This window comes from Saccopteryx bilineata, chromosome 3 (genome assembly GCF_036850765.1).
Source record: "Saccopteryx bilineata isolate mSacBil1 chromosome 3, mSacBil1_pri_phased_curated, whole genome shotgun sequence".
NCBI lineage: Eukaryota > Metazoa > Chordata > Mammalia > Chiroptera > Emballonuridae > Saccopteryx > Saccopteryx bilineata.
Genome location: NC_089492.1, coordinates 194,088,838 through 194,377,195, shown reverse-complemented (window position 1 = coordinate 194,377,195; position 288,358 = coordinate 194,088,838). Strand labels below are relative to the sequence as shown.

The 288,358-nt window shown below is 35.9% G+C and overlaps 1 non-coding gene across 1 annotated transcript; it reads right to left on the bottom strand.

The window, feature by feature from the left end:
• Positions 1 to 275,112: 275,112 nt before the first annotated feature.
• TRNAS-GGA (transfer RNA serine (anticodon GGA)) lies at positions 275,113 to 275,188 on the bottom strand. Its single transcript has one exon. It is a non-coding gene; the product is annotated as a tRNA-Ser (tRNA).
• Positions 275,189 to 288,358: the final 13,170 nt, after the last annotated feature.

The window sequence follows — 288,358 nt, the reverse complement described above, 5'->3', positions numbered from 1 at the left end:
TTTGTTCATATAGGCCTGAAGTGATATGAACTTCCCTCTTATTACTGCTTTTGCTGCATCCCATAGATCTGGGGTCCCTAAACTTTTTACACAGGGGGCCACTTCACTGTCCCTCAGACTGTGAGGGAGGGCCGGACTATAAAATAAAAAAAAACTATGAACAAATCCCTTTGCTTACTGCTGATATCTTATATTAAAGTAAAAAAAAAAATGGGAACAAATACAATATTGAAAATAAAGAACAAATGAATTTAAATCAACAAACTGGCCAGTATTTCAATGGGAACTATGGGCCTGCATTTGGCTAATGAGCTGGTCAATGTCCGGTTCCATATTTGTGACTGCTAGCCGTAACAAGTGATATGACGCGCTTCCAGAGCCATGAGGTATACGTCCCGCATCACCAGAAGTAGTACTGTATGTGAGTGACGCCGCGCTTTGCGGTGGTCTCACTGAACACCAATGAAAGAGGTGCCCCTTCTGAAATGCGGTGGGGGCAGGATAAATGGCCTCAGGGGGCCGCATGTGACCTGCGGGCCGTAGTTTGGGGACCCCTGCCATAGATTCTGATATGTCGTATTGTCATTTTCATTAGTCTGTATATATCTTTTGATCTCTGCACTTATTTCTTCTTTGACCCATTCATTTTTTAAAAGTATGTTGTTTAATTTCCACATTTTTGTGGGATTTTTTTCCTCTTTTTTGCAGTTGAATTCTAGTTTCTAGGCTTTATGATCAGAAAATATGCTTGGTACAACTTCAATTTTTCTGAATTTGCTGATGTTGTTTTTGTGGCCCAACATATGGTCAATTCTTGAGAATGATCCATGTACACTGGAGAAAAATGTATACTCAGTCACTTTGGGATGAAATGTCCTGTGGATGTCTATCATATCCAGGTGCTCTAGTGTTTTGTTTAAGTCCACTATATCTTTGTTGATTCTCTGTTTGGATGACCAATCTAGAGCCGTCAGCATTGTATTGAGGTCTCCAAGTATGATTGTATTTTTCTCAGTTTTTGTTTTAAGGTCAATAAGTAGCTGTCTTATATATTTTGGTGCTCCTTGGTTTGGTGCATATATATTAAGAATTGTTATGTCTTCTTGATTCAGTGTCCCCTTAGCCATTATGAAATGGCCATTTTTGTCTCTGAGTACTTTTGCTGTCTTGTAGTCAGCATTATCCGATATGAGTATTGCTACGCCTGCTTTTTTTGGATGTTATTTGCTTGGAGTATTGTTTTCTAGCTTTTCACTTTGAATTTGTTTTTATGCTTGTTACTTAGATGAGTTTCCTGTAGGCAGCATACAGTTGGATTTTCTTTTTTAATCCATTCTGCTACTCTGTGCCTTTTTATTGGTGAGTTAATCCGTTTACATTTATTGTAATTATTGACACTTGTGAGTTTCCTATTGCCATTTTATATATTGCTTTCTGTTAGTTTTGTGTCTTGTTTGATCCTTCTCTTTTTTTTTTCTATCTTTTCTTTTATTTGGTTGTATTCCATACATCTTTCCTCTGTTGCTATCTTTTTTATCTCATGTGCTTCTGTCGTGGTTTTTTCCTTTTTCTTTTTTTTTATAATTTTATTTTTTTAATGGAGCAACATCAATAAATCAGGATACATATATTCAATGATCAACAAGTCCAGGTTATCTTGTCTTTCAATTATGTTGCATACCCATCACCCAAAGTCAGATTGTCCTCTGTCACCTTCTATCTAGTTTTTTTTGTGCCCCTCCACCTTCCCTTTCACTCTCCCTTTCCCCCCTCCCCTCGTAATCACCACACTCTTATCAATGTCTCTTAGTTTCACTTTTATGTCTGTGGTGGTTTTTTCAATGGTGGTTACCTTTAAGTAATGAAAAGGGTTCCTACCCTGTTCATTGTAGCGCACTATTTTGTGAGTACTTTTGCACTCCATCGTCTTTTAATCTCCATCTTCTCCTCCCTTTTCTTTTTGTTGTTGTCACAGTTTAAATTTGGTTTTATTGTGTTCTTCTTGGAGCTTTAACTTGTGGCTTTGTTTTTTTTTTTTTGTTCTTTGTATCTGATTGGAGAACCCCCTTTAGTAATTCTCGGAGTGGGGTTTTTTTGATGATAAATTCCCTCATCTTTTCTGTATCTGTGAATGTTTTTATTTCTCCTTCATATTTAAAGGATAGCTTTGATGGGTATAGTATTTGTGGCTGGATGTTCCTCTCTTTCAGGACTTTAAATATTGGGGTCCACTCTCTTCTAGCTTGTAGAGGTTCTGCTGAGAAATCTGATGATAATCTAATGGGCTTTCCTTTATATGTTGTATTCTTCTTTTCCCTGGATGCCTTGAGAATTTTTCTTTGCTGTTGGTTTGTGCCAATTTCATTATGATATGCCTTGGAGTAGGTTTTTTGGGGTTAAGAAAACTCGGAGTTCTGTTTGATTCTTGAATTTGAGGCTTTAGTTCTTTCCACAGGCTTGGGAAGTTCTCATCTATTATTTGTTTGAGTATGTTCTCCATTCCATTTTCTCTCTCTTCTCCCTCTGATATACCTATTATTCTTATGTTATTATTTTTGATGGAGTCAGATAATTCTTGTAGGGCTATCTCATTTTTTTTTAATTTTTGAGTCTTTTTCTTCTTCTCTCTGTTGTGCCTTAAGTTGCTTGTCTTCTATTTCACTAATCCTCTCTTCTATCTGGCCTGTTCTATTAGCTAAGCTTGTTACCTCATTTTTCAGCTCGTGAATTGAGTTTTTCTTCTCTGTTTGATTTGTTTTTATAGTTTAAATTTCCTTGGAAATATATTCTTTGTGTTCATTGAGTTGTTTTCTGAGCTCCCTAAATTGCCTTTCTGTGTTTTCTTGTATATCGTGGAGGATTTTTAGGATTTCTATCTTAAATTCTCTGTCATTTAGCTCCAACGTTTCCAATATATTAAATTTTTTCTCCATAGATTTTTCCTCGTCTAGCTGTGTTACCTCTCTTTCTTTTGTATCCATGATATTCAATTTTCTCTTCCTTAATGGCATCTGAGGGTGGTTTTGTTGATAGTATTAATGAGATTTATAAAGAATAAAAAGTTAAAAAAATAAAAAATCAAAAAGAGTTTTTTTTAAAAAAAATTAATAATGCAATAAAGAAAAATTAGAAAAAAGGAAATTATTCCCCCCTCCTTTTTTCCTCTCCTCTCCTCTCCCCTCTTTCTTGAGAAAATCTTGTGGTGAACTGTGAATTAAATTGTACTAAATAGAACAAACAATGCCTGTAATGGAGGGCCTGAATTGGGAAGAAGTAATAAAGGGACAAAAAAAAGGGGGCGTATGGATCCAAAAAAGTGAATAAGAATAAAAATTGGGTCTAGAATAAAATGATTTGCTTTTATGTGTTGGTTGACTAAGAGTTATGATGAGAGAAATAAGAGGGAAACAGGAAAATGGGGGGACAAATTAAGAAATTACTATTGTATTTAGTGGAACAAGAACTAGATAAAATGGAGAGCCAGGGATGGGAGCACTGCTAGTGTGTTAAAAAGGTGAAATAAACCCCCCCCCCAAATGCCACAAACATAAGTTTGAGTCCCAGATAAGATATTGTTCGTAGCCCTGGCTGGTTGGCTCAGCAGTAGTGCATCAGCCTGGTGTGCAGGGGACCCGGGTTCGATTCCTGGCCATGGCACATAGGAGAGTGCCCATTTGCTTCTCCACCCCCTCTCCTTCCTCTCTGTCTCTCTCTTCCCCTCCTGCAGCCAAGGCTCCATTGGAGCAAAGATGGCCCGGGGGCTGGGAATGGCTCCTTGGCCTCTGCCCCAGGTGCTAGAGTGGTTCTGGTCACGGCAGAGCGACACCGCAGAGGGGCAGAGTATCGCCCCCTGGTGGGCAGAGCGTCACCCCTGGTGGGCGTGCCGGGTGGATCCCGGTTGGACGCATGCGGGAGTCTGTCTGACTGTCTCTCCCCGTTTCCAGCTTCAGAAAAAATAAAAAAATAAATAAATAAAAAAGATATTGTTTGTTATTGAGGTTTGAATGAGAGGAGACATAAAGGAGAAAGGCAGAAACTAATATAGAGGGAGAAAAGAAAGAGAGAGAGAGAATAAAAAGAGGGAACCACTAAAAGAAGAAAAAAGAAAAAAGAGGAGAGAGTGAGAGAGAGAGAGTTAAGGGTTTTGGAGTGCAACCCTCATAGAGAGAAAGGAAGAGGAAAGAAAAGACAATGGGAGATGTAACACTTATGGGTAGTGTAGTTCAAGGAGAGGAAAGAGTAAGACCGGCAGAGAGTTAAATGACCAAATTGGAGGAGGAATAAAAAATATCGAGAATGAAGATAAGAGAAACAAACGAACAAATATAATAAAATGGGATAGGCTATAAAGTCTGCATATTATTCTTGATTTTGAGAGATTATCTTCTTGCTTTTTATTTTCTCTCCCTCTTCTTGGTTGGTGACTCTATACCTTGGGTTCTGCCCCTTTGGCACGCTCAGGTAGAGGTTTGCAGTTGATAAGACTCTATGGCATTGTTATGTATTGTGCTTCAGTCTTGTTGGCAGTTGAGGCTCATTAGCATTTATAGGCCCCACCAGTGAGAGAGTCCGTGTTCCTGGAGCCTTTCTCCTAGTCTTTCCTTCCTCAATTAGTAGCCTGATAATCCAGCTATGGGGTTGCTGCTGCCTCTGCCTGAATAGTAAGAGGCTCAAAGAGCTGGCAACTTCTCTCTCTATTCCCACTCAGCACAGGGCTCTGGGTAAGGCTCAGTCAGTCAGAGCTGCTAGCATAATCAGGCGGGGCTTCTGCCCACTCAAAGACCTCTGGCTCTGCCACTCTGTGGGATAACACAGGCACGCACTGCTGAGGCACTTGGAGGAATCTCTCGCCCATTATCTGCGCGTGCAAATCAGGATATCAGGCCAGCAGTCTCACACTCTGAGTGAAACCCCCACCCACCCAGAAAAGTTCCAGTGTTGGAATTGGCTCTCGCTTCGTCCCCGGGCGTGGCTTTTTCAAGGTGCTGGGGCAGCTCAAGATTCCGCTTTTTGGCCCACACAAAGGCCCCTGACTCTGCCCCTCTGTGGGATAACATGGGCAGGCACTGCCGAGGCCCTCAGAGGAATCTCTCGCTCACTATCTCTGCACGCAAACCAGGATATCAGGTCAGCCGTCTCACCTTCTGAGTGAAACCCCCACCCGCACGGAAAAGTTTCAGCTTTGGAATTGGCTCTTGCTCCTTCCCTGTGCATGGCTTTCCCAGGGCACTGGGGCGACACAGAGATTCTGCTTTCAGCCCACACAGAAGCCTCTGACTCTGCCCCTCTTTGGGGTAACACGGGCGCCCACTCCTGAGGTGCTGGGAGGAATCTCTCATTCACTCTCCATGCGCACCGACCAGGATATCAGGCCAGCCACCTCACCCTCTGAGTGAATCCCCCTCCCGCCCAAAAAAGTCCCAGCGTTGGAATTAGTTCTCGCTCCCTCTCTGTGCGCAGCTTTCCCAGGGCGCTGGGGTGGCCCAGAGATTCCGCTTTTAGCCCACACAAAGGCCTCTGACTCTGCCTCTCTGTGGGACAACACGGGCGCACACTCTCAGGGCTTTGGAAGGAATCTCTCGCCCACTATCTGCGTGTGCTGACTAGGAGATCGGGGAAAATGGCTGCCCCGCTTTTCTTTCTTTGTCTGGGTTTGGCATGAGTGTTAGCTTGTATTGCCCGGTTTGCCACAGGAACAGTTTTTCCTCAGCTTGGATCTCCATGCCACAGCCTGGTTTGGCTGTTTGTGCCGCGGCCTGGATCTATTCACCCCCTTTGCCCGCCTCAGTTTCTATATTCTCAGTTCCCAGTGAAAGCCGCCCTGTTTAGGTTAGTGAAGAAGGCGGAGCATTTCTTACTCCCTATTTCTTTCGGGGTTTGATTATATATTTAGCCAATTTTTCGCTCGACCATACCTTCGAGTGTATTGCAAAACATCTGGATGCTCCAAGGATAGGTTTTTCTGTTTCTGGTTGAAGATCTTGTTGAGTTTTGGGGGAGATTTATTGGTATCACTTCCTACCACTCCATTACTCTGACGTCATCTGGAATGTTTTAAGATTGATATTCTCTGTGGCCATGGCCACCCTTTTATACCAACCCTGCTTTCTCTATCTTCTCTTGTTAATATTTGTTATTTATACCTATTCAAAACAAACAGATGTAGGAGTCTCATGATGCTTTGTAGGTGATATATATGTCTTCTGCTGTATACAAAGGAAAACCAATAAAGGTTGCATCAGAGAGACTACCTCAATTTCACATTAATGATGAGTCTATGTGGATAAAATTATTTGCATACATACATTTTAGGTCAAAATAATATTGTCCACTGGGAAAATTTTATTTTATTTATTTTCCTATGAGGAGAAGGACTTCAGTGAAAAAGTTCACAATGTCCATTCAGTTAATTATATATATATTACCACTCATTTGTCTGGGTGAACAGAACTATAGGATCTCATTGCCTGTGGAATGAATTTGGTTCCCTGCTTCCTAACACAGCACTGTAATGTTTGCATAGTGATTTCTCTAAAGAAGTAAGTCTGATTATGTGTGAGATTCCTTTGTTAGTAGTCCTAATGAATGCTTCAATTCAGTAGATATCACTCCAGTGGTTTAAAGAAGGTAACATACCTTGCAGAGGTACCTAAATCTCAACTGGGGAAAGGGATCAGTAACTAGAAAATCTTAAAATGTTTTCATTACTATTCAAATACAACTGGGTGGGTGAGTGACCAGAGAATCACATGCTTTTGGAGCAGGAAGGCATCTTAGGAATTATTTAGTTCAGCCCTATCTGTTCACATGAGTTATACAAGTGTAAAGCTGAGATGTATAAAAGTTATGTGACTTGCCTTAGGTCATATAGCTAATAAGTAATAGAAATAACCCTAGAACCTACATCTTTTCTATTTTGATCTGAAGCTGGAAAAATGACCTGCAGGTCTGGCTGTCAGTTGCCATGAAAACCACTTACATAATACCAGTGTTGGTGAGAAGGAAAGAGGGTAATCAAATGCTAGCCACCTGAGAAAGTGAGGGGACTCCTGTCCTCAAAAACCCATCTCCCCTCTTTGGTTTAGGCAGGAGTTTTTGTAAAAAAGGTAGAAGGAGAGGAAATTAAGCAAAAAGAGATCAAAGAAATTCAAAGGAGGGGGTTGAGAGTTCTTTGCTGAAGTGTTTGGATGTGGGGGGCAGGGATAGTGCAAGGAAACTCACAGTAGTCAGATAACAGTTTGGAGTCCACATTTCTTCCAGAGCCGACATATCTGAAAGCTGGAGTCTGCTCCTTCCTTTGGTTGTTATAGGAATTAAAGCTAACAAGTAGCTTATAAACTAAGGATTTGTTTCGTGTAACAGATGTCCACAGATTCCCAACCATCAAGCTGTCTTCTTGGCCTTGAATGAGAATCAGAATTGCAAGTGTCAGTGTGATGGGAATTTGGGGAAGTAGTTATTCTTTTTGGTTGGATGTTAACCCTTGATGTGCGTCAGCCAGATGTCTGTGGTTCATTGCCAACGTTATCAATTTTAATTGTAATAAGAAGTTGGCCAGAGGTGAAAGCACAGTATTGTCCCTGTCCTTTTGATTTGCTACAGAAAAAACAACCTCAATCACCAAACTGGTGATATTGAATCACAGTTACAAGAGCAATAAACTGGAATTAATATTTTACAGAGATATTTTTGTAAACTTACCTTGTCAGTACATTCTTATTTAGCTCTATTTTTATAGCTAATCAGACTAGTATCAGTAACTCAGTAATATAGCATATTTATTCCTGGTTGCAAATCCAGTCCCAATTATAAAAAAATAAAACCTTCCTAGAACTCTGCTAGTGTTTTATAGTTTCCTGTTTCTCTCAATTATAAACTGTTTCAATATTTATCAATACATTGATGAGAAGTGCTGATTCTTGAGAAAATGCATATTATGGATTAATTTGTTTTTTCCTGCCATGGGGGTGGGTAGTGGGAAGATACCAAAATATTTGCAAAACACATGTTGCTGGCCACAAAGAGTGAGATGTTTGTGTTGTGTTCTTAGTTGGTAATTTATGAGCCTGACCTAAATTTGTTGCTTAGGAAAGGTATGAGTTAACTACATACATCACAACGGGAGAGTTATTCTTTAATAAAATGATACATTTTTCTTTTTATAACACACATGTGATTTGACATTGAAATAAAATGCAGATGCTACTTTGATTGGCATATTCCCTGTTGTGCTTTTCTAAAACACCTTCACATATGGTCTGCTTCATTCCTGAGAAATGACTTGTTGTTTATGTCATACAAAAAGAACAGATTGATTTTACAGTGAGTAAGGAGGATGAATTGTACGTTAGAGAGAAATCTTTGTCTCAGCAGTCTAAACACCTGAAAATAAATGTTGCTTTTTAGAAAAGACTCTCATCATACACCAATGATCCCTTTATTTCATACCCCTTTTCTAAGTGTTAAATAGACATATACATGCACTCTCAGAAAATAGAAAGGGTAGTTCCAATCTCCAAAATATTTATACTTTTTCTTTTCACCATTTAAACATATTCTGAAACCCAACAAACAAATGACAGAGTTGTCTCAATGAACCAACCCCAAATATATAGTACTTCCTTATTGTATCTGTACTCTTCCTAGAATAAAACATTACTCATCTGGATTGGAAAATTTTAAGTAAATTTTAAATATAAAAGTCTATGCTCTGAAGCTTTATTAAGTAAATTTTAAATATAAAAGTCTGTGCTCTGAAGCTTTCTTGGAATCTCCAACTTTTACCCCTTTAGAATTATTTTTCAGAAAAAAAAAATTTGTTCTGTGCTCACTCTTATGACAATAAGTTATCTATATCTATTTTCTTTTCCACAGAACTTTGCCACTTAGAAATCTTTTAATCTTGTTTTCCATGCCTTTGTTTTTCATTTTGTGTTCACAACAACTTTGTAGTATTATATTATTAACCTCATTTTACAGACTACATAAGGGCAATACAGAGTGACTAGATGAGTTTTTCACAAACACTCAACTAGTTTTCTGTTTCCTTATCCAGTCTTTTCCCCACTACAGCATGTTAACTGGTTACCTAACCAGCATACCTCCCTGGTTACCTCAGATGCACATGTAGACTTTAGTGCACTTTGCAGCTTTTAAAATGTAATGTTTTAAAGTCTATTCCTCTTGCGTGTCTGAGAGAGTTATGTTGTGTGTATGTAGGGTGAAGATGCCATGGAGTGGTGGGGGGCTAACCAAGTCAGTTATAGCATGGCCTATCATAGCTAAATCCCTATGAAAGAGTATTCGCAAAAGTCATTTATCAATGATCCACAAACAAGTATGTATTTTTTTTTTTTTTTTTTTTTTGCATTTTTCTGAAGCTGGAAACAGGGAGAGACAGTCAGACAGACTCCCGCATGCGCCTGACCGGGATCCACCCGGCACACCCACCAGGGGCGACGCTCTGCCCACCAGGGGGCGATGCTCTGCCCATCCTGGGCGTCGCCATGTTGCGACCCTCCTGGGTGTCGCCATGTTGCGACCAGAGCCACTCTAGCGCCTGGGGCAGAGGCCACAGAGCCATCCCCAGCGCCCGGGCCATCTTTGCTCCAATGGAGCCTTGGCTGCGGGAGGGGAAGAGAGAGACAGAGAGGAAGGCACGGCGGAGGGGTGGAGAAGCAAATGGGCGCTTCTCCTATGTGCCCTGGCTGGGAATTGAACCTGGGTCCTCCGCACGCTAGGCCGACGCTCTACCGCTGAGCCAACCGGCCAGGGCCAACAAGTATGTATTTTGACTGATGTCTTTATCTTATTAAGTGTGGCTAAAGCATGACCATCTATTACTACTGAGAAGGAATAAATCCTAGTGACAAAGAATATAGGTCCTGAACCATAATACTTAAACTTAAACAAGTTAACTTTATGAATTATTAGTTAAGTAAACTTAGAGAAGTTTATCAAATTATTTGAGCCTCAGTTTCTGTAAAAATAGTTATCTGTAAAATGGAGCTAGTAGTCCCTACCTTATTTTTGTAAGTTGGAATCTGTATGTAAAAAAAAAAAGTAACAGTGAAATTTTCATAGCGTACAGTAAATACCCAATAAATGTTAGCTAGCATTATTAACTGAGGCTCCCTTCTCTTTATTATCCACCACAACTTTATTTTAACTCTTAAAACAACTTCCTGGGTTTTTTTTTGGGGGGGGAAGACACAGTGTTTGCTAGTAACTAAAAGACTTTCAGTGGGAAAATAGGATGTTAGTAGTAAGAAAAGGATACCAAAGGAGTTAACATGTGTGTTAGTTTTCTATTGTTGTGTAACATATTATACAAATTTAGCAGCATATATTAGACTTTTTTTTTTTTAATCTCACAGTTTCCACAAATTGGGAGTCTGGGCTCAACTTAGCTGGTTCTCTGCCCAGGATCTTACAAAGTTATACTCAAGGCATTGGCTGGGCTGTATTTTCACCAGGAGCTTAAATGGGGAAGGAATTCCCTTCATGTCCATTCATATTGTTGTCAGAATTTATTTCCTTGTGGCTGTATGATAGTAAGCCCCAGCTTTTTGCTGACTACTGCTTGGAGGTTACCCACAATTCCTAGAGACCTCCTCTAGTTCAATGTCATTAGAGTTTCTTCACCATCATGATATCTGCTTTGTAAAGCCCATAGGAGAGTCTCTCACATCAGGGAGAACCCGTATGGCCTTTATCTGATATGGTTAGGTCCTCCCCGAATAATTGCTCACTTGATTAACTTAAAATCACCTGATTGGGGATCTAATTACTGCTACAAAATCCCTTCACCTTTTCTATTTTCTATCAACTATAAGCAAGTCATGGATCCCACTCACACTCCAGGAGGGGTCATATAGAGCAGTGGTCCCCAAACCCCGGGCCACGGACTGGTACCAGTCTGTGGGCCATTTTGTACCAGTCCGCAGAGAAAGAATAAATAACGTACATTATTTCCGTTTTATTTATATTTAAGTCTGAACGATGTTTTATTTTTAAAAAATGACCAGATTCCCTCTGTTACATCCATCTAAGACTCACTCTTGATTCTTGTCTTGTAAGTTTGACAATTATATTTAAAAATACCACAGTTTTTACACTGGTTGTATAATTTTATTTTTGTGCATTTATCCGTCCCACCCTAAAGGCCGGTCCGTGAAAATATTTTCTGACATTAAACCGGTCTGTGGCCCAAAAAAGGTTGGGGACCACTGATATAGAGCAAAGGGACAGGAATCACAGGGGCTGACTCATGAGATTCTCATCTGTCTACACATATAAGAAGATGATCAGACAGGCTGCTGCTTTTTGTAGTGGACCATCTCTATACCAACAATACAATGAATCACTGCATATTGAAAAGTCCAGTCTAGTTTGCTTTTTAGTTGAAATTCATATCTGCTTCTTTCCTACTTGTTAGGCCCGAGGCTGAAATGACCAATGCCCATGATTGATCTCTCACAGCCTACGTTGCTCTATATGCTCCCTCCTGCCTCTCAGAAGATTTTTTCAGTTTTATTCTACTGCCCCTATGCCTTGATACATGATCAGGAACTATCTATTTCCTATCTAGCCCCTCTGTTGCCTGTACCCACTATTTCTTATATAGGTCAATTTTGCTTATATTTTTATAAATAACATTTCCTCTTTGGGTTTTTAAGTTTCATGTCTACTTTCTATAGTGCTGCCAGTGATCAGTTAACTCATTTTGAAGATTATTCTCTAGCAGAGTTTTTTTTCTGTTAGTTTTTTTTCTTAAGTATAAGAAGCTATATGAAAGCTCCGAAATATGGTACCATTTCCTTGATCCAGTAGTCCACTAGATTGATGAGAAACACCACATTACCTTTTTGCTCATGTATGTCTACATAAGTGAAATGGCAATGCATAATTTACTTACCATTGACATTTCCTAGGTAAATTTAAGGTTCCTCTTATAATAAAAGCAGAGTGATTTGTTGTGATGTACACTGTTGTATCACTGCAGCCATTCCCTTTTTCTGTCTCTTTGTCTTTCTAACTGGTGATGCCACCTGAAATGATTGAAAATGATAGACACTTTCCAAGTCTCTCATTTACTATGGGTGGCCATGGACCCAGTTCTGGCTGAAGATACCAGCTTGGGCTTCCTTCCTAGTAAAAGAAAGGCAAGCAAGAAGGAGACTCCCTTTTGCCCCTCCCTCATTCCTTTCCACTTTGGTTATTGCTACAAAGATGTGATGATAAAAACTTCTGAAAATGTTTTGTAGCATGAGTGGAAGAAACATAAGAGAAACTAATCCAGCACCCTATTATGCTGAACCATTCTGTATAATCTCTTTCTACCTATCCTATGGGGTCTTTTACATAAGATCATTAAATACACTCAATATTCAATACTCTTAGATTAATATTCTTTTTTCTCATAGTTGAAAGCATTCTTACTGAGAGGATAAACCTCTACAAATGTAGCCCAGATATATTGAGAAGCAGGTGTTCTTTCTTTTATTCAATATTTATCATGTTTACTTGATGCCCTAGATTCTGGACACACAGTATCAGAATACTTTCATATTGTCTGGGACCCACCAAAGTATGTGTAACTAGTTGCTTTTTAGTTTGGTGCAACTGGAAAATGGGCACAGTATGGTGCAGGAGATTCTTCTCCATGGGTACCACTATGATTCAGTCAAGGAGGTGGAAAATAGGTGAGTAGAATTAATTTAGTCAACTGTCTGGAAACTTAACATGGCATCAGTGATAACATTAAAATATCCAGGAGCTTCAGAGTATGAGTCAGTCCAAATTCAAGCCACATGATTTAAATGATTAAAGGCTAAAAAACTAAGAAGAAAGCAATGTTGGGATTTATTTGATGCAAAAACTCAAATGACCAGTGAAATAGATAATGTTCTGTTGTAATAGTGTGCTCACAGCATCAAGAAAAACAATTGAGTGGGTGTATTTTGAGCTTCAGGCATTGTAAATTCTTTCACTCTCATATACTTTATGCGTTCTTTAATAAACTGTAGAGTCTTGGGCCAGCTTCATTGGTGACAGTAGGTGGTCATTCATTTCACAATCCACTAATTTTCATGATTATTCAGTATTTTATGTTACCTAAACTGCTTTGAATTTTGTTTTACTCAAATTGTAATATGGCAATAGCTTATATGATTTCAGAATCATTAATTCAATTGGCATTCTCAGCATATAAAAGTTACACTTTTATCTCTCCAAATACAAACAAAAACTTAAAGATCTGAAATATGCTGATAGTATATAAAACCTTTATTTGAAATATGCATCAGTGGTCTGTTAACCTAATGTGTCTTTTTGAAAAGATGCAGAGAGACTAGAAAATTCTTAGGAAGAACAACAATTGATATCAAGTATAGTCTTATCTGCCTTAAAGTGACAATTGTATGTTTTCTTTAAATTTAATTCTAACTTAACAACTGAATTCTTACATTATATGGAACAACTAATAATAATATGGCTATTTAATATTTTAAGATGTTTTTTGTTTTTAAATATTTTACTCTTGGGACATTTTATAGGGTTTTTACAGGAATATACTACAAAAACTCCAAACACTATACTTCATCTTTCCAGCTCTTCTTTCTGCCATATATCTCCCAACCTAAAATTTGATGCTTTGTGACAACTTCCTGCTGAGTTGTCCTAAAAATCTATGTTAATACTTTCCAAGATGGGCCACTTACTATATTTCAAGGCCACTCAATTTATTATGAACAGTTTTACAGGTTATAAGTTTTTTCCCCCAATTTTGAGTTAAAAAGTACTGGTATGTCCCTATTTTTAAAATTATTAGTACCAGTTTGATTCTTTAAAAACCCACATAGAAAGCAATCAACATATTGCTATATTTATCTTCTCTTTTTTCCTTCCTATCTTCTCTTCTTCCTTCCTTCTTCCCTCCTTTCCTTTCCTTTCCTTTCCTTTCCTTTCCTTTCCTTTCCTTTCCTTTCCTTTCCTTTCCTTTCCTTTCTTTTCCTTTTCCTTCCTTCCTTCCTTCCTTCCTTCCTTCCTTCCTTCCTTCCTTCCTTCCTTCCTTCCTTCCTTCCTTCGTTATATCCATTATCTCTCTGTCTCTTATATGTTTATCTTAGAATTTAAACATTTGTTAAATCTTTGTAGATCAATTAGTTTTCGATTATCACACCTCAATTTCAATATCCATCACCACCTTATCCAATCACCCATTATTGTGATGAGCAACTTACCACTGATTAATCCAGTGATTTTCAACCTTTTTTGAGCCATGGCACATTTTTTACATTTACAAAATCCTGGGGCACACCAACTACCAAAATGACACTCTAACACAGTACATATTATACATATAGTTAATAATATAGTTTCTAAATGTATTTATACTCACTTAGTTTGAAACCTGGGCCTGTTTTGATGAACACAAAAGGGATATCCTGGTAGGAATGGTAGAAAGACACACATGAAGCTCTGCCTCAACATTTCTCAGTCTCTCTCTGTTTTTAGTTTTTATTGCAGTCAAGCTTGAGAAGCTCAGCTCACATAGATATGTGGTTGAAAATGGGAGCAATGTCAAAATAGCTTTGTTGGCCAGAATGGGGAACTCCTTGGCAACAGATAACCAAAAACTGTCCAAAGGAAGATCAGCAAACTTTAGCTTTAAAGTTAGATAACATTGTGATGCATTGTATATCACCCTCTGCGGGGGCCTCTTTTAAAAAGAAAAAGGTCAAATATCTATATATACCATCAGGATAGACATAACCAGCTGAGGCTGAGGCTTCATCTAGTGGTGGCAACATTTACCTCCAGTCCTGACCAGGATTAGAAATTGGAACCATGGGGAGGAGTAGCAGCCTCAACTACTCACCATGGCCACACAATGACAAGTGTGCAGCAGCCTGAGTGGGGACCTTCCTGGGTGTGGATGAGAGGCGGCCTACTATTGGTTCATCACTAGTGGTCGGGATGAATTCTAGAAGGTGATTTGTCAGTGAGTGTTCCTTGTGCCTCCACTCTTTCTGTTGCTAATAGCTAGAGGGATTGTGAGGGGAATGTTTATGTTTGGATGAAGGTGGCTGGCGGCGGGCTGGATAAATAGCCTCCGCGGGCTGTATCTGGCATGCGGGCCATAGTTTGGGGACCCATGTTTAATTTCCCCACAACACACCTGACCATGTCTTACGGCACACTAGTGTGCTGCAGCACACTGGTTGAAAAACACTGGATTAATCAGTACTCTACAGAGAAGCTTTAGAAGAACACACGGATGTAGTACCCACTTCATAGGAGCCCAAAGAATAGAGTATATTCTTTTTATTTATGGACTAAAAAGTATCTTGGTTTAATTTAGTTATAGATTTGGTAGATGTTACTTCACTTCCCAATATCTAGTTCTCTCCTTTTAGGCAGAAGATTGCATCCTCTAGTCCCTTTGCATTGGGCCAGTTTTGTTTAAACTCTTCTGGCCAACTGATTAAAACCAGAAGGAATGTGTGTCCTTCCTATACAAAGCATTTAATTGTTAGTGTAAGACCTGCTCTCTCCTTTCCTCTGCATGATAGTTAGGGAGGAGGCCTTGTGTAGGGATGGTATGATAGACAGATAGAAGAAACTTATATTACAGAGTTCTAATATGAAAGAGAACTATCCTGGGAGCAACTGTCCTATAGCAAACTTTGCATGAATAAAAATAAACTTCTGTTGTGTTACATCATTAAGATGTGGGCTGCCATAGCACAACCTAGTCTACAATAGTTTTCTCCAAGCTACTATAACATAATCTAGTCTATACTAATTGATACAATGGTCAATCCTAAAGGTCTCATCCCTTAGACATTTATAATTTTCTGGAGAAAATGTTCCAAAATCAGTTGTGATGGGACAGACGTATGGAAGTGATTTTCTTAGCTAGCAATGAGCAAGCTTAATACTGCCCTATCTAGACCTAATATATGATGTTATTTACTCCTGAAACATCAGGATGAAGTTAATAATATTACTAATCACATAATAAATATGAAAGTGATATAATTATGTTTGAAAATATTTTTTAAATTGAGAAAATTTCCAAAGCCACTGAATGTATTATTCAAAAATGTTGAAGTATATGTTGTAGAATGAGAGAAATAATGGATATATGTGAGAGAACATTCTTATATTAATCAACTATTAATGTCTCCAGTTTTTCACCTAATGTATATACTCAGAAGCATCTTTCTGTGTATGTTTGGAAAAAACCAGTCATTTCACTTCTGTTTCTGAGTTGTCTCCTATCACAACACTTTCTAAGAGAACCAAGCTCCTGTTGGAGTTTCCCAGTTCCCCATTGATCTCACTCATTCTGCTACCTATCTCCTCCCAGTCTTTTGAGTCAATGTATTCTTGGGTTCGGATACTTCTGTGCTGGCCTCCTTGGATGAATGATCTGGTTCAAGCCATTTTTCATTTGCCTTTCATAAATTTCCGATAATATAGTCTTAGAAGCTTACAAATATAATTGATTCACTAAAAAGTTGAGGTAAATGAAAAGAATACAATATAGTAGAATCAATTAAAAACTTAATGCTAAATATAATTGTTCTCAAATTCCAAGATGGGGGAACTGCCTTTAAATAAATCATTTGTAGGAAATTCCCATGTGGATATTTCTCACTTCCTAATCTTGATCTTGGTTATAAGGTTTACTCTTTCTTCTTTTTGAGAAAGTCCTTATTATCAACCTCCACTGTTTCCATTTATACTTTCCTTTGTGAAAACCTTACCCTACAGATGTAAGGTTTTTCTCTATAATCAGTCTTCTCTTTCCACTCAGCTAATCCATAAGGCCTCTATATACTTTAGAAAGAAGTTTCTCAAAGATGGTATTGGTTGTTATGGGATGAGATGAGTCCAGTGTGTGCTTGAACCTTCCAAGTGAATTTCTCCCTTTGGCCTCTGTTAGCTTGAGGTACAGCTTTGTCTCCTGCTTTGCCTGATATTTAGAAAATAACTTTTGTATCCAATAACCAAAAAGCATGCACCTGACACATACACATTCATCTCAAAACCAGCTCAGATTCTCAGAAACAATCTAGTCTATGTTTATATTAAGGAAAGGAAACATTTTTCTAACTACAATATCATCTTCACCAATTCCCCGTCCTCAAGGATGCTAGTAATTTACAATATTGGCATGACAATTCTAGTTTCAGGAAGCATCACTTCAGTTTTAGAGCAAGATTTCTCAGTCCTTGAGAAATATAACCCTTTACATGGCCAGCTACCACCAATGCCCACTTTTTATCTATATCAAAACCCAGATTACAGTTTTGTATACCTGAAAATCAGGAACACTGTTAGATAAGGCAACTTTCTTGCTTCTGTCTACACACTATGACTGAAATTAATGGCAAGAGAAGTTGGTCTTCAAAACCCATTATAAATCTAGTTTTAAAACAGTTACAGTCACTCCTTACCATATAGTGGTTCACATTTTGTGGTCTCACTGTATCATGAATTTTTAAATTGTATATATCTAATTTTATATCACAGATTTTTTTGCTATGTTGTGGAATTTTGCAGTATATAGGTATTTTTATATATTTATTATTTTAATTATTTTTGTGGTAAAATAAGCATTTTCTAGCTTAAAAAGTTGAAAACAATATAAAAATATTAATTAAAACATATTAAAAGAATATTACTGTACATTCACTGGTAAGTACCCATATAGAATTTTATTTGTTATTAAAATTATGTAGGTTTAAGAGTGTAGAAAGTGTTTAAGAACATAAAAAGTGTTTATAAGAGTATGGGAAAGGTTAAAAACACTGTGAGAAAGGTTTATAAGAGTGTGAGGGGGTTTATAAAGTCTTAAAATATATACAAATAGTAAAATAAATATAAGGTCTCTACTTCCCAAATTTTTGCCTATCGTGGTGGGTTCTGAAAACTAATTCTCACTATAGACAAGGAACCACTGTATTGGAAAATTTCTCTCTCTTTTTAAAAGATATTTCCACATTAATTCTTTTTTGTTTTTAATTTTTATTAATTTTAAATTATTGTATTAACATGGACTCAAGTGTCCCACTCAATATAACATCCTCATCCTCCACCTCCATGTCCCTCATTATACTCCCATTGTTTGCCTCCCCTTAACACCCTCCCCCTATTCCCTCTGGGATTCCTTGTACTGTTGTTAACTGTATCTAAGTAATTTCACTAATCCTCTCACCTCTGATGCCATCCCCTCATCCTCCTTCCCTCTTAAAGCTGTCCCTCTGCTCCCTATAACCACACCTCTGACACTATTTCATTCCTCAGTTAACTTTGTTTATTAGATTCCACATATAAGTGAGATCATATGATATTTGTCTTTCTCTGCCTGTCTTCTTTCACTTAGCATAATAATCTCCAGGTCCATCCATGCCATTGTAAAAGTTAAGATTTTCTTCTTTTTCATGGCCACATAGTATTTTATTGTGTGTATGTACCACCACTTTTTAATCCACTCATCCACTGACACTTGGGCTTTATCTTGATCTTGGCTATTGAAAAAAATGCTGAAATAAACATGGGGGTGCCTATCTTCTTTTGAATCAGTGATTTTGTATTCTTAGGATATATTCCTAAAAGTGAAATAGCTGAGTCAAAAGGCAGTTCCATTTTTAATTTTTTGAGGAAACGCCATACTGTTTTCCACAGTGGCTGCACCAGTCTGCATTCCCACCAGCAGTGCAGGAGGGTTCCCTTTTCTCCACACCCTCACCAGCACTGATTGTGTGTTAACATTTGTTAATGAGTCCCATTCTGACAGGAGTGAGGTGGTATCTCATTGTGGTTTTAATTTACATTTTCTGATTAGTGATGTTGAATATTTTTTCATATGCCTATTGGCCATCTGTATGTCCTCTTTGGAGAAGTGCCTATTCAGTTTTTTAATTGAATTTTTTGCCTTCCTGGTGTTGAGTTTTAGAAGTTCTTTACAAATTTTGGTTATTAACCCTGATCAGACATATTGGTGAATATGATCTCCCATTGTCTGGGTTATCTTTTTATTTTGTTAATGAAGTTAGTTTGATATAGTCCTATTTGTTTATTTTGTCCTTGATTTCACATGCTTGTGGAGATATCAGCAAAAATATTGCTATGTGAGATATAGGAGAGTTTACTGCCTATGTTTCCTTCCAAGATGTTCATGGTTTTGCAATGTATATTGAAATAGTTTTGTTGCATGTACAATACCTACCCAATTTTCCCTACACCATTTATTTTTTTCTTTTTTCTTTTTTTTGATTAATTTTTATGGGGTGACATTGACAAACCAGGGTACATATGTTCAGAGAAAACAGCTCCAGGCCATTTTGACATTTACTCATGCTGCATTCCCATCACCCAAAGTCCAATTGTCCTCTGTCATCTTCTAACTGGTTTTCTTTGTGCCCCTCCCCTCCCCCAACCCCCTCCCTCTCCTCCCCACCACCCTGTAACCTCCACACTCTTGTCCATGTCTCTGAGTCCCATTTTTATGTCCCACTTATGTATGGAATCATATAGTTCTTAGTTCCCTCTGATTTACTTATTTCACTCAGTATAATGCCACCAAGGTTCATCCATGTTGTTGCAAATCATCCGATGTCATTATTTCTTATGGCTGAGTAGTATTCCATAGTATATATGTACCAAAGTTTTTTAATCCACTCATCCTCCGACGGACACTTAGGCTGTTTCCAGATCTTTGCTATTGTGAACAATGCTGCCATAAACATGGGAGTGTACCTCTTCCTTTCAAACAGCGCTATGGTGTTCCTGGGGTACATTCCTAACAGTGGGATAGCTGGGTCAAAAGGGAGCTCAATCCCCAATTTTTTGAGGAATCTCCACACTGTCCTCCACAGTGGCTGCACCAGTCTGCACTCCCACCAGCAGTGCAGGAGGGCTCCCCCTTCTCCACATCCATGCCAGCACCCATTCCGTGCCGTTTTGTTGATGAGCGCCACTCTGACTGGTGTAGGTGACATCTCATTGTGGCTCTAATCTGCATTTCTCTAATGATTAGTGACGTTGAGCACTCCCTCATATGCCTATTGGCCATCTGCACGTCCTCCCTGGAGAAGTGTCCACCCATTTCTTTGGCCCATTTCTGGATTGGATTGCCTGTCTTCCTGGCATTAAGTTTTACCAGTTCTTTATAAACTCTGGTTATTAACCCACCATCAGATGCACCGTCAAATATATTCTTCCATTATGTAGTTCGTCCCTTCATTCTGCTCTTATTGTCTTTAGCTGTGCAGAAGTTCTCCAGCTTGATAAAGTCCCATTTGTTTATCCTGTTCCCTATTTCACCTGCCCGTGGAGACAAATCAGCAAACATACTGCTGCGAGAAATGTCAGAGAGCCTACTGCCTATGTTTTCCCCCAAGATGCTTATGGTTTCACGGCCCACATTTAAGTCCCTTATCCATTCCGAGTTGATTTTTGTGAATGGTGTAAGTTGGCAGTCCAGTTTCACCCCTTTGCAGGCAGCTGTCCAATTTTCCCAACACCATCTGTTGAAGAGGCTGTCTTCACTCCAATGTATGCTCCCAACTCCCTTGTCAAATATCAGTTGTCCACAAAGGTGTGGGTTTATTTCTGGGTTCTCATTGATCTATATGCCTGTTCTTATGCCAGTACCAGGCTGTTTTGAGTACAATGGCCTTGTAGTATAACTTGATATCCAGAAGTGTGATACCTCCCACTTTATTTTTCCTTTTCAAGATTGCTGAGGCTATTTGTGTTCTCTTTTGGTCCCATATAAATTTTTAAAATATGTGTTCTATACCTTTGAAGTAAGTCATTGGAATTTTAATTGGTATTGCATTGAATTTATAAATTGCCCTGGGCAACATAGACATTTTAATGATGTTTATTATTCCCAACCATGAGCATGGTATATGCCTACACTTGTTTGTATCTTCCCTGATTTCTTTTATCAATGTTTTATAATTTTCCAAGTATACGTCTTTAATCTCCCTGGTTAAATTATTCCTAGGCACTTTATTTTTTTGGTTGTAATGATAAAGGGGATTGCTTCCTTAATTTCTCTTTCTGACAGTTCATTGTTAGTGTATAAAAATGCCTCTGATTTCTGAATATTAATTTTATATCCTGCCACCCTGCTGAATTCATTTATCAGGTCTAATATTTGACTGAGACTTTAGGGTTTTCTATATACAATATCATATCATCTGCAAATAATATGGATTCTGCTTTTCCAATTTGGATGCCTTTTATTACTTTTTCTTGTCTGATTGCTGTGGCTAGGACTTCCAGAACTATGTTGAATAAGAGTGGTGAAGGGGGCACCCTGCCTTGTATCTGATCTTAAGAGTATGGCTTTTAATTTTTGCCCATTGAGTATGATGTTGGCTGTGGGTTTCTCATAGATGGCCTTTATCATGTTGAGGTATGTTCCCTGTATTCCCACTTTGCTGAGAGTTTTGATCATGAGTGAGTGCTGGATTTTCTCAAATGCTTTTTCTGCATCTATTGAAATTATCAGGTGGTTTCTCTCCTCCCCCTTGTTTATGTGATAAATCACATTGATTGATTTGCTAATATTGTACCAGCCTTGCCTCCCAAGAATAAATCCCACTTGATCCTGGTGTATGATTTTTTTCATATATTGCTGGATCCGGTTTGCTAACGTTCTGTTGAGGATTTTAGCATCTATATTCATCAAGGATATTGGCCTATAATTTTCTTTCTTTGTATTGTCTTTGCCTGGTATTGGAATCAGAATTATGCTCACCTCATAAAAGGAGCTTGGAAGTCTTCCTTCCTCTTGAATTTTTTGAAATAATTTGAGAAGAATAGGAGTTAGTTCTTCTTTAAATATTTGGTAGAATTCACTTGTGAAGCCATTAGGCCCAGGACTTTTCTTTTTTGGGTGTTTTTTGATAACTGTTTCAATGTCATTTGTTGTAATTAGTCTGTTTAGGTTTTCTGATTCTTCCAGATTAATTTTTGGAAGATTATATGTTTCAAGGAATTTGTCCATTTCATCTAGGTTGTCTAGTATTTTGGCATGCAGTTCTTCATAGTATTTTCTTAAAATATTTTGTATTTCTGTTGTGTCAGTTGTTATTTCTCCACTCTACTTTCTAATTTTATTTATTTGAGTCCTCTTTTTTTCTTGATCAGTCTGGTTAAATGTTCATCGATCTTTTTTACCTTTTCAAAGAACCAGCTCCTGGTTTCATTGATCCTCTGTATTGTTTCTTTAGCCTCTATGTCATTTATTTCTGCTCTGATCTTTATTCTTTCCTTCCTACTACTATCTCTGGGCTTTACTTGCTGTTCTTTTTCAAATTCTTTTAGATGTAGGGTCAAGTTGTTTATTTGAGCTTTTTCTAGCTTCTTGAGGTATACCTTTAATGCTATGAACTTCCCTCTCAAGACTGCTTTTGCTGTGTCCAATAAATTTTGAATTTATGTATGCTCATTATCGTTCATTTCTAGGAATTTTTTAATTTCTTTTTTGATCTCATTGTTTACCCATTCATTATTTAATAACGTGCTATTTAGATTCCAAGTGTTTGAGTATTTTTCAATTTTTCTGTTGTGGTTGATTTCTAGTTTCATGCCATTGTGATCAGAGAAAGTGCTCGATATGATTTTAATCTTCTTAAATTTGTAGAGACAGCTTTTGTGCCCTAACATGTGGTCTATTCTAGAGAATGTACCATGATCACTTGAAAAGAATGTATATTCTGCTGCTTTAGGGTGAAAGGTTCTGAAGATATCTATTAAATCGAGTTGATTTAGTATGTCCTTTAAGTCTGCTGTTTCTTTGTTAATTTTCTTTCTTGAGAATCTATCTAGTGATGTTAGTGGGGTATTGAAATCCCCTACTATTATAGTATTGCTGTTGATCTCGCCCTTTAAATCCATCAAAGTCTGCTTTATATAATTAGGTGCTCCTATATTAAGTGCATATATATTTATAATAGTTATATCTTCCTGTTGGATTGCTCCCTTTATCATTATGTCGTGACCTTCTTTATCTCTTACTATAGTCTTTGTTTTAAAGTCCATTTTGTCTGATATAAGTATTGCTACCTCAGCTTTTTTTTATTTCCATTTGCATGAAATATTTTTTTTCATCCTTTTATCTTCAGTCTATGTGCATCTTTTGTTCCAAGGTGCATTTCTTGTAGACAGCATATGTATGAGTCCCATTTTCTTATTCACGCAGCTACCCTATGTCGTTTGATCATATCATTTAATCCATTTACATTTAAGGTTATTATTGATATGTAATTGTTTATTGCCATTTTATTCTTTAAAACTGTATTCCTCTTTTGCTATATTCTTTTTCTCCTTTGATCTGTTTACAAGAGGCTCCTAAGCATTTCTTTCAGCCTTGGTTTGGTTGTAGTGAATTTCCCAAGTTCTTTTTTGTCTGGAAAGCCCTCCATTTCTCCTTCAATTTTAAACGACAGCCTTACTGGATAAAGTAGTCTTGGTTGTAGGCCTTTGCTCTGCATTACTTTGAATATTTCTTGCCATTCCCTTCTGGCCTCAAGTGTTTCTGTTGAGAAGTTGGAAGACATCCTTATAGGGGCTCCTTTTTAGGTGATAGTCTTTTTTTCTCTAGCAGCTTTTAATATTTTCTCTTTATCACTTAGCTTTGGTATTTTAATTATGATGTGTCTTCATGTAGATTTCTTTGGGTTTCTCTTTAATGGAGTTCTCTGTGCTTCCTGAACATGTGAGATGTTTTCCTGCCTTAACTGAGGGAAGTTTTCAGCTATGCTATGCTTGAAGAAAGTCTCTATCCCTTGTTCTTTCTCTTCTTCTTCAGGAACCCCTATGGTGCGAATGTTATTTCTCTTCATGTTGTCACAGAGCTCTCTTAGAGTTTCCTCAGACATTTTGAGTCTCTTTTCTTTTTTCTGCTCTGCTTCCTTGCCTTTATTTATTGTGTCCTCTAACTCGCTGATTTGATTCTCAGCTTCATCCATCCTGCTTTTAATTCCTTCCATTGTGTTCTTGATTTCTGATATTGTATTTATCATTTCTGAATGATTCTTTTTTATTTCAATGTCCTTTTTTATATTTGCTATCTCTTTATTTAGATGTTCGTAACGACCATCTACTGTTGTTCTAATATCTTTGAGCATCCTAACAATCGTTATTTTAAACTCTTCATCTGGTAATTTGGTTATATCTGATTCATTCAGGTTCTTTTCTGGGGATTTCTCTTGATTTATTTGTGTTGCATTTCTCTGCCTTCTGTGTGTAAAAGAAGGTCTTGGCCATTGGAGTCCAATGGGTGTGGCCTCTGTGTTCCCTAGGTGTGGTCTGTCTGCAGGCCCACCACCCCCTCTGCTGTTGCTGCCTGGGGTGTTTGAGTATGGGTGTTACTGATGCCTGCCTACTGGGGCTGTTGCTGTGGTTTCTGCCTCTCCTTCATGGGAGTGGCTGTGATCACATGCTCGGGTTTACAAGCCTTGGTGGCCATGGCCTTCACCCCACCCCCATGTGTGGCATTATGTTTAGCCCTGAGGGCAGCGGCGAGCGCCTTTGCTCAGCTTTGGGTCTCCGCTTGTTTCTGGGCTTCTGCCTCGCCCTTGCAGGAGGAGCCTGCTTGTGGGACCACTGCAAGCCTTGGCTCCACAGGCCAGGTGGGACTGTATGCCCATGCTCAGTAGTGGGACTCTGCCTATTCTGGGTTTTTGGCTCCATCCCCGCTGGCAGAGCTGGCTCCCAAGTCAGGCCACAAGCCTCCGTTCCATGGGCAGGACAAGGCTGTGCTCCTGTGCCCTTGCTCAAGGGGTGGTCTCTTCCCCTTCTGGGGTTTCTGCCCTTCCCTGCAGGCTGGATTACAGGTGGCCTGCAGCTGGGGTTGACCACCTTTACATGCCCCCTCCTTCCCAGCTGGGCAAGACTGAGCTCACACTTGGGCCCAGTGGTGGCCACTCAGCTTCCATCCTTGCCGACAGAACCGCACCTCTGCATTCCACCACCGCCTGCCCTCAGGCGAGCCCTCAGCCGTGTGGGTGGGGGCACTACAGCTCAGACCCTTAGACTCATTACTCTAGCCCCAAAAGCTCCCTCCTTCTAAGCAACTCTGCTCTAATTGCCACGGGAGAGCTTGTTTGGCTGGTGTCCTGCTTCCCTTTGCTGGTATTGCTGTTTCCAGGGGAAATATTCACTTTAGATTTGGGGAGTGACTCGTCCCAGGTGTTAGGGTGGCTGTCTCCCAAAATGTTTCTCCCTGTGCCTCCTAGATTACACTCTCTTCCTGTTACTTCATTCCTCTCTTTTCTCCCTGACCCCCAGAGCCCCGGGTGAGTGGTTGTGAGAGACGTGTTCTGTGCGGTCCCTTTAAGAAGAATCCTGGGTCTGAGAAATCAGTCACTTTCTCACAAACAGTATTGTGTCTTGTTTCCAGCTAAATACTGTCCATACACCTCTTCTAAGCTCTGGGCTGCAGGCTGGGGCTTTGTTCCTGGGATTCAGGACCCTCCCCTCTCTGCAAAACTCATTTCCCGCCACGCGAGTCTCTCTTGGCTACCATTTGCTCTGGGAAGCTGGGCAGCTTTCTCCACATTTCTGCTTTTCCTACCAGTCTCAGTGTGGCTTCTTCAGTGTTCCTTGGTTGAAGATTCCTCTTAGTTTAGTCCAAAGTTGGTTTTTCCAGATGATAGTTTTTAAAATTAGTTTGTAATCCACTTTGGTTCTGGGAGGTGGGAGTTGGTAAGTCCCCCTACTCCATCGCCATCCCGTCTTCTCCTTACACTATTTATTAAAGAGACCATCTTTACTCCATTGTATGCTTTTACCTCCTTTGTTAAATATCAATTGACCATAAAGGTGTGGGTTTATTTCTGGGCTCTCCGTTCTTCGGTTCCATTGATATGCATGCTTATTTTTATGCCAGTACTACTCTGGTTTGATCACAATGACCTTGTATTATAACTTGATATCAGGAAATCTGGTACCTCCTACTCTATTCTTCATTTTCAAGACTGATGAGGCTATTCATTTTCTTTTTAGGTTCCATATAAATTTTTGGAATATTTGTTCTATATCTTTGTAGTATGCTATTGGTATTTTAATAGAAATTGCATTTAATTTATAAATTGCTTTGGGTAGTATAAACATTTTAATAATGTTTATTCTTCCTACCCATGAACTCAGTATATACTTCTACTTGTTTGTATTTTTCTTGATTTCTTTTTTCAATGTCTTATAATTTTTTGCTTACATGTCTTTTACCTCCATGGTTAAATTTACTCCTAGGTACTTTATTCTTTTTGTTGCAATAGTAAAGAAGATTGTTTCCTTAATTTCTCTTTCATTGTGTTTATTGTGGGTGTATAAAAATGCGAGTGATTCCTGAATAATAATTTTATATCCTGTTACCTTACCAAATTCATTTATCAGATCCAGTAGTTTTTTTGACTGAAACTTTAGCGTTTTCTATGTACAGTATCATGCCGTCAGCAAATAATGATAGTTTTACTTCTTTTCAAATTTGGATACCTTTTATTTCTTTTTGTCTGATTGCTATGGCTAGGACTTCCAGAACTATGTTGAATAAGAGTGGTGAAATGGGGCACCCCTGCCTTGTTCCTGACCTTAAGGGGATTCCTCTTAATTTTTGTACTTTGAGTATGATGTTGGCTGTTGCTTTGTCATAGCTGGCATTTATTATGTTGATATATGTTCTCTGTATTCCTTTGTTGAGAGTTTTGATCATAAATGGATTTTATCAAATGCTTTTTCTGTATTTACTGATATAATCATGTGATATTTATTCTTCTTTTTGTTTATATGATGAGTCACATTATTGATTTGCGAATATTGTACCAGCCTTGCCTCCCTGGAGTAAATCCAACTTGATTTTGATGTATCCTTTTGATGTTTTGCTGGGTCTGCTCTGCTAATATTTTATTGAGATGTTAGCATCTATGTTCATCAGAGATGGCCTATAGTTTTCTTTCTTTGTAGTGTCTTTACCTGGTTTTGTAATGAGGATAATGTTTACATCATAAAAAGAGTTTGGAAGTCTTCTCTCCTTTTGAATTTTTTGAAATAACTTGAGAAGAATAAGTGTTAGTTCTTTGAATGTTTTGTAAAATTTGCCAGTGAAGCATTCTGGTCCAGGACATTTGTTTGCTGACAATTTGTTGATAACTCTTTCAATTTTACTTGTTGTAATTCGTCTTTTTAGGTTTTCTGATACTTCCAGATTGAGGTTTGGAAGCTTATGTGTTTCTAAGAATTTATCCATTTCACCCAGGTTGCCCAATTTTTTGGCATATAGATCTTCATAGTATTTGCTTACATTTTTTTTTTTGTATTTCTGTGGTGTCAGTTGTGAGTTTTTCACTTTCATTTCAAATTTTATTTATTTGGGTCTTTTTATTTTTTTCTTTATGAGTCTGATTAAAGGTTCATCAGTCTTGTTTACCTTTTAAACTCTTGGTTTCACTGATCTTTTGTATTGCTTTTTTAGCCTTTATATCATTTATTTCCAGTCTGATCTTTTTATTTTCTTCCTTCTACTTCCTTATGGCTTTATTTGTTGTTCTTTTTCTAGTTCTTTTAGATGCAGGGTTAAGCTGTTTATTTGAGTGTTTCCTTGCTTCTTAAGGTATGCCTATAATGCTATAAACTTTCCTCTCAGGACTGCTTTTGCTGTGTCCCATAAATTTTAAGTTGTTTCATGTTCATTTACATTTGTTTCAAGAAAATTTTTTATTCCTTGTTGTCATTGTTAACCCATTTGCTTTGGATAGTATCCTATTTAGCCTCCAAGTGTTTGAATGTTTTTCAGTTTTTCTATTTTAGTTGATTTCTAGTTTTATGCCATTGTGGTCAGAGAATGCTTGATACAATTCAATCTTCATAAATTAATTAAGAATTGTTTTGTGTCCTAACATATAGTGTATCCTAGGTAATGTACCATGAGCACTTGAAACGAATGTATATTTGGCTGTTAAAGAGTTAAAGGTTCTGACAATATCAATTAAATTCAGTTGATCTAGTGTGTTCCTTAAAGCTGCTGTTCTTTTGCTAATTTTCTTTCTGAAGCATCTATCCATTGATGTTAGTGGGGTATTAAATTTCCCTACTATTGCCCTGGCCGGTTGGCTCAGCAGTAGAGCAGTGGCCTGGCGTGCGGGGGACCCAGGTTTGATTCCCGGCCAGGGCACATAGGAGAAGCGCCCATCTGCTTCTCCACCCCTGCCCCCCCTCCTCCCTCTCTGTCTCTCTCTTCCCCTCCTGCAGCCAAGGCTCCATTGGAGCAAAGATGGCCCGGGCGCTGGGGATGGCTCCTTGGCCTCTGCCCCAGGCACTAGAGTGGCTCTGGTTGAGGCAGAGCAACGCCCCAGAGGGGCAGAGCATCGCCCCCTGGTGGGCAGAGCGTCGCCCCTGGTGGGCGTTCCAGGTGGATCCTGGTAGGGCGCATGCGGGAGTCTGTCTGACTGTCTCTCCCCATTTCCAGCTTCAGAAAAATACAATAAATAAATAAATAAATAAATTCCCCTACTATTATAGTATTGCTGTAAATCTCACCCTTTATATCTATCAAAATCTGCTTTATATTTATGTGATCCTATACTAGACACATAAATATTTACAATGGTTATGTCCTCCTGTTGAATTGCTTCCTTTATCATTATGTAGTGACCTTCTTTATCAGTTACTGTAGTCTTTGTTTGAAAGGCTATTTTGTCATGTCTAAGTATTGCTACCCCAGCTTTTTTTTTTTCATTTCCATTTGTATGGAATACTTTTTTTCCATCCATTCACTTTCAGTCTATGTGTATCTTTTGTTCTGAAGTGAGTCTCTTGTGGACAGCGTATGTATGGGTCCTGATTTTATCCATGCAGCTGCCCTATGTCTTTTGATTGGAGCATTTGATCCATTTACATTTAAGGTTATTATTGATATGTACTTATTTATTGCCATTTTATTCTTTAAATCAATAATTCTCTTCTCTATTTTTTTTCACTTTGCTCTTTTTATAGCAGGCCTCTTAACATCTCTTGCAGTACTGGTTTGGTTATAAAGAATTCCTTAATTCTTTATTCCTTAATTCCTTAATTCTCTTTTTTGTCTGGGAGGTTTTTTATTATTCCTTTAATTTTTAAATAATTGCCTTCCTAGATAAAGTAGTCTTGGTTGTAGGTTCCTTTTTTTGCATCCCTTTGGATATTTCTTGCCCATCCCTTCTGGCCTGAAGTGTTTCTGTTGAGAAATTGGATGTCATCCTTATGGGGCATCCTCTGTAGGTAATTAAGTGCCTTTCTCTTGCCACTTTTAATATTCTTTATTTGTCTCTTAACTTTGGCATTTTAATTATGATGTGTCTTGGTGTATAAGCCTCCTTGGGTTTCTCTTTAATAGGACTCTGTGCTGTTTGAACTTGTGTTACTTTTTCCTTCATCAGTTTAGGGAAATTTTCCGCTATGATTTTTTTAAACAGGTTCTCTATCCCTTGTTAAGTCTCTTCTCCTTCAGGAACCCGTACAATGCAAATGTTGTTTCTATTCATGTTGTCATAGCATTCTCTTAGAGTTACCTCAGTTTTTTTGTGCCTCTTTGTTTTGCTGCTTTGCTTCTGTGCTTCTATTTATATTGTCTTCTAAATTGCTGATTCGATCCTTTGCTTCATCAATTCTGCTGTTCATTTCTTCTAGTGCAGTCTTCATTTCTGAGATTGTAGTTGTCATTTCTGACTTTTTTTTATTATTTCAATGTCCTTTTTGATGCTGACTATCTCTTTATTTAGGTTCCCATCATTACCATTTATTGTTGTTCTAAGATCCTTGAGCATCCTAAAAATCAGTATTTTAATCTCCTACCTGCTTGTTTGGTTGCTTGCATTTCATTTAGTTCTTTTTCAGGGGATTTCTCTTATTGATTCATTTTTTTCGCATTTCTTTGTTCATTTTGTCTACGTCATTGTCTGACTTTAAAATTTTTGTGGTGCCTTTATGATGATGATGGGCTTAGTGGTATTGACCTCCATGCCACCTGTTTTTCTTGTTTTAGAAATGCTTCTTGAGGGTAGTATTTTCCCTCTTGTTGTCTATGAGTATTAAATGCAGTTGGTCCTTTCATGGGTATGGTTATCCCTTCAGACTGACTTCCCCTAAGGGTCAACCTTGGTCATGTGTATTACACACTGTGCAGTGTCTGTCCTGTTGGACATAATTATTCTCCGCAGTGTCTGGTGCCTGATAGACTTCTCCTTTGGGTGTGCTGCTTGTGTAGCTAGCTGAGTCTTGGGTTGGTGCTGTCTGCCACCCACTAACAGTTGTGTAGTTTCTAGATCTTCCTGAGTTGGTGTCAGCAATTGTTTGTAACTTGCTGTGGGTTACCTGTCTCTAGCTACTCCTCTTTTCACTATTTGTGTTAGCATTTTCTGTGCCTGAGTAATGTGGGAGGGGCAACCTGTTTATAAGGATCTGCTTTCTTTTGCTGAGATATGACAGTAGCTCCATAAGAATTCTGAGCTCTGTATGATTTACCTCCACTTTTCAGCTACTCCATTTCCTCTTGTAGCTGCCTGCTTTTCCAAAAAAGTCTTCTGTAGAAAGACTGTAGTGGGGGATTCAGACTGGCCTCATTCGATCAACACTTATACCGATTACAAGCTTATTGGGTTAGGACAGCTGAGGTTGGGAATCCAATGTTACTGGCACTCCTTGCTTTAGGAGTCTCTTGGTCAGGAGCTCAGTACTGAGAGTGTTGCCCTTACTCCAGAACCTAATTCCTCAGCTACTGTTGGATACTCATATTTTATTTCTCCTCAACAAAGTGAGCAGCATGTTCAGATAGAGTGGGCCACCTGTACCCTCTGTAGAAGTTCTTACAGCTGGTGAGACCATAGTCTCAGGGAGCAAGACTGAGAAAGTCCTCTCCTGGGGCTGACTATGTCCCCACCAGAATGTGGCTCAACCCCTTGACCAGGCCCAACCATAGGCTAACAGAGACCCACACTTTACATGTCTATGCTCTTAGCTTCTCTCTTCCCCAGTGGGGCAGGATATTTAGCACCCAGGCTGGCTGACTGTGAAGCTCCACCCTATCCAGTGTACCTGAGATGCTGTAGCAGTGCTGATCACAGAGAGTGGAACTTGCCTCAGCTGGGCTAGGAGTGAGGAGCCCTTCCTTAATATAACACTGTAGCATGGTTGTTAGGTCCTGAACTGATCCTCTTCACACCTGGCCACTGGATGTGCCAGCTCTGGGCTTCCCTGGAAGGAACCTGGTGAAGACTAGTGGGAGACACTGCCCATAACTGGCCCTCAGCAACCTTCTTGGAGCTATAAGCAATCCAGAGTTTGTGGCTGCCTCTGCTGGGCCCAGGTGCTCATGGAAATACCAAGCTGCACACCCAGGCTAGCTTTTACTCACACTGGGTCTGGGGGAAGGTCTGCTTTAAAGGCCAAGGTTCCCTGAGTCTTGCCTCCTGCAGCCTCTGTCTCCTGGCTGGTTGTTAGATTGGGCCACTGGATAAACCTCTGCTAGAGTCTAGAGCCTGTGGCAATTCAGGGATTAGGAAGGGTGGTGGGTGTGTTTCATCCCTTCAGCCCCAGGTCACAGTCTATCCAGGCTTTTTTTTTATAGACCTCAGTAGGTTGTGGCCCCAGGAGTCTGGTGAGTGTGTCTTCTGAGACCCAGAGGTGTGGTCTGCCTGCATTCTGGACATTTTTTTCTGAGTCTCCCCTACTATTATAGTATTGCCCTTTATGCCCATTAAATCTGCTTTATGTATTTAGGTGCTTGTGTATTAGGTGCATAGATATTTATAATGGTTATAACTTATTGTTGGAATGCTCCCTTTATCATTATGTAGTGAGCTTCTTTATCCCTTACTGTAGCCTTTATTTTAAAGTCTATTTTGTCTGATATAAGTATTGCTACCCTAGCTTTTTTTTTTCATTTCTATTTGCATGAACTATTTTTTTCCATTCCTTTACTTTCAGTCTATGTGTATCTTTTGTTTTGAGGTGTGTCTCTTGTAGACAGCATATGTATGGGTCCTGTTTTCTTATCTATGCAGCTACCCTATGTTTTTTGCTTGGAGCATTTAATTCATTCACATTTAAGGTTATTATTGATATGCAGTTGTTTATTGCCATTTTATTCTTTTAGTTTACATTTCTCTTTTACTAAATTTCCCCCACCCCCTTTGTTCTGTTTACAGCAGGCCCCTTAACAGCTGCAGGCTGGGGCTTTGTTCCTGGGGCCCAGGACCCTCCCCTCTCCACTAAACTCACTTCCCACTATGTGAGTCCCTCCAGGCTGCTGTTCTCTCCTGAAATCTGGGCAGCCCGCTCCGTGTTTCTGCTTTTCCTACCAGTCTCAGTGTGGCTTCTTCAGTGATCCTTGGTTAAAGAGTCCTCTTAGTTTAGTCCAGAGTTGGTTTATCCAGATGATTGTTCTTAAAATTAAGTTGTAATCCACTTTGGTTCTGGGAGGTAGAAGTTGGTTCATCTGCCTACTCCATCACCACCTTGCCACCTGTGATTAACTGAGAATAAATGAGGATACAGTATTTTGGTCCAATCCTATCTGAATCATGCCACCAAACTGTCTGTTGATGTAAGAACTGTCCAAACAAAGATTGTTATGGTCAGTCTCTGCTGTTCATGAGGGCATTTCTGCTGGGCCTGCAGGCTTCAGCTGGGTCTGGTGAATCCAGGCAGATATGTCTTCTACCTTGGCAGCAGTGGGAGTGGTCAGGATTTACAGTTTAGGGTCCCTTTTACCTGGGTGGGAGTGGAGCAGAATTCCAATCCTTGAACCACACTTGGTTTCTGTGCTTCGGATGCATCCCCGTTCTTGTTCCTCTGTTATCTGAATCTTGCTGGGACCAGCAGATGGGAACTCCTTTCTCTCTCTTGTGAGGTGTTCACATGGGGAAAATCCGCAGTGCGCACTCAGTGGTCATGTCTACAGGACAGTTTAGGAGTCTCCAGTGAGGTACCCGAATTCCACTAAACACTGGTGTCTTTTTCTCCATGCTTCCCAGCCACCGCACCAAAATCTGTTGCAGGAAAGCAAGTCCTCAGAGGATCGACACCCAGATAACATATAAGAGGAAAGAAAAAAAAATTTATTAAGCTGGTGGAGCACACAGGGTTATAGCTCCAAAGTCACGTGCACAAGATGATTGTTCTTAAATTAAGTTGTAATACATTTTGGTCCTGGGAGGTGGCAGTTGGAATGTCCACCTACTCTGTCACCATCTTGGACTCTCCACCTAATTTCTCTAAAGTAGAGAGGAACTGATATATATATATATATATATATATATATATATATATTTCTTCAAATTCTTTTTTATTATTTGATGAACACTTGCAAAATTTTTATAAGTCCATCAGCGTGCATGAATTTGAGGTCAGCATTAACTTTTATGTTTGTCTGATTATAATGAAATAACATCTTGCCATTAATCCACTCTCTAAATAAAAACAATTTCTTTCCTCTTTCTTCTAATCTTTATATTGTCTGTCATTTAATTTTTTTCACCTTCTCAAATAACTTTGAATTTTAGATAGCAAGCTGTCTGCCCACTACTTGATGTCAGTAATAAATAACATAATTCCATCTTTCCTCTATATGTACTATTCTTACAGTATTGTGTATATCATTTTTCAATTTTTTAACAAGTTTATAATATAGATAATATTTTTATCCCTATTTTATAGATGATGAAACTAAGGCTAAGGTAGATTAGTTAATGTTGACATATTACACATCTAATAGGTGACTGAGCTGGGATTCATACACACAGTTTGCATGTCAAACCTGAATCATGCTGTGCTGCTTCCAACTGAAAATGAAAATTAAAAATGGCTACTTTAACAACATTCTTCAATCCAGCAGATAGTATTTTAGGACTATTTAGCAGACATCACCTCCAAATATCAGATAGGTCAGTTCTTAGACACAGCCTATGAATCATGTGTTGTAAACCTGCCTAAGAAAAAAAACCTTAACTGTATTTAGGCTTTTAGAAGTGTGGGTGCTCCTACAAGCCCACAGGTGGAATTGTTTCTGGTTCCTTTTAACTTTTTCTTTTTTTACTACTTTGGGAGAGACATTTGCTGTACCCTGTGGATGTAGAACAGAAGAATTGGGCTCAGTGATAGTAAATTTCAAATTTATTCTTATCATGGGTACCTTTCTGATTCTTGCTGATAGCAGATTGGAATCAAGGGAATAACTTAAGAACAGTGTTTCTCAGGATATTTTAAATTAAAGTTATTTGGGGATTTATTAGGCCTCAGAAGTCTCCTCTAGATAATTCAGTTTATAGATTTGGGAATAAATATTTTTATTCTTATTTTTAGTTTGATTTCTGAACTTTCTGCTTGCATGTGCTCCCTCCTCCTCTCCCCACACCCTTTTGTCCCTCAATTTTTTTTATATTAAATTTGCTCCTCAATAGTTAAGGAAAATAATAGAAAAAGCAGCTTGAAACAAATCACTTAGCTTATTTGAAGGTCTTTTCCAACACTGAGATTTAATTTTACCTCTTGTATTCTCCTTAGACCTCTGTAACTATTGTATTTCTCTTATACCATCTCACCTCATCTTGACCTCCACAGATATTAGTAATTAATCTTTTCATCTCTACTGACCAATTCAATTCATTCTTCCTTTTAAGCACACACCATCTTCTATCATCTTGAACAATTTTAATAATACATCTGCATTCCTTCATCTCATTGCTCATCCACTTGTTACTTCATTTTCCCCTCTTTCACCTCTGAAACTATCTTCTGTTGAGCAGAGACCCAACACTTAGTAACTTCTGATTTGTAGACCAGGATTGCCTGCTAGCTCCTTAATATTCCATTAAAGTAAAAAAGTATTAACCTGAAGTCACTGATATTCTCCACCAACCAGATCTCTTTCTTAATCTGAGAAACAAATCATTTGCAAATGGTCTTTATTAGTATACCCACTCTGATGTTTGGAATCCCTATACTTTGTTTCTGTATTGATTCATTAATTTACTTAGAAAACAATTATTGGGCACAAACCATTGTGCTCAATTCTGGAGATACAAAGATGACTAAAATGGTTATTTAACTATTATAATGTGTTTGATGTTTGTTCTTGAATTTTGTGTGTTATTTTTAAACGTACTTTTAAATTTTTTAAATTAAATTTATTGGGATGACATTGGTTAATAAACTTACATAGTCTTCAGTTGTACAGTTCTGATATATACCATCTGTGTATTGCATTGTGTGCACACCATTCAAAGCCAAATCCTTTTCTGTTACCATATGTTTGACTCTGTATCTTTATTACTCCTTCACTCTAATTTGCTCTGGTAACCAACATATTGTCTGTGTGTGTGAGTTTTTCTATTTTTTTTTTGTCTTGTTTATTTGAGGCTTTCTGTTTTATATCTCACATATGAGTGAAATCATTTGCTTCTTGACTTTTTTCTACCTGACTTATTTCACCTAGCATGATATTCTCAAGATCCATTCATGTCATTGCAAATGGCAATATTTTTCATCTTTTCTAATGTCTGAGTAGTATGTCATTGTATATATGTACCACATCTTCTTTATCCAGTCATCTATCAAAAGACATTTGGGTTGTTTCTGTGTCTTGGCTATTGTAAATAATGCTGCATAAAATAAGGGTACATATATCTTTATGAATATTTTTTTCAGATAGATATCTAGAAGAGAGGTTGCTAGATCATATGGTAACTCCAATGTTTTTTTTTTTTTTTTTTGAGAAATCTCTATACCGTTTTTCATAATAGCTCTACCAGTTTACATTCCTACCAGTGGTGAATGAGGGTTCCTTTTTCTCCACAACCTCTCCAACATTTGTTATTACCACTCTTGTTGCTAATAACCATTCCAGCAGGTATGAGGTGGTATCTCATTGTACTTTTGATTTGCACTTCCATATTATCTAGTGAATTTGGGCATCTTTTCATGAATCTGTTGACCTTTTTTATGTCTTCTTTAGAAAATTAACTGTTCAGGTCCTCTGCCCATTTTAAAAAATTAGTTTGTTTTTTGTTGTTATTGTTTTTCAAAAAATATATTTGGATATTAACCCTTAATTAGAGGTGTTGTTTGTGAATATCTTCTCCCATTCAGTTGGTTCCATTATTGTTTTGTTGATGAGTTCTGGGTTTTTATTTTTGCTGTGCAGAAGCTTTTTAATTTGCTAAATAGTCACATATATTTATTTTTGCTTTTGTTTTCCTTGCCTTTGAGATCAAATTCATAAAATCCTCTCTAAGACCAAGGTTCATAAGTTTAGTACTTATATTTTATTCTATGTAATTTATTGTTTCAGGTATTATATTTAGGTATTTGATCAATTTTGCATTTGTTTCTTTATATAGAAACAAATAGCAATCTAATTTTATTCCTTTGTATGTGACTTTCCAATTTTCCCAGCAGCATTTATTGAAGATGCTGTTTCACCTCCTTCATTGTATGCTTTTGGCTCCTTTGTTGAAATTATCTACCAACAAACATGTGGATTTATTTCTAGGCTCTTAATTCTGTTCCATGGGTCTATGTGTCTGTTTTTCTGCTAATACCATGATTTATTATTGTTACTGTGTAGTATATTGAAGTCAGGAGTATTATACCACTGATTTTGTTTGTTTGCTTTGTATGGGTTTACTTTACAAGTATTAGGAAGCTGTGGCGGGATAGCTCAGTTGGTTAGATCATAATTTTGATATGCCAAGGTTACCGGTTCTATTCCTAGTCAGGGCACATGCAAGACACAGTCAATGAATACAAAAGTATGTGGAACAACTAATCAATGTCTCTCTCCCTTCCTTTATTTCTTTAAAATAATAAATAAAAACTAAATAAGGTTTTGGGTGATAGATATTTTATTTCTTGTGTTTCTTTTACTCAGCACTATGTCTTTAAGATCGCTCCATAATGATGTGTATAATATCCTAATAACTAATACAATGAATGTAGTATCCAAGCAGACTCTAATAGCTGTGCACCACATAGCAAACCAATTTTTCCTTTTCTATCTACTGAAGTATATATCTATTATTTATTATATATACGAGGAAACTAAAGTTTGGACATATAAATAATTTGCCTTGTGATATAAGGAAATGAGTCAGAGCTATGATTCTCACCTCGGTTCCTTCACCTTAAAGTTTATAAATGCTCTTTCCTGTATAGTTTCTATTGAAGGGCCCTTCTATGTTGCAATTTCCTTGGAGGCAGAGGCTGTACATTGTCATATTTTTATGCCCAATATTACTGAGAACAATGACTAGCACATGTAATTGCTTAGTAAATATTTGTTGGAGTTTTGACATTTTGTTCTAACACTCTCTGTTCTTTTACCCTCTGTAGATTATCATAAAAGCTGTAGAATTCGCTTTTTATCCATCTTGCTGACAAACCCTCTCCATAAAGTGCTGCCATTTGTTTAGATTGGTCTTGGACTCGGAAAGCTGGGTTGACTCCAGGGCTTGCTGGTGAAGGTTTGACACTGCCATTTGACTTGGTGAATGGCACTTTGGTGGCACTCATGGAATAAGTCCAGGAACTAATGGGAACATCAATGATGAGTTTAAATCTGGGATACATTAAAGTAATTGTGTGGATAGGACAGTTATGGAGACATGAATTTTCATCTGTATCTTGGTGTTACATTGTTGCCACATCCTGACCAACAAGCTTCCAATGATGTATGCACAAGCTTAATGAAAGCTGCTATCTCCTCATCCAACTGTTCATTGCTGTAGCATGGAGAAAATTCTATTCCAGTCCTTGGTTTTCTGCCATGGATGACAGTATCTGGATGCCTCTGTGATTTTTCCAGGTGTTGGCCGTATCTGACCTAACGTCCTGCCAGCTCATAACGATGTGGCTCTGGTAAGGAAACTATCAACCCATCTCTGAGCCTGTGTGTACATGCAAATCAGCAAAACCATTAGCATTTGTCTGGAGGATTGCCTTAGAGTTTTTAGTGGTGGTTGACTATTTAATGGGGGTTAGGGGGTGAAGCTATCCAAGAGAACAGTTAACTTTAAGATGATGTTTGAGCTTTGATGGTAGTATTAATTGGGGTATAAAAACCAAAAAAGAGGAAATATCAGATCAAGTCTTAAATGTAAGGTAGCCACAGCTCTAAAAAACCTGTAACAATACTGATTTAGCCTTAGAAGTCAGGGTATGACCAGGGCCTAAGAGCCAATGGAACAAATCTGGAATTTTATTCTAGGATGAGCCAAAGAATCAAGAGGAAAATCATTTATTCATTCTTTCATGTATGGATTCAGCACACACTTAGGAACACTGACTATGAAATGGATAAGGTAGATACAAAAAAAATGCATCCAGGCAGCATCTACCAGCAAGGCATCAACAGTTTTCTCAGGGTCAACAGTCTATTGTTGTGGGTACTATTATCTTGCAGATGTAGGAATAAAAGCAGAGTTGCATAACACAAAATTTTACTGAAATAGTAAGTGTCATACCTAGGAGTTAGATACAGGCCTTATAATGTTAAGTTTTGTGATCTCTGTACCATGATGCAGCTACCTAAGCATCAGTGACTTAGTTATAAAAAAACTGGGAGAATAGGTAAGGAATTTCATCCACCAAGGGTGAAGCTTTAAGAGAAGATCCTGAGTCACTGAGGAATCAGAGAATAAAGAATTTTGCCTTGTAGAAACAGTTCCTAGAGAAGTAGGTGCTTAGGACAGATAGAGCTCATAGCAACAATTCTCCATGCCCAAGCTAAGGGTGTCTTTCAATGGATTGAGTTTTTTATTATAAATCAATTCCTGGTGCTGGGATATATGTCAAGTTGGACTGGAAGTAGGACTGGTGTTGAGTGAGGACATGGGATTTAATAATGCTCAGTTACTGTGTTTCCAATTAAATAATTTTCTCAAAGTATTAAATATATATTTAAGAGAACAAATTTAACAGAATAAGATTTTTAAAAAATAATCAATCAACATGCACTGTTTCTCTTTAAGAACTAAAAGCATCACCAAACCTCAGAGTTGAAAAGGATACTTTACTAACTAAACATTTACAACCACAAGTGAACAATATATATATATATATATATATATATATATATATATATATATATATATATATATTATGCTTCATATACATCAACTGTAATTATGCAAAATAAATAGTTTAGTTCAAAGTGCCATTGGTTTGAGATGGTTTTATACTTCTGTGGTATGTTCCTTGGAGACATTTTTTTTTTAATAATTTTATTTTTTTTAATGGGGTGACACCAATAAATCAGGATACATATATTCAAAGATAACAAGTCCAGGTTATCTTGTCGTTCAATTATGTTGCATACCCACCACCCAAAGTCAGATTGTCCTCTGTCACCTTCTATCTTGTTTTCTTTGTGCCCCTCCCCACCCCCTATCCCTCTCCCATTCCCCCCTCCCCCTGTAACCACCACACTCTTATCAATGTCTCTTAGTTTCACTATTATGCCTTGGAGACATTTTAATCTAGAAATATAGCTTAGCTCAGTGGTTAAGAAGACAAGCTATGCAATTTACTACTTGTGTTTAAATCTTGGATTTATCAGTTATTAATGCCCTAGAATAAGTTTGAACATTTTGTGCTTTTGTTTTTGAGGCATAATGATAGTATCTATCTGATATGGAGGTGTAGAAAAGTTAGTTTGGTTCTTTAAAAAAAATTTATTTTTGTATCAGCATTTTAATGTATCAGAGGTTCTAGATCAATCTTATTACTTAAAGATATAAAATAAACCACTTTTATAGGGTTTTTAACTAGCTACTAATGTAATTTGTTTTGCATTGTTTACCAGTTTAATCCTCAAAGTAATCTAAACTTTGAAATTTACATGTCAAGTGTACTATTTTTAAAAGGGAAAAATATCAAATATAAATGGCTGTGCTATTTCTCTACTTAGCCTGATAATTTCCAATTGTATTTATTACAGTACAGTATTTAAAATAATTAAAAACAAAATTTATATGGCTTCCTGAAATGGATTCTTGTTTTTTGTACCCTTCTCAATTCTGGAAAGAAATTTACATCTTTTTACAAGTGAATTTAAATTTTATTACAGTTTTAAAAAATTAAGCTCAAATCCTAAGGTTTTATGAAATAAATCACTGTTTTTAAAATTCTCCCTATTCCTAGAAAGACTCTTCCATATTTTTGTAAGTTTAAGACTACTATCTGAAAATTTAGAAGAAATTACTAGGTGGTATTGAGGATGTCCATGGGTGGTGCTTAGAAAGGAGTTTTGTGTCTTTTTCTCTACCATCACATGTGTACTACTGCCACATTTTTCATTTTGTATATAGTGGTACTGTAATAAGTCCAAAAGAGACAGACTTTTTCTTTTTACAATTCAACCAGATGAACTAGTGGATTTCCATCCAAGGCTAGGAGGGACCATTTTGTGAATCATTGTTTCTAAAAAAGACTTATTAATTTTTCCCTAACATTCACAAAGTTGACATGACATGACAATATCAGAAAGTCATAATTCTTGTCAGAGTATTCACTTACTTCACTGACTGGATTACAGCTTATTATGCTCCTTTCCTTATGCTGCATAAAAATCTTTCTGGTGGATTGTTAAATAGTAGAACAGAAAATAATTTGACTGGTTGATGGGCACATGACACAATCAACAGTTCAAATGCTATAGAAATGTTTACCTGAAATCTATGTATTTTTATTGATCAATGCTACCCATTAAATTTAGTTTTCTAAAACAAACAAATAAATAAATAAATTATAAATAAGTTGTAGACAGAAAGAAATTCTAAAAGAAAGAAACCACAAAGGAATGTATCTTTATAGCTAGTGATTAGGTGTCTACAATAATACCAGTAAAAATCAGATCTTGGTAACAGGCAATTTTAAAATAATTTCCCAAGTAAGGCCCAGTGTAGTTGATTTCATGTATACACTATGCAATAGAATATTTATTATAGGTGGTAATAAGATTGATGGTGTTGATTCCTTTATTAATGGTATGCAGCATTTGTATAACATGGCATAGTTAGGCTAAGTAGGGAGTAAAGAGGGACAAATATACTGTGACAAAAAATGATTTGACTCGGGGTGACGGGTACACAACATAATCAATAGTTCAAATGCTAAAAAAACATTTACCTGAAATCAATATACTCTTATAGTTCAATGTCACCCTGTTAAATTTAGTTTGCTAAATAAAATTAAAAAATAAATTTTTTTAAAAAATCATAGAAAAATGTGCTTTAGTTTTTATTGAGCAAGTAATATATTGTAGCTCAGAGATAATTAGTTTTGTGCCTCATTTATAAAGAACACTTTTTGTCTTCATAGGCTTCTACTTACTATTTAGGTTTATTATTATTATTATTATTATTATTTATAGAGACAGAGAGAGTCAGACAGAGGAATAGATAGAGACAGACAGACAGGAATGAAGAGAGATGAGAAGCATCAATAATCAGTTTTTGTTGTGACACCTTAGTTGTTCATTGATTTCTTTCTCATATGTGCCTTGACCATGGGGCTGCAGCAGACTGAGTAACCCCTTGCTCGAACCAGCAACCTTGGGTCCAAGCTGGTGAACTTTGCTCAAACCAGATGAGCCTGCACTCAAGCTGGCGACATCGGGGTCTCAAAATTGGATCCTCTGTATCCCAGTCCGATGCTCTATCCACTATGCAACTGCCTGGTCAGGCTAGGTTTATTATTTATTGAATACTTAACACTTGATTGTAGAAGACTACTGTAAATTTTTTTATTAGTTTTACTAAGGTGACATCAGTAAATAAGGGTACATATGTTCAAAGAAAACATGTCCATGTTATCTTGTTGATCAATTATGTTGCATACCCATTACCCAAAGTCAGTTTGTCCTCCATCACCTTCTATCTAGTTTTCTTTGTGCCCCTCCCACTCCCCACTCCCTTCTCCCTCCACCCCCCATAACCACCACACTCTTGTCAATGTCTCTTAGTCTCATTTTTATGTCCCACCTATGTATGGAATAATGCAGTTCTTGGTTTTTTCTGATTTACTTATTTCACTCCATATAATGTTATCAAGATCCCATCAGTTTGTTGTAAATGATCCAATGTCATCATTTCTTATGGCTGAGTAGTATTCCATAGTGTATATGTGCCACATCTTCTTTATCCAGTCTTCTATTGAAGGGCTTTTTGGTTGTTTCCATGTCTTGGTCACTGTGAACAATGCTGCAATGAACATGGATGGGGCTGCATGTGTGTTTACGTATGTGTTTCTGAGTCTTTTGGGTATATACACAGTAAGTAGAGAGATTGCTGGGTCATAAGGTAGTTCTATTTTCAGTTTTTTGAGGAACCACCATAGTTTCTTCCATAATGGTTGTACTACTTTACATTCCCACCAACAGTGAATGAGGGTTCTTTTTTCTCCACAGCATCTCCAACATTTGCTATTACCTGTCTTGTTAATAATAGCTAATCTATTGGATATCTAATTTTGGATATTAGGCCTTTATCTGAGCTGTTGTTTGGAAATATCATTTCCCATTTAGTTGGCTGTCTTTTTATTTTGTTGTCAGTTTCTCTTGCTGAGCAAAAACTTCTTAGTCTGATGTAGTCCCATTCATTAATTTTTGCATTCACTTCTCTTGCCTTTGGAGTCAAATTCATAAAATGCTCTTGAAAACCAAGGTCCATGAGTTTAGAACCTATGTCTTCTTCTATGTACTTTATTGTTTCAAGTCTTATATTTAGGTCTTTGATCCATTTTGAATTAATTTTAGTACAAGGGGACAAACTGTAGTCAAGTTTCATTCTTTTGCATGTAGCTTTCCAGTTTTCCCAGCACCATTTGTTGAAGAAGCTTTCTTTTCTCCATTGTGTGTTCTTGGCCCCTTTATCAAAAATTATTGCACCATATATATGTGGTTTTATTTCTGGACTTTTTATTCTGTTCCATTGGTCTGAGTGTCTATTTTTCTGCCAATACCGTGCTGTTTTGATTGTCGTGGCTCTATAATATAGTTTGAAGTCAGGTATGGTAATGCCCCCAGCTTCATTCTTTTTCTTTAGGATTGCTTTGGCTATTTGGGGTTTTTCATAGTTCCATATAAATCTGATGATTTTTTGTTCCATATCTTTAAAAAATGTAATTGGAATTTTGATAGGAACTGTATTAAATTTGTATAATAGTTTGGGTAATATGGCCATCTTGATTATATTTATTCTTCTTATCCAAAAACATAGAATATTCTTTTATCTCATTGTATCTTTTTTGATTTCCCTTAACAATGTTTTGTAGTTTTCATTATATAGGGCCTTTACATTCTCTGTTATGTTTATTCCTAGGTATTTTTTTGTTGTTGTTGTTGCAATCGTGAAGGGGATTATTTTTTTGAGTTCATTCTCAAATGTTTTATGGTTGGCAAATAGAAAGGCTATGGACTTTTGTATGTTAATTTTGTATACTGCGACTTTACTGTATTGGCTTACTGTTTATAGTAGTCTTTTTATAGATTCTTTGTGGTTTTTTTTTAAGCAAGATCATTTTTTCTTCTTTCTTTATTTATTTATTATTATTTTTTTATTATTTTTTATTTTTTTTATTTATTCATTTTTAGAGAGGAGAGAGAGACAGAGAGGGAGAGAGAGACAGAGAGAGAGAGAAGGGGGAGGAGCTGGAAGCATCAACTCCCATATGTGCCTTGACCAGGCAAGCCCAGGGTTTCGAACCGGCGACCTGAGCATTTCCAGGTCAACGCTTTATCCACTGCGCCACCACAGGTCAGGCCTCTTTGTGGTTTTTGATGTATAGGATCATATCATGTGCAAAAAGTGATACCTTTACTTCTTCTTTTCCGATATGGATGCCTTTTATTTCTTTGTCTTGTCTGATTGCTCTGGCGAGAACCTATAGCACCACATTAAATAAGAGTGGAGAGAGTGGACAACCCTGTGTTGTTCCTGATTTAAGGGGGAAAGCCTTCAGTTTAGTGCCATTTAATATGATGTTAGCTGATGGTTTATCATATATGGCCTTTATCATGTTGAGATATTTTCCTTCTATACCCATTTTGTTGAGGGTCTTAAACATAAAATTGTGTTGTATTTTATCAAATGCCTTTTCTGCGTCTATTGATAAGATCATGTGGTTTTTGTTCTTTGTTTTGCTGATATGGTGTATTATGTTAACCGTTTTATGTATGTTGAACAATCCTTGAGATTCTGGGATGAATCCCACTTGATCATGATGTATTATTTTTTTAATATGTTGTTGTATTTGATTTGCTAGTATTTTGTTTAGTATTTCAGCATCTGTATTCATTAGAGATATTGGTCTGTAGTTTTCTTTTTTTGTGACATCCTTGCCTGGTTTTGGTATGAAGGTTATGTTTGCCTCATAAAATGTGTTTGGAAGTACTGCTACTTCTTCAATTTTTTGGAAGACTTTCAGTAGAATAGGAACCAAGTCTTCTTTGAGTGTTTGATAAAATTTGCTGGTATAGCTGTCAGGGCCTGGACTTTTATTTTTGGGGAGGTTTTTAATAGTTTTTTCTATTTCTTCTTTACTAATAGGTCTGTTTAGGCTTTCTGCTTCTTCTTGACTCAGTCTAGGAAGGTTGTATTGTTCTAGGAATTTATCCATTTCTTCTAGGTTGTTGAATTTAGTGGCATAAAGTTTTTCATAATATTCTACAATAATTCTTTGTATATATATGGTGTCCGTGGTGATTTCTCCTCTTTCATTTTGGATTTTGTTTATATGAGTTCTTTCTCTTTTTTCCTTGGTAAGTCTTGCCAAGGGTTTGTCAATTTTGTTCATATTTTCAAAGAACCAGCTCCTTGTTCTATTAATTTTTTCTATAGTTTTTCTGTTCTCTATTTCATTTATTTCTGCTCTGATTTTTATTATCTCCTTTCTTTGGCTGGTTTTGGGGTTTTTTTTCTCCTTTTTCTAGTTTCTTAATGTGAAGTTAAGTGGTTCACTTGGGCTCTCTCTTGTTTGTTCATATAGGCCTGAAGTGATATGATCTTCCCTCTATTACTGCTTTTGCTGCATCCCGTAGATTCTGATATGTCGTATTGTCATTTTCATTAGTCTGTATATATCTTTTGATCTCTGCACTTATTTCTTCTTTGACCCATTCATTTTTTAAAAGTATGTTGTTTAGTTTCCACATTTTTGTGGCATTTTTTCCCTCTTTTTTGCAGTTGAATTCTAGTTTCAAGGCTTTATGATCAGAAAATATGCTTGGTACAACTTCGATTTTTCTGAATTTGCTGATGTTGTTTTTGTGGCCCAACATATGGTCAATTCTTGAGAATGATCCATGTACACTGGAGAAAAATGTATACTCTGTCACTTTGGGATGAACTGTCCTGTGGATGTCTATCATATCCAGGTGCTCTAGTGTTTTGTTTAAGGCCAATATATCTTTATTGATTCTGTATTTGGATGACCGATCTAGAGCCATCAGCGGTGTATAGAGGTCTCCAAGTATGATTGTATTTTTGTCAGTTTTTTTTTAAGGTCAATAAGTAGCTGTCTTATATATTTTGGTGCTCCTTGGTTTGGTGCATATATATTAAGAATTGTTATGTCTTCTTGATTCAGTGTCCCCTTAGCCATTATGAAATGGCCATTTTTGTCTCTGAGTACTTTTGCTGTCTTGTAGTCAGCATTATCAGATATGACTATTGCTACGCCTGCTTTTTTTGGATGTTATTTGCTTGGAGTATTGTTTTCTAGCCTTTCACTATGAATTTGTTTTTATCCTTGTTACTTAGATGAGTTTCCTGTAGGCAGCATACAGTTGGATTTTCTTTTTTAATCCATTCTGCTACTCTCTGCCTTTTTATTGGTGAGTTTAATCCATTTAAATTTAGTGTAAGTATTGATACTTGTGAGTTCCCTATTGCCATTTTTTATCTTGCTTTCTGTTAGTTTTGTGTCTTGTTTGATCCTTCTCTTTCGTTTTGCTATCTTTTGTTTTTATTAAGTTGTATTCCATACATCATTCCTCTGTTGCTATCTTTTTTATTTCATGTGCTTCTGTTGTAGTTCTTTCAATAGTGGTTACCTTTAAGTAATGAAAAGGGTTCCTACCCTGTTCATTGTAGTGAACTATTTTTTGAGTACTTTTGCACTCCATCATCCTTTGCTACTGTTAATCTCCATCTTCTCCTCCCCTTTCTTTTTATTGTTGTCACAGTTTAAATTTGGTTTTATTGTGTTCTTCTTGGAGCTTTTACTTGTGGTTCTGGTTTTTTTTTTTTTTTCTTTTTTTTGTATCTGATTGGAGAACCCACTTTAGTAATTTCTGGAGTGGGGGTTTTCTGATGATAAATTTCCTCATCTTTTCTGTATCTGTGAATGTTTTTATTTCTCCTTCATATTTGAAGGATAGCTTTGATGGGTATAGTATTCATGGCTGAAAGTTCCTCTCTTTCAGGACTTTAAATATTGGGGTCCACTCTCTTCTAGCTTGTAGAGTTTCTGCTGAGAAATCTGATGATAATCTAATGGGCCTTCCTTTATATGTTGTATTCTTCTTTTCCCTGGCTGCCTTGAGAATTTTTTCTTTGCTGTTGGTTTGTGCCAATTTCATTATGATATGCCTTGGAGTAGGTTTGTTGGGGTTAATAAAACTCGGAGTTCTGTTTGCTTCTTGAACTTGAGGCTTTAGTTCTTTCCACAGGCTTGGGAAGTTCTCATCTATTATTTGTTTGAGTATGTTCTCCATTCCATTTTCTCTCTCTTCTCCCTCTGATATACTTATTATTCTTATGTTATTCTTTTTGATGGAGTCAGATAATTCTTGTAGGGCTATCTCATTTTTTTTAATTTTTGAGTCTCTTTCTTCTTCTCTCTGTTGTGCCTCAAGTTGCTTGTCTTCTATTTCACTAATCCTCTCTTCTATCTGGCCTGTTCTATTAGCTAAGCTTGTTACTTCGTTTTTCAGCTCGTGAATTGAGTTTTTCATTTCTGTTTGATTTGTTTTTATAGTTTCAATTTCCTTGGATATATATTCTTTGTGTTCATTGAGTTGTTTTCTCAGCTCCCTAAATTGCCTGTGTTTTCTTGTATATCTCGGAGGATTTTAGGATTTCTATCTTGAATTCTCTGTCATTTAGCTCCAAGGTTTCCAATATATTAAATTTTTTCTCCATAGATTTTTCCTCATCTAGCTGTGTTACCTCTCTTTCTTTTGTATCCATGATATTCGATTTTCTCTTCCTTAATGGCATGTGAGGGTGGTTTTGTTGATAGTATTGAGATTTAATAAAGAATAAAAAGTTAAAAAAATAAATAATTGAAAAGAGTTGTTTTTTAAAAAAAATTAATAATGAAATAAAAAAATAAAGTAAAATAAAAATTTTTTAAAAAGGAAATTATTCCTCCCCTCCTTTTTCCCTCTCCTCTCCTCTTCCCTTTTTCTTGAGAAAATCTTGTGTTGAACTGTGAATTATAACAAACAATGCCTGTAGTGGAGGCCTGAATTGGGGAAAAGTAATAAAGGGGCAAAAAAAAAAAAAACAAAGAAGAAAAGAGAAGGGGGTTAGGACCTACAAAAAGCAAATAAGGAAAAATTTTGGGTCAAGTATAAAATGATTTGCTTTTAGCTGTTGGTTGAGTAAGAGTTATGATGAGAGGAATAAGAGGGAAACAGAAAAATGGGGGGACAAATTAGAAAATTACTATTGTATTTAGTGGAACAAGAACTAGATAAAATGGAGAGCCATGGATGGGAGCACTGCTAGTTAGTTAAAAAGGTGAAGGAAAACCCACCCAAAATGCCACAAACATAATTTTGAGTCCCAGATAAGATAATTTGTTTGTTATTGAGGTTTGAATGATAGGAGATGTAAAGGAGAAAAGAAGAAACTATTATAGAGGGAGAAAAGAAAAAGAGAGAGAGAAAAAAAGAGGAAACCACTAAAGGAAGAAAAAGAAAAAAGAGGAGAGAGAGTTAAGGGTTTTGCAGTGCAACCCTCATAGAGAGAAAGGAAGAGGAAAGTAAAAATAATGGGAGATGTAACACTTATGGGTAGTGTAGTTCAAGGAGAGGAGAGAGTAAGACCACCAGAGAGTTAATTGGCCAAATTGGAGGAGGAAAAAAAATATCAAGAATGAAGATAAGAGAAACAAATGAACAAATATAATAAAATGGGATAGGTTATAATGTCTGCAGATTATTCTTGATTTTGAGAGGTTATCTTCTTGCTTTTTCTTTTCTCTCCCTCTTCCTGGTCGGTGACTCTGTACCCCGGGTTCTGCCCCTTTGGCATGCTCAGGTAGAGGTTTGCAGTTGATAAGTCCCTATGACGATGTCATGTATTGTGCTTTAGTCTCGTTGGCAGTCAAGGCTCATTAGCATTTATAGGCTCCGTCAGTTAGAGAGTCCATGTTCCTGGAGCCTTTCTCCTAGTCTTTCCTTCCTCAATTAGTAGCCTGATAATCCAGCTATGGGGTTGCTGCTGCCTCTGCCTGGATAGTAAGAGTCTCAAAGAGCTGGCAACTCCCCACTCTATTTCCACTCAGCACAGGGCTCTGGGTAAGGCTCAGTCAGTCAGAGCTGCTAGCATAATCAGGCGGGGTTTCCACCCACTCAAAGACCTCTGGCTCTGCCACTCTGTCCAGTAACACAGGTGGGCGCCCACTCCTGGGGCGCTTGGAGTAAACTCTCATTCACTATCTGCGCGCGCAGACCAGGATATCCGGCCGGCAGTCTGACGCTCTGAGTGAAACCACCAACCGCATGGAAAAGTTCCAGCATTGGAATTGGCTCTCACTCCGTCATCGTGCGTGGCTTTTGCAAAGCGCTGGGGCAGCTTGAGATTCTGCTTTGGCCCACACAAAGGCCCCTGACTCTGCCCCTCTGTGTAATAACACGGGCGCGCACTGCCGAGGCACTCGAAGGAATCTCTCGCTATCTTCGCGCGCAGACCGGGATATCAGACTGGACGCGTTTCCCTCTGAGTGAAACCCCCACCTGCACGGAAAAGTTCCCCAGTTGGAATTAGTTCTCACTTCCTTCCATGCGCGGCTTTCCCAAGGCGCTGGGGCTGCCCAGAGATTCCACTTTCGGCCCACACAAAGGCCTCTGACTCTGCCTCTCTGTGGGGTAATACAAGCACCCACTCCCAGGGCTTTGGAAGAAATCTCTCGCCAACTATCTGCACACGCTGACCAGGAGATCGGGTAAAATGGCTGCACCGCTTGTCTTTCTTTGTCAGAGTTTGGTGCGAGTGTTAGCTTGTATTTCCCGGGTTGCCACAGGAACAGTTTTTCCTCGGCTTGGATCTCCATACCACAGCCTGGTTCGGCCATTTGTGCCATGGCCTGGATCTATTCACCCCCTTTCCCCACCTCAGTTTCTATATTCACAGATCCCAGAGAAAGCCGCCCTGTTTAGGCTAGTGAGGAAGGCGGAGCATTTCATACTCCCTAATTCCTTCGGGGTTTGGTTATATATTTAGCCAATTTTTCTCTCGACCATACCTTCGGGTGTATTACAAAACATCTGGAGGCTCCAAGGATAGGTTTTTCTGTTTCTGGTTGAAGATCTTGTTGAGTTTTGGGGGAGATTTATCGGTATCGCTTCCTACCTCGCCATTACTCTGACCTTGTTTAGTATTTTGGCATCTGTATTCATTAGAGATATTGGTCTTTAGTTTTCCTTTTTTTGTGCTGTCCTTGCCCGGTTTCGGTATGAGGGTTATATTGGCCTCATAAAATGTGTTTGGAAGTATTGCTTCTTCTTCAATTTTTTGGAAGACTTTAGTAGAATAAAAACCAAGTCTTCTTTGAATGTTTGATACAATTCACTAGTATAACCGTCAGGGCCTGGATTTTTTTTGGGGGGGAAGGTTTTTAATAGTTTTTCTATTTCTTTCCAACTAATTGGTCTGTTTAGGCTTTCTGCTTCTTTTTGACTCAGCCTAGGAAGGTTGTATTGTTCTAGGAATTTATCCATTTCTTCTAGATTTTTGAATTTAGTGGCATAAAGTTTTTTATAGTATTCTAAAATAATTCTTTGTATATCTATGATATCTGTGGTGATTTCTCCTCTTTCATTTTGGATTTTGTTTATATGAGTCCTTTCTCTTTTTTCCTTGATGAGTCTTGCCAAGGGTTAGTCAATTTTGTTGATCTTTTCAAAGAACCAGCTCCTTGTTCTATAAATTTTTTCTATAGTTTTTCTGTTCTCTCTTTCATTTATTTCTGCTCTGATTTTTATTATTTTTTTCTTTCTTTGGCTGGTTTTGGGTTGTCTTTCTTCTTCTTTTTCCAGTTCCTTAAGGTGTGAAGTTAAGTGGTTCACTTGGGCTCTCTCTTGTTTGTTCATATAGGCCTGAAATGATATGATCTTCCCTCTATTACTGCTTTTGCTGCATCCCATAGATTGTGATATGTTGTATTGTCATTTTCATTTGTCTGTATATATTTTTTTATCTCTGCGCTTATTTCTTCTTTGACCCATTCATTTTTTAAAAGTACGTTGTTTAGTTTACACATTTTTGTGGGATTTTCCCCTATTTTTTGCAGTTGAATTCTAGTTTCAAGTCTTTATGGTCAGAAAATATGCTTGGTACAGCTTCGATTTTTCTGAATTTTCTGATGTTATTTTTGTGGCCCAACATATGGTCAATTATTGAGAATGATCCATGTACACTGGAGAGAAATGTATACTCTGTCACTTTGGGATGAAATGTCTTGAAGATGTCTATCATATCCAGGTGCTCTAGTGTTTTGTTTAAGGCCAGTATATCTTTATTGATTCTGTATTTGGATGACCGATCTAGAGCCATCAGCAGTGTATTGAGGTCTCCAAGTATGACTGTATTTTTGTCAGTTTTTTTTTTAAGGTCAATAAGTAGCTGTCTTATATATTTTGGTGCTCCTTGGTTTGGTGCATATATATTAAGAATTGTTATGTCTTCTTAATTCGGCATCCCCTTAATCATTATGAAATGACCATTTTTGTTTCTGAGTACTTTTGCTGTCTTGTAGTCAGCATTATCAGATATGAGTATTGCTATTCATGCTTTTTTTAAATGATATTTGCTTGGAATATTATTTTCCAGTCTTTCACTTTGAATTTGTTTTATCCTTGTTGCTTAGATGAGTTTCTTGTAGGCAGCATACAGTCGGATTTTCTTTTTCAATCCATTCTGCTACTCTATGCCTTTTTATTGGTGAGTTTAAGCCATTTACATTTAGTGTAGTTATTGACACTTGTGGGTTCCCTTTTGCCATTTTATACATTGTTTTCTATCAGTTTTGTGTCTTGTTTGATTCTTCTCTTTTGTTTTTCTATCCTTTGTTTTTGTTTGGTTGTATTCCATTCTTCTTTCCTCTGTTGCTATCTTTTTTAAATCATGTACTTCTGTGGTGGTTTTTTCAAGGGAGATTACCATTATATAATGAAAAGGGTTCCTACTCTGTTCATTGTAATGCACTATCTTGTGAGTACTTCTGTACTCCATCGTTCTTTGCTACTGTTAATTTCCGTCCTCTCCCCGTTTTTATTGTTCGTTTTTGTTGTCATGGTTTAAATTTGGTTTTATTGTGTTCTTGGTGGATATTTTAGTTGTGGTTTTATTTTTCTTTGTTCTTTTGTTTCCAACTAAAGTTTTGAAACCCCCCTTTAGTAATTCTTGGAGTGTGGGTTTTCTGATTATAAATTCCCTCATCTTTTTTGTATCTGTGAATGTTTTTATTTCTCCTTTGTATTTGAAGGATAGCTTTGATGGGTTATAATATTTTGGCCGAAAGTTTCTCTCTTTCAATTTCAACTTTAAATATTGGGGTCCACTCTCTTCTAGCTTATAGAGTTTCTGTTGAGAAATTTAATGATAATCTAATGGGCCTTCCTTTATATGTTGTATTCTTCTTTTCCCTGGCTGCCTTGAGAATTTTTCTTTGTCATTGGTTTGTGCCAATTTTATTATGATGTGCCTTGGAGTAGGTTTGTTGGGGTTAAGAAAACTTAGAGTTCTGTTTGCTTCTTGAATTTGAGGCTTTAATTCTTTCCACAGGCTTGTGAAGTTCTCATCTATTATTTGTTTGAATATGTTCTCCATTCCATTTTCTCTCTCTTCTCCCTCTGATATACTTATTATTCTTATGTTATTCTTTTTGATGGAGTCAGACAATTCCTGTAGGGCTTTCTCATTTTTTAAAATTTTTGAGTCTCTTTTTTCTTCTCTCTGTTGTGCCTCAAGTTGCTTGTCTTCTATTTCACTAATCCTACCTTCTATCTGGCCTGTTCTATTAGCTAAGCTTCTTTCCTCATTTTTCAGCTCATGAATTGATTTTTTCATCTCTGTTTGATTTGTTTTTATAGTTTCAATTTCCTTGGTAATATATTCTTTGTGTTCGTTGAGTTGTTTTCTGAGCTCCCTAAATTGCCTTTCTATGTTTTTTTGTATATCTTTAAGTATTTCTAAGATTTCTGTTTTAAATTCTCTGTCATTTATTTCCAAGGTTTCAAATATATTAAGTTTTTTCCTCATCTATCTGTGCTACCTCTCTGTCTTTTTTATCCATGATATTCAATTTCCTTTTCCTTAATGGCATCTGAGGGTGGTTTTGTTGATAGTACTAATGAGAATGAATAAAGAATAAATAGTTAAAAAAAATACATTATTTTTCTTTTTTTTTACTCCTCTCCCCTCCTTCTTGAGAAAATCTTGTTGTGAACTGTGAATTATATTGTGCTAAATTTAACAAAAACTACCTATAATGGAGGGCCTGCATTGGGAAGAAGTGATAAAGGGGAAAAAAAGTGGGTATGGATCCATAAAATGCAAATAAGGAAAAAATTTGGGTCAAGAATAAAATGATTTGCTTTTAGGTGATGGTTAACTAAGAATTACAATGCAAGTAATAGGAGGGAAACAGAAAAAATGGAAAAAAAATTAAAAAATACTATTGTATTTAGTGGAGCAAAAACTAGATAAAATGGAGAGCTAGGGTTGGGAGCACTGCTAGTGAGTTAAAGCAAAGTAAAAAAACCCCAAAGTGCTACAAAAAAAATTGGAGTCCCAAATAAAATAATTTCTTTATGATTGAGGTTTGAATGAGAGGAAAAGTAAAGGAGAAAGGAAGAAACTAATATAAAGGGAGAAAAAAAGAAAGAGGAAAACACACAAAAAAGGAAAAAAGAACAACAGGAGAGAGAGAAAGAGAGTTAAGGGTTTTGGAGTGCAACCCTTATAGAAAGAAAGGAGGAGGAAAGGTAAGATATGAGAGATGTAACACTTATGGGTAGTGTAGTTCAAGGAGAGGAGAGAGTAAGACCAGCAGAGAATTGAAAGACCAAATTGGAAAAGGAAGAAAATAATCAAGACAAGAAGATAAGAGAAACAAAAAAACAAATATAATAAAATGGGATATGTTATAAAGTCTGTGCATTATTCTTGATTTTGAGAGATTATCTTCTTGATCTTTCATTTCTCTCCCTGTTCCTGGTCAGTGACTCTGTACCCCGGGTTCTGCCCCTGTGGCATGTTGAGGTAGAGGTTTTCAGTTGATAAGTATCTATGGTGATGTCATATATTGGGCTTCAGTCTCATTGGCAGTTGAGGCTCATTAGCATTTGCAGACTCCACCAATGAGAGAGTCTGTTTTCCTGGAGCCTCTCTTCTTCCTTCCTGAATTAGCAGCCTGATGATCCAGCTATGGGGTTCCTGCTGCCTCTGCCTGGAGAGTAAGAGGCTCAAAGAGCTTGCAAATCCCCACTCTATTCCCACTCAGCACAGGGCTCTGGGTAAGGCTCAATCAGTCAGATCCACTAGCATAATCAGGCGGAGTTGGGAGCCAATTGTTTTTAAGGTGCCTTTCTATGCACCTCTAGGCATGTCCCGAATGCCTCAGCACTCTGTGGGACCCCTTTCCCCAGGCTTTTGGCACTTTGTAACCTGTTTTGGCTGGGTAGAAGATGCCCTAGTCACTGTTTGAAAAGCAGGAGGACTTACAAACTGCTGAATTTCTCTTTTTAACATATAGCCCTGAGTATGCAAGCTCTGCCAATCAGAGGTTGCAACCCACCCCTATGTGCATAGCATAACAAGAGGTACTAAAAAAAGATCTCCCCTCTTGTCTTAGATCATTGACCTGAGAGAGATCTTGTCAGTTAGGGTCGCATAGGTCAGTTGGGAGGCGAGCAGACGGTGGGTTAAGCTAATTGTTCATGAGTCTGTTAGCTTGTATGGCTGGGTGCGGCGCCCCACCCACCTAGAGAAGTTCAAGCATAGGGAATCTTGCTTTCACGTGCCGCTCTTCGGGGTGCAGGGTCAGTGACACTGAAACTGTGGTCACAGCCCACACAAAGGCCTCTGACTCTGCCCCTATGTCCGGGAACATGGGCGCCCACTCCTGGGGGAATCTCTCACCCACTATCTGCGCTCACCGACCAGGATATTGGGCCGGCTGCCTCTCACCCTGAGTGATGCGCCCTGCCCACTGGGAGAAGTTCCAGCGTTGGGAATTTTACTCCCACTCACTCCTCACGTGCCACTTTTTTAGGGTGCAGGGACGACCCTGAAACTCCGGATTTGGCCCACACAAAGGCCTCTGACTCTGCCTCTCTGTCCGGTAACACAGGCACCCACTCCCTGGACTCTAGGAGGAATCTCTCACACACTCTCTGCTTGCGTCGACCAGGAGATTGGGGTGGATGGCTGTCCTACTTGTTTTTTCTTTGTCTGGGTTTGGCACGAACGTTAGCTTGTGTTGACTGGGTTGCCACAAGCACAGTGTTTCCTCGGCTTGGATGTCCGTGCCACAGCCTGGTTTGGACGTTTGTGCCACAGCCTGGTACTATTCACACCCTATGCCCAACTTAGTTTCTATACTCTCAGTTCCCAGTGAAAGCAGCCCTTATTTAGGTTACTGAGGAAGGTGGAGTGTTTCTTCCTATGTCTTATTTCCTTCGGGGTTGATTATATATTTAGTCAATTATTCACTCGATCATACCTTTGCATTTAGTGTGGAACTGCTGGAAGCTCTAAGGATAGATTTTTCTGTTTCTGGTTGAAGATCTTGTTGAATTTTTGGGAAGATTTATCAGTATCGCTCCTTACAGTGTCATTTCTCTGATGTCACTCTGACTACTGTAATTTGATTAGATAAGAGTTTCCTCAGCACTTAATTTTCTTCTCCCTTTCACATGAAAGGTTCTTAATTACATTGAAAAACTAACCTGCATTATGTGATAGTTTTTCTTCATAAGCCCCATAATTAATTTTTTCTACCAACTCTCTTAACATTAAAAATATCCTTTTGACTGAACTTGTTTACTTATAGAAAACCCATGAACGTTTCTTATATCAATTGGCAGAAGGTATTCCTTGGAGATGTGATTTGGTACATTCGCAACTGAGTTTTCAAAATCTCAATTACCACTAAAATAATGACAAAGGGCTATATAATAAGGCAATTACTTTTGTCAATGAATAAAAAAAAATCTGGGTTAGTTCCAACTTTCACTTGTCAAGTTAAAGTGCATAACTTTAATTTTTATCAGTTCTATTGTTAATACTCAACACATTTAGGAATTTGTTTCCTTTACATTTCAAAAATGATGGAACTTTTTGGTTTTTAATCATGATCTCTTGAATCCTATATGATACACAATATGGCAACATTAACAATAGATTCTGATTGTCATATTTTGTCAATGTGTAGGAACTGAATTTCCTGTTATTGAATTTTAGTCCTGCACTTTGGAATAAATCTTTGACTTCTGGGGGATGTTGATTGCCTCATATATAACCTATGGATATTTATTTTTTATAACTAGACAGATTTTTTTTTCTTAATGGACAGAAAACTAATTTCTGTGATGCAATATCATTTTGTCTCAGTGATAAAGAACCTTTTATAAACATTACTGTGCATTTGAATTTCAACACAAATCAATAAAGGTCTTTACATGGACTGTCAGCCTCAACATACAGGGCAATTAAAAAAGTATCACAAACCAAAACATTAAAACAAATATCGCAGTTGTTTCTTATAAAAACAATTAAATATTTATTTTAAAAATTATGTGTTTCAGTAATAATTATAAGAAATATATCTTGTCAGCTTATAAGTGTCTCTGTTATCTTAGTAAATATTAGGGTGGTAAATAATGTTTAGGCAAATGACTAAGCTCAATCTATATTCAGGGATCCATCATACCTCTGTTTAGGAATCCATGTTTTGTTTACTTTAACATGGAAGAATTAAATTCTTTCTAAATGCAAAATTCCAGGAACTAAACTAATGGACGTCTATTCTTTGCTTTGTCTCAAAACAATCATTTTGAGCATTAGGTTTTTTTAAGCTGTGGAATTGAGACTGTCTACTGGCAGTAATTGAGGATTACTTTAACTGTAGATGATGTTTAAATTTCTTTAAAAGAAATAAGTTAGACTTATACAGTGGTACCTTGAGATACAAGTTTAATTCGTTCTGTAACCAAGCTCGTCAGTCAGCTTGTCAATCAAACAAATTCCTCCCATTTAAAATAATTGAAATAGATTTAATCTGTTTCAGCCCTGTGAAACATTCCTAAACCATACTAAATTATGAAAAAGGACATATTTTTTTATTAAAAAGCATGTATACTTTACCAATGCATAACAAAATATATGAAATAAAAGAAAAAAGTGTTATTTAGTACTGTATTCTTTTTTTTTCATTTTTTTATTAGAGAGAGAGGGGGAGAGAGAGAGAGAGAGAGAGAGAGAGAGAGAACAGGGGGAGGAGCAGGAAGCATCAATTCCTATATGTGCCTTGACCAGGCAAGCCCAGGGTTTTGAACCGGAGACCTCATCATTCCAGGTCAATGCTTTATCCACTGTGCCACCACAGGTCAGGCTAGTACTATATTCTTACCTTGGAGACAGACGAGTGTGGCTAACAGAGGTGGATGGCAGAGGAGGAAGGAGGGAGGAAGGGTTGTAGGCACTGTAGACATGCAAACTAAAACTGCACTTTCTTAACACTAAATGTAAACTAAAACTGCATTTTCTTTATTTTAAACAAAACTAAAATTGCACTTTCTTTACTTAAAGTAAAACCACAAAAACTTAATTGTAAAAAAAATGCACTTTCCTAACTTTAAACAACCTAAGCTTAACATTACGTATTTTTCATTTAATCATCACCTGTTTTTGCCTTTTTGGCTACAATTTCGACACTTTCACTTGCAGGACTTTTGAATAAAAATCTATCCAAAGAGGTTTGCTTTTGCCTGCCTTTTAAAATGTTTCAGAAATGTGACAAATAAGTGTCATTAAAAAGTGCTGAAGCATGACCAGTTGAAACTTTTTTCTGGGTGTTTCTTTTCAATGAAACTTGAAAACTTCTCCCACATTGCCAGCATGTCTTTAATTTCACTTGTCGAAATCACTTCTTCCGACTCTACCTCCTCCTTTCTACTAATCTCTTGCAGAAGTTCCATATGTTGCATCATCTGTAGCTTCTTCAACTCCTCAGTTCAGAGTTCCTCCTCATGTTTCTCGACAAGCTCGTTTACATCACCCTCATCTACCTCCAGACCCATCAATTTTCCAAGGGACACAATCTCCTCCAACACTTTTACCTTGGTCTTGGTCTCTGGTTCAAATCTTTTGAAGTTCCTGTCTGCAACAACATCAGGACATAACTTTTTCCACGCTGAATTCAAAGTTCTTCTTGTAACCTCTTGCCATGCCAAATCAATAATGCATAAACATATCACAATGTTGTAGTGATCTTTCCAAAACTCCCGAACAGTTGGATTTGTATTCTCAGTCACCTCAAAGCAGTGGCAGAATAAGTGCTTTGTATAAAGCTTTTTAAAGTTGGAAATGACCTGCTGATCTATAGGTTGCAAGATTGAAGTTGTGTTGGGAGGTAAGTAGAGGACTTTCATGAATTTTAACTCATTGAGAATGTCATCTTGAAGACCAGGTGGGTGGGCTGGAGCATTATCAAAGATTAGTAATGCTTTTATCAAGAGTTTATTTTCTTGAAGATATTTCTTCACTGCAGGACCAAAGAAGAGATTTACTCATTCAATAAAATACTGCCACGTTACCCATGCCCCAGCATTGGTGCACCACATAACCTGCAGTTTTTCTTTAAGAATCTTGTGTGTCTTAAAGGCTCGAGAATTTTCGGAATGATACACTAGCAGTGACTCGACTTTACAGTCACCACTAGCATTTGCACACAGTGCAAGGGTCAGATGGTCCTTCATGGGTTTATGGCCTGACAGCTTCTTCTCCTCTGTGGTGATGAAAGTCCTCCAGGGCATTTTTTTCCAAAACGATCTTGTTTCATCACAATTGAACACTGTTGGGGGATGTAGCTTTCCTTTGCAATAAGCGCAGCAAAACGTGTGATGGACTCCTCAGCTGCCTTAACATCAGCATTTGCAGCTTCACCATGCTTCACCACCGAATGGATGCCAGATCTCTTAATGAAATTTTAAACCAGCTGTGACTTGCCTTAAACGTATCTTCTGCTGCCTCTTTTGAGGTTGATAGTTCTTTCTTCTTTAAGTCGCCATAAATAATATGTGCCTTTTTGCATATTACAGTCTCCATCACTGTATCTCCTGCCAGCTCTTTCTCTTTCACCCACACCAGCAGAAGCTTCTCCATTTCTTCATGGATATTTGTCCTTAATTGGGACAGAATTGTATTTTCTTTCACCAGATTTGTGCTTTTGATGGCATCCTTTTGTTTAAGGATGGTACAAATTGTAGATGTATTGCGGTCATATAGCCTTGCCAGTTCAATCACTTGTACACCATGCTCATGTTTTTCTATTATTTCTTGCTTTACTTCTATAGACATTATTCTCTTCTTCTTCTCACCACTGTCCTTTACACTCACTTTCTTCAGCCCCATGATAGTACACAAAAAAACGTTAGTAAAAAATGCAAAAATTATGCAAGAATGATTACAGTGCATGAGATTCAACTTGATTCTGAGGGTAACACGTGAGAAAGAACAAGATACTGGTATGCTGCCAATACTGGACTGGTGCACCAATGCACCAACTAGCGGCAGCTTCCTGAATCACAACTCGTATCTTGGAATTTCGCTCAGATCTTGAACAAAAATATGAACCGAGTCACAGCTTGTATCTTAAAAAAAACATATGTTGGTCTGCTTGTATCTCAAGGTACCACTGTATTCCTCTGGGCCCTCCCTCCAAGAGACTTTACCAGCTGGTTCCTCAGCTTAGAAAGTCTTTCTCCTTTTGACCTTGTTGCATTCTACTCATTCTTCAGATGAGTGTCTGCCTTAAGTTCCTATTTTGATTCTCATAACACCGTGTATCTCTCATTTTTAATGCCTACTATTGGTGCAGTTTACCTTTATTTGTAAGTTATTTTATTAATATTTCTCTACCTTCACTAGACTGAAGACACCATGATGGAATGAACTATATCTGCTTTTTTTCCTTACTATTTTACCCTAATCACTAATGTACTGAGCCCAGAATTATAAACATATAGGTACATAGATTTGGTAGATGTATTGATTAATTAGAGGAAACAATCTAACCTTGTCCATTCTTTGGCCATAACTGTTCACATCCTTTTTGTACACTAGTATAATAACTTTTTTCCTAAAATATACTCATTTTCACCTAACTTATTCCATCAGAATCAAATTACCCAGGATTCCATAACCTAAATCAGAACCAGATCTGAATTAAGTGTCTTGGATGCAGCTACTCAAATACAGATTCTCTTGATCCAGACATCAGTCTCAGTATCTGCATCTTGCTCCTTCAACACACTCACAGCTAAAAAGATAACCATGATAGACATTCTTTTCAAAATGAATGGAATAGTGGTTAACATCAATAATTTGTCCATAGCAATTTTGAAATCTAGCTGAGCACATGTTGTCAGGTCTCATATTGCAGGGGCAGGGTATGAGTTTATTATTTTCCTTAGAATAGTTCTAAGGAACTTTACATGATTGTTTTCTTCTGCTCTTAGTTTCTCCCCCTCTAAGCTCTGGGTTATACCCTTTGAATGTCTTTTCTGTTTGGTAAGAAATTGCCAATTCTTCAATCAAATAGTTGTCTCACCTTGCTTCCTATCCCCATAAAGTTCAAGGCCCAGACCATTTTGATTTTGAAGTGTTTTTTTTTTCAATGCTTTGACCATGCTGGTAAAAGTCTCTTAAAAAGCTGTGTACCAGATTAAATATGTTTTCTCTGTTAGACTCATATAAATAAGCCACACTAACCATTCTTTTTGATATATCATGTTCTACTTTGGAGGACAAGTCAGAATGTGAGGACAATTTTCTTAAGATTCTTAGAGAGCTTTTGTACTGTGAAGTTATCTACTAGGTATTGCTGTATATCGTTTTCAGGTCTTAACAAGTAGTCTTACAGTCACATCCTTTGATTCTTTATTCTGAAGCTATCTTTTACTGAGAGAATCTTTTGCTGGCTGAAGATATAGAAAGTGAAATATAGTTTTATTATATACCTAAAACTCTTGGCTCTCCATATTTTCAAACCGAATCAACTTTTTTGGGGGCTCCTATCTCTTTGGAAGTACTTTGCTATACACTGCTAGAAGCACCAACTGATAAGCTCTCCTTTCTGTTTGAAGTTCTCCTTAGCTGGATATGCAAGTTTTTAATGTATATTTTCTACCATATTACCAGAAGTGATGATTTTTGCAAGTTGCTCAACTTCCATATAGTGTGAGGGACCAAATCCTCTATTGTCTTTTTTCACTGTGTTTCCCTCTACAAATTTTCCCAGCTTTCACGTGTAATCCCATTTCCTACAAAAACTAATGCCACAGGTTTTAGATTTTTGTTATAGTAGCATATTTTTATACCAAGTTTTTAAAGCAGTTATATATTGCTAACTTTGTATATAATACCACTTTAATTGCTCATAATTTTGTGGGGCAACAGTTTGAGTTAGACTTATAGGACAGTTCTTCTGTTAAATCTTTCTCAGAATCACTGATATGGTTGCATTCATTGTGCAGATCAACTGGAAATGGATGGTCTATGATGGCTTCACTCATGTGTCTGCCAGTTGCTATTACTTGTCTCTCTCCACATGTGATATTTTATCCTCAAGATGACTAATTTAGACTTCTTCAAATTGCAGTATCAGAGTTCTAAGAGGGCAAGGGCAGAATATACATGACATCTAGAGCCCTACACTCAGATGATGTACAATGTCACTTTTGCCATAGTCTGTTGACCAAAGTGCACCTCAGGTTATCTGTGATTCAAGAATAGAGATACAAACTATGTGAATTGATGAAAGGAGTGATAAAGTCAAAATGCAAAAGGTATGTGAACAGGTATGGGAAAGATTTTTACAACCATTTAAGGCTAAGTTGGGATAGCAGAGACACTGAAAATGCTATGGGATATGGGTTTTATGATAAGAATTATACTGTGCATAATGTATAAGAGCTAAGGAAGTGATTATCTGAAACAGAGATCTGAATGAGTACCCTAGGAAAATTCATTTTTGCAATAACCCTGAAACATGGGCTCAGCGACAAGTCAGGGCACATAGGAGAATCTGAGAGGCCAAGTACATACAACCTCTGAAGTGGAACTGTAAGGGAAGTTTACGGAAACACCTACGAGGAATGTGGCTTCTTGGGTCAAATATCTGGTGGGGAGCGGGGAATTATTGTTGGTCAACAGGGTCAGTACTTTGTATGAAGAGCTATCCTCAGTGCAGAGGAGAGTGGGGACAAACTATATCCCACTAAGCACCTTTGTGTCTCACCGTTGCTATAACTGGTCATGAAAAGTTTTTCAGAAAGTAACAACTGTTGTTCTGGGGCCTGCTCAGCTTCCTTATCCTCACCCTGCCCTGTGACCACTGCTGTCGTCCACTAAAAATGGTGATTGGAGAACAGGGACCTGGGTGGCATCTCTTGGTAGATTGACTTTCATACCCCTCACTGGTTTTTGGTCATTGGGCCAGCAGATTCCAGGAGGGAGAACCTGCAGCAGGTAGGCACCTGTGTGTACAAGTTGAGTCACAAGGCAGAATCCCTGGGTGAGTCTGAAGTAAGTCAGAGAGTTTACTACATCCAATGAAGTGCACCATTAAATAGCAAAGTAAGAATTACAACAGATTGAGAGAGAAAGATGGCATGAGCAAAATACATGTTTTGTACTTTAGTACTTTTAATGGCACTTTCCCTCTACTATTTGAACAAGGGATCTGTTATGTGCTGAATTGTGTCCTCCAAAGTTCATATGTTGAAGTCCTGTCCACTAGTTCCCGAGATTATGACTGTATTTAGAGATAATATCTTTAAAAAGATGATTAAGTTAAAATGTGGTTGTTAGACTGAACCTTAATGCAATAGGATTGGTGTCATTATAAAAGGAACAAATTGGACACATAAGAGACAACAAGGATGCACAGACACAGAGGTTGTGTGCATGCTGATGCAGTGAAAAGGAGGACATCTGGAAGAAAATGCTATTGGCACCTTGATCTTGAACTTGCAGTTTCTGGAATTATGAGAAAACAAATTCTGTTATTTAAGTCACCCAGTCTGTGGCACATTGTAATGGCAATCCTAATGAACAAGTGTGGGCCCCACATTTTCATTTTGCACTTTTCACTGCTCCTTGAAAATTATGTTGCTAGCTTTGATTTAATAAGTTGGCTCTGCTTTTGGATGATTCTAACCTAAAACTATACAGAAAAGGAGATTCTAGAGAATGTAACTTCCATCTTATTCTAGATGCCAGCCCAGTACAGGAGAGCTTAAAGATTTCTTGAAGAGCAAATGCATGCTCTTTTGTGCCATGACAGCAGTGTTTGTGGAGTGCCAGCTGTATACGTAATATTCCCTCACACAGAGATGTACATGCAAACTGACATGTGTACCCTGGTTCTGTTGAAATGAATTGCTGCTCACTAGTGCCTGTTCATGGCGTAGAATTTGGCAGACTACCTAAACAATGTCGTAAGTGCTTTTAATTAAGATTGAGTTTTCACATTTCCAGTTTTAGTCTTAACTAAACAAATAGAAGGAAATTTTTGTTCTCCAAAACTATGATTATTCTAAATATAGGATTTAATGTAGATGCTCCTTATAAAGAGATCATGAAATCAGCATGTAAATAAAGCATCCATGAGATCCCAGCTTCAAATGCACAATCCTTCTTTTATTTTATTGTCAATCATTGCTTCAGTGCACTTACAACAAGATTGTATGTTCTGTAGCTGTGCTTTAGCCAAACAGTTTTTATATTTCTGTTGTTGCTGGAAGCACTGTATTGGAAATCAGACATTTTTAGTACTTTATTTATTTTTAATTTATTCATCTCTCTTATATACAGATAGTGTCACTGCAGTATGCTCTCCTATTTCTGGATGCAAATGCCTGTGTTTGGAGGATGCTTCTTGGCAATGTGGTGTCCTAGAATTGGCCATGCCAGCCTTAGTGCCTGGTGGCATTTGTCTTTCTGTTCATCATTAAATGGGAGAAGACAGAAGAGTCTTCTTCTTGACTGAAATGGTTTCTGAATATTTAAAAAAAATAGATAATTCAAACAGACCGCAGGCCTCAATTTTTCTTGGGAATAACATTGCTTTGATATTTATTTAAGCGATACTCTTTCAGTCTTCCAGTAAATGGTATAAGCCTTGTTCTAAATTATGCAGTTAACTGCATGATTCCATACATAGGTGGGACATGAAAATGAGACTGAGAGTCATGGACAGGAGTGTGGTGGTTACGAGGAGGGGAGGGAGGGAGGTAGAGGGGAAGAGGGAGGGGGAGGGGCACAGGGAAAACCAGATAGAGGGTGACGGAGGACAATCTGACTTTGGGTGATGGGTATGCAACATAATTGAATGACAAGATAACCTGGAGATGTTTTCTTTGAACATATGTACCCTGATTTATTGATGTCACCTCATTAAAATTAATAAAAATTTATAATAAAAAAGAGGAACCTTTCAAGACAAAAAATAAATAAATTATGCAATTAATAGGAACAAAAAGCATTTTACTTCTTAAAATATTTAAAGATCCTCAAAATATTTTTAAAATCTGTTATTTAAAGCTCTCTGGTTTTAAAACCTAATTTTCACAGATTCTCCCTAGTATACAGTACCAACCCCCAAAAATAGTTTTATAACATTAAAAAAAATACATTAAGTATTGAACAGAATGGAAATATTATCCCAGAATATCCTAATTCTCCAAATAATTCCATAAGACTTATTTTTCATATTATAAGATTTTTTCCTATAAAAATTGGTTTTTTCCTATATAAAAACTGGTTCCTATAATCTTAATAAATGCATTGATAATTCTTTTTTCATTATTAATATTCATAGCAGTTATAATAAAACATTTTGGTTTGTGCTAAATTTTCCTGATTTTTTCTATTTAATAATTGAAATAGCACACTTATTTTTGTACATGGCATCGGAATAGAAGCTTGAGACAATTTGACTTTGAGTGATGGGTATGCAACATAATTAAATGTCAAAATAACCTGGAGATGTTTCCTCTGAACATATATACCCTGATTTATTAATGTCACCCCATTAAAATGAATTTAAAAAAAGAATGCTTTATACTTATATCAGATTATTATTATTTTTTTAGTGAGAGAGGGGCGAGGATAGACAGGAATAGACAGACAGGAAGGGAGAGAGATGAGAAGCATCAACTCATAGTTGCAGCACTTTAGTTGTTCATTGATGCTATCTCATATGGGCCTTGACCAGGCGGCTCCAGCTAAGCCAGTGACCCCTTGCTCAAGCCAGTGACCTTGGGCTCAAGCCAGCAACCCTGGGCTCCAAGCCAGCAACCTTTGGGCTTAGGCCAGTAACCCTGAGGTCATGTCTATGATCCCATGCTCAAGCCAGCAACCCCGTGCCCAAGCTGGTGAGTCTGTGCACAAGCTGAATGAGCCAGCGCTCATGCCTGAAACCTCGGAGTTTCGAACCTGAGTCCTTAGCATACCAGGATGGCAGTCTATCCACTGCACCACTATCTGATTACTAATATAGTCATTACTTCGTATACATGGAGGATCAGTTCTAAGAGTCCCCTTGGACACCGAAATTAATGGATGCTCAAATCCCTTACATAAAATGGTGTAGTATTTGTATGTAACCTACACACATGCTTCTCCTGCATACTTTAAATTGTCTCTGGATTACTTATAATATCTAATGCAAAATACAATGTAAATGCTGTGTATAAATAGTTGTTATATTGTATTGCTTAGGAAATAATAGCAAGAAAAAAAGTCTGTGCATTTTCAATACAGGCACAACCACTGTAGGCCTAACTATGTAACTTTTTTCCCCCTAAATATTACCAACCCATAGTTGGTTGAATTCAAATGCAGACAGATTTAAATTCAGATATAGAACCCATGGCTATGGAGGGCCATATTATTGCAGGCCCATTTTATATTTTCCCCTTTTATTCATAAATTGAGTTATTATTTTATGAAAATTTTTCCATATTAGAAATTCATTGAAAAATAGTGCTAAAGGGGCAGTCAAAGGCTCTCAGTGGGGTGCACAACCTTCATCTCACTTTTCCCAAAGACAACTCACAGATCCTTTAAGCAGATGCTTCTCCAGTTTCAGAATGTGGCCTTGTAACTATGCTAACTTCTTTGTAGTTTTCATGCATAGTGGGAGCTCAACCCATGTTTATTAAGTGGGTAAGTAGTGTTCAATTATTGTACTGTTATGACTAATGAGTTTTCAGTATTACTATTTGTCTCTTAGATTTTTCTTCACTACAAATTATTACTGGTTTGCATTATTCCATTTGTGAAAGAGCATAAAGTTGCTGTTCAGAACGTTAAGTGATCAGCCCAGTACCGAATGGCTGGTAAATGGTTAGTTGTTTTGAAACCAAGTCCTGACTGAAGCTGAAATCCACGATCTTTCCATTATGGAAACAGAAAAAGTTGAAAAGTTCCTGAAAAGTCAACCCAGTCTTTGGTTCCATTTTCATACTATTTTTAAATCTAGTACCGATTAGTGTGGCCACATCAACTGACACCTATGCCACTGGTGGTGTGTCACATATTTACACTGAACCACAATTATAAGTCACTATTTCTGATGGACAAAAATTGTGATGTGAAGCAATTCTTGTTTTTATTTATGTCCTGAGCCATGATTTTATGAAGACACCAATGTCTGGGTTTAGCATTTAGTATAACTGACTGACTTTTTCATGTGTATATTAAATTAAACTTTCAAAGAAAGTCTTAACTTTAAAGGAGAATACATTTTTTTTCAAGATTGTAAATTTGGAAGCTCTATTTAACTCTCCTGAGTATATAAATTCTGAGAGAAAAACCGTAATAATTTGAAACAATATAAATAAAGCATTATGGTTTTTTTAAAGCAGAAAAAAATATCTTTTTCTCCTTAATTTTTTAAGAAGTATATAATTCAAGATTTTAAAAATAAAGATAATATTGGTCTTTTAAAGATTTATTTAATACTTACAGCTTTTTTAAGTGGAAAATATTTTCTCTGTCTGTGAAGAAAGATGTAAGGAAGCTATAGTTTCTCTGGTAATGCTACCACTACCCTTTTCTCGAACTGTACTTTATATTTTTATAATTATCAAATTCAGTCCTTCAAAGTCCACATCAAAATTCATTTTCTCATCAGATGGTTCCTAAACATTTTCAACTCGAGTGCCCTTTTATACTCTTTAAACTTATAAATCTTTCCAGTTAGACAGTCAACAATTGGTACATGGCATGTCTTCTCTCCTGAGAGAAAAATCAAGGAGGAGGGCGAGAGGCCATGATATTTCTGCATTGTTGTTGTTAGTGTCTAAAATAGTGTTTATTGAACCATAGGTGATGAATAAAAGAATATTCAAAATATCCAAACAGACTTTAGTTGGCAGGGGCAAGAACTGCCCCTTACCATAATTTTGAGGTTAGATATAACTTCCTGCCTATGGTATTAGTTTCCAGGTGGCATGGTTTGAAAGATGAAAAATATGCCACATCTGAATCACTGAGGGCTTTATGCTTGTGCAGGGTACTTGGGAATTTAAAAGGAAGAACCTATGGTGGGGACAAAGGGAGACGTTACTGACAGTAGTAATATAAGCAAATAGCATTTGTTATTTGTTAATCCTGTACAATTAACATTGACATGGGGAAAATATGGTTTGCAGGACCATAATGTAATCACAACATATCCCAGGAAATCATGAGGATTTAAGAGCAGGTGTGAAATTAACCAGTATTATTTTCATAAATGCTATAATTAACCCAGATTTCCAGGAAGGGGTCTATAAGATTCTATAAAATTCTCTGTAGTCATCCTTCCTTATGCATTTGCTGCTAAAAATGTTAGGTGTGCCCCCAAACAGGTGTTCTTTGTGATGTTTGACCTGCTTTTAATTTTAAGCAACGAGGTAAGTATTGGAACTATGTTTGTTCATCTATGGTTATTCCTCTTTTGTTCCCCATGTTTTTAAAATGTGTGTTGCAGGTTTCTGTTAATGTTTAATTTTGCTTCCAGTAAAAGCATTCTCTATATTTAGCTTAGTTGCCTTTGCCACTGAAGAATGCAGAATTTATTATTATGTACTTAAAACAATCATTTAACACTGACATTTTAAGTATGACAATAATCCACGTAATTGTCACCTATTCAGTTAACTGAAGATATCTTTACTTCCTGAGACAACTAATTATAATACCGTGTTACTATCTTTTAATTGTAGACATGTTTGTTTTTGTGTTTATTTTGGTTTTGACTGTCTTCAAGGCCATTCCTACTCTCAAACTTGGCAATCTGCCCTTATTCTGTCCCTGCTGCTTTTGAAAATAAGTGAAAACATATAGCAGCAATCTTGAAGGAAAACAAGACAGTTTGTATTTTTATAAGCTTTGCTATGACTTCAGGATGTTGGATAAGGAGTTCTGTTTAAAACAATCTGATGAGTTGTGATATAAATGGGGATTTATTTCCAAATATACTCAAAGATTCTAAAAAGTTAATAAAGATATCTTTTCTTCTGTGCTTATCTTTTCAAATTGTTCCTTTGGCTTCATTGACCTGGGTTCAAGTTAGTCAAATAAGTTTGTAAATATGATATATATGTTTGCTCGCTTATAGTTTGCACTGGGTGTGGGGGACAGGCTGTAAACCGGCAGGGTCGTTGTAACCTAAGCCTTAGTTTTAAGACTAAGCTTTTCCCCACACCCTTGACTGTTGCATGATGTGGGGTGGTTCCCTCTCATGAGGAATCCCATTATGCCTCAGATAAATGACTCTGTATCAGAGACTTCCTTGTTTGTATATTGAATTAAAGGTTTTGATTTTTACACTATAAAATGGGACAGACTGGGAGCTTCCTCTCTCTCAGTTCCTGAGATTAGCATTAGAAGGGAGAGCAGAGAGAAGGAGATGGGGAACAGAGGTGAATAAGGCTGGGGAGGTACAAACCTATTATTCTAGGAAACTCGGTGGCTTTGGGAGCCCTGAATGGAAAGGGAAGTGTTTTCCCACTGTGTGTATTTCTTGCCCGCTGGGTGCAAGCTAGGATCAAAGCTAATGGCTCACCAGCTCTTGGCTTCATTGTTTCATTACCATCTGTCCGAATCAAATATGAATCTGCATGGACCAGTCAGCTGTGATGGTGGCTGTGGCTACTGGCTTTACAAGTTCCCAGTATGGTTTTTCTAAACTTATTGTATGTTCATGTCTGTGGTTGCATCCAGAGAGATGCAATTACAGTGCTGTTTATTTTTTCTTATTGCATATGTGTGCACACACATGGCTGGGATAATATTCTGTGGGAAATCTCATGGCAACTTCTCTCTAAATGACACTTGTTACTCATGGAATATGCAGTGTGAACATTTAATATCTATCCTATTACCTACAAAAATATACAAACATGTAGCAGCAACTACAACACCAATACCTGAGTTAATATATAATTTATTTTTTCACTTTTGTCATTCAACTGAAAATGATACTGAATATTAAAGCAATACTACCATAGCAAGAACTTAGGTTCTTCAGTTCTCTCTTTTTAGTGACTTGAGTAACATCATTGAGGCAAATGTGTTCAACCTCCTCATGGTACTTTTTAACTCACTTTAATCTTGTTTATCTAGTATATTTTTATTTAATGCCAATTCCTATTCTAGGTTTTACAAATTTTAGAGATTAAGTGTATTAAATTGTCAGTACACATACAGGATAATTTAAAATTAAAAATAATTTAAAACTGAAAAGCCAAATACCAATGAGCTACACAATGAGGTTTTTTTTGTTTTGTTTTGTTTTGTTTTTTTCACATAACAAGGAGTAGGCAAGAAGGCAGTTGCTGGTATTGTTTCAACAGCTGAGCTCTGAAAGGATTCTGGCTCAGCCTCTCTGTGATTCTTTCGTTCTACCTCTCACAATTTCTTTTTCTTTCTTTTTTTTTTTAATAAATTTTTATTAATGGTAATGGGATGACATTAATAAATCAGGGTACATATATTCAAAGAAAACATGTCTAGGTTATTTTGTCATCAAATTATGTTGCAAACCCCTCGCCCAAAGTCAGATTGTCCTCCGTCACCCTCTATCTAGTTCTCTGTGCCCCTCCCCCTCCCCCTAACTCTCTCCCTCCCTCCCTCCCTCCCATGTCCTCCCTCCCCCCCCACCCTTGGTAACCACCACACTCTTGTCCATGTCTCTTAGTCTCATTTTTATGTTCCACCAATATATGGAATCATGTAGTTCTTGTTTTTTTCTGATTTGCTTATTTCACTCCTTATAATGTTATCAAGATCCCACCATTTTGCTGTAAATGATCTGATGTCATCATTTCTTATGGCTGAGTAGTATTCCATAGTGTATATGTGCCACATCTTCTTTATCCAGTCTTCTATTGAAGGGCTTTTTGGTTGTTTCCATGTCTTGGCCACTGTGAACAGTGCTGCAATGAACATGGGGCTACATGTGTCTTCACGTATCAATGTTTCTGAGGTTTTGGGGTATATACCCAGTAGAGGGATTGCTGGGTCATAAGGTAGTTCTATTTGCAGTTTTTTGAGGAACCACCATACTTTCCTCCATAATGGTTGTACTACTTTACAGTCCCACCAACAGTGAATGAACTTCTCACAATTTCAAGAGCTCTAAATATCAAGGTTACATTCAAAGGTGGAAGAAGTACCAGTGAGGAGTGAGCTTCCTCCTCCTCCTTCCTCTCTTACTAGAAAGATCATTAACATTCTCAGAATTTCTTGAGCAACCTTCCTCTTGCATCTCATTGTTGAGAACTGACTCAATTAGCCACTCAGCTGCAAAAGAAAGTTGGAAGTGGATAGGATACAGATTGGAAAGTACTTCTTGGTAGTGAACTCATCATTACTTTACATGGTCCATGCAGTGCTTATAATTATTTTAATTTGCTATTTTTGTTGATTTTCAGAATAAAAGATTTCCTTTCATACCTCAAACATAGTATATGCCGAATTTGCAATAGGATTTATATTGTTTTTTTGGTCAAACTGACAACATCTTAATATAAATTTGCTCAAATTAAGAAGAAAAGTAGCAGTGGACAGTGGTAAAAGATAAAGAATAGAACTGGCCTACTGTCTTCAGGGATGACTTGACCAGGGAGTCAATCATTCTGTCTAGTGTACTTTTCTTTATTGTCATAATCTGATGTGAAACCATACATAGCTGATTCCATCTCACTTAGTGTCATCAAATGCCACCCCCACACAAGTGGTCTTCTGTGTTCCCCCAATAGTCACACTCCTGTTATCTGTCTTGATTTGTTCTTTTCATAGCACAGTTTCTGGTTACAATTATAATTTTTAAAGTAAGCTGCACAAACAGATGACTTAGATTGCCATGGTACCTACTTTTGAGGCATTGGGATCCTTCCATGAGCATAGGGGAGAAATTCCCTTATTACTAGCTAATGGAAGAGAGAAGAGACCAAGCATAGTTCACCGATGATAAGTCCAAGCAGCAAATGGATTGTTGCTGTGTTACAACTCACTCAGCAGTACCCCTGCTAGAGAGCAAGCAGGGGAATTTTTTCCAATAAGTGGAGTTCTTCCTGTTGAAATTAGTTATCACTTTTGTGTTGAAAGTGGTCAATATATATAAGATCTCAAGGTAGGAAAAATGTCCTGTCTGGTTGGAACAGGGTTATAAAAATATATATATATATATATATGGCATGAAGAATTTTGGAAAATAGACATCTGGATTTACCTTTGAGTGAATAAAAAATATGAAGATTTTTGTTGTGCTTGATAATACCTGTAGGTAGCAACCACCCTACAAGAGACATTAAACAAACAAGTCGACAACCTCAGCTCTGTAACGTCACCCGGTCTCTTTTATTGATCATTTTTGTGTTGGCATAATGGACTCATGAACTGAACAACATGTGAAAGAGATAGAAGTTGTACCTTGGCCTAACTAATTGAAGATTTATTCACTGTCACTTAAATTACTTACTGCTGCCAAAAATCCAACATGCCACCAGTAAAAAATCCTGCCCTTGATACAGCGCCGTCCCTCAAGGAGAGCAATCAGCCACTTGATGGCAACTTGACTATATAGGTCTCTCTTCTGCTTGGAAAAGGCAGCATTAGAATCAACACATTTTCCAGATACAGGTTTGCTTTTATTGCCAACTAAGTCATGCCAAGTATTACTAACAAGATTTATAGAGTGTTTATTAACCGAAAATGCTGTGCAACATGGCTTAGAACAAGGGGCTTGATGTACTGCAAAGAAGATGCAATCATGGGCATATGATCCACTAATCCTAATACATTCTCCACTGTCCAGATGTTTCCAATCTGATTGACTGATGAAATATTTCCTTAGAAGTTCAACCGAGATTCCAGCTTGAAAATATTATCCCATAAAACAGATAGGGCTTCAATGCTTCGGGATGGAAGAGAGATCCTAAATCAATGACCATAATAGGGGGTGTCCCAGTACATATAATTTGGAACTGAGAGCTGAAGTAGAAATGGCCTCACTACAATTACTTCTAGTGGCTCATTTGGAAGATTTGTGTTTCCTGACTTAACAATTTCAGATTTATAGTGCTAGAGGCTCTGGTTTCAGAAAAGTAATATTTTCATGAGGGAAAACAAGCCATCAGGCTACCTTCAAGCTTTTCATGTATGGAGATGCAGGCTAGGAAAGGAGACACCACAACTGGCAAGGTTAATAATCCATTGCATCAATGAGAGGAGGAGCCTTGGGAGTAGGGAAGAATAGGTTTGAAGTTTAGAAAATCCATCTAGGGCACTTCCTGGTCTTATCATGTCCAGCTTTTTTGATTTATTTATTTGCACATTTTTTTTATGTAAAAAGGGACAGATATATAGTGACAGAAAATGATTTGACTTTGAGTGATGGGCACACAAAACAATCAACAATGCAAATGCTATAGAAGTGTTTATCTGAAAACTATGTACTTTTTTTGATCAATGTCACTCCATTAAATTTTATTTTCTAAATAAATTTTTTTTAATTAAATTTAATAGGATAACATTGGTCCATAGAAAAACATAAATTCACACCCAACTTTGTCCACTGCTATAGAAGGGCATGCTATCTAGGAGTTCAGACCCTTCCATATTTATTCAGACCACTCCCTTAAGCAAGCTCTTTAGACCAGTGGAGGTGCTAATGAAGGGGAGCAGAATCTATGATGTATAGTTGAGAAGGGTGATAAAGTTTCAATTATAACCTCTGGATCATCTGCAGCATTTCACACTGTAGATATCCTCATGAACTCTTCCCTATTAAGATTTCCAGAAAACAAGAATGACCATGATCCTGGAGGAAGTTTTCCTAGATGACATCAGTTTATTATAGAAGAAAAGGATCTGAGCAGCAGAAGGGGTAGAGTGTAATGAATACTGTAGTGTTCCACCCAGGCACCTTATCAGACTAATTTGTATTCTTCAGTTACTGGGCATATTGGCTGCTAATAGTACAGATCAGAATCCCTCTTTGAGAACTTTCCTTGGCCACAGGAGACATCCTCATCCAGTTTCATCCACGGGGCAAATTACAGTCAATGTCTGATGGATGTGGGAACCCAAAGGTCTTGTCTTCTTGCCTCATTTTGGGACAACTCTCAAGGGCTACTTCAACTCTATATCATTAGCTAAGTCCTCAGAATTTCTTTCTGCATGATTCTCCTTTTTTTATTTCAGTACAGGCAAAGCTCCCATGATCTCTTCTACTGAGTTGACCTTCTGCATGTAAGTCTGCCTCATAGTGGAAGATATCTACTTATTAACAGGGAACTAAACATATCTGTGACATATTTTTCTTACTATTTTTTTAAAATTTTTATTTATTTATTTTTTAAATAATTTTATTTTTTTAATGGGGTAACATCAATAAATCAGGATACATATATTCAAAGATAACATGTCCAGGTTATCTTGTCGTTCAATTATGTTGCATAACCATCACCCAAAGTCAGATTGTCCTCTGTCACCTTCTATCTAGTTTTCTTTGTGCCCCTCCCCCTTTCCCTCTCCCCCCTCCCCCCATAACCACCACACTCTTATCAATGTCTTTTAGTCTCACTTTCATGTCCCACCTACGTATGGAATAATGCAGTTCCTGTTTTTTTCTGATTTACTTATTTCACTTCATATAATGTTATCAAGATCCCACCATTTTGCTGTAAATGATCCAGATGCTCATCTTCTTTAGTTATTAGAGAAATGCAAATCAAAACTGCAATGAGATACCACCTCACACCTGTTAGATTAGCTATTATTAACAAGACAGGTAATAGCAAATGTTGGAGAGGCTGTGGAGAAAAAGGAACCCTCATACACTGTTGGTGGGAATGTAAAGTAGTACAACCATTATGGAAGAAAGTATGGTGGTTCCTCAGCTGTCCCCTTTGAAAAAGGATACTTTGGTAAGACCAAAATTTAAGAAATAATTTTTAAGTATCAGAGTTCCAGCTGGTAAAATAAATAGCAAAGTCCTTGAAATATAGGAGTATACTCTATATACACAATCAATGAGCAAAGTCTTTTGCAACTTGTGAATATATTTTTGTTTCAGGATGATATAAGAGAATTATTATACTAGATGTAGCTTTCCTCTATGCTTTTATAATGTGCTTTAAAAACTTTTTAAAAATATTTGGCAAGTCATTTATAAGAATGTCACTTCAGTATAACTTTGAAGATATCAAACCATATATAGAAAAGGACCATTATTTAAATGTTTTATAGTATATTTATAATTTTAACTTAATGTAGTAAAAACTTTCTAAAAATTCTTTACAAATATTAAGTTTAAAACAAATAGGTCAATTTCTCATTACATTTCCCATTTTGATCATAATCTGACATTCTAGTTCAAATTACCAGGTGCATGATCTATAATATGATTCCTTTGGAAATATAGCTCAAAGCATAGATAGTCTCCCCTCAGGGAGAGTGGTTATTTAAAGTAGATATCATGAAAGGTCAATTTCCAGAAATATCCAGTGCTATTTAGCCATTTGTAGGTGTTTGAATATGTGCACACACATATAAATATTGATACGGAGATTCAAAAATTACTCAGAAAGAATTTAATTAGCTCTTTAATTTCTAGATTTCCTCAGAGCTATCAACACAAATTACTTTTTATAACAGGTGGCTAAATAAAAACAACTTAGGACTAAATTGGAAAAAAAGAGGTAATAAAAAAAGAGGTATTTTGTGGTACTAAGTGATGAGGATATATGTCCCTCTATTTTTAGGCTTTATTTTTAAGTTTTAAAAGAAGTTATGGATTAATAATTACTAAAATTTCTCTTACTTTTATGTAAGCAACCAGGGAGAAGAGAGTGAAATTCAGATTACTTAGAAAATACCACTATTATTGATAATAAAATAAATAATTCTATTAATTCATCTTAATTGGGCATTTATTATGAGACTAATATTACATTCTTCTTTTGATTTCTCTCTGAACTTTTGGAGTAAGTATTATAAAGTAGGTATCTTATAGGTAGTGTCTTATTTTAAAGAGGTTAAGTACTATACTCAGATTCACACAAGTATGGTTGTTTTGAAGTGGATATAAAACTGAGTCCCTAACTGTAAAACCTTTGAAAACAATATTATACATCTTCTTTTAATATTGTATATGTCAAATATATATCTAAATGTTATCTAATACTGCTAAATAAAGCTAATTTCTTAATGTTATATATATTTTTAATTCAATTAAACTCAGTTTGATTCAATTTAGTTTAACCAAATATTCTTGAACACTGACTAGTAAGACTTATTCATTATTCCAGACACCAGAAAAGATGACAGGGAGAACAGCCTTAGATTTCTTGTGAACATTTGGTCATTACTTTCTCCTATTTTTTCCTCATCTTCATTTTAACTTGACATTTAAATTACACTGTTGTGGTGGGATGAGATAAAGTGAGACATGCACTGTATTTGCCATGTGCTCACATTTTGCTAAGAAAAGCAAAATTAAACTTGATCCCACAACAAAATCTGAGACTAGTAAAATTCTTTTAAAAGTTGATAATAGTTTATAAGCCTCCTATTTAAACTTTTTTAAAACACTGCAAGTATATTTTTTCCCTATTTTAAATATATCTGGTGTTCTTAATAATTTGGGTTACATTGCCATCTCTGGACTTACTGCAAAAATCCTAGTTATCTAATACACACTCTTCAAATTATGGTTTTATGAAAGAAGTGGAAAATCCAAAGTTAAATCTTTCTATTTAAATGTCTGATCTACCATTAAAAGAATCACAACATGATTTGTTCCATTAGCATATCTTCTTTTATTCACTGCAGTTGTGGAATCAAAACCAGGAGCCAATTTTGTGATTTGAAATTACTTTCTTTGTCTTTAGTGACTTCCCAACTTTGTATCAAAACAACCCTCCTTTAAAAGTGAGAAGTGCCTTCTTAGGAATCTGACATGTTCTCTCGTGTAATCTTCATATTAACTTGAAAAGGTAGACATTACAATCTCTTATTTTTAGAGAAAGCATCTGAGGCCCAGAGATTAGAAAATTTACAAAATACACAAAACCAGTAAATAGAAGTACAAGGATTCAAACTGGGCTCTCTGCTCTCAGCCTGTATTTAATCCTGCCTCTCCTCATCTTGCAGTAATAGGTAGCCTGACAAGACCTAAAGGCTCTTGACATCCTTAGGCCTAAACTGTGAAGCTTTTCTCACTTACACCTCTCTGAGTATGCATTATCATGCAGCTTATCATTGCAATTGTTTTCAAAGCTAACTTCTTTTACACTATTGTTAGCAAATTTATTAACAGAATTATTAATATACTTCCACTATGCATAAAACAATTTGCTATTTTCACTTAAAAAGTACTTTGTAAACAGTGTAACTAATTAGGCTAGGCAAATACCAAAAAGGTAAAGGTTCTCCTTTTTACTAACAAATTACTGCAATAGTAAGTGATTTTCTACAGCCAGAAGAAGAGCTTCAACAATAATTGCGACAAAACTCGCGTTTCCAACTCTGGTGTCATTGTTCAGTCAGAGGCACTAGGTGTCCTTAGCTCTCATACATCTTAATTATCATGAAGCAACAGCCGGCCTATATCTATTCATTCTTGACTCTAAGACAATTACATTTAGAAAAAAAATAGATGCATTCTAATGTCACATTCAGTATTTTTTTTTAATTATTTTTTTTTGTATTTTTCTGAAGCTGGAAACAGGGAGAGACAGTCAGACAGACTCCCGCATGCGCCCGACCAGGATCCACCCGGTACGCCCACCAGGGGGCGACGCTCTGCCCACCAGGGGGCGATGCTCTGCCCCTCTGGGGCATCGCTCTGTTGCGACCAGAGCCACTCTAGCGCCTGAGGCAGAGGCCACGGGGCCATACCCAGCGCCCGGGCCATCTTTGCTCCAATGGAGCCTTGGCTGCGGGAGGGGAAGAGAGAGACAGAGAGGAAGGAGAGGGGGAGGGGTGGAGAAGCAGATGGGCGCTTCTCCTGTGTGCCCTGGCCGGGAATCAAACCCGGGACTTCTGCACGCCAAGCCGAAGCTCTACCACTGAGCCAACTGGCCAGGGCCACATTCAGTATTTATTACCATAGAGTATTAAAGGAAAATGTTATTTATAAATGGCAAAAAAATTGACATTCTAAAACAGAAACACATACCTATTGAATACAATATATAATTTTCAGAAAGGCAAGCAGATTTGGTTGCCTTGCCTCCACATGGTAACCTTGTTTTTGAAGTTGATCATTTTCTTTTTCTATGGGGGGATATGTTTTGTCTGTCCTTGCTCCCCTCCAACTTCTCCTACTCCCATTCTGAGGCTGTCATTGGAAATAATAGCCTAAAGAATTTGGGAGTCACTTTGGACTCCTTCAGTGTCCTTCAATCTCTGTTTTCTCCTTAGAGCATCCACACTTTTGTGCCTCAGTGGGAATGATCAATTACTTCAATGTCAGTAGTGGTAATATTACCCCTAAGATTTAGCAATTTTCAAAGATCTTAAAACTCAATTAGAGGCATTTGTTTTAAATTTAATTAAACTTGTTAAAAGTGCAATGTGGTATATTACCCAAATTGTCTGTAGAAATAAATTTTAAGGGCAAAAAATCTAGTTTAAAAATATTAACATCAAGATAAACTTGTGAAATTATCCTTTCCATAAAGTTTTCTAAATGTTGAAAGAATTGGTTACAGTTTAATCTAAAACATTTTGGGCCTGACCTGTGGTGGCACAGTGGATAAAGCGTCAACCTGGAAACACTGAGGTTGCCGGTTCAAAACCCTGGGCTTGCCTGGTCAAGGCACATATGGGGGTTGATGCTTTCTCCTCCTCCACCCTTCTCTCTCTCTCTCTCTCTCTCTCTCTCTCTCTCGTTCTCTCTCTCTCCCTCTCTATAATGAATAAATAAAATATTTAAAAAATAAAACATTTTGGCAAATGTGTATGAACAGATACTTTCGTAAAAGTATTTCTCCCAAATACTTGAAAGGATGACAAAGAAATAGTACACCTGAGCATTTTAATAACTTTGGTAAAAATAAAATTGATGACATTTCTACTCTATATTAATCTAATAATCAGCACATGATTATAGTATTATAATGATTCATTTTTGATTAATGCTCTTTTTTTTGAGACAGAGAGAGAGTCAGAGAGAGGGATAGATAGGGACAGACAGACAGGAATGAAGAGAGATGAGAAGCATCAATAATTAGTTTTTTGTTGCGACACCTTAGTTGTTCATTGATTTCTTTCTCATATGTGCCTTGACTGTGGGCCTTCAGCAGATGGAGTAACCCCTTGCTCGAGCCAGCGACCTTGGGTCCAAGCTGGTGAGCTTTGCTCAAATCAGATGAACCCGCGCTCAAGCTGGAGAAGTGGGGGTCTCGAACCTAGGTCCTCCGCATCCCACTCTGATGCTCTATCCACTGTGCCACTGCCTGGTCAGGCAATGCTGTTTCTTTCCAAATAAGTATTTCCTTATCTTTATATACTTTCACCTCATTTCCTTTGAACATGGTGTCACAGTGAATTTTCCCAAAGAGTTCCTAACAAAGTATTTAATTATATACTGCTATACTCTTATCAGACATTATTCTATTGCCATTTATAAAATCTTAATCGTCAGTATGAGCTTATTGTTTTCCTCATTTTTTCCTCTCTCCCATAAAATGTTTTTTTTTTTCCTAATATGTTCTCCACTCAGTCACCTTTGGATTTGTTCCTAAGTCAGAAATTTTGGAATCATGTTTGATGCTTCTCTGTAATGCCCTATCCTCAAACAGTCTCCAAATCTTGTTAGTTTTAGTCAGATATCTCTCAAATCCATCTATTTATCTCTTTCCCTCCATGTCTCTATTTTCTTTTCTCTCAGAAGAAATGCTGTTTGCATTTGGCGGTTTTATGAGTTGAATTGTGTATCCTCAAAGTATCATGTTGAAGTTCTAATCCCTAGTACCTCAGGATATTTCCTTTTGTGGAAAGAGGGTCATTGCAGTTGTAAGTTACTATGAGGTCATACTGGAATAAAGTGGGCCTTTAATCCAATATGACTGGTGCCCTTATATATGAAGACATGGACATACAAAGGGAACAAAGCCATGTGGAGCAGATGGAAGCCAGGTGAATCCATGTGAAGATGAAGCAAAGATTGTATTTATTCTGTCACTAGGAACTCTTGTGGCTTCCAAAGCTGGGAGAGGCAATAACAAACCTTTCCTCCTCCACTTTGCCCATCATTTCCCAGTCTGGAACCTTCTAGAGAGCATCAACCTGATGAGAGCATGTTCTAAACACCTTTATTTAGAACTTCTGGCCTCCAGAACTGTGATGTTCTGTTGTTTAAAATCACTCAGTTTGTGGTTATGGCAGCCCTAGCGAATGAGTACAGGGTGCTAGGGAGTTCTTCATTGTTTGACTGTCAAGCACATTTCAGGAAGCTTGGTACTGTGCCACTCTTCATGTTATTGTGATAACAAAGAACACACATGCCCATATTTCCGAGAGTTCTATACTTCTCCTCATAGTTACATACCATCTAAGTTGTAATTTGTTTTCTCCTTTAGTCTAGAGACCTTCCCAAACCTTTTTTCATCCTGCAGATAGAGTGATGTTTGAAAATATAATCATGATATCTGTCCCTCATCCTCCATCCCCTTAATTATTTCAAGGACTGTTGATGGTGGCAGAATAAAGTCCAAACTGCTTCCCACACAGGCTCTTCTATCTCTCCAACTTCAGCCTTTGTCACCATTTCATCTACTTAAACTTTCTCCACCCAATTAAACTTATTTTCAATTTTAGAAAGAAGACTTTATTCTTCTGAGAATTGTATATGTAAATGAATAATACCCTTCCAGTTTTCTTGCCTACCCTCTTGCTCTCATCAGTCTAAATTCTCTTTACCTCATAGATCTCAGGAGAGAAGTTTTCTCTGGCCCAGTTTGAGACAAGTGTCTGTTTTGAGTTTTCTCATGGCATTTGTATGATACCCTAGCACTTATCACATTGTATTTTATCTCAGAATTTAGTTTGTCTTTTTACTTGTCTGTATATATCAATGGAATAAAAACTTATGGATGAGAGACAATGTTGTTCATCTGTGGAATCTAGAACCCATCAGTACTGGAATTCTGTTGCTGCTGCAAAAAATAACTGTAAGCTTATGTCTAAAGTAATAAAAGTTTAATATCTTACAGTTCTGAAGTTAGAAATCAGAAATGACCTCACTGGGCTAATATAGCAAGGTGTCAGCAGAGCTGCATTTTATCTGGATTCTAGTAGAGGACCCTTTCCTTCCCTTTTTCAGCTTCTAGAAGTGAGCCTCTTTATTTGAGGCTTGCTTTCAAGCAGCTTACAGCTTCTTGGTCTTGGAGTTATTTGCTAAAGTGATTCAGTATGTGACTAATGAAGAGTTCCAATGGAGAATCAAGAGACAATAGTTTGTTACTAATTGTGTTAACTTGGGCAAATCACTTAATTATTATGGTTCTGCAAAAGTTTGAGGGAATATAATGAGGTCTTCTCCAGTATTAACATGGTATTACCTAGGCATGTTTCTTTGATACTTTCATTATAATGGCTATCTGATATGCTGAATCTTAGAAATACTGAGTTTAAGAACCACTGAAGATATTTATGTTCAAAAACTTGGTGCTGAATAGAACATAGTAAAAATAACAGAGAAGCACCAAATAAAGCATTATAACATATTGTTGTAATAAAAATAAAATCATTAAAAATTAAAAAAATATCTAGAGTTAGACTAGTAATACCTGAAGAAGGGAATGTGGAAATTTTAGTTCTGTTGATTCATAGTGATTTTTAAGAAGGATGATTATGCACAATGAATGAATGATAGATTTTTGTTTATATACAAATTTTAAGGAATACTGTTCATTGTAGAAGAGAGTTTAAGAATGTAAGCTATACTCTGTTTTTCAAAGCAACTTTGGTCTTTTAAAAAATTAATCATTAACATTACACTGCCAGATCATAGAAATCTTGCTTGATATCAAGTCTCTATCAGGATTGGGTATGAGAAGGGGATATATGTGTGTCATATGAAATGTGACAGAAGTTCAGAGAAATAGATTTCATTTAATAGCTGAATACTGGATGACCTCACCATTCTTCTCACTCTCTGGCAGCTCACCCCGTGAGCAATAGAGGAGCTGCCTGTATGAACTGAGGAGTAGCTGCTGGCCTCAATGTGATTTTGCAGTGATCTGTGTGCTCTATGGCTTCCTTCATAACCAACAAATCAATTCCTTCTATACACATTACACACCCCAGTGGCAGGGGCCATTTATTATCCTTTTGATGGTCATACTCTTTGTGCATAACCAAGAAAGATTACAGAAGAAGGAAAGAGCAGTTGAAATGTGGGTAAAGGCATTGCACAATGGCAGTGCATTTTATAATATGTCTGGAATGTATACCACATTATAAAAAAAAGTGCTTTCTTTCAGGATAATTTTGAAATGCAGATGCAGAATTTTCTTTTGAATGAAATATACATTAGAAACAATGTATGGAAAGCTAGTTGTGGATAAAATTCCCTGTTAGTACACATTTAGATTTCAGTGCAAATTAAAAATGATTAAGAGAAAAAGACTGTCACTGTCATATTTTTTCTTCACATGGGATTTGTTTAAAAGGTTATAGTTGACTACCTTTGTTCAAGTAATGAGCTTTAAATATATTCTTCATTTGGCATCATTATTAACTGATTTTTTTATTAATTTCTAATTTTGAAGTATATATATTTTTAAACTCAAAATGATTAGTTCTAAGTTTTCCTGGTTCTTTGAATCCAGATGCTATAATTAGCATTTTTAAACAAACAAATACTAATATACATTGAATTGTGTCGACTAGGTACAAGATAACTGCATATTTTGAGTTATTATAAATTATAATGTATTATAAATTATAAATGGTACACAGTGAAATTTTAGTGTTATTAGTTCTAAATCAAAATTCTATAAACAAATATGTATATATGAATGTGGGTGGAAAACATTTTACCAGTGAAACTAATGGTAAAAACATGACTTTATAGTGGGTTCTATGCATAAACATTTAAACTGCTAGTCATTGAGGTCAGTGGTTATGAAAAGAATAGGAAATTTCCAAAGGTCAAAAAAGCTACTGTCTTTTCTGTTTTGCATCATTTGAGATTTTCCAGTTTTTCTGCAAACAGCCCAATGCTAAATCTGTATTTAATTTTCTCTTCTCTTTGAAGAGGCAAAACAGTGACAGAATAACTGAAGAGGAGATAATGCACAGAATATTTTGCTTTAGCAGTATAGAAAGTTCTGGGTTTTATTTCACACGATGGTAAACGTCCTTAGGTGCCCTGGAATCCTGCCATAAGAGAGTGAGTCTCCTGACTATATTGCCATTGGTAAACCCAAACCTCTTGGGGGCCTGTTTCCTGTGTAACTGTTCCTCTTTTGTGTAATTGAAAGGCATGCTTAGTACAAAGATTGCCCGTAGTTTTCAGTTCAATGATGCTCCATACCTTCTTAACAAAATATACACAAGAATAACATAAAGGATTTATGTTACTACTGATTTCAAGTTTGGTGCCTCCTTTGTCCTATGTAGACCAAATGGTTAACGTCCTGGATTAAAACTCTATGGGGAATAGTGAGATTTTTTTTTTAACTTTCTGTTGGTGGTGGTGACCCCCCCCCCCCAAAGACTCTTGTTACCATTATTTATCTTTTCCTCACGGTGAAATTTTCATCATATTTGATACTTTTCATCAAGAACATTTGGGTTAAGGAATTTACCAAATTATTTTAGAATATCTTTCTTTGTTTTGGTGATACATTTCCATTTTACTTTTATTTTTTTATTTGAATTTATTAGAGTGACACTAGTTACCATAGTGTTACAGGTTTAAGGTACCCTATTCCCCAACACATCTGTATACGTATTGTGTGTTCACATTTCATTGTGTAAAGGTACCACAGCACTTGTATTCATTCCTTTACTGATGGGCATGTGGGCTGCTTCCAGATCTTGGTTATTGTAAAAAATACAGTACTGTAGTGAACATAAGAGTGCATTATTTTTTGGAATCAGTGTTTTGGGATTCTTAGGATATATTCCCAGAAGTGGAATCATTGGGTCAAAAGGTAGTTCCATTAAAATTTTTTAAATAATTTTATTTAGAAAAATTAAATTTAATGGTATGACCATTGATCAATTATAGTACATAAGTTTCAGGTAAGCATTTCTATAGCATTTGAACTGCTGATTATGTTGTGTACCCATCATTCAAAGTGAAATCATTTTCCATCACCGTATATTTTTCCCTCTTTATTTCCCTTCCCCTCCCCCTCCCCCACATCATCCTCCCCCTGGTAACCACTGCACTTTTATCTATGTCCATGAGCCTCATTTTTATATCGCACCTGTGTATGAAATCATCTAGCTCCTAGCCTTTTTTGATTTACTTACTTCACTTACTATAATGTTTTCAAGGTCTATCCATATTGTAAATAGTAATATGTCATCATTGTTAATTCCATATTGCTTTGTACAGTGGCTGTACCAATCTGCATTCCCACGAACAATGCACAAGAGTTTCACACCCTCACAAACATTTATTTTTGAATTTATTGATGATTGCCATCCTGACAGGTGTGAGGTGATATTTCACTGTGGTTTTAATTTGCATTTCTCTGATGATTAGAGATGTTGAGCATCATATGCCTATTGGCTATCTACATATCTTCTTTAGAAAAGTATCCATGTCCTCTGCCCATTTTTAAATTAGATTGTTTATTTGGTTTTGAGTTGTATGCATTCTTTACAATTTTGGTATTAATCCTTTATCAGATGTATTGGAGAAAATGTTTTCCTATTCTATGGATTGTCTTTTTATTTTGTTGATGGTTTATTTTGCTGTGCAGAAAGTAGTCCCATTTGTTAATCTTTTCGCATATTTCCCTTGCCTAAGGAGATATATAAGAAAAAATAATGCTAAGAGAAATGTACAAGATTTTACTGTCTGTTTTCTTCTAAGATGTTTACAATTTTATGTCTAATATTTAAGTCTTTAATCCATTTTGAGTTTATTGTGTATAAAAAGGTGGTCTAATTTCATTTTTTGCATGTATCTGTCCAATTTTCCCAACACCATTTAATGAATATGCTATTTTTACCCCATTGTATGTTCTTGCCTTCTTTGGCAAATATTCTCAATAATTTATCATATTGGTGTGGGTTAATTTTTGTGCTTTTTATTGTTTTTAATTGATCTGTATATTAGATTTTATACCAGAACCATGCTTTTTTGGTTATTATAGGCTTATAGTATAGTTTCATATCAGGTAGCACGATTCCTCCAACTTTGTTCTTCTTTCATAACATTGCTTGGCTAGTTGGGGTCTTTTGTGGTTCCATATAAATGTTTGGAATATTTGTTCTTGTTCTGTGAAATATACCATTGGTATCTTGCTAGGAATTGCATTAAATTTATAGAGTGCCTTGGGTAATATGAACATTTTAATAATGTTAATCCTTCCTATTCATAAACATGGTATATGCTTCCACTTGTTTATATTTTTTCTTCAATGTTTTATAATTTTCTAAAATTTTAAAATTCTTGTTTAAATTTATTCTTAGTTATTTTATTTTTTTAAGTATTTAAGAATGATGTATATATGTTTATTTTTGGTTTCCCTTTCTGATAGATCCTTGTTGGTATTTAAAAATGCAGCTGACTTCTGGATATTTATTTTTTATTCTGCTACTCTGCTGAAATAATCAGTTCTAGTAGTTTTTTCATGAAATATATATGGTTCTCTCTATATAGTATTATGTCATCTGCAAGTAATGACAGTTTTACTTCTTTCTTTCCACTCAGATGCCTTTTTTTTAATATTAATATTTTTTTATTAAATTTAATGCAGTGACATTGATAAATCAGGGTACATATGTTGAGAGAAAATATCTCTAGATTATTTTGACATTTGATTGTGCTGTATACCCCTCCTGCAAAGTTAAATTGTCTTCTGTCACCTTCTATCTGGTTTTCTTTGTGCCCCTCCCCTCCCCTAACCCCTCTCTCCTTCTTCACCCCCTCCCCCCTCCCCCAACCCCCCCGCCCCTGTTGCCATCACATTCTTGTTCATGTCTCTGAGTCTCATTTTTATGTCCCTTCTATGTATGGATTCATCTCAGTTTTTTTTCTGATTTACTTATTTCACTCCGTATAATGTTATCAAGGTCCATCCATGTTATTGTAAATGATCCGATGTCATCATTTCTTATGGCTGAGTAGTATTCCATAGTATATATGTACCAAAGTTTTTTAATCCACTCGTCCTCTGACGGACACTTGGGCTGTTTCCAGATCTTCGCTATTGTGAACAATGCTGCCACAAACATGCGGGTGCATTTCTCCTTTTCGAGCCGTTCTAAGGTGTCCTTGGGGTATATTCCTAAAAGTGGGATAGCTGGGTCAAAAGGCGGTTCGATTTTCAGTTTTTTGAGGAATCTCCATACTGTTTTCCACAGTGGCTGCACCAGTCTGCATTCCCACCAGCAGTGCAGGAGGGTCCCCTTTTCTCCACATCCTCGCCAGCACTTATTCTGTGTTGTTTTGTTGATAAGCGCCATTCTGACTGGTGTAAGGTGATATCTCATTGTGGTTTTAATTTGCATTTCTCTAATGTAAGCTCTCCGACATCTCTCGGAGCAATATATTTGCTGATTTATCTCCACGGGGAAGTGAAATAAAAGACAGGATAAACAAATGGGACTATATCAAACTAAAAAGCTTTTGCACAGCTAAAGACAACAAGAGCAGAATAAAAAGACAAACTACACAATGGGAGAACATATTTGACAATACGTCTGATAAGGGGTTAATAACCAAAATTTATAAAGAACTTGTAAAACTCAACACCAGGAAGACAAACAACCCAATCCAAAAATGGGCAAAAGAGATGAATAGACACTTCTCCAAAGAGGACATACAGATGGCCAATAGGCATATGAAAAAATGCTCAACATCACACTCAGATGCCTTTTATTTCTTCTACTTGTCTGACTACTGTGCTAGGACTTCCAGTCTTATGTTGAATAAGAGTCATTAAAGCAGACATCTCTGTCTTGTTCCTGTTCTCTTTTTGTATTCATTTAAATTTATTGTGTTTACATAGATTCAAGGGTCCCATCGAATACATCTCCCCCACCCCCGTGGTACCCTCAACATTCCCCTTGCCCCCCTCCCCCCAATGCCCTCCCTCCTTCCCTCCAGGATTTGCTTTTCTGCTCTCTATAATGCTGTGTTAGGTATATATAATTTCAACAATCTCTTTCCCTTCTCTGATCTCATCCTATCATCCCCTTTCCCTCTATTCACTTTCCCTCTGGTACCTTTGATCCTGCCTCTGCCTCTATTCCATTCCTCAGTCCTCATTGTTCATTAGATTTCTCAAATGAGTGAGGTCATATGATATTTTTCTTTCTCTGCCTGGCTTATTTCACTTGACATAATAGTTTCCAGGCCCATCCATGTTATCACAAAAGGTAAGATTTCCTTCTTTTTCATGTCCCCATAGTATTCCATTGTGTATATGTACCACAGCTTTTTAATCCACTCATCCACTGACGGACACCTGGGCTGTTTCCAGATCTTAGCTGTTATAAACAATGCTGCCATAAACATGGGGGAACGTTTCTTCTTTTGAATCAGTCTTGTTCCTGTTCTTGAGGGAAGTTTTATTTTTTCCCCATTGATTATGATGTTAGTTCTGGATTTGTAATATATGGCCTTTATTGTGTTGAGATATGTTCCCTCTATTCCAACTTTGCTGAGAGTTTTTAATATAAATGGGTTTTGCCTTTTCTCAAATGCCTTTTCTGAATGTGTTGATATGACAATGTGGTTTTTATCCTTCATTTTACTTAAGGGGTGATCATGTTTATTGATTTGTGGATATTGTACCAACCTTGCTTGCATCCCTAGAATAAATTCCACTTGATTCTAGTGTATGACCTTCTTACAGTATTGCTGGATTTGATTTGCTAAGATTTTGTTGAGGATTTTAGCATCTATATTCATCAGGGATATGGACCTATCATTTCTTTATATTGTCTTATATGGTTTTGGAGTTAGGATAATTCTGGCATTGTAAAACAAACTTGGGAATCTTCCTTCCTCTTGAATTTTCTGAAGTAGTTTGAGTAGGACAGGTGTTATTTCTTCATTGAATGTATGACTTGATTATTCATGATGATTGTTCTTAAAATTAGGTATAATTCTAGTTTGGTCCTGGGAGGAGGTGAGTGTAATAACCACTTACTCCACTACTATCTTGGAATTCTAGACTATCTTTCAAGATTTAGAAAAGTTTATCCAGAAACTTGGTGCCTAGTTTATAAAAATTTTAATAAAAAATTGATGTTTATAGAATATATACCAATAATTAATTAATTAATTAATTAAGTTGTATTACTAGTTAACATAGTTATACAGGTTTCAGGCATCTCCTACATTTCTTGAGCTTGATGGAAGGCCACTGTATTTCAAAGTAGTTTTGGTAAATATTGGAAGAGAAGAAAGAGGGATAAGCAGAAGATTGTATATTTATTATTTTGTGATAATAGCATAGGGTGAGCTCTGTTCAAAGGGTCTTACAATTTTAACTTAATTATTATATTGCATCTGTAATATAGATGCTATTATCATGTTTCTTTTTTTTTATGTGAGGTAACTAAGGCATATAGAGGAATTATACCCAGGCAGTCAGATTCCAGAGCTTGTACTGTTAGTCATTAAGCTATAGTAATTCTACCATATATTCTCCGAACAAATTTTTGGTACTGAGTAGAGAATGAGTTCCTAATCTACAGTTTTATTCAGATAATTTTTTATTTTCTCTCCTGCAACAAAATAAAACAAAACAACCCTAATTTTACAAATTCTGAAACCATCTCTTGCTTTTAATACCAAACCTAGAGGCAACCAAAGCTAAATAAAAATAACTTGTATATTTAATATTAACAGAAAATGTCAGTATTGGGTTAAGCAATAAGAGATTTTTAAAGTTTTAACATTAGGTAGTATTTGGTATATTAATAGCTCATTTCAGTTTTTAAAATAGTAGTTAACTTTTAACAATTATATACAAACAAAGAAGTCTAATTTTAAACAGGGATCATTGTGGATAGGTAAGGTAAGCAGGAATATATTATAGATTTTAAAAATTAAAAAATAATATTATTTATATTTTTTATTTAATTTAGAAATTTTAATTGTTGAAAAATACATTTAAAATGTATCATGTTAAGAATTTTTAAGTGTATAGTTCAGAAGTGTTCAACAATCTCCACAACTGTTTTATCTTGAAAATATGAAACTCTTTATCATTAAAAATTTTTTATTTTTTCTCTTTTTCTCTGGCAACCACCACTCTTCTTTCTGTATGGATAAATTTAATTACTCTAAATACCTTGTATAAGTGGAATTGTACAGTATTTGTCTTTTTAGAACTGGCTTATTTGACTTAGAATAATGCCCTCAAGATTGATCTCTGTTATAGCACATCAGAATTTTCTCCCTTTATAAAGCTCAACTATAGTTCATTTGATGGACAGTTGGGTTGCTTCTACCTTTTGTCTATTGTGAATAATGCTGCCATGAACTTAGGTATACAAATATCTGTTCAAGATTCTGCTTTGAATTGTTTTGGATATATATTCTGAAGGTATATTGCTATAACATATGGTAATTTAAAAAATGTTTATGATGACCTGCCATATTATTTTCCATAGCAATTGCTGCACCATTTTACGATCCTATCCATAGTACACAAAGGTTCAAATTTTTCCACACCCTCATCAACACTTGTTATTTTCTGGCTTTTAAAAAAAACTTATAGTAGTCATCCTAATTGGTATGAAGAGATACCTCATTGTGGTTTTGATTTGTATTTCCATATTGATGGTTCTTTATGTTCTCCTTTAGTGATTTGTTATGGCAAAAATAAACAAATAATTTGAATCCTAAGTTTTTAAGAAATAATTTAATTCCATTTTACTTTCACTATGTCTTTATTATTATTTTTAAACTATTTTACTTTTGGTGGTTGTGCTTTAAGGTTAGAATTCATCTATTATTTGTTTGTTTTTAGCTGTTCTTCAGTTGCTGGTAGTACTGGATCTGGAGAATTCTTCAAGCATCTCCATTTTGTATTGGTGTCAGTGTTTTCAGAACTTCAGTTAGCTCAATGGAGAAGCCAGGGTTTCTGGTACATTATCCTGCTGATGGCTTCTGTGTGGTTCCTGAGGCTTTACTTGCATTACCTTAGCCAATGGCTTTACCTCCAGGCAATTTCAACTCCTGTTACAAAGTGAGTGCTTTTCCCTGAAAGTGAAAGGAGTGCATTTTCATCTGGATAGGCCAGATGAAAGCACAAAGCTCCTCCATTTACCATAAGACCTAAAATGCATGAAAGGTTTGAAAAAGACAAGAATGTTTTTATCTAAGAGCAGAAATGTCTATTACAGTTATATTCACATCTTATGGACAAGTATGCACTCATATATAACTGGTACATCAATATATATATTTAAATTTTAGCAGATTCAAATATGTTCTAATATCTGAGCAATATCCAAAAAGGAGTTTGGCAATGATATTTTATTCTATTTTGATTTTATCAGAGTGACTTAGGCTAAAGGTATTTTAGAAGTAATATAAGTATGATTTATCACCTATACTAGAGAAGTAAAAATTGCTTCTTCTGCAAAATGATTGAGTTCAAACAATTACCAAACTCAAGCCCAGGCAGTTTTCTGAGCCATTATCTACTGGGAAAAGATTACACTTTAAAGGTTATCTCTCCATAAACATGATTCTATAGACACTATAGGTAGACAAACAGATAGATGTCAATACTAAATTCATTTTCTCAAATGTAGATGGTACAGATAAAGATGAATGTATATTTTCAATTAAGAACATTACAAACAACTCTGAGACACTATGGAAAAGGAGTCCATGTGTATATTTTCTGTCCACACACATATAATTTATCTTTTTATAAAATTAAATCACAAGCATCTGAATATTATAAACCATGCAGATTTATATATACTAAATAACCCTATCTTCCAGGGAGAATTTTTACATAGATATTATATTTCTTCTCTTCTTCCCTTCTTTTTTCTTTCTTTTGTGTGAAGGTGTCTACAACAGAAAAAAAAACAATATTATATGCCTGAGCTAGTTGCTTTTTGTTATTTACTCTTTCACTTCTTCAATAGAAAAGGAAGCTCTATCTTTATTCATTGTTAATAGAATAAAACTACAAGAAACATCTTGACAGCTCGGTATATCCAATTTCGTAAGCAACAGAGGAATTCTAGGATGTTTTGTTGGCTATTGTCTATGTCTGCCAGCTCGAATCATACATCAGCTTCATGTCACGTTGTAGTAATAAGACATGACAATAACAATAGCAACATGAGTATTTCTTCCCTCTTACTCTATTATAGGTTCTCTGCTAATAAATGTACACACATTACTTGATATTCACAACAGCATAAGAACAAAACATAAAACTTCCTTAAAGCAAAGATTAGTATTGGATAAAATGAAGAACTCTTTAGCAGACAGCTGATAAGTAGAATCTACAAGCAAGGTTAACTACGAAATAGCTTTACAAAGGCTGCAGTGCAGGGGAGGGAAACCTAGAGGGGTGTGAAGACTCACTGCATGGAAGGAAGGTGCCAATACTTGGTCAAGTCTACTTGAAATACTGAGCTCAGCATGGATGTAAACCATAGGTCTTTACATTGTGCCAAATAGCCCCTTTTAGAACAACTTTAAAAAAGAACATTGCTCTCATTAGTGGTCTTGTTAATGTTGTATTTAGAAGTCAATCTAGAGAAACCACAAACAAAATTAATCAGCTATGCTATGACTTTGAAGAATTATTAAATTTATTTGTATTTCTGATTAGTTAGTGGCGCACACACTAGTTCTGTATGTTATCCCTTTCAAATAATCTACCAGTGACTATGTGTGAACTACAGAAAAGTTCTTAGTCTATAGAATGATCTGCTCAGTGCATAAAATCGCTATTCTTTCAGTGGTTGTATATGATACAAGAACAAAGAACAAGGTAGAATTTCCCTTTACCTTGAAAGTGAGCTGTTAATGTGTTATTAAGGGGTCAGAAAAAGATAACTCCTAACACCTTATTTTTAAGTATTAGCAAGTTTCAAGTTCTCTATATTAAAAAATTACAAGAAAGCTCATAATTCTTTTAATTGTTTCTACACCTGGCATTTTGTGTAATTTGTGTCTGCACATATGTTTGCTTTGTTTTCCCACAGATTTCATTTTTCCGCTCTCACAGTTGAGCTTTGCTACCCACCTTCCTCCCTTCTCATCAGAGAAGAGTTGTTCGTGGTTGTGGTGGGGCCTCTAATGCTGAATGCAATGATACTTCCTTTGGTTCCAATCAGATGGGGCTGTCAGCTGCTGTTTGCCTACTGTCCTGATGTCTTGTCTAAGTTAATTATTACCATGGAACTATGGACAGTTTTAGACCCATTGGCGGTGTTTATAGTGGATACTGTCCTGGGGGTAAGTCAAGTAAAATAATTGGGATATGAGTCCTTGACATAGAATTTAGCTTTAGTGCATAAATCAGTTGACATGTGAAGTTTCAATAATCATGTCCGATTGAATATTTATTTTAAAGTGGAGTTCTAAAGTTTTTTCTCATAATAAAAATTATGTATGTCTAATATAATCAATTTAAGTGTAATTTTAACTACCTTAAATTGAAACTTGCTAAATAAGCAGGAAATAATAATCTTGGAGATTGAATGAAAGCTAGTTAGCACATTTTCAAAGAAGCTTTATTTTGTAACTTTTTGTTGGTAGCTACTTTTAATATATATTTTCATAGTAAAACTTTAGAAAAAAAGTAACCATAGATTATTTCTTTTAATTGGTTAGGTTATTTATTTGCTTTTCTTTCTTTTTTTTTTTTTGGATGTAATACTTACATCTCTTTAATAAATATATTGAAGAGGTAAATGCTTTTTAAACATTTCTAAGTGATAAAATTTTTAATTAATCTATAGGCATTTATTTTGACTTCCGAATGTTAATGAAATGAAAAAGCAGTATTTTCACTATAATACATAAAAGAATTTCATGATTATGAATGATGTACCAGAGTTCATGATGATGTATAAACAATGTAATAATGATTTTAATATTTAAAGAGCACTTTATATTTTTCAAGCACCTTCACATAATTTATTTGATTATATATTTACAATACCACTGTAAGTTGATGGGACAAACATTCTTCTGACTTTACAACTAAAGAATTTGGATACAAAGAATTACATGATTTATCACGGCTACATAGCTGCACACACCACAACTAGGACCAGAACCCACATTTGTAAATTCCAAGGCTGGAGTTATTTCTGTTATATTAAAATTTCTACTTCAAACTTTGAATCAATATATTGTTTAGTGAAACCAAATGTATGTTACTCCTGGTACTTATTCTATTATAATAAAATATTTAATTTACTAATGAATATTGGGACTATAATTTTAGGCAAATTGATGTAAATATTAATGTAGATTACTGCCACATCCAAATCTCTTTTTGATTTGAATTTGCAAGTCCTAGGATTTCCTGGTTAGTGTTACTGATTGGGTAGGTCTGGAGTAGGGCTCAATAATTTTCATTTCTTTTTTTTTTTCTTAAATGAGAGGAGGGGAGATAGTGAGACAAACATTTGCATGCACCCCAATTGAAATCCACTGGGCAAGCCCTGTCTGTGGGCAATGTTCAAATCAACCGAGCTATCTTCAGTGCCGAGGCCAATGCTCGAACCAATCAAGCCACTGGCTATGAGAGGGGAATAAAAAGAGAAGGGGAGAGGGAGGAGTAGAAAAGAAGATGGTTGCATTTTATGTGTGCCTTAGCTGGGGATCGAACCTAGGATGTCTGCACACCAAGCCAATGAATGTTCTATCCACTGAGCAAACTGGCGAGGGCCAAAATTTGCATTTCTAACAACTTTCCAGATGACATGAACATTGTTGTTCGTTCAGGGATTACGGTTTCCAGAATTACTGACAACATAGGAAAGACCTCGCAAACACACTGGGAATATCTAGGAATGCTTATATAGCTTGGAAAGGCCAAAGATCCAGCAAGGCAAGGCTCTCTGGGGAAATTTTACTGTCTTTCTATTAAAAACCTGACATTTATTTACTTTAGTTAGTTCACTGAGGATAGCAAAAGTTTTAGACCAGATTATTACACCAAAAGTTAAAAACATTAACAAATACTGGAATAATTCAAGCCCAAAACACTTTGATTTGTAGTTATCAAATTATAGTATTAAGCAATTTCTGGGCTTGGTCTGCAGTTTGGTCCTTTCCACGTGCACGTAAGCCCAGCAGAGGTAGCCACAAATTGTGGGTCACTTGTATGTCTAAACAGGTTGCTGGTGTCCAGTCACAGGCATTATTTTATATGGGCCTATACCAGGTTCCCACCCAAGAGGCCCAGAACCAACACACCCAATGGCCAGCTTCAGACAGCAGCAGAGTAGGATCCAATTAGCTTCACAAGCAGCATATAAAAGGGAGATCTTGTCAGGGATCAAACCCAGCTGAGGCCAATTTGCTTCCTGTGGTCAGCACCTCCATGGAAGCTTGCATGTTTTAGTTGAGGTAGAGCCTTATAGTCAGCCAGCCTGAGGATCAATCCCAGGCACAAATGTAAAGCCATTTTGGGGAGGATGGACAGGTAGTTCTTATTATCTTCTGAAATCTCATGAGGAATGGTTTTCCTTATTTCTATTAGGTTCCCCAGAGACATTAGTAGCTGAATGGTCCACTCTATCAAAAGCAGCTGGAAAAAATAAGCAGTCTTAATTTACTCTGGGACCTCTAATGTGATAATATATAGGAAACTGGCTTCCAGCATGGCCATTTCAGAGCCAGTTCAGAGGTTCATAACCTGATGAAAGCTGACTTGGATTCTAATAGTTGAGTATAGTATTTGTATCTTTCTCTATTTGGAAAGAAAAACTGACGTGTCTTTTCCAATCTGAACAATTGTTGACTCTTCAACTAGAATCCATCATGTGTCATTGTAAATGACATTTGCTTTTGCTGTTTTTCAAAAAGTCCAACACTGCATATAATCTGTAGGTAAGCAGCACTGGAGTCCACACTTGAACACTCCACTCCACCAGTTCATCAAAATGCATATCTTAACATGCTTTCCAGTAATTTAACAGCACATTGAATATTGAGAAGTACTGCTCTAAAGCAGTGGCTTATAAAGTGAGGTCCTTGGACCAACAGTGGTAGTTTCAGCTGGAACTTAATATACATGCAAAATCTCAGGCTCTGAACCAAATCTACTGAATCAAAAACTCTGAAAAAGGGGCCCATCCTCTAGGAAGAGGTTATATGTTTTAACAAGCTGAGGATTACCTGTATTTAATCCAGGTCAGCCAGCCAAAAGAGACACTATCTAATTCTATTGATAGTTTTTGTTCTAAATTTATTTTTCTTATGACATTCTAAAAAGAGATGTGGCAGGTGGAATTATCTGAGGTTGAAGCATTGAGTGGCTGTTGATGTTAATAAAATTTCTCTAGTGTTATAGTTGCTGGAGGTGTGGTTGGCAATGCATTCCCCAATCTCCATTGATGATACTATGCTCAACAACTCCATTGAGTTCATAATTCCTTCTCTGCTTATGTATTAATCTAAATAAAAAAGTAGAGAAAGTTTTGCTATTGAATGTTTAAATTGAGTATCGTGTATGCGTTGACTATATGTTCCCTGCAGAAGATTTTAAAAGATAAAGAATAAATATGGCATTCTTCCTCCCTTCAATATAGATAGGGAGATATGAATAACATGCAACAACAAAGATTAAACAGAGGTAGAGTGCAAGCATTGTTATATAACAGCTAATTCTTGAGAAACCATTAGCAGTGATTGTGGTATAGTGGAAAGAGCCAGACTCAGAGTCAAGGGAACTGGGTTCTGGTCCCAGATGTGCCATTTGTCAGTTCTATAATGTTGAATAAGTCAATTGACCTCTCCAGTCTTCAGTTTCCTTATATGCATTTAAAAAGTAATCATACCTACAAATTTTAACACCTAACTTTACCCATTTCACTGTATTGTTAGAAGAATCAAATGAGTGAGCAACTGGGTATAAATTAATATAAAATTAAAGAAACAAGATAAGGATTAGAATGAAGTGATGACTTATACTTTGTGGATGATGCAAGATGTAACAGCCATTGCCCCAATAGTCCAGGAAAGAATGTATATTCTAGTTGGGGTATCCAAAGATACAAACAAAAGAGATAGTGTGTGCAGTGTGGGATGAATGTTATTTGGGAGGCACCAAGACTCATTCTATTCTATTTCAGGTATTTGTTCAAATACCTTCTCAAAGAAGTATTTTCTGATTGCAATACTTAATAACATACTCCCATTCCTCCTTTCCTTTTTTCAGCTTTATATTTTTCTTTGTAATATTTTCCTCTAATATACCCTGTATACTACCTTAATTTTACCTCTCCCCCACAGAACACACACAGACACACACATTCTTAAATATAAGCTCCAAGAAGGTAGAGATCGGATCTAATTTTACTCAATCTTTTATATTTAGAGCTTAATGCCACATAGTGGGCATTCAGTACAATACATGTGGGTCAGATGAAGGATTTGCACCTATTGATTAATTTACATTATTAAAATCAAAGATATATTTTTTGTTTCACTAATGAATCCCATGCCTAATTTTTTGCCCTTAAAAATAGCAGAGAGAAAAGATCTGAAATAGGAGAAATCCATAAAAATTCTTGCAATTTTTCTGCCTAAACTCCCAGAAACATACTCACATTTTTTTAAGGTAGACCAATTAATAAGTACATATACAAAAAGAAAGTTTTGGTGAGGTGGTAAAAAAGCAGTAATAGAGAGTAGGAGCATCTAAATTCTAGACACTGTCTAATTACTAAAAAATATTTTGGTGTAGGGAAAATATAAGTTAACCCTTCTAGGCTTCTATTTTAACCTATTTGCATGTGATTTGTATTAGCTAGTTTTGAACATGCTTTTTTAAGCAATATTGACATAATTGTTAGTTTAAAAACTAAAGACATTCTTTCTTCTCTTTTACATTGGAGAAAAATATTATACTTTACATTTAAATTGCATATTACTTCCACTTGATATTAAGTTATAATTAAATAACATTTATGTTTTATAAAGCTCAAAAGTCAAAGATGTCATATGACAATGCTTTAGTTTCATGGCATTTTATATCTGTGTTTAAAAGACCTCATTGCCTTGAATTTATTTCAAACCCAACATAGAATATGTTTTTTCTTGCCTAAAATACATTTTGTTAAGTTGACCTAATGTAAATTTTAGTTTTCAATCCCATATTAAATAGCCTGTTAACATTTTTATAAGTTTCTAAAATAAGCCATCTATTTTATGCAGAGCACAAATTAAATTCTTTGCAAAGCTGCTACAGAAAGGACTCTTTCCATCACATTTAATTTCTTCATATCTTGTGTTTATTAAGTTTAAAAGTTAATACTACATAAATAAAAGATGGATTTTACTTTATGAATTGCATGTAGAGTATACATGTTTAAAAGCTTATAGGAAAAATGAGAATAACTTGGTAAACCAACAATGCAAACCAGTCTTATTTTTTTTTTCTTTGTGACAGTTAAAGATCTGGTGATCTTTAGTACTTTGAAAATTTAATTTAACTGCTATAGAAATATTTACTTGAAACCTATGTACTCTTATTGATCAATTTTGTCCCATTATAATATTTAATTTTATAAATAAAATTAAAAAAAATTTAATTTAAAAACAGATTATGGTATAATATGGTTTTGTGTATTTAAATTAATTCAACTTGATGACCATTGTTTCCAACATTTTATTTCTTTTATTTATATTTTCTTCTGTCAGCGACTCACATATAATGATGAGGCTCCTTTAGCTGATGCAGCAAAGTTGTACTGGGCGTTTGTAAGAACTATGCAATCAGGACTTCTTGGTGTTATGCTCACAGTGCTAATTTACATTCTCCTGTTCATCATTTCCTCTTTGATTTTATATTTGTATTGTCTCAGGTAAGATGCTTCAATACTTTTCTTCTTTTTAGTGTTCAGCCTCCAGTCTTCTTGTTATATGGTTAGGCTATATATGATTAAAATAGAGAAGTTAGAATCATGTCTACATGACTAAAGTAGAACACTTCTTGTTGGACATAACAACTGTCATGAAGACCAGCCAAGAAACATTTTGGCTTTTGGAGAAATGTTTTGTTTGTTTGTTTGTTTTGTATTTTGATAATAGAGAGAGCTAATTTTGTGATATATTTGTTTGCTCTATACTAGTTTCCTCAAACAGAAGATAAAGAGTAATCTCAATATCTAAGACATCCTGGAAAGTTTTTTTGAGAAGCTTGTCTAAAATTTTCTTTTTCTTCTCTTTCTAATCCACTTTTTTCCTAGTCTTCCCACCCCTGACAAAATCCTGCAATATAAGAATCATCCTTCAGCTTTGATCCTGAATATAATAGAGTTAGTTTGGCTTGCTAGGTCGTTAATTAAGCAAGCAGTTTATGTTCGGGAAAAGGCAAGAAGAGCAACAAATACAAAGCAGTATAAAAAATGCTAGAAAATTTTTTCACTCTGTTGATAGTTTCCTTTGCTTTGCAGAAGCTTTTTTAATATCATCACACTTGTCCAATTTTGGTTTTGTTGTCTGTATCTTTTTTTTAATGTTTAAAAAATGTTTATATTGAATTTATTGGGGTGACATGGGTTAATAAAGTAATAAAATTTTGGGTTCACAATTCTCCAAAATATCTTCTATATACTGCACTGCCTGTTCACCACCCTGAGTCAGTTCTCCCTCTATCACCATCTATGCCGCCTTCTGCTCTCTTCCACTTTCCCCACTCCCTTTCCCTTCTGCAACCCCCACACTGTTGTCTATGTCTCTAAGTTTTTTCTTTTGTCTATGGTTTTAAAAGCCATAAAATAAATGCCAACACTAATGTCATGAAGCATCTCCCTATGATTTTTTATAGAAATTTTTAAGTTTGGGTCTTATATTTAAGTCTTTAATTCATTTCATATATGCATATCTATGTGCATACATGACAATTCTAAATGAAAAAGAAATATTGAAAATGCCTAAGCAAGGGAGGATAATTGATTGTTCAAGTTGTCTGAATACACAAAGTAGAAAAACCTTGGGTTTAGGAAAAGGATCTTGTTTCTTTATGTGCTAAGGAAAGAGGGTGTATACGAATGCATGGAGCTTCCTGGAAGGGTGCTGAGGGAGTTCACATGTGATAACCATTATTATTTTCTATGTACTAAGAAATGAACTCACCCCTCAGTTCTTCCTTCTGTAGACTGAAGGGGTCCTTACATCAGAAACATAGCTATAGTAAAATTGTCTAATTCTTAGAAAATATACGTTGTTTAAGCTTGCTTTGTATTTTTTTTAAATTTTTTTTATTTTTTACAGAGACAGAGAGAGTCAGAGAGAGAGATAGACAGGGACAGACAGACAGGAACGGAGAGATGAGAAGCATCAATCATCAGTTTTTCATTGCACATTGCGACACTTTAGTTTTTCATTGTTTTCTCATATGTGCCTTGACCATGGGCCTTCAGCAGACCAAGAAACCCCTTGCTCGCCAGCAACCTTGGGTCCAAGCTGGTGAGCTTTTGCTCAAACCAGATGAGCCCACGCTCAAGCTGGCGACCTCGGGGTCTCAAACCTGGGTCCTCGGCATCCCAGTCCAATGCTCTATCCACTGCTTCACTGCCTGGTCAGGCACTTGCTTTGTATTATATTTTGACATGTCATGAGCACTGCATGTCATCTTTCAAAAGCACTTACTTCGAAAGGAAGTCTTTCATGATCATTTAGTTTTCATTTGACTATTAAATTTTTTTATATGGACTTAGGCAACAATGTTCATTTACTGAATTTTCAGGCATTTTCTTGTGTATCATGGTAAAAATAACAGTTATGTTTAGCTCTTAAAGTAGGCTCTGCATGAATCATTATTGTTTTAAATTACTAGAATTTCCTAGAGAAGTTAAAGAAACAAAATAGTATATTATGTAGTTTAGACTTCCGTAGGTTAAAAAATTATCAGATATTATGTATCATTTATTTCCACATCAATACAGCTCTTTTCATTTAAAAATAAAGTGAAAGTTTACAACCATTATTATTATTTTTTTGTCCAAGATCTACATTTACAGGGAGTCCTTGGGTTACAACAATCTCAACATATGATATTTTGAGTTTACGATGTTCACTCCCATAAAAACTTTAAAAAATTGAAACATTAGTGTTTCAGCTTATGCCATTAGTGTCATACTTCTGGACTACATGGGTGAGCTAGCTTGGTTGTGTGTGATGGAAGAATGCTCAGTAATGAGGCATAAGAGTGAGGGTGTTGATGTCCCCCAGTATGCTTACCTACATCATTTTGGACTTGGTAAAAGCACAAGTATTCCATTTGTGTTAGGCTAGGGTGTGTTTTGACTTACACCAAAATTTGGGTTCCATCACTGTTATGGGAACAAAACTGTATTGTAGCCGGAGGACCCCCTTTCAAGATAACTTGTGAGGTATGAAAAAATAAGCCCAGAATGTATACTTTTAAACACTAGAATTAATTTTTTTTCTATCTAAAACAAATAGGGATATAAAAGCGAGACTCATGAATGTAGATAAAAGTGAACTGTTTACAAAGGGAATGGGGATTTAGAGGAGGGTGGAGAGGAAGAGAATAAAAAGGAACAAATATACAGTGACAGAAAATGATTTGAATTTGAATGATAGGAACACAACACAATCAAAAGTTCATATACTATGAATATGTTACCTGAAATCTATGTACTCTTATTAAACAATGTCACCCCATTAGATTTAATTTTCTAAAAGGACAAAAACAAAACCAAAAACAGATACATTACCTATAGGGAAACGTGGGTAGGAGAAGTTAACAAAGCTTTATAATGGATGGAGAACTGATTGAAAGAAAAGGTGAGTGATGTCAGAGAAATGGCGCCATGAGGAGCGCTCCTGATACCTCTCCCCAAAATTTCAACAAGTTCTACAATTAAGGACAAGAAAAAAATGATCCCAGGAGAGTCCGTAAGTCCCACACACTGAACAAAAAGGTATGATTGGGCGAAAAGGTGGTTAAATATATAATCAACCCTGAAGGAAATAAGATGGAGAACTGAACCCTCTGTCTTCCTCACTGACCTGAGCAAGGGCTGCTTTCACTTGGAACTGAGAGAAAATGAGGGCTGGGGGCATGGAAAGAGCTGGGCTGGGGCAGAGATGTTCAAGCCGAGGAAAGAGTGTGCCCGCAGCAGCTCAGCCCACATGGAGCTAATGCCGGCACTGGACCCCAGCAAAGGTGAGCAAGTGGTGGCTTTCATTACCCCCGATATCCTGGTTGGCAAGTTCAGACAGTGTGTGAGTGGTTCCTCCTAGCACCCCAGGTGTGGGCGCCCCATTCTTGGACAGAGGGGCAGGGTCACAGATTTCTGCATGGGCTGCGACCAGAGTCTCGTTGTGATCCCTGCGCCCCAAGCAACAGTGTGTGGGCAGTGTGTAAAAGCGGACTTCCCTGTGCCCGGACCTCTCCAGGTGCCAGCCATACAGGCTGACAAAAAACATTCCCAGGGAAGAAAAAATACGGAAGTGCTAGGGGGAGGGGCATGCAGGCAGCTTGCAGACAGTCTGTGGAGCAGATCCACAGATCCAATTGCTGAAATTAGCTTAACCCACAGTCTGCTCACTGCCCAACTGGCTTACGCCGCCAGCAGTGGCTCTGGATGACAAGGTCTTCTTTCTCAGGTCAGCGATCTAAGACAAGAGACGTGATATATTTTTTAGTGCCTCTTGTTCTGCATGTAGTGGCATGTAGTGGTGGGGGCAACTTCCTGCCAGCAGATACAGGGTGAAAAACACATTCCTATGGAACATACCTCAGAGAACACTGCAGAAGTTGGGCAGGCTAGGCTGTAGGCTTTTTAACAAGGAAGAAGCCTGCAGAAAGCAATTCCACAGAACAAGAAGGCAAATTTAACTAGATGTACCTGGGGAACCTTAGAAAGGAGCCTGAACAGAAGTCAACATACCCCGTACCTGCTTAAGTTGATGTCTCTGATCAGAAGAGCTTTCATACTCAGGGCTGTGCACTAAAAGGAGGGACTTGGCAGCTTTTAAGACCTCCTGTTCTGCAGGCAGTGACTAGGGCATCTTCCTGCCACCCAATACAGGTTACAAAGTGCAAAAAGCCTGGGGAGAGTGGTCCCACACAGTGCTGAGGCATACTAGACATGCCTGGAGGCTCATAGAAAAACACCTTGAGAGCATATGGCTCCCAGCCCTGCCTGATTATGCTGGCAGCTCTGACTGACAGAGCCTTACCCAGAGCCCTGCGCTGAGTGAGGATAGAGTGGAGATTTGCCAGCTTTTTGAGCCTTTTACTCTCCAGGCAGTGGCAGGAGAGTGGGTTACCAGGCTGCTAATTCAGGAATGAGAGACTAGGAGAGAGGCTTCAGGAAAACAGACACTCCCATTGTTGGAGCCTGCAAATGCTAACAAGCCCCGACTACCAACAAGACTGAGGCCTAGTATATGACATCGCCATAGTGATACATCAACTGCAAATCTCTACTTAGGCATGACACAGGGTAGAGCCTGGGGTACAGAGCCACTGACCAGGAAGAGGGTAAAAAAGAAAAAGGAAGAAGATAACCTCTCAAAATAAAAAATAATCCACAGTCTTTTAACTTTTTCCACTTTTTTTTGTTTCTTTCATTTTCTTATCTTTATTTTTTTTCCACTTTGTCCATTTATCCTCTGCTCATCTTATTCTTATCTCTTCATTTTGAACTACATTACCCATAAGTGTTACATTTCCAATTATTTTTCTTTTCTTTTTTCTTTCTCTCTATGAGGGTTATACTCCAAAATCCTTAACTCTCTCCTTTTTTTTCCTTTTCTTTTTTTTTCTCCCTCTCTCTTAGTTTCTTCTTTTCTTTTTCACTTTATTTCTCATTTTATCCTCACTCATGAACAAATTACTTTATTTTGGATTCAAATTTTTTCTTTGTGGAATTTTGTGTGCTTTTTACTTCGCTTTTTAACTCAGCATTCCCCCCAACCCCAGTTCTCCATTCTATGTAGTTTTTGTTCCACTTAATACAATAGTCTTTTTTTTCTGGTTTTCTTCTTATCTTATTCACTATATCTCTCATTTGACCATCATTTACAAGCAAATTATTTTATCCTTAATACAAATTTTTTCCTTTTTTGCATTTTGTGGGTCTCAGCTCATTTTTTGCCCCTATGTCACTTCTCCCCAACTTAGGCCATCTGTTATAGGTAGTTTTTGTTCCATTTAACAAAATATAATTCTCAATTTTTTATGGTATTTTCAAAAAAAAAAAGAAATAATTTTTATTTAATTTTTTTAATTATTGTCTTTATTGTCTATTTTTTTACTTTTTATTCTTTATTAATTCTCATTAGTTATTAACAAAACCACCCTCAGATGCCTCTAAGGAAAAGGAAATCGAATATCATGGATACAAAAGAAAGAAATATAGCACAGATAGATGAGGGAAAATCTATAAAAATTTTTTTAATAGATTGGAAACCTTGGATTTAAATGATAGAGAATTTAAAATAGAAATCCTAAAAAATACTCAGAGATATACAAGAAAATACAGAAAGGCAATTTAGGGAGCTCAAAAAACAACTCAATGAACACAAAGAATATATTACCAAGGAAACTGAAACTATGAAAACAAGTCAAACAGAGATGAAAAACTCAATTCATGAACTGAAAAACGAAATAACAAGTTTAGCTAACAGAACAGGCTAGAGAGAAGAGAGAATTAGTGAAATAGAAGGCAGGCAACTTGAGGCACAACAGAGAGAAGAGGAGAGAGACTCATGAATTTAAAAAAATGAGAAAGCCCTACAGGAATTGTCTAACTCCATCAAAAAGAGTAATATAAGAATAATAAGTATATCAGAAGGAGAAGAGAGAGAAAATGGAATGGAGACATATTCATACAAATAATAGACGAGAACTTCCCAAGCCTGTGGAAAGACTAAAGCCTCAAATTCAAGAAGCTAACAGAACACAAAGTTATCTTAACACCAACAAACCTACTCCAAGGCACATCATAATGAAATTATAACAAACTGACGACAAACAAAAAATTCTCAAGGCAGCCAGGGAAAAGAAGAATAACATATAAAAGAAAGCCTATTAGATTATCATCAGATTTTTCAGCAGAAACTCTACAAACTAGAAGAGAGTGGACCCCAATACTTAAAGTTCTGAAAGGGAGGAACTTCCAGCCAAGAATACTATACCCATGAAAGCTATCCTTCAAATATGAAGGAGAAATAAAAACATACACAGATACAAAAAGATGAGGGAATTTATTATCAGAAAACCCCCACTTCAGGAAATATTAAAGGGGTTTACCAACCAGATACAAAGAGCAAAACAAAATAAAACCACAAGTAAAAGCTGCACAAAGAACACAATAAAACCAAATTTAAAATGTGACAGCAAAAACAAAAAAGGGGAGAGGACGAAGATTAACAGTAGCAAAGGACGATGGAGTGCAGAAGCACTCATAAGATAGAGTACTACAATGAACATTGTAGGTACCCTTTCCATTACTTAATGGTAATGACCCCTGAAAAAACCACCACAGAAGCACATGACTTTAAAAAGGAAGTAACAGAGGAAAGAAGTATGGAATACAACCAAACAAAAACAAATAATAGAAAAAGAGAAAAGAAGAATAAAACAAGATACAAAACTAACAGAAAGCAATATATAAAATGGCAATAGGAAACCCTCAAGTGTCAATAATTACAATAAATGTAAATGGATTGAACTCACCAATAAAAAGAAACAGAGTAGCAGAATGGATTAAAAAAGAATATCCAACTGTATGCTACCTACAAGAAACACATCAAAGCAACAAGGATAAAAACAAATTCAAAGTGAAAGGCTGGAAAACAATACTCCGAGCAAATAACATTAAATAAAGCAGGTGTAGCAATACTCATATCTATCAATACTGACTACAAGACAGCAAAAGTAATCAGAGACAAAAATGGTCATTTTATAATGATTAAGGGGACACTGAATCAAGAAGACATAACACTTCTTAATATATATGCACCAAACCAAGGAGCACCAAAATATATAAGACAGCTACTGACTGACCTAAAACAAAAATTGACAAAAATAGAATCATACTTGGAGATCTCAATACACCACTGATGGCTCTAGATTGTTCATCCAAATAGAAAATCAATAAAGAAATATTAGCTTTAAATGAAACACTAGAGCAATTAGATATGATAGACATCTACAGGACATTTCATCCCAAAGTGACAGAGTACACATTTTTCTCTAGTGTACATGGAACATTCTCATGAATTGACCATATGTTGGGTCACAAAAATAACATAAGCAAATTCAGAAAAGTTGAAATTGTAGCAAGCATATTTTCTGATCACAAAGCCTTGAAACTAGAATTCAACTACAAAAAAGAGGGAAAAAAACTCACAAAAATGTGGAAACTAAACAACATAATTTTAAAAAATGAGTGGGTCAAAGAAGAAATAAGTGCAGAGATCAAAAGATACATACAGACAAATGAAAATAACAATACGACATATCAGAATCTCTGTGATGCAGCAAAAGCAATAATAAGAAAGAAGTTCATATCACTTTAGGCTTATATGAACAAATAAGAGAGAGCCCAAGTAAACCACTTAACTTCATATCTTAAGGAACTAGAAAAAGAAGAACAAAGACAACCCAAAACCAGCCAAAGAAAGAAAAAATAATAAAAACAGAGCAGAAATAAATGAATTAGAGAACAGAAAAACTATAGAAAAAATTAATAAAACAAGGAACTGGTTCTTTGAAAAGATCACAAAATGGACAAACCCTTGGCAAGACTTACTAAGGAAAAAAGAGAAAGGATTCATATAAACAAAATTCAAAATGAAAGAGGAGAAATCACCACAGATATCATAGATACACAAAGAACTATTGTAGAATACTATGAAAAACAATATGCCACCAAGTTCAACAATCTAGAAGAAATGGGTAAATTCCTAGAACAATACAATCTTCCTAGACTAAGTAACAAAGAAGCAGAAATCCTAAACAGATCAATAAGCAGTGAGGAAATAGAAACAACTATTAAAAACCTCCTCAAAATAAAAGTTCAGGGCCAGATGGCTATACTACTGAATTTTATCAAATATTCAAAGAAGACTTTGTTTCTATTCTACTCAAAGTCTTCTAAAAAATTGAAGAAGAAGCAATACTTCCAAACACATTTTATGAGGCCAACATAACCCTCATACCAAAACCTGGCAAGGACAGCACAAAAAAAGAAAACCACAGACCAATATCTCTAATAAATACATATGCTAAAATACTAAACAAAATACTAGCAAATCGAATACAACAACTTTTAAAAAAAATAATACATCATGATTAAGTGGGATTCATCCCAGAATCTCAAGGATGGTTCAACATACGTAAAACGGTTAATGTAATACACCATATCAACAAAACAAAGAAAAAACCCCCACATGATCTTATCAATAGACGCAGAAAAGGCATTTGATAAAATACAACATAATTTTATGTTTAAAACATTCAACAAAATGGGTATAGAAGGAAAATATCTCAACATGATAAAGAGCATTTATGATAAACCATCAGCTAACATCATATTAAGTGGCATAAAACTGAGGACTTTCCCCTTTAAATCAGAAACAAGACAGGGTTGTCCACTCTCTCCACTCTTATTTAATGTGTGCTAGAAGTTCTAGCCAGAGCAATCAGACAAGATAAAGAAATAAAATAAATTCATATTGGAAAAGAAGAATGAAAGGTTTCATTTTTTGCAGATGAGATGATCCTATACATCAAAAAGGTAAAGATAAATGAATGGGACATCAGACTTAGTAGTTTCTGCACAGCAAGAGAAACTGACAACAAAATAAACAGACAGCTAACTAAATGGGAGATTATGTTTTCAAACAATAGCTCAGATAAGGGCTTAATATCCAAAATATACAAAGAACTCATAAAACTCAACAACAAGCAAACAAACAATCTAATAAAAAATGGCAAGAGGACACGAACAAACACTTCTCCCAGGAAGAAATACAAATGGCCAACAGATATATGAAAAGATGCTCATCTTCATTAGTTTTCAGAAAAAATGCAAATCAAAGCTACAATGAGATACCACCTCACAGCTGTTAGACTAGTTATTATCAACAAGACAGGTAATACAAGTGTTGGAGAGGCTGTGGAGAAAAAGAAACCCTCATCCACTGTTGGTGGGAATTTAAAGTAATAGAACCATTATGGAAGAAAGTATGATGGTTCCTCAAAAAATTAATAATAGAACTACCATATGACCCAGCAATCCCTCTACTATACCCCCAAAACTCAAAAACATTGGTACGTAAAGACATATGCAGCCCCATGTTCATTGCAGCATTGTTCACAGTGGCCAAGACATGGAAACAACCAAAAAGCCCTTCAATAGATGATTGAATAAAGAAGATGTGGTACATATATACTATGGAATACTACTCAGCCATAAGAAATGATGACATTAGATCATTTACAACAAAATGGATGGATCTTGATAACATTATATGGAGTGAAATAAGTAAATCAGAAAAAACTAAGAACTGCACGATTCCATACATAGATGGGACATAAAAATAAGACTAAGAGACATGGACAAGAGTGTGGTAGTTACCGGGGTTTTAGGAGTGGGAGGGAAGAGAGAGAGTCAGAGGTGGATGGGAGGGAGGGCACAAAGAAAACCAGATAGAAAGTGACAGAGGACAATTTTACTTGGGTGATAGGTATGCAACATAATTTAATGACAAGATAAACTGGAGATGTTTTCTTTGAACATATGTACCCTGATTCATTAATGTCACCCCACTAAAATTAAAATAATTATTGAAAAAAAGAATGAAAGAAAAGAAAACATAAGTATAGTGTGTAAGCATTATAGAAAAGGAACCTGAAAAATATCCAGGGTGAATAATTAAGTTTTGTTTACTCTTTCAACCTGCCCTCTGTCATTCATGCTTAACCTATCCTCTTCAGAGCTAGGCATGCTCAGTAACGTAAAGCAGGTTTTGCTTCTATTTTAGAAGCAGGTGCTCTTAAGAGTCTCTTGGATAGTGATAGAATTACAGTAATCTTCCACAGAGAAAATAACTTTTATTTCATATGAAGTAACTCTGATATGTTAGATGAAAATTTTCTCATTTCTATTGTTTGCAAAATATCTTTTTCTGAAATAGTAGAAAGTTAGGAAGCTCAATTCTTCCATGAAGCATGCACTGTCCTTATTGAATGCATCTGGCCAGCGAAGTAGGGTTTTACTCTGCCATAAAAGTAGGGTAAAGACACAGAAGTCATGAGAACTTATCTTTGTGAACTATGCCAATGTGGATTTGTTCACGTTGACTGATATAGGTTAGCATTCTTAATTCAAATGTTAAAGCAACAATCCTAACTCTTTCTGGGCTCTTGGATCAGTGCTATCAAAATATGGGCTAGCATTATAGGAGTATAGAGAAGATGAAGTCTGTTGTATAGGCTTTCAACAGAGAATTTTGTCTAGCTCTGGGCACTGGAAGCTCCACATTATGGAGACTTGCTGTGCAGGCTTCAGATTGGGCACTATTGAGTTTGGCTGATTGTATCTCATTCCTCTAAGAGTTTGAGTAATTTCTTGTCAAGGGGTTTTTATTAGGAAAAAATCTCACTCCCGTAACTGCAGTAAGGGTGTTGACTGGCATGCCAGTTCCTTGCCCTGTTTAGGGAGGTTCTTGAGCTGGCTGTAATTATTTGAACTGGATTTTATGGCTTAAAGAAGTACTAACATTTAAAATAATATTTCTTACTATAGGAAAAATATAGTTTGCATAGCAAAAATTAAAAATATAAAAAAAAAATCAAAAGGGGAAGTAAAAACCATTGGTAATCTCACCATCTAGACAAACCATTGTTAATCTTTTGGTAAGTCTATTTCATTCTTTATTTCATGTATATTTATTTTTACACAGTTGAAATTATTCTGTAAGTATAACTTTATCTGTTGATGTTGAACTTAATATTGAGATAAATATTTTTATATTCTTTACTTCATGAACATTTAACGCATACATAATATTTTATATTATATAAGCAATATAAAATATTTAAATATTTATTTATTCTTGGACAATAAGTTTTTTCTCATTTTAGTGCATCTTTAAATGATTCTGATGAATATCTTAAGACCTAGTGACTTGTTTGCATTTTAAATTATTCTTTGAATAGTGTCCAAGGCACCCAGAAATACTAGTTTAGAGAGTATATTTATAAAACACTTCATAGCTATTGTGAAATTGTTTTCTGGAGAAATTGTATGTATTTACATTTCTACAGCAATGCATGAGAGGATTTACCAAACCATGTTCACATTGTGTTAAACTTTTATAATCTAATATAAAAAAAACTCATCCTTTTCTGTCTTTCTTGCTTCACTAGTGATTAAACATTCCTATTTATTTATTTATTTTTGTGACAGAGACAGAGAGAGGGACAGATAAAGACAGACAGACAGGAAGGGAGAGAGATGAAAAGCATCAATTCTTTGTTGTGGCACCTTAGTTGTTCATTGATTGCTCAAGCCAGATGAGCCCACACTCAAGCCAGGGACCTCGGGGTTTCAAACCTGGGTCTTCAACATTCCATCCAATGCTCTATCCACTGTGCCACTGCCTGGTCAGACTAAAAATTCTTAATATATTTGTCATTCATTTGTAGTTTCCCTTTGTAAACTGCCATTTAAGTGTTCTTTAACCTTTCTTTCTATAGAGTATTCAAATTTTTTTCTTACTGAGTTATATCATATATATATATATATATATATATATTAACCTGTCATTTTTTAACATATTTTTCCACTTGGTAATTACATTCTAAATGTATTTTTTTTTACAGAGACAGACAGAGAATTAGAGAGAGGGATAGGTAGGGACAGACAGACAGGAAGGGGGAGAGATGAGAAGCATCAATTTTTCACTGCGGTACTTTAGTTGTTCATTGGTTGCTTTCTCATATGTGCCTTGACTGTGGGGCCACAGCAGACCGAGCAACCCCTTGCTCAAGCCAGCAACCTTGGGCTTAAGCTGGTTTGTTTTGCTCAAACCAGATAAACCTGCGCTCAAGCTGGCAACCTCGGAGTCTCAAACCTGGGTTCTCCGCATCCCAGTCCAACACTCTATCCACTATGCCACTGCCTGGTCAGGCCTAAATGTACTTTTGATTTAAAAATAATTACTTATAATTCATATAAAGTATTTTGATCATTTCATGATGTTCAAATATCTCTTGAATTTAAAAAGTCCTTTCTCATTCAGAAATTTTACAACTATTTACTTTTATTGTATAAGGTTTTAAGTTTTTTTCATTGAATGCCTCATATAAGCCATGTAGAATTCATTTGATGTGGATAGTGTCAAGATCTAAATAAGAAATCCTTCTATCTTTTATTTTATTGGTCTTTTATTTTAGTTGATATTATCTTTAGATATTAGCTGTTTGCCATTTTGTCTTATTGGGTTTTAAGTAATTTTAATTCATCAGCTTACATTTCCAGTGTAATGGACAGAGCTTCTCTTTTCTAGATCTTCTTTTAAAAAATTTACCTTTTTTAATCAAACTTTTACAGATGGCCACCTATAGGCAACTGCATTCAGAAATAAGCCAGGCAGGGAAAGAAAAATATCATATGACCTCAGTCATTTGAGGAATCCAATGAACAATGTGAACTGAGCAAAGAAACATAGGCAGAGGCGAGATCAAAGGGGCCAGAGGGAAAGCAGTCAGAGGGAAAGTAGAAGAGAATATGGGATCAGAGAAGAGAAAGAGATTAATGAAGTTATATATACATAAAAGCATTATAGAGAACAGGACAGCAAATATTGGAGGGAAGGGGGAAGGCATTGGGGAGAAGAGGCATAGGGCGGGGCCGAGGGGAATACGGGGTTGAGGGGAGATATATTCAGTGGGACATTTGAATCTGTGTAAACACCAATTAAAATCATAAATGAAAAAAAGAAAAGAATAACTGAGAGCCTGACTAGGAACACTGAGGTTGCTGATTCAAAACCCTATGCTTGCCTGGTGAAACAACTACTATGAGTTGATGCTTCCTGCTTCTCCCTCTTCTCTCTCTCTCCTCTCTCTAAAAGTTAATAAATACAAAAATTTTAAAAAAGGAATAACTGTGAAGACCATCTGCACTTCTTATGGTGTTTGCTTCATATTTGAACTTGCAATGCTCCTCATAACCATTCTGAATAAAGCTTTTGTTAATCTTGTATGAATTCTTTATGTGAATTGCCCCAAAGATCTGCCAGGCTCTTACATATTGTTTATAATATGCAGAGAATAAAAAATCACTATATAAATGTCTGATTTGTTTAAGCTTTTCTTTCCTAGAAGCTGTACATAAACCTGAAAGACTACTACTCAAGTTAATTAATTTTGAGGGTGCTGATGTCTTCTTAATAATTGACTTAATAGTTTCAAATAACCTTGTAAGTTTTAGCTGCTGTTTTTTATTACTTAGAAAAATTAATTTAGATTAAAATAATTTAAAGGAAGGTTTTGATGAGAGTGTTATGAGCTTATTCATTGTCCAGAGAATATGTATCAGATAATCAAAGATTTTCTATTTTCTGAATCAATCTCCTTTATAATATTCCATACTAAAGGCAAAATTATTTATCATGTAGAGAAAAAAAATTTAAAAGTTATCTAATTAAGATAGAGCAAAGCAATTTTCATCTTCCCTGAAATTGTCACCTAGTTATGGATACTCTCTACCCTGAGAGGCAGTGGTGAATTGTGTGTATTATGACATGCTTGTATAGTCATTGACCTATTTAAAAGATTTGGATATTACATTGTCTTTGCTCTAGTAAACTGAATGATTATAACCAAAATAGCTTATTGCTGTGGATGCAGATGAATTCACTGATCGCCCATTTGCCAAAAGCCCATCAGTATCCCCTGACTATTCCTAAAACCCTAAGCTCTCTGGTGTGGACAGCTGACTATATGCTGAGTCCCCTTTTATCTTTTCTTTAGCAAATAGAGGAATCTATTTCTATCCCAATTATCCCCATGTGTAGCTACAAGAAGCTGGGTCAGAGATAAACTGAATAGTCCTTGACATGATGTTTTCTTTTTCTTTTTTTTTTTTTTTTTCATTTTTCTGAAGCTGGAAACAGGGAGAGACAGTTAGACAGACTCCCGCATGCGCCCGACCGGGATCCACCCGGCACGCCCACCAGGGGGCGACGCTCTGCCCACCAGGGGGCGATGCTCTGCCCATCCTGGGCGTCGCCATGTTGCGACCAGAGCCACTCTAGCGTCTGAGGCAGAGGCCACAGAGCTAACCCCAGCGCCCGGGTCATTTTTGCTCCAATGGAGCCTTGGCTGTGGGAGGGGAAGAGAGAGACAGAGAGGAAGGCGCGGCGGAGGGGTGGAGAAGCAAATGGGCGCTTCTCCTATGTGCCCTGGCCGGGAATCGAACCCGGGTCCTCCGCACGCTAGGCCGACGCTCTACCGCTGAGCCAACCGGCCAGAGCCGATGTTTTCTTAAAAAGAGAAAAAATAAAAGCTGATCAGTTAAATATAATTGTTAATTGGTCATTTAATGAATTGACTTTTGGTAAATTAGCCTGTTTCCAATGTCTAAAATAAAAATTAAAATAAAAAACTAAAAAATAACCTTCTGAAACTTTTATTTTAACCCAAACCTGTGGGAAACTGGGCATGTGAGTTTTGACCAATGACAAGCACACATCAGGAAGCTATGGGTACCTGGGTGGAGCTACAGTGGACAGTCCTATTAGAATAGCCCAAGTCTCTGGCTTGCACTTGTTTTAGTCCTCTGGGAAGAGAAGTTGCCTTTTCCACTTCCATGTAAGTATTTGCATCTGATAGCTTAGCTAATGCGCATGAGTCAGTGTCAATCCCCGCCTCTGTCAGCATAAAGTATAACCTATAAAGCTCTTCCTGAAGGACCTTTATCTTACTTATCAATAAAAATAATTGAACAAATAAATAAACAAAAAGAACAACTATTTCGGTTTGCTGCCACAAGCCCATGAGAATTGTATGTGCATAAAATGGCATGTCAAACTCTCTGAATCAGTATTTCAATTGTTACATAAGTATGTTAAGTCAGAATAAAAAGAAATACAGTGGCAAAATAACAGGAAATTCTGCACTGGGAATGAAGGGTAAGGTTGTTGAGTCTAGAACTGACCTTTCTCTTCCCCAGAAAAGGGCCTAACACACAATTGACACACAATAAATATTTGTTGAATTAAAAACATGAATAAATAAAAGAATATATCAAAGACACACATTTTCTTTCAAATAAAATGTGGATCACAGGCTGTATGCTCAAATGACACTAGTTCTCAATTCATTTTGAACTCTCAGCTGGACTGTTGTAATGAAGCATGTGAAAATATAAACACACAACTAACTCTCACTTGTGTTAATTTGACTTATCAAAATGATCATAATAAGTTTTTAATTTGAAACCTTTAGCAACAACCAGCTTTAAAAAATTGCAGTACAATGTGGAGAAAGAATTTTAAAAGGGTCGCAGTGATGTACATAGCAGGGGAAATGCAACACAGGAAGGCACTCTTTATAAAAAAATCCAAAGATCTATAGATGTAGAATGCTTTCTAACTCCCTTATTACCAGTTCTCTGCTGTGACTTGGTATTTCCAAATATCAATTCCACTACCCTCAACTTTCATATTCTACCTCTATCCACAAGTAATCTTTTCTCTTTAATGATCTGGTAAGCAGGCTAATATGAGGCATGCATGTATACTCAAAACTGCAGAAGGGTTCCTAGTGATCTTCGTCACATTTTCAAGGGAGCTATCAATCTGCAAAGACACAATTGATAGAAGGTGCCTCAATATTTCCTCTGAGTTAAGTGCTTAAACAGCACCTTCTTTGCTATTGACACTAATCATAAGACAAGAACTTCTTATTAGCCCTGAGTTTTCCCAGTGGCTAAGATCTCACAGGTGAGCTTGACTTGGGTAAAGATTACTAATAGTTCTAGATCACCTTATTCTTCATAGTTTGGAAATTCCTAATAAAACCAATCATCTTACATAATTTGAGTCAGTACTCACATAGGAATATAAAACTGATCCTGTGGATTAGAAAGAATAGACTCTTAACCTTTACTAATATATTATTGGCTCTCACAATTATCTTAGACTAAGTATAGTCAAAATAACTTTTATCATATGCCATGAAAATTGGCATATTACAAATTACAGAAAAGGTTTTTTGTTATTTTTTTTCAGTTACTAGATAGTAATTTCTGTCATTTCTGCCATTTCCTGAGTACTTACTCTATGACAAGCTATTGTTTGAATATAATATATAGATTATTATTCTTAACCCTTACAACAAATCTGAGATCCAGAACCTATTAATATCATCTCTTTTCACAGATGATGTGACTTTAATTTGCCTGAGATTGCACAGTAGGCCACTGGCTCAGCTGATACTCTCACGAAGTCTTTGAAAGTCTAAAAATTAAAGTATTACTTATATATTATATTTTTAAGTTTTTGAACAAGAATACCTAAAATTCATATTTGAGTTTAATTTTCACCTAATGAATGAGTATGACATGTTGTAATATACCTGAATTAACGGCAGTTAGACCTGGCTTGAATCTTGGCCCTGTCACTTACTATGTGCCCTTTGACAATAGTTTTACCTCTATGACTATTTTCCTTATCTTTAAAACATGAATAGTAAAATCAAGCATAAAACTTTAATCTGCTCCTTGGAAATCAACTAAATTAACAGATTTATAATTTAGGCAGCTAAGTTTAGTTCTAAACTTATGAACTAAATTTAGTTCCTTTAAGGTAAACATGTATTTTTTAAGCAATTATAACTATTAATTAACTTTGATTACTCCAAATATAAGATTTAAAATCTGCATTCTGAAAACTAAAACTAATTCTCTTCTCCAAATTACCTCTTTATCTAGGGTTTTTTAAATTTCAGTCAATGCCAAGATCACTCATTCTAGGGGAAAGAAAGAAAGAAAGAAAGAAAGAAAGAAAGAAAGAAGAAAGAGAGAGAGAGAGAGAGAGAGAGAGAGAGAAAGAAAAAAGAAAGAGAAAAAAAAGAAGAAAAAGAATGAATGAAGGAAGGAAGGAAGGAGGGAGGGATAGAGGGAGGGAGGGAAGGAAAGAAGGAAGGAAGGGAGGGAGGAAGGAAGGAGGGAGGGAGACAAGGAAGGAAGGAAGGAAGAAAAGAAGGAAGGAAGGAAGGAAGGAAGGAAGGAAGGAAGGAAGGAAGGAAGGAAGGAAGGAAGGAAGGGAAGGAGGAAGGAAAGAAGGAAGGAAGGAAGGAAGGAAGAAAAGAAGGAAGGAAGGAAGGAAGGAAGGAAGGAAGGAAGGAAGGAAGGAAGGAAGGAAGGAAGGAAGGAAGGAAGGAAAGGCAGAAAGAAAGAAGAGAGGAAGGGAGAGAGAAAGAAGAGAGGAAGGGAGAGAGAAAGGGAGTGATGGAGAGAGTGATGGAGAGAAGAGAGAAACCTAAAAGTGTCGTCAGATCTGTCCCATCTCCTACCCTCCATGCCCATCTTCTCCAGGTTCTGGCAGATTCTTAGCTCTTGAACTTGTTATTTTATTGTATAATATATACAAGCTTCTTTCCCTGTCGTATATGCTCTAATCTCTTCCATGATTACTGAAACATTAATCTTCCAATTAATCTCCTTATATTTCCTCTTGTCCCGTTTAATCTGTCCTCCTCACTATAACCAAAATGATTTTTGGTTAAAAATATATTGTTACATCTTGCCTTAAATGAATTTAATGGCTTCCTATTAGAATAAGAGTTCTCTTGACCTGAGCCCTGTCTTCTCCAGATATACCATCCTTATACTCTGTGTTCTTCTCATCACCCTGTCATCTTCCCATCAGCTTCAAGGCCCTATGCAAACTCCTCTCCACTCCCTTTCTGGAAATCTCTCCTATCCCCTTTCCTACTGGAAGCACTTGCCAAACACTTAACAATTTGGTAGGAATACATAAATATTTGAGGACTGAATGAATAAGTTAATGAGGAATGAATTAAAAAGATGAACCTACCCCTATTACAAAGGATACACTATGGAAAGACTGCAGAAATTGGGGTGATGTTTTCTACTTCCCATTGTATACACTTATTTTTTTGTATTTTTTCCTTTTTCTAAAATTATTTTTACTTTGTTTATTTTTTCTTTTACTTATTGCTTCTTTCTATTTTAGTATTCTTCTATTTGATACAATTTCAAACCAAAGCCATCTGAATTTCAGTTATTATTAAACAGAATGGTGCATTCTCAAGGGTTTCTAGAAAATCAACTTTAATGTCATTTACTTCATCTAAAGTATTCACAATTCTGCTAAAGAATACATAGATTACAACTTAAAAAATAAGAATGAATTGTGGCAAACATGCTGCTCAAGCTAAAAATAAGTTTGACTGTAATGCTTTCTGCTCAAAGCTTTACCAGCAGCATGCCAATGTAGACAATGTAATTTTTCAACTGACATCATAAGCACACTGACTACAGAAACCATACTGTTCAAGTTGTGTGTAACTTTTAGAGTCAGCAATAAGCAATCATAGTTAATTCTTCTCCATTTTTATATTTTTGCATTGAAAACAATTTAAAGTTATAGATTCCATTCTTTCCATGACCCCTAAAACACCGTATTAGCTAACTGTTCACACTTGTCCTTTTTAGCTTAAGAGTAATGTCACATACTAGGTTTCTTCTATAAATGACCCACATTCAGATGTGAACCAAACATAATAGCTTCTGCCACTCACCAAGCAATAAATTGCTGCAAATGTAGGGCACAAGGCAGAGGACTTCGTAAGTTACTTTGTTTTATTAGTGATCATCAGAACCTGTGACCTATTTCTAAAAACAACAATGCCCAAGGTTTTATGAACAGGTAGAAAGTAATTTCTCTTTTAATTACATTAAAAAAAATCCTTGGCCCTGGCCGGTTGGCTCAGCCGTAGAGCGTGTCCTGGCGTGCGGGGGACCCAGGGTCAATTGCCAGCCAGGGCACATAGAAGAAGCACCCATTTGCTTCTCCACCCCACCCCCTCCTTCCTCTCTGTCTCTCTCTTCTCCTCCCACAGCCAAGGCTCCATTGGAGCAAAGATGGCCCAGGCGCTAGGGATGGTTCCTTGGCCTCTGCCCCAGGTGCTAGAATGGCTCTGGTCGCGGCAGAGCGATGCCCCGGAGGGGCAGAGTGTCGCCCCTGGTGGGCGTGCCGGGTGAATCCCGGTCGGGCGCATGCGGGAGTCTGTCTGACTGTCTCTCCCCATTTCCAGCTTCAGAAAAATACAAAAAAATAAAAATAAAAAATAAAAAAAATCCTTTAAAATTTTTGAGACATATTGAAATACTATTTGCAACTATCACATATAATCATGTATATTTCAATAGCATATCATTAAATTTTAGCTTTATATTAAAACAACTCAAATTTATAAAATTACAAATATAACACATGAATTTGTGTGTTTTCTCCTAATTATTACTTTTTTATGTTTGCTTTTCTCTTTTTTCCCAAGTGATACAATATCTTTAGTTTTATATAGTTAAATTTTATATTTAAAAACACATTCCCCCAAATGTCATCAAATTCATGAAAATATGTATATTTGTTATTTCTGACTTTTGTGAGAATAAGGAACTCTCTTAACTAAATTGAATCATAGGAAATTTAAACAATATTTATTGAATTACTCTAATGTTATATATATAGAGAGAATGATCTGCTTCTCTCTTATCAGTGTTATCTAGGAATGTTCAATTTATTTATGAAATTAGAACTGTTTTTAAAATGTTTATCTTTATATAAATTTTTCTAATGTTTAGTTGAACTCTAACTTTCTAAGAGAACCAGAAAAAAAAAGAAAGTTCAATAGATTTACACCAACTTTGATCAGTATGAACAGCATTGGCCCTGGCTGGTTGGCTCAGCGGTAGAGCATCGGCCTGGCGTGCAGGAGTCCCAGGTTCGATTCCTGGCCAGGCCACACAGGAGAGGTGCTCATCTGCTTCTCCACCCCTCCCTCTCTCCTTCCTCTCTATCTCTCTCTTCCCCTCCATTGGAGCAAGGTTTGCCCAGGCGCTGAGGATGGCTCTGTGGCCTCTGCCTCAGGCGCTAGAGTGGCTCTGGTTGCAATGGAGTGACGCCCCAGATGGGCAGAGTGTCGCCCCCTGGTGGGCGTGTTGGGTGGATCCCGGTCTGGCGCATGCGGGAGTCTGTCTGACTGTCTCTCCGTTTCTGGCTTCGCAAAAACATTAAAAAAATTTTAAATAAATAAATATTAAAAAGATAAAATAATTCACTTTTAGATAAATGTTATATTGTTGGGATAATTAAATTATAAAATAAATTACAAAATTACCAACATTTAATTAATTTATTTAAATTTTGCATGTATTAAATATAGGCTATTTTCTCCTTGTCTGTGCAAACTGACTCATTTGAGCTGGGAAATGAGCTAAAAACTAATGAAGTTGCTAAGCTAATTCATTAACAACCCATCATGAAAACTTCATTGGAAAATACCACTAAAAATGCAAAAAATATATATTTTTTTAATGCAGTTAAATCTTTGTACAGCTTTCCATATTCTGATGTGCCATTCTGTTCTCTGTTAAAACATTTGTTTACCATCCTGTAAATCCCAGTTTGGATGTTTACATAATTTTTTTTTCACACAGAATGAAAAAGATAAAAAGAAGAGACAGACATTTTCTGGGCAAAAGAAACAGAAGCTAGAAGAAACAGGACTCTGATTCCTAATTAATTCAAAGTTAATTGCACTGTTGATAATCCTGCACTTAAAATCTTTATATAGATGTTTATGGCAGCAAATTGACAGTAATTTAACTACATTTAATCTTATCACCAGTAAAAGAAAAAGATGAATGTTACATTAAACAAGCTTCAGAAAATTATAAAGACTAGTTCTTGTTTAACAATGCAACTAGCAAATCATTCAAATAGCTAACCTAGAATCTCTAAGCACAGTCAGAGTAGTAGTTGCATTTCGATATGCCACTAAGCCAGATGGCCTATCTTAGGCCATCAGTGATGCTGGGTGGCAATTTTGCTTTTATTTCCACTCAGTGATGAATGAGAGACAGTTGGGAAAATAGAAGACACATAGATCTTATTTGGAAGATAGAATAAAAAAATATATTTTACTATTTTGAAAGAATTAAGTAGTCATTAAAGGAAGATAGGTGTTATATCAGTTATTTCCACTGAATATACAAATGATGGATGAAATAAACTTTGAAGTTAGCTCTCAGTTTAAATTCTTTGTAACATAAACAGTGAGACTAACCTTTTATGGTAGTGTATTAATAAGTAAAATAATTAACTAAGGTTAGATAATATAATGGATGTGAAATTGACTGCCATTAAAACATAAATAAATAAATTTTAGTTTTAACTATCTAATCTATTTAAAGAAAAATCTATTCATTATCTGATCATTGAAATAATATACAGTTTTTTATTGTTTGTGGAAAGGCACTTCCATGTGATATTTAACTATCTTGACAGTCCAATTTATATATGGAAATTTTAGAAACTTTCTAAAATGGATAGGTTATTCACACTGTGATACAATTAAAGGTCTTGATCTGAACTACAGACTATTTAAGTGGCACAATTCTGTGGTTCTTAAATTAGTTCCAGGTATACATGTTTAGCCAAGTTCAGGAGGATGACTGTAATATTTCTTAAAACTTTCCATTGTACTCAAATTAAAAAAATATATGAAAACAAATATGCTAACAGACAAAGCTTAAATTCACAGTTTGTCTTCTCTAAAACTAGGGGCATTTAATGCAAAAGTTTTATAAGCATTGGCCTAATTTTGCTCATCTAAATGTTACTAATAGTAGTGTTTTTCATTTGATAATTTGTTGTCACTTTACTAGTGTATATTATAAGAAAAGCAGTGCTTTACTAATTAATATTCAGAGTTGTTTTGGGAAGTGGGAAAAGATTGAATAAGTTAGTTTTTTTCAAATTGGTCTACGTATTATTCAAATTGGAATACAACCAACCAATCAACATTTTTATGCTAACTGAGCTGGCCCAATAGAGTTTCAATTACAGGGTACTAACACTAACTCCTAAAGAAAGAATAAATCAAAATTTAAACATTTTTTGACAAATCCCTCACATTTGAACTAATTTAGATAGTCATAATACAAATTAATGGCTAAATATTCTTAATTTTCTGCCATCTAATACTAAGGCAACACAAATCAGAAATAGTAGGTTATTGGAGATAACTGCAAAAACCCAGATAATTGTTGTCGCATTATGACATTTAGTGAAGGAATTTATTAAGTAATTTTAGGAATGTTAGTCAAATACTTTCTGAAAAAGAAATGGAAGTAGTAAACTAAATGAATAGAAATTGATAAATATAATAACTATTTTCCATTTTTGGAGACAAATGTAAACAAATTTGGGAGAAAACCCCAGATAACAGATGATTTTGTTCTTAGATTGCACTATGATTCTTGGATATTAGATGCATTTCAGCGCATCCACAGTGAAGAAACAAAGTTATTCATACCGTATGATTTGGAGATTTCCAATCAGGAGCTAAGTGACATAGCGAAGAGATGTGAGCAATGGCGAGGAATCAATGGTGAAAGAAGGAAGGTGAGTTGATTTGAAGTCATTTGTTTTTTGACTTTACAAAAAATATTCATTCTTTTAGCATATCCCTCTTTCTTTTTAGATTCATATATTCTTATTGAATAAATGATTGGTTTCTCTAACTATGCATGCTCAATCTCTAATCAGGTATGCAGAATATGATAGATTTTACTATTTGTTAAATACATAAAATAATGCATGCATAAATAAATGAATAATTGAACATAGTTTTGTTTGTTTGTTTTTGTATTTTTCTGAAGTTGGAAACAGGGAGGCAGTCAGACAGACTCCTGCATGCACCTGACAGGGATCCACCCGGCATGCCCACCAGGGGGTGATGCTCTGCCCATGTGGGGTGTTGCTCTGTTGCGACCAGAGCCATTCTAGCACCTGAGGCAGAGGCCATGGAGCCATCCTCAGCACCTGGGCCAACTTTGCTCCAATGGAGCCTTGGCTGCGGGAGGGGAAGAGAGAGACAGAGAGGAAGGAGAGGGGGAGAGGTGGAGAAGCAGATGGGCACCTCCCCTGTGTGCCCTGGCCAGGAATTGAACCTGGGACTCCTGCACACCAGGCCGACACTCTACCACTGAGCCAACTGGCCAGGGCTAGTTTGTTTATATAATGAATCGAGTTCATCCTGTTCTCTATTTGATAGAAACCTAAACAGTAGAATTAAAAAAATTCCACATGGGTTTACTATTAATATGTTCAATATGTATTGAATTTTAAAAATTTAATAGTTAATATAACATTATAGAAGCCATTTACAAGATCTCAGTCCCTGACTCGAAGTAAAATAAATTTTATTTTCTCTTTCAAAAATTATTGATTAACATCATGATCTTTAAAAGTCCAAAACTATCAAAATTAACTTGAAAAATAAGCAAAAAGCACTTTCTCTCTAGGCTAATTAGCAAGTGCTTGAAATAGGTACATTTTATTATTAAGTTTCACAACATAAAAGTTTAGCAATTTTGAAAAAATTCAAAATTGAGTACCAAATTTATGTGAGTTGAACAATAGTACCTAACAAGAGAATACAGAAGGAGATAGAAAATTATTATTATTTTAGCTAGGAAAGGTAGATGGAGGGATGGAGGAGGTGGGGGAAGATGGGAGTGGAGGAGTGGGAGTAGGAAAGGGGGCCAGGGAGATAGAGGAGGAATAAACCAATGCTTAGGTACTAGAAGGAAAATTAAAGGAGATAGCAAAATTCCTTAATGGTTTAAAGTTAATATTTATTTCCTTCCTTGTAAAATGTCTTAGCTGACTCATAATGGACAAGTGTAGAACTTAGGAAGAGACCTCAAACCTTGAATGTCCATAATGCTCAATATGTGTGTACATTCCAATGGGTCAACGAAAAGACATTTGATTAAATGTAATTAAACAATTTAATCAAAAGTATTTGTGTCTTAAGTAAAATATTCTGCCATAGATTCTGTTGGGGTTTAAACAGAAATTGATATATCAAGATAAATTAACATATCTGGATAAATTATTGCTGTCCCCAGCATGTATAGACTCAACAGCAGTCAGTGATGAAACTTTAGAGATGTTTATGCAACTCATTTGAAAATCTCTAAAGCATTCGTTATTTCTTGTTGTTGGGGTGATGTATGGTAAGCATACAGAAACATTCTCAAACTTAGCTGAATAGACATACGTATTTTATTTATTTGTCGTGTCTCTTCATGACATGACATTTAAACCATAAAAAAATTACTCTTTCTTATAATTAATTTTTATATGTAATTCTTCTTAAACTTTTTTTGATAGCTATTAATTTGACTATCAGTAATTACTTTATTTTCTAAAATTTATTTTAAATTATAGTTGATGTACAAAATCATATCAGTTTCAGATATAAATAAATTGTGCTTATTTATTTCAATAGGGAAGCAAGGTAGCTCTGTTGAATAAGTGATGTAATAATTTCAAGAAATAATGCCAATTTAGTTGAGGGCAATTATCTGTAATCTAAAATGCTAAATTAAGAGAGGAATAGACATTTTAATATTAAAGTATTTCAAGTAAATCATCTAGAATTCTCACACTTTAAAATTTTGATCTAGATCTTGACCATAGTGCTAAATATTAAGCATGTGCCTCTCATTTTTTAGTTTTTTGTTTTGGATTAAAAATTGCCACATAAATGAATAGTTTATAATATGATTAATTTCCTTTTACTAAATTAATAAATGCAAAAGCACAGAACACATTTACAGTATGATGAGAATTTAGGATTATTACATTTTGTAGTTTTTATATTGCTCATATATATAATTTGTCATCTGTACAAAGACAGTCAGATAGTAATTTCAAAGTACTTTAGCCATTTTTTGAGAAGAAAAAGTTCACTTTCAGTAGTCAGAAAAGACACCATTCTATTAAACTAATTTGCCTACATGCAAGATTTGTCATTTTTACCTCATTAACTATTTATCATGGAGTAATATATATATTATATATTACATATATAACTACATATATGAAATATTACATATCTAAGATATATAATATATGTATATATTCATTAAGGGGCAGCTCTCAGCGTGATGGAGCTGGAACTAATATTTTGCAACGCTAATGATTATTTGCATCCTAATTAGATAGCATAAGGTTGATATGATTAGGTCAGGATGTAGTGTTTTTCATTAAAATACATTTTAGAAACAGTATTCATAATCTGTCCTTGCAATTAAATAATGAGCCTATGAATGTAATATTATCGACCCAATTATTATCCCATGCAAATATATACTTTTAATAAATTTGTGCCATAGGACCTTCATTAGCAACAGAAGAAATGATATTTCTAGGTGCATAGATTGAATGGGTATGGTTAACTTATATAATGGTTTTAAACATATCAAGAAGTAAAGCTTCAATACTTAGGAATTTAATTCTAAAATGTGCCTTACTATTTGTTGAAGACTAATTTACATTGTAATTATTTTTCTAAAGAAAGTACCACTTTAAAATGGACTATTTGAGCTTATAAGAATAGCAGGATGTTAGGGAGAGATGGAGGTTTAGAGAAAGTTGTATTTAATGGGACAGTGGAGTATAAATTTAGAGATCTATTAAAGCAGTATAATTGGAAAACATAAACACTAAAATGTCTATTTCTCTAACATCTGTATTATCTGAGAACTGTGATATGTAATTAATGAAGATTATTTTTGTTGTATATTAGAATAGTTTTTTAATAGATACCTGTAAAATGGAAGTATGTAAGGTGTAGCATCCACCAGGTATGAGAACAAACGTCGGAGACTTTCAGGAGTTAAGATGTTACTTTATTGGCCAGTTTAACCTGCGCAGGGGCGAACTCCCAAGATGTCCGGAGACACCGTGCTCACGAGGAACTGCAAAAGGAAGCCGCACCTGGAGCTTACAGCCAGGCCCTTATATATCCTAAGTGAGCAAGCATAGACAGAAGCAGATGTGGCAGTTTAGCTATTGGCTAGGGAGGTCACACGCAGCATAGCAACAGGGGCCGGCATAGCAACAGGGGCTGGTTTTAGCTTAGTGGCGAATTTCAAACATAAACTTCTGATAAGGGTCTCTGACCTTCTTTGTTCTCAGCCTCACAGGAGCCATATCAGCACTTACTGTTCCTTCAATAGTTACACTCTTTGCAACACTCCCTGTTCCTTCAATAGTTACACTCTTTGGCAGCCCCAGTACTCCCTGAATCTAACATAAGGTACTCTGAGAAGGAGCTGCCCACTTCTTATGAATGTGTACAAGGAAACAGGTTTGTACAGAGCCAGACCCTGTTCCCTCAACTTTGCCTAAAACTTGCTATTGATCTACTACTTTTGTTCACTTGCATAGTGACCAAAATTATTCAAACTCTTTAGTTCATTCTTCATGAAATTCTGTTATAAAGGTTATATACTATTTGTAAATTTAGAAAATTATTAATTTTAATTATTGCATTTACATGGATTCAAGTTGTCCCACTGAATATAACACCCTCATCTGCCACCCCTGTGTCTCTATTTATACCCCCTTTGTCACCTCCCCCTAACTCTTTCCCCGCTTCCCTCTGGGATTTGCTGTCCTGTTATCTGTATCTATGTGTTATGTATATATAATTTCGCTTATCCCTTCACCTTCTCTATTCATCTCCTCATCTTCCTTCCCTCTGAATCTGGCCCTCCAGTCCCTGTGACCTCACCTCTGCCTCTATTTCATGACTCAGTTCTCTTTGTTCATTAGATTATACCATATAAGTGAGATCATATTATATTTGTCTTTCTCTGCCTAGCTTATTTCACTTAGTATAATAATCTCCAGGTCCACCCTTGCCATCGCAAAAGGTAAGATTTTTTTCATGGCCACATAGTATTCCATTGTGTATATGTACCACAGCTTTTTAATCCACTTGTCCACTGATGAACACTTGGGCTGTTTCCAAATCTTGGCTATTATAAACAACACTGCAATAAACACGGGGGTGCATATCTTCTTTAGAATCAGTGATTTTGGTATTCAAATTAAAAACACAATGAGATACTACCTCACACCTGTCAGAATGGTGCTCATCAACAAAACAACACAGAATAAGTGCTGGCGAGGATGTGGAGAAAAGAGAACCCTCCTGCACTGCTGGTGGGAATGCAGATTGGTGCAGCCACTGTGGAGAACTGTATGGAGTTTCCTCAAAAAATTAAAAATGGAACTGCCTTTTGACCCAGCTATCCCACTTTTAGGAATACAGTTTATAAATTTTAATAAAGGAGATATTTAAAGAAGCTGAACCTACACTTTTATTGAACTATATAGAGAGATAAAACTCAACATTGTTATTGACACAGCAGACTGTGGACAATGAGACATGATATGACTACAGTGTTTTTCTGCAAGTACTACTCATTTCTATTTGGGAGGTATAGTCAGGGAGGAGGAAGAACACTGATGCAGGTCATGAATGCAAGGTGGTAGCAAACAGCTAAAAGGGAAGCATGTTGATGAGGATTTGGGGTGGAGACACTTGATAGATTATCCACACATAAGGAGATGATGAGTGGAAGAGTGATAGAAAATACCAAGGCAAATTTGAAAACTGAAAGCAATTTGTTTTGGCCAGAACAAAGGTCAAATAGGGAGAGATGAGATTGATGAGGTAGATTCTAGACTGGCAATGTACACAGTTATTAGGCACTATGCATTCATCCTAGGAAATGAGACACCATTGAAATTTTAATGAAAAGAAGTAACTTATTAGTTAAAAATTTGGTTTGCCTTTGAAATGAACTCTATAAATTGCTTGTTTTAAAACTCTAATTAATATTTTTGTCTCTTGGGAAGCAAATAGTTTAAAGCACCCTGTCTAACACAGTTTAATTTTCCATCATTGAGATTTGCTTATTCATGTAAGGTCTATATTATCCACAGCATTTTCTAACTACCCCATTCAATTCAGTTCTACAATCAGTTATAGATTGCAGTTTATCATCCTGACCTGTAGCCACGGGAGAGGCCCAGGACTTTGAACATTTTGTAAATTTGATAGGACTTGAAAGTAGGTGAAGATAACGAGCTGAATTGGATGTAGCCACATTTGTAATTAGGAATGAAATGTGGGCTACAGTGGAAATGGAAACAAGGAGTCAAATTGAATCCAAATTGATAGCTGACAGAGTGGTGACTACAAAATAAAGAACATTTCAATTTTATCGGTTTAAAGTAAAAAACAGGCTGCTTTGATTATAGGAGGTTGGAAACAGGGGAAAAACTCAAATAGAACTAAGGAACATTTTAATTCCTTATAACAAGAGAACAAAAGGTCGTCCCTCAAACCATCTTTATGCAATACTTCTGGTCCCTGGACTGCAATTTCAGTGGGCTTTCATACTCACAATCTTCACCAGTAGAGGCTCCAACTTTCAAACTGACCAAAAGGTTTTTACACTAAATGTTGGGTACTGAATTAAGTATCCACCAATAAGGGATGAAAATCTTGTTGTCCAGAACAAAATTTTGAGTGAAAAAGACATAAGCAGCAATGTAGGAGATAAATGATCTGTTCTTTAGTGGTAAGTCAGTACACCAGATGTTAATAAGTTTGTTGCACTGAAGAAGAGCCTTAATTTTTTCATTAAAAACATACCTTAGGGTCGCAGGTGAATACAGACAAAATAATCTCTAAGTTATCTTTAAAAAATGGGTTTCTGCTCAGTAAATATATATATACTAGATGTAGAGTATATCTATATCTAGTGTTATTTTCATTCTGCATTGAACAAATTTCCAATTCTACAGAAGCATGAAGACAGTCATCTCTTAAAGGTTTTTATATACGTAAATGTGGACTATAATTAGAACTACTAATATTACATAAATTCTAATTCTTGGACAATGAAAAGTAATATTAACCCAACTAATTTGAAAATATGAATCTTAACTATATATTATTTATATATGAGATTGATTTAAAAAATATATAACAACTGACATTTCTCTTTTGCTTATTTTTTTTTAACATGATAAGCAAGGAACAGAGAATAATGTTCAGTATTTATATGGTGGTTTGGGTTAATTGATATACATTTTTCTATTGATCTTTTTAAATCTCTGAACTTCTGGAATATATTTTTATAACTTTGCCAAATATATTCTTAAAATTCCAAAGTTCTTTTGGCCATGGAGAAATCAACCCCTTTTATAAAGTAAAAGTGATAGATAATGGCTAAAAAGAAGAATAACTAGAAGTTTTCTAAAGATACTTCAAATGTTTGTGTTTTAAGATTGACAAAGACATTTACATTTTGTTAAGTACTTTCCCCTTTGATTCTAAAATTATTTCTATTTGAACTGAAGTGGAATCCATATGTTTTTGATTCATTAACACTTAATTTGTTACCATTCTCTTACTGAAGTTCCATATAGCAGCCTTTTCATTGTTTTTATAAGCTTATTTTCCTCAGACACAGGAAATAAAGTTTTTCTAAAGTAAACAAACTTAAATTCAAAGACATAAGAGAGTTTTGTTGTAACAAAGCACCTATTAGCTTTGATCTACTTCTGTACTAAGTATGCAAATTTCATTTTTAGAGTTCCCTAAGAATCAGATATATTTGTAATTAACTACAATACTATACACAGGTTTCTGTTTTATTATATACTGAATTTTACTACTATCTTACTCTAATTTCTCTTCATGATATATAGCCAACTACTAATATGTTAATGAAAAAGTCATTAATAATAGTTATTTAATTACCATATTATTTATTCTTATTAATAATTTAAGAGCTCATTGTCTTCTCATAATTATGTAGTAAGAAATGGAATTTCATACAAAGCATTAAACAATGTTCTTTTTTTTCTTTGTAAATACATTGTTCTTACCAGGAAGAATGAAAGTCAAACATTTTTTCATATCTTACTTTTATTTGATAAACACTAGTTCCCCAACATTACTTGTATATGTATAGGCTTTAATGAGACTAAAATAAAACTATTGAAATGCTGTCTCTCCTATTGCCCTTTGTTCCTTTCAGCTTATATAATTTCTTTGGGCTTTTAATAGTCACAAAGCTTGGATAAATTATTATTGCAAAAATGTCACCATATTATTACTACCTGTTCAGAGAAATTATTTGTTTGAGTCCTAACATTCACATTTTTAGTAGATTGGTCAAAGAAACTTAAAAAAACCAAATATACTGGTTGTTATTTTTATCATTTTACAAATAAAAATACTGGGGCTCGGAGAGATGAGATACCTTCATTCATTCATCTATTCATGCATTTATTCACTATTTTTTTACTGATAGTCTTTTATGAAGTAGGCCCATTTCTTAGGTTCAAGTGAAAGTAAGATGAAACAGTCTCTATTCCTTTATAGTCCAGTGAAAAAGATAACAGATGAGAATATAATAACAATACAGTAAGATAGTGGAGTAATAGAGCTATGTGCTGGGTGGCATGGTGGTAGCTTGAACAAATATAGTATTAACCTATTTAAAGGAGCCATTGAAAATCTTCCAAAAGAAAGGCGAATAAGACAGGTATTTAAGATGAAGAGTAGTAAACAACAGAAAAGGAGTAGTTAAAGGACAAATTGAGCACCTAAAGAAAGGACATTCTAAGCAGAGGATAAACTATCATGGTATTTTGGAGAACATAGAGATTGGTATGGCTGAAACATAACTGATGTGGGCAATAGGGAGCACTAAATTTGGATAAATAGGCAAGAAATGGATATGTATTAGTATCTCACTCTGAGTTTATTCCAAACTCACTGTTCCCAGTAATTCAATATGAACTGGTACAAAAATGCCTGGTCCATGGTAGAAGTAAAAATTACAAAGATATACATTAAATTGTCATAATTGTTATATCTTCCTTGATGTAGGAACCCAAGAAATTTATATTCTTTGTGCTTTTCTAAATTTTCTACTAATTTTCATGATGAATTCTTTTTTCATAATTATAGTAAAAGACCAATAAAAGTGGTATTTGAAAGGGAAATGAATCAGGCACAATTTAAAATATTTTACAAACCACGATCTCATATCATTGAGGAACATCTATTCTGTAGAAAGAAGATGAAACAAACAAAACTAGAAATAAATTCATGTTATGCTTACAGATAGGTATTTGAGCCATGACAATCTGTGTAACATAACAGCCTTGTAATCTACCTTCAGACAAAGGTGAGAAAATCAGAGCACATCTATATTTTAAGAACATATTGGCTAACATGTTCATAGCGTGTCTCATACATTCTGATTGCTTTCTTTCAAGTTTTGATGAAACATTCACCTTGCTTAACCTGGTGGCAGAACTTGGCCACATTTGGTTCTCCAGATGAGAGATTTAGTTGGTTGTTTCCTTTTGTCCCCAAGTACTCCTTTCCAATTAGACCTGTTGTTTGGTTTCCACGTTCATTGCCAACAGCAGCAGTTGTAGTTTATACCTCAATTAGGTCCTAAAACACAGCTAAGCTGCTGTGACTGTTTCCACTGCACACTTGGCAGGGCCAAAGTCACCACACTGCACTCCAGTGACACACACGTCATCTGCATTTCATTCTTGGTCCAGTCTGAAGCCTTGGCTTCTCAGGCAAGCTTGTTAGACAAGCTCTTTGTCATTCTGCAGCCTGTCATCAAGTCAGTTTATGACTCCTTTTTCCCCTTGCTTTCGATACTTGCTTATTTTTAATTTCTTGATATAAAGAGTGTGTTTCTGGGGTGTTGGGTTGGTAAATATTCCATAACTTATTAAATGAATACATCTTTCCATGGCTAAACATTTGATTGTTCTAGATTGCCTTCAAATCCTTGGTTTTTCACATTTAGTTGATAATTTTTTCCTGGATCTCTTCTAATTGTCTCAGCCACATATAAAACTTAAATATCATGAGCCATAAAAATATTTTCAATATTAGGATGGACTAAGATATGTCAATAAGTTTTCTTTTAACAAAAAATGCACTGCTTTAACTAAACCTTTAGGTTTTTTTAAAAATAAATATACATGATGCTTTAAATATTATAAAATCTAAAACAAACGGTCAATAGAATAGTGGTAGAGAGAATTAACTACCCTTGATTGAGAGGTACCTGACTTCAAACTCTGGCTAGTCTACATGGAAATACTGGTAATCACAATTTACTCAGGAATAGGGACCCTGAAATGTACATAGGTCATCGGCTCCAATCATACCATTTCTCCATAGCATTATTGCCAAAGGAACTTCGAATTTTAAACCAAATTTTCTCTAGTGCCAATTCCACTTAATGTCAATATTCTACTTTTAAAATCTGTAGATTTTACCCCTCAATTCCTATATTTTTTCCATATACCCTAAGAATAATCTAATCCTCCTGTCACAAGAATTTTTGGGCATCCCTTAAAATATGGCTAAGACCCTCATAGCAGCCAGCAGACCCTACTAAGAGAATTGATGAGTTAAGTAATGGAGATCTTAGTTCATTGTTTAAAAATATATTTGCTACTTGGAAATAGGTAAGATAAACTTTAATGACTTTTTAAAAATATCATTTATATACCATCATGTTCACCCATTTAAAGTGCTGAATTCAGTGATCTTCATCATGTTCATAGAAATCACCATCATAATTTAATTTTAGAACCTTTTTATTACTATAAATATTATCTTGGAAATAGAAACTTTAATCTAAATATAAAGCTTATAGAACTCAGATCGTTGAGAAAACATATTTAGATCCCAGTTTAAAGAACAATGTTCTAGGAATTTAAAGAGTACAAGACAAACCTGGGTTGATTCTAAAGTGTTCAGCACAATATAATAAAACAAATATCCAGACATTTGCTTTTCTACAAATATCACTAAATGTTTCTTAGGCCTTTTCATCCATATTTCCTTTATGGAATTCCCTTCTCCACAACCTTATCTCACCCAAACCCTCTACATCCAAAGGGCAGGCTGGATTATCAGCTCCTTTATAAAGTTTTCAGGATATGCTCACCAATGCAACAGAAACCAACTTCTCCACTTCCATTTATTCAAAGCAATTAAGAACTTTATAGTCACCATACTCTGATCATGTTTTGTGTTTTCTCAATGAATTTCATCTAGTTCCTTAGTAATCAAAAGTTACCTAAGTTTTTCTATTTCTCCTGTTTCTTCAGAATATGTTTCCCTCTCAATGTAAGACTAGCAACTCTCTCATACATTAAACATTCAAGTAATATTAACTGAAATCAATTACACCTTTGTAGAGGCCCACTGCTTCATGAGAAAGCCATCTCTGTCTCTTCTCCTGTTTGGCTGGGGTGCCATGAATTAATAAGCAAGAAAGGATCCCCTTGCCTACAAGTTCCCAGGAAGGCTTCAAGTAGATTCCATGAAGACAAACCTATATACTGCTTGCTGCTCCCTCACATCTATCTAGAAATCAGACTACAGCATAGGATATTTTTATACTCAAAACTTTATAAATAACTATCTGTTTACATAAACTATAGTCTTTTCTTAAGCTTGAAGAATTCAAGCAGTTTTTTTATAATTTTTATTTTTTAGGGATTTTAGAGCAATGTAATCTAGAGGACTTTGAACTCGAGGTTCAATAATAAATGCCAAGGAAAGAGAAAAGTTATTAATAATGTAAAGGTTTGTCCTCTTGAACCTCATGATAGCTCTTACAATATTCTATTGTTGCATACCATATGGCAATTATAAGAGGAAATGACACTAATGATCATCAGGATAAGAAGAAAATTGATTGTCATGCTAATAGTACTTTTCTGAAGCTCTCATTTTATTTGTAATAACTTCAAGGTCATAGGTAAAACTTACTACAGTTTTACTTCAAATATCAATGTTTTATGTTAGTAATTTTTTTCTATTTCTAAAAGAATATAGGACAATTTCAGTGTTGTAACAGACATATTAATTATGGTGGAGATGAACCAAATTAACAGTGTTCTCTTGATTACCATACCTGAGAGTTGTTATTTTCTGTAATACATAAAAAGATTAAAGTGCTTCACTAGAGTCCAGGGACAGTCACAGAAGAATAGTACACTTTACTGAAATTTGCCATAGCTCATCAACACCTTCATTGTCACACACTAATGTACTTGATTGCCCTCGGGATGATTTGAAAATGGTGCTTGGCAAATGCTGCCTCTCTATTTGCCTTCCTTTTCTCTCAACTTCTCCATGATCATTTGTGTATATCAGGCAAACTGTTGAAAATTCATCAAAAGTATTTTGTCACCAAGGGGCTGATGTAAATATGAGAGAGCTCTCAGAGTTTCTGTCCTGTATGCAGTGCCAAAAATTTTGATTATTCTTGGCAGGATGTGCTGCACATGCTACTTCATGTAACTGAAAACTTTATTTACTTTACAGTTTAATTAATTTGCCTACTATTTACTGAGAATAATTAATATCAAATTTAACCTCTGCAAATAAAATGTGAGAGTCAGTCATCCTGAAGAATAACATCAACACCATGTATTTCTTGAGTTTGTTTTACTTTATTTTGGTGCAGGTATTCCACAACCAGGATAATGTGTATTTGATATATTGGATTCACTGAGAAGGCAAATCTCCTCCTATCTACATGAATCAATGATAAAGAAAAATTTAAGTTTTGAATGAAGTGATTACCGGGGGAGGGGTGGAAAGGAGGTTGGTAAGGAGGGAAGTATACGGTGATAAAAAATGATTTGACTTTGGGTGATGGGTGTATAACATAATCAACAGTTCAAATGCTATAGAAATGTTTACCTGAAACCTATATACTCTTATTGATCAATGTCACCTCATTAAATTTAATTTTCTAAATAAAATTATTTAAAAAGTTGCAATTTTATAGATGAATTAAGTCATTTAGTAGCTTAGGCAGTAGCAATTCTTTCTTCATTTTTTTCCTCCTCCCTCTTCTTTCTCTCTCCTTTTTTCCTTTCTTTCTTCCTATCTTCATTCTTTGAGCAAATCTCTGCATAAAAACTTTTTTTTGTTTTGGTGTAGAAATCAAAGTTATAAAACATAATATGCACGTTCATGGACTGTGCAAACCATTCTACAATAATGATGTTGGGAATGCCTACACATTCTTTAAAATTATTCTGTAGCAGCTGGTATTTCCCAACTTTAGTATTCAGTAAAATTGCTACTGGTAAAATTTTTTATGAGAAATATAATAAGAAAACATAATTGCAGTTAGCTAAAAATTGAATTCAAGCATTTTTCATTAATTGTAGTTCCAATCTCCACACTTAGCCAATTCTGACATGAATGAGTGTGAATATAATGGTAAAAGACACTTCTGTATGTAGACTTTTTTCCCTAATCTTAAAATACCAATTTACTTAACAAATAATAATTTTTGTGATATAAATAGACAAAATAATTTTAAGAGATATATCAAAGGGGGCATATACATATAGTTTTTACTATGTAATTCATTTATATTGTTTCCAATAAAAATTCTCCCAGTCTCAACTAAATTTATAATTGCTTCCCAATGAGTGATGAAGCATAGAAAATTATGCTGATGTGTAATTAAAGTGGAAAGAAATGCTTACATTTTTTATTTTTGGTGAAGAATCACCTTATACTCTAGGGGTACCATACAAATGTGTAGATGGGAGCATTGGTTATAACAATTCAGAGTGCTGAAAGCTAATTATAAGAGCATTTAATTATAATTAAAGAGGTATAAACATACCTCTTTAGAAAAGGGTATGTTTTTTCTTTGACCCTTTTAAAACATTACATCTAAAATATTTTACTTTTATCAACTAACAAACAGCTATTTGAATATTCCATGTAAATAAAATCAATTTGTAGATTTTTATCTTAAACATTGAAGGAAATACCACCTTATGTTTATATCATGCCTTTGAGTCTTCAACATGTTGTCAACATAATTATTCTTTGCTATTTAGAGACTCCTTGAGGTAATCAGGTCAAGAAACTTCACAAGTGAGAGAAATTAGTGAGACTCATAGAGTTAACTTGCCCGTCATTATGAATGTCATAGCCAAGACTAAAATCTAAGACATTGTCCTAGGCATGATTTTTGTAAAGGTGAGAATGTTTCAAAGAAGGAATGAAAACCTTCTGAATAAGAAACATTTGCCTTTTTCTTTAAATTTATAAATTTTAAAAAATAATATATAAATGGGTTAAATGACATTTTAGTCATGATTTAAAATCTGAAAATAAAGAATGGTAAAATGGTCTCTGCTAGATTTTTCAACACAGGCTTTTAAGCATATCTGCCAAAACATCAAAAGTAAAGCATTAGGGAGTGGAATTTTCTGTTTTTTATTTTTTTTTATGTTATTATTCTACATCAGTTTGAAATTGCATTATTGCTCCCCAAACAATAATCTTGAACAGGTACTAATCCTGTGGTAAGATCCAGGAACAGAATAACCAACAGTCATGGTAAGGTTCTATAGGTATGGAGAATTTCTAGATTATAGAAGATCACTTAGAGGACTATAATATCATATTTTATCGGAATCCTTGATGAGGATTTTAAAGTCATATTCATAATTTATGTGTCTTAACGTATTTCAGTAAATATTATTTTAAAAGTTATCTTCCCAAAACAACTAGTCCTTAGAAATACTAAAATAATTTTTATGTGCAAAAAAATTAAATTAAAAAGACTCACAGTATTAAAAGAATGGCCAATTCTGTGCAAAAGAAGAAAATCAATCAAAGCAGTTATTTGACTTGACTGTTACAATTCAGTTAAGAACTCTCAAAAAATGGACTTGGGAATCTAAATAGTAGAACTTTTTATTATTTATTTATTTATTATCTTTATGTGAGAGGAGGGTAGATAATGAGCCAGATTCTTGCATGTACACTGACAAGGATCCACTCACTGGCAAACCCTGTCTGGTGTGATGCTGGAATGAACCAAGGTATTTTTAGCATCTGAGGCTGATGTGCTGGGACCAACTGAGCTATCCTCAGTGTCTAGGGTTGATGCTTGAACCAATTAAGTCCCTGCCTGCAGGAGGGGGAGAAAGAGAGAAGTGGGAGAGGAAGGGGAAGAGAAGCACATGGTTGCTCCTCTTGTGCCCCTGACTGGGAACCAAACTTGGGATGTCTAAACTTTGGGCTGATGCTCTATTCACTGAGCCAATCAGCCAGAGCCTTTATTTTTCTAAATTAAATTTATTGAGATGAAAATGGTTAATAAGAATTTATATGGTAATGGAAGAAGTTTTGGATAGTCTAACTTTAAATACTTCTTATCTTGTCCTCTACTTTCAACACATTCCTGTATTCTTTTATCAATGACAAAATGAATAGCATAAAAACTTTGTGTGTTAGCTTCAAGGCCCAAGAAAGAAATACCCACTAAAATGTGTAAAATCACACAATACATGTGTCTTCAGTTCCTTTACCTTTAAATATAGATGAGGATTTATAGGAAATGTCACTCTTTTCCTAATAGTCTTTATCGGCCTCTTATCCCTAAGCACCCAGTCCCCCCAAATGTAACATCATTCAAAACTGCTTCCAGTTTCAAAATGCACACCTGAGCCCACTTAAAAGAAGGCAACATCACCAATTCCCTCCTATGTATGTAGAAAGTCTGCAGTTGCCACTCCCTAGGTATGCTCTCTCACCCCATACTGCTCTAAAATTTTTAGCATATTTACAGGTACCACATGATATTTTGGCCATAGTCAAGTGGAGCCAAAGATCTTTGAGCTTCTACTGAATTTTCTTATTCCTCCCATTATTTTGTTTCCATAACAACACATATCTCCCATTCTCTCTCTCTTACATTACACACACACACACACACACACACACAAACACACACACAGTCCATTGAATGCTCCTTTCTTATCTTCCCTTCTTTATACTATTTCCTTAATTCCACTAGATATAAATCACTGCATAAACTACAGAACTAAAGACCTGGGACCCCCAAACTCCTGCCATTCAGCACAGGTTTATAGACTTGTTATTTTCATTATTGCTTTATAAATAACAGCGTTTGAAGCAATGTGTAAGTTAAGTAAGGAACCCTACGGATATCAAATGCTCATGTTTGGAAGCTGTAGTCTTGAAAAGAACATGTGTACTTTTGCATGAAACATGTCAACACTGATTTCAAGATGCAGTTTTTAGTATAAGAAGGGGGTTTCACTGCAAGCATGGATTACTCTTTTTTAAGAACTGCATATTATTGAAGTCTGAGCAACAGCTTGGAAACGTGACACTGTGTGTAAAATAGTCTGGACCTTTTGGAGGAGCAAGAACTATTTCAGTCATAATGTAGAGGGTCTTTTGCTTGTTCGTTTTGCCTTGTTTTTCACACTTATCTTTAGCCTTCTTGCTTATTTACTACTAGTTAAATCACTGATACATTTTCTTTTACTGAATGGCAGTGCTCTTTTAAAGGAAGAGGGAAAATTACTTGATTTTTGTAGTTTGAGACTTGTAACTGGAGACCCTCATTTGGATATATTCTCTAAACCTGTAGTCCCCAACCTTTTTTGGACCGGTTTAATGTCAGAAAATATTTTCACAGACCAGCTTTTAGGGTGGGACAGATAAACGTATCACGTGACCAAGACAAGCATCAAGAGTGAGTCTTGGACAGATGTAACAGAGGGAATCTGGTCATTTTTAAAAAATAAAACATTGTTCAGTCTTAAATATAAGTAAAATGGAAATAATGTAAGTTATTTATTCTTTCTCTGTGGACCGGTACCAAATGGCCCACGGACCGGTGCTGGTCCACGGCCCAGGGGTTGGGAGCCACTGCTCTAAACCATTTGATATCACTGAATGTGACTATAAGTATTCCAGTTTATAGTATAAAATACATCTAAGATGTAGTTCATTACTTTCTTATAAAGTTTAGTATTTAACTTGTCACACTTTTATAGCCTTCTTTAAAGAACATCTTCAGCTAAACTTAAAAAAAAGCTTTTTTAGTTTATGATGTAATTATTAATACAATGATGATGCAACTACTGCTTCTATTCCTATTGTGAATAATTTAATAAAGCACTTTTACATATAGAATTTTAATGAAATAGTATAACTTAATAGAAAAATTTTATTTGCTATTTAGTAATTAAACAAAGATGTTAGAGAAGCTCTAAGACTTGGACAAGTTTCTAGTCTTCATCAAAGCCTGGAATAAAACAGGTTTTTGTCATCATATGATATAGCATCAAGGTATATTCCATAAAAGAACTGGGAATAAAGTTGACTAGTTTGTTGACTTTGGTAGAAGTGAATCTATTAAATTTAAACTATTAAATAACACTGAAAATAATTTTTATAAATCTAGGTTACAATCTACCTTTTAAAAATGTTAACGCCTGACCAGGCGGTGGCACAATGGATAGAGCGTCGGACTGGGACACATAGGACCCAGGTTCGAGACCCCGAGGTCGCCAGCTTGAGCGTGGGCTCATCTGGTTTGAGGAAAAAAGCCCACCAGCTTGAACCCAAGATCGCTGGCTCCAGCAAGGGGTTACTCGGTTTGCTGAAGGCCTGTGGTCAAGGCACGTATGGGAAGGCAATCAATGAACAACTAAGGTGTTGCAACGCGCAATGAAAAACTAATGATTGATGCTTCTCATCTCTCTCCGTTCCTGTCTGTCCCTGTCTATCCCTCTCTCTGACTCACTGTCTGTAAAAAATAAATAAAAAAAATTAAAAATGTTAACTATGCATATCACACACCACAGTATAATTTTCATGAGAAAATAGCAAATTTTAGTCACACACCAAACTTCAAAGAACATATTTTTCTATGAAAATATATAGAAACTATAAACATTTTAAAAATAGAAAACAATTTAAGGCAAGTATTAATATGATAATGAGTCAGTTCTGTAGATGTTGAAGCATTAGGGACATTAGATTGGAGGTGCTATGAGAGAAATTGCGTACTTCTTAAAAATTACACAAAATTATTATATTTAAATGTAAAAAGTAGTTGAATCATGTGACAGGAGAAATGTCCTCTTTCATATTATCCTTCTCATGGAATTATTGCGAGAATTACTGCTGCTCCCAAAGGCTGAAATACAGACTTGCCTTCCTTCCATGTTCAGACTAACAGAAGTATAGATAAATTTTCCTTTTCTTGGATATTTCAAAATATCTCTAGAAGCACTTACTTAGCTCACAAAAAGAATGGGTTAAATATTTAGAACTGGAGAAACAAGATGAAAATGTAAAAGGTTTTAAGTTTACAAAGCAGTTTATGACCCTACTGCTGTAGTTAATTTACTCAGTGGAAAGAATCTGATCTATTAAACTTTGCTTCAGAGTCACAGCTACCACACCTTTATCCTGATGAACACTTATAAAATTTTAGGAACTTCCTACTTCCTTGCTTTTTAACTCCCAGTTTGCAGCTAAACAGAGGAAACCCTTTACAGCCAAAATAAAATTAATCTCCTAGGGTCCTTGATGGTGGCAAACTAGGATCTTTATTGAGTTTGTTTCTGGTCTGAGAGAAACTGTTTTTCCCCAGCTGATTTGCAAACATATGTTTACTGATAGGATGACTAATCTGAATTCAGGGAGAAATTGAGGTCTTTTTCTAGGAAAAGAATTATAGCCTAACAAGTTCAGTGATATAGCAATACCATCCAAATAATTATACTATTTCTACCATAAGAATTATATATTTATATTATCAGAAAACAGAGGGAGGTTACCATACTGTTAGATCATAGTAAGAGGACAATTTGAAAAAATAAAAGTTTTGATATGCTACCTGAAGGATGCAACATTAGAGAGGAGGCACTAATATTTAGCATGGTATCTTGAGATTGTTAGATTTCAGAAAATAACCTTATATTTCAAGAATAGAAAATGTGCCTGCAAACAAACCTTTAGTCATCAGGCTTTTTAATTAAAAGAATGTGAAAAAAAGAGAGGAGGGGAGGTAGAGAGGTGCTTTTAGCCAGGTCATCCTTCATGCCCCAAGATGCATCATGTTGCTTATAACACCAATAACCTTTTTTCTTTAAAAGAATTATTTAGTCTGCAAGCAACAAATAAAATTTTTTTTCTTATACATAAAAGTTTATCCTAGACAGACCACCAGCTTGTAGTTTAAAAAAAAAGATCAAAAACTGAAAACCTCAGTGTTTATTTACTGTCATAGATCTGAATATTAAAAATCACATGTGAGAATAAGATTATAAGTGTGTAAATGTCTTTCATAAAAGTAACTACAGAAATGTGAAACCTGTATATACTCATTATTTGTATCCTTATTTGGAAAGTTAAAATATGTAATGTTTATAAGGAATCTGCAGGTGTTAGATATTTAACAAAACCTCTCAAAGGATTAGTCATAAGGTTAACCCAATGCACAGGCCATATGACTAAGAAATAGAAGAAAAGATCTGAACTTTTGTTATAAAGAAGATAGCTATAAGCAGCTTTATGCATAGGGCAGATTATCCATCAACAATATCTTCAAATGTCTGCCAATCAGTGGATGTTTATTGAATGCCTACTAGACTATCGGAATAAGTGTTAGTAGTAGCTAACAATGAGTATTCTGTGCCAAGCTATGCCCAAGTGCTTCACATGGATTATTTAGTTCTCAGAGTCATACTGTTAGATAAGTACAATTACAGATGGGATCCAGAAGCACAGAGAAGTTAGATAATTTGCTCAAGGTCACACAGATAGTAAGAATGGAGTTGGGATATGAAATCAGGACATAATAAGATATGTTTCTCTTTAAATTAATCATACAACCCAAAACTTTCATTCTGACTGTCTATCTAAAAAAACAAAATAAAAACATACTTCTACATTAATCTTTATTATATATACTTATAGCTCTGCTATTCATAAAAGCCAAAAATTAGAAATATTAAAATTTTTATCAACTGGTGATAGTAAAGCTAAAGAGATTATGCAGATATAATTAGGTTTCCAATCATGTGATTCTGAATTAATAAAAAGGAAGATTTTTTTAAATTTATTTATTAGATTTAATGCAGTGACATTGATAAATCAGAGTACATATGTTGAGAGAAAACATCTCTAGATTATTTTGACATTTGATTGTGCTAAATGTCTTCTGTCACCTTCTATCTGGTTTTCTTTGTGCCCCTCCCCTCCCCCAACACCTCTCTCCTTCTTCACCCCATCCCCCCTCCCCCCCCACCCCTGTTTCCATCACACTCTTGTTCATGTCTCTGAGTCTCATTTTTATGTCCCTTCTATGTATGGATTAATATAGTTCTTAGTTTTTTTTCTGATTTACTTATTTCACTCCGTATAATGTTATCAAGGTCCATCCATGTTATTATAAATGATCCGATGTCATCATTTCTTATGGCTGAGTAGTATTCCATAGTATATATGTACCAAAGCTTTTTAATCCACTCATCCTGTGACGGACACTTGGGCTGTTTCCAGGTCTTCGCTATTGTGAACAATGCTGCCATAAACATGGGGGTGCATTTCTCCTTTTGGAGCCGTTCTATGGTGTCCTTGGGGTATATTCTTAAAAGTGGGATAGCTGGGTCAAAAGGCAGTTCGACTTTCAGTTTTTTGAGGAATCTCCATACTGTTTTCCACAGTGGCTGCACCAGTCTGCATTCCCACCAGCAGTGCAGGAGGGTTCCCTTTTCTCCACATCCTCGCCAGCACTTATTCTGTGTTGTTTTGTTGGTGAGCGCCATTCTGACTGGTGTGAGGTGATATCTCATTGTGGTTTTAATTTGCATTTCTCTAATGATTAGTGATGTTGAGCATTTTTTCATATGCCTATTGGCCATCTGTATGTCCTCTTTGGAGAAGTGTCTATTCATTTCTTTTTCCCATTTTTGGATTGGATTGTTTGTCTTCCTGGTGTTGAGATTTACAAGTTCTTTATAAATTTTGGTTATTAACCCCTTATCAGACGTATTATCAAATATGTTCTCCCATTGTGTAGTTTGTCTTTTTATTCTGTTCTTGTTGTCTTTAGCTGTGCAAAAGCTTTTTAGTTTGATATAGTCCCATCTGTTTATCCTGTCTTTTATTTCACTTCCCCGTGGAGATAAATCAGCAAATATATTGCTCCGAGAGATGTCCGAGAGCTTACTGCCTATATTTTCTTCTAAGATGCTTATGGTTTCACGGCCTACATTTAATTCTTTTATCCATTTTGAGTTTATTTTTGTGAGTGGTTTAAACTGGTGATCTAATTTCATTTTTTTGCAGGTAGCTGTCCAATTTTCCCAACACCATTTGTTAAAGAGGCTGTCTTTCCTCCATTGTATTTCCTTACCTTCTTTGTCAAATATCAGTTGTCCATAGAACTGTGGGTTTATTTCTGGGTTCTCTGTTCTGTTCCATTGATCTATACGCCTGTTCTTATGCCAGTACCAGGCTGTTTTGAGTACAATGGCCTTGTAGTATAACTTGATATCAGGAAGTGTGATATCTCCCACTTTATTCTTCTTTTTTAAGATTGCTGAGGCTATTCGTGTTCTCTTTTGGTTCCATATAAATTTTTGGAATATGTGGTTGATATCTTTGAAGTATGTCATTGGTATTTTAATTGGTATTGCATTGAATTTATAGATTGCTTTGGGTAATATAGACATTTTAATGATGTTTATTCTTCCTAACCATGAGCACGGTATATGCTTCCACTTGTTTGTATCTTCCTTGATTTCTTTTATCAATGCTTTGTAATTTTCCGAGTACAAATCTTTAGTCTCCTTGGTTAAGTTTATTCCTAGGTACTTTATTTTTTTGGTTGTAATTGTGAAAGGGATTGTTTCCTTAATTTCTCTTTCTGACTGTTCATTGTTGGTGTATAAAAATGCCTCTGATTTCTGAGTATTGATTTTATATCCTGCCACTTTGCTGAATTCATTTATCAGGTCTAGTAGTTTTTTGACTGAGACTTTAGGGTTTTCTATATACAATATCATATCATCTGCAAATTATGATAGTTTTACTTCTTCTTTTCCAACTTGAATGCCTTTTATTTCTTCTTCTTATCTGATTGCTGTGACTAGGACTTCCAGGACTATGTTAAATTAGAGTGGTGAAAGGGGGCACCCCTGCCTTGTTTCTGATCTTAAGGGTATGGCTTTTAACTTTTGCCCATTGAGTATGATGTTGGCTATAGGTTTCTCATAGATGGCTTTTATCATGTTGAGGTATGTTCCCTGTATTCCCACTTTGCTGAGAGTTTTGATCATGAAAGGGTGCTGGATTTTATCAAATGCTTTTTCTGCATCTATTGAAATTATCATATGGTTTTTCTCCTTTTTGTTTATGTGATGAATCACATTGATTGATTTACGAATATTGTACCAACCTTGCCTCCCCAGAATAAATCCCACTTGATCATGGTGTATGATTTTTTCCATATATTGTTGGATCCGGTTTGCTAATATTTTGTTGAGGATTTTAGCATCTATATTCATCAGGGTTATTGGCCTATAATTTTCTCTCTTTGTGTTGTCTTTGCCTGGTTTTGGAATCAGAATTATGCTCGCCTCATAAAAGGAGCATGGAAGTCTTCCTTCCTCTTGAATTTTTTGAAATAATTTGAGAAGGATAGGAGTTAGGTCTTCTTTGAATATTTGGTAGAATTCAGTTTTGAAGACATCAGGCCCCAGACTTTTCTTCGTTGGGAGTTTTTTGATAACTGTTTTGATCTCATTTGGTGTAATCAGTCTGTTTAGGTTTTCTGATTCTTCTAGATTGACTTTTGGAAGATTGTATTTTTCAAGGAATTTGTCCATTTCATCTAGGTTGTCAAGTTTTTTGGCATACATTTCTTCATAGTATTTTCTTACAATATTTTGTATTTCTGTTGTGTCAGTTGTTATTTTTCCACTCTCCTTTATAATTTTATTTATTTGAGTCCTCTCTCTCTTTTTTTTGGTGAGTCTAGTTAAAGGTTCATCAATCTTGTTTACCTTTTCAAAGAACCAGCTCCTAGTTTCCTTGATCCTCTCTAATTGTTTCTTTAGCCTCTATGTCATTTATTTCTGCTCTGATCTTTATTATTTCCTTCCTTCTACTACATTTGGGCTTTAATTGCTGTTCTTTTTCTAGTTCTTTTAGATGCAGGGTTAAGTTGTTTATTTGAGCTTTTTCTAGGTTCTTAAAGTGTGCCTGTAGTGCTATGAACATCCCTCTCAGTACTGCTTTTGCTGTGTCCCATAAATTTTGAGTTGTTGTATGCTCATTGCCATTTGTTTCAAGGAATTTTTTTATTTCTTCTTTGATCTCATTTTTAATCCATTTGTTATTTAACAGCCTGCTATTTAGTTTCCATGTGTTTGAGAATTTTTGAGCTTTTCTGTTGTGGTTCATTTCTAGTTTTATGCCGTTATGATCGGAGAAAGTGCTTGATATGATTTCAATCTTCTTAAATTTGTTGAGACCACTTTTGTTCCCTAACATGTGGTCTATCCTAGAGAATGTACCATGAGCACTTGAAAAGAATGTATATTCTGCTGCTTTAGGGTGAAAGGTTCTGAAGATATCTATTAAATTGAGTTGATCTAGTGTGTCCAATAAGTCTGCTGTTTCTTTGTTAATTTTCTTTCTTGAGGATCTATCTAGTGATGTTAGTGGAGTATTAAAATCCCCTACTATTATAGTATTGCTGTTGATCTTGCCCTTTAAATCCACCAAAGTCTGCTTTATATATTTAGGTGCTCCTATATTAGGTGCATATATATTTATAATAGTTATATCTTCCTGTTGGATTACTCCCTTTATCATTATGTAGTGGCCTTTTTTATCTCTTACTATATCCTTTGTTTTAAAGTCCACTTTGTCTGATATAAATATTGCTACCCCAGCTTTTTTTTTCATTTCCATTTGCATGAAATGTTTTTTTCTATCCTTTTACCTTCAATCTATGTGTATCTTTTGTTCTAAGGTGTGTCTCTTGTAGACAGCATATGTACGGGTTCTGTTTTCTTATCCATGCAGCTACCCTATGTCTTTTGATTGGATCATTTAATCCATTTACATTTATTGCCATTTTATTCTTTAAAGCTGTATTCCTTTTTTGCTATATTCTTTTCCCACTTTGATCTGTTTACAACAGGCCCCTTAACATTTCCTGCAGCATTGGTTTGGTTGTAATAAATTCCTTGAGTTGTTTTTTGTCTGGGAAACTTTTTATTTCTCCTTTAATTTTAAACAATAGCCTTGCTGGATAAAGTAGTCTTGGTTGTAGGTTCTTGTTCTGCATTACTTTGAATATTTTTTGCCATTCCCTTCTGGCCTCAAGTGATTCTGTTGAGAAGTTGGATGTCATCCTTATGGGGGCTCCTTTGTAGGTGATAGCTTTTTTTCCTCTTGCAGCTTTTAATATTTTCTCTTCATCTCTTAGCTTTGGTATTTTAATTATGATGTGTCTTCGTGTAGGTTTCTTTTTAATGGAGTCCTCTATGCTTCTTGAACTTGTGAGAGTTTCTCCTGCATTAATTTAGGGAAGTTTTCAGCTATAATATGATTGAATAAAGTCTCTATCCCTTGTTCTTTCTCTTCTTCTTCAGGAACCCCTATGATGCGGATGTTATTTCTCTTCATGTTGTCACAGAGCTCTCTAAGAGTTTCCTCTGACTTTTTGAGTCTATTTTCTTTTTTCTTCTCTGCTTTCATGCCTTCATTCCAGTTGTCCTCCAACTCGCTGATTCGATCCTCAGCTCTATATATCCTGTTTTTAATTCCTTCCATTGTGGTCTTTATTTCTTATATTGTATTTGTCATCTCCATCTGATTCTTTTTTATACTTGCTATTCTTTATTTAGGTGTTCATAATGACCATCCATTGTTGTTCTAAGATTCCTAAGCACCCTTACAATCATTATTTTGAACTCCTCATCTGGAAGTTCGATTATTTCCATATCACTCAGTTCATCTCCTGAAGATATCTCTTGTGGTTTCATTTGGATTGCACTTTTTTGTCTTCTCATTGTGTTTGGGTGTTTTATTTGTAGAGTAGTTTAAGTCTAGGCTTGGTGTTGTCTGCCTCCAGTTTTCAGTTGTGTTCTCTCTAGGTCTTCTTGGGTTGGTATCAGCTATTATTTGTAATCCACTTTCAGATTTGAGCCACTTTGAAGTCTGATTTGTTTGTTTTCTTAACAGGTGACTGTCTTGTTTATTGATCTCAGCAGGGGGCTTCCTTGAAAGTGTATCCAGGAATGGGATGGGTGTAACCTGAGACTCTGAAGGCCTCTTCAGCCAACTAATCTCTCTGAGGGCAGGGTGTTTTTTCAGCTTCAGTATGGGGAGGTGTATCTCAGATCTCCATGGAGACCTGAGTTACTGCCCCTCCTCCCCACTTCTTGTTTTCAGCTGTGTCTTGTTGTGCTGATTGGAGCTGGAGAGATATCCGGAGATCTCTGATCCAGAAGCAATTCAGTACTGTTTTATGGAAGGTTCAGTCCCTCCCCCAGCTATGGCCGCCTCCAGCACAGATGAGTCAGCTTCTTTAGCTCATTTCCTGCATTCCTTAGCCTCTCACACTCTGTCCCTCTCCCTGTCCTTTCCACTTGGGAGATAAGCTGGTCTTTTCAACAGACCTCGCTCCCTGGTCACCAGGCAAGTGGCTATGAGCAGTATTTTCTGCTCTTTTCCCTTGGGTGAGATCCCCTCTGGGCTCTCAGCCTCCTCCTCTCCTCCGTTCCTGTAAGCAGAGGAGATTCAGGTGCTCTCTACCAGGTTTGTTGTGGCTTCTTCTTTGCTCCTTGGTTTTTTGAGAGCTGTTCTTGTAGTCCAGAGTTAGTTTTTCATGCTGATTTTTCCTAAATTGATTTGTATTCCAGTTTGGTGGTAAGAGTTGGGTGTCTGTGCGTCCGCCTACTCTGCTGCCATCTTCCTATCTTCCTGAAATGTTTTTTATTTTAGCCTCCTCAATGAATAAACTAGTTTCTCTCTTCTAAACCCAATTCATATGAATGTCAGTTTTGATATTAGAATTGAGATGAAGGAAGATATTTAAAGAAGATAAAAGCCTTGTTCCTTAGAAATAGGTAGGTAGAAATGAGAGTGACAGTATTAGAACCATCAGAGGCAGGTTCTGTGACATATAATTCTCTACCTTGTGTTCTAGTCTTTGGTCCAGAGAGAAAGTGGGTTAAAGTAGCTGATAGAAACTTGAAGGGAAGCCTCCCTCCCTGTTATATACCACCTAAAGTTAAACTTGTGATAAGGATGTACGATACAAAGCTTGTGGTAGAACTGAAACTTTATATTCCTGGGAGCACAGGGGTAGACTTGGGAAGGTCTTGTGCCCTGATGGGAGAAGCTGAAAAATATGTTGAGCTGAAAGGCAATAATTTTGCCCTGGCGCCTCTGTAGGGATCCACCATGGCCATTCCACACCTTCAGCTGCAAGGTAAAACAGCAATACCAGGGGTTGGATAGAGATAATGACAGAAACTTGGTCGGGTCACAGCAGCATCAGTAAAAGCTGAGTGTTTTCTGAATCACCCAGAGACCCCCAGTGGGCCTCCATCACCAAGCCAACAGCCATATCTTGAGTTACATCAGCTGCTGACCACAGCAAGTCAAACAATGACCAGGAAGAAAGAGAGATTGCCTCAGTAGCCAGAGGGCATGAAGGATGCCAAGAAGAACCAATGGCCCTTTGTCCTCATGACATCACATTACCCACAATATATTTTATTTCCACAATTCTCTGGAGTACCTCTTCTAACTCTTCAGAGAGAAGCAAAGTACAAGGAGGGAAAACTTTAAGAATAATAAATGAATGAGCCATCTAGAAAGGTCTCTGTGAAATAACTTTGAGGGATTAGATGGATTTAGAATGTGAAGAACAAGAAGTGGAAGGTGACATCCAGGTGAAGTCTGAGCAATTAGGAGATGGTGAAGAGCCATTTGCTGTGGTGTTGATAAAGACTGGAGGAACTATTTTTTTTTCAAATGGTTGAAGTAGTGTAGAAATCAATAGTTCAATTCCAGCCACGTTGAACTTGAGATCCCAAATAGCTCTATATATGCTGGCATCAAATTGTTGAGTAGAAAGTCCGTTGTTACTTGGAGGAGAAGTCTAAGAAAGCAACATAGATCTGAGAGTCAGCAAAATATACATGTTATTTGTCAAAAGAAGGTTGATATTTGATTGGGAGAAGACTACAGTCCTAAAGACAATGGGTAGAAGTCTGGTGGAGGATAAGGAATGAGCAAAGGAGACTGCATGACTGTGCAGCAAAAATCAGTGTATCTTCCCCAGGATCGGACTTAAACTTTTAAGGTACTTATCAAAGTCTTATGTCAAAACACAATACTCAGTGGAAATAAAATTCTGTAGAATTGAGGAAATTGAGAGCATTTGTGATTTAGGTAATGTGTTGGCATATAAGAAAGGAAAAATGGAGAAACCATGCTCAAATTATGAAAATCAGATATCCACATTCTGTTAATTTTTGTTTGAACTTGATGAATCTGGAACAAAAAGCTTCCAAACTGAACAGCTGGAATATGATATTCATCACAGACACTAGAAGCTTGAGTTCCCATAGCTTTTTATCCTGTGTATTAATAACTCTTGGGCATGCAAAAGGAGAAAAACTAGTTAGGGTAATGTTGTATACTTCTATGTGGAATTATGAATCTTTAATGTTATTGTCTCTACTGATGTTTGTTGGACTAGGACGAGGCAGCTGGCTCTCCCTGGTTTTCACAAGAAGATATCTACCTCACCAGGCCATCACAGTGAGAGAAATTTTAAATGCATAAATGAAGATGGATCATTTTCCCAGTCCCATTGCTTCTCTTTGTGGTGCTTTTTTGCCCTGAGATTACACAAATGGATGGTTTTATGGCCACTGAACATAGCACAGCTGTAGATACAATGTATAATACAACAAGAAATTGTTCAGAAATGGGGTGATTATAGAAACATTATCTGTGTGATACTGTCAAGTTCAAAAGCTGCATGTGTCATGCAGACCCATATAGCACATACTGGTCATATAAGTTAGAAATACCCTAGAGTTATTTTTAAATTATAAGTAAGGCTCCTTAGAATATTCTTGGGCATTGTGCTTTTCTTTTTCTTTTTCCTTTAAAAAAATTATTTTGTGCTAAATGCAAAAAAAAAAAAAAAAGTTTTTCATCATCTACAAATCTTTTTCTTGAACTAGGGGTAATTTAGCAGGCCCTTTTGTGAGACTAGGCCACCAGTGTACCTACCCACTACACCAGAGTTGCAATTTTCTTTGTGATCCACTAATTTTTAAAATGATGGAGTTTTACAGTTTTTCATAAGGCAGCCCCAGGAGCATGAAACAGTATTAAAATTAAGCTTAGTGTGTGAATACATCATGTACATTTTTTCCAATCCCTCTGCATTTATGTTTCTGTTCTGAGTGATAACATCGCTATAAAACTCACAGCTACACTGGAGTGTGTCACTTTGCTTATACCTAAGGGTGTGAGGCTCTTGTAAATCTTGGCTCTTCCATGACTAGAAGCTGATTAAAGTGTGCTGGCTTGCTCTGAAGCTTGGTTCCTTCCTGTGCTTCCCATATCATTGCCAAATACCAGCAGTCACTGACAGGGCTCCCTGGTCTGCTTTGGCCAAGTAAAATGTTTTGAAATTAAAAATCTGAAGAAATGGTGTAATGAGTGCTTGATCAGGTGGTTTCTCCTTAGGAAACTGCTTAATGGGGAAAATTCAGCATTACCTCCTAGTGGTAGCCCAACACAGAACTTGAATTTAAAGAAACAGGATTTATTTCTTAAATTACATAAATAAGCTCAAGTGCCTCAAAACAAGGAACTTTGTTCCTCAAAAGAAATATTTATTTTTGAAAATGCTTATGGAACTTCTGATGATCGGTGTAATACATGCTCAATCTAGACAAAAAAACTGAAGAGAAAACAAAAGTATAAAGAAGAAAATAAAAATGATCCAAATCTCACCAAAATTTAAGTCATATTATATATGTGTGTTTTAATATACTTATAGCATTTTCCAGTGTTGTTAAAATTTCTGTAAATACATAATGTTAATATTTGTATAAAATAGTCCACTGCATGGAAGTACCAACATTGATATAATTTATTTTATTATTTAAAATTTTAAGTACTTTTTATCCTAATTTTACACTGTTATAATTAATAATGAACATTTTTGTACGTAAGTATTTTTCTACATTTCCGATAATTTTCTTAGGTTTATTTTCTAGAAGTAAAATTACCAAGTCAAAAGGCATAAATATTTAAAAGGCTTGTTATGAAAGTATTCTTTAGAAATGCAATAACTCACATCATCACCAGAGATGTAGAATAGTGTACATTCTAACCCATCATCACCAAACAACACCAAAACTTTGCCATTCTGAAATAAAATTTCATAATCTTAATTTGTATTTTTCATATGTTTAATACTTATTTGCATTACTCTGAATTTTTCACTTATGACATTTGTTGTTTCTCTAATGGGTATTCTTTTTAGTTGGGCAGAGGTCATTATTGATTGTAGCTATATTGTTTTTATTTTGGCCAGTATTTTTTTGGTTTCTAACACCTTTCCATTTTGCCACTAGCCTTTTAATAATAAATACAATTTTTTAAATGAGCTTTCCTTCTTCATGATTTGAGTTTTTCTGAGTTTTATTTTATTGCTTTTATGGCTTCTAAGACCTTTTTGACTTCCAAAATTAGTTAAATAGCCTAAGACCATTGTTATTTTTTTAATGGTTTTACTTTAAACATTTAAACCTTTGAGGTATCTTAGAATTTATTTTAGTGTGTGGGTGGAATCCAGTGAGGAATCCATTACTTTTCTATCAGTCAAGTTTCTTTTTAATATTAAAGATGTATATATATACAAGGGCCTACTCGGTGACTAAATATTCTACTACATTTATTATCAATTCTTATAGATCATAATATTTTAAATGTTCCTCATTAATTCTCAGATCTAATCACACACTCTTATTTTCATTGTTCTACCATTTCAAACTTATTACATACAATTGTGCATTCTTTTAGATGAACTTTAAAATCATCTTATCAAGATTAGAAAGAAAATGTCATCAGAATTATGACTGAAATTGCTTTAAAATTACAAACAGTTCTTACTGTGCATAGTTAACTGAAATTTGTACCACAAGACTGTGCAAAGCAAGGATTCTAATATATAATCAACACAATTATTTTGCAAAGTGAGGACTGCATATATAAATTACTCTATGAATGTATCTTATCAATAATTTTTTCCAGGGGCATCATTAATCTAAAAAATTTTTATAACATGTAATTTATATTCCAAGAAGGTATATAAATTCAATATTTTTATTTTTAGATCTATCAAGGAAATATTAGTGTTGTTTATATAGGTTAGATACATTTTAATGTTTTCTAGTTATTTTAAATTTACTTTAAATAAAACATTTTTTTCACATTAAATCCTTTTAAATGTGAGCTTTTAAATCCTGTGTCTGATTTCTTTTCTGAAATTTCCTATTAATTTAAAAGAGACTTGATTTTTTTCTATTTATTATCTTTGGTTTTATGCAATAGCAAGGTAATTCTTGCCCATTCCTTATTCTCCAATGATTGTATTCCTGATTTTCAATTCATATTTTATAGAATTGAAATTATACATATATCAGTATAGTTTATATAACAATAGTGATAACAAATATCACTTACTTGTTTTTTTTGTTTGTTTGTTTAAATTGGAGTGGCCTGGACTTCCAGTCAAGATGTAGAATAGTTATGTGCCATGCTTGCTTTCGCCTATGACCACAACAAAATTACAACTAAACCACAGAAAAATCATCATTTCAAACCACCTGAACTCTAGCTCAACAGAAGTCCTATAACTGAGGATATAGAGATGTGATATGAGACAGGTAGGAGAGACAGAGATGCAAAAGTGCTGGTTCCACACCCATGTGTGGCAGCTTAAACCCAAAAGGGGTATCTCCAGCTGCAAAGATCCTTCCTGAGGAGCAAAGGAGCCCAGCCCCACACTGGGGTCCTCAGCCCATGATTCCAATACTGGGGAGAATAGTTCCCAAAACATCTGGCTGTGAAAACCAATAGATTGCTACTGAGTAAGACTGAAAGCTACTGGAGTCCTAGGTGTTCCTCTTAAAGGGCCCATACACAGACTTATTTGCTGATGGACACACTTGCTCTGAGCTCCAGAGTGGGAGCAACAACTTGTAGAGTGTGAGGGACATATGAGGAAGAACAGAGTTGTCTGGCTTCAAGTTGAAAGCTAGAATGTCAGCTTTTTCACAGACAGATGTGCTGGCAGAAGCCATTGTTACTTTGCTGAGCCCTCATCCTGCAGGTACAGGAACGCACCATAACTGAGTTTCAATCAACCTGAATAACTCTGTTTGGTCCACCATGGTGTCCCTGAGACCCTGCTTTACTTAACTTGCTAGCCTATCAAAGCCTTTTCTATTGGCTTTTGCATACAAATGACCTGCCTTGGTTCATGCTAAAGATGTGATTAAAATCTCTCAAAGGATCATAAACCCTAAATAAACAGCATTTGGCCTTGACCTGCTTGGTACCTCTGGCTGAGTGGTAGCTCTGCCACACAAGTGGCAACTAGCATTGGTTTGAAGCTTGGACTTCCCCAGGTACCTCCATGCCCGGCACAAATAGCTACCATCTTCAGATCTCTTTGTTGCTCATCCCTGCTGACCCCAAGCAGAGAAAAGGCAATGGTTGACCTTGGCCTGAACAAGGGGCCTTCAAAAGAGGCACCAGAACCAGCACACCTGGTGGCCAGCTTCAGATTACACCAGAGCAACATCCTATCACCTCCACAAAAGACATATCCAAAGGAGAGATTCCCCAGGAATCAGAGCCCCACTAAAGTGAATTTGACTCTGTGGGGTCAGCCCCTGTACAACAGCTCCTTCATTATAGTCACTGCCAATTCTCACAGCCAATCAGCCTGAGGGTCAATTTCTCCTCCTGAAATGCCAACAGCAATCAAGGCTCAACTACAATAAGAGAGCAACACAACCCACAAAATGGAAACACCTGGAGGACCTGGCTCAGTTGATCAAGAAAACTATGCCAGATGACGTCAGAGTAATGGCGGGGTAGGAAGCGATACCGATAAATCTCCCCCAAAACTCAACAAGATCTTCAACCAGAAACAGAAAAACCTATACTTGGAGCTTCCAGATGCTTTGCAATACATCCAAAGGTATGATTGAGTGAAAAATTGGCTAAATATATAACCAAACCCCAAAGGAAATAGGGAGTAAGAAATGCTCCGCCTTCCTCACTAACCTAAACAGGGCAGGGTGGCTTTCTCTGGTAACTGTGAATATAGAAACTGAGGCGGGCAAAGGGGGTGAATAGATCCAGACTGCGACACAAACGGCCAAACCAGGCTGTGGCACGGAGATCAAAGCCGAGGAAAATCTGATCCTGTGGCAAACCGGGCAATACAAGCTAACACTTGCGCCAAACCCAAACAAAGAAAGACAAGCGGAGGGGCCATTTTACCCAGGCTCCTGGTCGGTGCGCAGTTAGTGGGCGAGAATTTCTTCCTAGGCCCCGAGAGTGGGTGCCCGTGTTGCCCCACGGAGAGGCAGGGTCAGAGGCCTTTCTGTGGGCCGAGGGCAGAGTCTCTGGGCAGCCCCAGCACCCTGGGAAAGCCACGCATGGGAGGGAGTGAGAACTAATTCCAACGGTGGAGATTTTCCGTGCGGTTGGGGGTTTCACTCAGAGGGAAACGCGGCCAGCCTCATATCCTGGTTTGCGCGCGCAGTTAGTGAATGAGAGATTCCTCCGAATGCCTCGGCAGTGCGCGCCCGTGTTATCGCACAGAGGGGCAGAGTCAGGGGCCTTTGTGTGGGCCAAAGCGGAATCTTGGGCCGCCCCAGCGCCTTGCAAAAGTCGTGCACGGGGACGGAGCGAGACTCAATTCCAACGCTGCAACTTTTCCCTGCGGTTGGGGGTTTCACTCAGAGCGTGAGACTGCTGGCCGGATATCCTGATCGCAGACAGTGAGTGAGAGTTTCCTCCAAGCGCCCCGGAAATGGGTGCCCGCTTGTGTTACCGGACAGAGTGGCAGAGCCAGAGGTCTTTGAGTGGGCGGAAAGCCCGCCTGATTATGCTAGCAGCTCTGACTGAGCCTTACCCAGAGCCCTGTGCTGAGTGGAAATAGAGTGGGGAGTTGCCAGCTCTTTGAGCCTCTTACTATCCAGGCAGAGGCAGCAGCAACCCCATAGCTGGATTATCAGGCTACTAATTGAGGAAGGAAAGACTAGGAGAAAGGCTCCAGGAACATGGACTCTCTCATTGTCGGAACCTATAAATGCTAATGAGCTTCGACTGCCAACGAAACTAAAGCACAATACATGACATTGCCATAGAGACTTATCAACTGCAAACCTCTACCTGAGCATGCCAAAGGGGCAGAACCCGGGGTACAGAGTCACCGACCAGGAAGAGGGAGAGAAAAGAAAAAGCAAGAAGATAACCTCTCAAAATCAAGAATAATCTGCAGACTTTATAAGCTATCCCATTTTATTATATTTGTTTGTTTGTTTCTCTTATCTTCATTCTTGATACTTTTTTTTCCTCCTCCAATTTGGCCGATTAACTCTCTAGCGGTCTTACTCTCTCCTCTCCTTGAACTACACTACCCATAAGTGTTACATCTCCCATTATCTTTTCTCTTCTCTTCCTTTCTCTCTATGAGGGTTGCACTCAAAAACCCTTAACTCTCTCTCTCTCTCTCTCTCTCCTTTCTTTTCTCTTCTTTTAGTGGTTCCCTCTTTTTTTCTCTCTCTCTCTTTCTTTTCTCCCTCTACATTAGTTTCTTCCTTTCTCCTTTACATCTCCTCTCATTCAAACCTCAATAACAAACAAATTATCTTATATGGGACTCAAACTTATGTTTGTGGCATTTTGGGGGGTTTTTACTTCACCTTTTTAACTCACTAGCAGTGCTCCCATCCCTGGCTCTCCATATTATCTAGTTCTTGTTCCACTAAATACAATAGTAATTTTTTAATTTGTCCCCCCATTTTTCCATTTTCCTCTTATTCCTCTCATCATAACTCTTAGACAACCAACACCTAAAAGCAAATCATTTTATTCTTGACCCAAATTTTTTCCTTATTTGCTTTTTGTGGGTCCATACGCTCTTTTTTTTTTTTTTTCTTTTTCTTTTTCTTTTTTTTTTTTGCCCCTTTATTACTTTTCCCCAATTCAGGCCCTCCATCACAAGCATTGTTTGTTATAATTCACAGTCCACCACAAGATTTTCTCAAGAAAGAGGGGAGAGGAGAGGAGAGGAAAAAAGGAGGGGGGGAATAATTTCCTTTTTTTTAAATTTTTATTTTATTTTATTTTTCTTTATTTCATTATTAATTTTTTTTAAAAAACAACTCTTTTCGATTTTTCATTTTTTTATTATTTTTTTTAAACTTTTTATTCTTTATTAAATCTCATTAATACTATCAACAAAACCACCCTCAGATGCCATTAAGGAAGAGAAAATCGAATATCATGGATACAAAAGAAAGAGAGGTAACACAGCTAGATGAGGAAAAATCTATGGAGAAAAAATTTAATATATTGGAAACCTTGGAGCTAAATGACAGACAATTCAAAATAGAAATTCTAAAAATCCTCCAAGATATACAAGAAAACACAGAAAGGCAATTTAGGGAGCTCAGAAAACAACTCAATGAACACAAAGAATATATGTCCAAGGAAATTGAAACTATAAAAACAAAAATCAAACAGAGATGAAAAACTCAATTCACGAGCTGAAAAACAAAGTAACAAGCTTAGCTAATAGAACAGGCCAGATAGAAAAGAGGATTAGTGAAATAGAAGACAAGCAACTTGAGGCACAACAGAGAGAAGAAGAAAGAGACTCAAAAATTAAAAAAAATGAGATAGCCCTACAAGAATTATCTGACTCCATCAAAAAGAATAACATAAGAATAATAGGTATATCAGAGGGAGAAGAGAGAGAAAATGGAATGGAGAACATACTCAAACAAATAATAGATGAGAACTTCCCAAGCCTGTGGAAAGAACTAAAGCCTCAAGTTCAAGAAGCAAACAGAACTCCGAGTTTTCTTAACCCCAACAAACCTACTCCAAGGCATATCATAATGAAATTGACACAAACCAACAGCAAAGAAAAAATTCTCAAGGCAGCCAGGGAAAAGAAGAACACAACATATAAAGGAAGGCCCATTAGATTATCATCAGATTTCTCAGCAGAAACTCTACAAGCTAGAAGAGAGTGGACCCCAATATTTAAAGTCCTGAAAGAGAGGAACTTTCAGCCACGAATACTATACCCATCAAAGCTATCCTTCAAATATGAAGGAGAAATAAAAACATTCACAGATACAGAAAAGCTGAGGGAATTTATCATCAGAAAACCCCACTCCAGGAATTACTAAAGTGGGTTCTCCAATCAGATACAAAGAACAAAAAAAAAACAGAGCCACAAGTAAAAGCTCCAAGAAGAACACAATAAAACCAAATTTAAACTGTGACAACAACAAAAAGAAAGAGGGGGAGAAGATGGAGATTAACAGTAGCAAAGGACGATGGAGTGCAAAAGTACTCACAAAATAGTTTGCTACAATGAACAGGGTAGGGACCCTTTTCATTACTCAAAGGTAACCACCATTGAAAAAACCAACACAGAAGCACATGAGATAAAAAAGATAGCAACAGAGGAAAGATGTATGGAATACAGCCAAATAAAAACAAAAGATAGAAAAACGAAAGAGAAGGATCAAACAAGACACAAAACTAACAGAAAGCAAGATATAAAATGGCAATAGGGAACTCACAAGTATCAATACTTACACTAAATTTAAACGGATTAAACTCACCAATAAAAAGGCAGAGAGTAGCAGAATGGATTAAAAAAGAAAATCCAACTGTATGCTGCCTACAGGAAACTCATCTAAGTAACAAGGATAAAAACAAATTCAAAGTGAAAGGCTGGAATACAATTCTCCAAGCAAATAACATCCAAAAAAAACAGGTGTAGCAATACTCATATTGGATAATGCTGACTACAGGACAGGAAAAGTATTCAGAGAAAAAAATGGCCATTTCATAGTGGCTAAGGGGACACTGAATCAAGAAGACATAACAATTCTTAATATATATGCACCAAACCAAGGAGCACCAAAATATATAAGACAGCTACTTATTGATCTTAAAACAAAAACTGACAAAAATACAATCATACTTGGAGACCTCAATACACTGCTGACGGCTCTAGATCGGTTATCCAAACAGAGAATCAAAAAAGACATAGTGGCCTTAAACAAAACACTAGAGCACCTGGATATGATAGACATCTACAGGACATTTCATCCCAAAGTGACTGAATATACATTTTTCTCCAGTGTACATGGATCATTCTCAAGAATTGACCATATGTTGGGCCACAAAAACAACATCAGCAAATTCAGAAAAATTGAAGTTGTACCAAGCATATTTTCTGATCATAAAGCCTTGAAACTAGAATTCAACTGCAAAAAAGAGGAAAAAAATCCCACAAAAATGTGGAAACTAAACAACATACTTTTAAAAAATGAATGGGTCAAAGAAGAAATAAGTGCAGAGATCAAAAGATATATACAGACTAATGAAAATGACAATACGACATATCAGAATCTATGGGATGCAGCAAAAGCAGTGATAAGAGGGAAATTCATATCGCTTCAGGCATATATGAACAAACAAGAGAGAGCCCAAGTGAACCACTTAACTTCCCACCTTAAGGAACTAGAAAAAAAAGAACAAAGACAACCCAAACACAGCCGAAGAAAGGAGATAATAAAAATCAGAGCAGAAATAAATGAAGTAGAGAACAGAAAAACTATAGAAAAAATTAATAGAACAAGGAGCTGGTTCTATTTGTCAACAAAATTGACAAACCCTTGGCAAGACTTACCAAGGAAAAAAGAGAAAGAACTCATATAAACAAAATCCAAAATGAAAGAGGAGAAATCACCACAGACACCGTAGATATACAAAGAATTATTGTAGAATACTATGAAAAACTTTATGCCACTAAATTCAACAACCTAGAAGAAATGGATAAATTCCTAGAAAAATACAACCTTCCTAGACTGAGTCAAGAAGAAGCAGAAAGCCTAAACAGACCCATCAGTAGAGAAGAAATAGAAAAAACAATTAAAAACCTCCCCAAAAATAAAAGTCCAGGCCCTGATGGCTATACCAGCGAATTTTATCAAACATTCAAAGAAGACTTGGTTCCTATTTTACTCAAAGTCTTCCAAAAAATTGAAGAAGAAGCAATACTTCCAAACACATTTTATGAGGCCAACATAACCCTCATACCAAAACCAGGCAAGGATGGCACAAAAAAAGAAAACTACAGACCAATATCTCTAATGAATACAGATGCTAAAATACTAAACAAAATACTGGCAAATCGAATACAACAACATATTAAAAAAATAATACATCATGACCAAGTGGGATTCATCCCAGAATCTCAAGGATGGTTCAACATACGTAAAACGGTTAACATAATACACCATATCAACAAAACAAAGAACAAAATCCACATAATCATATCAATAGACGCAGAAAAGGCTTTCGATAAAATACAGCACAATTTTATGTTTAAGACTCTCAACAAAATGGGTATAGAAGGAAAATATCTCAACATGATAAAGGCCATATATGATAAACCATCAGCTAACATCATATTAAATGGCACTAAACTGAAGGCTTTCCCCCTTAAATCAGGAACAAGACAGGGTTGTCCACTCTCTCCACTCTTATTTAATGTGGTACTAGAGGTTCTCGCCAGAGCAATCAGACAAGACAAAGAAATAAAAGGCATCCATATCAGAAAAGAAGAAGTAAAGGTATCACTTTTTGCAGATGATATGATCCTATACATTGAAAACCCCAAAGAATCCACAAAAAGACTACTAGAAACAATAAGCCAATACAGTAAGGTCGCAGGATACAAAATTAACATACAGAAGTCAATAGCCTTTCTATATGTCAACAATGAAACAACTGAGAAGGAACTCAAAAGAATAATGCCCTTCACGATTGCAACAAAATAATAAAATAGTTAGGAATAAACAAAGAATGTAAAGGACTTATATAATGAAAACTATAAACCATTGTTAAGGGAAATCGAAAAAGATATAATGAGATGGAAGAATATACCTTGTTCTTGGCTAGGAAGAATAAATATAATCAAGATGGCTATATTACCCAAAGCAATATACAAATTTAATGCCATTCCCATCAAACTTCCAATGACATTTTTTAAAGAAATAGAGCAAAAAATCATCAGATTTATATGGAACTATAAAAAACCCCGAATAGCCAAAGCAATCCTAAAGAAAAAGAATGAAGCTGGGGGCATTACAATACCTGACTTCAAACTATGTTATAGGGCCACGACAATCAAAACAGCATGGTATTGGCAGAAAAATAGACACTCAGACCAATGGAACAGAATAGAAAACCCGGAAATAAAACCACATATATATAGTCAAATAATTTTTGATAAAGGGGCCAACAACACACAATGGAGAAAAGAAAGCCTCTTCAATAAATGGTGCTGGGAAAACTGGAAAGCCACATGCAAAAGAATGAAACTGGACTACAGTCTCTCCCCCTGTACAAAAATTAACTCAAAATGGATCAAAGATCTAAACATATGACCTGAAACAATTAAGTACATAGAAGAAGACATAGGTACTCAACTCATGGACCTGGGTTTTAAAGAGCATTTTATGAATTTGACTCCAATGGCAAGAGAAGTGAAGGCAAAAATTAATGAATGGGACTACATCAGACTAAGAAGTTTTTGCTCAGCAAGAGAAGCTGATAACAAAATAAACAGAAAGCCAACTAAATGGGAAATGATTTTTTCAAACAACAGCTCAGATAAGGGCCTAATATCCAAAATATACAAAGAACTCATAAAACTCAACAACAAACAAACAAACAATCCAATAAAAAAATGGGAAGAGGATATGAATAGACACTTCTCCCAGGAAGAAATACAAATGGTCAACAGATATATGAAAATATGCTCATCTTCTTTAGCTATTAGAGAAATGCAAATCAAAACAGCAATGAGATACCACCTCACACCTGTTCGATTAGCTGTTATTAGCAAGTCAGGTAATAGCAAATGTTGGAGAGGCTGTGGAGAAAAAGGAACCCTCATACACTGTTGGTGGGACTGTAAAGAAGTACAACCATTATGGAGGAAAGTATGGTGGTTCCTCAAAAAACTGAAAATAGAACTACCTTATGACCCAGCAATCCCTCTACTGGGTATATATCCCCAAAACTCAGAAACATTGATACGTAAAGACACATGCAGCCCCATGTTTATTGCAGCATTGTTCACAGTGGCCAGGACATGGAAACAACCAAAAAGCCCATCAATAGATGACTGGATAAAGAAGATGTGGCACATATACACTATGGAATACTACTCAGCCATAAGAAATGATGACATCGGAACATTTACAGCAAAATGGTGGGATCTTGATAACATGATACGAAGCGAAATAAGTAAATTAGAAAAAAATAGGAACTGTATTATTCCATACGTAGGTGGGACATAATAGTGAAACTAAGAGACATTGATAAGAGTGTGGTGGTTATGGGGGGGAGGGGGGAATGGGAGAGGGATAGGGGGTGGGGAGGGGCACAAAGAAAACAAGATAGAAGGTGACAGAGGACAATCTGACTTTGGGTGGTGGGTATGCAACATAATTGAATGACAAGATAACTTGAACTTGTTATCTTTGAATATATGTATCCTGATTTATTGATGTCACCCCATTAAAAAAATAAAATTATTATAAAAAAAAGAAAAGAAAAGAAAACTATGCCACTGGGCCCCACAGGACACCTACTATGTAAGGCAATTTTACCAAGATGGGGAGACAGAGCAGCTTTCCCTAATACATAGTAGTAAACATAGGGAGGCAGACAAAATGGGAAGACAAAAAACAGGTCCCAAATGAAAAAATGTGACAAAACTCTAGAAAAAGAACTAAATAAAATGGAGACAAGCAATTTACCAGATGCAGAGATCAAAACATTGATTATAAAGATACTCAATGAACTTAAGAGGAAGAATTGATCAACTCAATGAGAACATTAATGAAGAGATAGAAAACATAAAAAAGACAGTAGGAAACAGCAAAAAGAAGCAATTAAAATAAGGAATACAATAAATGAAATGATAACTATATTAAAATCAATAGTAGGTTAAATAAAGCAGAGGATCAAATCAGGGATGTGGAGGTAAAATAGCCCAGCAGAATAACTCAATCAGAATTAAAAAATTTTTTTTTAAATACTTTAAGGGGCCTCTGGGACAACATTAAGTGTACCAACATTCACATCTTAGGAATACCAGTAAAAGAAAAGAGAGAGCAAGAAATTGAAAACCTTTTTGAAGAAATAATGACAGGAAACTTCTCTAACCTGGTGAAGAAAATTGACTGTAAGTCCAGAAAGTGCAGAGTCCCAAACAAGGTAAACCCAAAAAGGTCCACACCAAGACACATCATAATTAAAATGCCAAAGGTTAAAGACAAAGACAGATTCTTTAAAACAGCAAGAGAAAAGCAGTTAGTTACCTACAAGGGTTGTCAGATGATTCCTCAACAGAAACTTTGCAGGCTACAAAGAAGTGGCAAGAAATATTCAAAATGGGCTTGTTCAATGGATAGAGCATCATCAGGGGGTATGAACATCTTGGGTTCGATCCCCTGTAAGGGCACACATGAGAAGTGACCATCTGATTCTCTTCTTCCTCTGCCCCTTTTCTCTCTTTTTTCCTCTTGCAGCCAGTGGCTCTACTGGTTTGAGTGTCAGCCCTGGGTGCTGAGGATAGCTTGATTGGTCCAATCATCAACCTCAGGCACTGAGGGCAGCTTGGCTGAATAGAGCATAGGCCCCACAAGGGGGTTGCCAGGTGGATCCCGGTCAGGGTGCATGCAGGAGTCTGTATACCTCCCCTCCTCTTACTTAAAAACAAAAACAAAAAAGAAACATTCAAAGTAATGAAAAGCAAAGACCTACAACCAAGATTACTCAATTACTTGAGCATATGTGTTTTTTCTAATATCTTTAAAGATGAATCTAAAATAATATAGAAGCTTTTATCAATCCCTATGTAACATGACAAACCATACTTTATTTTCCCTTCTTAATCCCCTTATATTTTTTATATGTCCCAGGGTAATAGAAGGAATTTATTAGTTTTATTTTTTAATGTAGTTTAGCTTTTTGTGCATACCTCTTCTACTCTATGTAAAGTCTGGTATCTCACTGCCATAAAACTCACAAAAAGAAAACATAAATATAGTTTCCAAAAGGTAACAGTCTGAGAAACAAAACTCTACACAATAAAGTGAACAGTTTATATTGTTAAGCAGAACAGTTGTCCACATGCTTTCAGACACCTCCATTCCAAGTGGAATTATATTTTTCCTTTTCAGTTAACAATAGTTGATTAATTGATTTCCTCAAGACAAAAGACTAGTCTTATTTTTAATAAGAATTTAAATATATTCATTAAGAGAAATATTAAGAACAATATGTAGTATTTAAATGTAATATTCCTTCTCCCTGTATCCACTGAGGAGTGTGGGTGTGCTGTCAAAAATCAAGTAACTATTTTTTAATTTTTTTTTATTTTTTAATTTTTTTAATTTTGAGAGAGAGAGAGAGGGATAGACAGGGACAGACAGGGACAGACAGACAGGAACGGAGAGAGATGAGAAGCATCAATCATTAGTTTTTCATTGCGCGTTGCAACACCTTAGTTGTTCATTGATTGCTTTCTCATATGTGCCTTGACCGCGGGCCTTCAGCAGACCGAGTAACCCCTTGCTGGAGCCAGCAACCTTGGGTTCAAACTGGTGAGCTTTTTGCTCAAACCAGACGAGCCCGCGCTCAATCTGGCGACCTCAGGGTCTCGAACCTGGGTCCTCCGCATCTCAGTCCAATGCTCTATCCACTGCGCCACTGCCTGGTCATGCACAAATCAAGTAACTTTTAAAAGAGAAAGGGGTTCAGTTTAAAGAAATAATCAAAGATGGCCTCTTCCTTTATCATTTCATCTAACTGCTAAAATCCTGAAACCCAGATGTGATAAGATATGACCTCTTAGGAAACCTACCATGCATTAGGTGAGAATAAGACATTAATGTTATGGCTTCTATTTCTAAATTGTTTTAGAGTGACACAAGTGAGGTAAGAAATTGGGGATATTTTTGAATTGACCAAGTCAGTAGTCATTAGCAGCTTTAAAAAAATACATGGTAGCATAAAACAAATAATATCACTACAAAGCTTCTCCCATTTTCCCATGCCACTGAAGGAAGAATCTTATGAGAATAGATGAGCCTTTTTGTTGCAGAAGCGCATTGTGACCCTTGTACAAATGTAAGCCACAATATGCAACCTCCAATAGAGGGACACCAGAGTTCAACAGGCAGCTAAAAATATAATGCTTAACTCATAAAAAAATTCAGTCTTGAGATATATATAATAATTAGGAAAAATATGTATTAAAGTAATGGTTGCTTTGAGGACAGGAAGCCCAAGATCCACTATGAAGAGATTGTATGTCAATGTCAATACCAATGGATTTTTCTGGTGGAGGTCTACTTAGAAAAAATTATCAGATTATGACTATCACTTTGTTATAATTATTCTAAATCATGCTGCAAACAAAATTTCAATTTAAATGTCAGGCATTAAATGTCAGAAGCCTATATGGATTATTAATAACATGTCCACTTGCTAAATTATTTTAGTAATGATTTATTTCCTAATAAAATTAATGATTGTTTAAAAATAATGATAACAATCAACATAACAATTTTACACCACTTTGTTATATCTCATTTTGGTAAGATCATGAAAAGTGGGGTATAATTCTTATTTTTTTAATTTTCATTAAAAAAATAAGAATTATAGAGAGTCAGAGTTCAGGCAGCTAATGTATGGCACCAAAATGCCATTTAAACTTTGATCATTCTGATCTAATGGCAATTAATGTTCTTTTTTACTATATTGTGTCAAAATGGTTCAATGAAAATGATTCATTTTATCTTAAAAACACATGCTTTCCAAGAGCCATCATAATAAAACACAGCAGCTACCCACATATAATCATGTCACCTGCACCCAAGCAATATTGATCATTCACATAACAGAAAAAGCAGAGGTTAAAATTATTTAGAAAATCCAGAGTAAGATTACTCATAATAAAGCAATGTCTGAACAATGTTATCAATGATTGCAGAATGAATGCAAATCCAGATATGATCTGTTGCATATTGATAACCTCTATTTTTGTATTTATTCACCTGTTCTTTCCTGACATTGTTGCAATAACCATGAATTCTTCAATGTTGTGTTGATCACATAGTTGATATGGCTGTAAGCTATATTTTAAACATGCAATTTTTGCTTATTAATGAAGGAATTTAGGTCATTACATAGAGACAATGAAGCTGAAATACTACTAAGAAGACATCATAGTACTCTGTACCAGCTTGAATCTTTAAAAATCATTGTAAGGCTCAACTATCCTAGACAGTGAGTCTGGCATTTATCGGGCCACTGCTCGGCCCAACACTACAGTAAATAACTTGGAGGATATAAAGACATATAAAGTATGTAGTAAAGGAGTGTGCTATCCAGGAGTGTAAGACAAAAACACATAAAACAACTGTAAAACAAAGAATAGCAGTTATAGTTAATTGTAAATTGTTTGGTGTGGTTCTGAAGTATATATATAACCCTGAGGAAATATGTGTGCCCATATGATATGAGACATATCTACATCTCAAAGAGTTTCAGAGGTAACACCACTCCTTAAAGAATTTGTTTATATCAGATCATTTATTTGCCTTCAAATGAGGGAAATTTATTGTCACCTGAGGAACTGTTGGAAACAAATAGTCTCTAGAATTGAGGCCAATGAAAATAGTGCACTGATAAATTTTTCTGGTCTACAGGCATAGCTGCTCTGCCTGTATGATATGTGACGAGCAAGAGTCAGGATCATACTCCAAATCACTCTCTTCCATATCCACACAGGCAACCCAGTGTATGGGATAGGTGTAATCTTCAAAAATTGTGGGGTTTCTTGTTTTGCCCCCAAATTAAAATCATGGAAATAAAATCAATTTTGAAGATTTTCTTTTCATGGGCTCTGTCCTTATTCACACACTGTACTTTGGAAATGTGTCTGAAATATAATAAAATGCTTCAATATTATTTAATTGAGACAACAAATACTAGTAAATAGCATCAGATTATTTCTTTTTTTTCAAGTCCACTAGGGGGCAGTGTTCTGTCCATCTGGGGCATTGCTCTATTGCTCAGCAACCAAGCTCTTCTGAATACCTGAGGCAGAAGCCATGGAGCCATCCTCAGAGCCTGAGGCCAACTCATTCCAATCAAGCCATGGCTTCAGTAGGGGAAGAGAAAGAGAGAGAGAGAGAGAGAGAGAGAGAGAGAGAGAGAGAGAGAGAGAGAAACAAGAAGGGTGGGGTAGAGAAGCAGATGGGCACTTCTGTGTGCCTTGTCAGGGAATCAAATCCAAAGCATCCACACACCGAGCCAATGTTCTACCACTGAGTCAACCAGATAAGGCCAGATTATTTCTGATAATGTCTTCAGATATACAGGTAATTTATGATTAAAAAGGCACTGGTAAATTACAGAAAGTTGTTTTTTAGGAAGTCATTAAAGTAAAAGAAGTTGCTAATAAAGAAATATTATGAGCTGAGAATTTGTGGAATGCCAACTTTCAAGTCAGAAGGACACACAAAGTTATTACTTTAAAATTTATCAGTTAAATAGCAAACATCTCAGGGCAGTCCTTAGACTTCTTATTGGTCAGGATTATGAGTTGCAGGGAACAGAATACCCTGTCTAGTTTTAGAAAAAAAGAATGAATAAAAAGAGCTTGTTGAAAGGGAATCTAGGAATGTAATTTTAAGTTTTTCTCTACATTACAGGCTCCAGAGAGTATGTTGAGTGAGCTACTTGAAGGGTTTGATACATAGATCCATGCAATATGTTCAATTGCTCTAAATTTAGGTTAAAATCTTGATGTAAAATATAAATTATGTACCGTTTTAGCATTTTTCTATAATGTTTAGCTTTTGCTAACATATCCAGTAGCAAAAATAATGGTATAAATCTTTACTTTATTGAATACACATTGATCTAATAATTATTAATTAGACAAATATATAATTTTGATGATTTAGAAGGAAACAAACAAGAATTGAATAAACTTTCTGTCTTTAAGATGCTTTTATAGGGGAAGCGTTGAAGTTTAAATACTTTAATATTTAGTCGCCTGTATCTTTGTATCTGATATTAATTATCAGATTGGCATTCTACTTATATTTATTTACTTTGGGATATAGTAGAATTCTTCCCATTGAATATATATTTTAAATAGGAAACCTGATGGAGATGGTTTAAAGGAAACACAGAAACCATTATTCCTGGAGAATAAATGGTCAGACTATGATTTTGAAAGCACTGGAAGGACTGGAAGCACAGTGAAGGACTGCCATTGTATTATGGGTTGCTTTAGTGAGCAATTATTTTAAATTTACCAGTTATTAGTTGCTGCTTGAATGTTAAAAACAGAGATAAATAAAATGTCAAATATGGAAGTCAGTGAATTCTGTTTTTACTCTAAAACTAATTTCAAATTAAGTTCACCTTAAAGTAATCAGATACAGGGTTTCTAGCCAACATTTATTAGCTTCTGGAACATATACACTAGGCCAATTAGGCCATTGTTGATGGCAGAAGGTGGTAGAATAAAACTATAAGCAATATGCTTTGCCACACACATTGCTGAACTGTCAGGTTTCTTTCAGATTCTGTGGCTCAGGCACCTGCCAGTAGGAGATTTGCAATGAATAGAGCCTATATTGATTTTTCCATAATGGAGTGTAAAAGAAAAATGGACAGGTTTTGTTGCAGGTATTTTCGTGGGGTACTAAATTGGTGGATTAGTTGCAAACAGCAGTACTGATAAAGTCTGCTGTCCATCTTGATGGTTGGGTCTTTCTATTAAAATGACACATAAATAACCTATTATATCCCCCACCCATGGAAATTCAAATGCAGCTGTCAATTTGATAAAGCACTTGCCTGGAGGGAAGCATTGTTTACATTTTCACTCTGTTCTTCAGAAAAAGTAAGATTCTAATTATTTTTCCCACTGTAAATGAATGCTGACTGTGATGGTTAGCATATATCTGCATTGTTACATCTTCTGGAGAGTTAAATAATGGGACTGATCCATCATGTATTTTGCTGTGTGTATTTATGACAGCCTTTCCTGTGCTCTTCCATCTCTTCTCTCTCTAAATGCTCCTTTCTTCTCTAACTTGCATGCTTTCTACATCTGTCCTTCTTTTTTCCAGCTCTTGAGAAATCTTTGTTGATGCCCAGTAGTTCCAAAATTTTGAACTTCTGTCCTCTTAACCTGCTTGTGTCCTTCCCTGATTAAAAAACACACTTATGAGTTTCAACCTATGGCTACTTGTTTTCAATTATCATACTGTTATGCCACTTTTATTTTTCTTCCTGGGATATTTTTCCCATTAAATATGTCATGTCTGAAGACATATCATATGGTTACATTCAGAATTTTCACCTTATAGTAATAGGGTTGATTTTCTTCAGAATAACTTGACCTTTCTCTTTTGCTTCTTGTTATCACTTGGTTAATACTTGTAGTGATAATTACCTTAAGTAATGCCTCTAATAGTAAGTTCTTACTAACTTAGCATTGTCATTTTATTCCATATATTTTTCCTTCATCTATTCCTCTTTATCATCATCATTGACACCCTAATCTCTTCCAAAAAGTTTTATAATGAGCAGAAGACACATCTGAACACATAGTCTCTGTGAATTTCTCTAACAACCCAATTATAGTGACTTAGAGTAACCTTAAATTTTATAATATTAAATCTCTTGTTTCCTACTGTTTCCTCTGTATAGACACTCATTAATATATTTATCTATTGAGCACTGTGTTCATAAAATGCTATATGTCCATTAGATGACCTTGTGTAGTACTCCAGCCTGCTGTGAACTACCAGTTACATGAAAGAAACCTGCTCAAGACACAAACTCACATATGTCAAGAGGGATAGGGGGAGGCCTGTCAAGAGAGGCAAAGAAGAACTCCTGAATCTCCATCTTCTTTAGCTTTTATTGAGCAGAAGCAGAACAGAAGTAACAAGATTACAAGGGAGGGAGGCCAGGTAATAAGGGGAAAGAATGACTAATGGCCATTTTGCTGACATGAAGAAAGGGCTAATTTGGGTGAGCACAATCTTTTTCTTCTGCTAATTAACAATCACAAAGAAAGGGGTAATCTAGAACCTCTAGCCTAATTTTCTAAAGCCCGTTCACATGCATTCCTTTGTGTCTGCACAAAGGTCACTCACTCACAGGGTTTCTTGGTGTTTACATCCAAGAGACATTCACTCAGGGCTCTTAACTAAAGTTCCCCAATCCAAGTCATAGAGGGTTCAAAGTTAGATGGGTGATTCCCTACAACCTTGGAATTAAAAGCACCTGCAAAAATAAAAATTCAAAATATCAAGTTCAGCTGCCTATTATTTTTTTCTGAAGTGAGAAGCAGGGAGATGGAGAGACAGACTCCCGTATACACCCGACTGGATTATACCCGGCAAGTCCACCAGGGGGCGATGCTCTGCCCATCTGGGGTGTTGCTCCATTGAAGCCAGAGCTATTCTAGCACCTGAGGCAGAGGCTATGGAGCCATCCTCAGCCCCTGGGCCAACTTTGCTTCAATGGAGCCTTGGCTGCAGGAGGGGAAGAGACAGATAGAAGGGAGAGGGTCAAAGGTGGAGAAGTGGATGGGCGCTGCCTAGGAATCAAACTCGGGACTTCCACATGCCAGGCCCATGCTCTACCACTGAGCCAACCAGCCAGGGCCTTGCCTATTTTATTTCTTTTTAAGTGAGAGGCAGGGAGTCAGACAAACAGATATGTGCCCTGACCGGTATTCACCTGAGCTATTTTAGCACCTGAGGCGAGGCCATGGCTCCATCCTCAGCACCTGGGATCAACTTGCTTGAACTATTCCATCAGTAAGAGGGGAAGAGAGAGAATGTAAGAGAGAAAAGGAGGGGTAGAGAAGCAGATGGTGGCTTCTCCTGTGTGCTCTGACTATCTATGGAACCTGGGATTTCACTCTACTGCTGAGCCAACAGGCCAGGCCCTTTAGCTGCCTATTTTAAGAGCTCTTCATAGTCACTTCTAGAACTGTGGATGAGACAGAAAGCCCTGCCTCATGTGCACAATGCATAGGCTTTCTAGCTTTTTTCTTAAAGTATCTCCTGGGCATGAACTGATTGTTGTCCAGTTGCTCTTTTTCCCCAGTTTGTAAATCTGAAGACAGGTTTTAGCTTAGTCTTCTATAATGCCTGTTTTTTTCCCACAAGTAAATCCCTGCCTTAATTGAAGATATACCACAAAATTACTGGCAAATTTAACTTGAGTATTTTCAACTTAAAACAATAAAAAAATCTGTAAATATACTCCAGTGAACTAATTCAATAAAATCTGAATGAATGATAAATCTTTTAGTTAAAATGATGAGGCAATTTAATAACTATTAATTTTAACTTGTTAGTTTTGAAATACATTTTTTAAAAAAATTTTCAATTACAGTTTACATTCAATATTATTTTATTACAGTTTTAGGTGCATAGCAAGTGGTTAGACAATCATATACTTTACGAAGTGTTCCCCCTGATATTTCCAGTACCCACCCGGTACCATACATACTTTTTACAATGTTATTGACTATATGTTCTATGCTATACTTTTTAAAACATTATTTTTTACCCCTTGTAGTATTTTTATTGGCATATGACAATTCACAATGGTTCCTGTTGCATTATAATTTCTATGGTGACTTTATATTCTGGATGACTATTTGACTGTAACTACCAATCTATACTTCTCAATTCCTTCACCTTCTACACCCAGTACCCCAATCCCTTTCCCCTCTGGCAACTGTCAGTCTGTTCTCTGTATCTATGAGTCCATCTCCATTTGGTTTGTTCACTTATACTGTTCTTTAGATTCCACATATAAGTAAAATCATATGGTATGTCTTTCTCTCACTGATTAATTTCATTTAGCAGAATACCCGCTATGTCCATCTGTACTATTGCAAATGGTAAAATTTCATTCTTTCATTAGAGCAAGTAGTATATTCCATTGTATATATGCACCACTTTATTTATATCCACTTCTCCACTGATGAGCAATTGGGTTGCTTTCATAGACTGTCTATTGTAAATAATGCTCCAATGAACATAAGGGCACACATATATATTTTTTCAAATTAGTGTTCACTTTCTTTAAATATACAGCCAGTAGTGAAATTTCTGGGTCATAGGCAGTTCTATTTTTAATTTTTTGAGAAATCTCCAAATAATTTTTTATAGTGTCTGCACCAATCTGCATTCCCACCAACAATGCACGGAGGTCCCTTCTTCTCCACATCCTTGCCAACACTTGTTGTTTTATTGATAGTAGCCATTCTGATAGGTAAGTTGATATCTCATTGTGGTTTTAATATGCATTTCTCTGATAATTAGTGACATTTATTATCTAGTAATGTGTCTATTGAGCATCTGACTGTCCTCTTTGGAGAAGTGTCTATTCAGGTTGTCTATTTTTTAATTGTATTTTTTGCTTTCTGGTGTTGTGTTGTATACATTCTTTACATAAATTTTAGATATTAACCACTTATCAGATATATCATTTGCAAATATGTTCTCTCATTTAGTGGGTTGTCATTTCATCATGTTGATAATTTCCTTTACTGTGCATGAACATTTTAGTTTGGTATGGTTTTATTTATTTATTTTTCTTTTGCCAGAGGAGATATATTTGAAAAAAAATGTTAATAAGATAAATGCCCGACATTTTACTGCTTATGTTTTCTTCTAGGTGTTTTATGGTTTGTAGTCTTACATTTAAGTCTTTAATCTATTTTACATTTATTCTTAGGTGGTCTGGTTTCATTTTTTGCATGTACTAGTCAAATTTTCCCCAAACCACTTATTGAATAGACTGTCTTTATCCCATTGTATGTTCCTATCTCTTTTGTTAAATATGAATTGACTGTATAGGTGTGGGTACATTTTTGGGCTTTCTATTTTGTTCCATTGATCAATATGTCTATTTTAATGCCAGTACCATGTGTTTTTTATTACTATAGCCTTGTAGTATAATTTAATTTTAGTTAATGTGATTCTTCCAACTTTGTTTTTCTTTCTCAATGTTTACTGATATTAATATTAAAATAAATGTTAAAAAATTAACTGTGTTTACAGATTTTATGATTATACTTTCTATAATCAAACAATCTAAAGTTAATATATTTCAAGTAATTTTGGTTTGACCTTCATCTAAAAAAAACTAGGGAAAAATTTGTTCAATATTTTATTTTATTTAAAAAATTGTTAATGTAAATAATATGTAATAGAGAACTCAATTTAGTGAACCCAATAAGAATAATTTATGAATGAACATGTATAAAATTTTATATTAAGTTAAATCCAATCTTTTGGAAATCAAAAAATGCTATATTAAATATTATAAACCACATTAATAATTCTAAACAGTCTGTGATATAGTATATACCATTTAACAATGGGTATACTAGTAAGCTGAGTGCAGTAATAGAGTGACTCTGCCCTACTTGCTACTCAAACACCCACCCTTAAAAATCATTAGCTTAAGGAACAAAAACTTTTTTGCCTCTCTTTTATCTGTATGATCTGGGTGTTCTTGGCTGGAGGGCTGCTATGATCTATGAGAACATGCAGGAAGGACCCAATGTTGCTTAACCTATGGTTTTCAAGTGTGTTCTGTTATTAACATTACTAAGGGTGAAAGAGAACTTGGATCAGGCATATTTGCTTTCCAAAGGGACATTACTGGAAATAGCATATGTCTCCATCATCCACATTGCTCTGTCATATTTAAGATGGATATCTTTTTCCACTGAATTTATCCATTCTCATGACATAATATCCCTCTTCATCTCTAATAATATATTTGTCTTGACATTTATTTTGTCTGGGGAAGTTCATCAACTTTTTATTATGCTTATTGTTTAAATAATATTTATCTCAGCTTGTGTTTTCATATTTAAAATACATCTCTGGGTGAGCATAAGTTTGGATCTTCATTTTTTAAATTCAATTTCATTATAACAGACTTTTATTTGGATTTTTAAGTCTATTTACAAATAATATAATTATTGCTATGTTTAAGTTTAACTCTATTGACTTTCTCTTTGTCTTTCATTTGTCTCTTCAGTTGTAATTTTCTTTTATGGTTACGTTATTGATTTTTGGGGAGGTTAATCAAAAATATTTAATTAATATAGTATTCCATTATATTTGTTTTATGAGATTTTGTGATTTTTTAAAAAAGAATAGAATCATGCACCCTTGAATTATCAGACTCTATTTAAAGTCAAGGTGTCAATAATTTACCTCTATTTTCTACATCTCATCTCTGATACTTCATACTTCTACTTCTCTCTTTCTGATTCTTCACACTTAGCACTTCTCACTTCCCATATTCTTCTTCACAAATGTATTAAACTTGTAAGAGCATAATTCTATTTATTCATCCTCCATATTCTCTGTAATATTGTGTGATAACTTCTATTTCTACATGTTATAATCTTACCTTTTGTTTGAACAGGTAGTTGTTTTTCAAACAAATTATGAAAATAAATAAATCATCTTATTTTATGTTTATCTATTTACTTACCATTTCTAGTATGCTTATTTTTTTCCCTAATGATACTAATACACATGCTTTATCATTTACCTATAGTTCAATGAACATTTTTTTTAGTAGTGCAGGTCTCCTCATGATATTTCTCTGCATTCATTTATTTAGAAATGTAGTTCATAGATTACTTTAAGTGAATATACAATTGTAGGTTTATAGATGTTGATTTATTATTATCTGGCTTTTGTTTATTTTTTTGCTTGTTTTTGTTTATTTTGTTTTAATGAGAAGTTTCATGTCATTTATATGTTTTTTACCTACATATAATGTGTAGTTAGTTTCCTTCTGCCCTGGGTTGCTTTAACAAGTTTTTATCTTTGGTTTTCAACAGTTTGACTATGACTTGCCTTGGTGAGGTTCTTTGTAATTTTATTTTGTTTGGGTTTTGCTGACAATTTTGTAAAAATGTGATTTTTTTCCACTTATTTGATATGTTTTAAATTATTATATATTAAAATATTTTTATTATTATCTCACTATTTTCTCCATCTGAAACTTTATTTATATTTGAACTTGCATGTTGTTCCATTGGACATTTATGTTTCTTGTTTGCTTTACCTTTCACCAATATTTTTTTCTCCAATTGCATAATTTAACTTGGTCTCTCTTTAAAGTTACTGATTCTTTCTTGTGTTGTTGAGCCTAGCCAATAAACTTTTGTTTCAGTTATTGTACTTTTTAATTCTAGAATTTCCAATTAGCTCTTTTTTTATAGGTTTCATTTTTCTGCTATGGTTCTTTATTAGTTCAGTCATTAGGACCTTTTTTTTAAAATTTTTTTAACCATATTTTTCTTAGTCCATTAAAAATAATAAACAATATATGGTTTAAACTTTTTATTTCTTAAATCTAATATCTGCTGTTTTTCTTGATGATACAGTTTTTGTTTGCTTGCTTGCTTGTTTGTTGTGTATATATGTATATGTTTGTGTTTTGTAGTTCAGATAGTGTGCATTTTAAGTTATAGAGATTACGGATTTCATTATCTTTCTATGAAGTGGAAGACATAAAATGATCTGCTTGGTTTTTTTTTTTTCTTTTAAACAGATAGTAAATTACCGAATATCACCTTGAACTTCTGTCCTCTAGGTTTTTGACTTTGCTAGGATGAATCAGAGGAAAACCTAAGGTACGGCCCAAGCCCCTCTACAAGCTCCTCTAACTTGAGAGATCTTAAGTTCTAAACTCTGTGTTCATTGCAAATCTTCCTCCTGATTGGTTTTAACCTTTGTTGGCACTGGTTTAAGCTAGTTCATACTCTGTGTTGAGTGGTTCTTACTCCTAAGGTATGTCCTGTCTTCTGCTTCAACTTTGAAATTGGGATGTTATCAGGTGTTAAAGTGATATTTACAGTGTGGTAGAGACAGACCTTCAACATATCCAGTCATAGCTCTTTTTTCATTACTGTTTAACTTCTAGCATCTTTGTTCTGTTCTTGACCTCATAGCAGCTTCTATTTGATCAGCCTTGGGTGATCTCACACTGCTCATAGAGAGTCTAACTCTCGCTTACAGTCTTATAGGTCGCTCCTACTTGTACTTCTGAACCTGCAAATGCCTCTCTATATAGATTTTCACTTCAAAAGCTGCCTCAAAATCTGTGTCAAACCATTAATACCTCAGTCTTCTTTCCTGATTCCAGGGTTTTTTCTTTTTTTGTGTTTTTGGCTTTTTTTTTTTATTTTGGCTGTTTGGGCAATTGTTCCCAGAAAGAAAACTGGGCCATTACCCATATTTGGGGTTTCCCTTCTCCCTGAGAGTCTTGTTCTGGTTTTGTAAAATGACTAAAACTTGTGCCTCATGAATTTTCAGTTTTCTATTTTTTATAGGGAAAAGGATATCCTAGAATTAGGTATTATATCATCACTGGAACCATTTAATTATATGTAAAGGAAAGACTGAAAAAAGAGTACTTGTGTTTTTTAAGTTTAAAAATAGGAAATTGATAAATGAAGTGAGTTTATCTGTTCTTGCTTGAGAATCTATTAATGCACCTTGTTTTATGGATGGAAGCAGCATTTACACTGACCTTATTCAGTTATTTATTCCTTGTGTCTGCAGAAAATTTTAAATAGTTACTATATACCTAGACCTTCACTAATGTCTAGGCATAACAAGTTGTAAAGATAGACAGCTGACTTCAAGTTAACTAAAAATAAAGACTTACATAACCAAATGATAATAATACTAATGAGTATGTAACTATAGGACAAGCAGTAGCTGAGCAAGAGCAACTAGTCCTTAATGAGTAGAGTCAGGGACTACGTATTTTATAGAGAAAGAGATGCCTGCACTGAATTAGAAGCAAATTGTAAGAATTTCCAAAGTAACAAAAAGGTAGCTAAGGATTTTATGTAGAAAGAAAAACATACGCAGAAAGAAAATGTATGAGACATGATATGTTTGTTATATTTTTTATGGGGAAAAGGATATTCTAGAATTTGGTACTTCATCAACACTGGAACCATTTACTTATATGTGAAGGAAAGACTAAAAAAGAAAAAGTACTTGTGTTTTTTTTGTTTGTATTTTTCTAAAGCTGGAAACGGGGAGAGACAGTCAGACAGACTCCCACATGCGCCCGACCGGGATCCACCCGGCAAGCCCACCAGGGGCGACTCTCTGTCCACCAGGGGGCGATGCTCTGCCCCTCAGGGGTGTCGCTCTGTTGCAACCAGAGCCACTCTAGCACCTGGGGCAGAGGCCAAGGAGCCATCCCCAGCACCCGGGCCATCCTTGCTCCAATGGAGCCTCGGCTGCAGAAGGGGAAGAGAGAGACAGAGAGGAAGGAGAGGGGGAGGGGTGGAGAAGCAGATAGGTGCTTCTCCTGTGTGCCCTGGCCGGGAATCGAACCTGGGACCCCTGCACACCAGGCTGACGTTCTACCACTGAGCCAACCGGCCAGGGCCAGTACTTGTGTTTTTTAACTTAAAAATATAACTTTTTTTTTAAAAAAAATAACTTTTGTTATATTTTTTATGTTTCTAGTTCATTTTGTTTGGAGTAAAGGTTGTGAGGGGTGAAGTTGAACAAGTAAGTGACAGGCTTTGAGAAGGAAGAGTTTTCTTCCCTTCTTGACTTAAAGCATATAACACTTTTTAATCATGAAAAGAAGAGTAAGTATTATATCTAACATTATGTCTTTTTTCCTGTGAAAAGAAATGGATGTAAAATTTATAAAGGCACAGTTATCTGTACCATATGTTCCACTTTCTATGTACAAACAGTTATTTAATAAACCAATGCAATCTATTTTGTTGTTTCAACAAACCCACAAATATTAAAATATATTGATCACACATGAATGAATCTTCAAGGCATTATGTTGAGTGAAAAAGCAGACACAAAATCTTATGTTCTATATGGTTTTATTCACCTGAAGTTTAATGATAGAAAGAAAAACATTTTTTGGTAGAAGTCATAAATCACTGTTGGTTCAGACAGGAAGCTGCAGAAGTGTGGGGGATTGGTGGTGATAAGTATTGCCTAGAATGAGGCATAAGGAAATGATTTTCTTGATGGTACAGTTTTTGTTTGCTTGCTTATTTGTTTGTTTGTTGTGTATATATGTATATGTTTGTATAAGTATATCTTAATCATAGTGATTTTATTGGTAAATTTTTATTTACCTCTAAAGGAAGTTCAAAAACATAAGAAAAATAAAATATAGGACAGAGTTTATGACCCAGAAGGTGCCTTAGAAATTTTTAACCCAATTTTCTCATTTTATGGATGTGGAAACTGAGACCCAGCATTCATTAGTGACCAAGGCAGGACATAATATAATTGTTATGTTTACCCAAGGGAGTATTCTTCCTAAAAGAAAACAAAGACACAGGATACTTTTTACAGCCAAGTCCTTCTGAACACTTGCTCTCCATAGCCCAGCCTCAATAATAAAAAGCATAGCTAACACTGTTTAATATATATATTTGTTTTAAACAGCAATATGTTCTGCTGAGATCATAAATTTAAACTGTGTTTTTTGGAAAAAGAGTGGGAACAGAAGTTTAGAAGTCTAGATTCTGGGGTCAGATGGTCTTGTGGTTATATTTTGGCTGTACTGTTTACTAACACTCATAAATAAGCTACGTGGCCCCTGTATACCTGAGTTGTTATTGTTTTTACCTGAAGCTTGGGATAATATTAACCACCCAGGTTTATAATGGGGATTGAATTAATATAAAGCAGATCATTGCCTGGGTTACTTTTCTGGGGTTACTATTAAAAAGTACAACAGTGAGGCTTAAACAATATAAACTTGACTGTCTCACAGTTCTGGTGGCTCAAAGTCCAAGATCAGATGTTAGCAGGGTTGATTCCTTCTGATAGTTATGAAGAAGAATCTGTTCATGCTTCTGGTGGTTTTCTGGCACTCATTGGTATTCCTTGGCATGTAGATTCATCACCCCAATATCTACCTTCATGTTCTCATTGCATCTTCTTATGTGTACCTGTCTGTCTCAATGTCAAATTTTTCCTTTTAATACAGACACAGTAATACCAGGTTAGGACCCACCCTACTGACCTCATTTTGACTGGTCAACTCAAAAATTTTATTTCCAAATAAAGTATATTCATAGGTCCTGGAAGTTATACTTTTACCTTTTAGGGAGACATAATTCAATTCATATAATTGTTCCTACCACTAATTTATCCCTCAGCATCAGCCAGAGATATTTCTTTAATAATGTCACATATATTACTTTATTCAAAACCATCCAATAGTTTTCTAATTTGTTTGGAGTAGGAGCAATACTTCTCAATGATCTACACATCTTTAAAATCTCAGGGCTTCCCCCTAACTCTTTGTTCTTATCTCTTATTAATCCTCTTGCTCACTTGCTTTCAGTTTTTTGGCCTCTTTGCTTTTCTTTGAACATAAGGTGAGTGTATTCTCTTCAAAACCATTATTCTTGCTGTTTCCTCTTCTTATGATGTTATACTCCCAGTTATATAGATGACTCATACCCTCAATTTATTCAGACATTTACTCAAATGTCTCTTTCTCAGGGAGGATTTCTCTGAATAAAATAGAAACTCTGAGTAAAATGACAACAAAATGGTTCTTTATCTTTCTCCATTGCATTCTATACCAGTGTTTTCTTGATCTCTGTAGCTTTATTTATTTATTTATTTATTTATTTATTTATTGTCTGTTTCCTTCCATTAGAATGTCAGCTTACCTAGAGCAAGAACTTTGTCTTTTTTGGGGTCCAATTCCATGTCTCCATATTAGTCAGGTGCAAAGTAGAATTTCGGTAAATAAGTTTGAGTAGATGATTGAATATATGAACCAATGAATGAATGTACTTTGAACAAAAGTTTTTACATAAAGAGTTATAAGTATGTTTATTTATAATTCTGTTCTTAATTAATCTATTCCAAAATAGGAAACTGTTGTGATCAATGTGCTCTATGCTATTTTTATTTCTTTTTCTTTTATTCTGCTCTGGACATTTTCTGTTCAGAGAGAGAGCTACATTTAAATAAAGCATAAAACCTCATGTTCAAGTATGACAATGAAATGGGAAATCAACAATATCCTTTGAATCTCAAAAAGTGTTAACATTCTAGAAACTTAGACTCACAGAAAGCCACTGAAGAAAAAATAAATATCAAATTGCCCATTCTTTTTATTTTTAAATAAAAAACATGTATCTTTACATATGAAGCATTTTTTTCTCCCTTCTTCTAAGTCCAGCCCAGAAAAGATTTTCCAAAATGAACTATCAATTTCCATTGTTCCTAAACATGATTTCTTCTTTCTCAAATGCTTTTATGAATTTTACTATCATAATGAGAGGGGAGAAACCAGAAGAATGCAGGAGAGGGGGCCTGGAATGTCTGTGATCTTATACTCAAGCCAGTGACCTCAGTGTTTCAGACTGAAGAAGGAAGGGCTGACTGAGACAGTTTGAAAATAACAAACCACAGCTGTAGCCCCTTTACTAGTCCCCTGAAATAAACTTGCAGCACCAGCAAGAAAAATGAGATATGTGAATAGTCAAGGACAGACAGTCCAAACCTCCCCTCTTACCCTAACCCCTCCCGGAGACACAAAAGTCATGTAGGTCTGCAGACAAAGAAATCAAAGAAATCAGACACTTGTCACATGAAAACTAAAGCTGTAAAGATATATAAGATTCAGAAAAACTAACTTTGGGGAGTTTGTGCTTTGGTGCTATTAGTCTCACATACTCTGCCGGCTACTAATAAATTCTTCTTCCTCCATCAAGTTGTCTGAATGTCTATTATCTTCTGTTTATGGGCCATTTCCTGCTGCAATAAGGTGTTTAAAACTTACTTTTTTAAAAAATAATTTTTATTTATTGACAATGTGATAATGCAACTATATTTATTTCTTTTTTAAAATAATTTTATTAAAAAAATTAAATTTGAAGGCATGACTGATCAATAAGAAGAGTACATAGGTTTCAGATAAACATTTGTATTTGTGTCTCACTTTCCTTACTGCATTGTAAGTTCATGAAAGCCAAGAAAATATGTTTTTTGTATATCTCAAGATATCTAGCTTGAATGAATGACTCAAAAATACTTTTAAAAAATGAAAAAAGATTTAGTCTTAAACCACAGATGACACATACTGACTTCTTTTATAGTTGTGAAAAATAACTGGAAAATACTTTCTGTTCCTGTAAAGAAAGATTTAAATTATTATATATATATAATAAAAATATATAAATATATATATATATATTTTTGCCATTAAACTCAACATTTTTATCAACTCTTTACAAAAAAGATGGAGTTAGTTTATCTTTTCTTGTCTCTTCGGTATTCTTATAAAGTTAGAAAGGTGGTTTTTGTTTTAGACTTACTATTTGTAAAATCAGAATAATACTTTCTTATTTGTAAGGCTGTTTAATGAAGCAATTACTTATCACTTGATACATGGTAGCTCTGGAGTCAAAGTTTCATATACATGCAAAAGAGTATTATTTTAGAAGTTATGACATGGGTCATCTTTGGCTTGTGGTGGAAGTAGGTGGGGAGATGTGCTAAGATAGCAGCTGAACAAACTCACTAAATTGAGAAATAAGGGATTAAAACCTGCACTATGGTACAATGGTAGAGAGTTGACTTATAAGACTTCTGAAGAAATGGCCTTAGTATTATCAGAAAACTGACATAAAAGAGCAGTTGCCCACATATTAATTTTTTAGTTTGCATTAATGAATCAATTTCAGCAACTTCAAAGAGAAGTATGACAAAAACAAAACAAAACAAAAAACAGATTACCTTACCTTAAATATTGACTTGATTTAAATCACATACTTCACTTATTTTTTTCTTTCAACAAAGTTTATTTAGTGCCTCTTATAAGCCAGGCTCTATATTCCCTCTTCTCACAGAACTTATATTTGTGTAAAGAAAGACAGACATCCACAAGGAAATATGCAATATGGTTGGTAGTAACACCTCCAGTGTGAAAAAAATAGAGTATGGCTGAGGGTGGAGGTGGTATTTCCTATCGGGAGTCAAGAAGGACCTGGCTGATAAGTGACATTTGAGTGGCTTCTTGAAGGAAGGAGCGAGCCCATGGATGGCTGAGGAAGGTTTATGCAACAGCCATTGCAATACCTCATGGAAGTTCACTCTGGCTGCTGCCAATTCTTCCTCCTAGATTTTTGGCAATTTAGAAAACAATTTGGTTTTTGGAATAAATGTGGTTAATGTGTAGAGAAATTTTAATTTACAGAGCTTTCTTCATTTCAGTTTTTGGACAATGAAATATTGCTTTTATATTCTGAAAATAAGGTAACACACACAAATATATATACTTGAAAACAACCCTTTCCCCCATCTTCTGTTTGTCTTACACATCGGTGTATTTTCTATAATTAGAAAAAATTAGACAAAAGATGGGCTACGAACCAAGTATGAGTCAGCAGCATCTCAGTGGCCACACTTTTAAATAAATAATTCCCTGACAGAGAGGAAGCACCTTTTTCTTCAGTGCCTTTCCCATCAAAGCAGATGTAGAGGTACTGGCTGAATAATTATTTTAAAAAGCAAAGACAGGCAATTTTCATACTTGTAGACATATGAAACCCACTTTACCAATGATTTGGCTTAGTGGCTATAATGGATTTAAGAAAACTTTAGCCAGGTCTATGCAAGACATTGCAAACCTCTAAAGAGAAAGACATTTCTTTCCTTATCTGTAAAGAAAAAAATATATAATTTTTTTTTCTTCTGATAACTGAACTAAAACTGTTTTCTTAGCTGAGTCAACTGAATTGTTTTTCTTCAGTTCTGTCAAACAGGAACTGAAATATTAGAGCGAACACATAACCTTCAAACGTTATGGTTTTTTTATTCTGAAATTTAGGAGAAGGAAAAGTCTTTTTTGCAATTGAAGATCTGGGTATACTGTGCAATTCACTGGCCATGATGTATATATTTTATTTTATACAATAAGACTTTAAAATTTTGTTAAAAATGTTCTTTCTGTATCAATAGAGTGGATTATGGGAGGGGAAAGTCCTTCTGGCCATGTCAGCATGACTATGCTACATTTAAACAATGCATTTACAATGTGTAGGATTTATCTCAAAGTACAGTGAGTGGCCAGTACAAAGAAGTTTTACTTTTTTCCTTACTTTACTCCTTCCTGTCATCCTTTGATTTCTCTCTCAGTTCTTAATTTCAAGTCTACAGAGGGCTGTTTCCACCCTGGTCGTCCACTCTTCATGTGGAAGAGTGTGTGCCTCACATGTGCAGTAAGGACATGAATGGCAAAGGGTGGTTGCTCTATGCTTACACTCACTCTGAAAGGAACGTATAGCTTGTTCATATATAGTTGCATTAATAGTATTATTAGCATTTGCATACATATATACATATAAATACTTGGAAATACTGCTAAGACTTGTGACTCTCTACTTGTATGAAATAACTTATATCTTTTTCCTTTATTTATTTCTATTTTCAGGAGCATTGAAAAATTTTACAACCAGAAGTGAAGTGCTTTGCAATTTTCTAATGTGTTTCTTAAGAATTTTGCAGTAATGCATGAAAAGATGAAAGATGTAAGACACGGGGTTTACCAAAATTTGAAATGTTCACAATAACAAAACTTACTATACAATGTTTACACACACACAAATGGATATACATTAGCTTTCCCCAAACTGAATAATTTTTATCTAAATAAAGCACATGAAATTTTGTTTACAAGTATGACTCTTTGGTAATGTAACATAGTTTATTACTTTTCTCTAAATTGGTTCATATTTACTTAGGTTGCTTGTTCTGTATGCCTAATGATTGTGTTAAAGAAAGAATCATCAAGAAGTAATCATTTTACTTACCTAATTTATTTGTAGGTAATCTTACATTAATATTTTGCCCTTTTATTTCAAAGCAATACACAAAATGAAGAAATATGCATATTGCTGATCTATATAAGCTACATGAAAATAAAAAAAAATCTAGATTAAAACTGAAAACATTACCAAATGTGTATATGCTTCCAAAGCTTCTGATGTTATTTAAAGTTTCAGTGTCTGAGTCAAGGTCATAGGTGAGAGTCTATGTGAACCAGCTATGTCTTTGTCTGAAAAGTGGATCAAGGGAGAGCATTCATTCTTACCATTAAAAAAAAACAAAACTAATTGTTACTATGTCCTTACAGCCTGTGAACAGAAGTTACCATTCTTAATAGACACAGATCTCTGATATTTTGACATTATTTTATTTATGCTAAAGTAAATGATATTGTGGAACTACAAACACAATATTAGTCATACATTTGCATTATTAATTCTAAAAGAAGTCCCTGCTTTTTATGCCAAAATACAGCACTTATGGGAAGTAAGATGCCCATTTTACTGAGACCTAGTTTTTTAATGACATGTTCTCTCCTAATAAATGATGAATAAAATCACGATCATCAAAGCACAACTTATTTGGAGTTTTAAGCATCAAATACACAGGAGAACAACTGGATCATCCAGTTCGACCTAATTTCCTGACCCTAGTTCCCTCTTGCCAACATTCCTCTCTTGTAAATAAGATGCAAATTTGAGGGGAGAAAGAAAAAAAATCCACTCAATAGCTGTTGAAATTGTATCTATTCAGTAAATCTATGTACTACTGTGTAATTATAATAACATAAACAAATCCACTGTAAGGACATTCACATCAGACCTAATTTCATGCTGAACTATTATAATGCAATTAGCAGCCTCATGGTCCTGTTTTAATTAAGCTCTGTTGTGAAATTTGCAACATTTGAACCTGTTCAGGCCTGTTTAGTCTACCATTGAATTATTGCCCTTAACTTGTTTTTCCACTGAATGATGAATTTAATTTAAGGATTACTATTTGGGGTCTAGCGTTTAGTGGGTTCTTCTAAGCTTTTGTGCCTTCAGATTGAGGCCAACTTCAGCTCCTCAGATGTGCCCTATATGTGTAGTCTCTTGAATCACTTGTCTCAAAAGATTTATTAACTCACTCTGGGCTCTCCTGAAAATGAAGGGACAGATTTGATTTATTTAATGGAAGAGATTTCGGATGACAGGAGAATTAACTTGTGGAGTTTGCTAAAGAAACTGTAGGGCACTGTAGCTGTCTTCTGGCCTATCATTTTGCAGAGGTACTGAGTGAACTCAAATATTCCATGGATATTATTTAGGTTGCCAAATAATTTAACCATTTCTCACTAGAAAATGGAAAACAAAATCATCTATAGGAAATGCAGTTTTTGTACAAGTCATTTCCTGCTTCCTTTTTTTATCCCTTCACCTACTCTAGTCGAGAATGTCTAGGCTGTCTGGCATTTGTCTTAACAAATCTTTCCCTTCCTCTGAATTGCCTTTCATGACCTGAAATAAAATTAAATGGGAACTATTGCAAGCAAACATATAGATTGGTAATCAAATATCACAGGTCACTTTGCTGCCCACCTTGTTACTCAACAGCTAGTTTTAAAGAAATAGAGTTAAAAGTCAAAAGAAGATAGAATACTCAGATTTGAACCTAAGGACATAAAAAAATCTAATGTGTTATCTTCATCGTTCCTTACCTCCACATCCATCCTCTGATCTGTCTCTCTTCAGGTTTAGTTGCTATTATAAAACATCCATATTCTTTTTTTTCCTTGCCCTACTTTCTTAACTCTAGGGAGGATTTTAAGAAGATTTTAATGCTAAGCATCCCAATTGCTTTAGGCTCTCTTTGGTTTTAAGTCAGAATATAAAGCAATTACCCGTAGGGTAGGATGTATCCATGGCTAATGGGAGAATGTTCAATATATTAGCAGGTAATTAAAATGTTCTTTTCTGTGTGAGCATCTGTTTCAGATTCTTAACCATTTCTGTAAGGTTTTATGGGTCACTCTCCCTCACTTCTGTTGGGTTCTACTGTCTTCTTTTCCAAAATGAGGAGCATATTCATACAGCAAAATAATAGGGCTTAATCTGTTCCACATGCTTCATTGTTGATAGGTATTTGATTATCCCTACTATCTCAAGAGCTACTAGCTAGATATTCTGAAAACGACCAAAATTGCTTTGTTTTCAGAACTTGATGAGCCCCCAAAAGGGGATATTCAATTCAAAGAACATTGAGAACCTTCTATAGGATATTGGTAAAGCCAAATACCTGTCATAATTTGGATGCTACTTCTATTTCTGTTTTCCATGACAAACTACACTACAAACCTTTTGAGTCAATAAGGATATTTGCAATGTTCCTGCTCAGACCAAGGATAAAAGAATCTTTCCTCAGTTTCTTCCCACTTAACTGAAAGGAAAGTTCAGCACCCAGAATCACGTTCAGACACATTCCCATTCTGCATCCACACTAATGCACAATGATAATACTGTGCTATGTGACCAAACATTTTTCCATGTGTTGTAATCTAAAGCCCATAGGCTTTAGAGTCAGACCAACCAGGGTTTAAATATCAAAGTGGTCTGATTATTGTTGAGATCTCAGGAGGCTCTACTGTGCTTCTTTTCTGCACTGGAGCTATTTGAGAAAATGAGGAAAACACAGGAACTTGACCAAAGGATATAAAAATACCAGCCTCCCTCTTGCTGTTTCGAAGATGTGGCTCTAAATCAGCAGCCATGTGGGCATGCTAACTCATTACCCTTTAGTAAAGGAGGCTCACCACAGACAGAGCTGAGATGCAAAGTCATCCTAAGAGAGACTGGCTTTTGTTAAATCTGGACTATGAACAAGCAGAGACCATGGGCACTGCCTACGGGCAGCCTGGATCCCCCCCGCCCATAGGGAAGTGGTAAGGAGGGCTACTCTGATTTCTTGTTTCAAAATTCTTAAAGAGGAGAGTAAATAAAGCTGGAGGAGAAATAGCCAAAAGTGTAGAAATAGGTTTATCTGTTAGTAAATATCATTGTATAACTGTGCCTTTTGGTGAGGCACTTAGCATTTTGGAACCGCAGTTTCCTTATCTATAAAATGGAAATAATAATACTAACCTGAAAGAATTGCAACATTAAATAAAAAATATAAACTCATGTGTATGCGCACACATGCATGCGTGTGTGTGAGTGTGTGTGTGTGTGTGTGTGTGTGTTAACTGCCCACCTTAAGGTCTGCCACTAAATAAAACTAATTTCCTTTCTAATCTAGCCTCCCTTTTTTCTTCGAAACCAGTCAAAATGTCTCTGGACAATGGCAATGCCTAAGATTAAAAATGTTTCAAAAGGAGAGGAATAAGGAAGTCCATTGCAAAGTGAACAAGAATTATTTTTTAAAATCTATTCTGCACAGTTTCTTCCCCAAATTTCAAGGTTACTTACCTTTTTAAAGAAATCAGCTTCCAAAACAAGATCTGCTGCTTTTCAGACAAATAACTACATCTCATATTCCTTCACACATGTAAATGGTGTCTAGGGGATGTGAACCAGGTTTGTTTTATATTTCACTCTCAAGACTGAGAGGCTCCCATCTTCAAGGCTTCTATCTAACTCATGTCTCAGCCAATATGTCATGTAATGAGCAGAGACCCTGTGGTTCTCCAGGATAAAGCATACTTCCTCCCATTTTACTCCTTTTACTCTGCTTGGCTTGAAGTTTAACCTTTTATATCCAGAGGCTGGGAAACAGTGAATGAGTGGATTGCAAAGGGGAGAAGAAGAGATGTACGTAATACCTGGCCTGGAGCAATGTGTGCAGGGTGGGGAGCTTGGAAGCATCAGCCTATCCTGGCTCCATGCACAGACTTCTGGAGGACCCCAAAAATCTTGTCAAAATCTACCTCCTGATTTTACTTGGGGAGGTGGCACCATTTCACATACTCACTAGGCTATCATGCAGATTAAGAGTCAATTATATACGGTGATTTATGTTCCTGTAGTTTCTACCAGTTTTCAAATAGTTCAGTGAATTTCTCCTTCAGATATAGTCCATGCTGAGTTGATTATTACCTTTCCTTAATCCTGCCCTGCCTGTTTGCTATAGTCCCATTTTAATGGCATCACTGGCTGCTGGTGTCACATACTTATTGTCTTCTTTGAGCTGTTTCTTTCCCTCATAGCTCATACCTATATAAAAACTGAACTCCAATGATCTTTTATGAGTTACGTTCAACACACCTTAACACAGCACACAGCACCGTCACATTACCAAATGAGGTAGGTGTCCAGCATCATATCCTGACCCTCACATCTCTCCTATAATCTCATCCACTGGCTTTTCATTAACAATTGAGCTGCTGTGCACTTTCTCATCTCAGTGCAGCAGTGAGTACTGCTCCTTTAACAGAAGCACTTATGGCAATTTTCTTACCTATTAAAATGCTACTAAGTGGTGGGATATACACACACACACACACATACACATATACACACAATGGAATATTACTCAGCACTGAAAAGGAATGAAATCTTACCAGTTGCAAGAGCATGATTAAATGTAGGAGGTATTATTCTCAGTGAAATAAATCAGAGAAAGACAAATACCATATGATTTCACTCATGCATGGGATCTAAAGAACAAAATAAATGAATGAACAAAATTGAAAGAGACTTATAGACACAAAGTGGACTAGTAGTTGCCACAGGAGAGGAGTTTTGAGGCACTGGGTGTAGCAGGTGAAAGGATTAAAAAGTATAAATTGGTAATTACAAAATAGTCATGGGGATCTAAGTCAAGCAAAAGGAAGAAGTAAAAAATATTATGATGACTATGTATTGTGCCAGTAGGGGTATTGGAAATATTGAGGGGAACTCTATATAATTATATGATTGTTTAACCACTAAGGTATACACCTGAAACCAATGCAAATTAGAATTGAGAGAAAAATATAAAATAGAAAATCAGTTAAAATAAAAATGTTACTTAAATACAGAAAGAAAAAGAAATTCTGCTAAGGTTTTGAGATTCAACTATAACCTCACTTACTGAGTAAGGTTCCTCCTTTGTAATAAAAACTATCAAAGTTCTTTATGTGTGGTAGCAGAGAATGTGAATTCCTGCTAGATTGCTAGTTCCCAATGCATTTTTATATCTTCTCAAACACCTATCATAGAATGGGTCCTCAGTTAACTTTGGTTTTTTGTGTGTTTTTTTTGTTTGGGGTTTGTTTTTTTTTGCATTTTCCGTAGCTGGAAACGGGGAGACAGTCAGACAGACTCCCGCTTGCGCCCGACCAGGCGTGCCCACCAGGAGGCGATGCTCTGCCCCTCTGGGGCGCGGCTCTATTGCATCCAGAGCCATTCTAGTGCCTGAGGCAGAGGCCACAAAGCCATCCTCAGTGCCCGGGCCATCTTTGCTCCAGTGGAGCCTCGGCTGTGGGAGGGGAAGAGAGAGACAGAGAGGAAGGAGAGGGGGAGGGGTGGAGAAGCAGATGGGAGCTTCTCCTGTGTGCCCTGGCAGGGAATCGAACCCAGGACTCCTGCATGCCAGGCCGACGCTCTACCACTAGGCCGACGCTCTACCACTGAGCCAACCGGCCAGGGCCAACTTTGGTTTTTCACTGCATTAAATATTAATCTTTTATCTAGTTCAAGCAATTTCAGGATATTTACTACTTCGTTAGTTATTGATCCAGATTTTAATCTTGCCTTTTTATTTTAGAAGGGAAAAAGATCACTAGCTAGAATCTTGGGAGTTCATTATCAATTATAGACTTGAATTAAATAGTAGTGGGCCAGAACTTCTTTTCATATTATTAGATCATTCCACATTTCTGAGGTTTTAAGGTATTTATAAATCATTTTAAAAGGAGTTCACTTTGGAGAACATGTTGGATATAGACTTTCTGCAACAACAGATAAATGTTTTCTGTCTCAGAAAAAACACATGTGTAAAGCAATCTGTTTAATAATTTTCTCTGTTTACTTCTGAGACTATTAGCATCTGCAAATATGGAAACTAGAAATTCTAGAAAGCACCTATTAGCTTAGAAATTGTAGTAAAAGATGACAAAGAAATCTAGACAAAAGGAGGTTTATCAGCCTCAAACAAATTTTAGAGCAGACTAGTCTAATTTTTATTATATATTGTATATCTATATATATATATGTATGTATATTGTCCTAGTCAATATTTTAAACAAGCAATAGAACTGTGTTCTTTCAATTCATTTATAACTCACCTTACTTTAATGAAGGCCCCACAAGGTACATTGTATTAGGCAATGAAATTATTACTTGAGAAATCTTACTAGAAAGTAAAGTTCAGTAAAGTATAATAAAAGTTGTAGTTGTCAAGTTGCCATGAAGGAAAAACAGTGGGTAAATACATAACGTGTATAATAATCCTGCTATGTGCACTTCTGCACAATGTATCTTAATTTTAGCTTGTAGATTCTTTCCAGGAGTTGAAACTTAGCAATTAGCACAACATGAATAAGAAAAAAAACACAGCAAAGAATTTTGGATGGGAAAGCACGAATACCCATTCATAAAACCATTCAGAGCTTTTTTTTTTTTTTTTAAATCAACATTGTCCTTGTCACAGCCTGCTTGATCTTTCTATTTTGGGTAAATATGGGAACCAATTACAGATTCATCTGTATAGAATTAACTTTATGGAGCACACATTGGGGATTTCTCTATCTTCACCATTTAGATATATGTCATAAAAATATGCATGGAATAATGTGCCAGCACTGCAGATGGCAGAGATTTTAAGATTTATTGTAAAAGCATTTAAAATTGGTTATGTTCTTGCCAGAAGTTAATTATTATTTTTTTTGTTCTTTTCTGGGGCTGGGGGGGTGGGGGGGTTTGTGTCTCACTAGGTGGCAGTGTATGATTATATCTGGAAAAGTCATGGTATCAAGTCTGGCATCTCCAGCTGTGACCTCCACAATCTAAATGAAATTTCGGTGTCTGCACTTGGTCCAGGAGATATTACTTCTTATGTATCCATATATACTGTTTATCCCGGTGGATTCCAAGAGCTATACCGCCATTTTCTCAGACTCCCTGGTGGTGCTATTATTGAGGTATGTATATATGAAAATATTTAATGCAAATGTTTTGTATGTTGTAGTGCAAAAAAGTATGTGTGTGTGTTTATACTTTGTCGCAAGGCTTCAAATTAACATTTTAAGGTATTTGCTAATACCATAGTGGCCTTAACAATGAGTTTTAGTTTTTCATAAAGAAAGAAAGAGAGTTCATAAGAAAAAGCAATGTTTCAGGGCATAGCTCTGTGAGAGAGAGGCAGGAAACAAATCAATTGAAATAATTCAGGATTCTGCCTGTGATAACCTTGACTCTGGTTTTTGTAAACATCAGCAGGTTAATATAAAACAGTTCTCTGAGATCATGGATATGTCAATACCTCAGAAACATATATAGCCCTTGCTTAAGTGATCTCACACAAAATAAATGAGACAGTGGCACTTTTTTTCTGTAAGAAAAATCTTAAAAATAAAAAAGCCTTATCTCTGAATATTAAAATCTTTTAAAAATAGCATTTTGCAAAGATCTTGAAGTCATGCCTCTTTCCAAAAAGTCAGTCTTTAGGTGAACTGACTTTAATTGAAAAAATAATTTCACCCTATTCTCAGAATCCAAACTTCAAGGTACGTAAAGTTGGAGACTGTGTTCTATCAGCATCAGTATTGTTGAATCTTGGAGTCTGAAAGGTTCCCATTATTTCTATGAAATAAAGGGTAGAGGGGAATGAAAATTCCGATACATATCAGGTTTTGGTTCCCTGCTCTTGCTGGCATGCAAATACCTTAACAGTGGCACAAAAAAATTTCTAATTGTTTAGAAATCAATCTTGCAGGTCTGGAGGTTCTCCACAACAGTGTTTGAAGACTTGAGTAATTCACATCAACACAATTCAGAAAGCAAAAATGTGCTTACAAAGTTCCCATCAGTTCACCTTCTCGCTCCCATGCTGCAGTGGGACAGAAAAGGGAATTGTATATATTGTAGCAAAGCAGCAGGTAGGCAGATTATGATTACATCTATGTAATTCTTTGGGGGCTTGGGTCACGGCTGCTGTTGGTATTTCTGTGTATAATTCTTTTTAGACTTCTGCAGCATTTGCTTTACATACTTTCTTGTGGATCAAAACTGCCATCACTTAATTTAATTTGCATAGGCATGTGCTTAAATATGTGTACTCACCATTCCCTGAAATAACTCAAGAAGCCAGGATGCCAGGGATGTCTGCCCTTCTGCTGTAAAATATCTTGTAGCTCGTAGGCAGTAGGTCCAGAGTGAGAAGACCAGGTGCAGAGTGGCCTGTTCTTGTGAGCAGAACAACCCACAGGGCCCTTTAAATCATTCACTCCTACTTTTGCTTCAGAACCTTGGCTTAGTCATTTCCCACTACTCTGTCTATGTCCTTATTTGTAAAATTGGGTTATGAATATTTATACTACCTGCCTTATAGGGATTTGGAAGTTGATTAATGAGATAAAATCTGCAAAGGACTTTTAGCTTTTTAAAAAACAGTGCAATAAAGATTAAAAAATAATATGGATCATGCACAAATTTACTTAACTTATAAACACTTCCCCTCCCTCCCCAAGTACTAATAGTAACATTATGCTAAAAGTAAACTCACTTCTGGAAGGGTTGATGGAAGGTCAGTGGGTATTACTTACCCATCTGATTTTCATTTCTCATGTTCAATCATGGTAGAAGTGATTTCTGGGCACTTCTGAGCCTCTGTCCAGCTAATATTCTAGCAAATACTAGGCCAGTTTTCCCGCTGTTACAGATCCCAGCTAGTATACTCATCCTGCTCACTCCTGAGCCAGCTTCCTAAACACTACTCATTTATATCCTCATATATATGTAGCCTGCTTTCTGCTCTATGAAATCGGTGAAATCCTTTTTAAACTAACACCTTCTCTAACATTTGTCTCATGTACTAGATTTTATTCTTTATTCTTTCTAAATTTTTTTTCCGGCATTGAATTGTGTCTCCTAGAGGTAGGAAGTATAAAATAATACTGGAAGATACTGAGATTAGGCAGATTTTCTCTCAGCCATCTGTCTGGCTATTCAACAATCTTCCTACTTTCATTTATATCCCTCCTGACCCTTAACAATACTGCCAGGACTATTGGCCTTTCAAGCTATAAAACCTGAAATTGGAAGGGATTTGATACTGGTCTATTGCAAACACAGTGGGAACTGAAATTCATGTATTATCTTTCTCAAAGATATATACATTGTAAAAAAATTTCAAATATCAGCAGTGAGGTGGATTTTATTTTCTGAAATAAAAAATAGCCCTATTTATGACTTTTAAAATTAGGGTTTAAAAATAGTCAACTACTTGGATTAAAGTTAGCTTCTACCCTTGAATTTCCTATTTCTGTACTAGGCACATTGTTGATGCTTAAGGAAATATATTAAATCATTGAATGTCTGGATGACAATGTGTGCTACATGGTTGGTAATTAAGGCACCATGACATCCTTGCCATTAATGCTCACATTATGTAAACTGAGGGAACCTCACCTAGGAAATGACTTAGACCTGCTTAGAGTTATCTGTAAGGGCCATGCCATATTTGATTAAATTTTCTTACAAGTGAAGAAGCAAGTAGCTCTCTCTGCCTGGGCCTAATTTATTTACAAATAATATATGAAAAACAAAAAAAGAGAAAATAAATGAATAAAATTTTGCTTCACTCATAAATTGAACCCTAGTCCCAAAGGCTTAATGGTGGGTTTTAATTAAATAGGCTATCTAGTTATCTAAGATCTTCTTGCATTTAACACAGCTGTAACTTGTGACAAGGGTGATTTCGAAGCCTCTCCTTATTTTCATATGAAATATAGGTCATACATTAACCTTTTCTTTTTTCCTCACTAACACAATTTGAGGTTTAGCAAATTATTTTCAAGTTTTTATTTTTGTGGAAAGCCATGCTTTTAAAATAGAATGATTTCTGCACTCAAAGAGGTCAGATTTCACAAGTTTACAGTAGAAGTCATAAACAATCTTTCCTATAGATTTCTATTCATCATTTTTTCTATCATGTTCTGTGATGCAAGATAGCGAGCCCCGTAACAGTGTTCTACATATTTTGCTTAAAAAAAATAAAACCTCTACCTTTGTCAGAAATGGTCATCAGTCGGCCTGTCAGGTAGTGAGCACCTCTTCTTAATTTTATTTTTATCAGCTTCTCAAATCAGTGATTAGTGTCTCCGCAGAGCCATGCTTTGTCTTTGTTCAGTAGGTAGGGATATCTTGAGGGTATTTTTTTTTGAAAGTACAAAGTTACTCTAAAGTTTTCAGTGCTACAAAACCTAGAAACCCAGGCAAGACTCATTCAGATTCATCAAGTCACAAATAAGCTTCTCAATCCCAAGGTATCCATCGCAATTAAGAAAGTCCTTGGAGCATTAGTTGGGTGGAATGGGAAAAGGGTTTTTGTCATAAGAGTCAGTGTCGCCTGGTGGTCTGAGTGAAGAAGTGGGAGTCAGGAACTCAGCGATCTAATGGGGGCTCTGCGAGGCCCTGCTGCAAGGCTGCAGGCAAGTCTCTCAGCCTCAGGAGGACAGGCTCACCTACTTTGAATCTCCCCTCTGAAGAGCTCCTTACCCAGAGCCAGGAGATACACAGCAGGAAGCCCGATTCCTTGTCTGCAAAATGAGAGTATTAAAATTTGCCTAAATAACAGATTAACCAATTAGTGATTGTTAAGTGCTCTGCTGATAGAAAGCAGCAGGAGAAGAAAGGCAAAAATGAAATGGAAGCACAATATATATTATTAGATGTTTTTTTTTTCTCTCAGTTCTGAATTTCTCTTATACTCTGAAATTGAGTGACCACACAGTGCTAAGGAATGGGACCTCACTTTATTACCCTCAATAACAAGACAACAGATGAAGCTGACTGTATATTGCAAATCTGTGTGAAGCTTTGAATGAATGGGGACAAGGGGATCATATTTTGTCCTTGAATCAACGAATTGCAGGGCAAACCTCATACAAATAACCGCAAGTTTTTCCTCATTAACTCTTCTATTTTAATGCCTTTAAAAAATTATTTAGTTTATTTGGAAATTCCCATATCCATCTACAATGACCAGTTTGAGAAGAGTGTGTGTGTGTGTGTGTGTGTGTGTGTGTGTGTGTGTGTGAGAGAGAGAGAGAGAAAGGGGGAGAGAGAGAGGTGGAGAGAGAGAAAGAAATACACAATACATGAAGAAAAATCAATAGGTAAATACAGAAAAATTGGAATCCATTGACAATATTTATTAAATGTATATAAATTATTGATAATAGTTTATGTTTTGAGGGGTAAAATTTCTTCACGCAATTTTTTTCTTTTGTTGAAAGTCATTCACATAAGAAGGGGCAAAGGTATCCTTGTGTTTCTCCTCACACAATAGTTTTAGGCTGATCCAAAGAAAATAGTTAAATTAATTCATTTATGCAAGTGAAAGAAAGTCATGTCTTTTTGCCCAAATTTAAAAAATTTTACAGATGCAGTAAATCCTCTGGACACTTTTGCTTACATGGCATTACTGAAAATATATATTAAAAAGAAGTAGTAATAGCTATAGTTATGACTCTGCATAAAATAGTGCTAAAATATCAAGTACAGTAATGCCGTTATTACTGGTTTTCAAATTAAAACTTAACAGTTGACATTTTTATTGATTTTTAAATGTAAGTTCCTGATAGTATTTTTCTTTCCCTAAGAATGAGTGGCTATTTTAGTTAACTGTAGACAGTCATAATTTTGTAATATCTAAAATATAGATCCTATTATAAGCCATATCTTAAAAAACAGAATGCAAAAACAATGATGAATTTAATTATTATATTAGTATTAGAATATAATGTCCCTTATAAGACATTTTCATGTCATTGAAAGACTTAAATAGACACACTTACTAATAACTTAAATATACACAAGAATTTATCTCCTTTTAAAATTACTTGAAAAAAGATCTTTCCCATATATATGTGCCAAAATAAATTATTTTTTTGTCCATAATAATCAATGTAAAATGGTTTGTCTTTCAAAAAAATAAGTTATGTAATGCTCTCCTCAGGCTTGATTTATCATTCATATATATTATTGGTAACTTATAAGAGGAAAAACAGTGCAGTTTTTAAAATTAGTACATTATAATTTTAAAGTAAATACAAAAGAATATTTTCAGGAAATATAGTTATTTATTTTTAAAACTTTCAATCATAAGGTCAAAATATTAACTATTAGTGAATAAATTAATTTTAGTAAAATAATGTTTGCTTTCCTTACGAAGTCATGAACAACTGTTTCGAGTCTATTATATACTGACATATGAATTTTAGAAATATGTTAGAGATTCTACAAGTCTTATCTAAAATAACTACTCTTGTTTAATGTTATAAAATATTAAATGTCTCTAAACTTTATTTGTGCTCATAATTTGAGACATTTATTAGTAATTCCCCTTTACACAGACCTCATATTTTTTATTAGTGTATGTATATAAAAGAATGACCAAAAACATATTTTTGAAAACATTTAATAATCTTCAGCATCTTAGATTTTTTTTGATTTTCCATATAATTGGTATTTATAAAAACCTTAGAAAATATACTTTTCTAGAACTATATTTACATATCTACTAGAAATAATTTATACACATATGCTATATGAGAGAAAAATATTTCTTGGGAATTTAAGCCATAAGAAATGTTTAAAAAGATACATGTAAAAACAGTTTAAAAATTAAGCCTTGACATATTAACTAAAACATAGGATTCAATGTCTAACATTTATAGAGGCAAAGAATTGTTTTTATTGCAGTTAATGAAGATCAAATGTTTTACCTTGAATAAAAATAAGTCCACTCTTGATTCTATATCATTTTATATCTTATTGAATTGGATTTGGAAACCATAACTTCAAGTGTAACAGTCTAAATGTGGAAAATACCTTTTAATTAATTTTGTGACTATAAAGTTGAGAAGATTTTGAATTATTGCATTATAAATAGATTTTAAATTCAGACATCCAAAAGTCAATACCTGAGATGAGCATTTTTAGAATATGCCGATACTAACTAATCAGTGATTTTCATCTTGACTTCATTTAATAAGGCTGCCTCAGACTGATGCCTTAAACTTCGAAGATAATTCATTTGTAAAAAAAACAACTAGGGACAAAATCTTTAATATAATTATTTTTCTTATATTTACATACATAAATATCATAATAATATTTGGGTACTTTTTGTAATTGTGCCAATATTAATATAAAAACTATTTACCAATTTATTGACTTCTCCTCTATAAGAATCCATAGATAAGGTGTAAGAGCTACTCTTTTTTAGCTTATGAAACAAATTCTCCCAACAAATGATTCTCAAAATCATTTAATGATAATATGATAAAACAATGTAAAGTCTAGTTGCTGAATCTCAGTCATTTTTACATATTTGTATCCTAAATATGTAAAAATACTTAATTATAAATTATTTTTAATTTCACATTTTCTAAAACATAGATAAATCATATGTTTATTTTATGTGTGAAATCCTATATAGTATGGTGAATGACATTTACTGTAAAAAGAATGAAACCATAGCAGTAGCTTATTTTCTAAAGCAATCTTGACATTAATACTAAATTATAGCAAGAAAACATCTAGCATTTCTATCTTTATGAGAAAAGGCTTTTTACATATTTAACATAATTCCAAGGAAAATCAACTGGAATTATGTATAAAGATATGTACACTGTAACCAAAAGGCATTTATATTCCCCTGTAGAATACTTACAATGATTTTATTGCCATTTTGTGTCATTTTCTAAAGGATATAAAATACAGTCAGTAAACAAACTAGACTTTAGATTTAAGGTGACAGCTGCTCTTTCAGAAACAATATTCAGATATTTAATCTTAAGAATGTTGATTTTACAATCAAGTAAAGTATACTTCTGCATAAACATGAAGCGACTGTGCGCTGTGACTTAAAATTTTTGAAGCCACCTCTACCAACACTCTCATCGCTGAATCCCTAATGTCAGCTTTTGCTTAACTGATTGAGGAAATTAACCTTGGTGCTATACGTTTTCAAAATGCAAAACATTTTTTTTCCCTAAAATAATGTTGATTCAACTACTACTCACACGGAGTGTCATATTACTTCTAGTTCTATTTTTTTTATATTTATAGTTATGATCTAATTTTAACAGACTCTTTGCCCCTAGCTCAGATCACTGTTACTTGGGTATAGGATTCTGACTTCTGTTGGAGGGAAATTTCATTTTATTACAGAGCCATGATGGGCTTAACGAATTCTCCAAATATTGCTGTGTTGCTGAAGTTCAGTGAATTAGCTTTATATACACATGAGTCTTTTGTTAAGTGAGCTAATTAAAACAAAATTTATCTGGAATGTTGAATCTATTTTATTTTATTATTATTTTTTTTTTTGTATTTTTCTGAAGCTGGAAACGGGGAGAGACAGTCAGACAGACTCCCGCATGAGCCCGACCGGGATCCACCGGGCACGCGCCCACCAGGGGCGAAGCTCTGCCCCTCGGGGGAGGGGGGGACGTCGCTCTGCCGCGACCAGAGCCACTCTAGCGCCTGGGGCAGAGGCCAAGGAGCCATCCCCAGCGCCCGGGCCATCTTTGCTCCAATGGAGCCTTGGATTCCAGACGGGAAGAGAGAGACAGAGAGAAAGGAGGGGGGGGGTGGAGAAGCAAATGGGCGCTTCTTCTATGTGCCCTGGCCGGGAATCAAACCCGGGTCCCCCGCACGCCAGGCCGACGCTCTACCGCTGAGCCAACCGGCCAGGGCGAATCTATTTTATTATTCCTCCTCTTTATTTTTTGTTTTTTTCTTTTTCTTTTTTTATTTTTTTTACCATAATTGTAATGTCCTCTTGCTAAAGCTTTATCAATCTGTGTTTTTTGCAGCTAGGTATGACCCATTTCGCCAGCTAGATTATAAAGAAAACCTTCACTTTTTCTAGTTAGACATGTGGATATGTTATTAGCAGAGAATTCAGTCTCTCTTCTTTCTAAAAATTTTAAATTTATTTTTTATTTTTTCTTAAATGAAAAGTGGGGAGGCAGAGAGACAGACTCCCAGGTGCACCGCAACTGAGATCCACCCAGCAAGTCCCCTACATGGTGATGCTATGCTGATCTGTGGCCATTGCTCTGTTGCTTGACAACTGAACTATTATAGCTTTGAGGCAAGACCATGGAGCCATCCTCAGGCCCAGGGCCAACTTGCTCTATCTGAGCCATGGCTGCATCAGGGGAAGAGAGAGATAGAAATAGAGAGAAGGGAGAGGGGGTGGGGTGGAGAAGCAGATGGTCACTTCTCCTGGGTGCCCTGACTGGGAATTGAACCCATTAGGTCCATACACTGGTCGACACTCTAACACTGAGCCAACTAACCAGGGCCTCACTCTCTCTTTCTTAAAGCCTATTTTAGTCACACAATTAAAAAAAAATCCAAGGACTTCTTTACACCAAAAGGAACTAGGCCTACTTCAAGCAAAAAACAGAAGGAACTTACTTGCCACTGTTGCCATAGCCACGAGCATCACTGTTGAATACTAACCTCACAAGGTCTGAAGGATCCTTGTCTGCCTCTGCAGGATTCTTTTGCCTTTCCACTGCCTAGCAATTCCACAGAGATAACCTAGACTTATACTCCATTCGTTCACAATCATAAACATTTAACACCAGGGGATGAGGTATGAATTGCTAGTCAAGTCTTTAGTGGCTTCAGCCTTAGGACGTAGTTTGTCAGAAATAGTTTTCCTCTAGAAAAGTTGATTGAGAGAGTTTTTGCCCGGTTTTTTTCTCTTGCTTTTATGGAAGGGTAAAATTTAGAGTTTCTTACTTGGCCATTTTCATTTATTATCCGCATCATTTCTTTATTTTTAAATTTTAATGAGGTGACATTAATAAATGAGGTTACATATGTTCATAGAAAACATCTCCAGGTTATTTTGACATTTAATTATGTTGCATACCCAAAGTCAAATTGTCTTTCGTCACCTTTTATCTGGTTCTCTTTGTGCCCCCCCCCCGTAACCACCACACTCTTGTCCATGACACTTAGTCTCGTTTTTATGTCCTACCTATCTATGTATGAAATCATGCAGTTCTTAGTTTTTTCTGATTTACTTATTTCACTCAGTATAATGTTATCAACTTCCATCCATATTGTTGTAAATGACCCTATGTCATCATTTCTTATGGCTGAGTAGTATATTCCATAGTGTGTGTGTGTGTATGTGTGTGTGTGTGTATATATATACATACATACATACCACATCTTCTTTATCCAGTCATCTATTGAAGGATTTTTTGGTTGTTTCCATATCTTGGCCACTGTGAACAATGCTGCAATGAACATGGGGTTGCCTGTGTCTTTACGTACCAATGTTTTTGAGTTTTGGGAGTATATACCCAGTAGAGGAATTGCTGGGTCATATGGTAGTTCTATTTTTAGGTTTTTTAGGAACCAACATACTTTTTTCCATAATGGTTATATTATTTTACATTCCCACCAACAGTGGATGAGGGTTCCTTTTTCTCCACAGCCTCTCCAACACTTGTTATTACCTGTCTTGTTGATATAGCTAATCTAACAGGTGTGAGGTGGTATCTCATTGTAGTTTTGATTTGCATTTCTCTTATAATTTCTTAACGCTAGATTCTGCATGACCTGTGGTGGTACAGTGGATAAAGAGGTCCCCAGTTCAAAACTCTGGACTTGCCTGGTCAAGGCACATACAGGAAGCAAAGTATCAACTCTCATACTATGAGTTGATGCTTCCTGCTTTCCTGCTTCTCCTCTTTCTCTCTCTCTTCCTCTCTGTAAAAAGCAAGAAGTAAAATTTTAAAAGAAGAATAAATGTTTACATGGAAATTATAATAAAAAGAAGAAAATAAATAAAAGCTAGATTCTGATAGTAAAATTACTAGGCTAAAGGATGTGAAAATTAAAAAGGATAGATATGTATGTGTCTATTTGCTATACCTTGTGTGTTATATATATTACCATGATAAGTATGGTAATAAGGATAATCTCCAAATTGTCCTCCAAAAAAGGTGAAGAAATATATAGCCACAACTGCAGTGAATAGAAAGGTTGCCCGACATTTTAACAATCTTTTTGTCTAGAACAATTCAAATTTCTGTAACTTAATAAGATAGTGCTATGTTTGAAATATGAGACCACCTGAATATCATAATTCACTGACATTCTCTGTTTTTGAGAAACATCAGTACTATGTGACTAGAGTGTTCTTTTGTGTTTATATAGCATATTTAAATACAAGTACATCATGAGATACTAGTTGTTTGTAATACTTATTTTTAGCAACATTTCTTCTCAGTAATCAATGACACCCATAAAATAAAATAATAACTATATTATTTGCTTATTTTTCTAGCACAAATTATTTGAAATGAGTGACTTGACACAGATCAATAAAAATTAAAAGTATTCTAAGATGACTTTATACTCACATTACAGTAATTAAAATTTGAACTGTTTTGTACAACAGTTAACTCAGGAGTAACAATAAATGTTTCTTTAGCAACTAAAATTAAGAATAGTTAACTTTTTTTCTGCCTTCCCAAACCTATCAGGACCAACTATATTTGTTAATTTGATGTTTATTCACACAGCATACAAATAATTTTTTGAAGTACATTTTTTATACTTTATATTGATATCTGTGATGTGCACAGGAGGAATAGTTAAAATTGTAAGGGCAAATTAGAATAATTAGTGTGACTCAGAAGCTACATGTTATTGTTTCATGTCCTTGCTGTTGTGCAGCAGGGCAGAAAAAAATGTTTCCAGGTAATTACAGATGATGATGGCATTTTCCCCAAATGTTCAGCAAACACTACCACTCCTTCTTCGGAGCATCCCTTCTCTACCCACACACTATGAACTCTGAGGAACTCCTACTAATAAAGACATACTACTAAGTATGAAGATATCACAATTGTTCATTTCCTGGAAAATAAAGCGGTGATGGAAATTGTTACTCTGATTCAAATTCACAAAGGAAGACTATAAATGACAGGACACCTAAGTGAAAGTGACCTTGTCATTTTAGAATTCTTAATTCTGTTGAAGGCTGCATGCTACCCAGTTTGATATTAGAAATGTGCATTTTGGAAGTTCTGAGAACAATTGGCATAATTCACTGCATGAAGTTCTAAAAGGAAAGATATCTCAAGAGGGATGGATAAAGCTTGAGAAAATCGGGATTCTGACTTGCATTTTTAGATGGTCTTGATAAAAAGAAAACAGGTATCTAAATAAATGCTGTTGTGGCACAGAATGTTTTCCAACAAATTAAAAAAATATATTGTATACCGAATAGTACAAAAAAAGACAAATGATGAAGAATGAATATAACAGATAATTAAGAAGAATGATAGAAAAGAAAATGATGGAAAAGAACCACAAAATTTTAGGTTCCAGTAGGGCAAAGGGGACTCTAAGAAGACCAGGCAAGAGATTTTACAAGACAAGAAAAATCAAGGTGTCCAAAGATAACCATTTTTCTCAGTACTATTTAGATTTATGTGTCAGATGTATAACCAATTTCTATGTAATCACAAAAAGTATCTATTAACTCACATTCCAATAGACATTTTAATGAAATGGCTGAATTCACCATAGGAATTGAATCAAAGCCCCATCCCCCCCACCACCACCACTATGTTTTTATCTATGTTGGCCTCTTGGGTATTTTTTAAAAAATTTTCATAAGGTAGCATAAGTCTCAGATTTTATTATTTCTAGTACTTGGTATTTAAGAAGGGCATTTTATTCCCCCAGTATCCCAATCTAGACTTTTCTGTCCATTTTCCCATCCCTAGAGAGAGGCTTTCTTATTGTCTAGCTATATGATCTACAACCCCAGTAGAAGCTGGAAAAGTAGCTCTAGAAAGAGAAAATGGCTTCTGTAACCAAAAGAGCTTGTCTGATTAGCAGATATACTCTTTGCTATCCAGAAAAATGCATTCAGTTTGCCAATGTAGTTGTAGATTTAGATCCCTGCCTTTCTCATCAGGATAGCCTTCATCAGTTCAAGAGGACATGAATTCTGTGGAAAACAATTCTTCAGCAAAATGCTTGGGAATGTTAGATACCTTCAAGATGTAGAAGAGACATATGAAGTCAGTGAAATTGATGATTATTATAAACATCCCAAGAATAAACCCAAACTGTGTGTGACAAATGAAACAGGATGTTGGCATGATTGCTAGTTGTGCTCAAAGATAATTAGTCTTGTTTATACAGAGAGCTTCTCTAGGGACAATGAGTGCTTACTAAAAGGAATGTTGTCCTGTGTTTTCCCTCAACTGTTTTCTTTCCTGCTCTTTTCATTACACAAAAGTTATTAAAAGCAAAAAAGAAAATCCCAGTGTTGTATTTGATTTTATAAATTTTGGGTTTTATAAATTAGGATATTTTATTTTTCAAATGTGTCTTAATTGTTAATGACCCGGTATGTGTATATTAGCAAAAGTTAGACCAATTTTAATTTATGCTTTTGTGTGTGATAAAGTTATTGTGAAATTCAGAAATAAAACCAAACTTCCAATCAAGATGATGGCAGAGATAAATGTGGTAATTGTATCCTCCCACAACTACATCAAAATTACAACTAAACTAAAGAACAACTGTCATTAAGAACCATCTGAAATGTGATTGAATGAAAGTCCTACAACTAGGGATTTAAAGAAGAAACTACGTGGAGACTGGTAGGCAGGGCATAGATGTGGAAGGAGCTTGTCCCACTCCCACGAGAGGTGGATAAACATCAGGAAAGTTTTCTTGGCTGTGGGGGTCCCCCATGAAAAGCAAGGGGTCCCACCCTCACACCATGCCCCACATCCCATGATTTCAGTGCCAGGAAGAGAAGTCTCCATAACCTTTGGATGTAAAAACCAGTGAGAATTGTGGTTGAGTGGGACAAAGTGCTGTTGGAGTCCCAGGAAGTTCCTTTTGAAGGGCCAACAGAGACTTACTCATCTGAGCTCCAGCACTGGGGCAGCAGCTGAAAAGGCAACAGAGAATTATGGGAAGGAACAGAAAAAGAGCTGGCGAGGCAGCTTTCTTCCAGACAGAAGTACTGGCAGAGACACTTTTCGGAGACTCCTCATACCTTATAGAGCTGGCAGGCAGGTGTCATATCTGAGTCTCCATCAACCACGTTAAGGCTCTTAGCTCCACCCTGGTGATTCTCTGAGATCCTGCTCCATCCAACTTGTGGCCCATTAAACTGTTTATAGTGGTTTTTCCATATGAATGGTCTGTCTTGGCTCATGCTTCAGACTTTTCTAAAATCTCTCAAACAAGTAGCATCTGGCCTCAGCAGGCCCTGTACCTCCGATTTAGTGGCTCCAGGCAGAGCACTAGCAGCAGCCAGACTTGATTCACAGCTTGGAAACTCCAAACCTAACACAGGTAGCAGCCATCTACAGATCAATTTGTAACTCATACTGGGTGGCCCCAGACAGAACACAGGTAGTGAGTGACCTTGTCCTGCAATTCACAAGAGGCCCCAGAACCAGCATACCCAGTGAACAACTTTAGACCATATTGAAGCACCACCCAACCACCTACACAAATTACACACTCAAGAGCATAATCAGCGTATACCAGTGCCCTGCTGAAGTAATTATCACTCTGTGGGTCCAGTCTTTGAAGCTGATCAGCCTGGAGGTATATTTTTCCTACTGATGTGCCAAAAGCAATCAAAGCTCAACTACAATAGAAGGGTGTGCACAGCTCTCATGTTGAGGGAGAGCATCTGAAGTGCCAAGATCAGATGATGGGGGAACCTGTGCCACTGTACCCTGTAGGAAATCTACTAAATAAGGCTACTCAACAAGTCTTGGAGATATAGTTGCTCTACCTAACACATAGGCACAGACACAGAATAGCAGTCAAAATAAGGAGAAAAAGAAAGATGTTCAAAATTAAAGAAAAGAAAAAACTGCAGAAAATGAACTAAACAAAATGGAGCTCAAATACTGCTTATAAGGATGGTCAATGATGCCTGGCCAGGCAGTGGCGCAGTGGATGGGGCATCAGACTGGGATTCAGAGGACCCAGGTTCAAGACCCCGAGGTCACCAGCTTAAGCCCAAGGTTGCTTGCTTAAGCAAGAGGTCACTCAGTCTGTTGTAGCCCCCAGGTCAAGGCACTTATGAAAAAGCAATCAATGAACAACTAAGATGCCACAATGAAGAATTGATGCTTCTAATCTCTCTCCCTTTCTGTCTGTCTGTCCCTATCTGTCCCTCTCTCTGACTCTCTCTATTACGGGCGCGCGTGCACACACACACACGGATGGTCAATGAACTTAGGAGAAGGTTAGATGAACTTAGAGAAAATACAGGCATAAAAAAGGACATCTAAATAATAAAAAAGAACCAGTCAAAAATGAAGGATACACTAACTGAAATGAAGAATAATTTACAGGGAATCAATAACAGAGTCGATGAAGCAGAGAATCAAAACAGATATTTGGAATATAAGGAAGTAAAAAACATCAGAACAGCACAAAAGAAAAATGAATTAAAAAATGAGTATATTGTAAGAAGTCTCTGGAACAACTTCAAGCATACCAATATTCACATCATGGGGGTGCCAGAAGTAGAAGAGAGAGAACAAGAAATTAAAAACCTGTTTGAAAAAAATAATGACAGTAAACTTCTCTAACCTGCTGAAGGAAATAGACATACAAATCCAGGAAGCACAGAGAATCTCAAAAAAGCTGATCCATACCAAAACACATCATAATTAAAATGCAAAACTTTTGCTCTGGCCTGAAAGTTCAGTTAGGTAGAGCATCATCCCAATAAGCAAAGGTTGCTGGAAGATCCCCAGTTAGGGTATATACAAAAACAAATTGATATTTCTGTTTATCTCCATTCTTCTCTCTCTAAAATCAATAAATAACAATTTAAAAATGCAAATGGTTAAAGGTAAAGAGAGAATCTTAAGAGCAGCAAGAAAAATGCAGTTAATTCCTATGAGGGAACTTCCATATGACCATCAGTTGATTTCTCAACAGACACTTTGCAGACCAGAAGGGAATGACAAGAAATATTCAAAGTGACAGAAAGCAAGGACCTACAACTAAGGTTATTCTACCCAGTAAAACTATCATTTAGAATCAAAGAACATAAAAAGAGTTTCCTGGACAAGAAAAAGTTAAAGGAGTTCATCACCATCAAACTAGTATGACATGAAATGTTAAAGAGTCTTTTTGAAGGTGAATAAGAAGAGGAGGAGGAAGAGGAAGAAGAAGAGGAAGAGAAGATATCAAACTGTAAACAATAAAATGACAATAAATACAAATCTATCAACCATTTAATCTAAAAAACAAGATTTGTGAATAAGCCGTTCAACATCAGGAGTACAGTTGATAATATTCTAATAAGTTTGTATGTTGTCAGGTATGAAATCTATAGGATAATCACTTAATAAGTCATATAATATCTAATTACTGGATATACACCTAAAACAAATGTAAGAATTTATGTCAACTGTAATTAAAAAATAAGAAATAATTTAAATTTTTTTAAATTTTAATTTATTTGTATTTTATTTATTCATTTTTAGAAAGGAGAGAGAGACAGAGAGAGGGAGAAGGGGGGAGGAGCTGGAAGCATCAACTCCCATATGTGCCTTGACTAGGCAAGCCCAGGGTTTCGAACCGGCAACCTCAGCATTTCCAGGTCGACACTATATCCACTGTGCCACCACAGGTCAGGCAAAATTTTTTAAAAGTTTTAAAAAATAGAAAACAAATGACAAATCTTAAATTGTTGACTTCTGTTAAACTCTAAAATAAAACTAAAAATATGACAATTCAGCAGAATTTCAAGTTGTAATTTATTTCAGGGAAAAATAGAAAAAAATACAGCTTTTATTTATTCCATCTAAATATTTCTCTGAAATATGGTATTTTATCACCATTCTTCAGGTATTTGGTGTTATAAGTGGATTAAAGCTTATCCCCAGTGCAGTGATCACAGCTATACAGGAGGATATAAGTAAAATCGAGAGTACACTGGAAGACTCCTTTGATATTCAATCAGGAGACATGAAAAGAATTCATTAAAATTAAAAGGTAATGTTTTCCCACTGATTGCTGTATATGTATTAGCAATAATAGCTAGAAGTCATTATCATCCCAAATATATTTTAGACAGAGTAAAATTCTGCTAATTTTTGTTAACTTAGGAATTGCTGCTTGGCTACTGTGAAATTTGAGAAGGGATAGGATGCCGTTTTCCCACTCTTTTACTGTAGTACTCTTATTTGGGAAGAATAAGGAGAATGGTCAGAAGACAATATAACCAAGTCTAAATAAATCTTTTTTCCATTTAGCTGACAAATTTCATATTTTTTCCCTAGAAGAATATTCAAGAAAAAAAATGAAAAAGGTTATATAATAAGTAAATAAAGTCACTTAAATGAGTTCTTTGGCAAACTGTGTATTTTGCTTTCAAAGATAACAAAAACCAATCAAAACTAGCTGGCTCAGATTTGGACTTCTTGTATATACCTCAACTCTTTTTAAAGAGATCAAAGTAGCACATCTGCCTTTCCAGTTCTTATATTATTCATTGCTATCTTTACTCTTTCAACTAAAGGTTTGAAATAGAATTGATGACTAGAATTAATGAACTTCAGATAGTTCATGGGTCATAATGACCCCTGCTTCACTAAGAACCCTTTGTCCTCATTACAGAGCAATAGAAACAGTAGATATCTAGGTCCTCTGATTTGTACCCTTAAGGAAGGGTGAGCAAGCATTTTAGTCACTTTTTTTTTTCCAGATCTCAAAGCATTTATTTATTTTTTTTTAATAATTTTATTCTTTAATGGGGTGACATCAATAAATCAGGATACATATATTCAAAGATAACAAGTCCAGGTTATCTTGTCATTCAATTATGTTGCATACCCACCACCCAAAGTCAGATTGTCCTCTGTCACCTTCTATCTTGTTTTCTTTGTGCCCCTCCCTACCCCCTTTCCCTCTCCCATTCCCCCCTCCCCTCCGTAACCACCACACTCTTATCAATGTCTCTTAGTTTCACTTTTATGTCCCACCTACGTATGAAATAATGCAGTTCCTGGTTTATTCTGATTTACTTATTTCGCTTCGTATCATGTTATCAAGATCCCACCATTTTGCTGTAAATGTTCCAATGTCATCATTTCTTATGGCTGAGTAGTATTCCATAGTGTATATGTGCCACATCTTCTTTATCCAGTCATCAATTGGTGGGATTTTTGGTTGTTTCCATGTCCTGGCCACTGTGAACAATGCTGCAATAAACATGGGGCTGCATGTGTCTTTACGTATCAATGTTTCTGAGGTTTTGGGATATATACCCAGTAGAGGGATTGCTGGGTCATAAGGTAGTTCTATTTTCAGTTTTTTGAGGAACCACCATACTTTCTTCCATAATGGTTGTACTACTTTACATTCCCACCAACAGTGGATGAGGGTTCCTTTTTCTCCACAGCCTCTCCAACATTTGCTATTACCTGTCTTGCTAATAATAGTTAATCGAACAGGTGTGAGGTGGTATCTCATTGCCATTTTGATTTGCATTTCTCTAATAGCTAAAGAAGATGAGCATCTTTTCATATATCTGTTGGCCATTTGTATTTCTTCCTGGGAGAAGTGTCTATTCATATCCTCTTCCCATTTTTTTATTGGATTGTTTGTTTGTTTGTTGTTGAGTTTTATGAGTTCTTTGTATATTTTGGATATTAGGCCCTTATCTGAGCTGTTGTTTGAAAATATCATTTCCCATTTAGTTGGCTTTCTGTTTATTTTGTTATCAGTTTCTCTTGCTGAGCAAAAACTTCTTAGTCTGATGTAGTCCCATTCATTAATTTTTGCCTTCACTTCTCTTGCCTGTAGAGTCAAATTTATAAAATGCTTTTTAAAACCCAGGTCCATGAGTTGAGTACCTATGTCTTCTTCTATGTACTTAATTGTTTCAGGTCTTATGTTTAGATGTTTGATCCATTTTGAGTTAATTTTTGTACAGGGGGACAAACTGTAGTCCAGCTTCATTCTTTTGCATGTGGCTTTCCAGTTTTCCCAGCACCATTTGTTGAAGAGGCTTTCTTTTCTCCATTGTGTGTTGTTGGTCCCTTTATCAAAAATTATTTGACTATATATATGTGGTTTTATTTCTGGACTTTCTATTCTGTTCCATTGGTCTGAGTGTCTATTTTTCTGCCAATACCATGCTGTTTTGATTGTCGTGGCCCTATAATATAGTTTGAAGTCAGGTATTGTAATGCCCCCAGCTTCATTCTTTTTCTTTAGGATTGCTTTGGCTATTCAAGGTTTTTTATAGTTCCATATAAATCTGATGATTTTTTGCTCTATTTCTTTAAAAAACGTCATTGAAAGTTTGATGGGAATTGCATTAAATTTGTACATTGCTTTGGGTAATATAGCCATCTTGATTATATTTATTCTTCCTAGCCAAGAACAAGGTATATTCTTCCATCTCATTATATCTTTTTCAATTTCCCTTAACAATGGTTTATAGTTTTCATTATATAAGTCCTTTACATTCTTTGTTATGTTTATTCCTAAGTATTTTATTTTTTTGTTGCAATCGTGAAGGGGAGTATTCTTTTGAGTTCCTTCTCAGTTGTTTCATTGTTGGTATATAGAAAGGCTATTGACTTCTGTATGTTAATTTTGTATCCTACGACCTTACTGTATTGGCTTATTGTTTCTAGTAGTCCTTTTGTGGATTCTTTGGGGTTTTCGATGTATAGGATCATATCATCTGCAAAAACTGATACCTTTACTTCTTCTTTTCCGATATGGATGCCTTTTATTTCTTTGTCTTGTCTGATTGCTCTGGCGAGAACCTCTAGTACCACATTAAATAAGAGTGGAGAGAGTGGACAACCCTGTCTTGTTCCTGATTTAAGGGGGAAAGCCTTCAGTTTAGTGCCATTTAATATGATGTTAGCTGATGGTTTATCATATATGGCCTTTATCATGTTGAGATATTTTCCTTCTATACCCATTTTGTTGAGAGTCTTAAACATAAAATTGTGCTGTATTTTATCGAAAGCCTTTTCTGCGTCTATTGATATGATTATGTGGTTTTTGTTCTTTGTTTTGTTGATATGGTGTATTATGTTAACCGTTTTACGTATGTTGAACCATCCTTGAGATTCTGGGATGAATCCCACTTGGTCATGATGTATTATTTTTTTTAATATGTTGTTGTATTCGATTTGCTAGTATATTGTTTAGTATTTTAGCATCTGTATTCATTAGAGATATTGGTCTGTAGTTTTCTTTTTTTGTGCCATCCTTGCATGGTTTTGGTATGAGGGTTATGTTGGCCTCATAAAATGTGTTTGGAAGTATTGCTTCTTCTTCAATTTTTTGGAAGACTTTGAGTAGAATAGGAACCAAGTCTTCTTTGAATGTTTGATAAAATTTGCTGGTATAGCCGTCAGGGCCTGGACTTTTATTTTTGGGGAGGTTTTTAATGTTTTTTTCTATTTCCTCTCTACTGATAGGTCTGTTTAGGCTTTCTGCTTCTTCTTGACTCAGTCTAGGAAGGTTGTATTGTTCTAGGAATTTATCCATTTCTTCTAGGTTGTTGAATTTAGTGGCAAAAAGTTTTTCATTATATTCTACAATAATTCTTTGTATATCTACGGTGTCCGTGGTGATTTCTCCTCTTTCATTTTGGATTTTGTTTATATGAGTTCTTTCTCTTTTTTCCTTGGTAAGTCTTGCCAAGGGTTTGCCCATTTTGTTGATCTTTTCAAAGAACCAGCTCCTTGTTCTATTAATTTTTTCTATAGTTTTTCTGTTCTCTACTTCATTTATTTCTGCTCTGATTTTTATTATCTCCTTTCTTCGTCAGGTTTTGGGTTGTCTTTGTTCTTCTTTTTCTAGTTCCTTAAGGTGGGAAGTTAAGTGGTTCACTTGGGCTATCTCTTGTTTGTTCATATATGCCTGAAGTGATATGAACTTCCCTCTTATCACTGCTTTTGCTGCATCTCATAGATTCTGATATGTCGTATTGTCATTTCCATTAGTCTGTATATATCTTTTGATCTCTGCACTTATTTCTTCTATGACCCATTCATTTTTTAAAAGTATGTTGTTTAGTTTCCACATTTTTGTGGGATTTTTTTCCTCTTTTTTGCAGTTGAATTCTAGTTTCAAGGCTTTATGATCAGAAAATATGCTTGATACAACTTCAATTTTTCTGAATTTGGTGATGTTGTTTTTGTGGCCCAACATATGGTCAATTCTTGAGAATGATCCATGTACACTGGAGAAAAATGTATACTCAGTCACTTTGGGATGAAATGTCCTGTAGATGTCTATCATATCCAGGTGCTCTAGTGTTTTGTTTAAGGCTACTATGTCTTTGTTGATTCTTTGTTTGGATGACCGGTCTAGAGCTGTCAGTGGTGTATTGAGGTCTCCAAGTATGATTGTATTTTTGTCAGTTTTTGTCTTAAGATCAATAAGTAGCTGTCTTATATATTTTGGTGCTCCTTGGTTTGGTGCATATATATTAAGAATTGTTATGTCTTCTTGATTCAGTGTCCCCTTAGCCATTATGAAATGGCCATTTTTGTCTCTGAGTACTTTTCCTGTCTTGTAGTCAGCATTATCCGATATGAGCATTGCTACACCTGCTGTTTTTGGATGTTATTTGCTTGGAGTATTGTTTTCCAGCCGTTCACTTTGAATTTGTTTTTATCCTTGTTACTTAGATGAGTTTCCTGTAGGCAGCATACAGTTGGATTTTCTTTTTTAATTCGTTCTGCTACTCTGTGCCTTTTTATTGGTGAGTTTAATCCGTTTACATTTAGTGTAATTATTGATACTTGTGAGTTCCCTATTGCCATTTTATATCTTGCTTTCTATTAGTTTTGTGTCTTGTTTGATCCTTCTCTTTCATTTTTCTATCTTTTGTTTTTATTTGGTTGTATTCCATACATCTTTCCTCTGTGGCTATCTTTTTTATCTCATGTGCTTCTGTGGTGGTTTTTTCAATGGTGGTTACCTTTGAGAAATGAAAAGGGTCCCTACCGTGTTTATTGTAGCGAACTATTTTGTGAGTACTTTTGCACTCCATCGTCCTTTGCTACTGTTAATCTCCATCTTCTCCCCCTCTTTCTTTTTGTTGTTGTCACAGTTTAAATTTGGTTTTATTGTGTTCTTCTTGAAGCTTTTACTTGTGGCTCTGTTTTTTTTTTTGTTCTTTGTATCTGATTGGAGAACCCCCTTTAGTAATTCCTGGAGTGGGGGTTTTCTGATGATAAATTCCCTCAGCTTTTCTGTATCTGTGAATGTTTTTATTTCTCCTTCATATTTGAAGGATAGCTTTGATGGGTATATTATTCGTGGCTGAAAGTTCCTCTCTTTCAGGACTTTAAATATTGGGATCCACTCTCTTCTAGCTTGTAGAGTTTCTGCTGAGAAATCTGATGATAATCTAATGGGTCTTCTTTTATATGTTGTATTTTTCTTTTCCCTGGCTGCCTTGAGAATTTTTTCTTTGCTTCTGGTTTGTGTCAATTTTATTATGATATGCCTTGGAGTAGGTTTGTTGGGGTTAAGAAAACTCGGAGTTCTGTTTGCTTTTTGAACTTGAGGCTTTAGTTCTTTCCACAGGCTTGGGAAGTTCTCATCTATTATTTGTTTGAGTATGTTCTCCATTCCATTTTCTCTCTCTTCTCCCTCTAATATACCTATTATTCTTATGTTATTCTTTTTGATGGAGTCAGATAATTTTTGTAGGGCTATCTCATTTTTTTTTAATTTTTGAGTCTCTTTCTTCTTCTCTCTGTTGTGCCTCAAGTTGCTTGTCTTCTATTTCATTAATCCTCTCTTCTATCTGGCCTGTTCTATTAGCTAAGCTTGTTACTTCATTTTTCAGCTCGTGAATTGAGTTTTTCATCTCTGTTTGATTTTTGTTTTTATAGTTTCAATTTCCTTGTACATATATTCTTTGTATTCATTGAGTTGTTTTCTGAGCTCCCTAAATTGCCTTTCTGTGTTTTTTTGTATATCTCGGAGGATTTTTAGGATTTCTATCTTGAATTCTCTGTCATTTAGCTCCAAGGTTTCCAATATATTAAATTTTTTCTCCATAGATTTTTCCTCATCTAGCTGTGTTACCTCTCTTTCTTTTGTATCCATGATATTCAATTTTCTCTTCCTTAATAGCATCTGAGGGTGGTTTTGTTGATAGTATTAATGAGGTTTAATAAAGAATAAAAAGTTAAAAAAATAAAAAAAGAATAAAAAATAAAAGTAAAAAAGAGTTGTCTTTTTAAAAATTAATAATGAAATAAATAAAAATAAAATAAAATAAAAATTTAAAAAAAAGGAAATTATTCCTCCCCTCCTTTTTTCCTCTTCTCTCCTCTCCCCTTTTTCTTGAGAAAATCTTGTGGTGAACTGTGAATTATAACAAACAATGCCTGTGATGGAGGGCCTGAATTGCGGAAAAGTAATAAAGGTGCAAAAAAATAAAAAAGAAAAAAGAAAAAAAATAGAGGGTATGGACCCACAAAAAGCAAATAAGGAAAAAATTTGGGTCAAGAATAAAATGATTTGCTTTTAGGTGTTGGTTTTCTAAGAGTTATGATGAGAGGAATAAGAGGAAAACAGAAAAATGGGGGGACAAATTAAAAAATTACTATTGTATTTAGTGGAACAAGAACTAGATAAAATGGAGAGCCAGGGATGGGAGCACTGCTAGTGAGTTAAAAAGGTGAAGTAAAAACCCCCCAAAATGCCACAAACATAAGTTTGAGTCCCAGATGAGATAATTTGTTTGTTATTGAGGTTTGAATGAGAGGAGATGTAAAGGAGAAAGGAAGAAACTAATATAGAGGTAGAAAAGAAAGAGAGAGAGAGAAAAAAATAGGAAACCACTAAAAGAAGAAAAAAGAAAGGAGAGAGAGAAAGAGAGAGAGAGAGAGAGTTAAGGGATTTGGAGTGCAACCCTCATAGAGAGAAAGGAAGAGGAGAGAAAAGATGATGGGAGATGTAGCACTTATGGGTAGTGTAGTTCAAGGAGAGGAGAGAGTAAGACCGGCAGAGAGTTAATTGGCCAAATTGGAGGAGGAAAAAAAGTATCAAGAATGAAGATAAGAGAAACAAATGAACAAATATAATAAAATGGGATAGGTTATAAAGTCTGCAGATTATTCTTGATTTTGAGAGGTTATCTTCTTGCTTTTTCTTTTCTCTCCCTCTTCCTGGTCGGTGACTCTGTACCCCGGGTTCTGCCCCTTTGGCATGCTCAGGTAGAGGTTTGCAGTTGATAAGTCTCTATGGCAATGTCATGTATTGTGCTTTAGTCTCGTTGGCAGTCGAGGCTCATTAGCATTTATAGGGTCCGACAGTGAGAGAGTCCGTGTTCCTGGAGCCTTTCTCCTAGTCTTTCCTTCCTCAATTAGTAGCCTGATAATCCAGCTATGGGGTTGCTGCTGCCTCTGCCTGGATAGTAAGAGGCTCAAAGAGCTGGCAACTCCCCACTCTATTTCCATTCAGCACAGGGCTCTGGGTAAGGCTCAGTCAGTCAGAGCTGCTAGCATAATCAGGCGGGCTTTCCGCCCACTCAAAGACCTCTGGCTCTGCCACTCTGTCCGGTAACACAGGTGGGTGCCCACTTCCGGGGCGCTTGGAGGAAACTCTCATTCACTATCTGCGTGCGCAGACCAGGATATCCGGCCAGCAGTCTCACGCTCTGAGTGAAACCCCCAACCGCATGAAAACGTTGCAGCGTTGGAATTGAGTCTCACTCCGTCCCCGTGCACGGCTTTTGCAAGGCGCTGGGGCAGCCCGAGATTCCGCTTTGGCCCACACAAAAGCCCCTGACTCTGCCCCTCTGTGCTATAACATGGGCGCTCACTGCCGAGGCACTCGGAGGAATCTCTCATTCACTATCTGCGCGCACAGACCAGAATATGAGGCCTGCCGCGTTTCCCTCTGAGTGAAACCCCCACCAGCACGGAAAATTTCCACCGTTGGAATTAGTTCTCGCTCCCTACCGTGCGCAGCTTTTCCAGGGCACTGGGGCTGCCCAGAGATTCTGCTTTCAGCCCATAGAAAGGCCTCTGACTCTGCCTCTCTGTGGGGTAACACGGGCACCCACTTCCGGGGTTTAGGAAGAAATCTCTTGCCCACTAACTGCGCACCGACCAGGAGATCGGGTAAAATGGCTGCCCTGCTTGTCTTTCTTTGTTTGGGTTTGGCGCAAGTGTTAGCTTGTATTGCCCGGGTTGCCACAGGATCAGTTTTTCCTCGGCTTGGATCTCCGTGCCACAGCCTGGTTCGGCCGCTTATGCCACGGCCTGGATCTATTCACCCCCTTTGCCCACCTCAGTTTCTATATTCACAGTTACCAGAGAAAGCCGCCCTGTTTAGGTTAGTGAGGAAGGCGGAGCATTTCTTACTCCCTATTTCCTTCGGGGTTTGGTTATATATTTAGCCAATTTTTCACTCAACCATACCTTTGAGTGTATTGCGAAGCATCTGGAGGCTCCAAGTATAGGTTTTTCTGTTTCTGGTTGAAGATCTTGTTGAGTTTTGGGGGAGATTTATTGGTACCGCTTCCTACCCCGCCATTACTCTGACCTTAGTCACTTCTCTTAAACAAAAAACAATTTTTATTATAGAGGTCAAATTGATACTTATAATTAGGAAACAGTAATATCTGATCCTGCTAATTTTTTTTTAAATTTTTTTTAATTTATTCATTTTAGAGAGGAGAGGGAGAGACAGAGAGAGAGAGAGAGAGAGAGAGAGAGAGAGAGAGAGAGAAGGGGGGAGGAGCTGGAAGCATCAACTCCCATATGTGCCTTGACCAGGCAAGCCCAGGGTTTCCAGGTCAACGCTTTATCCACTGCGCCACCACAGGTCAGGCATGATCCTGCTAATTTTTTAGTTTCAAGATTTAATCATTGTCTAACTATTATGATATCTTCAGTCTAATATAAGACATTTGCAATAGGAGTTACACTATTTGTTCTCTCTATTGTCAGAAATTAGCAAATGTATATATGTCTATATGTTTCATCCTCTATGCTTTCAATAAAGCAGATCAAGATACATTAATATCTTTTTAAACTGATCTCAACTTTACAGAAAGTAATAAATATTCTGAACATGTTTTATGAGTTTAAATTATCATGCCTACAACTCTTCCTTAAAGAGGACTCTTCCTTAAAGACCATATTTGAGTGTTACTATCACTGACTTCTTTCCTTCCACACCTCCACATTTGCAACTATAATAACTCATAGCTCCCATTACTAGGTCCTAACCTCCACTTTTACTAAATAAATTTACATTCTAGTTCCATGGTTTTTGCCTTCCCAATTACAGCAGGATTTGCCTGTGCAAGGAATTTTTAAAACGTATATTCTTATTAACAGACTTACAATAGAGCTTGGCGCTATGCATGGGCTCAGTAAATACTTGCTGTTGGAAAGATAATGTGAAGAAAAAAGTGACACAGATTAAGGCCAGGTTTATTTTGCATTCATATTTATAGTATAAAGAAGATCTACTCCCTAAAAAGAAAAGTGGGACCAGATACAGTAAAACAAATTTCATCATAGACCTGTATCAGCACAAAATATACTGAGAAAAAAAAAAGAAAAACATATATATATATATATATGTAGATTTCTGCATCTTAAGCTTTATTTCATAAAATCAAAAGTAGTTGAGTAAATGATATGAAAATATTTTCTTTTTTTTTTTTTTTAATTTATTTATTTTTTTCATTTTTCTGAAGCTGGAAACAGGGAGAGACAGTCAGACAGACTCCCGCATGCCCCCAACCGGGATCCACCCGGCACGCCCACCAGGGGCAGTGCTCTGCTCCCCAGGGGGCGATGCTCTGCCCATCCTGGGCGTCGCCATATTGCGACCAGAGCCACTCTAGCGCCTGAGGCAGAGGCCACAGAGCCATGCCCAGCGCCCGGGCCATCTTTGCTCCAATGGAGCCTTGGCTGCGGGAGGGGAAGAGAGAGACAGAGAGGAAAGCGCGGCGGAGGGGTGGAGAAGCAAATGGGCGCTTCTCCTATGTGCCCTGGCCGGGAATCGAACCCGGGTCCTCCGCACGCTAGGCCGACGCTCTACCGCTGAGCCAACCGGCCAGGGCCTGAAAATATTTTCTACTGAACTGGCATTCACTTAATTGGATTAATAAAAACACCTAACCATTTTGTTGGTCTGTCACTTTTATTTGTAGTTCCCTCACTAAAATTTACACTTGAGGGCAAGAATTGTCTGCTTTCTTTACTGCTCCCCTCCTTAGTTCTTTAAAGCTAAACTTTGAAGTAGCAAATGTTCAATAAATTTTTGTTGAATTAAAAAATAAGCTGGCCTGACCTGTGGTGGCGCAGTGGATAAAGAGTCGACCTGGAAATGCTGAGGTCGCCAGTTCAAAACCCTGGGCTTGCCTGGTCAAGGCACATATGGGAGTTGATGCTTCCAGCTCCTCCCCCCTTCTCTCTCTCTGTCTCTCCCTCTCCTCTATAAAATGAATAAATAAATTTTAAAAAATTAAAAAAAAATAAGCTGATAGGCCAAATTTAACTTTATATTTAATGTGTTTTAAGACATTAAGTTGACTGCACAATACAGAAAAAAGCAATCAATTGACACTTTTCATTTTGTCTGTGTTTTTTTTAGGAATTAGTGGCTCTAATCAAAGGATGGGTATAACTACAAAAAGAAATATTTTCTTTGTCCCTGAAAGATGTCCATGGCTACAGTGTATTTCCTAAACCAACGAGACTCCTACTATATTATTGCAAAACATGAATTGTTCAGTATTTTAAAATGCAAATCTATAGAGTTTTTTGTCTATCTTGTTGTTTCATCTTTATTTTCCTTGCTATAGAGCATTAAGTATCAAGTAATAGAGTCAACATATGAGTAGGTCTAGCACTTTCAAAACATTAGATATTTACAGGTGTAGATGGGTAGAGATTTACTAACATGGTTTTCAAGTATTCTCTCTTGTTAAAAAAGAACACTAATATTTGTGAACTCAGTTCTATAATTCACTCCAATATTGAGATAAGGTTTTGGCGCTGTTGTACCATTGAAATAAACACCACATTTGCATTGGCATTGAAATAACCTATTAATTTTAGATTTTTTAGTGTATGTGTATGATTTGTTTCTTAATAAAAATAGAGAAAAAAACCTTTTTATTCTTATATTTTTATTAATCCATTACACTTTTAGTTCTGTTACATTTACAGGTAATTGATTTTACATATTTTATAACTTTTATTGATATATTGGGGTGACATTAGTTAATAAAATTATATAGGTTTCAGATTTACAATTCTGTGTATTTACTCTTGTTTACATTGCCATCCCCTTTTCCTTCCGGTAATCACTACTATTGTTTGAGGTTTGAAAACAGCCCAAGTGCTCTTCAGCAGATGGGTGGATGAAAAGTTATGGTATATTTACACAATTAAATACTACTCAGCCATAAAAAGGAGGAAATCTTACATTTTGTGACAGCATGGATGAACCTGGAGAGTTTTATGTTAAGTGAAATAAGCCAATCAGAGAAAGACAAGTAACATCATTTCACCTATATGTAAAACCTAATGAACAAAATAAACTAACAAACAAAATAGAAATAGACTCACAGATACAGAAAACAGACTGACAGCTGTCAGAAGGGAGCTGGGTTGAGAACTGGGTGAAAAAAGTGGAGGGATTAAGCAAAGAAAAGAAAACTTTTTATAATTATAATCAATTTCTCTTATATTCTGTGGCCCTTTATGAACTGCAAACAAGAATTTCATGGGTAAAGAGAGCTGGAGTGGTTTTTTGTGAAGAGATGACCTACAAGAACAGAGTTCTAACTTAAGAATTCCCAGTATAATGTCCCCTCAACAGTATATACATCTTTATGTAATAAGGCAAAATGTTATCTCAAAATTTAAGATAGGTTTTGGGGAAACTATATATATCTTTGAATTCAGTCGTCAGTTTTCCTCAGTATATTGAAGATAATTTATAATGCTATTAATTATTTTTTAAAGAATATAGTTGGGGCACCAGCCAACTAGCTCAGTCGGTTAAAAGAGTCATCTGAAACAAAAATGTTGTGGGTTTGATCCCTGGTCAGGGCACACACAGAAAACAACCAAAGAATGCATGACTGAGTGGAACAACTAGCAAATGCTTCCCTTCCCCCTCCCATTTCTTTCCCTTTCTCTCTCTGTCTCTCTAAACATCAATAAAAGTTAAACCCTGGCTGGATAGCTTGGTTGGTTGGAGCGTCGTTCTGGAGCACGGAGGTTGCTAGTTCTATTCCTCAGTCAGGGCACATACAGGAGCACCTTGATGTTCCTGTCTCTCTCTTCTTGCTTTTCTCTCTCTCAAATATATATGTGTGTATGTATGTGTGTGTGTGTGTGTATATATATATATGTATATACACACACACACACATACACACACACATAGTTGTGGGGGTTGGGTGAAGAAAGTGGAGGGATTGAACAAAAAGTGACCAAAAAGAGAGAAAGACTCATGCATACAGACAGTAGTGAGGTGATTGCTGCGGGGTTGGCGGAGTGGAGGAGGGTATAGGGGTGACAAATGGTGATGGACAAAGATTTGACTTGGTCAGGTGAACACACATATGAAGTACAGACATGTTTTGTAGAATTGGACACCTGAAATTTGTATAATTATGTTAACCAGTGTTACCCCGATACATTCAATTGACAAAAAATATACTAGTAAAACAAGTTTTGCTTTATATAATAGCAATTGATTTGTGCCATTCACATTGATATTTATGTCACATAGAGATAATACATGTACAAAATGATTACAATTGGAAACTATATCTTGAAAATCTTTTTAGTACATTTTTTATTAGTATAGTACCTACTGTGTTCTTAATGCCTAAGTACATCATTTGCTTGAAATTAAGTTCTGTTAAGGAATAAAAATATAAATAAAAAAGGATTAAAAATTTAAATGCTTGCTGTAAATTTAAAAGTGAGATCTATTAAATATTTTTTGTATTAAACTCCATGAAAATACAGTGTTAGTTAAGCAAATGGATGAAAAATGAGTGATTTTCACCCTTTAGCCAAGTAGGGTGCTAAGTGGCATGTACTTAGCGTCAAAAGAAAATTGCTTCTCTCTCCGAAATCATAGCATCAAATCACTTTCCATGGGAAGCTATATTCTCAGCCTTTCCTGGTCCTCATTTTTATTAATAAATCAATTGATAATGGTTGAATAAACAGAAGAAAGTATCCTTGACGGCATTATGACATTTTCATTTTCAAAGTGCTTATTCAAGATGTCTCCAAATTGGCCTTTCCTAGTGACTAAGAATTCCCACATGTATACATGCACCCCTGCTATATATTTCTATATATAGAGAGACAGATGATACAGATATATATATACATATATTTATATACATATATATATACTATGCACACACATACACACATATATATACACACACACCCTGCTATACACACACACGTACATATATATATATATATATATATATATATATATATATATATATATTCTACTACATCACTCTGGTTGTCCATATAGCTTAGTCTTATATACCTTGAGGTATGGGAAAATCACCACCCCAAATGAGAACTTTAGAACTTTCACTACCAGGAATTTCCTTTAGTAGCATGAAAGTAGCTATTACTATGTTCCAGATCCTTATGAGAACCACTAAATATAGCAGCTTAGAGCCTTAGCAGTTGGTAGGTCTTCAATAAACAGTAGCTGGCTGGAATAAAGCAAGCCTTTTTTTAAAAAGTAACATTATTCTCCTTTGAATACGGTACATTTAAACATTCTTTTGTGTGAGTATGTGACTGATACAGAGTTGGAGTGAGTGGAGAGATCAGATATAACTCCAGGAAAAACCGGTAACCCCCCTAGGTACTCCCTTGAGGAATCCAGGAAATGTTCCATTGCCCCTCACCTCCCACGCTTTGTGGTGTGGTAATCCCCCTTGTTGGCAGTTTCAGTTATGTCAACTGTTGATTTCAGTTGACATAAAAATTTCATATCTTGAGGATGCCCAGCCATTGACATAGTCTGCTGCTGACTTCCAACCATTGATGTCATCATGGTTTGATGATCCTCCTGCTAATGCATAGTCAGAAGGTCAATACAGGGGATCCTTGGGTTATGACAGACTCAATATACGACATTTCAAGTTTACAATGTTCATTCCCATAAAAACTTTAAAAAAATTTAGACGAGTGTTTCTGCTTACTCCATTAGTGTCCTATTTATGGACTACATGGGTCAGGTAGTTTGGTTGTGCATGGCAGAAGAATATTTCATGATGTGGCATATGAGTGAGGGAGTTGGTGTCCCCTGGTATGCTTACCTAGGTCATTTTGGATTGTGAAAAGCAAAAGTGTTCTGTTTGTGTTGCTTTGGTGACTTTTTGGCCCTTACCATGCCTTCTAAATGAAAGTAAGAGCTTCTGGCATCACATGGAGAGAAGTTGTCTGCTGAGGACCTCATTCAGTTGGAGAAGCAGCTGATTGAAGAGAAAGAGATAAAAATCCCAGAACCTAAGAGATTTACCACCAAGAGTTTGGCAGAAGGTTTTTATATGTTAGAGGATGGATTGGCAAAATTTCAGGCTGAGGACCCCAGCGATGACAGATTCAGTGAGGTCTATAGAGCTATTATGGATGCCTTGCAGTGCTCTAGGCAGGTTTTGGAAGAGAGAAGTCATCGTTTCAGATTAGCCTGGAACAATTCTTTAAGAAGGTAGAGAGGCCTGCAACAGATGCTGTATCCTCTACAACAGCTGCTTTTCAAGATGAAACACCTGTAGTACAGGGAGAATCATCTCCAGTGTCTCCTGCATGTTCCTTAGGCAATCCTGATTCACCTGACCCAGTATCTCCAGCACCTTTTGCAGGTTCTCGGCCTCTCCAGCTTCCTCTTCCCAATAGGTCACTCTCTCCCACCTTGCAAAGCCCCTCCAGTGTGCAAGCCAACCACAGGAAGAAAGGTAAGGAATTTTTTGACACTCATTATTTGTCATTTTTTCTGTTACTATAGTACTGTAAAGTATAGTACAGTATATTTATGCCCTTTCCATTTTTCTGTGGCTGAGTTGTGAATTTATGTTCTAGATTATGATTTTCAACTGTGTTAGAATAGGTAAGTGACTCAGGCCTAGGATGTGTTTTGACTTACACCAAAACATTAGTTACATCATTGTCATAGGAATGGACCTATGCTGTAACTCGAAGACCCCCTGTAGTAACATAGGCTACATCACAAAGCCTAATTCATTCACCTCATTTCATCTCATCAAGTAACTATTGCACCATCTCACATTATCATAAAAAGAGTGAGGACAGTACAGGTTATTTTAAGAGACCACAGATAGACTGGAATTTAGAAGCCCTTCTGTATTTGATTTACTTACTCTGCTAAAACCCTGGGAAGATCAGGATATCTAAAATGGTATAAATTCTTTAATAATAACATCTCTGACATTTAGGTAATAATAAGAACTTAGTAATATTATGACAAGTGGATGGATAAATTAATGAATAAATGAATGAAATAGTATAGTATAGTGGTTAAGAGATGGGACTCTGGAGTTAGATCCAGGTTGACATCTGCTTTACACTTACTATCTGGCCTTAGACAGGTTACTCAAATTCATTGAGAGATGTACAATAATAGTTGCCAATCCAGTGACTGGATTAGTAATAGGTATATAATGCAGGAGTTTGAAGCCAGACAGGTTGACATGGGATTCAGACAGACAATGGAAGAATAGCAGAGCTGAAAGGCATTGGGCCATGCCTGTTTATTGTGCTTTTGGGGCAACGAGATGAGTGAATAGGGAAAAACAGCTTCTCGTCCTGGCAGGTAAATGAACAGGGGAAAATTGCCCATGGGGCAAGTACCTTACATAGGCTGTGCACACAAAAGGTGGCTTTCAGCCACACGCTTATATCACTAATTACGCAAAGTGATTGCAGCCAGAAAACAAGAGAGCAAGCCTAACTGCAGCCTTTTCCCTACAAGGTGGTTTTGGAAGTGCATGAGTGGAGAGAATGTCTGGATATCTGATTATCTGATATACTCTGTCTAAGTAGTCCTAGGGAAGGCTAGCTCATGATGAGGCACACTGGTTATAAGCTAAGCTAACCATGTGGAATGTGCGAGCTGCTTGGTCAGGGAGTTTAAAGGACATCAGCTGAGCTCAAAGAGAAAAAAAAATTATTTTATTTTATTTATTCATTTTTAGAGAGGACACAGAGAGAGAGACAGAGAGGGAGAGAGAGGAGAGAGAGACAGAGAGAGAGAGAGAGACAGAGAGGGAGAGAGAGGAGGGAGAGACGGAGAGAGAGAGAAGGGGGAGGAGCTGGAAGCATCAACTCCCATATATGCCTTGACCAGGCAAGCCCAGGGTTTCAAACCGGCGACCTCAGCATTTCCAGGTCGACGCTTTATCCACTGTGCCACCACAGGTCAGGCCGAGAAAAAAATTATTATTAGTCAATTCAGTAAAGTGTCCTTTTCTTCTGAAGCTGACTATATACTTTCAGTTTAGCCTCTCTTTAAATAGCCTTGGTGGCCCTGGCTTAGTTAGTCAACTAATTCTATGTTTAATGGTAGTATATAGCATGGTTTTTTAAACATTCCTCTTCATGAAGCACTAAAATCAGTTCCAACCAATCTCTCATGTGGGGTTTCATAAATGACCACATCACTGTGTTGTTAGGAGGATAACAAATGATGAAAGGAATGTACTGCTATTGAGATTGGCTAAACAAATTAATTTGAGAAGAAGAAAATAAAATAAAAAAGAAGCAGAGATAGAAGAAATAATGGAAGGATAAAAGGAAAGAAAAAATTATAGAAGATCATTAAATCAATGGTTAGCTCATTCTAAATTTTAATATATACTAATTTTATTTCAGTAATATCACTGAGTGAAAATTGTTTCATTTCATCCATATATTGTAATTGAGATAACCTTTTTCTCCAGACTACTGTTAATAATAGACATTAATAGTAAAAATAGCTTCTTACTAAAAATGTAAAATCATTTCATTAGAAATGTCATTTTGCATGCTTAGTGAAAATTTATATTTTTAATTTTGGAACTCAAATTTTTTTATTTATCTATAATACCTATTTATATACTAACTAAAGTGAAAAAATGTATATATTTATTATTTCTTCATTATACTGAGTGTAATAAGTAAATCAGAAAAAGCTAAGAACTGTATATTTTCACACATAGGTGGGACATAAAAATGAGACTCACGGACACAGATAAAACAACTGGTTACAGGGTAAGGGGGTTATGGAGGAGGAAGTGAGGTGGAGAAAAGAGGGACAAACATACAATTATGGAAAACAATTTGACTTTGAGCGATGGGTACACAACTCAATCAACACTTCAAATGCTATAGAAAGGTTTACCAGAAACCTATGTACCCTAATTGATCAATGTCACTGTGTTAAATTTAATTTTTTCAAATAAACTAAAATAAAAAACACAACAAGGTTGCAGGTGTTTAGTATGCTTTAATTTATATTTTGCAAAAGTACTTTACATTTTTATGTAGTTTAATCTGTAAAGCTTTTTCTTTGTTTTCTTAACATATTTAATACTTAAGATTTCTCATATTTTGAAATGCTACTTTTATGATATTATAAGCACGTATAGGTTATATATTTTTTCTAGAGAGTGTTTTGTTTCCTAAATTTATTTTCTACTCTCATGCCAGTGTCAGACTCCATTAATTAATATAGATAAACCAGAGACAAACTATGATTAAATTATTTACTACTAAGTAAGATTTGCTGGCAATATGTAAAGAATGAGAATAAAGAAAAGGAACACAACATTAAGAGAAATATTGGACTTAGGTCATAGATATATGAAAGTTTATTAGATACTATTATTTCTAATTTTGAATATATGTGACAATTTTCATAATAGTACATTAAGATGAGTGATGATACACCATAGGAAGAGGTGACACCAGTTAGTCTCTGTTTCAGATGTGAACACCTGACTGAGAAATAGATAACTGCAAAGTAATGTTATTATTTATTTATGCACCTCACACATGATGGTTGTACAGAGAGGAAGCCACAGTAGACAATCCTGTTCAAAAAGAGACATGGCAATCACTGAGCCATTCTAAAACCCCAGAGACAATTGGGAAGGTCTCTTGCTTTGGCTCCAGGTAATAATTATTCATTAGTCATTAATTTTGCTTCATGGGGCAAGTTCCCCAAAGTTACTCTTTTCTGTGACTATTGCCTTCACCTTCTGGGAGTTTCTTTGTTTGATGTGAGCTTCAGAGAATATGTCCTCTTTGGAGTCTAAGCAGCTTTGTCAAAGTGGGTTTTTTTTTGAGCCTCAGTTTTATATTCCTCTTATGTGCAAAATCATACAGTTTTTAGCTTTTTCTGATTTACTTATTTCACTCAGTATAAATTATGTTGTCATAAATTGCAATATGTCATCATTTTTTATTGATTTTAATTCCTTGTGTTTACAGAGATTCTAGTGTCATCCCACCTCCCCGTATTCCCCTCAACATCCCCCTTGTCCCCCTCCTCGCAACACCCTCCCCCCTTCCCTCCAGAATTATCCCATCCTGTCATCCCCTTTCCCTCTGTTCACTTTCCCTTTGGTCCTTTTGATCCTGCCTCTGTCTCTATTCTGTTCCTCAGTTCATATTGTTCATTGGATTCCTCAAATGAGTGAGGTCATATGACATTTTTCTTTCTCTGCCTGGCTTATTTCACTTAATATAATAGCTTCCAGGTCCACCTATGTTGTCGCAAAAGGTAAGATTCCCTTCTTTTTCATGGCCCCATAGTATTCCATTGTGTATATGTACCATGGCTTTTTAATCCACTTGTCCACTGATGGACACTTCCAGATCTTGGCTATTGTAAACAATGCTGCCATAAACATGGGGGTGCATTTCTTCTTTTGATTAGTGATTTGTTGTTCTTGGGATATATTCCTAAAAGTGGGGTAGCTGGGTCAAAAGGCAGTTCGATTTTTAATTTTTTGAGGAATCTCCATACTGTTTTCCACGGTGGCAGCACCAGTCTGCATTCCCACCAGCAATGCAGGAGGGTTCCCTTGATCTTTGGGATTTTTTTGAAGTTATTTTAATCCTAAAAATAAATCAGTTTCTTTTAGTTTAAGTCAGTGGCTCTTTTTTGACAACACAACTGTCTCAAAATATTTTGAGGTTTAATTTATTTGATTGCAGTCAGTTGCATTTGCAAAGATCCATACTTAAAGTTCTTTTTGAGTCATGACTTAAATGCAAGTGCCCTGAGCTTATTGAGCATTGTGAGAGAGCTATATCTTTTTCTTGAGCCATTTTCTGCTAAATTAACTGAGTACCATCATAATCCACCCATAGGTAGTAACAGTGGGAGTGAGGGGTTACCATTAATTTAATCCTTCCCAAAAAGTTTTCTTTGCTTTAAGACATCCTCAAGTTTATTTTATACGGGCAGGTGATGAAAAGTGGTTGCCTATGGTCCCAATCATCCATTGTTGTACAGATCTCAGTGTTTTTATTCCCTTTTCATCCCCTTTCATTTTTATTTCTAAACAGCAAATTCTTTATTTTTTATTTTATTTAGAAAGTTATATTTAATGGGATGACATTGATCAATAAGAGTACATAGGTTTCAGATAAACATTTCTGTAACATTTGAACTGTTGATTATATTGTATGCCCATCACCCAAAGTCAAATTATTTTCTATCATCGCATATTTGTTCCTCTTTAATTCCCTCCCACCCTGTTGCATAACCTCCTCCCCCTGTTAACCACTTGACCTTTATCCATATTTATGAGTCTCAGTTTTATATGCCACCTATGTGTAAAATCATATAGTTCTTAGCTTTTTCTGATTTGCTTATTTCATCAATATAATGTTCTTAAGGTTCATCCATGTTGTCATAAAGGGCAGTATGTCATCATATTTTAGGCTGAGTAGTATTCCATTGTATATATGTACTACATCTTCTTTATCCAATCCTCTAATGAAGGACATTTTGATTTTTGTTGTTTCCATGACTTGGCCACCATGAATAATACTGCAATGAACATGGGGGTGCATGCGTCTTTATGAATCAGTGTTTTTAACTTTTTTGGGTAGATACCCAGTAGAAGGATTGCTGCATCATATGGTAGTTCTGTTCTTAATATTTTGAGGAACCACCATACTTTCTTCAATAATGGCTGTACAAAACCAGTTTACATTCCCACCAGCAGTGGATGAGGGTTCATTTTTCTCCAAATCCCTCCAACACTTGTTATTACCTGTCTTGTTGATAATAGCCAATCTAACTGGTGTGAGGTGGTATCTCTTTGTAGTTTTGATATGCATTTCTTAAATAGTTAGTGAAGATGAACATCTTTTTACAATTGGTTGGCCATTTGTATGTCCTCTTGGGAGAAGTGTCTGTTTAGGTGCTCTCCACAGTTTTTAATTGGATTGTTTGCTTATTTGTTGCTGAGCTTTGTGAGATCTTTATATATTTTATATATTAACCCCTTATTGGAGCTGTTGGTTGCCAATATCATCTCCCATTTGGTTTGCTACCTTTTTGTATTGTTGTTTTCTTTTGCTGAGCAGAAGCTTTTTAGTTTGATATGGTCCCAGTCATCCTTTGTTGTTTTTATTTCCCTTGCTTTTGAGGTCAAATTCATAAATTGTTCTTTATAGCCAAGATTCATGTTTAATATCTATGTTTTTTTCTATGTAATTTATTGTTTCAGATCTTATATTTTAGCCTTTGATCTACATTGAATTAATTTTTGTGCAAGGGAACAGTTTGTAGTCAAATTTCATTCTTTTGCATGTGGCTTTCCAGTTTTCCCAAGACCATTTATTGAAGAGGTTTTCTTTTCTCCATTGTTTGTTTCTGACTTCTCTGTCAAAGATATGTATATATCCATATATATGTGGTTTTATTTCTGGGCTCTCGATTTTGTTCCATATGTCTGTATGTCTGTTTTTCCACCAATACCATGTTATTTTGATTATCATGGCTCTGTGGTATAATTTGAGGTCAGGTAACGTGATACCTCTGGCTTTATTCATTTTCTCAGGATTACTTTGGCTATTCAGGGCTTTATATATTTTCATACAAAACTGGTGATTTTTTTATTGTATTTCTTTGAAAAATGACATTGAGATTTTAATGAGGATTGTATTAAATTTGTATATTGCTTTGGGTAATATGACCATTTTAACACTGTTGATTCTTTCAATCCATGAACATGGAATATCTTTCCATTTCATTGTGTTTTTTGCAATTTCTTTCTTTTTTTTCACTAAATTCTTTTTTTAAATATTTTATTGATTTTTTAGAGAGAGAGGAGTGAGAGAGAGACAGAGAGAGAGAGAGAAAAGGGGGAGGAGCAGGAAGCTTCGACTCCCATATGTGCCTTGACCGGGCAAGCCCAAGGTTTCGAACCGGCGACCTCAGTGTTCCAGGTCGACGCTTTATCCCACTGCACCACCACAGGTCAGGCTTTTGCAATTTCTTTCAATAAAGCTTTTTAGTTTTCAGTATAGAGGTCCTTCACATCCTTTGTTGAGTTTATTCCTAAGTATTTTATTGTTTTGTTGTAACTGTAAAAGGAAATTTTTTTAGTTCATTTTCTGAAGTTTCATTGTTGTATAGTTTTTTGGTGGAGTCTTTGGGAGTATATGGAAAACCCCAAAGACTCCACCAAAAAAATTACTAGAAGCAAATTCATTTTAAGCTCATTTTTTTCTATACTGGTCAAAAGTAGCCACATATCCAACACATGCAACAGATATCCTATTTTCCCCATCTTTTCAGATCATCGAATAAATAAGTTCTTAGATATAACTTTCAAGTGATGATTGGCAACAATTTCTAGTTTAAAAATAAAAGGTTATTGCCTGACCAGGCAGTGGCGCAGTGATAGTGTATCAGACTGGGATGCAGAGGACCCAGGTTCGAGACCCTGAAGTCTCCAGCTTGAGCGCGGGCTCATCTGGTTTGAGCAAGGCTCACCAGCTTGAGCCCAATGTCACTGGCTCCAGCAAGGGGCACTCCGTCTGCTGTAGCCCCCCAGGTCAAGGCACATATGAGAAATCAATCAATGAACAACTAAGGAACCACAACAAAGACTTGATGTTTCTCATCTCTTTCCCTTCCTGTCTGTCTATTCCTATCTGTCCCTCTCTCTGACTCTCCCTGTCTCTGCCATAAATAAATAAATAAATAAATAAATAAATAAATAATAAATAAAAAGTTATTTATTGCACCTGCTGTTATATATTCATCATTGGTCCCCTGGGGACTCTGCATAATATTGTCAGCATTCTCACTTTGTGTCCAGGTTGATTAAGTAAGCACTTTCTAGAACACTGCTGTTATTCATAACTGTAGGAAAAAAGAAATAGTAAGTAGCATGACATGCTCTTAAAGCTTCTAAAAAGATATGAGTCTTTTCCCTTCCACTTACTTGGTCAAAGCAAGTTAAATGGTCCCAAGACAACAGGAGTGCAGACATGAGCGTTCGTTTAGATGTAAAGAGCTGTATGATTCTAACAGCTCCTTTTGACTTCATAGCTACTAGTCAGAACCTCTATTGGGTATATGTTGACATTAAACCCAGAATCTAGGTACTTATCACCTAATTCTTTGTTATGGCCTCAATCAGAGCCATTCATTGCTCTCCTGAATCCTGTGTCTCCTTACTTGATTTCCCTGCTCTAATTTCACCTCATCTTGGCCCATTCTAACTACATCATCTATAATGATCATTTAGAAATAACTCAGATCACATGACTCCTTTGCTTAAACTCTCCATTAGGTCAGCATTAAGGTGAAATTCTTAGAATAACCTCAAATCACGCTAGTCACTACATCTTCCTATCTCATTTACATATACTCTTGCTTTTATTTACTATGTTCTATCATCCTTACTTTTTCCTATTTTTTAAACATATCTGTTAAGCCTAAAAGATAATTCCAGGCTTTCTGTAAGGCTGATATTCATGCTGTTAAATTTCCTCAGAAGTCCATATATTTAATTCTTTTGCCTCCTGTCTTTGTTTAAATGGCACCTTCTCACTAGAAGTTAACACTGACCACTGTATGTAAATCTGAATCTCACAACCACCCACTAGAGTGCTTTCTAAATCTGATTTATTTTTTCTTTTTGTAGTTCCACAGTTTGTAAATCAACATTATTTCTCATGTAAATCAATTTAACTCTTTTTATTTATCTCAACATTAGATGTTCCTACAGGCACAACAACTGGAGAAGCAACCCTGAACAGGCTTTTCAAAGCATTTGTTCACCATTTTCCCTAGGAGGAATTTTTGTAGCAGCTCCTGGGAAAAATCTGTACAGGTAAAGTAGAAGGAAACAAAAAACAAACAAACAAAAAACTAGAAAACCCCAACTTCATTGAATCATGAAGCAAGCTTTTACTAAATAATTTTGAAACCATTCCTTAGATACTGTGAATTAATAGAGCATGGATAATTACCAGAAATCTGTAGTTTTAAGAAGCATTGAATGTAATGTTGACAAACTTTCAGTTAACCGCTAATATATATAATATATAAACATGAATTATACAGTAAATCAGGACCATTTTGTAGAAAGATGTTAATGTTTATAATGTCACAATAAAACATGCCTCTTTACTCATGATATATTTATAAGAATATATCATACATTAAGCAAAAAAGAAGACAACACTAAGTCACACACAACAGAAGCTGTAAAATATATGTACCGACAATACTGCTTGAAAACAATTAAAATTATGAAAGTTTACATTAAAAGAGGTATATATTAAGGCCAAAGAGGAAGTAAAAATTATAATCACAAGTTAATAAGAAATTAATGATAATGAAGCATTAAAACACTGTATATAAAAATTTATGGGATATGGTCAAAGCTGAATTCAAATAGAAATACATTTATTATTTTAAAAATTAAAATCAAAGAGCTAGAAAACATATGGGAAAAGAATAAACCTTTGTTGGCCAAGTTTGTAAATATGATATATATTAAGTTTGTAAATATGATATATATTAAGTTTGTAAATATGATATATATGTTTGCTTGCTTGTGGTTTGCACTGGGGCTGGGCAACACCAGATAAAGTGGTCTGTGGGGTTGCAGGTTGCTTTCCTAATTGGGAGGGTCCATTGTCTTGCTAGTGTTTACTGGAAGGGAGATTCAGCCCCACCACCTAGAGATGCAGGAGGATTTCTTTTTTCTCTCCCCCCCCACCCCCGATCCCTTGCCCTCCACGGAAAAAGCAGACCTGCTTTTTTCCCTTGTCTTTTCTTGTGGCTTGCCTGTCTTGGTGAGACACCAATAAACAGAATGGCCCACCATCCTCTGACTCCGCCATTTCTTTACCGTCTGCCCAAATTTAATGAGAACTTGCATGTGAATGGCCATAACGGTGGTGGAGACTCCTGTCTTTTTTTTTTTTTTTTTTTGTATTTTTCTGAAGTTGGAAACGGGGAGTCAGTCAGGCAGACTCCCGCATGTGCACAATCAGGATCCACCCGGCATGCCCAGCAGGGGGTGATGTTCTGCCCATCTGGGGCATTGCTCTGTTGCCACCAGAGCCATTCTAGTGCCTGAGGCAGAGACCATGGAGCCATCCTCAGTGCCCAGGACAACTTTGCTCCAATGGAGCCTCGGCTGTGGGAGGGGAAGAGAGAGACAGAGAGGAAGGAGAGGGGGAGGAGTGGAGAAGCAGATGGGCGCTTCTCCTGTGTGCCCTGGTCGGGAATCGAACCCAGGACTCCTGCACACCAGGCTGATGCTCTACCACTGAGGCAAACAGCAAGGACCAATATTAATTACTTTTTTAAAGATAAAGTTCAACATTTATTTCTTCTTCTGGTGAGATTGAAAAAGAAAAGTAAAAAAAAATGTGAACAGAACTTTAGGAATCAGAGAGGTAAGCAGAGAGGTAAGTATGACATAATCACAAATAAGGAAGATGTTAAATTACAAGAATTTAGAAGGGTGTATGACCAGGGGCCACCATTGTGCCATTCACATGCAGGTTTTCATTGAATTCAAGCAGATGGTGAAGAAATGGTGGAGTTGGAGGATGGTGGGCCATTCTGCTTATTGGTATTTCACCAAGACAGGCAAGCCACAAGAGAAGTCAAGGGAAGAGCAAAAAACCTGCTTTTCCCATGGAGGGCAAGGGATCAGGGAGGACCCTGCAATGCTGATAGCAGGAACTGAGAGAGAGCAAGCCCCTGGCCTGCCCCATTTTATAGTGTAGAAATCAAAACCTTTAAGCCAGTATACAAACAAGGAAGTCTCTGATACAAAGCCACTTATCTGAGGCATAAGTGAGATTCCTCATAAGAGTGTACCACCCTACATCATGCAACAGTCAAGGGTGTGGGGAAAAGCTTAGTGTTGAGAAGTTCTTAGTATTAAAAGGGTGGGAAAGGCTTAGTCTTAAAACTAAGCCTTAGACTATGATGACCCTGCTTGCGTACAGCCTGTTCCCCACACCTAATGCAAACTATAAGTGAGCAAACATATACATCATATTTGCAAACTTATTTGACCCACTGAGGAAATACAGATTGGTGCAGCCACTGGGTAAAACAGTATGGAGTTACTACAAAATATTAAAAATGAAACTGTTTTATGACCCAGTGATTTCACTTCTAGGAATTTATCTGAAAAAACCCAACCCACTAATTTGAAAGAATATATGTACCTCTATATTCATTATCACATAATTTACAATAGACAAGATCTGGAAACAACCCAGGTGCCCCCCCCCATCTGAGGTCAATACTTGAATCAATCAAGCTATCCTCAGTGTCCAGGGCTACGTTCAAACCAATAGAGCCACTGGCTGAGGGGAAGGAAGAGGGAGAGAAGAAGGAGAGGGAGAGGGAGAGAAGCAGATGGTTGCTTCTTCTGTGTGCCCTAACTGAGAATCAAACCCAGAACATCCATACACTGGGCTGACACTACTCACAGAACCAATAGCCAAAGCCTACACTGACTTATTTAGAAATAAAACAGAAATAATGCAAATATTCAACCAACAATAAAGGATTGGTGAAATAAATTACTTATGTTCTTATAATGAAATTTTCTGCAGTCTTGAAAAATACAGATGAATATAAAATCTCCAAAGTATACAGAAAAGGATGTTTCTCATTCATTGAAAGGCCTCTGTTTTTATAACTATTTTATTTGATAGTACTAAAATGGAAGAAAAAAGAGCTGAAGATTTGCACAGATATTATTTTCTTTCTTTCTCCATTCTTTCTTTCTTTCTCCTTTCTTTCTTTCTTTCTTTCTTTCTTTCTTTCTTTCTTTCTTTCTTTCTTTCTTTCTTTTTTTCTCTTTCTTTCTTTCTTTCTTTCTTTCTTTCTTTCTTTCTTTCTTTCTTTCTTTCTTTCTTTCTTTCCATCCTCCCTCCTCCCCTCCCTCTCTCCCCCTCCTTCCTTCCTTCCTTCCTTCCTTCCTTCCTTCCTTCCTTCCTTCATTCCTTTCTTCCTTCCTTTTTCTTTTTTAGGTAAGAGGAGAGGTGATAGTGAGGCAGACTCCTACATACTCCCCCACCAGGATCCACCCAGCAACTGCACAAGTGTTCATATATTAAGACCTGGAAGTGACTATATAAAATCTACTCATATCTTATTGGCTGGATTCAGTCATATAGTTCCAAACATTCTGTGTGGTGGAAATACAGTTTTCCTAAGAATAAATTATTTAGTGCAGAGACCCATTTTTATTTGTTTTCAATAAAGGATCAGATAAGTCTTTAATTTTTGTAGGACATATGGTCTCGGTGACATATATTAAACTCTATTGTTATAGCTCTAAATTGGACATAGACAATATTAAATAGAAGGTTGAAACTGTGCTCAGGAAAACATTATTTATAAAAATAAATAATAAGCTAGATTTGAACTGTGAGTCATAGTTTTCTGACTCTTTATTCAAGAGTACAAAATATTGTTTTTGCTACCATACAATAATTGAAATGTAAATACATCTGTAATGCATTTTACCAAAAGTATATATATTGTTTGTGATCTAAATATGTTTTTATAAAAGTCTATCTCTGCAGAATATATATATATATATATATATATATATATATATATATATATATATAGTTGCATTAAAATTAAAGAAGGATATATGCCAAAATTTCAGCACTGGTTGTTTGCTGGTATTTTGGGTGATTTGCTTTTCCACATCTACATTTTCTAACATCGTTTGCCATAAATATGTAGTCCATACAGTTACATCTCATTTTGGGGGGGCTTTACTTTATTGCACTTCACAAATACTGCAACTTTTTACAAATTGAAAGTTTATGCCAACCCTGCATCAAATAAGTTGCCAATTTTCCAATAGGCTCAGATTAGATATTAGCAATAAAATATTCTTTAATTAAGAGAGGCACATTCTGTTTTTTAGACATGTTGCTTTTGTACACTTAATTATAGTGTAAATATAGCTTTTTATATGTAGTGGAAAACCAAAAAGTTTGTGTTACTAGCTTTATTGTGATATTCACTTTATTACAGTGGTCTGAAAAAAACAACAATCCAAATATCTCTAATATTTACTTCTGCATAATGATATCTCTGTATATCACTAATAACTAGAAGAGAGAAAAGAGTGAACAATATTTAAACAAAATTTAAATGTATTCTAAAACAGCATTAATTTCAAAACACTTTGCTGGAACAGATATAAGCAGAAAAATCAATTGAATTGAATTAAAAACCTAAAATAAGCACAAGCCAAGTATCAGAATTTGATATTGGGTAAAATGTTTTTGTCTGTGTTAATATATTTATAATTATTTATTTAGTTATACATGTATACATATGTATCAGATACATATGTATTACATAAATAATTGTATTATATATATTAATGTATATATGTATCAGATAAAAAGCCTGGCACACTAATATTAAATAAATACTTATTCAATGAACAATTGGGTTGTTGATTAAATAATTAAATCAAATATTTCTACTTTGGATATTAGACCTCATTTATTTTTTAAAGGTATTGGTGATTATATTTAATGTAGAGACTTGTTCTTATATTTTCAATCAAAGACAGTTTTTTCCTTTATGTTGTCTCCCTCTCTACACTAAAAATCTTCTCAATTGTGAGATCATATTTTCCCCCATTTGTTCCATGGTTTTATTTTTTAGAATAACATGTTAATTTCTGGAAAGCTTACCTTATGGAGGAGAGATTTAACCTCATTTTCTTTTCACTAACCAATTCTTCTTAAATCATTAATTGCATAGCACTTCCTTTCCCAACAAAACTGAAATGAAAGGAAATTTAATCTTGCTCTCAACTACCCAAACCAACCACTAGGGTTGCCCTCTATGGGTTTATGACAATAAAAACTCAAATCCCTCAGGTCAGATAATCATATGTATGATGATTAATTGTATGAGTAATTATTGTGTCATGCTAATAAACAATGCAGATAAGTCATTTTATTAAACAAGCACCACAGGATCATTAAGCTTTGTTTTCTGTCCTAGTCTTTTTGGGGAAAATACTTTCTATGAAACACTCTCCTGAAATGGCAATAAAACATCACTACTAAACTCACATTAAGCTGGATAATATGCAGACTGCTTGATTTGTATTGAATATGTGTCTGGTGGTTGGGGCCCAGTGTAATGAATTAGCTCACAGATCACAGCTTAATGGGAATCTACTTTTACATATTGCTTAATTAAAAGTTGTGAGCTTATTAACATGTGTCTTTGGCACTGAGCTTTAGAGATGTAATCTCTGTGCAAATAAGACTAGGTTGTAAAAGTTTTATAGATTGACGATGATATTATAGTCCATACCTTAATAACCCATCATTTCCCCAAAGAATTTTTCATATCCTACATTCTTCTATTTAGCTATAACAAATTCTTTTGTGTATGTTTTTCATTGTGTAGGACCCACTCTAATATGGACTGGTATAACCAAAAAAAATGGTTATACCTTCAATATTTCATCTGAACACCTTCTTATCATTTAATCCTGTTAGTAAATTTATCTGTTAGAAAGTCTTAGAGCCTGTCTTTTATTAGAGGGTCTTTTATTAGATCTATTAGGTATGGGTTTCTATAATTTTCATTATAAATTTCTATTTTCAGGAATTTCTAATTCACCTATAAAAATATTGCCCTAGGCATCAAGTTGAATAAAAGGTCTTAGCCTGAGAGAGTAGTATATTGTTAACACATTAAAAAAATTGTGTTCATATCCTCTTCCCATTTTTTTATTGGATTGTTTGTTTGTTTGTTGTTGAGTTTTATGAGTTCTTTGTATATTTTGGATATTAGGCCCTTATCTGAGCTGTTGTTTGAAAATATCATTTCCCATTTAGTTGGCTTTCTGTTTATTTTGTTATCAGTTTCTCTTGCTGAGCAAAAACTTCTTAGTCTGATGTAGTCCCATTCATTAATTTTTGCCTTCACTTCTCTTGCCTGTGGAGTCAAATTTATAAAATGCTCTTTAAAACCCAGGTCCATGAGTTGAGTACCTATGTCTTCTTCTATGTACTTCTCCCAGGAAGAAATACAAATGACCAACAGATATATGAAAAGATGCTCATCTTCTTTAGCTATTAGAGAAATGCAAATCAAAACTGCAACGAGATACCACCTCACACCTGTTCGATTAGCTATTATTAGCAAAACAGGTGATAGCAAATGTTGGAGAGGCTGTGGAGAAAAAGGAACCCTCATCCACTGTTGGTGGGAATGTAAAGTAGTACAACCATTATGGAAGAAAGTATGGTGGTTCCTCAAAAAACTGAAAATAGAACTACCTTATGACCCAGCAATCCCTCTACTGGGTATATACCCCCAAAAACTCAGAAACATTGATACGTAAAGACACATGCAGCCCCATGTTTATTGCAGCATTGTTCACAGTGGCCAGGACATGGAAACAACCAAAAAGCCCGTCAATAGATGACTGGATAAAGAAGATGTGGCACATATACACTATGGAATACTACTCAGCCATAAGAAATGATGACATCGGATCATTTACAGCAAAATGGTGGGATCTTGATAACATGATACGAAGCGAAATAAGTAAATCAGAAAAAACCAGGAACTGCATTATTCCATACATAGGTGGGACATAAAAGTGAAACTAAGAGACATTGATAAGAGTGTGGTGGTGACGGGGGGGAGGGGGGAAAGGGAGAGGGAAAGGGGGAGGGAGAGGGGCACAAAGAAAACTAGATAGAAGGTGACAGAGGACAATCTGACTTTGGGTGATGGGTATGCAACATAATTGAACGACAAAATAACCTGGACTTGTTATCTTTGAATATATGTATCCTGATTTATTGATGTCGCCCCATTAAAAAAATAAAATTATAAAAAAAAATTGTGTTGTTTTCATCCTACTACTGTGAAAAAAGTAATGGCATGTAACCATTTCAAATACTTACTGATAAGCCACTATAGGATGGTGTTTACAACTTCTTGCTTTGTTTTGTTTCAACATGATGTTTTACAGCATGTTTTTTGGAATTTTTACCAAGTCAAAGGGTGGCTTTTTTTAAATGTCAAAATAAAAGATGTCTTTCATATGCCTGATACTCTATCCAGGCTTTTAATTGGACACCTTTGACCATCTTTGGTGGACCCTTCGACGTAGAACATTTCTCAAGTTCTTGCACTGAAATATCTTCATTTACTAACTCCTATCAATATTTAGAGAAAAAAATTTATTGTTAGAAACAACTGAATTCTGTTATTACTACTTTCATAAGTCTATTTTAATTAAAACTTCAAATTGACACTTCCATATAAAAAAAGAAACTATCAGTGACTGAAGTGGATCCAGTTCAAGTTGTGCTATGAAATGGCTGTGTGACTTTGGGAGTCTTCCTTAAATGCTCTGAACCTGTTTCTGTGTCTGTCAAAAGAGTTTGAGAACAAAATGATCATTCCTTCAGGATTTGGAGTTTTTATATAATCTGCTAATTAGTAGCACATAGCTTGCCAAATTCACCAATGTCACTAAATCCCATAGGCATTTTTCTTAGTCTTTAATTTAATCTTTCCATAATATTCCAAAGAGATGACCACTCACCACAGATGGGCACATTCTTTTTTTTTTTAATAATGAGTTCATTGTACCTATTTCTATCACCACTGACCTCACCTTGCAGTCTTGAAAAACTACCCATAAAAACAAAGTTCTCTTTTTAAATATTTATTTAGAAAATTATATTTATAACAGGATAACATTGATCAATAAAAGCAGACAGGTTTCAGGATAGGAGTAGACAGGTTTGGCCCCGGCCAGTTGGCTCAGTGGTAGAGCGTCGGCGCTGGCATGTGATATCCCGGGTTCGATTCCAGCCAGGGCATACAGGAAAAGCACCCATCTGCATCTCCACCTTTCCCGATCTCCTTTCTCTCCCTCTCTCTTCCCCCCCTGCAACCAAAGCTCCACTGGAGCAAAGTGAACCCAGGGAACTGAGGATGGCTCCATGGCCTCTGTCTCAGGTGCTAGAATGGCTCCAGTTGCAATGCAGCAATGCCCAAGATGGGCAGAGACTCACCCCCTAGAGAGCTTGCTGTGTGGATCCCAGTTGACCACATGCAAAAGTCTATCTCTCTGCCTTCTTGCTTCTCACTTCAGAAAAATAAAAAATAAAAAGAGTATACAGGTTTCAGGTAAATATTTCTATAGCATTTGAATAGTTGATTATGTTGTATACCCATCACCCAAAGTCAAATCATTTTCCATCATCTTACAGTTGCCCCTCTTTATACCCTTTCCCCATCCCTCCCCCACACCCCCATATCCCACGTCCTCCTCCCCACTTCACTTTTATCTATGCCCATGAGTCTCAGTTTTATATCCCACCTATGTGTGAAATCACACAGTTCTTAGCTTTTTATGATTTACTTATTTCACTCAGTATAATGTTCTCAAGGGCCATCCATGTTGTTGCAAATGGCAGTATGTCATCATTTCTTATGGTTGAGTAGTATTCCATTGTATATATGTACCACATCTTCTTTATCATATCCTCTATTGGGGACACATTGGTTGTTTCCATGTCTTGGCCGCCATGAATAATCCTGAGATGAATATGGGGGTTCATGTGTCTTTACATACCAATGTTTTTGAGTTTTTGAGTAGATACCCAGGAGAGAGATTGCTGAGTCATATGGTAGTTCTAGTCTTAATATTTTGAGGAACCACCATACTTTCTTTCATAATGGCTATACTAATTTGCATTCCCTCCAGCAGTGAATGAGGATTCCTTTTTCTCCACAGCCTCTCCAACACTTGTTGATAGCTGCCAGTCTAACAGGTATAAGGTGGCAATCTCAACGTTAAGTTCTAAATTACCTTAATATCAAGTATTTGTGGTTCTTTTCTGTCCCTCCACCCCTCTATACATCTTTGTTGTTTCCTTTCCAGGTCAACTCAATAATTAAATGTTGACATTTACAAAGCTCAGTCTGATGGACTTCTCTTTTACTATCCTATACTTACTCTCTAAAGAAGATTTCTAGTGGTTTTCCAGTCATTTCAAATGATGTAATGTATCTTTTCCCAAACATTTATGTGAAGCTCAGATCTCTCCTCTGAACTAAAGAACTAAAGACTTCTTTAATTCAAATGTCTATTCAATAGTTCCTCTTGAATCAGTGTCCATTGTTATTTATAGATTTCCCTACCTCCTAGTCAAAGCTCTTCCTTCCTTTCCCTATTAAATATATAACTCTGTCTTTCACCCCATATTCTAAATCCTTGGCTTCATCCTTGTATTATTTCTCCTTCTCTGTATCATAAAACATCAGTCTTTTCACTTGTGGAAATATACAAGTGTTTTCATTTTATTACTAATGTCATTCTTGTTTATATCACTAATTTCTTCTCTGGTGACTTATTTTTAGAAATTCTTTACCAATATCTCTTCAAATATTCTTTCTGCTCTGTTCTCTGTCCTTATAGTATTTGAATCATATACATGTTAGAGCAGTGTTTTTCAACCAGTGTGCCGTGGCACACTAGTGTGCTGTGAGACATGGTCAGGTGTGCCATGGGGAAATTAAACATGGGTCCCCAAACTATGGCTCGCTTACATACAAACAATAAGAAACGGGCAACTTTTTTGAGAAAAACCACAAAGGTAAATGAGAGAGCCCTCAAAGCTAGCTACCTTGTTGCTGAACTCATAGCTAAATCAAAAAAGTCCCACACTGTGGCAGAAACATTAATACTGCCAGCTTGTAAAGCCATTGTAAATGAGATGCTTGGCCCTACCACAGCCAAAGAGATAGCTAAAGTGCCTCTCTCAGATAACACAATTGCCAGATGTATTGATGACATGTCTGCGGACATTGAAACTGTTGTTTTGGAAAAGGTGCGCATCAGTAAGAAATTTGCCTTGCAACTTGATGAGTCGACGGATATTAGTGGACATTGTCAGCTTTTGGCCAACATGTATTTTGTGGATGGAGAAGCCATTAAATAAAACTTCCTATTTTGCAAGGCACTGCCAGAAAAATCAACAGGAGAGGAAATATTTTGGGTCACGTCAGAATATCTTGATAAAAGCGGGCTTACATGGGAAAACTGCACAGGTGTCTGCACTGATGGAACCACAGCCATGGTCGGGCGCATCAAAGGCTTCATAAGTAGGGTCAAAGAAAGAAACACAGATGTTATTGTTATGCACTGTTTTTTTTTTTGCACCTTGAGGCCCTCGTTGCAAAGATCTTACCAGCAGATCTAGCTCCTGTGTTGGATGATGTTGTGAGCTAGTGAAATTTGTAAATATGCGACCTTTGAGATGTCACTTATTTGCATCTTTGTGTAAAGAAATGGGAGCAGAACATAAAATCTTATTGCTCCACATGGAGGTCCGGTGGTTGTCGCGTGGCTAAGTGCTGGCCCGTGTGTATGAGTTGCGAGAGGAACTTAAAGTATTTCTGACAAACGAGAGGTCTGATTACTCAAAGCTACTTGCAAGTGATGAGTGGTGTGCAAAGCTGGCATACCTGGCTGATATATTTCATTATCTGAATGAACTGAACACATGGATGCAAGGCCGAAATGAAAACCTGCTTACAAGCACTGATAAAATGAACAGATTCCATTTAAAGGTGCAGCTCTTGCAACAACATGTGCAGTGTGGCAAACTTGAGATATTCCCGCTCACTGAAAAACAGCATGATGGCAACACTGCTGCAATGTGCGAGGTGATTGGCAGACATTTGAAAACTCTTGAGAAGACGTTGTCATTTTATTTCTCTTCAGCCTTCACAGAATGCCTTGACTGGGTTAGGGACCCATATAGCTCAGGATCCATTGCTGGAAAGGACATGACTTTAAAGGAGCAAGAGTTTAAGCTAAAGTTTGCTGATCTTCCTTTGGACAGTTTTTGGTTATCTGTTGCCAAGGAGTTCCCCATTTTGGCCAACAAAGCTATTTTGACATTGCTCCCATTTTCAACCACATATCTATGTGAGCTGAGCTTCTCAAGCTTGACTGCAATAAAAACTAAAAACAGAGAGAGACTGTTGAGGAAGAACCTCGTGTGTGTCTTTCTATCATTCCTGCCAGGATATTCCTTTTGTGTTCATCAAAACAGGCCCAGGTTTCACACTAAGTGAGTATAAGTACATTTAGAAACTATATTATTGCCTGACCTGTGGTGGCACAGTGGATAAAGCGTCGACCTGGAAATGCTGAGGTCGCCGGTTTGAAACTCTGGGCTTGCCTGGTCAAGGCACATATGGGAGTTGATGCTTCCAGCTCCTCCCCCCTTCTCTCTCTCTCTGTCTCTCCTCTCTCTCTCTCTGTCTCTCCCTCTCTTCTCTAAAAAAATGAATAAATTAATTAAAAAAGAAAGAAACTATATTATTAACTATATGTATAATATATACTGTGTTAGAGTGTCATTTTGTGTCATTTTGGTAGGTGGTGTGACCCAGGATTTTGCAAATGTAAAAAATGTGCCACGGCTCAAAAAAGGTTGAAAATCACTCTGTTAGAGTATGTGATGTTTTCTCATAGATCTTGGATGATTCATATGTTTTTCTTAATCTTTAACTCTTTTTTCCATTGTGTTTTAGTATGGTCATTTTTATGAACGTATTTTCCAGTTCATTGATTTTTTTCCTTCAGTTGTGTCAAGTCTACTAATGAGCACTATTGAATCAGAAACTGTGAAGTGTCTGAGATTTTATTCTATCTGCAATCTAACAAGTTAGTTTGCCACTATTATATATACATATACTGACAGAAGAACACAAAATGCCTGGGTTAGAGAAACACATTACTTATTACTTTTGGAAAAATATAGCAGCCTCCAAATCACCTTGTGTTTGTTCTTCATACCACAACTCTCACAGGATTACTTGCACAGTGATGTGCACTATAAGTTGAAATGAGATGATATTAAGCTTTTATGCAGCTATTGAAACACTGCCTGTCCTTCCCTCAGAAGAGAGAGATTACTAATTGCTGTGGAATATAAACAAATTTCTCTGAGGAGAAGAAGGCAAGGACTTAATTTTTACTATTGTAAGACATCTGGTTGAGTCTTCAAATCTCCCTGGAGTGTTACACTATCTCTGTTTTTCAACACTGTTTTCTGTTCAAATATCTCATTTTTAGAACACCCAAGCCATGTAGGAACTTAAGAAATCCATAGACAATTGTCTTCTAACAAGCTTATTATAGATATTCTTGATCTCTCTTACCATGTGCCTTTATTCCTGCAAATAGCTCTTGAATTTTTTTTATAGTTCACATCTCTCTTTTGAAATTCCTCTTTTTAACAAGCATGCTTTCCAGTTTTCTACTAAAGTCTTTAACATATTAATCATAATAGACTTAGGTAACCTGTCTGATAGTTAAAAAACATGGGTCATTTTTCACTTTTGTTCTGCTTATTACTTTGTTTCTTTCTTTCTTTTTTTTCCCAAAGTTGTAAACAGGGTGGCAGTCAGACAGACTCCCGCATGCGCCTGACTGGTATCTACCCGGTATGCCCACCAGGGGGCAATGCTCTGCCCATCTGGGGCATCACTCTGCCACAATCAGAGTCATTCTAGCACCTGAGACAGAGGCCACAGAGCCATCCTCAGCACCCGGGCAAACTTTGCTCCAATGGAGCCTTGGCTGCGGGAGGGGAAGAGAGAGACAGAGTGGAAGGAGAGGGGGAGGGGTAGAGAAGCAGGTGGACACTTCTCCTGTGTGCCCCGGCTGGGAATCGAACCTGGGACTCCTGCATGCCAGGCCAACACTCTACAACTGAGCCAACCGGCCAGGGCTGTTTCTTGACAATGAATTACAGTTACATTATTTGCCTTTTTTGCATGTATTCAAATATTTGACTGAATGGATGTTATTTATAGAATGGTAGAGCTGAGTTATATAAAATTTGCATTTAGATATGGGCACAACACTCTTCTGCTGTTGTTGAATATAAATGGTACAACTAAATAAAAAAATCAGAAACAGAATAAAAAAGAGAAGAGTGGGTAAGAGAAAAATTATCTAAGAAATTATTTATAAGCAACTCTTATATTGAAGGATGTGTGTTTTTAGACAGTGAGGACTCAATGGGAGCCCAAACCAATAGATAACGGAGACATAAACATGATAAAATTTATAAAATATGGGGAAAATGAAGACTTTTTAAAAATAGTTTAAAGAAAAATTAAGAAACAGATCACATACAAAAAGACTAGGAATCAATATTACATCAGATTTTTAGTAACCATACTTGTAGCTTGCAGATAATAAATCATTAAAGAAATGATTCAAAAATCCCCCCAAAATGATTTGAATAATGATTCTTGAAAAATGATGTTCAGCCCTGGCCGGTTGGCTCAGTGGTAGAGCGTCAGCCTGGAGTGCAGGAGTCCTGGGTTTGATTCCCAGCCAGGGCACACAGGAGAAGCACCCATCTGCTTCTCCACCCCTCCCACTCTCCTTCCTCTCTGTCTCTCTCTTCCCCTCCCACAGCCAAGGCTCCATTGGAGCAAAGATGGCCCGGGCGCTGAGGATGGCTCTGTGGCCTCTGCCTCAGGCGCTAGAATGGCTCTGGTTGCAACTGAGTGACACCCCAGATGGGCAGAGCATTGCCCCCTGGTGGGCATGCCGGGTGGATCCCAGTCGGGGGCATGCGGGAGTCTGTCTGACTGCCTCCCTGTTTACAGCTTCAGAAAAATACAAAAAAAAATGATGTTCAAAAAAAATTTTTTTCCTGACAAATTATGAATAAAGTCAAAAGTACATAGAAAATTTTAAAACATGAAAGTTATAAAAATTATCTCTCATGTATACTATCTCAGAAACTAAACTACAAAGAATAAAAGAAGGATAGAGATTCATACAACAGGGAGATGCAAAGAAAAGTTCAATGGAAATCATATTCCAGGCTTGGTGACCAACCAACCCAACGATGCTCAGTGATGAGCAGTACTGGAAAGGAGTCACATTTTGTTTTTAAAGTGAAATTGAACGATTTTCTGATCTTTAAGTGTACCTAGAGGAGATTTATTCACTCATATAAAATTTCGGAAGTGTTTTAGTGAAACCCTCATAGACAGCTAAATAAATAAATAAGAAATAAGTAAAATGACATGAGAGGGAATTGGGGTTGGGGGAAGTAAAAGGAGAGTAAAGGAGAGTAAATTGTCTTGGGAAAGGACTTGACTTGTGGGGGTGAACACTTGGTGCAGTATTTAAGTGAAGTGTACAGGTGATGTATTATGGAATAGTGCACCAGAAATCTATATAATATTATTAACCAAAGTCACCCAATAAAATATCAGGGTAGTCCTGGTCTCAGTGGTAGAGCATCAGCCCAGCATGTGGAAGTCTCAGGTTCAATTCCCACTCAGGACACACAGGAGAAGTGACCATCTGCTTTTCCAGCCCTCCCCTTTCTCTTTCTCTTTCCCTCTCTCTCTCTCCTCCTCCCAAAGTCAAGCTTTAAATGAGCAAGTTGGCCCCAGGCTCTGCGGATGGCTCCATGGCCTTGCCTCAGGGGCTAAGATAGCTCAGTTGCCCAGTAACTTAGCAATAGCTCCAGATGGGGCTTTCTGGGTGAATCTTGGTAGGAGCTCATGCGGGTGTTTTTCTCTCCATCTCCCTGCTTCTCACTTGATAACACAAAACAAACAAACAAATAAAAAAACAAAAGAAAAAAGATTAAGATGAGTATCTCTTTTTTTAAGATGCTGCAACTAAGAGTTGAGGCTTCTTTTTTTTTAAGACTTTATTTATTCATTTTAAAGAGGAGAGAAAGAGGAGAGAGAGAGAGAGAGAGAGAGAGAGAGAGAGAGAGAGAGAGAGAGAAAAGGGGAGGAGCAGGAAGCATCAACTCCCATATGTGCCTTGACCAGGTAATCCCAGGGTTTTGAACCGGTGACCTCAGCATTCCAGGTCGACGTTTTATCCACTGCACCACCACAGGTCAGGCAAGATGAGTGTCTTATAAAATGAAAAGTTTTACACAAAAAAATGTTATTGTGGAACATTACCTAGTTCAGCTACAAATAATATGTACAAAGCCATAATGATGTAAGTAATCAATGTTAACTTACCCAATTATATTTCAAAGACTTTATGAGAGCCAGAGGGAAAGAAGAGAGAGGAAGGGTGTCCATGTTTGAGAGGGTAGGGAATGAATGTAAAAAGCTTAATATTTTTCTCATGTTAAGAATTGCTGAAACTAAAGAACCATTTAAACTTAGTATAAGCATAGTAATTGAAAGAGTTTAATAAAACTGTTACCTCTGAGGAACTGAAATTAAAAGTAGTGACTGAGGTACTTTCTATATGTTTTTAAGTTCATAACTTGAAACATTATATATTTCATAAAATATATGTATATTTAAAGAAGATGACTAAATTGTGACTGTATGCTGATACTGTAAACACATGAACACATTTCCCAGAAAATAAATATAGCTTTTCAACATTATTTTAAAAGAAAAAATAGCTTTGTGTGTTGTGGAAGAAAAGAAATATAAAAATTCTGAATATTATTCTAGTAAAAAAATGTTTAAATATTTTAATTTACTAAAATAAAGTCTCTTAAAAATATGGTTTTTAGAAAAAAATATAGAAGTAAGAAGAAAAGTAGAGTAGTAGTTTAAAAAATATGGCAGACTATTAGATGATTGACATAAAATGAAGAATACTAATTATCAAGAAATCATTAAGCTCAGCTTCTAAAATTGTATTTAAGAAAGTGGAAAATGTTGGTAATTGCTTTTAAATTTCTTTTTAACAATTATTTAAAATTTATTCTTTTAAAATATTAAGAAATAATTTAAATTATTATAAGATAAAATGGCAGGTATTTAGTGATACTTTTTCCAATATTTAGTAAAAGAGCTGAAAATTTTAGTCCTATAACCACAACCAATTCATAATAAAATGCTAAAATTTTATTGTTAAAAAACTATATTTGGTGTTATTGTTTTTTTGTTTGTTTGTTTGTTTTTTAATCATCTTTTGGCAAAACAGTACTCCCTGGAAGCCTGCCTAAATTGCTTCCTGTTGTCAGTTACTAGATGAGGCTTATAGAGCTAATGAGAAGAACTGTACTAATGAGAAAAGAGACCCGTTGAATAAGAAGGGGAACCAATGGGCATGCTTAATTCAGGGGTGAAATTGCTAGCTGTCTGGTCAGAGGGATTGTGGACCTTTGCTTAAGAACCTCCCATTTCCAGGTAGTACATGAGTAATATGTAAGGAGTCTCTCTCTCTCTCTTTCTCTCTCTTTTGTAGGAGTATGTGACTAAATGTTTCTGAGAGTGGATTTATAAAATGGTATTATTCATTGTTCTTGAAGAAGAAAAGAGGAAGTAAAAAAGGGTATCAGGAGGACTTCATTCAACATTTTGAAGAACTGTAATACGTCAATTGTCTAAGAAAAGGGGGATCTTTGAATCTGAAGATGAGATATATCAAGTATTTCTTTATCTTTGAATGAAATACAAGAGACACGTAGTGTTCTTGTCACTTTAAAAAAATCACACATGTGGACACTGGGCAATTTAGAATCTTACCCAAGTATAGCATAGTAAAGCAAAATGGAAAGAGCTGTAAGTACAATGCAGATGTTTTGACTAGCATGTTCTACATGCTAGCCTCATGTTTTCATAACTCATTTGGATACAATACCAACTCTTTAAAGGTTAATATTTCATGACCAAATGACTGAGAAACATGTCTCTGGGTCAGATGGTGAGAGAGGCACGGTGAGGGATACTGCTGGATAAGAACAAAACAAGAAAAAATATATCTGCTGTCACTCTCAATGAGTCTAGGTGTCTAATTTTGAAAAATCTTACATTTGACTTTCTTTTTGGTGTCTGTACTTGAAATCAAATGTATAGGTTTAATGTAATTTTGTACTTAGGCAATTAAAATAATTTGAGGTTTATTTTCCCAGTGATTAAGTGTCTAAGGAACACATTGCCTTAAAAGGATAAACATAGATGATACTTATAGTACAAAAATTTTCAACTGAGTTTATCCTTTGACCACTATATGTAATCACATTTTGCATGTTTTTGGATTTTATAGTTTTTGGGGATCTAACTGTTTTTATCTTACCTTCTTTTTTTAAAATTTATTGTGTTTACATAGATTCTAGTGTCCCCCTGAATTCATCTTCCCCTCCCTCTGTTTTCCAGTACACCTCCTCTGTCCCCCTCCCTGTAATGCCCTCCGCCTTTCCCTCCAAGACTTCTTTTTCTGCTCTCATCCCATCCTATCAACCTATCATCTCCTTTCCCTCTGTCTGCTTTCCTTCTGGATCCTTTGATGCCTCCTCTGTCTCTATTCTGCTCCCCAGTTTTTATCGTTGGATTCCTCAAATGAGTGAGGTCATATGATATTTTTCTTTCTCTGCCTGGCTTACTTCACTCAACATAATAGTTTCCAGGTTCATTCAGTTGTCGCAAAAAATAATATTTCCTTCTTTTTCATGGCCCCATAGTATTCCATTGTGTATATGTATGATGGCTTTTAATCCACTCGTCAACTGATGGACACTGGGGCTGTTTCAGATCTTGGCTATTGTAAACAACGCTGCCATATACATGGGGGGGGGGTGCATTTCTCCATTTAACTCATTGATGTGGTGTTCTTGGAATATATTCCCAAAAGTGGGATAGCTGGGTCAAAAGGCAGTTCGATCTTTAATTTTTTGAGGAATCTATCTCCATACTGTTTTCCACAGAGGCTGCACCAGTCTGCATTCTCACCAGCAGTGCAGGAAGGATCCCTTTTCTCCACATCCTCACCAGCACTTATTCAGTATTGTTTTGTTGATGAATGCCATTTTGATGGGTGTGAGATGATATCTCATTGTGGTTTTAATTTGCATTTCACTAATAATTAGTGATGTTGAGCATTTTTTCATATACCTATTGGGCATCTGTATGTCCTCTTTGGAGAAGTGTCTATTCATTTCTTTTGGCCATTTTTTGATTGGACTGCTTATTTTCCTGGAGTTGAGTTTTACAAGTTCTTTTTTTTTTTTTTTTTTTTTTTTTTTATTTTTCTGAAGCTGGAAACGGGGAGAGACAGTCAGACAGACTCCCGCATGTGCCCGACCGGGATCAACCCAGCACACCCACCAGGGGCGATGCTCTGCCCACCAGGGGGCGATGCTCTGCCCCTCTGGTGCATTGCTCTGCCGCGACCAGAGCCACTCCAGCGCCTGGGGCAGAGGCCAAGGAGCCATCCCCAGCGCCCAGGCCATCCTTGCTCCAATGGAGCCTTGGCTGCGGGAAGGGAAGAAAGAGACAGAGAGGAAGGAGGGGGGGGGAGTGGAGAAGCAAATGGGCACTTCTCCTATGTGCCCTGGCCGAGAATCGAACCTGGGTCCCCCGCACGCCAGGCCGACGCTCTACCGTTGAGCCAACCGGCCAGGGCCTACAAGTTCTTTATAAATTTTCGTTATTAACCCCTTATCAGATGTATTGGTGAATATGTTCTCCCATTGTGTGGTTTGCTTTTTTATTTTGTTCATATTGTCTTTAGCTGTGCAAAAGCTTTTTAGTTTGATATAGTCCCATTTGTTCATCCTGTCCTTTATTTCCCTTTCACGTGGAGATACATCAACAAATATATTGCTGCGAGTGATGTCAGAGATCTTATTGCCTATGTTTTATTCTAGGATGCTTATGGTTTTATGACTTACATTTAAGTTTTTTATCCATTTTAAGTTTATTTTTGTGAATTCTGTAAGTTGTAGTCTAGTTTCATTTCTTTGCAGGTAGCTGTCCAATTTTCCAAACACCATTAGTTAAACAGACTGTCTTTACTCTATTGTATGTTATTACCACCCTTTCAAATATCAATTGTTCATAAAGATGCAGGTTTATTTCTGGGTTCTCTGTTCTGTTCCATTGATCTATATGCATGTTCTTATGCCAGTACCAAGCTATTTTGAGTACAATGACCTTGTTGTATAACTTGACATCTGGAAGTATGATACCACCCATATTTATTTATTCTTTTCCAAGATTGCTGAGGCTATTTGTGTTCTTTTTTTTCGTTCTATATGAATTTTTGGAATATGTGTTCTATATCTTTGAACTATGTCTTTGGTATTTTAATAAGAATTGCATTGAATTTGTAAATTGCTTTGGGTAATATGGACATTTTAATGATGTTTATTCTTCTGAGCCATGAACGCGGTATATGCTTCCCCTTGTTTGTATCTTCCTTGATTTCTTTTATCAATGTTTTATAATTTTCCAAGTAAAAGTCTTTAACCTCTTTGGTTAAATTTACACATGGGTATTTTTATTTATTTTGTTGCAATAGTAAAGGGGATTGTTTTCTTAATTTCTCTTTCAGACAGATCATTGTTGGTGTATAAAAATGCCTCTGATTTCTGAGTATGAATTTTATATCCTGACACCTTGCTGAATTCCTTTATCAGGCCCAGTAGTTTTTTGAATGCAACTTTAGGGTTTTCTATGTACAATATCATATCATCAGCAAATAATGATAGTTTTACTTCTTCTTTTACAATTTGGATGCCTTTTATTTCTTCTTCTTGTCTGATTGCTGTGGCTAGGACTTTCAGAACTATATTGAGTAAGAGTGGTTAAAGGAGGTTCTTCTGCCTTGTTCCTGAGCTTAAGAGGATTGCTTTTAACATTTGCCCTTTGAGTATGATGTTGGCTGTGGGCTGCCATAGATGGCTTTTATCATGTTGAGGTATGTACCCTGTATTTCCACTTTGCTGAGAGTTTTTATCATGAAAGGGTGCTGGATTTTATTGAATGCTTTTTCTCCATCTATTGATATTATTATGTGTTTTTTGTCCTTCCTTTGCTTATGTGATGAATCAAATTGATTGATTTACAAATATTGTACCATCCTTGCCTCAGCAAAATGAATCCCACTTGATCATGATGTGTAATTTTTTTTTTTTTATGTATTACTGGATCCAGTTTGCTAATATTTTGTTGAGAATTTTAGCATCTAAATATATCAGGGATATTGACCTATAGTTTTCTTTCTTTATGTTGTCTTTGCCTGGCTTTGAAATCAGAATTATGTTCACCTCACAAAAGAAGCTTGGAATTTTTTCCTCCTCTTTAAACTTGTGAAGGATAGGAGTTAATTCTTCCCTGATTATTTGGTAGAATTCATCTGTGAAGCCATCTGGCCCAGGGCTTTAGTTTGTTGGGAGTTTTTGGATAACTGTTTAAATCTCATTTGTTATAATCAGTCTATTTAGGTCTTCTGATTCTTCCAGATTGATTTTTGAAAGATTATGTTTTTCAAGGAATTTGTCCATTTCACCTAGGTTGTCTAATTTTTTGGCACAAAGTTTTTACAGTATTTTTTTTTTACAATTCTTTGCGTTTCTGCTGTGTTCATTTTTACTTCTCCACCCTCATTTCTAATTTTATTTATTTGAGTCTTTTCTCCTTTTTTCTTGGTGAGTCTGGCTCAGGGAACATCAATCTTGTTTACTTTTTCAAAGAACCAGCTCTTGGCTTCATTGATCCTCTGTATTGTTTTTTCATTCTCTATGTCATTTATTTCTGCTCTGATCTTTATTATTTCCTTCCTTCTACTTCATTTAAGCTTTACTTGCTGTTCTTTTTCTATTTCTTTTAGTTGCAGAATTAAGTTGTTTATTTGAGCTTTTTCTAGCTTCTTAAAGCATGCCTGTAATGCTATGAACTTCCCTTTCAGGACTGCTTTTGCTGCGTCCCACAGATTTTGAGTTGTTGTATGCTCATTTTCATTTGTTTCAGGAAAATTTTTTATTTCTTCCTTGATCTCATTGTTGACCTGTTAGTTGTTTAATAACATGCTACTTTGTTTCCAAGTGTTTGAGTATTTTTCACTTTTCTATTGTAGTTGATTTCTAGTTTCATGCCATTGTGGTCAGAGAAGATGCTTGATATGGCTTCAATAATCTTAAATTTGTTAAGACTTGTTTTATGCCCTAATATCCTAGAGAATGTTCCATGCACACTTGAGAAGAATGTATATTCTGCTGCTTTAGGATAAAAGGTTCTGAAGATATCTATTAAATCCAGTTCATCTAGTGTGTCCCTTAATTCTGCCGTTTCTTTGTTAATTTTCTTTCTTTTTTTTTTTTCCATTTTTCTGAAGCTGGAAACAGGGAGAGACAGTCAGACAGACTCCCGCATGCGCCCGACCGGGATCCACCCGGCATGCCCACCATGGGGCGATGCTCTGCCCATCCTGGGCGTCGCCATGTTGCGACCAGAGCCACTCTAGCGCCTGAGGCAGAGGCCACAGAGCCATCCCCAGTGCCCGGGCCATCTTTTGCTCCAATGGAGCCTTGGCTGCGGGAGGGGAAGAGAGAGACAGAGAGGAAAGTGCGGCGGAGGGGTGGAGAAGCAAATGGGCGCTTCTCCTGTGTGCCCTGGCCGGGAATCGAACCCGGGTCCTCCGCATGCTAGGCCGACGCTCTACCGCTGAGCCAACCGGCCAGGGCTAATTTTCTTTCTTGAGGATCAATCCATTGATGTTAGTGGGGTATTGAAATCCCCTACTATTATAGTATTGCTGTTGATCTCTCCTTTTTTTTTTTTTTTTTTTTTTTTTTTTTTTTAAAGAGGCAGAGATAGACAGGGACAGACAGACAGGAACGGAGAGAGAGATGAGAAGCATCAATCATTAGTTTCTCGTTGTGCGTTGTGACTTCTTAGTTGTTCATTGATTGCTTTCTCATATGTGCCTTGACCGTGGGCCTTCAGCAGACCGAGTAACCCCTTGCTGGAGCCAGAGACCTTGGGTCCAAGCTGGTGAGCTTTTTTGCTCAAGCCAGATGAGCCCACACTCAAGCTGGTGACCTCGGGGTCTCGAACCTGGGTCCTTCTGCATCCCAGTCTGATGCTCTATCCACTGTGCCACCACCTGGTCAGGCTTGATCTCTCCTTTTATGTCCATCAAAATCTGATTTATATATGTAGGTGCTCCTATATTAGGTGCATAGATATTTATAATGGTTATCTCTTCCTATTGGATTGCTCCCTTTATCATTATGTAGTTACCTTCTTTACCCCTTACTATAGTCTTTGTTTTAAAGTCTATTTTGTCAGATATAAGTATTGCTACTCCAGCTTTTTTTTCATTTCCATTTTTATGAAATTTTTTTATTCTTTTACTCTCAGTCTATGTTTATCTTTTGTTTTGAGGTGGGCTTCCTTTGATAGCATTTGTACAGGTCTTGTTTTCTTATCCATTCAGCTATCCTATGTCTTTTGATTGGAGCATTTAATGCATTTACATTTAAGGTTATTATTGATATGTACTCATTTATTGCCATTTTTTTCTTTAAATCTATTTACTCTTTTAACGTATACACACACACACACACACACACACACACATCTATATCCCCCCCATTGTTCTGTCTACAACTGGTCCCTTAACATTTCTTGCAGCACTGGTTTAATTGTGATGGATTCTTTGAGGGTTTTTTTTTGGTCTGGCAAGCTTTTTAGTTCTCCTTTAATTTTAAATGATAGTCTTGATGGATAATAAAGTGTTGGTTGTAGGTTCTTGTTCTGCATTACTTTGAATATTTCTTGCCATTCCCTTCTGACCTCAACTGTTTCTGTTGAGAAGTCAGATGTCATCCTTATGGGTGTTCCTTTGTAGGTGATTGACTGTTTTTATCTTACAGCTTTTAATATTATTTCTTTATCTCTTAGCCTTGGTATTTTGATTATGATATGTCTTGGTGTGGGTCTCTTTGAGTTCTTTTTTAATGGGGTTCTCTCTGCTCCTTGAACTTGTGTGATTCTTTCCTGCATCAATTTAGGAAAATTTTCATTTGTAATTTCTTCAAAGAGCTTCTCTAGTTCTTGTTCTTTCTTTTCTCCTTCAGGAACCCCTATTTTGCAGATATTTTTTCTCTTCATGTTGTCACAGAGCTCCTTAGGGCTTCCTCAGACTTTTTGATCCTCTTTTCTTTTTGCTTTTCTGCTTCCATGTTTTCACTTATCTTGTCCTCTAAGTTGCTGATTCAATTCTCTGCTTCCTCCAGCCTGCTTTTAATTCCTTGTAGTGTAGTCTTCATTTCTGATATTGTGTTTGTCATTTCTGTCTTGTTCTTTATGATTTCTGTGTCCTTTTTGATGCTTACAATTTCTTCATTGAAGTGTTCATTAAGTCCATCCATTGTAGCTTTGAGTTCCTTAAGCATCCTAACAATCATTATTTTATACTCTGTGTCTGATAATTTGATTACTTCTGTTCATCCAAGACTTTTTGTGAGGACTTATCTTGTTGAAGCATCTGTCTTATGCTTCTCTGCCTACTCATTATTCTCTGTATGACTTATAGACTTCTTCCAGTTGTGATCTCCTTACTTAGTAGAGCCGCTTTAAAGTCTTCCAGTATTATTGTTAAAGCAACTTATTTAATGACCATAGAGATGTTACCAGTTTTAAAAATGAGATTATTTTAGGTTTTATAAGATCAAATAGTTGAAGAAAAAAGATTGATGTGAATATTTTTAATGATCTTAAGTTTCTGTATTCTCTAGTTTTAGTTGCTGATATAATAATGCTTTTCATTTAGTGCAGCTTATGTCACAGTTTTTCTTTTCATCTCTTACATGTATCTTCAGTGTGGGATTGTTAGTAAGTTGTCCTTGTAGACTACAATGAAGACTCATCCAGTCTCCATTAATGGTGGAAGATTTACATATGTTTGAGTATCTCCATAAAAAATAGATATGTTTCAGAGATAGAGACTGTCTTATATTTCCTGAATCATTTTGCTTACAGGAAAACTATAATTTTGTAAATGTCATTTTTTAATTTAAACTGTATAATCAATGATTTCTCTCCAAGTGACTGGGTTAGAATTATGATGAAACTCCACACTCTCTTAAATAACAAACTGCAGTAGTAGGGCTTCAGCTTGGAATTAAGGACCTACTTGTTTGATATGCTATCTTTCTATAAATTTTTATTTATTTATTTATTTATTTATTTATTTATTTATTTATTTATTTATTTGAGAGAGGAGAGAGAAAGGGGGGAGGACCAGGAAGCATCAAATCCCACTGCAATTGACCAGACAAGTTCAGTGTTTTGAACTGGCAACTTCAGCATCCCAGGTCAATGCTTCATCCACTGCACCACCACAGTTCAGGCTACATATGCTACTTTTCTAAAATTGAGATTCTTCTTTTATAAAAGTAAAACTACACCCACAACAATAACACTAACCTGAGTTAATTTGTGCAAAGATTATGACATTTCTATACTATCACTTAGAAAAAAAACTTTTCATCTTGACACTAGTCTTCAAATACATACTGTTCCAGAGTTATTATCAAATCTTGAAGAACCTAGACCAATAAATAGAATTTATTAGTGGAAGAATATATCTACTAAAAAATAAACAGATTTGTTTAAAGGGAAGCATTAGAAACATCATATTCTAAAAAGATAGCCATGGGTGCAAACAAAACTGTGTGCTCCTAAGGGTGGCAGTGTGGTGGAGAGTAGGAATGATTTAGACATATTTTGTGCAACAATTAAGAATTCTCTTGATATTACCTCTTACTCTAGCCACTACTGTGGCAATCAATTTTAGCAAGACTTGAGAAGCTTCATGCAGTATTAGCCTTGCCTCAGGGCCATGATACAAAATTTTACTTCTTGCCTTGAGACTTCTCAAATGCCATTGCTGAGCATGCTCACAAGCAACTCCACATAGTAATCAATGATTAACCCAGTAGTATGAGAAAGTTAGTTCCCTTGAAGCCATCCTTGACCCAGTGGAGATTTGCACCCTGTGGTTAAATGCTTTTTATGTGTGTTTAAACCTAAATAGGTTGTTCTGTGACACACTAGAGCCCTTCAGAAGGTTCTAGTGAATGAAGCATAATTGCTATTAATTATAGCCAACTTAATTATACATTCTTTTGTTGGTTTTTAATTAATTTCTTATTTTATTATTCCTGTTCTAAATTCTTGATTTTTTAAATTCCACTGTCCTACAAACTATCTACTACTTTATTTTCAGACTCATCTTTTGGAGAAAGTTGGGGTAAAAAAATAGCATCTGAATTGGTCTTAAAAAACAAACCTTTAGAATATAATTTTGACACTGAGTGATGAACTGGTCAGATGATAACTCCTGGCATATAAGCCATCCTATGACTAAGATTTCATTCATGTGAATTGGGATGTGGTTCAGGTAGAAGGTGAAACATGGAGTTAAGAAGTAGTTGTGTCATTTGTAACATGAACAACTATAATTTAAAAGATTGTAGAATTAACCTGTTTTTCTTAACTATTTTGTAATCCTTCAAAAACAAACAAACAAAGAAAACAAACAAGTCAATGGGAATTAAGAGGAAAGGCCCACTCATCATCATTTTCAATAACTTCCCTAATAAAATCTGTGCTGTCAATTTCCATTCCACAGTCTTAGCATTTGCTGGGTAAAAGAATCTTGTTTTTAGAGATAAAATGAACTTATTAACACATAGATTCTAATTATTTAATGTCTGAGCCCTCCCACTAAGAAGAAACTTAGGCCAGTCAAAATGCTGACTAATAGTGAGAGAAACCTAGCAGGAGTAGTGACAGAGGGAGATGGTGCTTGCTAGGGTATCAGAGTCAGCAGCTGCAGCGGCCAGGACTATAGCTATTTCCACTAATTCTCTTTGTATTAAGACTTTGAACAAATTATAGAAGACCTCCTTTTAATAAGGAGTCTATGGTTAATTAAACTTGTGAAGGTTAAGAGTTGATCTCAGTGAGAAAAAGGTACACTATATCTGATAGCTTTTATGTATAATTTAAATATCCACACAGCCTTGCCTCTTATTCTAGCCACTGGGGAGTTGACTAATTTCAGGCAGACTTTAACTAACTTTGTGTAGAAACAACAGAATAGGGCCTCATTATCAACCAGTGTCACAGATGTCTCATTCCCTTCTTTGGGTCTTTTTTGGGGGCTATGGTGAGGGATATACAAAGGAACCAGCTATGTATTTGTACAAGTGAAACCTAGAGAGATGTAGAGAGTGTCAATCTAGGGTGTCATCTAGGGTGTCAATTGAACAACTGCAAATGGAACATTATAAATAAATGCTTCCTTTTTTATCTCTCTCCTTACTAGGTTCAGTAGTATCAAGCACTGGTCCCTTGCAGTTGTGGCCAACTTTTTGATAAATTTCTGTAGTGCCTTCCCCCCCCCAATTTACTGTTGTATTGATCTTTTTGCCTGTCTGCTCACTGGTATTACATTCCAGAACTTGTCAAAGGTTCAGCATTTCAGTGAAGGGAGCTTATAATGATTGGGATGGCATAAAATGAGAGAAAATAATAGAACTGATAATACTCTTTGAATCAGGATTAATCATGAAGCAGGAGAATCTGAGATTGATTTCTAATTATAGAACTGGTCTAAAGATGGACTTGTTATAACTGGACAGAGAAGAAACAAACATTTTGCCACACAATTAAGTAGCCAAATTAAGGAGTCATTAGTTTAATGTCAGCGACCACGAGTGGGCTCACATTCTAAAGAACTCGTGGCCCCAAATGAACTCAGGGGTTTGCTTTTAAAGGCAAAAAGAAGTGAGGTGAGGTAGTGAGTACCTAGCCAAAGCAGTTTTACAGAAGCAAAATAGGCTTTTGATTATTGTTGGAACAATCTAGGGAGAGAGTGCTCAGTGAAGCATTTTCCAAAAAACAAAGAATGTGCTCCATTATCTTGGCCTTTTACAGAGGTTGTTAAAGAAGCATCCTGAGGGCTTCCCAAAATCTAGACATTAGTGAACATTTATGGCCTTTACAGAACTCCTTTCATTTACTTATTTGCAAATCTTTCAAAATTTATTCTATGGTCAGGGTTATGGTGTTTCTACATTTCAGACTGATACACTTCAACTCAACTCTAAGAATTCTAAGTAGGTTAGTATCTAATACTTTTTATTGCTTTTACTATACACTGATGTCTCTACTAATTAAAAAATACAGAAACTGATATTCTTCTAAGAGGAAGAAATGGTAACACAGAGGAAGTGGGAATTGCAAGGGAGAAGTGGTTATTTTATAATTTCATGTACATCTAATGACATAGAAGAGGAGAGTCTTAAAATCACTCTAAGTACAGGTAAGAAGAGTTTAGATGTCAGCAAATATTTATAGAAAATATAAAGATATAACACCAAGAGTCATAAAACAAGAATATGATGCAAGCTTCTAAGAATTATGTCAACATTACTAAAGCCCAATGTAAGCAAACATTTGTAAACAATGTTAAAAAGAGGAAAACAAAATTTCTTAAAGTACTTGTAGAAAGAAAGTGAGAGAGAAAAGGATGGGGCTTCTGTCTGAAAAATATGATCAAAACAAATAGATGACACCAAGCTAAGAATGAAATAGCCACATATTCAAAAACTAAAGACAGCCAAACTTAACCCAAGGGAAAAAAACTTACAATATCACTTTTGGATATATATATCATTCCCAAAGATTATGTTATTAGCTTCTTCTGGATGATCAAAACTATTTCTCTTTAAAAATATTTGATGTGTATATGAAATATAAGATTCAGGGAATTAAAATACTTTGATGAATAAAAATATATGTTTTTTCATTTCCCAAGATTCTAGAATTAAGTAACATTTTATTTCACTCACAGAGGTAAACAGAGTTCCTAGAGTTAGTTAGGTAACATAAAAAATATATATAGGTACTATATGTCTAGGTATATAGAAAATACACACATGTATAAGTTAATAGAAGTTAGTACACTTTAGGTCATAAGTCTGTATGGTTTGTATGTAGGAGACCAGAAGAAGCAATATATTGGGGAAAACAGGAAAAGAGCCATGAGATTTCCAAGCCCAGACAAAGGGGTGTGGGAAAAGGTGTCAGGCTTCTCTGAACCATCCAGGAAGTCTTTGTGAGGCAGACAACTTAAGGGATGTTAAAATGCCTACAGATGTGTAAACCTAGTCATTTCAAACATGTATTTATCCCCGAAATTGAACCCATGTGTGTCAAGTCACTGACGATAGATTTCAAAGGGAAACAGGACTAAACATTTCTGTTCCAACCAGAGTTATTTTGTAGTTACCAGCTGCATTGATTTTAAGATAAGAGTTTCCTTTATCCAGGCAGATGCAGCAGTCATCAGAAGCTAATTTGCAAGGATATTCATATATGCAAATCACATCACAATGCTGAAATGCCACCACGTAATGACTGGAAAATGTTATACTCATAAATCTTACCACCACAATCATCAAAATTTCCATTCAGCCAGGACAAACTCAGCTGCATTTATGTCTTTCCAGATTTTAGCCCATAAAAACTGTTTTTGGAGAATGTGTTACCCTGGTGATCTTAAAACTCCCAAGTCTGGTATAATGAGTCCTCAAGTGCGTTATAACTTACTCGTAATTACATTTCAACATATCTGCTTTCAGCAGTTAGTGTTTTATTCATAAACATTTAAACATTGTATTAGGCACAAAATAAGAATGTTGGCAACAACCCGGCTAAATTTCATTAACTATTAGGTAAACTTAGTATTTCTTCTTCAAATAAACCTTGGTTTTGAATGCTAAAGATGTAATGAACTTCACGGGTCATAGCATCTGACATTGTTTAATTAATGGGTGCATTTATAGTACACAGGCCTTTGTAATTGATTTATATGCATGATTTACACATACAGCTGTTAGTTCCTGTAGGAAAGTCATAATTCAAATGTATGCATATTTTGCAGATACAGGAAAAAGAAAAAAATTTGAACTTGACAAGTTCTCCCAAAATATGATAGCAAAGTAATAGCTCAGAAGCAATATTATAGGATGAAGCTTGAAGTTATAGTCTTGAATTTTAACAGCATATGCATTTCAAAATATATTGAGAAAATTATTTTATTTTTTAAAAAATATTTAGCTTATCAGAAACAGGAATTTATTTGCATATATTTCCATTCAAATTTATATGTTGGAAGGGAAATATGGTTAGTTTATTAACTGAGTTGATTTTACAACATGGATGGACCTTGAAAGTATTATGCTAAGTAAAATAAGCCAGACAGGAAAAGCTAAGAATCATATGATTTTACTCATAGGTGGAATAGAAAACTGAAACTCCTAGACACAGACAGAAGTATAGTGGCTACCAGAGAAAAAGGGTGGCGGAATAGTAAAAGTTAAAGGGAGCAAAATATAGGGTAACAGAGGTTAAAGACTGGGTGGTGGGCACACAATGCAATATACAGATCATGTATCATAAAAATCTACACTTGAAATTTATATAACCTTATTAACTAGTTCAACCCAATAAATGTATAATAATTGAGACATACCTTCATAGTAGCTGGTCCATTTACTGGTATATAAGTCAAATGAATATCCTCTATGCAGACATGTATAATTTTTTAACCAGTGTCACCCCAATAAGTTCAATAAAAAGGAAAAAATAGTTATTTATTCTCTAGATATGAAATGCCTATACTATCCATAACATTTAGAGTTGAAGTAACATTTGCTTTAGAAGTAATGACAGATTGTCATTTACATTCTCTTGGCTAGTTCTCTAAATTAGCAATACATTAATTTATTATCAAGCTGCCCTTAAGTGAGGACACAGTTTGAGGTATTAAATAGGGAGAAACTAATAGGTCTGCTGAGTATAAGCGGCTGCTTCCTTATATAAGGAATAATGTGAGAGATATTGAGTACTCTATCTATATTTCCTCCATTGTACCCAGGGACCTATACTATCAGGAAGAAACTATGATTTCTCTCTATTCAGGGTCTTGGAGTATGTCTTGGAGACAAACATTTTATGGGTAGGCATGGGAATTCCGTTTTTCTATGTTGTCCAACAAATTACTCCCGAAAGCTAAAGTTGCAAATTGAGAGGTCAGAACTGAAGAATAACTGAGCTGTAAGGGCAGAAGTATCTGAAGCAGTTAATAAGATTGAGGCAGAGACACAATTGCTTCTAGATTCTGTATTACTCCAAGAGGGGAGCAGCATCCTATGGATGCAGTCATGTTTTGTGTGATTGTCGCATGTTGCACCCACACCTTCCAGTTACAGTGACATTTGACAGAGTCAATTAACATCTTTCCCCATATCATTGATGATGACTAACCCTTTTCCCTCTGTTAGCTGCTGGAAGTATTTCAGTGACGTTTTCAGGAAACATTTGCAAACATTACCAGTTCTTTTTTTTTTTTAAAAGGCAACTATCAAAGTGCTTTATTTTACATTAAAACCTTTACAGCCCAGGCAAGTTGATGGTGTTCACCATGCTGGCCCCATTTCCTGGTGCTCCAAGGCAGTGCTTAGTTTTTTACTTTCTAACCTCATACTCTACATCTGCTATTCTAATGCCTTCATTCATCAGAAAACCGGCAGTTGTAAATTGTTCCAAACTCTTCCCACACATGTGCATACACACACACTTGCCACCCCTCACAAGCAAGTATATATAAATAAAGCAACATTACTTTTTTAGCACTCATCTGCATTGAATAAAGAAAAGAATTTTGGACAGTAAATGGATTTGATTTATCCATTTGTTGATGCCCCTTTAAATCTTTTAGTGGTTACTTGATTCTTTAACTACTCTTTGAAGACTGGAAAGTATAATAACTGTATCATCTCCTGAGTGGATACTTAGTTGGTTTACTCTAGCAAGGCATTCCATTCCAGAGAGTGTGTCCCAGTCTGAGGATTTTAACAATTAATAGCCAATGTAAGAAACAATTTTCATCAGCAAGTTGCTGTGGCTTCTTCTGATAAGAAAGTCTTCAAGATGTTGGATAGATAATCCCTACCCATAAACCCTAGTCTATAATATTTTCATTTACACACTCTTGCCTTGTTATGGCTGGAGATGATCAAACAATAATAAATAAAACACATTCATACATTTTATAAAGACAACCCTAGGCTTGCAACTCATTACTTTTATATACTGAAATTTTGCCTTTGGTCCAAGTTTTTTAGTTTTAGAATTAATTTCAAGCTCTTTTTCTCTTGTTAGTATTCAGAATTTTGATTATGTAGTTAATCAAGAGACCAGAAAGGTAACTTGGATGAGATGTTAAGTTCCTATTATGGAACAATATATATAACTAATATTAAGTCAATAGCAATAATTTATATAATTTTGCCAAATACAAGGTTAATTCTTATGTATAATCTAGGATCAATATTTGGTACCCTGGGAAATCATGGATAATAATAACAACTTTTTATATGAATACAATGTCAGACTTGAAGAACTACCTCTCTGAACATTAACTTATTTGAGTCTCTAAATAATTCTATGGCACACATAGTAATATGTTAGCATTGTCTCTTTTCTATAATGATGGAACTAGGGTTGAAAAAGGAAAAATAAATAGAGATAGTATATTAACTTAAATTCTTTAAATTCCAAATTACATGGTCTTTCTCATACACCCAACTGCTATTATCATCCTTGGATCTTAAACATTAATTTAAAAAAAAATTAATTATAGATATTTTTAAAATTTAACCTTTAACCACTTAAACCTCAAAAATAAAATCCAATTATCTTCTTTGAAAAGTACTATGACAAGAAAACTTGTTTTTGCCAGTACCCATGATTTCAAAATCTTACATAAGAGATGATAAACTCTATAGTAGAGTGAACTATTAATTTTAAATTCACACTTATACAAATAAAAAATTGGAAAATGTAATGTATTCATTAATTTTTTCTTTCTTCCTTCCCTTTCCTCTTCTCTTTTTTCCTTTCTTCTTTCCTTCCTTCCTTCCTTCTTTCCTTTCTTCTTTCTTTCCTTCCTTCCTTCTGCACTTAAAGTGGTATTTAAAATAATAATACTTTGAGTTAAAAATGGTGAAATTTCACTTAAGATGAGAGCAGAGAATAGGAAAAAAAGAAGATTGGTGGATAAAAAAAGTTATGTTTTAATTAGAGAAATGTCATATTTCTCTGATTATTTCTGTTTGTATATTATTGAACTGAGAAATCAAACAACAGATCCAATAATATCCAAGAGTTCTACAGCTCAAACATTTTAATAAATTGAATGACTGAAAAAGTTGAGTCTTAAGAACTAAATATTATGCCTGGTTCTCAATGTCTTAATAAATGTTCAATAAAAAATTGAATGTGTCCTATGAAGCACTGAATGAGCCACTGATAGCACTTTAAGAAACTCTATAGAGTTATGTTGCCATATGCAACATAAAAGCATAAGCTAGTTACAGAATCCTATGTGATAAAGATTTCCCAGGGAGAAGTTTGGTATTTTAATCTTTTTTTTTCTAAAATGTATAAATACTTTCAATAAAATATCCTTTGCAATTAAAGTGAGGCTGAACTTATCAAGCTCTAAAATGTAAACATTGAAATATCATGAAAGGGATTTCTTAGCAGTGTCTTCACAGACCCAAAAGGAGTTGCAGTACATCTTGGAAGTGCTGGGGGGAAATAAAGGAATTTATGACCTAAAGTAGTTCACCCAGTAAGGTTATTATTCAGAATTGAAAGAGATAAAGAATTTCCTAGACAAGCAAAACTAAAAGAATCCATCACTATTAAGCCAGAAGTGATAACAAGTCTTCTTTAAGTATAATAAATAGGAAAGGCATAATCAAGAATAAAAAAATATGAGAAAGAAAAAATCTCAGGAATAATGCCAAATATTTAATAAATACAGTAAATTATACATTTATGAACTACTATAAGGTAAAAGGAAAAAAGTATTAAATTGAACTAGAACTACAATAAATAGGAGGTACACAACACAAAAACATCTAAATAATGATGTCAATAACAGAGTGTAGAATAGGGAGCAAAAATGTAGTTCTTAGAGGATATATCAAATGTAAAAGCTTGTCAGCTTGAAAACAACTGCTATAAATAAAGAAAAATATACATAAATCTAAAAGTAACCAGTAACCAAAAGCTTACAAAAGGTATACACAGAAAAAAGAAAAAGGATCCTAAACAAAACTCTAAAAAACCCGAGCAAACCAAAAAGGTGGAAGAATAGAACAGAGAAGAACTATAAAAACAACAACAAAAATAACAAAAAGCAATGAACAAAATAGCAATAAATGTTAGTTGTCAACAATTATTTTAAATGTAAATGGATTAAATGTTCAAATAAAAAGACATAGAATAAATAAATTGATTAAACAACATGGCATGACTCATCTATATGTTGCTTTCAAAAGATTCACTTCAAATTGAAAAACATACAAAGTGAAAGGATGAAAAAATATATTCCAAGATAGCCACAGAGTAGGCAAATGCACCAACTCCCACTTCCCAGAACCAAGGTGGATTACAACTTAAATATGAGAACACTTTGTGTGAAAGACAAATTTTGGACTGAACTAGGAGGATTCTACAGCCAAGGACCACCAAAGAACCCACGCTGAGTCTGGTAGGAAAAGCAGAGATGCAGAAAAGGCTGCCCTGCTCCCGAGAGCGGGAAGCAGCACCCAGGAGAAACTTTCATGATGGGTAGGACTGTCCAGCCAGTTTCAGGTCCTTATCCCCCAAAACCAAATTCCAATCTAGAGCCCTGGAGCCTGGAAGGGGTTGACTGACTATACTTGGCTGAGAAAAAAGCCTATACATGGTTTGAGAGAAGGAGGCAGTACTCTCAGACCCAGGCTTCGTATTAAGGAGCTCTCTGCATGGAGAGCCTCACTCATAGCCACCTCCCCAGAACTCCAGGAGGACACCCTAACCCCGGCATAGTATGTGGCAGAATTCGATACAGATCGGCAAGGAACCTTTGAGTGGTGGAGTAGAGGACTGGCTGTTGTTATGGTTTCCCATGGCTGTCCTTTTGGGGATCGTAGGCTGGCTGAATTTTACAGCCATGCGTGAGGAAACTGAGAGCCCTGGGCCGAGTCACTCCCCAAATTTAAAGTGAACCAGCATCACCAACAAAGGAAAGAAAGTGCCCTGTCGATCAGAGGCTCCCCTACCCTAGCTAGAACAAAGGTGCTTAGAGCCAGGTGCCATGTTAGGGACACAAATAGAAAGTGTAGAGGTGTAAGCTATACCATCTACTGCAATACTGAGTGCTTGCCCAGGGCAGACAGGCTGGAGGTGGTAGGGCATGGCTGCAGAAGTTCAAGAGAGCACACACAAGCCAGACTGTGGAGCTGGGAACCACCACTGCTGCTGGGGAAGCCCGCACTCACACACAGCCCTGCTGGCTGAGTGGCCCACCCTTTGGCAGGGGCGGAGGCCCAAGAGTCAACAGAGAAGATATATGCAGGCATGCCTGAGCCCACCAGTGATAGCAGAAGTTCTTCAAGCTACCTGCTCGGGGTGCGGACATGCCCTCAGCAGTAACAAGAGCACAGGCAACATCGGAGGTGATCTGAGAGGGCTCACGCAACCCCGAAGTGGCTGCTGAGATCTGAGTCATCTGAGGAAGCCCTGAAAACAGACCAAATGGACACAAAGGCACCCGCGAGCCTGACCAGGTCAGTGGTGGTTGCAAAAGTGGGCTGGAGCCAGCAGCACCTGAGCCCAAAAGTGTCAGGCAGCAACAGTGGTGGTGGCCTGGTAAACAGACCACACAATGGGAGCTAAAATGTCTGGATAAAATCACACCTGAGGCTAAGAAGTAGGCCACATCTAATAACATACCTAATCACTGAATTACAGTACTGAGCCCAAAAAGTAGCCAGCAATAAAATACAAAAGAAAGTGGATTTTAGGGGAACTTTTAAAGTAACCTCTCCTAGGCCAAGAGTAAATAAAAAAAAAAAAAACACCTAGGAGTGCAGCTGATATTTACAATGGCACCTGGACCCAGCAGGGGCAGCCACAAGATATGGGTCACCTGTAGCCTCTAAAAAATGGATAAGAACCAGTCATAGGCAGTGACTCTAACTGATTTGCCCCAAGCCCCAGCCAAAAAAGCCCAGGGCAACCAGACAAAATGGGAAGATAGAGAAGTGCAATTCAAATGAATCAAAAACAGAAACACCCATAAAATGAGCTCAGCAAGATGGATATAAGCAAAATACAGGATGCAGAGTTTAACATAATGATTATTAGAATGCTGAAAGATCATAGAACAACAATGGATGGTCACAGTGAGCACATAAATAAAGAAAAAAACAAGTATTAAAAATGACATTAAAATAATAAAGAAAAACCAGTCAGAAATGACAAATACAATATCTGAAATGAAGAATACATAGAAGCAATTAAAAGCAGGCTGGATGAAGCAGAGGATTAAATCAGTGATTTAGAAGGTAAAGATAAATAAAAACAGAAGCAGAGCAGCAAAAAGAGAACAAAAAATTCTGAGGAAACTCTAAGAGAGCTCTGTGACAACCTAAAGAGAAACAACATCCGGATCATAGGAGTTCCTGAAAAAGAAGAGAAAGAACAAGAGATAGAAACCTTGTTCAATCAAATCATACCTGTAAATTTTCCTAAATTGATGCAGAAGAAAGTCACACAAGTTCAAGAAGCACAGAAAACTCCATTAAAAAGAAACCCTAAGAAATCTACACCAAGACACATCATAATTAAAATACCAAAGCTTAGAGATAAAGAGAAAATATTAAAAGCTGCTAGAGAATAAAAGGCTATTACCTACAAAGGAGCCACATAAGGATGACATTCGACTTCTCAACAGAAACACTTGAGACTAGAAGGGAATGGCAAGCAATATTCAAAGAAATACAGAAGAAGAGCCTACAACCAAGACTAGTTTATTTAACAAGGGTTTGTTTAAAATTGAAGAGGAAATAAAAAGCCTCCCAAACAAACAAACAAAAATTATGAATTCATTACAACCAAACCAATGCTGCAAGAAACATTTAGGGCCTGTTATAAACAGAAAAAAGAGGGCAAAGAATACAGCAAAAGAAGAAGATAGTTTTAAAGAATAAAATGCCAATAAACAACTACATATCAATAATAACCTAAAATGTAAATGGTTTAATGATCCAATCAAAAAATATAGAGTAGCTGCATGAATAAGAAACAGACCCATACATATGCTGTTTACAAGAGACACACCTCAAAACAAAAGATACACATAGACTAAAGGTAAAAGGATAGAAAATAATATTTCATGCAAATGAAAATGAATGAAAAGCTGGGGTAGCAATACTTATATCAGACAAATGGACTTTAAAACAAAGGCTATAGTAAGAGATAAAGAAGGTCACTACATAATGATAAAGGGAGCAATCCAACAGGAAGATATAACCGTTATAAATATCTACATACCTAATATAGGAACACTTAAATATATAAAACAGACTTTGATGGATATAAAGGGAGAGATCAATAGCAATACTATAATAATAGGGGATTTCAATACCCGACTAACATCACTAGATAGATCCTCAAGAAAGAAAATTAACAAAGAAACAGCAGACTTAAAGGGCACACTAGATCAACTGCATTTCATAGATATTTTCAGAACCTTTTACCCTAAAGTAGCAGAATATACATTCTTTTCAGTTGCTCATGGTACATTCTCTAGGATAGACTACATGTTAGGGCACAAAAGCAGTGTCAACAAATTTAAGAAGATTGAAATCATATCAAACATTTTCTCTGATTACAATGGCATGAAACTAGAAATCAACCACAACAGAAAAACTAAAATATACTCAAACACATGGAAACTAAATAGCATGTTATTAAATAACAAATGGAATAACAAGAAAATCAAAGAAGAAATAAAAAAATTCCTAGAAATGAAGGATAATGAACATACAACAGCTCAAAATTTATGAGACAAAGCAAAAGCAGTACTGAGAGGGAAGTTCATAGCACCACAGGCATTCCTTAAGAAGCTAGAAAAAGCTCAAATAAACAACCTAACTCTACATCTAAAAAAACTAGAAAAAGAACAGCAAGTAAAGCCCAGAGCTAGTAGAAGGAAGGAAATAATAAAGATCAGAGTGGAAATAAATGACATAGTGGCTAAAGAAACAATACAGATGATCAATGAAACCAAAAGCTGATTCTTTGAAAAGGTAAACAATATTGATGAACCTTTCATGAGACTCACCTAGAAAAAAAGTGAAAGGACTCAAATAAATAAAATTAGAAATGAGAGTGGAGAAATAATACTGACACAACAGAAATATAAAATATTGTAAAAAAATACTATAATGAACTGTATGCCAAAAAATTAAACAACCTAGGTGAAATGGACAAATACCTTGAAACATATAATCTTCCAAAATCAATGTGGAAAAATAAAAAAAAAACTTAAACAGATCGATTACTACAAATGAGATCGAAACAGTTATCAAAAAACTCCCAACAAACAAAAGCTCAGGGCCTGATGGCTTCACTGGTGAATTCTACCAAATATTCAAAAAAGAACTAACTCCTTATCAAGCTATTTCAAAAAACTCAAGAAGAAGGAACACTTCCAAGTTACTTTTAGGAGGCGAGCATAATTTTGATTCCAAAACCAGGCAAAGACAACACAGGACAAAACATTATAGGTCAATATCTCTGATGAATTTAGAAGCTAAAAGTTTCAACAAAATATTAGCAAACTGGATCCAGTGATACATGAAAAAACCATACATCATGATCAAGTGAGATTTTTTTCTGAGGAGTCAAGGATGGTACAACACTTGTAAATTAATCAATGTGATTCACCACATAAACAAAAGGAAGGAGAAAAACCACATGATAATTTCAACAGATACAGAAAAAGCATTTGATAAAATCCAGCACCCTTTCATGATCAAAACTCTCAGCAAAGTGGAAATACAGGGAATATACCTCAACACGATAAAGGCCATCTATGAGAAACCCACAGCCAACATCATACTCAATGGGCAAAATTAAAAGCAATCCCCTTAAGATCAGGAACAAGGCAGGGGTGCCCCCTTTCACTATTCTTATTCAACATAGTTCTGGAAGTCCTAGCTAAAGCAATCAGAAAAGAAGAAAAAATTAAAGGCAGCCAAATTGGAAAAGAAGAAGTAAAACAATCATTATGCAGATGATATATACTGTATATAGAAAACCTTAAAGTCTCAGTCAAAAAACTATAGGACCTGATGAATGAATTCAGCAAGGTGGCAGGATATAAAATTAATACTCAGAAATCAGAGGCATTTTTATACATCAACAACGAACTGTCAGAGAAATTAAGGAAACAATCCCCTTCACTATTGCAACCAAAAAAAAATAAAGTACCTAGGAGTAATTTTAACCAAGGAGGTTAAAGACTTGTACTCGGAAAATTATAAAACATTGATGAAAAAAATCAGCAAAGAAAGAAACAAGTGGAAACATATACTGTGCTCATGGATAGGAAGAACAAACATCATTAAAATGTCTATATACCCAAACAGTCTATAGTTTCAATGCAATTCCTGTTAAAATACCAATGGCATACTTCAAAGATATACACCAAATGTTCCAGAAATTTATACAGGAATCATAAAAGAACACAAATAGCTTCAACTGTCTTGAAAATGAAGAATAAAGTGGGAGGTATCACTTTTCCTGATATCAAGTTATACTACAAGGCCATTGTACCCAAAACAGTTTAATATTGGCATAAGAAAAGGCATACAGATCAATAGAACAGAACATAAAACCCAGAAATAAACCCACGCCTTTATGGTCAATTGATATTTGACAAAGGAGGTAAAAGCAGACAATGGAGTAAAGACAGTCTCTTTAATAAATGATTTTGTGAAAATTGGACAGGTACATGCAAAAAATTGAAGGTAGACCACCAACTTACAACATTCACAAAAATAAACTCAAACTGGAAAAAAGACTTAAATGTAAATTGTGAATCCATAAGCATCTTAGAAGAAAACATAGGCATTAAACTCTCTGTTATCTCTTTAGCAATACATTTGCTGATTTATCTCCATGGGCAAATGAAATAAAGGACAGGATGAACAAATGGGTCTATATCAAGCTATAAAGCTTTCACACAGTAAAGTCACCATGAACAAAATAAAAAAAAAAAAACACCTACACAATGGGAGAATATATTCACCAATATGTCTGATAAGGGGTTAATAACTAAAATTTATAAAGAACTTCTAAAACTCAACAACAGGAAAGTAAACAATCCAATTAAAAATGCATAAAAGAACTGAATAGATACTTCTCCAAAGGGGACATACAGATGGCCAATAGGCATATGAAAAAATATTCAATATCACTAATCATCAGAGAAATGTAAATTAAAACCGCAATGCGTTACCACCTCACACCTGTCAGAATGGCACTCATTAACAAAACAACACACGATGTGGAGAAAAGGGAACCCTCCTCCAGTGCTGGTGGGAATGCAGACTTGTGCAGTCTCATGGAGAACAGTATGGAGTTTCCTCAAAAAATTAAAAATGAAACTGCCTTTTGACCTAGGTATCCCACTTTTAGGAATATATCCTAAGAATACCAAATCACTGATTCAAAAGAAGATATGCACTCTCATGTTTATTGCAGCATTGTTTACATAGCCAAGATCTGAAAAGAGCCCAAGTGTCTCTCAGGGGATGAGTGGATTAAAAATTGTGATATATATACACAATGGAATACTACATGGCCATGAAAAAGAAGAAAATCTTACCTTTATTGACAGCTTGAATGGTGAGGACTTGGTGATTATTATGCTAAATGAAATAAGACAGAGAAAGAAAAAATCATATGATCTCACTTATATGTGGAATCTAATGAACTAAGTGAACTGAGGAATGGAATAGAGGCAGAGGGTTACAGGGATCAGTGGGACAGCAATCAGAGGGAAAGGGGATGAGAGGATGAGATCAGAGAAGGTAAAGAGTTTAATGAAATTATATATACATAACATAGAGATATAGATAACAGGACGGCAAATCCTAGAAGTAAGTGGGGAGGGAGTTAGGGGGAAGGGAGCAAAAGGGGTATAAAAATTGACACATGGGTGGGAGGTGAGGGAGTTATATTTAGTGGGACACTTGAATCCATGTAAACACAATAAATTAAAATTAATAAAAATTTTAAAAATCTAATAAAAAAGATAATAAAACAAAACAAAACAAAAAAGAAATTTATGAGATAGAGGAACATACTAAGTGACATCACAGAGTTACAATCTATAAAATTCCAACTGTAAGAAACTCTACAGGAATGCTTCTGAAACTTTAACATGTATATAAATTACATAAAGATCTGCCCTGGCCGCTTGGCTCAGTGGTAGAGCGTCGGCCTGGAGTGCAGGAGTCCCGGGTTCGATTCACAGCCAGGGCACACAGGAGAAGTGCCCATCTGCTTCTCCACCCCTCCCACTCTCCTTCCTCTCTGTCTCTCTCTTCCCCTCCCACAGCCAAGGCTCCATTGGAGCAAAGATGGCCCGGGCGCTGAGGATGGCTCTGTGGCCTCTGCCTCAGGCGCTAGAATGGCTCTGGTTGCAACTGAGTGACACCCCAGATAGGCAGAGCATTGCCCCCTGGTGGGCGTGCTGGGTGGATCCCGGTTGGGCACATGCGGGAGTATGTCTGACTGCCTCCCTGTTTCCAACTTCAGAAAAATACAAAAATAAAATAAAATAAAATAAAATTACATAAAGATCTGGTTAAAAGGCAAATTCTTACTTTGTAGTTTTGGGTGAGTTTGAGACAGTTTACAATGAGGTTTCAGGAATTGTCAGTGGTGCTGGACGATTGAACCACACATACATTAGCAAGGCTCAAAAAGGTAAATTTAATATCATTTAAAAACAAAAGGTTACCTATAAATTTAAAATGACTACCGAGACTTAATAATCAAATGCAGTGTATATCCTTTTGTTTAGATCCATTTAGCAAATCAATGTAAAAAATTATGAAAACATATTTGATAATATCAAGAAATTATTTTATATTTTTAGATTCATTAATGATACTGGTTGTTTATGTTTTAATTTATGTTCTTAAAAAGACAACACACAATAACAACAAAGAATAAAAGCAAAGCAGTTACAACCAACACCACAGAAAACAAAGAATTATTTAAAGAATACTATTAACAATTATATGCGAACAAATTTAGTAATCTAGAATAGGTAAATTTCTAGAGTATATAACCTTCTAACACTGAAACAAGAAGAAATACAAAATGTAAACATATCACTATCAACAAAATTGTAGTGTTAATCAAAAAATTCCCAACAAGCCCTGGCCAGTTGACTCAGTGGTAGAGCATTGGCCTGGAGTGCAGGAGTCCCTGGTTCAATTCCCGGCCAGGGCACACAGGAGAAGCACCCATCTGCTTCTCCACCCCTCCCCCTCTCCTTCCTCTCTGTCTCTCTCTTCCCTTCTCGCAGCCAAGGCTCCATTGGAGCAAAGATGGCCCGGGCGCTAAGGATGGCTCTATGGTCTCTGCCTCAGGCGCTAGAATGGCTCTAGTTGCAACAGAGTGACGCCCCAGATGGGCAGAGCATCACCCCCTCGTTGGCATGCCGGGTGGATCCCAGTTGGGCACATGCGGGAGTCTGTCTGACTGCCTCCACGTTTCCAACTTCAGAAAAATACAAAAAAAAAAAAAAAATTCCAACAAGTAAAAGTTTAGGATCAGAAAACTATAAGTGAATTCTTCCAATGATTCAAGGAACAATTAATATTTATACTTCTCAAAATATTTAAAAGAATTGAAGAAGAAGAACCAATTCTGAACTCATTCTTGAAGCTGGCATTAGCCTCATACCAAAACCAAAAAAGATATTTTATTTATGTACATATATATGACAATAAAATATAATAGTCTATGAATAAATTTTCACATATACAACTCAATGTATCTATGACAAAGGATGCAAATATATAAAATGGGGTAAAGACAATCTCACCAATAAATGGTGTTGGGAAGACAGGGCAGATACATGGAAAAAAATGAAACTGGACAATTTTCTTAAACTATATTCAAAAATAGACTCAAAATGGATTAAAGACTTAAATGTAAAACCTGAAGCTATAAAACTACTAGAAGAAAACAAGGGCAGTAAACTCTTTGACATCCCTCTTAGCAATGTCTTTTCTGATGTGTCTCTTTGGGCAAGAAAGACAAAAAATGTTTTATTTTAAATAAGACTATATCAAAATAAAAGTTTTTGCATAGTGAAGGAAACCATCAACAAATCGAAAACACAATCTACTAAATTAGAGAAGGCATTTACAAATAATATATGAAATCAGGGGTTAATATCCAAACATATAAGGAACTCATTCAATTTAACCCCCCCAAGAAAACAAACAGCCCCCCCCTAAATAATCTAATTAAAAAATAGGCAGAGGACCTGAAAAGACATTTCTTCAGAGATGGCCAACACACATATGAAAGATGCTCAATATCACTAATCTTCAGGGAAATAAAACTTAAAACCACAATTAGACATCAACCAACACCTTTCATTAAATAATCCACAAAACATGAGTGCTGGGATATATGTGGAGAAAAGGGAACCCTTATACACTGTTGGTGGCATTGCCTATTGGTGCAGCCACTATGGAAAACAGTACAGCAATTCCTCAACAAATTAAAAATAAAGCTGTCATATGACCCAGCAATTCCACTTCTGGGTATTTATTTGAAGAAAACAAAAAAACTTATTTGAAAAAAATATATGTATCTCTAGATATTCATTGCAGCATTACTAATAATAGCCAAGATATGAAAGTGGCCTATTCATTCATTAATTGATGAATGAATAAAGGAAATATGAGAGATAGATGTAGATATAATTAGAGTTATAGATGATATATGTGGAATTTAAAAAATAAAAGAATAAAAATAGCAAATGAGAAATATACACAGAGAAACAGAAAAGAAGCTGATAGTTGTCAAAGCAGAGGAGAAGGGGAATGGAGATATATCAAAATTTATTCTGGAAAAATAAATAAATAAATAAATAAATAAATAAATAAATAAATATTAGGAAAGAAGACTAACATTTTTTGAGACGCTGTCATGTCCTTAGGCCTAAAATTAGGTACTGTACTTTTATTTGAATTAACTTGTTATATAGATGCAGTATCACTTGCTCACTTATGTTGGCTTCCAGTTGTGCAGATAAATTCTTTTATGAGAAATTAGTGCTAACCACTCCATATGTGTTTCTACCTTTCTCCCACACACTTGCTTTGCTCTGATTACACTGTTCTCTTTATTTTCTTGTCTTTTTTCTTTTTTTTTAAGTGAGGAGGGAAGATTGAAAGACTCCTGCATGCATCCTCACTGGGATCCATGGCAACTCCCTGTCTGGCGCTGACACTCAAACCAATTAAGCCACTGTCTACGAGAAAGTAAGAGGAAGAAAAGAGGGAGAGGAAGGGAGAAAGAAGCAGATGGTGGCCTCTCCTGTGTGCCCTGACTGGGAATTGAACCCATGACGTTTATACACCAGGCTGATACTCTATCTACTGAGCAAACTAGCCAGGACCTCTCTTTATTTTCTAATCCCATACTTTTATTACCTCTTTCCCTCTGTCCCACCCTCTGTCCTTCTCTTTTTATCTCCAACCTCATTTCTTTCTGCTCTTTCTTCAATATATACTTATATTTATGGAGCATGGTTTTATTTGTGCTGTGGATTCATCAGTGAAAAAACCAAAGTCTCTGCTCTTACATTTTAATTGGAGACCGTTGATAATAAAGTATATACAAATATGTCAGTTTTTTAAATGTGCTATGAGGAAAAATAAAACAGGGTAAGGGCACAGAGGGACATAGCTCCTTTCCCCCTTCTCTTTCTCTGTATCTTCCTATGAGGGTTGATTCCTCATAGGAACTCTAATCATACCTCAGAGCCCAGCTTAACCCTTACTCCCTTCATGCAACCTTACCCAGCATCTGGGGTCCCTACGCATGCCTTTTTATTTTTCCAAACTCTATTTTGTACTTATTGTCAGCACTTATTGAATATTTAGATCATAATGATGTTCCATTTGTCTTTATGTCATTGCTTGGTCAACTCAGCTTGATTGCAAAGTCTCTGAGAGTAGGGACTGTTACCTTTGTATTTTTAAACCTTTTGCTTAAGAGAAAAGATACATTGAGTACTCAACCAATTCTTATAAAGTGATAGATTAATACATTTTATAGAAACATTAAGATAGATATTATGGAAGATAGAGATATAAAATAAGCTTTAAGCCCTAATGTGCTAGGTTGTATAGAATAGAATTTGACCATGTTTTTTTTCCATTGAAACTACAATGTCTCAGTGACATATATTTTTATAAACCTGAAACAGGGTTTCTTCACCCTTATTGAGTCATAGGTTTCTTTGGCAATCTAATGAGGTTTATGAATCCATGTTCAGAATAACACTTTTAAATGTAAAAAATAAAATATTCAAGATTACAAAAAACCCCAGATTATATTAAAACGATGTTTTCAAAATTTAAAGGATTTTGATATAGTAATGTACATATTTCCTCATTTACTAAATAATGTGACCCACAATGTCCAAGGAGTGATAGACATCAATCATATCCCAGGATGCCTATAACATTGTGGTATAAATATACCTGTGATTTCTGCTGGTAATAAAACCACAGGTACTGCTAATACTACCAGTGTTTATTAATTATATTAAAAATAAAAGGAAATGCTAAACACTTTTGTTAAATATTAGTCAAAATGAAGAAATAATTTTTCCCACAGATGTTTACAGACTCCTTGAATTGTTTTGAGCAATTTTTGGGTTGTGCATGTGTGTTTAAATCTTAGGGAGGGGGAAATATATATAAATATATATATATAATATATATTATAAAATACATATATATTAGACTCTATAGTTTGTGATAAAGAATCTTTAGAATTCCTATTTAAAAAAAGTTAAGTTCTTAGGGATCGTAAGTCCACTTTAATCTACAGAATAAGATGCACCAATGTGAATTACTTAGAACATTTTGATATAATGAAGAAAAACAAAATCGACCATAGAAATGTATACTGAAATTAAGCACAACAGGTAGGCTAAGATTCTGTGTGGATTTCCAAGGATGTCACACATTTGTGCACTGATACATGTTGTTTTTCTGTTTCTGCAGCAAGGAGGTCTTATTAGAAACAATTAAATTTACAAATGAGAACTGAAAAATAGAGTCGAGAATTTATAGAATATTTACCTTTTTGCTATCCTATAAAATCTAATTTTTGGCTTCTTAACAGCAGGATCTACTGAGGGTCTACACCTCAGAATTTTCAGTGGATAAAGGGATTACATTTACTTAAAGTGATCAAGTATAGGTATTTTTATTCAAAATGGTAGGTGTTACCTGTTTTGGAGATTTCTCTAGTTTCCCTTCAAGTCACAAACTCAATATAATCTGGTTATATGGATACCTTACTATTTATAAATAATATGAGGACCAGAATTTAATTTGAGAATCTAAATGCTATAAGGATGGTGAAAGTGAAAAAACCAAGAGGAACAAATTTGTGTAATCTGTAGTATTTGGCCGGACTCCTTACCTCGTAGATTTCATGCATACTGAAAAAGGTTGGTAACTCTACAAGAAATACATCTATTCAAGCCATTTTGCCTGTGGAAGGTAAGGAATACAGGAAAAGTCAGAAAATGATCATTATGGTAGACCCATTGTTGACTCCCCAGGCAGCTGCACAACCCTAAGTGGGCTGTGGGTAATGGGAGGTGGCTGTGCCTCAGAAGGCATTTGAGAAAATTTATCTTTATGTGAACATCTAGACAAGATTCAAGAAAAAAAATCAGGAAAAAGTGTAAAATTTTCAAAATAATCAAGGTAAGGCATATTCTTAGGCAGAAGTAAGATACAGTTATCTCTTGGTACTAGTTTAATAAATTAATTATTCAATTACTAGAGTGGTACCATGAAAAGTGAGTCATATTATGAAAATTATAACAATATCAAATGGAAAAAGATATTATAAATTTGAATCAATGTGGTGTGTACATAAAATATCTAAAAGGCATACATCTAAATGAAGGGTTTAAACTCTTGTGGTGGTGAGACAGTAGGAAATTTAAAAAGTTTTGTTCACTGCACTGTTAATATAAAATTGAGTTAGATGTCTTTTTTTTCTCTTAAAATTAACAATTGTAGTAAACTTTCCTCATAACTTAAAAAAAAAAGATTAAACTGACCAGTCACAGTGGATAAAACATCGCCCTGGGATGCTGAGGATCCAGGTTCAAAACCCTGAGGTCACTGGCTTGAGCAGAGCTCACCAGTTTGAGTGTGGGGTCACTGGCTTGAGCATGGAATCATAGCCATGACTCTATGGTTTCTGGCTTGAGCAAGGGTCACTGGCTCGGCTGCCTGTCCCCAGTTAAGGCACATATGAGAAAGCAATCAATGAACAACTAAAGTGTTGCAATTACAAGTTGATACTTCTCATTTCTCTCCCTTCTTGTTTGTCTCTTTCACACACACACACTCTCTGTCTCTCTATCTCACTTAAAAAAAAGATTATACTATTATATCAAGCCAGAAGGAACACTTTCCCATTACAGATTTGGTACCTGGAATCAGACACAAATGGTTTCTGTTTAGATGCTATCAAATATTATATTTTTTATAATGACCAAATCATTTTATCTCTCTGAGCCTTAATTCTCTTACTTTGTAAGCTTCTGTAAAAATAGTTGTTATGAAAATTAAATGCATTTGAACATGTTAAACACAATGCCTGTCACTTAGTAAATCCTCCAAAAATATGTAGTTCTTATATGATTGTCTAAACTGGATACTCAGAAGGCACATAGTCTTAGTGGCTCACCTTCTAATATAAAGCCTCTGGCACATACATTAAAAAGTAATATCTCTATTCAATTTATTCAAGGAGACCTCTAGGTTGTACTAGAAAAAATGTATTGTTACAAGTACAAATTTTGTTACAAATTTTAATTTAAAAACAGATAAAAAGAAAATATTCTCAGACTTTATCAGCCTATAGGTAAGAATAAAATATCCTTAACATTGTTTAGCTGAATAACGCTTGTGGTATGTATTTATTTGATAAATACACCCAATACCTTTGCAAAGTTTCAATAATTAAATCTGGAAGTCCTTGGGATGACTTATTTATGGTTAGAATCAGCATGCATTTTTTTTTTTTGTATTTTTCTGAAGCTAGAAACGGGGAGGCAGTCAGACAGACTCCCGCATGCGCCTGACCGGGATCCACCAGGCACACCCACCAGGGGGCGATGCTCTGCCCATCCAGGGCATTGCTCTGTTGAGACCAGAGCCATTCTAGCGCCTGAGGCAGAGGCCATGGAGCCATCCTCAGCACCTGGGCCAACTTTGCTCCAATGGAGCCTCGGCTGCGGGAAGGAAGAGAGAGACAGAGAGGAAGGAGAGGGGGAGGAGTGGAAAAGCAGATGGGTGCTTCTCCTGTGTGCCCTGGCCGGGAATTGAACCCGGGACTCCTGCACTCCAGGCCGACGCTCTACCACTGAGCCAACCGGCCAGGGCTCAGCATGCATTTTATGGGTGCTTTCCCTCTTCCTCTTACTGGATGCTTGTGGGGCATGATCTCTCCTGCTTAAATATACTCTGCTTCTCAGTGTGCCTTCACATTCCACTGGGAACCTCAAATCCATTCAGGCAAATTCTCTATGATTTTCCAGGTGCAAAGCTGAGCAAAGAAAAAAGGAGACTGACCCAACCTCAATAGAACTCAGGTCTTGTTGCTGGGTCCTGGTGTGACAACAGGTGTCCGGCTGCATTCACCTGATTAAAACCTGAACTTCCCCTTCCCTTTCTTCTTTCCACTTCCTGCCAAAGAAAGAAAGACAAAAACAGAAGCAAACTGAGACATTTACTCTTCTCCAGTCCCTTTCTTCATGGGATTCCCAGGTTCCACAGCACATTCTCAATGAGACTGCGTGGCCGCTTAGCTGTCTTTCTAGAGTGACTCTAGAGAATAATGTATGTTCTGTCAAAGCTCTGCAGAATTCTCCCAACTCTCATTCAAGTTCCAATTTTGTGAAGACAGCAAGATGATGAGGCATATTTGTTTAGGATTTTCTTTTCCCTAATCTGGCTGTACAGAATGGGCAGTACTGGCTTGTTACTGGACTCCAGATGTCTTATTTCCTAGTCCTAGAAAGGACTCTGATTTTATTCAGGAGAAGAATGACTTGATGCTAAGTCTGTGATTAAAAATAAGTTTCAAGTAAACAGGTTACTGGGGGAAGAATCCCAAGGCTATGCAAAGAAATTATAGTTAATTCTAAACATGACAGACCTTAAAACTATTATAAGACAGTAATAATAGCAGTTCTACAGATGATTAAAAAGCCATTTTCTAAAATATTCTCACTGGAGCTTTTTAAAGAAAGAAAACATTTAATTGCTTCAATCAAGCATAACTACTTTCTACTTATGGTATAATTTGTATACTCTGATCTCACGGTGTGTGACTCTCTGTCATAATTTTATAAGTATATATTCCCCACTGCAGTGATCGGCGATCATGAATTGTGAATAATTCCCTGATCATTAAAGTACTGCTAAAAGGTCAAAAAACAAAGCACAGCAAATAGAGGTAGGGTGGGAAGCCTTGTTTGTGTTTACTCTATAAATATGAATTAAGTAAACTATGTCCACTTGGAACACATTCAAAACATACACAAACAAGTGACAAAAATCAGTTTTTCAAGGATTTTTGGTAAAAACAAACAAAAAAATAGGAAGCAAACTAAAACAAAAAACCTGAGCATGCCTAATGCCTTTTCTGCCTCAAGTAGCAATTATTTCAATGCAATTCAAACAAGCTTTACTTTGCAACATTTAAACCTGCTGCAACTCTTTAATGTATAGGTTAAACCATACTGACAGGAAACAAGAAACTACCTAAAGGTTGTCCCAAAGGAACCATTTTAGAATATAGTAATACCATTACTTAGTTAAGTAACATCAAATCTTTACAATATTTAAATAACTCAGAAGATAGGGTATGGAGAAGTAACCTCTATTTAAATAGCTTAGGCAGCTCCTCGATGTGAATGAGTTATATAATGCTAATACAAATGAAAACAATCCAGGTTTACTTGGACTAGAGGAGAATTCAGGATTATGGGAACTGAGTACTGTGCTAACCGTAAACACCAGCAGTCAGCTAGCTGTCATATCTCATTGTCCTGAAATAATAAAAACATCTTATGTATTTAAACCTTATATGCAATTGCCTATTTCCCCATATATTGTCTCCATTTCTTTTAAGGGAGGTCTACTGTCTGCTCTTCCCACTCCCACCTCTGTTCTCTGTGCTTCGACTGTGGCATGCACCATGGTTCTACAAACCCCCTCACTCGTCACTCGAGCAATTTCCAAATTCCCACCTCTTTCTTCATAAAACCTTAAATAAGTCCATCCAGAAAAGTTCACAGAACTCTTTTACCTTCCTGATGAAGTGACAGGAGAATCAATGGCAATTCTCTGGCTGGCAACAGACATACCACTGACCTGGCTACTCTCCTTGTCTCAGACCAGTAAATGCATTACCTTTACATGCACCTTTGAAAATATTTTGCTAACTCATATAATTTGTGTATTTGTTGATGTTTTTTAATTTACACATTTGTTCACACTTTCTTATTTTCAGATCAAATCAATAAATTATTTTCTGCAAGGTACTTCTATCAAAATTAATGTTAACTATTACTATACTTATACATAATTTTTCATAGTATGTTGAGCAGATAGGTTTATAGCAGAGTTACTTCTGTACTCCCTCACATCATCAGTGAGTCCTGGTGTCCTGGTTTTGGATCAAAGAATAGCGTTGAAGACCTCATTAATGCTGCCAATTGGTCTTACATATCTTAACATAAGTAAGACATCACAGCTTCTTCTATGTTTACATTTTTTGTGTATGTGTGTGTATGCATGCATGCATGTGTGATTATTTTTGTTTTCACCTAGCATACCATGCAAAAGTAGTGTCCCCCAAACCAACCTCCAAATGTCCCAATGTTGCAGTCATTCACATTTCTTAACTCTCTCCTTTTATCTGCCCTCGGCATCTCATCATTGCCTTGTTGTGCACTTACAGATTTTTGGCCTGATGTTTTGGTTCCTGTTATTGTTTCCACACTATTCCTTTGGAATTGACAAACAAACATGTGTTCTTGCTGGATTTAATACACATTTGTTCTCGAATGTAAATGACCACTGTGCTCTGGTTCAGTTTTGCTCTGGCTGTTGCTAGTAATTCCATAGTTTCATTTATTCTTGGCTAAGTTCCACATTGGCTACTCTTGAACTACTATAGAATTAAAACACAATCTCTGTTTCTATGGAGTTCATGGTCCAGTTGAAAAGATAAAATTATAAACATTATTTATTAAGTAATGTGATAATGCTACAACAAAAGGAGTGAACACATTGCTGTGGTTTCTCAGGAAAAGATAGCAGTGTCTCAGTAAATGTTATACATATATTTTAAATATATTTATTGATTTTAGAAAGAGAAACATTGATTTGTTGTTTCACTTATTTATGCATTCATTGGTTGAATCTTTATGTGCCTTGACCAGGGATTGACCTCACAATGTTGGGCCGACACTCTAACCAAATGTAAAGGATATTTAAAAAACACTTAATTAAACAAGGAAAAACTTAGTCCAAATTGAAGAGTTATCTCAATTACACAAATATTTAAACTAAAATTGCCTATTGATATTCTAACTATCACATATTGTACAGTTTCTTTTGCATTAGTTACTTACAAAACATTTCTATTCAGATACAACTAGGAGAGTGTTTTTGTTTTGACAAACAGATTAACATTATAACAGTTATTTGAAAGGAAGAGATCTTGTAACAAGTTTGTGGAAGTTGGAAAGAGAGCTGAACACATGAGACCTCACTGTTAGGCTACAACAGGCTGTGAGTGATGCTACAAGAAAAGAATAATGGGACTACATCCATCATATAATGTTCTTACGTAACAATAGGTCTTGTGAACAAGACAACTGAAGACGCGTTACATGCAGAAACTAACAAGATAAATATAATATGATGTACCAATAATTTGTGATATTATGCAGCCAATAATAATCAATTTTTTAATAATATTTAATATACTTAAGGGTAAAATTCCAGGGTAATATAAAGGGAAAATCATTAAATACTAGCATAAGATGATCCTATATTTATAATTTATAGTAAATATAGTAAAGATATGAGTATTTTATGTATTATTTTATAAATAAAAGGAGAAAAATAGAAATTAACCAGTCCAGAATCAATATTTAGTATAAAAAGTTTATAACTACAATAACTTTTTGCAACTCTCTTACCAAGGTAGGATATTTTTCTGCCATTTAAATAAACTCTACACATCTCTGAAAATGAAAAAGAAAAGGCAAAATATTTATGATATCTAGAGAGAAACCCCATACAAAAAATGAAACTAGACTATTGATAATCCCCATACACAAAAATTAACTCAAAATTGTTCATATACCTAAATATAAGACCTGAAACAACAAATTATATCAGAGAAAATATAGGTACTAAATTTATGAACCTTGATCCTAGAAAGACTTTTCTGAATTTGACCACGAAGGCAAGAGAAGTAAAAACAAAAATAAAGGAATAAGACTATATCAAACTAAGTTACTGCACAGCAAAAGAAACTGCCAACAAAACAAAAAGACAGCCAAATGGGAGAAGATATTTGCAAACAACAACTCCAACAAGGGGTTAATATTGAAAATGTATAAAGAACTTACTTAACTTAACACCAAGAAAACAAACAATCCAAATGAAAACTGAGCAGAGGAACTGGACACTTCTTCCAAGTAGAGCTACAAATGGCCAACAAATATACAAACAGAAGCTCACTTTTACTAGCTATTAGGGAAATGTAAATCAAAACTTTAATAAGATACCATCTCATACCATTTAGAATGGTTATCAACAAGAGAAGTCATAGCAAGTTTTGGAGAGGATGTGGAGAAAAAGAAGCCCTTGTTTACTGCTGGTGGGAATGCAAACTAGTACAGCTGCCACGGAAAACATTATGGAGGTTCTTCAAAAAACTGAGAATAGAACTATCATATGATCTAGCAATCCCTTGCCTGGGTATCAACCAAAAATGTAAAGACATTTATTTGGAAAAATATATGCACCCCTAATGTTTACTGAAGTATTATTTAATATGGCCAAGACATGGAAAGAAACAAAGTTTTCCTTGATAGATGATAGGATAAAGAAGACGTGATACATATCTACAGTGGACTACTACTACTAGCCACAAGAAAAGATGAAATATTGACACTTGAAACAGTGTGGATACAGCTTGAGAATATCATGCAAAGCAAAATAAGTCAGACAAAAAAAAGGTGAAGAACCATATCATTTCAGCCATGTGTGAATATATAATGGAAAGCAACAAATGAACAAATAATCAAATGAAAACTCATAAACACAGATAACAGTTTGATGGCTAGCAGAGGGAGAGGGGGTGACGATAATAAAGTGTAACGGAGGACAAATATATGATGGTAGAATGTTTGACTTTGGGTGGTGAGCACACAATGCAATATCCTGATAATGTATCATTACATTGTATACTTGAAATGTATATAATTTTATTAACCAAATTCACCCCAATAAATTAATAAAAATAAAAATAAAAAATTAACAAGAATCTTAGAATTATGGATAATTTTATCTTCTTTATATATTACTATATTTTTTATATTTTCTATAATTTAATACAGAATGTCAAACCTTAGACCACAGAAAATAAGTGTCATTAAATATAAATTGTCTCCAGTGTCAAACTCAATTTATACCTAAAAAAATCAACTGAATTACATGTGTCATAGATATCACATAGATAATAACATGTAAAATTTACATTCATAATTTAATTTCATGTGTCATATTTAGCATATAAATTATTACAGTGTGAAATATAAGTAAATAAAAGATGATATGCAACTTTAACATATACCTTTATGAAGGAACCACCACTTATCTTTGTAAAAGTAGTACCATTTACTCCCTATTTCTCTCTTATAACACAGTTCAGTCATTCAAGCATACTTTTAAATAGCATTTCTTGTATTTGAAAAGTTATTGAGTAATAAAACAGTGACCTTTAGTGCTTCACCAAGAAATGCAATTCAGCTTTGTATGGAATCCAAACTAATCAATATCCTATTATGATCACAGATGGGGATATTATAACTGAGACACAGTAGCTAGGGTATCAGACATACATTTGTTTCTCTAAAGCCAGAAATGTGGTGGCCTTGTGAAGAAAATCATTTTAAGTAAGATCATTGGTTCATTTCTCCTTTTGACTAGGACAATATAATTTCAGTTTTTAATTGTATCATGATGTTAAGAGAATAAAGGTGTATTGGTCATCTTTACCTTATACAGACCTATTCATTGTAAAGAATGAAAATATATACATGAATCTCTTTTCTTCTAGTCTATACATGCTGAGTGGATCTATAAAAATTGGTGCACACTGCCCATGGATCAGGTCACAAGAATGCTAAGAGATATTCACATGTAGATCTTATTTGATTATTAAGCTGCATTAACTGGCTATCTAACCAATTATTAAGATAATTGACTGGTTCATTAATAATGACCAAACCAGTTCTATAAATTACTACATATATATTTGAAATGTTTATGAGGCACTTGCAAACCTAGCAATTTTAGAAGTGCATTCCAAGTGCAAGGTTGTCTGTTGATTTTAGCCTCAATGCACTTCCAGGGCAAAGTTGGGTTTATCTAAGTTATGGCACAGATTATCAGTTGGCTAACTGATGAGTTTCTATCACTGCTGAAAGCACCATGGACAGATTACTTTAAATATTATTTGAACCTTATATAACTAAAAATTTATAAGGCTTCCTAAATTCCTTCTGGGTAAGTCACACTTTAGGGATTCATCATCAGTATATGTCTTTTAGAATATTACTTAAGCATTATTTTTGAATATTAAATAATAATATTTAGAAATCTACCTCAAAACTACATATAAATATCAGAAGGAGAAAAAAAAATAGAATATTACCATCACCATCTCCAAGATCAAGGAAAACTTTTATTCTACTAGCTAATTTTATTCTCCCAGGTTCACTGAGCATAATTTACTTACAACATTGTATAAATTTTAGATGTATGGCATAATGCCAACATACATATATTGCAAAATAATTGTCACAGTAAGTTTAGTTAACATTCATCACCTCATATCATTACCAAATTTACTACTAGCTAAATTAACTAAGAAAATGAACTTATAAAAACTTGAGTATCATCACTAGAAACAAAGATTGATCTTTATAAAAGCATAGTAGCCCTTCTAGCTAATAAGTTTTAGAGCGGAAAATCCTTAATGGGTCTTACTATATATGGTATTTAAAAAACCAGAAAGACTATACTTTCAGGGATCATTTCTATAGTTTGTTAAAAAAAAAACAGAAAAAGTAAACAAATAGAAAACTATATACTAAAGAAAGGCCATATTTGTATCATATATATATTCAGTTTTTGTACATGTTCTTATATTTCATATAATATTTCATTACTCTAGATGTTTGAAGCTTATTGTCATAAAGTGACAAAGAAAGTAAAATGCAAAGTTATTATGTCATTCAAAATTTAAAGAGATTTACCTTCTGCTATGATATCTATTACATCAATAGCATATGCTTTAAAAATACTTTGAGCCAACATCTATGCTGTATAAGGAAGTTGTGTTATTTCTCTCAGAGAGTCTTAATAAAGCCTTGCCCATTTGAGTCATCAGGATTAAAGAATAAATCATAGAGGCAGTAGTACATAACCTTTATTGGGGATTAGTTTCCAAAAAAGAATAAAAAATAGAACTGCCCTGACTGGATAGCTTGGTTAGTTAGAGCATCATCCCAAAGTGCTGAGGTTGCCGGTTTGATCCTTTGTTAGGGCACATACAGGAATAGATAAATGTTCCTATCTAACTGGCTCTCTCTCTCTCTCTCAAATCAATAAATTAAACAATTAAAAAACAGTAATAATATGTATTGAGTGCTTGGCATAGGCAGTCCCTGTTTTACTTTTTATTTTTATTTATTTTTTTAAAAATTAAAAAAAATTTATTCATTTTAGAGAGGAGAGGGAGAGACAGAGAGGAGAGACAGAGAGAGAGAAATGGGGGAGGAGCTGGAAGCATCAACTCCCATATGTGCCTTGACCAGGCAAGCCTAGGGTCTCGAACCGGCGATCTCAGCATTTCCAGGTCGACGCTTTATCCACTGCGCCACCACAGATCAGGCGGCAGTCCCTGTTTTATGTTATATATACTATTATTTTTAATTTTCATTACCACTATAGAACAGATGTTATTATGCTTGTTTTAAATATGATGAAACTGGGTAGCAGAATGATTAAATTATTTGCCCAACATTACATATACAGAAAGTGCCTGAGCCATGTTTGAACTTGGACAGTCTGCCTTCAAAGCTCACCTGTAAACACCAGCATCCCTTTGTCACCCTAAACACATTGATTTTCCTTTGTCCATGAGCTATGCAGCAAGGAATAAACTGTCTGCTTCTCATAGTTACTGGCTCCTCTTTACAGTAGTAATTTTGTCTCCAAAGGTAATGAGCCAAGGGGAAAATTTTAACAGCAGCAAGTAGGGCTTAGAGTTGACTTCTATTTATTATGAGTAGGAGTGTGATTTAGTGCCCTCTAGAGGGCAAAAGAGGAGATTATGGGCCATGTAGTTTTGGGAGGTTTTTTTTTTTTTGAATGAATGAATATAAGCAGAAATATTGCATTAAGAAAATAGAGCCATAGGTGCTTGAAAACCTACACTCTATTATGAAATATCTCTCTCCATCTCTCTCTGTCTATCTTTGTGTCTTTCTGTCTCTTTGGTAAAAAAAAAAAAAAAAAAAAAGAGAGAGAGAGAGAGGATATTGTGCTCTGGGTGTTGTGCAAATGAATTGTAGCCAAGATAATAATATTAAAGAGCATTACATCTGGTTTTAAGTTAGTGAAACAACCAGAACATTTTAACTTGTGATGCTCTAACATGAAGGACGTGATGATACAGGAGTAGTGGAATTGTATGTCCCTATGAATACTGAAGTTTCTCTCATGGATTTTGGTGAGTGATCATTAAACTGTTTTCCAACTTGTCAAATAACTAATTAAATATATAAATAAATAAAATATAGAGCACTAGAAAATCTACAGTAAAATATGAAATTGTCAAAAATAGTCATTTAAGTACTACAATTTCACAGATGAATGATTTGAAGACACCAAAAATTACTTTAACATGATTAAATAAGAGAAGATTAGTGAAAAAAACTTTTTTTTTTTTTTTTTGCAGGAAGCCTGGGTATCACTCCAATCCACATGAAATTAGGTTATCTGCACAGTGCAGAGAGGTACACTTCAAGCACCAAAAACCTGTCTTTTTTTGTTTGTTTGTTTTAAAATATCTGATCTCTCTAGAAATCAGTGTTTTGTGGATGTGAGAAACAAAGAGATTTTTTTTCCTCTAAGGCAAAAAAAATTGTATCACTAATATTTTAAATAATTGGTACACATTAAATACTTGATAAATTAGTGAATGAATTCTGGTTCTAGTTATACTATAAAGGTCCAATACTCTTTAGTTCTTTTTTTAATATATTGCCGAATTCCTCACCCATCTTTGTTGTACTAATGAAGTGAAGATATCCATCATGATGTAACTGTGAGCTGGGGGATCTAAATTGCCTTCATCTGGCACCATCCCAGTAACTATAAATGAGGTAATTGTCCTTGACTATAAAATTTGCATTTTCAAGACTTAATTGCTATCATTACATCTTTTAGTAATTCTATTAATTTAACTGAATGGAGCGCTTGGTTGTTATGGTTAAAAATTTGCATTGAAATATTGTACATCTAAATAAAATTTTAATATTTTTGTCAAAAGTTCTGTACAGCTATGCTCAAAGAGCTAAATAATTTCTCAAGGAAGGGTAGGAAGCTGTCAAGAAGCTGGTTTTGCCATCACTGATCATTAACGGACCCTTCACGTTACCTGGAAAATGCTTCTTTCTGGGATTTCAGACATCACTGAGGCCCTGTGCTCTGTAGAATCCTCTGACTTAATCATTAACAGGAAATCTATTAGCCAGAGCCAAGACATGCCCTTTCCTCTGATTTCCTGGGTGTATAAGGCATTTCTTTCTTATCCTTGGTGAATAGATCCTTCTTTGTCTGCCTGTGTTTGGGTTCTGTTGGAATATACTGTCTGACAGCCTTCTCCGCTACTGAGTATGGTGTTTACACTTACAAGTCTGATCTTCCAGTCACGGTTCATTGTACAGACTACTTAGGAAAATGTTATAATTCTTACTCCTACTGAAGAGTGAAATTAAGAAAACTTTCCACCTTTACCTCTGGAATCTTTTTGGTCAATTTCCAACTATGCAACAGTTTCTTGCTGAATTTGAATGAGATTGTGGAACCTTTTTAGTAGATTAAAGCACCTCCACCCCCCATTGATTTGAGAGAGAGAGAGAGGGAGAGACAAAGAGAGAAAAAGAGAGGACAAAGAGATAGAGAAAAACCTCAACTTGTTGTTCCACTTAGTTGTTCCATTTAGTTGTGTACTCATTGGTTGCTTCTCATATGTGTCCTGATCAGGTATCAAACATGCAATCTTGGTGAGCCTGGGTGATGCTCTATTCACTGACCACCCAGCTACGGCCTAAAGCACAGTTTTGTTTTGTTTTTATTCAGTGAGAGGAGAGGAGAGAAAGACAGACTCCCATATGCACCTCAACTGGGATTCACCCTGGCAAGCCCACTGAGGTGAGATGCTCTGCCCATCTGGGCATTGCTCCGTTGCTCAGCAACAAAATTCTTCTTAGCACCTGAGGCATAGGCCATGGAGCCATCCTCAGCACCCAGGGTCAACTCACTTCAACCAAGCCATGGTTGCAGGAGGAGAAGAGAGAAAGAGAGAGAGAGAGAAGTGAGAGGTGGAGAGCAGATGGGCGCTTCTTCTGTGTGCCCTGACCGGGAATCAAATCCAGGACATCCACATGCTAGGCCAATGCTCTACTACTGAGCCAACTGGCCAGGGCCCTAAAGCACTTTTTAAAGTAAGGTTACATAGAATTGCAGCTAATAATACTGACATTTTATGTAACAATTCTCCATCCTCTGAAAACTACCCGCTTCTTAATTGTCAAGACAACTGAGATTGGTTAAAATCATAAGAGGATTGGAGCAAATTTCTTTTTTTTAAGACTTTATTCAATTTAGAGAGGAGACAGAGAGAGAGAAGGGAGGAGCAGGAAGCTTCAACTCTCATATGTCCCTTGACCAGGCAAACCCAGGGTTTTGAACCGGCAACCTCAGCATTCCAGGTCAATGCTTTATCCACTGCACCATCACAGGTCAGGCTGGAACAAATTTCAAAATAAACTTTGGGAGGAGGAGCGAAAACACAGAAGCAGCATTTATTTGAAAAGATTTTTCTCCTCATTTTGCTAGCAGTGAAAAGAGTTTACACACACTTTCTTTTTCACCAAAGAAAGATGACAAATATTTGCAAACAGTGGACCAGAAAACGTCATTAGGAACATGAAGAACTTTAGGCATATTATATGCCAGTCACGCATTTTGATGGGGAACTGAAGCCCAGTAAAGCTCTGTGACTGACCAAGGACCACTGACAGACCTATAAGGCAGAATTTTTCATTCCAGTATATAGTTTTTGTCAATGCCTTTGTTACCTCTGATGATAAAAACTCTCCTGAGGAAAATCATTGCAAACTCCAGAGAAGAAAAGGGGCCAGGGAAGGTTAAATAAAAAGTGGTTGATACCTGCTCTTATGGATGCCTGGACTGGTTCTTCGTTGAATCTTTCTACCTCATGTGTCTTCATTTAAATATTCCATGATCCAACCCCTGAAGCCCAATAAACTGAAAAGTGTGTGTCTAGCCTACCACAAAGGTATTCTGTATCACCTCAGTTTTCCTACTCACCAAACTTACACATCCACAGGTCCTTAACATACCACTTGCAACTCATTAAGAGGTATTTATTACAGGAAATGTAGCAACTCCCATTTCAAAGTAAATACAAAGTACTTTCACTAGAAATATAGAACTATATTGTATTATTGAGCAACTATAATGTGTCTACTTAGCAGTGGCATTGGATGTGAATAATACATGGAAAGAAAAATATTAGATTAATTAGCATATACAAAACATAGCTATGCCTATCCAAAAATACAATATGGATCCTTTTGATTAGATTGAAATTATTATCTTTAAAATTTATTTATTAATTTATCTATTTATTTATTTATTTATTTAATTTTAGGTGAAAGGAGGGAAAATAGTAAGGCAGACTTCTGCATGAGCCCCAACTGGGATCCACCCAGCAACACCATCCTGTACAGAGCTATTTTTAGCACCTGATGTTTGTTTATTTGTTTGTTTGTTGTTGTTGTCATTTGTTTTTTAATCTCGGTAAAACCTTTTTTTATAAATAAATTTTTATTTTAATGGGGTGACATCAATAAATCAGGGTACATATATTCAAAGAAAACATGTCCAGGTTATCATGTCATTCAATTCTGTTGCATACCCGTCACCCAAAGTCAGATTGTCCTCCATCACCTTCTATCTAGTTTTACTTGTACCCCTTCCCCACCCCCTCCCCCTCTCCATCATTCCCTTCCCCCACCCCCCCGTAACCACCACACTCTTGTCCATGTCTCTTAGTCTCATTTTTATGTCCCACCAATGTATGGAATCATGCAGTTCTTGTTTTTTTATGATTTACTTATTTCACTCCGTATAATATCAATATTATCAAGATCCCACCATTTTGTTGTAAGTGATCCAATGTCATCATTTCTTATGGCTGAATAGTATACCATGGTGTATATGTGCCACATCTTCTTTATCCAGTCTTCTATTTTTTTTTCCAGTGATTAAAGCCTTTAAGCAAACTCTTGCCAATACAGCAAGAATTAATAAAAAAGTGTCCTTAACATGTTCACCAAGTCCAAGTTGGCCCCAACACCATGCCAAATCCCTGAAAAATGCAACCCAACCCCAGTTCAGTCTGTTAGGAGCTGTCCCAAGGAGCAGGAGTCTAGGAAAAGTCCACATCCAGGAAAAGTCTGCATGGCACTGGAATTGTTGTCACAATTCTATACTTTGCAGCTCACGTGCAAGTCCCAATGACCACTGCTTCTAGCTGGTAATGATTCAGGTAGACTGGAAAAGCCATCTGCAGCATGTGTGGAGATGGAGCTTCTGTTCTTCTCTGCCTGGAGAAATGAGACCAGGGTGCTTTTCTTTGGATCTCTGTGACTCTGGCTTGGTAAGGAGAACCTTGGGATACACTAAGCTGGGTGGCAAAGGTAGATTCATAATAGAAGTTGGCAAAAGGGGGAAAGAGAGCTCTAAATTAGGAGTAGGTCCCAGCCTGAAATATGAGTGGGGCTTTGAGGTAGGAGGAATAAAGGAAACACTATATATTAAACAAAGCAGCCGAAAATAGGACTATCAACACCCTCAACAGAGATCTCGAGGGAAGAATAAAAAACCTGACTATTCAGGCAAGACATAGTTAAGTGGCCCTCATGC